This window comes from Pteronotus mesoamericanus, unplaced genomic scaffold, assembly GCF_021234165.1.
Source record: "Pteronotus mesoamericanus isolate MK-2021 breed Mesoamerican mustached bat unplaced genomic scaffold, CSHL_Meso_final contig_72, whole genome shotgun sequence".
Lineage (NCBI taxonomy): Eukaryota > Metazoa > Chordata > Mammalia > Chiroptera > Mormoopidae > Pteronotus > Pteronotus mesoamericanus.
Genome location: NW_026555242.1, coordinates 180,489 through 452,223, shown reverse-complemented (window position 1 = coordinate 452,223; position 271,735 = coordinate 180,489). Strand labels below are relative to the sequence as shown.

At 43.8% G+C, this 271,735-nt stretch overlaps 8 protein-coding genes, 2 non-coding genes and 3 pseudogenes across 13 annotated transcripts; 7 read left to right on the top strand and 6 right to left on the bottom strand.

Moving 5' to 3' along the window:
• Nucleotides 1-9,075: 9,075 nt before the first annotated feature.
• Nucleotides 9,076-19,601, top strand: FUS (FUS RNA binding protein). Of its 2 annotated transcripts, none has more exons than XM_054582622.1 (15): nucleotides 9,076-9,182; nucleotides 10,905-10,929; nucleotides 11,019-11,170; nucleotides 12,014-12,152; nucleotides 12,318-12,505; nucleotides 12,745-12,961; nucleotides 14,523-14,557; nucleotides 16,035-16,067; nucleotides 17,184-17,287; nucleotides 17,680-17,809; nucleotides 18,071-18,172; nucleotides 18,306-18,429; nucleotides 18,759-18,859; nucleotides 18,986-19,133; nucleotides 19,401-19,601. In XM_054582622.1, exons 1-15 carry the CDS (start codon nucleotides 9,170-9,172, stop codon nucleotides 19,438-19,440), a joined length of 1,551 nt encoding a protein of 516 aa, XP_054438597.1. In that variant the 5' UTR covers nucleotides 9,076-9,169; the 3' UTR covers nucleotides 19,441-19,601. The 2 variants fall into 2 exon arrangements, with proteins under 2 accessions (XP_054438597.1, XP_054438595.1); XM_054582620.1 differs by having other exon boundaries at nucleotides 12,011-12,152.
• A 6,677-nt stretch (nucleotides 19,602-26,278) lies between these two features.
• PYCARD (PYD and CARD domain containing) lies at nucleotides 26,279-27,550 on the bottom strand. The gene is made up of 3 exons (XM_054582631.1): nucleotides 27,277-27,550; nucleotides 26,957-27,016; nucleotides 26,279-26,607 (listed from the first exon to the last, which is right to left on the bottom strand). Exons 1-3 carry the CDS (start codon nucleotides 27,548-27,550, stop codon nucleotides 26,348-26,350), a joined length of 594 nt encoding a protein of 197 aa, XP_054438606.1. The 3' UTR covers nucleotides 26,279-26,347.
• Nucleotides 27,551-35,537: 7,987 nt separating this feature from the next.
• Nucleotides 35,538-43,572, top strand: TRIM72 (tripartite motif containing 72). The gene is made up of 7 exons (XM_054582630.1): nucleotides 35,538-35,659; nucleotides 35,958-36,354; nucleotides 38,694-38,789; nucleotides 38,878-39,108; nucleotides 39,586-39,608; nucleotides 40,618-40,736; nucleotides 41,666-43,572. Exons 2-7 carry the CDS (start codon nucleotides 35,965-35,967, stop codon nucleotides 42,238-42,240), a joined length of 1,434 nt encoding a protein of 477 aa, XP_054438605.1. The 5' UTR covers nucleotides 35,538-35,659; nucleotides 35,958-35,964; the 3' UTR covers nucleotides 42,241-43,572.
• Nucleotides 36,450-38,072, bottom strand: PYDC1 (pyrin domain containing 1). 3 transcript variants are annotated; one of them, XM_054582635.1, is made up of 3 exons: nucleotides 37,601-38,072; nucleotides 37,287-37,329; nucleotides 36,450-36,545 (listed from the first exon to the last, which is right to left on the bottom strand). In XM_054582635.1, exons 1-2 carry the CDS (start codon nucleotides 37,864-37,866, stop codon nucleotides 37,326-37,328), a joined length of 270 nt encoding a protein of 89 aa, XP_054438610.1. In that variant the 5' UTR covers nucleotides 37,867-38,072; the 3' UTR covers nucleotides 36,450-36,545; nucleotides 37,287-37,325. The 3 variants fall into 3 exon arrangements, with proteins under 3 accessions (XP_054438610.1, XP_054438608.1, XP_054438607.1); XM_054582633.1 differs by lacking the exon at nucleotides 36,450-36,545 and adding an exon at nucleotides 36,881-37,109; XM_054582632.1 differs by lacking the exon at nucleotides 36,450-36,545 and adding an exon at nucleotides 36,881-37,037.
• A 5,930-nt stretch (nucleotides 43,573-49,502) lies between the features above and the next one.
• Nucleotides 49,503-49,636, bottom strand: LOC129078152 (small nucleolar RNA SNORA66). Its single transcript, XR_008529938.1, has one exon. It is a non-coding gene; the product is annotated as a small nucleolar RNA SNORA66 (small nucleolar RNA).
• Nucleotides 49,637-72,487: 22,851 nt separating this feature from the next.
• ITGAM (integrin subunit alpha M) lies at nucleotides 72,488-155,239 on the top strand. The gene is made up of 30 exons (XM_054582617.1): nucleotides 72,488-72,561; nucleotides 73,669-73,774; nucleotides 102,898-103,001; nucleotides 103,313-103,383; nucleotides 103,528-103,645; nucleotides 108,833-108,963; nucleotides 109,408-109,553; nucleotides 110,305-110,458; nucleotides 111,465-111,615; nucleotides 116,420-116,493; nucleotides 118,814-118,943; nucleotides 119,195-119,337; nucleotides 144,118-144,258; nucleotides 144,358-144,567; nucleotides 146,944-147,074; nucleotides 147,170-147,333; nucleotides 148,976-149,130; nucleotides 149,227-149,358; nucleotides 149,524-149,597; nucleotides 149,833-149,974; nucleotides 150,070-150,192; nucleotides 150,737-150,816; nucleotides 151,624-151,707; nucleotides 151,991-152,066; nucleotides 152,893-153,000; nucleotides 153,177-153,260; nucleotides 153,421-153,534; nucleotides 153,621-153,722; nucleotides 153,971-154,081; nucleotides 154,638-155,239. The coding sequence occupies exons 1-30, from the start codon at nucleotides 72,534-72,536 to the stop codon at nucleotides 154,707-154,709; spliced, it is 3,459 nt and encodes a 1,152-aa protein (XP_054438592.1). The 5' UTR covers nucleotides 72,488-72,533; the 3' UTR covers nucleotides 154,710-155,239.
• LOC129078005 (small ubiquitin-related modifier 1-like) lies at nucleotides 91,698-92,690 on the top strand (annotated as a pseudogene).
• Nucleotides 100,785-101,550, bottom strand: LOC129078003 (40S ribosomal protein S6-like; annotated as a pseudogene).
• LOC129077992 (chromobox protein homolog 3-like) lies at nucleotides 115,178-115,768 on the bottom strand (annotated as a pseudogene).
• Nucleotides 155,240-172,676: 17,437 nt separating the features above from the next.
• LOC129078001 (integrin alpha-X-like) lies at nucleotides 172,677-191,065 on the top strand. Its single transcript, XM_054582616.1, is given in 31 exon segments — nucleotides 172,677-172,796; nucleotides 173,373-173,478; nucleotides 174,268-174,371; nucleotides 174,670-174,740; nucleotides 174,898-175,012; nucleotides 176,658-176,788; nucleotides 176,904-177,049; nucleotides 177,292-177,445; nucleotides 177,747-177,897; nucleotides 178,103-178,176; nucleotides 178,343-178,472; nucleotides 178,565-178,707; nucleotides 178,884-178,979; nucleotides 178,981-179,025; nucleotides 179,125-179,334; nucleotides 182,327-182,457; nucleotides 182,591-182,748; nucleotides 182,880-183,034; nucleotides 183,752-183,883; nucleotides 183,971-184,044; nucleotides 184,259-184,400; nucleotides 186,645-186,761; nucleotides 186,853-186,932; nucleotides 187,047-187,130; nucleotides 188,991-189,069; nucleotides 189,179-189,286; nucleotides 189,400-189,483; nucleotides 189,688-189,801; nucleotides 189,949-190,050; nucleotides 190,314-190,424; nucleotides 190,967-191,065. Coding segments are annotated over 31 exon segments (3,483 nt in total). The 5' UTR covers nucleotides 172,677-172,759.
• LOC129078149 (U4 spliceosomal RNA) lies at nucleotides 175,883-176,016 on the top strand. Its single transcript, XR_008529937.1, has one exon. It is a non-coding gene; the product is annotated as a U4 spliceosomal RNA (small nuclear RNA).
• Nucleotides 191,066-236,839: 45,774 nt separating the features above from the next.
• On the top strand, nucleotides 236,840-262,484 carry ITGAD (integrin subunit alpha D). The gene is made up of 30 exons (XM_054582615.1): nucleotides 236,840-236,970; nucleotides 238,703-238,808; nucleotides 241,412-241,515; nucleotides 241,649-241,719; nucleotides 241,845-241,959; nucleotides 244,539-244,669; nucleotides 245,380-245,525; nucleotides 247,689-247,842; nucleotides 247,942-248,092; nucleotides 248,296-248,369; nucleotides 249,560-249,689; nucleotides 249,783-249,925; nucleotides 250,102-250,242; nucleotides 250,342-250,551; nucleotides 253,545-253,675; nucleotides 253,809-253,966; nucleotides 254,098-254,252; nucleotides 254,970-255,101; nucleotides 255,189-255,262; nucleotides 255,477-255,618; nucleotides 257,863-257,979; nucleotides 258,071-258,150; nucleotides 258,265-258,348; nucleotides 260,213-260,291; nucleotides 260,401-260,508; nucleotides 260,622-260,705; nucleotides 260,910-261,023; nucleotides 261,170-261,271; nucleotides 261,535-261,645; nucleotides 262,126-262,484. Exons 1-30 carry the CDS (start codon nucleotides 236,925-236,927, stop codon nucleotides 262,222-262,224), a joined length of 3,492 nt encoding a protein of 1,163 aa, XP_054438590.1. The 5' UTR covers nucleotides 236,840-236,924; the 3' UTR covers nucleotides 262,225-262,484.
• Nucleotides 262,485-263,203: 719 nt separating this feature from the next.
• LOC129077999 (cytochrome c oxidase subunit 6A2, mitochondrial) lies at nucleotides 263,204-263,824 on the bottom strand. Its single transcript, XM_054582614.1, has 3 exons — nucleotides 263,680-263,824; nucleotides 263,420-263,556; nucleotides 263,204-263,331 (listed from the first exon to the last, which is right to left on the bottom strand). Exons 1-3 carry the CDS (start codon nucleotides 263,750-263,752, stop codon nucleotides 263,248-263,250), a joined length of 294 nt encoding a protein of 97 aa, XP_054438589.1. The 5' UTR covers nucleotides 263,753-263,824; the 3' UTR covers nucleotides 263,204-263,247.
• Nucleotides 263,825-271,735: the final 7,911 nt, after the last annotated feature.

The window sequence follows — 271,735 nt, the reverse complement described above, 5'->3', positions numbered from 1 at the left end:
TCCAAACACAAAGATGATACCTGGTGTGATCTAATACATTTTGGCTAGTTTTCCGCAAATTTCTGTCTTAGGTACTGTTGCCTTCCCAGAGTGAAGGACATCAATGACCATTTGTTTCCTCTGAAGTACCATCTGTTGGTCATGAACTCTCTGGTCTGAATAGTTACTGTATTGTTCATGTTGGAAGCCGATCTTCAAACAGCTAGTGAGGAAAAGCTAAAGCAAAACTTTCTTAAGTTATTTCAAATGAAGCTTTCACTAGAGAAAGAGGTTGCTAAATCCTCTGGTTTCTAATGAGCTAAGAAGCAAGAAGCTTAGGACCAAAAAACAACAACAAAAACCCCCCCACAAAAAAACAAACCAACAACTGTTAGAAAAGTCCGTCATGGAAATTATAGTAGCTGCCCTTATAGATATGTGCATCTGTTTGTGCATTCTTAGAATGTGCAACCCGGCCAGGCTCATCTTGCTGATCTAACAGATTTTGAAGACTTAGTATAAAGAAATAGTATAAACTATCTCACTGGTTTGTTTTACTTTTTGAAACAATGTTCCTAAACATTGAAAAAGTACATAAGTGAATTGTGCTGCTCTAGATAGCTCCCTTGAGACATCCATGAAAAAATTTTTTTATATGCGCAATTTTCTTTTTGGTTAGCCCACAGAGAAAGTCAGGAGACCTTTTCTCAGTAGTTTTAACTGTAATTTCCTGTCAAAATATGCAAATTAATCTAAATATATATATATTTGGCAAGTTAGGGCTCAAATTTTCTTTGCATAAACAAGTCAAGCAAAAACTAGTTTCTTCAGGTTCTTTTGCATATTTGTCAGGAAGTCTCTTTACTGCTACTCTTTTTTGGCCCTTCTCTTCTCTCTTCTGTGCTTAGAGCTGTGCCCTAAAGCCCTGGGCCCTTGTGAGAGGTGACTTGCAAATACAACCACAGCCTTTTTTTTTTTTTTTTTTTTTTTTTTTTTTGCTACTACATCCTTTTATGTTACCTTTTAATGAAACAGGTATCAGTTTGTGGGATGCCTACTTTGTTTCTCTGGGATCTTTAACCCTTTTGGTAGTGGACGTGCAACAATGATGGGACAATTGTGTTTTTTGGTGTTACCATGGCCACCAAACTCTTCATCCTGTGTGCATTCCATCTCCTGGACCTGCCTCATGGGAGGCTTTCTGCTTTTCTTGCTCAGACCCAGTCAGTGACCTGTGTGGCCTTTTTCCAGCTGGTCCACACAGATTTTCTCTTAGTACTGTTCAATTATCTGCCCATTATTTACTTCCCTAGTTCTGTTTGCCATGACAACCTCTCCTAGAGACACAAAACTTGAGAGCCCCCACCCAGGGGCACTTCCTGTCCTGGGCGCTGCCCAAGAAAATAATAAAGCAATAGTTCTTGAAGTACAGCTTGAACAATGAGTGAAAGAGAAAGGAACACTTATTTGTGCCTCCTGTTGATGAGAAGAAGGGTTCTATGGAAAGTAACCTCACAGGGAGAGATCTGTTCATAAATTCCTGAGAAAGTTATGGTGGATAGTCACACCCAAGGCATATAACTTTTTAGTAAGAGGTTTATATTTGCCTAAGCAAGACCTGTCCATCCATTGTTTCTGTGTATTTATGTTAACACATCCTTGATATAAACCATGACTGCCCTCAGGAGAATACATAATCTTGTTAACTATCCTGTAAACCAATCCTGGCCTTGCTTTCTCCTGCCTCCATGTAATGTTGCTTACATTCCCTTCTTAATTTCAAATGCATGAAAGAAATGTAAAACTGTTCTTTTGTGGAGCATTTGAGATCTTGCTCCCTGGCATATATGGTCAGTTAGATTCAACTAAACTCTTCTAAACATCTGTACAGGTTTGTATATTTCTTATATTGACAGTCAAGTTTGAATACTTCCCAGACAGTAATACATACCAGACTGAGGTCCAACAGAAAGTTCCACAGAACTTTCATAGTGGAAATTCTAGTGCTGTTGCCTCATGCCATTGAATTGTTGACATAAATAACTTGAACACCTGTAGAGACTTTTATGAGTTTATTTGAGCCAAACTGATGACATTGCCAGGAAGCAAGATCTCAAAATGTTCCATGAACAACAGTTTTGCGGTTTCTTTTTATACACTTGGAAATAAGGAGAGAATTTACAGAAAGTTACATGGAGGTGGGAGAAAGCAAGGCAGGGATCAGAATACAAGATAGTTAACAAGATTAGGTATTCGCTTGAGGGTGGTTGGGGGGGGCATCTGAAAAAAAGGCATTTCAAAGGTATATTAACCTAAATGTACAGAAACAATGGCCAGAGCTTGCTTAAGGCAAATATAAACTTGTTATATGCCTAGGGGTGACTACCCACCATGACTTGCCCAGTTAGGAATTTATGATCCCGTTACTCTGTGAGGTTACTTTCGGTCACTGAAATTGTCAGATTTATTACATAGCCCCCTTTCCTTTCACAACATTAATGATACTAAGAATCGGCTGAACAGTTGTTATAACTAACTTCCACAGAACAGGCAACATGAACGTGAACTTTTCTGGTTTCACTACTCTTGAAAGACCAAAAGCTTGGGCTGCTATGCTGGCTAGAACATTTGAACTTTCCACAAATGGTTGCTGCCTCCAATGTATCTGTTTGACAAAACTGGGCTGGAGCGGATCAAGATAATCCTGGAACTCAGGAGGGTCGTGGCTGAAGGGGAGGTAGATGAGACAGTCTAGAGTCAGTTTTTAACCTGGAGTCCCTGCCAGGGGTCAGAGGATAGCATTCAGGAGATCACAGATTTCCAGAGGAAACCATTATGGTAACTTTCCTTTTCCATACTTTTGCTTTCTGAAGTTTCAGTTACCTGTGGTCAACTGCCATCCAAAAGTATTAAACAAAATTTCCAGAAATAAACAATTCATGAATTGCATGCCATTCTGAGTAGTGTGATGACTCCTTGTGCTGTCGTCCCTGCTCCAGTCCTTTGTCCGGTGCACTTTCCCTTTGTCCAGTGTAACCACACTGTATATTACCCAACTGTTAGTCAGCCAGTAGACGATTCAGCTATCAGATCAACTGTTGTGGTGTCACAGTGCTTGTGTTCAACCAGTCCTTATTTTACTTGAAATGGCCCCAAAGTGCTCTGGCTGGTGTGGCTCAGTGGATTGAGTGCTGGCCTGTGAACCAAAGGGTTGCTGGTTCCATTTCCAGTCAGAGCACATACCTGGCTTGGGGGCCAGGTCCCTAGTTGGGGGCTTGTAAGAGGCAGTTGATCAATGTATCTCTTGTACATTGATGTTTCTCTCCCTTTCTCCCTCCCTTCTCCTCTCTCTAAAAGAAAATAAAATCTTAAAAAAGGAAAAAAGAAAGAAAAAAAGAAAGAGTGGGCCCCAAAGAGCAAGGGTAGTGCTATTCAGATATGACAAAGAGAAGCTATGAAGTGCGTTCTTTATGTGAAAAGGTAGGTATAGGGTTAAAACACAAAATTTGATGGAGTAACTTTTAAGATCAAATAGGCTTTATTAAGCAGTTCATGAATGCAGTGTGGGGCAGTAGGGGTGGAGGTGGGGTGCAGTGGGTGTGGTTGTGGGGAGCATCCCATTTAGCAAATAGAAAGGTGCTCCAAGGGGCTGTATGAATGGAAGGTTTTTATAGAAGGAAGGTGGGGCAAAGGATCTACTAACAAAAGAAAGGATTATTTTGGGGTAGGACATCTTTTTTTTGGGGGGGAAGAGAACTGAAGGGCTTATTTTTAAAAAGATTTTGTTTATTTATTTTCAGAGAGAGGAGAAGGGAGAGAGAAAGAGAGGGAGAGAAATATCAATGTGAGAAAGAAACATTGATCAGCTGTGCCCCAACCAGGGACTGAAACCACAACCCTAGCATGTACCCTGACCGGGAATTGAACCAGCAACCTTTTTCTTTGCAGACCGAGGCCCAGCCAACTGAACCACAATTGTCAGGGAAAACTGAAACTTTTTTTTTTAATCATGTAGATTGCTTCTTCTTTCTATTGGGGATGGAAGATGGAGAGGCTCATGTGACAGATTACCTTATTTGTGTTGAACAGAAAGTTCCATACTGCTTGATTATGTTTCTCGCTCTGACTGGGTGGCTCCCCAGGTAGCTCAGTTGTTTGGAGCATAGTCTCTTGCACCAAAAGTTTGCAGGTTCTATCCCTGGTCAGGGTGTGTATTATGAGAGACAAATGATTGATGTTTTTCTCTCACATCCATGTTTCTCTCTCTCTCTCTTTCCTTCCCCCTTCCTCTCTCTCTCAAATCAATAAACAGCTCTACAGCCCTGACCAGTGTGACTCAGTTAGTTGGGTGTCATCCCCCAAAGTGAAAGGTCACTGGTCTGACTCCCAGTCAGGGCACATGCCTGGGTTGCGAGTTTGGTCCCCTGTCCGGGCATGTATGAGAGGCAAGTGATCGATGTTTCTCTCCTTTTCTCCCACCTTTCTCCTTTCTCTAAAAATAAATAAATAAAATCTTTAAAATCAATAAAAATATCCTTGAGTGAGGATGAAAAAATAGAAAAAAAAGATTATGCTTCTGGGAGAGGTCAAAACTTCAGTTAGATGAGGTATTAAATCTAGTTTTGGTATCATGGGCTTTAGCATGAGTGATACCATTTTGGGTCTGTGCTTTTCTCTTTGACAAATACACAGACACACACACGCGCGCAATGTATATATATAACAAATATGTACCGATATGTACGTATATACACACATATATACTTGTACATATATATGAAAAAACATAGGATATATAGGGTTCAGTACTATCTGTGGTTTCAGGTATCCACTGTATTATATCTCCTGTGAATAAGGGGGGGACTATGTACATTTTTATTTTCACTGACTTCCAATTGAAATTTAGCATTTTTTTAAAATATGGTATCTATAGGGAACAAATCACAGCAGTTTCTGGGTCTCTGTCACCAACAGAAAATTTCACGTCATATTGCAATTGTTGCAGGTATCTTAAAACATTTTTCACATTCTTTCTACTTCAAAATTTAGTTACCACACTATCAGATGGGTATATTTGATCAAAAGATGTTTTAAAGAAATATTTTGATAACTGTATTTCTATTTAATTCATCTCTTTGTATTCAAACAAGCTTTGTTTTATGTATTTAAAAATATTATTCAAAGAAAGGACCCACAGACAACACTAGACTCTGGCACAAAAGAGGTTAAGAACCTCGGATTTGGGAACTGATCACAAACCCAAATGCCATCATGGGCCAGCAGGAGGCTTGAAAACCGGGGCCAACTTTTGTTTTCCTATGTTTGAAGGGAAGACACATTTTTCCCTTGCTTTTAACTCTGCTGTGAGAAAAACTGCATTAAACACCTGATATAAATGGCAATTGACACTGGCTTCCATATCAGAGATATTAGGGCAGAAGGAAGGCTGTGGTGAACTGCAAGCACATGCCCCAGCTGCTTCTGGCTGCAGCTGACCCTTGCTGTGTGGGAAAGTGGGCCCAGGATAGCGAGAACCTTCAATTTTTAAGAAAAGCCAGAAATCTGGATTTTTGCCCTATTTCCGGTATCAGCAACTAGATAAAAAAAAATTAAAAACAAAAATTTTAGCTATATAGAACCTTTTTTGCAGGCTGCATTTAAAAAAAAGAAAAAGTGGGGAAGGGAGGGAGAAAGAGAGGGAGAGAAACATCAATGTGTGAGAGAAACAACCATGGGTTGCCTCTCAGTCACCCCCAACTGGGGACCTGGTCCCCAGGCTGGTGTTCCATCCACTGAGCCTCACAAGCCAGGGCTAAAAAGATTTTTTCAAAATTGACTTGAGCCCTGGCTGGTGTGGCTCAGTGGATTGAGAGCCGGCCTGCGAACCAAAGGGTTGCTGGTTCGATTCCCAGTCAGTGTACATGCCTGAGTTGCGGGCCAAGTCCCCAGCAGCGGGCATGTGAGAGGCAACCACACATTGATGTTTCTCTCCCTCCCTTTCTCCCTCCTTCCCCTCTGTCTAAAAATAAATAAATTTAAAAAATGTCAAAAAAATTGATTTGAGAGAGATAAGTAAGAAGAAACATCGATTTACTGTTCCACTTGTTTATGCATTCATTCGTTGATTCTTGTAGCATGTGCCCTGACCAGGGATCAGTGCCCACAACCTTGGTATATCTCGATGATTCTCAAACCAAGTGAGCTACCTGGCCAGGGCTTTAGGTTGTGTTTCACACCAGGCTGCAGTTGGAGCCTTGGGTCTCAAGGGAGTAGCGAAGAACGTGAAGACACAACCTCAGAGAGCATTGCTATTTATAGGGTGAGTAGAAGAAGAGAATGCAGGGGAAGGAGAGAGATTGACAGTGGGAAAGGGGGGAGGGCCAGGAGCAGGAATGTCAAGTAAGGAAACATGACATCTCCCTAAAAGATGGCTTTTAAAGAGAAGTGAGAAGCCCTGTGTTATGTGACTGAGGAAAGATCCACTAAGAGAAATAAGCCTAGAAAATTTGAGCCTGTTACTCCCCGCAACTCTGCCCTGTGTCTTTCCTCACCCATGCTTTTCTCTTTGTCATTCTTTCCATTACACCCTTTCCTCTCACTGCTAGGTGAACTCCTACTTCTAGGTTAAGAAGGCCTGGCTTCAGTGTTGGCACCTCTCTTTCCTCTTTGTGGTTGTCTACCTGATGGATGACTTTCTTTCCCTGGAAAGTTTCAGGAGTCCTTGATTCCATGTTACAGCACTTACCACATTTGATTCAAGTACACTTTGAGACCTGTGGGTCTTACCCACATCCCACCAACGGCTAAAAGGTCCTGCGTTTAGGGACTGCATCTTTTAAAAAAAAAAAATTATTTATTTTTACAGAGGGCAAGGGAGGAAGACAGGAAGAGAAACATCGATTGGTTGCCTCTCACACGCCCGCAACTGGGGACCTGGTCTGCAACCCAGGCATGTGCCCTGACTGGAATCAAACCAGCAACCCTTTGGTTCACAGGCCAGCACTCAATCCACTGAGCCACACCAGCCAGGGTAGGGACTAAATCTTTTTTATCTTTCTCTCTAGGTCTGCCCCATGCTTGGTACATTTTATGCAGTGTTCAAGCAATGTTTGTGAAAGCATAGGGGTTAAGAACAGGAACTCTGAGCCAGGCTGCCTGGAAACCACTTTCTGTAGAGCTCTGAGCACAACTTTTGACATTTCTGTGCCTATTTGCTCATCTGTAAAATGTAATCCTCACATCAACCTTTTATTGTGAGGAATAAGTTAAGCAAGTTATATATTCAAAACACTCAGAACAATGCCTGATAGTAAGCCTTATGAAAATGTTACTCTATTATAAATTTTATATATTTAATATGTAAATATTTCATTATTAAATGTTAGCTTTGTTATTAAATTGTTTCATTTATTTTGTACACTAGTGCATCCTCAGTGCCCAGAAGAGTGCCTGGGACATTGTAGATACTTAATAAATATTTGTAGAATGAATGAATGAATGAGTGATGGATTTCCTTTTGCCCTTACTCCAGAGCCACACTGTTCTCCCAATTGGGGGGTGGGTAAGTGACTAAGTGTTCAAGGGTCAACAGGGCCTAAAACGGGGGTTTAGCAGAAGTTTGTGGGCAGGCCTAGAGCAAAACTCTCAATTTTTCTCCAGGGAAACGTGTCTAACCTAAAAAAGGAACTTCTGGAATCCAGGTCAAAGGTAAGTTGGGCCCTAACTGGTGTGGCTCAGAGGACTGAGCGCCAACCTGAGAACCAAAGAGTTGCAGGTTTGATTCCCAGGGTAGGGCACATGCCTGGGTTGCAGGCCAGGTCCCCAGCAGGTGGCGCGCAAAATGCAACCACACATTGATGTTCCTCTCCTTCTCTTTCTCCCTCTTTTCCCCTCTCTAAAAATAAATAAATAAAATCTTAAAAAAAGAAAGTTGGGAAGGAAAAGCTGCATGCATGTGTATGGCAAATAACCTCCTTTGTCTTGTTTTATTCAATACTTTCAAATCCCCTTCTCTAGGCTAGGCTGAGTAAGGTGCAAGTTGCAAGTTAACTTGAATTTCACTTTTTGTTCTTGGTCTCACAAGGAGTCAACAGGTTTCAGAACACTGCAAATTGTTCATGTAACCAACAAAAGTGTTTTGCAGCCACACAGACCTGGATTCAAATCAGAACCGCTGATCCTTAGCTGCACTTGGCCTCTCTGAGTCTCGATATTCTCACCCATAAATTGGAGATTATCTTTACTTTCTTAAAAGGTTGTGAGAGGAAAGTAATGAATTGTGCATTTTGAAACCACTTAAGTTCCACACAAATATCAGTTATATTGGTTCTCCACAGTGGTTCCTTGGTAGGGCTTCAGGAAAATAGAGTAGCTCCCCATCACTAAAAGGCTGGGTGACCCCAACTCTAACCTCTGCGCAAGGGTCCAGAGGGCTAGGCCTTCCCATCCCAAGGCCAGTCAGGGGAAAAGCCGTGAGGGTTTGGTGGGCGGTCAGTGCTGGACCAGACTACGGTGCCTTCTTGCAGGTAAAACGTCGCAGTCCACAAACCCTGGCAAAAGAAACGCAACCCTTAAAGACTAAGAAGTGAAAACCGAGACGCAGGGAGAGGGTCAGAGTGTTCTGTCAGGGGAGAGAGGGAAGTTGATACAAGAGAAACGTTGCGTCTTCTCTAGTGGAAAGGGACTGGAGCGCAGGACCTCGTCATCCTAAGTGAAAGTAAGGGCCAGCGAAACTGGCCAAAGGAATTTCGGTTCCGCCCAACGACTCCGGGCTTTGGCTACGGTACAGTCCGCTGACGCCCTGGGTCCCTCGCCCCGCCTCCAGGAGGTAATTAGACCGTACCAGTATGCCTTTCTTAGGGGTGAAGGTAATCGTGGACAAGTCCTAAAGAGAGGATCGAAGTTCTTTGGTAGAAAAAACATAATTATATACATTATTTAAAGATTTTTGGATTCTTAGTTAAGATTCTTCTTTTCTGTCTGCTTTGCCGTCTATGCTCTCTGAAGAATGGTAGGAGTCTGGCCATACTTCCCCTTTATTTTCTGCATTTGGTACATCCCCCCGCGGAACGTAGGCGGGGAGACGTACAAAAACCCCAACCCAGGCAGCGGGTCTGCTCAGTGCTCGAGGCATCGGTGCGCCGCGGTACTTGAGTCTTATCGCGTGTCGGCCAGCTGCGCGTGCGCCGACATGGCCTCAAACGGTAATGTAAGGGCGCGAGGCGGCGGTGGTGCGCAGACCCGGGTCCTCGTTCCCTCCCAGCTGGGCTTTTGTTTTTTGGTGGGACCTGGGCGGCGATCGCGTGTAGGATCTTCTCGTGCCGCTGTGGCGGGAAGCAGCGGGGAAGGATGGAAGGGGGAGGCCTATGTCGCCATCTTGTTTTCGCTTCCCTGGCGCCTTGCTCGGGGCGGGTGGTCTTCCATTCGCAGCCCATTTCTTTGAGGTGAGGGTTGGGAGGCAAGCTGCTTGGTGATTTGAAACGTGAGATACTGATGGAAATTCCCGGCCTCTATAGCCCTTTCCCCCCCGGTTCCCAGCTCTGCCTTTGGGCCCGCTTTGTCGCAGTGCTGCATCCGGGCACTCGGTGCGCGCACGCGCTCTACTGGCCCCTCCCCCCTTTTTCGCGGCACGAACCCCCCCTCCTACCTCGACTTGGTCCAGCTTTTTGTCGCGAGACCCTCGCTTGGATGGGGACTCCGCGGTTCCTGTCCGGTGTGGACCTCGCCCCGCCCCCCCGCCGGCTCCCTTGGGAAGGGGCGGGACCATCCCTTTCCCGCCTCGTTTGCCAAGCAGCCAGGGGCAGAGGCCTAGGATCGGGGCCGCGTGCCCGCTTAACGGTTGGAGGGGGTGGGGGTTCCTGAGGGGCGTCCGACGGACTTAGGAACCGCGTTTGAGCGTTTTCCCGCCTAAATTTCCTCTTTCTGAGGTGGGAACGGAAAGGAGAGGCCGTCCGAGGCCACACCCTCTCCTGATCCTTCTGCCCTTTCTTGTGGGGGAAGTGTCTCATTTACTGTGCGGAGGAGAGGATCTGGCTGTTGGGTTTTTACGGCGTTTTAAAAGCGCTTTCCCTACCTTTGGTTCGCCGAGTTCCCCACAGCCCGGGGAAGGCAGGGTGAATGAGAAATAGATTCAGCTGGAGCCACATGGCTTGGAACATGAGTACCAGTTGGTTTGTCTCCTGAGGTGAACACTCTGATGATAATCTCTGTCATTTGGGGTCAGAGTTCTTGGTTACCTGACTTTGCACTAAAAATCCATTTTCGTAGTCTCCAAGATTGGGCAAAGCGTGGAATGGCCTCTTTGGAGACATTCTTGTCCTTTGGGCCTTGTCCTTGGGTTGAGGGTGGCCACATCTGGAACACTGTTGCCTCCTACCAACTTCAGTTAAAACCCATCCCAGCCCTGGCTGGTGTCGCTCAGTGGATTGAGCACTGGCCTGTGAACTGAAAGGTCGCCGGTACCAATCCCAGTCAGGGCACATGCCTGGGTTGCGGGCCAGGTACCCAGCTGTGGGCTTGTGAGAGGCAACCGATTGATGCATGTCTCCTTCTCTTTCTTCCTCCCTTCCCTTCTCTCTAAAAATGAATAAATAAAATTTTAAAAATAAAAAGATTTAGATAGTATTAAAAAAGAAAGGTGGATTGTAAAAAAAAAAACAAAAACCCAACCCAACCCATCCCACTTAAGTAGCTCTGACTCTTGGTGGTAACCTCTACATAGAGTGAGTATGAAAAGGAGATGTGTGTAAATATCTGATATCACTTGAATTTGTGGGAAATTGTGGCTGTCCCCCAAGACTCTTGGTTTTTCCAATAAAGCCTCTTGGTCTCTATATAAATTTTCCTTTTTTTTGGTGTTCTCTCTGAGGGATGGCTGAAGGTAATCTACTTGTTTTTTTTTTTGTTTTTTTTTTGTTTTTTTGCAGACTATACCCAACAGGCAACCCAAAGGTGAGTGTCATTTATGGGCTTTCAGAGTTTTAGAGGGCAGGGTTTGGTAAGGTAGTTTGTCCTGATTGCTTTTTTTTCCTTTTCTCCAGCTATGGGGCCTACCCCACCCAGCCGGGGCAGGGTTATTCCCAGCAGAGCAATCAGCCCTATGGTCAGCAGGGTTATGGTGGCTACAGCCAGTCAGGGGACACTTCAGGCTATGGCCAGAGCACCTATAGTTCTTATGGACAGACCCAGAACAGTGAGTTTTTTGTTTTTTGTTTTTTTTAAGTGGATCACCCCACCTCTTCCTTTTCTTTACTCTAAGCAATGCTGAAATGTTGAAACTCTCCTATCTTTTCCCTTATCTAACCCTTAAAACTCTTTGGAATCTGAGTCCTTTGAAACAAAAATACTTACTCGTTTCTAAATCTGTTAACTTTATTTTCTTGACGTTTTAGTTTTTATTTATGCTGCATTTTTCCCCATTTCCCCTCAGTGTGAAAGTGAAATGTGGGGCGAAAGTATTCACTTATGGGCGAAAGTCTTAGGCTTTTAATACTGAACAGGGAGAAAATTATTTCGCCTGAAGATGTTTGAAGTAAGGCTGTATGTCATGTGCTACACTGAGAGGTGGAATTTACCGTGAGGTCCTGAAGTGTAAATAATGTGGGTTGTCTTGTTTGTGCTGTAGACATATGAGTAGATTAAAATGATAATGAATAGGGATCTCTTGGGCTGTGGTTAGTGGTGGTCTTGGAGATCGGCTTTGAGATGGGTGGGATGAGGTTGGAACTATGAAGTTGGCAGAAGTTGGAACATTAGCCTTAAGGTAGAAGAGAAGGGTACCTTGACTATGACTTGCAAGATTTCTAAGCAGCTTCTAAGAGGCTGACATCTAAAAAAATTTTTTAATAATACTTTTAACATGATGTCTTAAGATTTTTCTAACTTGCTTTTCTGAAAATTCATTTATTAGGTTAAGAGGCTGGTTTTTAAAGTGTGGGTAGCATTAGGTAATAAGTAACATTTTTTTCAACCCATTCCCTGCCTTTTCTCTTTCCTCATATATTTTGTGACTTCCTTTTTCTTTTCCTTGTAGCAGGCTATGGCACTCAGTCAGCTCCCCAGGGATATGGCTCAGCTGGTGGCTATGGCAGTAGCCAGAGTTCTCAGTCGTCTTATGGGCAACAGTCCTACCCTGGCTATGGCCAGCAGCCAGCTCCTAGCAGCACCTCGGGAAGGTAAGGTGGTTGGGGGTGAATTGATACAGAATGATAATGTGATTATAAGGAGTAATGGGGCGGGGGGAGTGTCTTTGCGTTTAGAGTTTAAAGAAAGATATACCAAAGGTGAAAGGAAATATGGATATGCTGGCATTATGATTCTGTCTTTTTCCTTTTCCTTAGTTACGGTAGCAGTTCTCAGAGCAGCAACTATGGGCAGCCCCAGAGTGGGGGCTATGGTCAGCAGTCTGGCTATGGTGGACAGCAGCCTGGCTATGGACAGCAGCAAAGCTCCTATAATCCTCCTCAGGGCTATGGACAGCAGAACCAGTACAACAGTAGCAGTGGAGGTGGTGGAGGGGGTGGTGGAGGTGAGATGTCTTCAGTTTTGTCTTATACCTATTTTCGGTAAGGATTAATAATCTTTAATCCTTAAAAGGGCTTGGCCCTTGTCTTAAAAGTGTTCTTAAAAATCTTGATTTTTTTTTTTTTTTGTTCCCTAGCTGTCTTTATTTCTATTCATCTGTCCCTTGGTGTTGCTGAACTGTTTTATGCCACCTCACAGTTTTTTTTTGTTTTTTTCTCTTAAAGTATCTTTTCTTTCTGACAGGTAACTATGGTCAAGATCAGTCCTCCATGAGTGGTGGCGGCAGTAGTGGCGGTTATGGCAATCAGGACCAGAGTGGTGGTGGTGGCGGTGGCTACGGGGGAGGCCAGCAGGACCGTGGGGGACGAGGCCGGGGCGGTGGCGGTGGTTACAACCGCAGCAGTGGTGGCTATGAACCCAGAGGTCGTGGAGGTGGCCGTGGAGGCAGAGGCGGCATGGGGTAGGTGTCTTGTGAGCCAGGGAATAACATCACTGGGGTTGGGGGAGGGGTGTGGTGGGTTGCATGAATCTTCAGTCTCTCAGAGCATAGTTTGTCTCATTCTAGGGATTTGTCAGGGCTTTGGTATGGGGGCATTGCCTTATTCTTCCATCCCCTTTTATTTTTGTGAGAACTTGGGAGCCTGAACTCCCACCCATACTTCTGAGTACTGACACTTATATTCCAAAGGAAAAGGAAAAATATATGGGTGTGTATGGATTGGAGTCATTGATACCCTGGGCGAGAAACATGGAGGTAAAGGCTTCTTTCTCAGCAAGGGAAACTGATGATCCCACTCCTGGTAACAGGGAAAGTTGTTAATGGTTAACCTGACTTCAGCTTCCAGGAATTGGTTACTCCTCCTGTATTCTGTAGTCATTTGAATCCATGAATTTGATTTGTAGTAATTTGACTGACAGTGATGGTTTTATTTTGTTTGTGACTTGGTTTGTGGGGTTAATGAAGTATGCAAACCTTTTGGACAAAATACGCTTGACAGTGGTATCCCACATATTTGCTCCACTGTCCCCTTTCCCCTGGTTACTTGTCCAACTGGACCTTCTTTCCTTTCCTTCCCACTGTAGTTGATTTGAAGTAAAACCTTAGATTTGATGTTAAAGCATGCGTCAAATCTATTGGTAAATACGATTTGAAGGACCATACTCTGTCTCCCTTGAAAAGGGGAGGAATATCAGTGTGTTACTCCTTTTTTGGGAAAATAGGTTTTTAAAGTGAGAGTTCACATATGGTAAGTATTCAGAGGTGGGTGGGGGCAGTCTCAAAAACCATACAAAAATGAGGAAAACTCTGTTGTGTGCGTGTGTTTAATGCAAAACTTTAAAAAGAAAAACAACTGTTATGTGACTGTTAACTTGCTCTGCATTTTATGTGCCACAGGTATGAAAGGTGACATTGCAAAATACTCCGCTCTTCTCGCAGTGTAGAAGGGGTGACCCCGGTGGTTGGGGGAAATCAAAAACAGTTCAGTAGTTAGGATAGGGTTTAGCTAAGTTTGTCTCGCTTTAAGGGGGAGTTGCCTTTGGTTTTGACTTTTTATGGAATGGGTTGGGTCTGCTTGCTGCTTTCAAAGCAAAAACCACAAAAATGTGTTCAGGGCTACCCCAGCCTGGTGTGAAATGTCTTCTGGGTAAATTGGGTAGGGTTTTTAAACCAACTGCTGGGTTGTCAACCACTTGGCGACAAGAGGAAAAAACATCTGCTACGTTGGAAGAACAACCAAGGAAAATGGGTCATTTTTTTTTTTCAGAGGAAATAGATATATAACCTTTTAAAGCAAAATTCTTTAAAAAAATGTGTCTTAAGAAATTGCACACGTGTGTGTGACATGCTGAAAGGTCAGACAAGGTTGGTCAGGAAGGGGAATGTATTTTAGTAGCCACTTGTATCTTTTTCCCAAAACACATACCCTTGTTTGGGGAATATTACACAAACAAAAAAAAAAATACGCCCGTTTGTAGCCGTTGGAAGCTTCATGTCCTTTCTTCTAACTTGTCTTCTCCAGCGGAAGTGACCGTGGTGGCTTCAATAAATTTGGTGGTAAGTGAACAGAGTTTCCAAAATTCCCAACTCCCAGCAATGCTTTGTCTGATTGTTCATTTGCAGATGTTTTAGCGTGTTTTAAGTGTCAAAGGTTTTGAAGTGTCCAGAACCACCTCCAGAAAGGGGTGGGGTAGAATGCCACCTGCTGCCAGATGTGTGCTAACCTGGAGGCAGGCAGGGGTAAGACTCAGCAGTTGTCTTGTACCAAATTGGTTTGACCCAGGTTAATAAGAGGTGTTTAATAAGGACTGTTGCCACACCTGGCGCTTAGTGACCACGATTATGAAAAACTGGAGAGTGTGCTGGAACACGAACCAACTTGGCTTTAGGATCTTTTTTGATCAGTGTGTTCAAGGCGTGTGTGTGTGTTGTGTGTGTGTAACAACCTTCAAATGCTTTTAATTCTGGAAGAGGGATATGAAATACTGCCCTGCCCTGAGAATGGTGAAGTTGGTATATATTTATTTATTAAATACTGAATGGTGTCAACTAAATTCTACATATATGTATTTAAATTCAACTCAGATGGGCAAATAGACACTAGCTGTGGGAAGGAAGGTGTGGACTACAAGAAAAGTTGGGAGCATGTGTGGCTCATGGGAAATAACCAGGTCTTAAACAGCACAAACTGAATTCATGAAAAATGGCAAATTTGAGAAGTCTCCCAGTAAGCTGGAACTTTTCTGGTTTGGTTAACTAACAAAAGGTTTCTTGGATTTGTCTCACCAATTAAAGCCAAAGGCCCGGGTTCATGATTTAGGTGTCATTGAATGTGGGTACAATATTTATATATGGTGAATTCAGAGAAACTTTGGTCAAAGATGGTCTGGGGGAAAACGTAGGCTGCATTATGGAAATAAGATTTCTGGTCTGTTCCCTGGGACATGCTTTAAAAACACAATAGCTATTATGCTTTTTTTTTTTTTTTTAATTTTCATGTGGTTTTGGGGAAACTTAACATGGTTTAAAAATGGTTTCTAAAGAAGAAATTAAAAATTGTTCCACAAGGAATAAGTGTCTTTGGTGTTAAAGTTTGGAGAAACTGGATGGATGCATATCACATTGCTGGTGGTGAGCCCATTTCTCTCTGGGGTGAGAGAACAGGGCCAAGCTATGAGTTGGTTTGTTGACTTCAATGGGTTTCCCTCCTGGCCACCCCAATCTTTGCTGGGGACATTTCCCAGCCTGAGCTGGGGGAGGCAGCATTTTCTGAAGTGTGGAGTTGTCTCTATGGGGACTCAAGTTATGTACAGATGTTAAGAAAAGGGCCCTGTGTCTTCTTTCCCAACCATGCCTAGGATTTTCTCTGGGCAGGCAACACAGGACAGGGTTGGGAGTGAGTCTGTGAGCACTTAACTGATACTTTGCAAGAGTATGGTTTTGGTTTTAAGTTTTTTCCTTGTCTGTCTCTATCTGTTGACTAACGGCTCCTCTCTTCTTGTTTTTTTTTTTTTTTTCCCCATGTCACTTTAAGGCCCTCGGGACCAAGGATCACGTCACGACTCTGGTGAGTCCACAGGTGACATGAAAGAATGGCTAAAGTGGTATCGACTTATTCTGGATTTGGATGTTCTTTGAAACTTAATATGAAAAAGACCAGGGGTAGAGAAGGAAAATGAAGGGAAGGGAGTTTAGGTATATCTGTAGTTACCAGTGATTTATATAAATGAACATATCAGCGATGATTGATGGTTTCCTTCATCAGCAGATTAGTAGTTCTGGCCCTGGTCCATCGAGACCCTGGCCCAGTGAGACCCTGGCCCACTCAGTCCCCAACCCACCAAGATCTGGCCAGGATTAGAACATTACCAGTACTTCAAAAGCCCCCTGCGCCACCTCCCAACCACTGTGCACCCCCCAGGGGAACCCCTCTTCTGACTCCTCAGAAAGATTCATGGTGCCTCTTTGCGAATATTATGTTAATGGAGTCATGTAATAGGTATTTTGCCTATGGCCTCTTGCTCAATATTAAGTTGCTGAGAATCATCAGAGTTGCTGTTCTGGGTTTTTCCCTTAACAAGTTCATTCCCGTCAAGGAAAAAAAAATATTGAGCAGGCCTGGGAGGAGCCAGATAATCTGCATTTTTAACAAGTCTCAGGAGTGCTGATGATCTGTGGACCATGTGCTAGAACTGCTGGTTTAAAGTAAAGGTTTTTAAAAATGTGAATCATGACCAAATTAATGAACGCAGATTTGTAAAGGGGAAGCATTTAGTGTATTTTTGTTTTGATTATGTTTATACTGGATTTTAGGTGTAAAGTAGGGTTTTTATCTTGTGGTCTTCAATTAAAAAGTATAGTGGGTATACTTTTTGTGTGATCTTGGACAATTAACTTGAGCACTGCTTTCTTTAATGGTTATTAATACGTTACAAAGGGTAGTTGTAAAACTAATTTTAAATTTGTGAAATGACTGTCACACAGGCACTCAAATCTTAAAAAATGAGGATGTGGAATTTTTTCATTTGTCTGACCTAAACCAAATTATGTTGGTTGCTTTAGAATTTTCCTTTGAAAGTTTCATATTAGGTATTTCTTAAAGTTAGAGCAAGAGTTATTGACTTGTTTTACCTTTGCTTGTTTTCTCTCCTAATTCACATTTCCTTCTGCATTGTATAAGCAGAACAGGATAATTCAGACAACAACACCATCTTCGTACAAGGCCTGGGTGAGAATGTTACAATTGAGTCTGTGGCTGATTACTTCAAGCAGATTGGTATTATTAAGGTACTTGTGGAGCAGAGTGGGTACTTTCTGTTTCAGGCTTTTGGATTTCACACATCAGTAAAAATAAAGGTCTTAATGGTGTTAAAGCTTAATTTGTTGAAGAATGAACATTAACTGTTGCTGTTTTCTAAAAAATAACAAAGGCACAAATTGGTGAAAGGAGTGTCTTAGACTTTTGATAATGTAGTCTGTAGTCTTCAGTGTTACATTTTAATAGGATGAGAGACAATTATAGTTACTGACATGTTACATGTGAGATAGGAACTAGTAACTGGGAAGAGAGGAGCTGGGAAGCATGGTTATTATAAACCTTAGGTTCTGGAGGAGGAAGGTGGAAGGTGGGTAGAGTTGTATGTCCTGTAAGCCTGATAACTTAATGTTGTTTTCTTCAGACAAATAAGAAAACAGGACAGCCCATGATTAATCTGTATACAGACAGAGAAACGGGCAAGCTGAAGGGAGAGGCAACAGTATCATTTGATGACCCACCTTCTGCTAAAGCAGCTATTGACTGGTTTGATGGTATGTATGGGGAGGCTGGTGCGGGCTGGGGAGGTTGGGCAAGCAAGGCTTGGAAAGGGACTACATTTTGAGGGTTTCTTTGAGTCTTTTAACATTTTATCTGCTACATCAGTAGTCTTTATTTTTGCTTATGTCTTATTAGATTATAAACCTTTTCAGGAAGGCAAGAGTCTTAAACCTTGTTCATTGTACCTAGTATGCTTTTGGATCCACAGGTCTTAATATTGCAAAAAGCCTCCTTTTTATACTTTATTTCTTTAGGTAAAGAATTCTCTGGGAATCCTATTAAGGTCTCATTTGCTACTCGGCGAGCAGATTTCAATCGGGGTGGTGGCAACGGCCGTGGAGGCCGAGGGCGAGGAGGTGAGTTATTTTCTGATGCTAGTGTAAGGTGATGTTGGGGGTTTGGGGGGAGGGTTGTGGGGGCTTGCATAGAAAAGAAAGTTAGATTAACCAGACTTGGAAAGAAATCAGATCCAAACCTATCTGTACCCAGGACCCATGGGCCGTGGAGGCTACGGAGGTGGTGGCAGTGGTGGCGGTGGCCGGGGAGGATTCCCCAGTGGAGGTGGTGGTGGTGGAGGACAGCAGCGAGCTGGGGACTGGAAGTGTCCTAATCCGTGAGTGAACTTTTTTCTCAGTCCTTTTAATGTGTGTGCCCTTTGTTGTGGTGGAGTTGTGTATTTTCCACACTGTAAAGTCACGGCCACAATGATGAGACAGATATGGCCGATACCTCCAGGTAAGGTCCCTATAGTGGGAAAGGTATTGGACTGGGTTCATTAATTTGCAGTATTTGTTCCTGCCTCTGCTCCTGAGAAGGAAGCCTTTGGCCTCTCTGCGGCCTCAGGCCTCAATTTTCTCATTATATCTGTAAGGTTACTGGAGTCTGTTCCTAATTCTAGGTCTTGCCTCCCCACTCCTACATATTAATTGTACTTTTTCTCAGTACATGTGAGAACATGAACTTCTCTTGGAGGAATGAATGCAACCAGTGTAAGGCCCCTAAACCAGACGGCCCAGGAGGGGGACCAGGAGGCTCTCATATGGGTAAGGAACAGTCAGAGCTGGTAATAAGAACTTGGGACCAGAAAGCCCTTAATTTTAAACAGGGAGGCCAGTGGGAGGAGAGGAGGGCTTTGGGGGATATGATGCATCATATTTTTTTTGTCCTAGGGGGTAGCTATGGAGATGATCGTCGTGGTGGCAGAGGAGGCTATGATCGGGGTGGCTACCGAGGCCGAGGCGGGGACCGTGGGGGCTTCCGAGGGGGCCGGGGTGGTGGGGACAGAGGTGGCTTTGGCCCTGGAAAGATGGACTCCAGGTAAGTAAGACTAAACTGAAATAAAAGAGTAATTGAACAGAGATGATGAGATAACAGCAAGGTTTTGTTGAAAAAGTTTCATTTTGAGGGCTAGATTGTTAAGCTGAGATTGTAACCATGGTGGGGAGGGTAGAAGGGAAGGAAAATTAATCTTGGGAAACTAATCTGTAGACTCATTAGATGAGACATTTTTTGGTCTATAATTTTGGGGGTGGGTTGGGTGGAGAGGATGGTAGCTCAGACCTTAATGGATACTCTTTCTTGCAGGGGAGACCACAGACAGGATCGCAGGGAGAGGCCATATTAGCCTGCCTGCTGAGGTTCTGGAACAGCTTTTCTTCTATACCCAGTGTTACCCTCATTATTTTGTAACCTTCCAACTCCTGATCACCCGTGGGTTTTTTGTGTCGGACTATGTAATTGTAACCATATCTCTGGTTCCCATTAAAAACCATCATTTTAGTTAAATTTTCTCCCTCTACCCCCTCTTCAGAGGATTGATGTCTGGGTCAGGAATGTGGGGTGTTTTTTCTTCAGGTCATTCTGCTTAGCAGGAACTGGAATAAAGTGTTTGGTATTTGGTCCAGGGGAGAAAAGGTCAAGTGGTCTCCTTGAAAGTAGAGATTAAACTTTTTCTCTCATCACAAAGTTGGGTGTATGAATGGGGTAAATGAAGAACATGTGATGTCATGAGTGTTGCCCCAAGTATATCCAACTGGGGACAAATTTTACCACATTTATTTACATGCTGATCTTAGAGTTTACTATTGACAGCAGCCTTACACCCTTACGCTCTTCAAGGATCCTTGGCTCTTGGCAGTGCTTGGAAGGGTGGGGCGCAGGTCATGTTTGCCTCTGGGGCAATGTTCAAATTTGACTTTAGTAGGGGAGCAACTTGGGTCTTTTGCTTGTGGGAGAGTAACTGGGCACCTACTCAATACAGAGGTTCTGTGGCCTCACGGGTAGAAAAATAAAGTGCGTTGGCCACGTGGCTCGGAATCAGAAAATGGTAGAGGCAGAATTGAGTTCCAGTGTTCTGACTTCATTTTCATTCTGGAACCCTTGTTCTGAAGGGAGCAAACTTGCATTCCCAAAGGTTTGTTTGCTTAGACCTTTTATATATTAAGAGTATGCTAAGTTTGAAGAGACTTGGGAATGAAGAGATGGTAAGAAGGGGGAAGTTTAAGTGAGAAGGGCAGGTTAGAGACCTCCCTTTATATTTTAAGGTGAGTGATCCTGCACCTGTTGTTTTCTTGAAGATGGAGTCTGGGTGGGTAGGTGATGTATGGAGGCAGTGGATCTACCTGGGACTCTTAACGTCCTACCTATTCCCAGAGGGCGGAGGTCATTGCTATTTTGAGATTTTAGGCTTGTTTGAGCTTTAATGATTAGGAGTGGAAAGCCCTCCCTTTCAAGGTGGTAGTGTTGGAAATGGGGAAAGGATGGAACCAATGAGTTGGAAGCTCAGAACATAGCCCCTCAAACTTGTAATGCCTTTCCTGACCATCAAACCCCACTTCTCCCAATTCTCAAATTGAGTTTAGAAACTGCTTGTACCTGCTAATTAGTCGAGCATGTATTTTAGTTACACAGAATTGAATTGGAGCCAAGAACAGAAAAAGATACTTTGCTGTCAGATTTGAAGCTTATAGAATGGCTGGGATCACTGGTTGGGAAATGATTTCCTCTCTGCTTAAATTGTTAGGTATGCTGTAGGTGTTTTCTAAAGGGTTGATTTCATCCTGAAGTCTCTGGTGACTTCAGACAGGGAAGCTAGGGGTTCGTCAAAAGGAATAGCTGCTTTAATTCTCCCTACTCAGTGGTGATGCTCAAAAACCAGAGAGTAGGCTGAGTGGCTAAGCTCCCAGGCAGTTCTTTGAACTGGCTTACTGAACTTTGTACGTGAGAAGCAGCACTTGGATTCAGAGTCAAGATCATAGCAGTTCTCTCCTTGGTGTGGCCAGGCTGCCTCTGTTGTTTGATCTGCTCTCAAGTGTGTGTTTGAGTGGCCTGATCTGTGTCTCAAAAGTTTGTTTCTGCTTCACCTAGTAGGGTTCTGGTGTTAGGGTTTGGTTGTAGTTCCTTAATTCCTGCTGCCAGGGGAGAAGGAGGAGGTTGAAGATTCTGTGAGTCCTGAATACTGACTGTTGTCTATTGGTATTAAGTTCTTAACGTCCTTTAATGGGCTAATTAGTGGGTAGATCCAGTTTGGGAGCCTTTCGAAGGGATAAAGACAAATAGAGGGAATGTCTTGTTCTGAGAAGCTGGTTCTGCTGCCAACTCATTGTTGAGAAACCTTGAAGCTCTAGGTGCCTGGCGATTTTGAATTAGAATTGAGACAGGCTAAGTAGGAAGAAGGAGGAGGGTAGGTTGTGGGTGGGGGGAGGTGTGCTACCGGTCTGCTTGCCACCTTCTTTGAGTTCTCAGTCTTTAAGTAACTTTTAATCTTCAGCTAAGGATATGTTGATTGATTTTAGAGAGAGAAGGGGGGTGGGGGGAGAGAAACATCAATTGGTTCCATCCCTTACTCACCCTTATTTGGGAACCTGCAACCTAGGTATGTTCCCTGACTGGAAATCAGACCCATAATCTATTGGTGTATGGATTGATGCGCCAACCAACTGGGCCACCTGGGCAGGGCCAGTTCTCAATCTTGTAGCTCCTCCCTCCTGTCACATGTTGGTCCTGGCCAGGTTTTAGTAACTTGGTTATAGGGCTGAGTTTAGTTCATTGATGGCTGGATTAACCAGGAGTCAAGGTCTAGGTTCTAGCCCCTAGGAGGCTCAACACATCTTCAGGCATGTTTCTTCTCATTTTCAGGCTGTCTCTTAATGATCCACCATGGGCTTTATAATCAGATCTAACTTCCTATACTGATCTGCAAGAGGATCAACTCATGGGAGTCTCATTTGTAGCCATTCCTCCTGTCTTTACAGAACTCGGGTTTCCTTTCCTACTTTTGGGCCCTCAGTACTTAGAAAGCCTCTTTCATTTTTAACTTTATTTTGAAATAATTTTAGCTTAGAAGAAATTTTCCACAAAAACTGTCTTGTTCCTGGTGCTGGCATATAAGAACTGAGAAGGTGTCAAGTGGGTCTTGCCGGGAGAGTCGACTTTAGGGCCTATAGAAATTGTCAGACTGTCTTACGATGTTAGAAGAGCTTTTGGAGTCCATTGAATGTAAAATTCACATTGAAGTAGGAAAAGTGTGCATCTCATGAGCCTGAGTTTGGGTCTGGAAATGGCCCTCTGCGGATGGGTAGAGCTCTCAGCTTCTTGAATTTTGATGTGTCTTTAGCCCTAAATCTTGGGGCTATAGTGCTAGAGAGAAGGGCTCCTTTAATAGGAAGAGCAGTTGAGAGCCACCGGTAAGGGAACTGGAGACAGGGAAGGAACTTGGACCATTGGGTTAAGATGGATTCCTTCTGCTGGAATGGGGAACCAAGCTTAGGCATCCTTAAGTGTGGATGTGGGAAAACAAACCTTTGAAGGAAGCAGGCATCAAGCTTTTCCACGTAAGGCCTTGCATGCACCTCAGGGTGGCAGTGTTGTCTCAATTGCCTGGATTCCCTGTAGCTGTTAAGTGTAGTGCATTGCAGCTCCTTTATGATGGGGCTTCCCTGTTAAATCTAAGCTTTTTCATTTTCGTTTTTTCTAGATTTTTATGGGAAGCTGGCCCATCCTGTGTATTGACTCCCTGAGTAAAAAGGCAAATCCCTATGTGGGAGGGCATCTGCAAACCTGTCTTCAGTCTCAGATGGCAGGGCCGAATCCTCTATGTAGCAGTGTGTCTAAGTTGAACATACATATGAATCAGACGATTTTGTTAGCATGTGCATCTTAATACAGTATGTAGATCCAGGTGGAGTGCAAGCTTTGTTTCAATAGCACACTTAGAGCCATGCTCTAAAGTTTTGCAGAGACACTTTGCTGATGCCTTTCCTGTGAAAGGAGACTTTGATTGTATAATCAAATATAAATACTAGCTATGAGTTAAAAAAAAGGGTCACTCATGGAAAGGTGTGACCTGCATGTGGTTCTCCCCCGTCCCCAACCCTAGTAAGCACAGGCATAGCCAACACTGCCTTTTTTTCTGCTCGTTCTTTTTTCAGTCGTGATGTTTAGAGACGAGAAAAATATTTCATATGCTATTCTAAGCTATTGGGATAGGAACAAACATCTTGGAGATACTTGCTGTGTACTTGCTGTGGGCCAGTTGCTGTTAGGTGATGAGCTAAGCTCTTCCCCCCGCTACTTTATAGATGGTAATGTAGAGGCATAGACAGGCTTTGAGTCTCATAATTAGTGAGGGGTGGAGCAGGGATTTGAAGCCATATCCTTTGGATGTGGAATTTGTGTCCTTCAATATGTTGTGCTGTTTTAAGACTAGAGTTCTGCTGTGCCCCTTTTACCCCCCCACCCCTCCCTGAAAGAAAAGGGGAGAAAGGAAGTTCCTAAGAAAATATTTAACTTAGTGGAGCAGTTTTTTTAAAAGAGTTATTTTTCCTTTTATAGTGGAGCTGTTTATTAGAACCATTTCTTTTGCCTCAGGCACCTGTGCTGGTTTTTGCAGCCTTTTTTTTTTTTTTTTTTAAAGGCTATCTGTTGTGCAAGGAAGTCTTAGCTATGTCCCCACCTCATGAGAACACTAGGTTTCTATAGTTTCAAGAAAATATTGTTGGACACTAGAGGTACACAGTGACTGCCATTTATTATTTTTTTATATGCAAGGCACTCATACAGAGGTTGGAAAGATGTCTTCATGGGGCTCAGTCTCATTAGAGTCCTGTGTGGAAATACACCGTGATAATATGGTTTGTTTTACCACAGAGACACGATGGGCGGTGCACTGGAACAGAGGAAGACACCACACCCGAGGGCATACTAGGACAGGTAGAAGATTTCAAGGTGCTCAGAAATAAGGGACCAGCATGTTGTAGGGCATAGGATGTGAGCAAATAGCGTTGTTGGGATCATGGGGTGTGTGAAAAGGAAAATAAAGAGGTTGGGTGGGGTCCTTATGGGCCAAGCTGGAAGGAGAGTTTAGGTATCCTAATGTTAGAAGTGAGAGTCCATTTTCATGATCAGTTTTTATCCCTCAGCCCCTTGAAAGTGTTAGGTGAGAGGCAGTTAAGACATTAGCCATAAACCAGGTGGGGGCAGTGAAGTTGAAAAGCATGGTGGTTGCAAAACTGACTAAGTCTGAACTTTATGGGACATAGTAGGATTTCTTGCTTTCTGGTTAGGCTGCTGCTGTTGCCATATGTTGAGATACAGAGTTGGTGAAAGGAAGACAATTTCACTTTCAGAAATGATAAGGTCCTTGCTGAACATACAGTTGAACACAGACTGAATAAGGCCAGGAAGACTTGGTAAGAAGAGGGCTAATGATAGATCAGCATTTTATGGTGTGGCTGGCTGGCTGGCTAAAAAAAGACTCTAGGGCACAGGATACTGAGGTATTAGGGCTGATTCCCACTTTTTAGGAAGCTCAACTTTTCTCCTGGGGTCCCAAGTAGCGTTAGGAACTATCCCATTTGACTATCCATGACAGTGGCCACATTCTAGCTTTTTTGGAGCTTCCTATAGCTAGCCACTAGTTTTCTACTATTGGTCTGGTGATCCAGTAAGTCAGGATAGGGAAATGTTGCACAATGAAATCCTACATAGACCCTTGAAGGAGTGTGGGGGGGCGGGGGGAATAAACACTGTTTACTCATTGTGTCATCTAGGTGAGGGTATTCAAAGTGAAGCCTTCTCACAGCTTTGTTCATTTTGGGTTAGTGTATCATTCTGACTGGTGGAGAACCAATCATCTTGTATCCTCACACCTGGATCCCTGGTGTTAGATTACCTAACTCCCTGCATTCTGGTTACTCTACTCTTGTCCTGCCCCCCCCCCCCCCCTCCCCGCAATGAGGAATAAGTTCAGTGCAAAATGTATGCAGGTGGTTCCAGCATCCTGGTTCTCTGAAAAAACTTAAGTGCTTTTTCCTGGAAAAATACAGTTGACCCTTGAACAACAGGTGTGAACTGCTTGGGTCTAGTTAAACGTGGATTTCTTTTTCAATCGACCCACACAGTTCAAACAAATGTAGGAGGGTCAACTCCTTAGAATGCCTGTGTGTGGAGGGCTGCTTTTTTTCTTACTGAATTTATTGGATGACATTGGTTAGTAAAAATACATAGGTTTCAGGTGTATACTTCTATAATCATACCATCAGTATATTCTGTGATCACCACTCCAAGTCAAATTTTCCATTGCCATGATCCCCTCATATCCTTTTTCAACTCCTCCCTGTTTTCCATTATACTATTATCTGTGTCTATGAGGTTTTGTTAATCCCTTCACCATTTTCACCCAGCCCTGCAAACCTCCCTTCTGAAAGCTGTCAGTCTGTTTTCTGTGTCTGTTTACATTTTGTGAGGGCTGACTAGTTTTATACTTGAGTTAGGACTTTGTGGGAAATCAGCACCCGTAACCCCCATGTTCATGGGTCAACTGTACTTAATATTTCTTTTAATTTCATCATGAGAACAAATAGCTACTTGAATTCCTAGTTTCACTTTTGTTGTTGGCATGTTTTCTGGGCATAGTGTAACCTGTAACCTACGACTCCTTTCTCCAGGTGGTGGGAGGGAGCAAAGGGAGTGATTTAGCCTGCTGGTAGTTCCAGAAGGAACCCCAGAATTGTATTTGGCTTGTGGTCTCCTATGTTAGATGATGCTGTCTCCTCCTGAATATTGTTCTAGTTGTACACTTTTTCCCCCTATGGAAAAAGCACCACAGAAGCTCTGCAGGCTAGCAAAGAATGTCCTAAGTAAAATGCCTTCTGTTAAATCTGGCTCTCCACAGTTCTAAATCCTTTGTATGTACCTATATTTAACTTTTAGACTAGAGGGCTAGCTCTAGTCCCTAGAGCACACCCTCTGGGATAATACTGGAGGAGCCAATAAATGGTGACTGAAGGATGTTCACCACGGTGACGGAGGCAGGAAGGATGGTGTTTGGGGAGCCTGCTGCCCAGGAAAAGCAGTGAAGTAGAATTTCCCCTGAGCCTCTGTGGCATTTAGGTAGGTAGCTTAGCTCTGCATGTGCTTCTAGGCTCGAAGTAGGAAAAAGCCCACACAAGTACACAGTGGTTTCTTCTAATATATTGTGTATAAAAAAAATTGATTCATTCAGCACACCAACCCCTGTTCCAGCTGCTGCCTCAGCTCTTTTTTTCCAGGTCAGCCACCAAGTAGGGTTGGGTGTTCTTCAGGGCCTCAAGGAGCAGGTCTTTGCAGGTCAGGTCCCAGGCTGGAGCAAAGCTGTAGAGCTTCCTCATCTTCAGCGGATTGGTGGCCTCCACCCGCACAGCCTGGTACTGCTCCTCTGCCAGGACCTTCCCGTACAGAGCGTCCAGCACCCCGTCCACGTCTGTGACCCGTGCAATGAGGTCGGCCCGGTGGCGGTCCACGAAGTGCGGCCCTAGGGACAGGAGAGAGTAGAGCATATGAGCTGGCACAGAGTGGGTGCTGGAGACTGTTCCTGCTGATCACTGCTTTCTTCAGAAATTGATCGGAATGCACGCTAAAGGGGTGGGGCTCAAGGCGGGCAACCCACCAGGACTCCAGACAGGGTGGGATGGGTGGAAGGAGGTCTCCCCTTCAACCAGGCTGGGCCCAAGGAGGGGTGTGGGTAGGTGGGTGGGAAGGGTTGGCTCAGGCTTGCTCCTGGTTCTCTTGGCTGCGGGAACAGACAGGCTGTGCAGGGGTGTGGTGTGGCATGGGGCTGGTGAGGTGCCGAGAACAAGCGAGTTTGGGTGTGAGGGCCTCACCTGACGACACGGCTGCCTTTTGGGTGGGGGCCGTGATCTCCGCTGGCCCGGCTGCAGAGCCTGCAAGGGAATAAGTGGTCCTCTTCCATTTCTGTCTTTCCTCCAGGCTCTTGGGAGTCTGGGGCCCTTTGGTCAGGAAGCCAGTCAGGACCAAGTGCGGGAAGCCTCCCTTCCCAGCAGGAGGAGCTTTCATTAGAGGGTAGGAGGAACAGAAAGCGAAGGAGCCCAAGGGGTAAACGTTTGGGTTGGGGGTTGGATGTAAGTGAGGGGATCCTGGAGGACGTAGGAGGTGGTGGAGGGCGTGGTGGGGATTCACTCACCTTTGCCTGTGATATTCTGCAGCCACTCTGCGGCCTCCCGCATGCCCATGTCCTGCAGCACTTGGGCAGTCAGCTCGGCGCTATATGCCTCCCGATAGAAGCTGACGAGCTTGTCAGTGAGGTCCACAGCGTCCATGGACTGCAGTGGCCCCCGCGGGATGCGCCCGTAGCCATCGCGCAGGGGCACTGAAAGCAGCTTCAGCTTGAACTTCTTGAACTCGTCGGCAGTCAGGTTCTCCAGCGCCTCCAGGATGGCGTCGCGCGTGCACCCCATGGTGCCGGGGTTCCCCGCCGCGGCAACTGCGGCTTAACCCCGGTATCGCAGACCAGGAAGTCTGTTCTTGGGCGGGGCCTGCACCTCCCCGCCTTTTCCCGACACCCGCCTCTGCCCCAGCTGGTTGCCCTTGGGCGTGGGTTCCGTTGTCCGAAACTACCCTTTTGGTCCCCCAGTCCCGCCCCTCTGCTTGCATCCCCTCACTCCAGCCTCTGGTCAGTTCCTTGGCCATTGGGCAGGAGGAGAGGGGGGCGCCAGGAACCCATCCTCCTGCTGGTCCAGACGGCCGCTCGGGGGCGGAGAGGGGCTAATGGGTGGTGCCTGCGACTCCAGGCTTGCACTAGCTAGCACAGACCAGGACCCTAGTTTACTGGAGTGCCAAGGCTCAGTCTTGGAATTTTAGAGCCCTGAAATCGCCACTTTTCCCTGAACCTTAGCATTCTCTCGCACACATCATAGGATGTTACAATGAAAATCTGAACAGCCAGAACCTGGTAGCTCCTGTAAATCCACACACTGGGGAGAAATGAGGTGGAAAAAAAGGGTGATGAAGAACAGTGTGTGCTTATTTCTCAGCCTCAGGTTCCTTATCGGTAAAGTGGGCATAACACTGGCTCATCCTGTTAGTAAATATTCCAACATAACATGGGCTACCTGGTGGTTCCCGAAACCTTGCCAAATGCTTTCTGGGAGAGCCAGGACTTGGTCCCAGGAGCTGAATTTCTTGGGAAGTGATGAAAAGAGACACTTGTACGGACTGAAAAAATTGTTGACTGGATGGAATGTTGTGGATGGAGAGTCAGTCTGGGCCCCGGGGGCTTGACCCAGAAGAGCAGGTGAAGGGGACACGGGATTGGAGCCCAAGCTGTGCCCAGAATCCTTAACTTGCTCTTAACATGGCTGGGAAGGCCCTTTTGGTCTGGCCCTGTGGGTCGCACCAGCCTTGTCTTGCACCACACCCTGCTCCCCGCCTCTGAGTTCCAAGCACAGTGGCCTCTCAGTTCCCCAGGTGTGCCAGGCCCCTTTGCTTCTCTAAGCCTTTGCACGTGCTGTTCCCTTAACCTGGAAATCTGTTCCCTCACTCTTTGCCTGACAAACTCCTGAGACTTTAAGTCTCAAATTAAATGTCACTTCTGCAGGGAGACCAGGTTTAGTATCCCTCTCAGAGTAGGTCCCAACACCTGCTACTTTTTTGTTGTAGCTCATAGCAGTCGTGACTAAGTTGTGACTAACTGTATTTATTTAGCACCAGACTCTCCTGCCAGCTTGTCCTCATGCCTGTCCACATCATTGTTGTAGTCACAGCAACCAGAACAGTGCTCGGCCTATAGAAGTGCTCAATAGATCTTTGTGAATGGGCCCTGTGGCTCAAGGGAGGATACCAGTAGCTGGAAAGGTGTGCTTTACGTATTAGCTCTTCAAAGAGAGGCAGCTTCCAGGAGCTGAAGGACTGTGGACTTGAAGGTCTACAGTCCCTGGCTTGAACCCTGGTTCTTCCTAGGTGGGTACTGGGAACCCTTCATTTTCCCTGCTCACCTGGGGTGTAACAATCACCATTCCTTCTAGTGATGTGATCCTAACAGATTATACACACACACACACTTATATATATACATATATACATTTATATATATATATACACATATATACATTTATATATATATATATGTATTTGGCACTCATCCCCCTACCAGAGTGTGAGTTTTGTGAGTGCAGGGACATTGTTTTGTTCATCGCTGAAGCCCCAACATGAAGATGCTGCACAGCAGAAGCTCAGTGAAGATTTGCTGAATGAAGGGATGATCGAGGCCGTGTTACCTGCAGCATGTTGTATTTGAGAACTTCCAGAAGGGCAGCAGGGCTCTGCTCCCATCCTCATATATGTTGACCCACACAGGCTGGGTAGTGCTATGTGCCAACATCCCCACGGGTGGCACTTGTGGTCCAACAGCCAGTATTCCCTGGCTCATGGCTGTTTATTACTGTGTATCTTCACTGGTCTTCATCCTTTCAGAATCTCCAACTCATTCTGCGCACTGTGGCCAGAAGGCTACATCTCCCTAGCCCACACCTTTTCCTGTCCCTCCCCTGCTCAGAAACCTGCTATGACTCTCGGCGCCTCAGAATCAAGTCCAAGCCCCTTGGTTTGGCCTTCAGACCTTTGTCAACCTCCTCAGCCGCACCTTCTACCACGGTGGCCTCTGGACCTCTGCACGTGTGGCACTTGTTCTCTGCATGGCTTTGTTTTCTTCTTGGTCTGCTTGTTGGAGCCTGTGCTCCAGCATTCATCGAGAATCACTTTCTCTGAGAAATAATAAACATTGGAGCCCCCCTTTAGGCCATGACCCTTCATGTGCATTGTTTCTAAGTCTTACAACAGTCCCTTTGGAGTACAGAATAGAAGCCCCGTTTTACAAATGAGAAGACTGAGTGAGGCTCAGGTTAAAGGGCTTGCCCAAGGTCATGTAGTTGAGGGGATCACATAGCTTGACGGTTTAACTTCTGAGCCTGTCCTGTCTACTCTTCCCTGTTGACTTTTCTGTCCTCTCTGTGCAAAATGAATTATTGCTTGTCCATGTCCACGGCATGCGCCTACTCTGTACTGCAGTGTTTACCACACAGTGTGCCCATTCCCTCTACTTTCTCCACCAAACTGAGCTCATTGAGGCCCCTTTCCGGTCCACAGCACTCAGCACAGGGCCTGGCACAGACTCATCCTTGATAAGCCTTTATGCAATGGCAAAGGAATCTGAGAATCTAGAATCATAGAAACCTGTTCTTTTTACATTTGGTAGAATCTTAGAAGCTTTGTGCACTTGAGCCATAGAATTTAAAAATGATTGCCCAATTCAACGCCTACACAGGGCAGAGATCCGGTTGGTCACATGGCCAATGACTGCATCACTTGAACGCTTGTTTGGGTGGGGGGGCCTTGGCTTTCAGTGCAACCAATGTAACACATTTCAACCGGACCTTTGGAGCTGCAGGAAATTGCCCTTGGAAGAGTGTGTGTCATGACTAGGAGGAGAAAGTGGGCTTCTCACACCTGACTTCCTGGGGTGAGGGAGCTGAGGACACGTCACAGTGGTGTGGCACTGTGCCTCTTCCCTTATTCCTGCATATCACCACCCAGGATCCCTTCCCTTTGGGCCAAGCTTGCCTCCAATCTCAGTCACATTCCTGCTGCACACATTCAGACCGAGACACGGAAGACCTGGTTTTCACCTGACACTGCCTCAGAGCAAGTGGTGAACTTTGGTGTGATGTCGCAGGGAGGCAATGGTCGAGGCGCTGGGAACACGCAGCCTTTCCTCTCCTAGGACTGGAAGCCTCACTCCTACAGTGGTTTCAGGCTGGAACTGAGTGGGAACAACTTACACCTTTTGATAGGTGGCTTGCTCTATGCGAACATTGTAGACTCGGAACTCAGAAGGACACGAGGTTTCTGAAGACTCTGTTTTATTCTAAAAACCTGTATTAAGGATCTACTACTTGCCCAACCCCATGATAATTGCTGGTGGAAGACCAATAATAGTAACAACAGTTTTCATTTTTGAATTTGCTATGTTTTGGGCACTGTACCAGCACTTAACATTCATAATCTCCTTTAATTCTCTGAATAACCCCGTGAGTTATATGTGTTTATCCCACCTCACAGAGGAGAAAACAGAGGTTTTCAGAAATTACTCTGAAAGCCTATGCTGGTAATAACTGAGAAAACACAGATTGAACCTATGTCTACCTGACTCGTAGGCCCTAATTCCAACCAACATCTTAAAAGTCCCAATGTCCTCAAAGATCGACAACGTGGTTGGCGGGATTATGTATATGGAAATGTGTGCCTCCTCCAGGCTGTCCACAGACATCATTAGGGGGCAGATATTGCAATAACAGTAATGTTAACAACTTCCTTTTCTTCACAGAATGTTCCAGAATGTATAAAGCACATTCAGAAGATTATGGGAGAGTGGGAAAAGCAGGGGACAAGGGGCGTCAGACCCACGCAGATTTGATTCCTAGACCCTCCAGCTCTTAGCTGTGTGACTTAAGGAGGTCACAGCCCACGTCTGGCGTCTGCATCCTATGTCATTAACGTACTCACCTCACTGAGAAGGGCAGTAAGTTACCCAGGGTCTCTCAGGGAGGTAGAGGTAGAGCCTGATCATTCCTGGAGACTGCCAGGGTGGTTTCCCCTGGGCAGGTGGGGTATAGGGGCCTTGGGCACCTCTAACGTCTCCCTTGGCCCCTTTTCTGGGGGAAGTCTCAAAGCTCTGAGCTTTGAGCCCTGCCTGGTAGGAAGGAACCTCCAGTCTTACTGCAGGCCCATCCTTGCCCCCTGGACTAGAGCCAGAGCTGTTGGTGTTAAAATGCTTCCTGGGTGTGAACCTCCAACCAGCAAAGTAACCCTTTGACTGCTGGAGCCAGATTGCTCCTCCTGGGGCCGGTCGGACCACAGACTGCCAGGACCTTGGGCAGGTCGCTTCATCTCTTTGTGTCTCCTGGGACACAATAGGAACAATGAGGAGGTGTTACGAGGTTACAAATGAGGTTATGAGATTATAAATGGGTTAAGAATCGTGAAGTGCTTGGAACAGACCTGACACATAGTAGGTGCTTTTGTCATTACTAAAGTTTCTGAGCCTCAGTTTCCCAATCTGTGAAGTGGGGATGATATTGTTGGCCTTACAGGGTTGTCGGGAGGATTCATTGGCACCATTAGTAATAATTGTAATAACATCAACAGCCAACACTTAGTGAACATCTTCTATGGGCCTGGCATTGTTCTAGGAGCCTTACACAAATGAACTTGTTGAATCTTCATAACAGTCAAATACTCTGATACTAATCCTTAAACAATCCTCATTTTACAGATGAGAAAATCATGTTACATAACTTGCCTAAGGTTGCACAACAAGGGAGGAGCAGAGTCAAGATTTAAGCTAGTGGAGTCAGTCATCGTTTCCTAACCCCTTTGGTGCCAGCCCACCATCCGGCGTTTGTCTGTATTGTCTGGTTTAGTCCTCATGACAGCCCTACAGGGGTGGCATTATTATCCTTCTTATCCTATATCCTAGCTGAAGATGCGGAAACCCGGAGAGGAAGGTGATTTTCCTGAGCTCGTGATGTCAGCATTCAGGACCTGCTTCTGCAGTGCTCCTGATAGGGAATTCCTGGCCTCTTTTGCATTTATCCAATGCATGGAGTGCTCATCCCCTGCTGTACTTATCACTCCAGCTCTTGGGAAGCTCTCCCTGAGGGAGAGCTTGGACCCCTGGCAGGAAACTAAAATCTGCCCCCTCTGAGCTCTGGGGACTCAAGGGACCTCGCAGAGCTCTGTCTTAGGGTGAGCAGAACTTGTCGTCACCTCCTCCTCTCCTGACATAATTTTCAGCCCCTCCTGTCCGCTAACCTCTTGCAGACAATCAATGTCCCTTCCCTGGGTCAGAGTCAGACCTGGCCCACCTACAGAGAAGTAATGAGTGAGTTGACTGCCCCTCCCTGTCCTGTGTTCCGGCTCCTATTGACCAAACCTCCAGCCCCAGCCTGGCGGTGATGGCAACTCCAGGTGAGATCTACATTTGGGATGTTGACTTTTCTGAGACAAAGTGAAGTGGCTTGTAGTTTCAGAGACCAGATCCAGATCCGCTCTTATCCCCATGCCCCTCTTGTTTGCCAACGCCAGGCCAAGTCTGAGCCATCAAAAATGGCAGCGAGAAAAATCAGGGGCTTAGATACAGAGTGGAGAAATTAAACTTCCCTGGATTTCTCAGGTTGGGGTAAAAAGCCTTAGCTTCCTGAGACTGCTCACCTATCATGAGAATAAATATGGAGTCATTTGTACAGTGAATTGCTCTGATGGAAAAAAATAATAAAACTTCTCTTATCTCTTCATGAGAGGCCCAAGGGATTATAGCCTGAACACGGTTCTTAGGTTAAGCCCCCAAGGTGCCCGGAAGCCTGGGGTAGCTTTCAAAGCAGGCCAGCATGCAACATGCAAGAGCTTCAAGCATTCCAGAAATGAGCCCCACAGCTTGGAGACAAGTCCAGAACTTGGAGACTTGTCATAAAAGCCAAGATGTGCGAGGAGCTAGCTGACTCCTGGGGGAGATTTATATACCTGCCAAAGAATTGAAGTAAGACCTTTAGGCAGAGGAGGGGAACAGCGGCTTCCTTCCCCTTTGTAAGCAGGAAACATAATTCCTGTTGCTCACCTGTGGGGCGTCTGGCTACTCTCATAGGATAATGGACCAGGCTCTCATCGCATCATCCTAGACCCTGGGGTGGGGGAGGGGGCAGACATTTACTATTCACTGTGACGTATTTAATGAGAAGCCCGTCTCTGGTCCAGAACACCTTGTGCACACATTTGGGATAAATATCATAAACATGAATATTAAACACGCAAGAGAGAGGCAAAGAGAGAGTCCAAAGGGGGAATTTAAGAGACTGAAACAGAAATGGAATCTCTGAGAGAGACAGAGAATGGTCAAGGGAGAAAGCAAATCGAGGTCACACTTTCTCTCAGTACCTTCTTTCTGACTAGGAGGGCAAAAGAGGACCCAGTGAGTTTTTGTGTTTATTCCTTTGCTGGGCATTTATTGAGCACCTGCTGTGTGCCACACACCTTATTTTAAGTTGGAGACAAGCAGTGAACACATTTATATTCTGGTAGGAAGAGAAGGACAAAAAAAACCAATGAGTAAAATATATTGCACGTCAGATGGTGATACATGTTCTGAAGTAAAACAGGGAAGGGAGATGTGAGATTTAAATCCAGGGAGTTAGCACCGTGACTTGTGTGGTTCCGTTGGTTGAGCATCTTCCAGCAAGGCGAAAGGTCAGGTTTGACCCCTGGTCAGGGCACATGCCTGGATTGTGTGTTTGGTCCCTGGTTGGGTCATATATGAGAAACAACTGATTGATGTTTCTCCGTCCCATAGACATTTCCCTCCCTCTCTTTTTCCCTCCCTACCCATCTCTCTAAAAATAAATAAAGAAAATCGCAGAGTTAGGAAAAGCCTTACTGAAAGGGTGACAGTGGGTAAAGATCTGAGTTAGGACAAGGAGGGAACACTGCAGTGCTTGGGTTTGAAAGAGTTTTCCAGGCAGAGGGGATGGCAAGCATAAAGGCCAAGGCTGGAGTGAGGCAACAGGGTAGGAGTTTCGGGGGGCACGATGAGAGATCAATGGGGTAACATTTGGTAGAGCCATGTAGACCACTCTGAAGACTTTGGTTTTTATTATGAATGAAATTTAAATTGAGATGTCAAGGATAAGCACACAGGAAGGCCCAAAGCTCCCAGGGCAGAATCAACTTCTGGGCCGCAGGCTCTGGATTTAGTTCATTCATTTATTTAACTGTCCCTCTATTATTTATTTTCCAAACATTAAGAGAGTCTCAGTTTGCATTCCAGGATTGTGCTGGGCACTGGAGAAACAGTAAAAAGACTCTTCCCTCAGCTCTGAAGGAAGAAAACCTTTCAGGGTGGGTTGAGGTCCTGTCTTCCTGCTGGTGGAGATAATACTGTCAGGGTGACTTTGGAGAGCCATAAGCTTGGGAAACAAGCACGTGACAAGCTGGGGCCGTGACAAGGAGTGGCCGTATTTGGGGAAGGGGGAAGCTGGAGATTTTGGAAGTGGGGGTGGGGGAGAAAAGGCAGACTCCTACTAATCATGTTTCTCTCTTCTCTGTGGTATGTGAGGCCCTGTCTCCTGTTGGCTGTGAGCTCTGGTTTCAGTCTGGGCAGGGGAGGGAACAGTGGGATAGGCCAGGACAGGTGGCCTTGACATGTGTTGCTTGTTCCCTGACCACTCAAGTCTTCACTTTTAGAACAGTTTCCAGAAGTGATGGGAGGCTGAGGCAGGGCAGCTAAATATAGTCCCGGGGCGAGGGCTCAGTCTGGGAGGATCTGTCTGCTATTCACTGCTGCCCATCACAGTGATGTCCACTGCTAGCTGCCCCTGAGAGGCCCCTGTCCTTGCCCTGAGCTTGTTGCCTGCCTCTCACCTGTGTTCAGACACAACTCTGACCTCGCTGTGGTTAGTTAGGCCTGACTCCGGCGGAGCCTCCTGGGAGTCTCTTTTTGCCCAAGATCGCCAGCCAGACCTGTGAGTCCAGTGGATCCTGGGGGCCTGGAGATACGGGCGAGGGGAGGGCTGGGGATCCTGAGGGGGTGAGAGGAGGTTAGGGCTGGGGGCTTTGGAGAATTTGGGGCGAAGACAGAGAAAGGGCAGAGGGTAAGCCTGTGTTTGCAACTTGGGCTCTGTGTTTAGGAACTGGGATTGGGACAACGTCCCTCATTGCTGGGCGGAGGCAAATGGCTGGGGCTGGGGCTGGGGCTGGGGCTGGGGCTGGGGCTGGGTGGCTGGCCGCTCAGCCTCCCTGACCGACCTCTCCTGTACCCAGGCCCGCCATGTCGGCTGCGCCCAGCCTCCTGCACCAGGAGCTGTCCTGCCCGCTGTGTTTGCAGCTTTTCGACGCGCCCGTGACCGCAGAGTGCGGCCACAGCTTCTGCCGCGCCTGCCTTAGCCGTGCGGCGGGAGAGCCGGCGGCGGACGGCACGGCGCCCTGCCCGTGCTGCCAGGCACCCACGCGGCCGCAGGCGCTCAGCACCAACCTGCAGCTGGCGCGCCTGGTGGAGGGGCTGGCACGGGTGCCGCAGGGCCACTGCGAGGAGCACCTAGACCCGCTCAGCATCTATTGCGAGCAGGACCGCGCGCTCGTGTGCGGCGTGTGTGCGTCGCTGGGTTCGCACCGCGGCCACCGCCTGCTGCCTGCAGCTGAAGCCCATACACGCCTCAAGGTTTGGGACCCTGGCGGCCTCCGGCGGGGGTCGGGGTCGTATGGGACTCTAGGACGGGGGAGGGCCCATCAGAAGGTTGCTGCACTGACCTTGGACTCTGAGCTTCAGGGCCTGAGGCGCCTGGAGTTTCGGGGAACGCGGGAGGGGCGAGGCGGCGAAGGAAGAAGGGGCTGACGAGCTGAAGGCGGAACCTGGCAAAGACGGAAGCCGTTTAGAGGGGCGCTGGGGTAGGCCGGGTGGGAACAGTGTGGCCCAAACCTAGGTTTTCCATGCGCCTGGGCACGCAGCGCTGTGCGCAGGCCCAGGCTGGCACCGAGACTCAAGGCAAGGCTGTTTTTCTGGTTGGAGCTGTTAGTCCTGAATACTTCTAGAGCCTACACTTAGCTGTGCGCGCCCCGAGGTTTGCGATCCCCACGGGTGCCCAGAAAAGTCACCTAGACATTGGCAGATGGAGACGCAGGAGCACACTGGCTCGCCCATGCCATACGTGTGGCAAATCACGGGAGGGCATGTCTACACAGGCCCAGGAAGGTCTGTCATGAAGCATTTATTGGGCTGCGTTGGAATTAACGACAGGTGCAGGGAGGGGCAGGAGCAGGCGGGGGCTGTAGGCATCGGGCGGTCCTTGGTCGGCGCGGTGGAGAAGCTGCCATCTTCTCAAAACTGGTGGTCGGGGCGGGCTTCTGCGGGTTATTTTTGCCCACAAACATCGTCAGCATTGTACTGCACTGCATTTCTCCTTGGCCCCCAGACTCCTTGAGGGGTAGACCCCCGTCCTCAGGCTCGTGTTTGAGGCTTCAGATTCCTCTAGGGGACCAACCTCACCTTCCCTCCCACTCCTACCATACACAGTACAGCCCAGAGCTAGCTGGTGGTCTCCTAGTCCAGTGCAGGCGCCTCCTCCTCCCAGGACCCTCCCAACCCAGGCTCACCTCTGCTGAAAACCGCAAAACTCCCAACCACGTCTGTCTTTATCTGCGAAGAGAGCAGATTTTGTGAAATGGGACAGGGCGCCAGGAGTCCGAGGACCCTCCAGGGGCAAGTTGGGTCGGAGACGTGCCAGGGTCCGAATCAGCTGAGCCTTAAGATGCAGGGAGGGGCTGGCCAGAGGTCTGGAGGAGGGGGACAGGAGGGGCGTGACTGGACGCCAGGGTCTTTGGCGAGGAAAAAGGGCTGAGACCAGACCTGGCCATGTGCCCAGACTCAGGAGTAGTTGAATGGGATCTGCAGGGTGCCGGAAACTTACGAGACCCCCTGAAGCCGTGAAGCCTCCTCCTGCATGCCCATGTCGAGCAGCACGACTGCGGTGAGTTCGGCGCCGTAGTCCTCGCAGTAGAAGGAGACCAGCTTGTCGGTGAGGTCCACCGCGTCGAGCTGCCCGAGCGCCCCCCGCGGGATGTTCCGAAAACCTTCGCGGAGCGGCGCCGTCCCCAGCTTCAGCTTAAACTTCTTGAGCTCCTCCGGGGTCAGGTTCTCCAGCGCCTCCAGGATGGCGTCGCGCTTCTTCCCCATGGCTCAGCTCTGCCTCCTCTGAACCTCTGACCGCTTTGCTCCCACACCCACCAGGCCTGCCCTGTCCTGTAGCAGGCGGGGCTGTTGCCGACTTGGAGGACTTTCTGGGGAGGAGATTGCCGTGGCGGCTGTCAAGGGAAGCCCTAGAGGTCAATCCTCTGGCTCCCACCTGGCGCGCATTCAACAGCAAACAGCGCCTAGTGGCACTCCCAGTTTCCCTTACGGGAAGTGGGAGGAGACCACCAATTTGGCGCAACCATCAGCCAGGTGCAGATGACTGGTCCCATTCTGCAGAAGAGGAAACTAAGTTTGGAAGCCCTGGAACCTCCTAATTGCACCTCCCAACAAAAAGTGGCTTTGGCAGGAGGTATTAGGACCTCCCCAACAACCTGTATTTCAGGAGGCACAGACTGGTAGCCCATGGTGTGCAGGGAGGCTGATTGGGGTATTTCGCTGACGTTCTGCTTTTAAGTATGGGGTGAAGCCCAGGAATAGGAGGAGGTTGCATTTCTTCTTCACACATTCTACACTAACCCCCTGAAGTCTGCGTGTGCCAACTTCGTACCCCTCTGGTGGAGGAGACCCAATCACGTTTGTGTTTGTCATCCTCATGAAGACCTGTGCTGGGGGGGGTGACTGTTGAGGGGATGGGCTCTGGCTGAAGAGAACTTGACCTACATAGGCAAGTGGAGGATAAGGCACAAGGTTAGGGGAATGGCAAGATGCCAGCTTGGCTGGAGGGGGAGCTAGCATTGAGGCTGGGTCCTAGAGGGCAGGTTCAGGTGGGGGAGGGCAGCAGCGCCACTTCTTTCTGTCTCACCCCCCAGGCACAGCTCCCACAACAGAAGCTGCAGCTGCAGGAGGCATGTATGCGCAAGGAGAAGAGCGTGGCTGTGCTGGAACATCAGCTGACGGAGGTGGAGGTGAGGGGCTTAGCATGGCAGAGCCCGGGGACTGAGGGTCCAGGCTGGGAGCCCCCAGCCAGGTGCGTTTGCCTGTCTGACCCCACAGGAGACAGTGCGCCAGTTCCAGGGGGCTGTGAGGGAGCAGCTGGGCAAGATGCGGGAGTTCCTGGCTGCTCTGGAGGGCTCCTTGGACTGTGAAGCAGAGCGTGTGCAGAGTGAGGCAGGGGTTGCCTTGCGGCGGGAGCTGGGGAGCCTGAACTCTTACCTGGAGCAGTTGCGGCAGATGGAGAAGGTGCTGGATGAGGTGGCGGACAAGCCTCAGACTGAGTTCCTCATGGTGAGCACCGGATGATCTTCCCTCTGCCCCCCTGGCCAGGGTTCAGGCCCTAGAGACCTCATCCCGTGGTCAGATAGGGACCCTGAGATCCAGAGAGAGGCAGGGACAAGCCAGGGTCACACATGGAGGAGGGGTGGGCCCCAGGACCGCTGTTACGGTTGTTTAGGTTAGATACCGCACAAGGCACCGCACAAAGGCACTATATCTAAGCGGGCGCCATTCACACCATAGACCTTGTAGGTTTGTAAATTTCCTAGGCAATCATCTACCACATAGAATTAGGTTCTTGGGAAAGGGGGTACCTTGTTCTAATTTACACAGAGACAAAGGGCTAGAGGTGGCCTTGAATTCTGGATTCCTTGGCCTTTCTGATTCTTCCTGACCCCGTACTTAGCATTCTTGGTCCACCCCATCCTGAGAAGTGTCTGGTGTCTTTCCTGCCGGCCTGACCTCCATTTTCTTTTTCTCTCTCTCCAGAAATACTGCCTGGTGACCAGCAGGTGAGATCATCCTGTCCTTTCCCTTTTCCCAACTTGCCCTGGTCTTCAGGGACACTGGCTGGCTCACCCTCTACTCACAACATGCCTGCCTAGCCCCACTCAGTCCACTACAATTTCCCTGCACTTCGTGTTGAACATAGAAATGAACCTGATTTGGCCCTTCTCAGGAACCTCCCAGACGGACGAGGGCAGGGACGTAGGCATCACCGTGTGCTCAGTGCTGTGTGGAGGGAAGAGGGTGGCCAGGGCAGGCTTTCCAGGGGAGTACACATTTGAGTTGGACGCTGGAGGGAGGAACTGGAGTCAGCTAGGTAAAGAGCTGGGGGAAGAGCATTGCAGGCAGAGGGAACATCAAGTGCAAAGACTGGTAAGAGGGAAGAGAGAAGGTGAAGCTGGTGTGGTAGGAGGGGGCAAACTGTGAAAGCTGAGGAGCTTGGACCGTATCCCCCCAAAAAACGACTTAAAAATATTTATTTTTAGAGAGAGGAGAAGGGAGGCTGTAAGAGAGGGAGAGAAACATTGATTGGTTGCCTTTAGCATACATCCGACTGGGGAATCGAACCTGAAACCCAGGTGTGTACCGTTACTGGGAATCGAAGCAGCAATGTTGAGCTTTGCAGGACAACGCTCCAACCAACTGAGTCCCACCCTTCAGGACCCAGCAAAAGACTTAAAAAAAAAAAAAAAGGAAAAACTGTAGTATAATACTCATAACAAACAACTGACCCATTTAACCACTTTTTTAGTGTATATTTTAGGTTCAGTATCATTAACTGTATTCATGTTGTTGGGCAGCCATTACCGCCATCCATCTCCAGAACTTTTCATCTTTCTAAACTAAAAATTTAACAGAGGACTTTTAAGCCAGGTGTGAGGTGGAGAGATCCTGAAACTCCATCACAGTCCTGTCCTCCTCTTTTCCTGGGTATGGCTTCTTGTCCTCTCCCCAACCCCATGCCTCTTTTGGAAGTCCCTTCACAGACACCTCCCCTTACCTCCCCGCTTCTAGGCTGCAGAAGATCCTGGCAGAGTCACCACCACCTGCCCGCCTGGACATCCAGCTGCCTGTCATCTCGGATGACTTCAAATTCCAGGTGTGGAGGAAGATGTTCCGTGCTCTGATGCCAGGTACTGGGAAGGGCTACTCTGGCTTTATGGTTTAACTTATGTGGTTGATAGAAGGCTGCAGCCCCACACAGAGGCCTCCCAGTTTCAACTAGGAAGGTCATCAAAGAAGGTGCCCATCGCCCCGTTACTTCCAGGATTTCCCCTGTACCCTCGTACCCACGCTAAGAGAAGGACCTTGGAGGGTATGGGATTTATAGGTGGGTGACTGACATGGAGAGGACACTGCTTACAGGAAGGGTACTGCTGCTGCTGGCAGCCGGGGAGGCTGGGGTCTAGGTTTGAATCCTGTGTGATCCTTGGCCAGTATCTGCCCCTTCTGGACAGGAGATGATAATCCCTCTAGTTGAGGCCTGAGGGTCTGTGGAGCTGGAACCCTGGGGACTGGCCTGGGCTAGATACTGACTCTGGTGGCCTGTGGCTGGGGCAGCCTAGGGCTCAGCCTTCTCTCCCTAGGAGTTCGAGTGCATTGGAGTGCTTCAGTTTACAGAACTCCAGGACATGTGCACGTGGCTAAGCAGCCCTCACTGCCTTGCAGGGGGGTGGGAATGGAGGGACCTCTGTTTTATCCAAGAGAAGACTAAGGCCCAGAGACTGGGTCAAGGCTGACTGAAATCACAGCCAGTGAGGTAGGGGCTGGCCTGGCACCAGGCTTCCTGACTCTCTCTTACTTTGTGACCTGGGCCTTAGATACTGCATTATATACCTTGTATCAATATAATCCACTCACAACCTTGGAAGGAGTGGATTAGGGCCTGAGTTTACAGCTCAGAGAAGTGTAGTCTTTGGTTGAAGCCAGTAAACAAAGAGGGGTTCACATTGCAGAGGGGCTTGGAGGATTTGAGGAGACAAGGTTGGTCCATAAATTGATTGTGGGAAAAAGCTCGCGAGAGGTTAAACACACAGGAGCTTGACTGATCTCCCTCTGGTAGTGGTGAAGGAGCTGACCTTTGATCCGAGCACGGCTCACCCAAGCCTGGTGCTGTCTCCCTCTGGCCGCCGCGTGGAGTGTTCTGAGCAGAAGGCACCGCCAGCCGGGGAGGACCCTCGCCAGTTCGACAAGGCTGTGGCGGTGGTGGCACACCAGCTGCTCTCTGAGGGTGAACACTACTGGGAGGTCGAGGTGGGCGACAAACCACGCTGGGCACTGGGCGTGATCACTGCCCAGGCCAGCCGCCGTGGCCGGCTGCACACTGTGCCCTCGCAGGGCTTTTGGCTGCTCGGGCTGCGTGAAGGCAAGATCCTGGAGGCGCACGTGGAAGCCAAGGATCCGCGTGTACTGCGCACCCCAGAGAGGCGGCCGGTGTGCATCGGGGTCTACTTAAGCTTCAGCGACGGTGTCCTCTCCTTCTATGATGCCAGCGACAGGGATGCACTTGAGCTGCTCTTTGCTTTCCACGAGCGCCTGCCTGGGCCTGTGTACCCCTTCTTCGATGTGTGCTGGCACGACAAGGGCAAGAATGCTCAGCCACTGCTGCTTGTGGGGCCTGAGGGTGAGGAGGCCTGAGCTTCCTGCCCCTGCAGGGTTGAGGAGGGGTGCAGGGTTGGGGTGGGGGGAAGAGAGAGCTGGGGACTCCCAAGAGTTTTGAACAGTTGCGGGTTGGCATGAATAGGGGGCTGCCAGTGAGGGGATGGGGTGGTGGTGGGGAAGGGAGATCTAAACCCAGGTCGATGAGGGAATCCCAGTTTGGGAACTAGGAGGCCCAGGTTTTCCAGGAAGAAACTGAGGTTGAGGGAAGGAGGGAGAGGGGTCAGAAGCCTGGGGAGGGTGAGGGGAGGAGCTGGAGAGCTCTGTAGAGTGAAGACCGTCTGTGGCGTCATACTCCCCTCTCTGAGGACCTGCAGCAGCCGGGCAGGCTCATCAAACGAAAGGAGAATTGAGTGGTTCTCCGACTGGAGTGGGCACCGAAACCACCTTTCAAAGCACATAGCAGTGACTTATTAAAGCACAGATGGCTGAGTTTCTGATTCAGTAAGTCTTGGGCAGGCTCAAAATTTGCCTTTCTAACAGTTCACAGGCGTTGCTGATGCTTCAGGTTGCCCCTGGAGAATCACTTACTGAGGCACCCAGCTGTTCATTCAGCTGCCCAGTGTGCAGTCAGTTATCAGAGAGCTGTCAGCTCTCAGGTATGGAAAATCCAAAATACACTCCTCCGTTCCACAGTCATTTAAAAACTGCCAGAGTCCATGATAGGTGACCCCCAACATATTTCCCTTTCCCTTTGGAATATGTTTACTGAGTGCCTTGGACATTGAGGAGGTCTCCCAAGTTGCCAACTAAGAGAAGGGCCTGATGCTAACCTCACGCAAGGCCCCGATGCTTGTGGAGAATAGAAGGCTCCCCACCCCATCTCCTTGAGTTGGCCCCTAAGCTTATTTGCTGGTTCACACCTTCCTTGGTTTTAGTTCAGAGACCCAGTTTCTGGTCTTTGGAGCAACCACTGAAGCTGAGGGGCCTTTGAGGATTCAGCAGGGGGGCCTGGAGGCTGCTGCTTTTCCTTGCGGAAGTGAAGATGATGGCCTGGGGCCATTTGCTCTCCAGGCTGGGATGCTACTGTTGATATGTGACAGGCAACTGGTGCCAGAGTGGGAATTTTCTTGGGCAGTGGAACGGAGAGGGCAAAAGGAAGGTTGTGGGCAGGGTAAGAAAGGCCTCAAGGTCTGGCTTGTGGGGCGCTCCTGGCTGTGTCCCTTAGAGGAAGGCCTGTTGGGCCCCGGCTCTGGGACACAGAAGAGGGGATTAATTTGAGAACCTCTTTCATGTTAGAAAATAAAACAATAAAGTAAAAGGGTTATTACTTTGCTGTAAAATCCAGCAACATTAATAAAAACTATTGCATTCTGACTCCTTCCTCATTCAATCTGTGTGAAGAGACAATTGACCTATTGTTAGACAGTGACCTCCTTATTGGCCGCCCAGCCTTTGGTCTTGGCCCATCGCATCTTTCTGAAAACACAAATGCGGTCATGTGATTCAGGGGCTCAAAACTTTTCAGCAGCTGTTGCTAATAGGAAAGTCCCATCTTTGGCTTGGCATTTTAGGCACCCTGCCCTTCTCCAGCCTTATCTTGTGCCACTGCCCCGAACCCCCCCATATCACGCAACTCTGCCAGGAATGCCTTTTTCCTTCCACTTATCCTTCAGGACTCTTGGTAAACACCACCATTTCTGACCCTCTCTTAACCCCAGCACCGCCTCTGGTGTGAGCTGCAGGCATTGAGGGAAATGATCCTGTGACCTCGCCCATGGCTGACTGAATGAGAGATGAGTTCCCTGAGCCAAAGGCAGTCATGATAGGGCAAGTTGATGGAGCACTACCAAATTAGGGTGTTCCTTGTTGGGTAGTGGCTGCCTGGTCCAGCCAGAGCCTCCCTGGGGTTGTAGGAAGATGAAATGGGGCCAGAGAAGTGGGTCCCTCCAGCACTCCTTTCTCAAAGGATTAGAATCTCCGCCTTTAGTGCTCCCCGCCTTGTGGAATCCCTGGGGTCCCAGAGCAACTGGCTGCCGAGAGGTTTTCTGTGCCTCTTGACTTCCGTGTGTACCAGAACAAACTGGCACCGGCCAGTGTTGTGCTAAACTGCAAGCAAAGACATTTATTGAGAGCTTGCTTTGTGTCAATAACATTATATTTTCATTTATCTCATCCTCACAACTGTAGGCCTCAAAACAATTAGCAGTGCACTAGGCTTGGTTGCCTCTTCCCCTGGGGTTCGAGTATCTTCAAGAAACAAGGGTGACACACGTGCAGTGTGCCTCTCGGAGTACCAGCTTTATGCCAGACTTCTTTTTGGTAATGGTAGTGGTGGCAGGAAAGTTGTGTAATTTAATCAGTAAGTAAACACTGAAAACATCATGTTCAGAGTAAAATAAACATAATATGGAGTACAGAATTTGCATGAATTTTTCAGATTCAATAAGAGAGGTTGGCCCTGGCTGGTGTGGCTCAGTGGATTGAGTGCCAGCCTGCAAACCCAAAGGTTGCCGGTTTGATTACCAGTCAGGGCACATGCCTGGGTTGTGGGCCAGGACCCCAGTTGAGGGTGTACGAGAGGTGACCGATCTATGTGTCTCTCCCACATTTATGTTCTCTCCCTCTCTTTCTCCCTTCCTTTCCTTCTCTTAAAAAATAAATAAATAAAATCTTCAAAAAATGATTTAAAAAAATAAGAGGTCCATACAATTTTACATTAGTACTGGCTGTTTGGATCTAGGCTTTCAGATTCTCAGGTACATAAGGTCTTAAAATTATTTAAAAAATTTAAAAATATAGCCCTGGCTGGTGTGGCTCAGTGGATTGAGAGCAGTCTGCAAACCAAAGGGTTGCTGGTTTGATTCCCAGTCTAGGGCACATGCCCGAGTTGTGGGCCAGGTCCCCAGTAGGGGGCATGCGAGAGGCCACCACACATTGATGTTTCTCTTCCTCTCTTTCTCCCTCTCTTCCCCTCTCTCTAAAAATAAATAAATAAAATCTTTAAAAAAAATTAAAAGTATAAATATTGCATGAATATACTTAATATCTTATGGATAAGGGGACAGTTTTCTGACCATGGTCCCCTATCCTAACTTCTCATCTTCCTTCCTCATTAGAAATAATCCCTGTTGTCAGTCTGGTGAGTAGTTTTCCAGACGTTCTGTACATGTTTATGTCCCACAGAAAGTATATAATACTGTGTTTTTCTTTTATATAAATGGTGTCATATTCTACGTGAATATGACATGTTGTGTAATACTTTTTCTATTCATTCATATAGTCAGATCTGTTCATGGTACCATATAGAGCATGCCTTCTCCTTTTTAACTGCTATGTAGTATTCCACCATATGACTGTGCCATTGCTTACTTAATCATGACCTCCATGTTTAAGTGCTTTATTTGTTTTGAATTTTTGTTATTGCAAACAATGCTGAAATGAACATCCTTGTACGTGCCTCTATGTGCACATGTGCAAAAGGTTTCTCTATGGTAGATACTGAGTGGTGGAGCATCTGTGACCTAGTATGTGTGCCTTTAAATTTTTAATGGTATTACCATTAACTTGTGGATTTGAAGAAAAAGAGGTGGACTTGGAGGACTGTATGAACATAAAGTGGTTAAAACTTCAAAGTGGTTGGACTTGAGGAGTTATATCAAGAAACTATCTTTTGCCAGTAGTTTCAGCCGTGCTCTGGAGCAGCAGTCCCCAACCTTTTGGTACCAGGGATAGGTTTTGTGGAAGACAATTTTTCCACAGACGGGACAGGAGGGCAAAAGGCAGAGCTTACGCAGCAATGTCAGTGAACTGGCCAGCTGCTCACCTCCTGCTCTGTTGCCCAGTTACTGATGGGCCACGTATGGGTACCGATCTGTGGCCTGGGGGTTGGGGACCCCTGCTCTGGAGGACTGCACAGCTTTTAGGTCACTTTAAACTGAAGAACAGTCTCATTTACAGGCATAAAACTGTGCAGTTCAACATAATTCAAAACTTTAACATCACCTCCAATTTAAAGTGACGTGAAGAATGGGCAAAACTGCAGATCTTGAGTTTAATTAAATCCTTGCCCTGCTCCTCCTCTGACCCCATTTCTGACTTCTCCCACAAAGGGTTACACCTACCAGTATTCTGGTGTCTTCCGCCCTTCTCTGGCTGCCATCGTTAGCCCGGACAGGCTTGGCCCCGTGAAGTAGGGGAACCACCTTCCTGCTCTCCGGCAGGCGCAGCAAGCCCCTCCTCCTACATCAAGAGTCAAAGTCATGCCCATCTCCCTGGCTCCAAGCATCAGCCACAGCCTCCTAACATATCTATGAAGCTAACATATCTATGCAAAGTGCCTCTCAACTGCTCCATCCACTTCCCCATCCCCCAAGCGATGGCCGTGGGGTTTTGGGGTTTCTCAGCCTACACTCTGCCCTGAACCTCGTTCCACACCCGTTACAAGGTGTTCCGTCCAGTGGGTTACCTGTCCTTCTCATCTCCTATCTGCTGGTCTTCCGTGGCCCCAGCCCCCAAAGCCATTGTCTCTCCGTCCTGGTGCCAAGGCTACAGCTATTTTGTTTCTTTTTTTAACTCTTCAAGCCACAGCTGTATGGTGTTTCCACACCACACTTCTCTACCAGAGCCTTTGTCAAGGTCAAGTTTGTGTTGCTAAATCCAATGGACATGCTTCTGTTTTAATCTTAACCTGTCAGCAGCATTTCACATGGCTGATGTCTGACTTCCTGAAAGCAGTTAGTTTCCCCATTCTTGCTTATCAGCTGTCTCTCTGCCTTGGCCTGCATGCTCCCAGGAGCAGGCTCTGAGACAAGGATTCCAGTACAAGGAGTGTGGTGCAGGGGTCACTGGCCGAGGGGCAAGGCAGGAAAGGCAGCCACCTAAGGGTGCATTTTTTCATTTTCCCCCTTTTTATTGAGGTATAATTGAAACATAAAAATTGTTAGATGGGTCGGTAATGAAGGCTGTGAAAGAATGCACAAAGATAAGAAAGTGCAGAGAGTAAAGGTATTATTTTTATTTTCCCAAGGGAAGGAAAGGGCTGGATGTGGAGATATGCACGGTCACCAGCCCTGAGGGGTTAAGGCTTTGAGTCTTTGTTGGGTAATGGGATAGTTGTAGAGCAGGATGTTTCAGTTGGGCTGCAGCTTGTTTTGATGTTCTCTCTGGGTGCAGGGTCTGGTGGTCAGTTGTGTCCTGGCATGTCCTGTTTTGTGAGTTCCCAGAGCCTGTGCGCCTTTAGGGAGTTTCCGGTAGTTTTTAGTCCCGAGGATAACAATTAGGGTCAGTCATGCTTGGAGGTCTAGCTAGCTCTGGGAAAGAGGGCCTGAGAAAGTGGCTTTTGTCCTATTAAAAATTGCATATATTTAGAGTGTACAGTGTGATGATTTGATATGTGTGTACACTGTGAAATGATCACCCACAATCAAGCTAATCAACATACCCATCATCTCACATAGTCATTATTTTTCCTGTGGTGAGAACACTTAAGACCTACTCTTAGAATGTTTCAAGTATACAACATAGTATTATTAACTACTGCCACCATGCTATACATTAAATCTCTAGAATTTATTCAGCCTTTGTAACTTTGTACGAAGGGCACGCTATTAAGCCAGTTACTTCAGGGAGTGACTAGACCTTAATCCAGAGGGGGAACTCTAGGAAATGCTGAAAAATACATATCTCTGAATTATCCCACTTAAGGTGCAAGTAAACTGGGGTATTTATATAGCAACTTCTGAAAGCAGTTGGTTGAGAGCTACTTTGGGAGCAGAGTGACACTTCCGGCTTTATGGGTTATGGGCTTAGCAGCCATCTGGAGCTTGACCTGCGGGGTCTGAAGGTGTTAGTATCTGAGGGATTTGAGAGCAGGGTGCTGACAGTGTCTGTTATATGCCCCAGATAGAATGTGAGGTACATGAGGGCAGGGACTTTGTATATTTTGCTTATTTCTAGATCCCTAATGCCTGACACATAATAGTTGCTCAATACATAATATTTTAATGAACAAATGAATAAGGAATTTATGAATTCAATTGTAAGGGTTCAGAAAGAGTCTAAGCAAACTAAAGCAATAGATATTGTGGAAGTGAAATGCTTTAGGTAAAGGAGCAAGGAGAATCTTTACAATAGTAAAGAGGAACTTAAGAATGATTTAGTTTAGCATAATTATGGAATGCAAGTAAAATGATACGAAATCACTGGGTCCTTAATACTTCCACTGAGCTGCTGAATACCCAACTCTGGAGTCCCCCTTTGGTCTTATTCTGTGATGTGGCTCATTGGCTATTTCTTGACTTGGGATCTCTATTATTTGTAGCCCAAAGCACCCAAAAGATATAAAAAACATGGTATATAATTACATAGCTTTTGTGCCCCTCAGTTTCTTCATCTACAAAATGGGAATGATATCTTCTTCATGGGATTTCTTTGAAGGTTTAGATGAGTTAACACATGCAGAGCACTTACTACTGACACAGAGTAAATGCTCAATCAATGTCAGTTGTTATTAGTATTTTATTATTATTATTTTAAAGTATTTTACATGTTATTATACTATGTGTTAACTCATCTATGGGCTTAAAATGTCAATTTTCAAAATTAAGCATTTTTAGTTGTATTTTTGACATTTTCTATATTTTACCTTAGTGTATCATGATCGGAGATTATGGCATGTATGATTTCTGCCATTTTGGGGCATAAGGCTAAAACTGTTTTTGTAAAATGTGCTTAAATTCTTAAAAAAATTTATTTTATTTCTAAAAGTTAATCTTTGACATATATCTATTAATGCTATCTTATTTGTTGTGTTGTTCAGATAACTAAATCACAATTTGTCTTCAATTTTTACTGAGGAAAAGAGTAAAGAAATAAAAGGGAGTCATATAGTTAAGCTGCTAAATTACTAAAATCCAATAGGTTAAGGCATGAGGAAATGATATCATTTCTTTGCTAACTAGCTTGGGAACTTAAACTCTTGAACTTTCCAGTCCTATGTCATTCCCTGGATATACTTGAGTTCATTATGTGTCAATACCCATATTTACACCAGACCTCCAGATAATCCTCTGATTATCCCCTGAGGGACTCCTGAATCCAGGCCACTTAACATCGCCCCAACACATCCATCACCCAGACTACTGAATGTGACCAGACCTCCTGGTGCTCATCTTCTAAGCCACCTGGCATCGATTGTCCAGACATCTCAGCATATGACTGTTAACTATCCTGGACCAATTGTAGTCCTAAGAATGCAGGACTGATTATTCTTAAGAATGCATTTTTTTTTTTTTTTTTTGCATTGTACTAGAATGGAATGGACCACCTCAGTAGCTTCTGAGGCTAATAGCATTTCTATCACCACAGTTACTTTAGCAAATCTGATTCCCCTCACTTTTGCAATATCATGTAGAGTTAGTGACTGGATTTGCACAAGAATGCACTTTTTATTATCAGAACTCTTAACTTTTCTTTCTTTTTTGGAACAGTTCTTGGTTTATTTCTAGCCATGTTCCTAGTTTGCAAACTCTAAGACCCTTGAAAAAATCTTTATCATTTATTTCTAAGAAAGCCTTCAGACATTTTTTTTTTTTTTTTAGTTTATTTGACATCACTTTCTAAATCTGTCTAACATCCACCTTTCCTTTCTATGTTCTAACTGAACATCAGTGCCACCTTTACTCAAATTCCAGTTTGTTTCTAGACTCAGTGCCTTACCTCTGAGACCTTTCTTCTACCCCTAAAATAATTTTCATTATCAAAATTCTGGAAAGAGACCCCCAGCCCGTGGCTTTCTTAACCTCACTGGTGGGCCCCTTTTAAAACCGCATTTCCTCTTGCTCTGTCTGTGAGCAGGAAATGTCTACAAACAGATCTTCCTTCCTTCTCTCTAGAGGCTATCAAGAACCAGCCTTTGTCCCTCTCTTCACCATGGCCCTAGCATTCAACTTTTGGCCACATTATTGCTCCAGTTTTATGTTGCAATGCTTTGTATACTTTTCTACATGCAGGTTAAATTTTTTAGAGCTAAAGGCACTATGGAGCAATCCGCTACTGCTTATCTAGGTTTCGTTGGCATTTTTATGACCAGGGAAAGGAGTTTTCAAAGTGAACAAAAGAGCGAAGAGCTAGTTCTGCAGTAATATCTTTGGTCCTTCTCTCCACTATTTCCTTCTTTTTTTACCCATTCTTTGCTTCTCAGATCAGTGTAAAGCATTCTTTTACTTGTCCAGAGCTGAAATGCAAGTTCTTTATTTATTCAATCAACATTTGCTAAACTCCTTTTAATGTGGCATGTACCATTCTGTCTTGGGAATATACATTTGGATAATTCAAAACTGTTGCCTTCAATAAGCTATAATGGAAGAAATAACCACATAAACATTAATGGGTTTAGAGTGTGAGAACTTTTAATAGAGCTATGTGCGAGAGAGCCCGGGTCTGAATAGGAAATCAGGGCAGGCTTCTCAGATAATGTGACGGCTTGAGTTGGCACTTGGAGAGCAATTTGGAGTTTTTAAAAATTACAAAGAGATGTAGAAGACATTCCAGACGTGTTCATTTGTAGGTTGTATTAACTATCATAACAAATTACCCAAACATAATGCCTTAAAACAGCAATAATCATTGTCAGTGGAAATGCAAAATTGTGCAGCCACTGTGGAAGATGGTTTGGCAGTTTCTTACAAAACTAAACATGCTCTTATTGTATAATTTAGCAATTATGCTCCTTGGTATTTATCCAAAGGAGCCAAGAAGTAGGTCCACACAAAACCCCAGACATAGATGTTTATAGCAGCTTTATTCATAATTGCTAAAATCTGGAAGCAGTCAAGATATCCTTTAATAGGTGGGTGGACGAATACACTGTGGCCGATCCAGACAAGAGAATATTTGTCAGTACTCAAAGGAAATGAGTTATCAAACCATGAAACAACATGAAGGAAACGTAAACACATACTGTTAAGTGAAAGAATCTAGTCTGAAAAGGCTACATACTGTATGATTCCAGCTATATGATGCTCTGGAAAAGGCAACACTATGAAGACAGCGAATATGTTACTTTGGTGGAAGATGTTAAAATTGGGAAAGTCTATGCTAGTGATTTTCAACCAGTGTGCTGCAAGAATTTTTAAAACATGTTATACCTGAATATTTAGTAAGGGGCACTGATCCTTTTTCCCTTGGATTGTCAAATAAAAAAGTGACAATAGCCAACACAACAATAGCTGTCTGGTGTGAATAAATCAGTTATGCTTATTTTTTTGTCAGATTGGCAAAAATATAATTTATTTTTTAGTTTGCTGCAGAATTTTGGTAATTAGTTTATGTGCACCATTAGGTGAAAAAGGTTGAAAATCACTGGGCTATGCATATGTGGGAGTAGGAAGTATATGGGAAATCTCTCCCTCAAGTTTGCTGTAAACTTAAAACTGCTCTAAAGAATTATCTATACTGTACTTGCTCTGGCCAGTGTGGTTAGTTGGTTGGAGTGTCAGCCCATATACCAAGAAGTTGGGGCTTTGATTCCCAGTCAGGGCACATACCTAGGTTGTGGGTTCGATCCCTGGTTGGGGCGCATATGGGAAGCAACCAATCAATGTTTCTCTTTCTTTCTCTCAAGTCAATAAACACATTTAAAAAATTAAAAATTGCCTATACTAAAACCCCAAACAAACTGCCCTGGCTGGTGTGGCTCAGTGGACTAAATGCCGGCCTGTGAGCCGAAGGGTTGCTGGTTTGATTCCTGGTCTGGGCACATGCCTGGGTTGAGGCGCTGGGTCCCCGGCAGGAGGTGGGGGCGGTGGCGCATGAGAGGCAACCACACATCGATGTTTCTCTCCCTCTCTTTCTCCTTCCCTTCCCCTCTCTCTAAAAATAAATAAATAAAATCTTTAAAAAGCCCCCAAACAAACAAAACCTAAGAATAATTATTTTTCAGCTCCCATGATTTCTCTGGGTCAGGAAATTGGGGATGGTGTGGCTGAGCAGTCTGACTCAGTGTCTTTCATGATGAGGCTGTGGTCAGATGTCAGCTGGGGCTGTAGTCATCTGAAGGCTTGACTTTGAGGGATCAACTTCCAAAGTAGCTCACTCACACAGAGGATGAATTAGTGCTGGCTATTGGTGGGAGGCCTCAGTTCTCCACGAGTAGCTCTTTACAAGGTAGCTAGAGTGTCCTCACAGCATGATGAGTGGCTTCCTCCAGCCTCCAAAGAGAGCAATCCAAGGGAGCAAGGCAGATGCTGCAAAGCGTTTCAAACTCTAGTCTTAGAGATCACACATCCTTCACCTCTGCTGTATACTAGCGGTCATGCAGGCCAGCCATGATACAATGAGGAGGGGGACTACCCAAAGGTATGATTATTCAGAAAGGAATATCATTAGAGGCCATCCTTGATGCTGGCTACCACATAGGCCATGCTAAATGTAACTGATATAGTGTGCTTGCGTTATCAGTGGTTAGGCATAAAGCTGAAAGTTATTTATGGACTAAATTGTCAGGAGCTAAGGAGTTTGGATTTCAACAATTGGTGACAGGGGAATGTTGAAAGATTTTTGAGAAGAAACCTAGAGTGGTGAACTGTCTCTTATTCAAATTTGGCAGCAAAAGCTGTCCAATATGTTTAAATAACATATTGGTTGGCCTTGATGTTCTCTGCTTTTTCTTTGGGGCATGTGAAACCACATGTAGATTTACACATATCACATTCTGTCTTTTTGTTTTGGACTGATTTTTGGAAACAGTCTGTGTCATATGTCAGCTTGAACTTTTTTTTTTGTGCTTAATATCTTTATTGAGATGCACTATATTCATGTTTTTTACATGTAGATCTAACCCATTCATTTAAAAATATAATTTATTAGTTATGCTATTATAGTCCCAATTTTTCCCCCTTTGCCCCTCCCTCCCAACTAGTATCCCCATTCCCTCCAGCAATCCACTTCCCTTAGTTCATGTCCATGGATCATGCATATAAGTTCTTTGGCTTCTCCATTTCCTGTACTATTCTTAACATCCTGTCTATTTTGTACCTATCAATTATACTTCTTATTCCCTGCACCTTTACCCCCATTCTTCTCCTTCCCCCTGCCAGCTGATAACTCTCTGAATGATGTCCATACCTATGTTTCTGTTCCTGTTCTGGTTGATTGCTTAGTTTGTTTTTTATGTTCAGTTGTTGGTAGTTGTGAGTTTGTTGCCCTTTTAATTGTTCATAGTTTTGATCTTCTTCTTCTTCTTAAATAAGTCTCTTTAACATGTAATAATTTAACAGGTAATAATTTAACAGGTAATAATGGCTTGGTGATGATGAACTCCTTTAGCTTTACCTTGTCTAGGAAACACTTTTTTTGCCCTTCCATTCTAAATGATAGCTTTTCTGGATAGAGTAAGTTAGGTTGTAGGTCCTTGCTTTTCATCCCTTTGACTACTTCTTAACAGTTGCTTCTAGCCTGCAAAGTTTCTTTTGAGAGATCAGCTGATAGTCTTATGGGAACTCCTTTGTAAGTAACTCTCTGCTTTTCTTTTGCTGCTTTTAAGATTCTCTCTTTATCTTTAACCTTTGGCATTTTAATTATGGTGTATCATGGTGCAGCCCTTTTTGGGTCCAACTTATTTGGGGCTTTCTGCACTTCCTGGACTTGTATGTGTATTTCCTTCACCAAATTAAGGAAGTTTTCTTTCATTATTTTTTCAATTTCTTGCTCTTCCTCTTCTCCTTCAGGCATCTCTATGATTTGGATGTTCGTCTGTTTGGAGATATCCCAAGGGTCCTTATACTATCTTTGTTTTTTTGAATTCTTTCTTTTTCTTGCTGTTCTGGTTGAATGTTTATTTCTTTCTTATGTTTCAAATTGTTGATCTGAATATTGGCTTCATCTCCTCCACTGTTAGTTCTCCACTGTTGTAGATTTTTCTTATTTCATGTAACACAAACTACATTTCTTCCTGGGTCTTTCTTATGCTATTGCCATACTCAATGAGTTTTTTGAGCATCCTGATCACCAGTGTTTTGAATTCTGTATCTGATAAGTTGGCTATCTCCATTTCATTTAGTTCTTTTTCTGTCTTTTTTTTTTCTCCTGTTCTTTCACTTGGGCCATATGTCTTCACCTCCTCAATCTGGCAGCCTTCCTCTGTTTGTTTCTGTGTATTAGGTAGAACTGCTTTGATTCCCTGTCTAGTAGTGTAGTCTTAGTAGTCTTACTCTGGTATATTGTAGAAAAGGCACCTGTAAATTGTGTGAGGCAGAGCCTTAGGTAATCTCTAGGGTAGGGCAACCTACTTCACCACTTTGTGGCTCTGTGTATGGGGAGGGTTTGGAGTGGGAACGGTACTGCTGCCTGGCTTCTGGAGGTTTGCCCGGCACTTGTCCTTTTTCAAGTCACTGCACTTATTCCCCATATGTGACTGGTGCCCTTCTAGCTGTTGCCCTGGTCCTGAATCCCAGAAGGGGTGAGTCTGTTTAAGTTCTAAGTCCATGCAGGCTCTTTAAGCAGGGTCTCCTGAAGATCTGGTAGTTTCTTCTGCCGCCCCAACCCCCACCGATTTTTACAGCAAGAAATTATAGGGATTTATCTTCCTGGGGCTGTGTGGTCTGACCTGGGGCTGGGATCCCTTGTCCCCAAGGTATACCTGCTGATTTTTATCCACCACACACGAATATGGGATCACCTCTTCTGCTGCCTGTCCACATCACACATGTCTTCTGCACGTCTCCTGCGATCTCTATATCTCTGCCCCTCCTACCTGTCTGGATGAATGTGGCTTCTTTAAATCCTTGGTTGTCTCAGACCTCCCTACGTCTTGATTTTCTTATGGTTCTGGGTGTTATTTGTTTTGAGATCTAGTTGTAATTGTAATTTCTTCTGTAGTTGTGTGAAGAGGTGAAGCAGTTTTAACTACGCCTCCATCTTGACTGGAAGTGAACATTCTTTCACTATGTAAAACTTAATATCTCTATCAGCTGGGATACTTGGGCTGCAAGTAAAAATATTTAACTCAAAATGACTTACATAATAAATAGCATTTATTGGTCATGCAACTGAAAAGTCCAGAGATACATAGGATTTCAGATGTGGTTTGATCCAGAGCAGCAAAAATTGTTGTAGTGGCTCCAGATTTTATTTTACATTACATTGGAAGAGGAAAACATCTTAGTCCTCAGTTCCACTTTGATTGATCTGGCTTAGGTCACATGTGTATGCCTGAACAAATCACTGAAGTCAGGGGTATGGAATACATGGATTATCTTAGCTTAGTTCAGATGCTGTATCCTTGGAGCTGAGGGTAAAGTTAAATTTTTTCCAAAGAACATAATCTTCCAAATGGAAATTGAGAATATTTTTGGAAGAGGGAAATTAAATGCTGGGGGCAACCACAAGTGTCCAAAACAAATGTAAACATATAATGTAGTTCATTTAAACAACACTTACTGAGCTCTATCCAAATACAGTGTTGAGCTCTGGGCTGGAGCCAACATGACATAGTCCCTGTTTTCATGGAGGCTAGTATATTATCCCTTCAGAATATAAACTCTGAGGGTCAGGATTTTTCCTCTCTTGTTCACGCCTGCATTCTCAGAGCCTGGAATAGCACCTGACACACAGTAGGCACCCAGTAAACATTTGTTAAATGAATAGTCTGGAGGAAAGGTAGGCATGTACATAATTCACCATGCCACCTCTTTTCTGGTCTATTTCTGGCTTTTAGGGACTTTGAGGGGCTGGGGCTATGATCTGCTCTTTTATTCCTCCTCCTTCTCTTCCCTCTTCTGATTGTAACTCCTCCAGGGTGGCATATTGGGAGGAAAGAGAGATGGCAGAGTATCCCTCAGGTGCCTGGCTGCCCAATGGTGGTCAGCGGTGCCCCTAGTCTCGCTCTGGTGTGGGTTGGGTCTATCTCTTGCTTGTGGTCCTCAGGATCTGAAGTGCAAGGTGTTTCTGAGGGTTGTATTTAACTTCGTAAACTCAGACCAGGTAAATTTATGTTGGAATCTCCACAGAGCAGTTCTGCACCCAATTGACTTTCTGCTAACTGATGCTGCTTTGAAGAGAGTATAAAGATGGATCTAATTGGAACCCTCTTCCATGGCCACAAACTGGGGGTTTACTTTGACAACAGGACAAAAATTTGAAGTTGGGATTTTTTTTTAAATCAGGGACATGTGGTTGTTATCCCTACAGGCTGCTTCATCCTCCATACTACTTTGCAGTATACAAATGGTTCATACAGAGATAAATAGGCCTCTGATGTATGAACACCCTTCTTTTCTTTTGTGGCTCCTGAAGAACAAAACCCCTACTTGCCCTGATCCTTTGACTCCACCAACATAGCATATAAATTGTGAGAAATATAACTGTAATCCTGGCAGGCTTGATTGTCTGCAAGGAACAGAAACTTGCCTGAAGTTCTATGTGAGAATGGGGGTTTGGTGTGAATATGTGAAGGCTGGACTAAACTAGAAAATACCTCTAGAACCCAGGATGCTCCAGTGCCCGCTCTCCACCTCTGTGGTTCCCTCATGGTATCTTTATTCTCTGTGAATACACTCCATTCCCTTCCTGTTATCTATACTCTTTCATAACTTAAGTTTGCTCCATGTATCCCTTCAACTTCTAGGCAGGAGGTTGAGGGTATGGGGAGTTATCAGGCCTTCTGTCTATCAAGGCTTTTATTTACATCTCATTCGTCAGAATGGAGTCACATGGCCACTCCTAGCTGCAAGGCAGTCTGGGAAAGTCTGTGAGCTGCTTTTCCAGTCTCTGTTGTAGAGAGACACAGGAGAGGGAGCTGGAGTTAATCTGCTAAGTATTTGCCTCAGGAAGTGGAAGTCATACCAACCTGCCAGGTGGTTGAGATAAAATTTACAAAATGGTTTGAAACTGTAAAGCACTCTACAAATGTTGGCTTCAAAATAGAATGCATGTGGTACAATCCAGTTGGAGAGATATTTGGCGGTGAGTTTTTGGGCTGCCAAAATGTGCATCTAATTTGTCCCAGTCATTTCATTTTAAAAATTCTATCCAGAGAAATGAGTTCCAAAGAAGCAAAAAAAGCTGTATGTAGAAAATTATTTAATGCAGTACTGACTAAAATAGTAAAATACTAGAATTTCTCAACTTAGTGAAATAGTTGATATGCATTAAAATTGAGTCCTGTAACCCTGGCTGGGTGGCTCAGTTGGTTGGAGCATTATCTGGTATATCAAAAGGTTGGGGGTTTGATCCCCAGTTGGGGCACAGTCAGGAGACAACTGATGAATGTTTCTCTCTCACATCGATGTTTCTTTCTCTCAAATCAATAAATATATCTTCGAGTGAGGATTAAAAAAATATTGAGTTCTGTAAAGTTACACAAAATATTTGTGTTGAAAGGTCATATGATAAAACCATGATACAGAATTAAAGGTACCCTATCATGGCAAGTTTATAAATGATATCTGTGTTGGGACTGAATGAAGAAGAGCTAACATATTATGGTGGCGAGGACTGTCTTTTTTCTTATTTTCTTTAATATTGTTGTAATACTATTTGTATAGTTAATAAAATTGTGAGAAAAAATACAATTACAGTGGCTTCCCAGGGCTGACTCAACCTCTCAGGGGTTGAACAGAGTCAGCTTAAAACATAGATGTTTTACCCTCCAGAAATTTCTTGCCCTACGGAGCTGGGGAGAGGTTGTTGCCCTTTGACATTTACATCTACCCTCTTCACCCCTAGAAACAAAAGCATCCACATAAAGGAGTGTGGTTCCCCTGTGAAGACAGTAAAGTGGCTTCCTGTCCTATTTCAGGAGTTAGTGGTTTTCTTTTCTGTACTGCTCAGGTCAGGGCCTCAGATACTTCCTTTTTCAAAGATGGGAAGCAGGAGGAAGTATTTCAGGAGTTGTGGCAGTATATGGCTGTCTTTGCCCTGCAAGTGACCTCTGGCCAACCATACTCTCAGGATGATCTTGGTGGAAGCACCCAAGCCTCCCACAAAGCCTACAGTAGGACTGTTTTTTTGACCTGCTTGACATTTAGCTCCTTGTTTAGACAACTGAGGGAGCAGGTGGAACACTCTAGAATGCTTCCAACTGAGCAGTAAACAACTTTGAGGCCAGTAATATTTATGTACCTTCAGGGCTGGTCGACCCAAGACATAGTGGATAGACTAATGATAGGTAATATTGACTGATTATTCACTACATGCACTTTGACATCTATTATCTCATTTAATCATCACAGCAACCCCAAGAGATAAGGGCTATTATTACCATCAGTTTTTAGATGAAGATAGTGAGGTCCAGGGAATAACTTGCTTAAGGTCACTTACAGATTTAGGGTTTTAACCCTTCACATAGTCTGGTCCCAGACCCCAAACGTCAACCTGATTGCTGAGAATGACATTCAGATGAAAGTTTTACTGGCAATTCAGTGTAATGAAAAGACAATATTTTGTTCTTTGTACTTCCCAGAACCTTCTCAGGGGTGTAGATCCTGTGTGGCCAGTTCCTTTGAATGTGGTGGGTCAAGCAAATAGACAGGTTCTAGACAGAGGTGAATTGTTTGTGTATGTAAGACAAAAAGATTTGGAGAGATTGAAAAGAGATGAGCCACAAGCCCAGGTGATGTGTGGGACAATGATAAAGAAGACTCTGCTACCTTCATTCTCTCTCTCTCTTTTTTTTAATCTTCACCCAAGAACATGCTTATCAACTCTAGAGAGAGGGAAAGGGGAGGGGAGGGGAGAGAGAGGAAGAGAAACATTGATCAATGTGTGAGAGAAACATCAACCAGTTGCTTCCTGCATGAGCCCCGATCAGGGACTGAACCTGGAACCTAAGCATGTGCCCGGACTGGGAATCAAACCTGCAACCTTTTGTTTTATGGGTTGACACTCCAACCAGCTGAGCCACACTGGCCAGGGCCTTTCTTCTCTTGAGAGCAAAGCCAGAAGAACTTGGGAGAAGAAACACGACGAAGAGGATTTGTGAAGTTGCGTATATAGAGTCATGTAATACAAAACCCGCTTATGTGAAGGAGGCAAGGGAGTGAGCCATGAGGATATCTGGGGAAAGAATAGTCTAGTTAGAGGGAACAGCAAATGTGATGGTCTTAAGATGAAAGTGTTTCTGGCATGTTTGAAGAACAGCAAGGAGGCCAGGATGACTGGAGTGGAAGTAGCAAGGGGTCAAAGAAAAGGAGATAAGCTTAGGGAGGCAAGGGTAGGGGCATGGGGTGACAGATCATGTAGGGCCTTTCAGGTTATGGAAAAGACTGGCTTGCCCTCTGTGAGGTGAGGAGCAAGTTTTGTGCAGAAGAGCAATATATGTCTTGTGTTTTGAAAGGATCCCCGTGGCTCCCGTGTTGAGAACTGACTTTGGTGACAGGGGAATAGAGAAGCAGTGGGATGCAGAAAAAGTCTGTTGCCATAGCACAGGTGGCTTCCACAATTTTGGTAACAGTGGAGTAGGTGAGAAGTGGTTATATTTTGTACATATTTGAAGGCAGCACCATAGGATTTCCTGATGACCTTTGGTCTGAGTAATTGGAAGGACACTGTTGCCATAGTCCGAATGTGGGTGAACAGCCCCATCATGGTGCCCTGGTGACCTGGCACTACAACATTGGTCACACAGGCAAGGGCTTGAACCACATAGCTCATCAGAGTTTTAGCAGAATGACTGTGATCTCCCCAGAACAGAGAGAATGCGAGGCCTGTGCGTAGCTGCTCTAGGGTCATCTCCCACTAACCTTTTTATCTCCCTTAGGAGGCTGTCACAAGCTAGTTTCTGTGGTCTCCCAAGTTCTGATGAGGTTGAGGCTTTATGGCCCCTCCCAATAAAGCTGTAGACTAAAACTGCTTTGTCTAATAGTCTAGAATACAGTCTCTCTCTTTTTGGCGTCATTCTTTTTGAGGTGCAGGACAAGAACCATGGGGAAATTTAGTTTTGCTGTCTATGTAAGTAATAAAGTGTTTGAATCTATGAGTTTTATTGGTGGTTTCCAGAGGGGAAGGGGCTGGGAGATAGTAAAATGGGTAAAGGGGGTCAATTGTATGGTGATGGATGGAAACTAGATCTTTAGTGTTGAGCACATTGTAGTGTATACAGATGTTGAATTATCATGTTGTACACCTAAAAGTTATATATAGCAGGTCCTCAAATAATATTGTTCTGTTCAACATCATTTCATTATAATATTGATGAACTGCTGCAGGAAATTAACTCTTGCTTATATCAATTAGTCTATGGTAAAATTTGCTTCATTATATGCCATTTTGCTTAAAGTCACAGAACCTCTTGATGATGTTAAGGGAGGACTTACTGTAATGTCATAAACCAATGTAACCTAAATAATTAAAAAAACTAAAAATAAAACAAAACACATTTTTTGAACATAAATGTGGCTCATTGTATCTTTACTGGTTGAATCAGTCAGGCCTTGCCCTGGCCTGGACTTGTCTCTTGTGCTTGAGATTGAGACAGAGCAAGCTGTAGGGGATCAGGATTCAGAGTGATTATGAGTTCCATTTTGGTTTGAAGTGCTTGTTCGACATGGAGTGGGCAGTTGTATGTACAAGTCTGGAGCCCAGGGGAGAGGTCTGGGGTAGAGATATAAACCTAGGCATTATCACCAGTAGATGGTATTTATAGCCCTGAGTCCACCTAAGGACAGAGTGTAGATAATAAATAGGACCAAGAACTGAGCTCTGGGATTCTCCTTATGAGGTCGTAGGGAAAAGGAGGGATTGGCAAAATAAATTGGGAGGAGGGACCAGGGTGCAGGAGAACCAGAGGCCACTGTACAAATTGGTGCCAGAAAGTAGTGGTCAAATGTCAAAAGCTGCTGCTGAATTAAAACGAAAAAAGCTGATGTTTGTGCTGCCTGTCACTACCAGAATCAATAAGCAGAGACAAGGATTGAATCATTATGGGTGCTTTATTCAGGTGGTCAGTGATCTGAGAAGATGATGGCTTATGGACCCTAACACACTGTTTTACATTCCAGTTCAAACTGACCCATTTTATCTTTTAAAATTGATTGATTGATTGATTGATTGCTGTTCGAGTACAGTTGTCTCCATTTTCCCCCCTACCACTTACCCCTTCCCCACCCATCTCCCCTCCCACCCTGAGCCTTCCCTCCTTTGGCTTTGTCCTTGCATCCTTTCTACATGTTCCTTGACAACTCTTCCCCTTCTTTCCCACATTATCTCCCTGCTTCCTCCCCTTTGCTTACTGTCAGTTTATTCTTTAATTCAATGTCTCTGGTTCTGTTTTGCTCGCTTGCTTGTTCTGTTGATTATGTTCCACTTAAACGTGTGACCATATGGTATTTTTCTTTTACCGCCTGGCTTATTTCACTTAGCATAATGCTCTCCAGGTCCATCCATGCTACCGACCCTTTTTTATAAGGAGAAGAAAAGTGTAGATAAGGTGTTTGGATTTCAGGGAAAAGGTTAATCAGATAAAAAGCTGTAGCATTCTACCATCTGTTGACTGGTGATTCTTTATCTAGGTCTTGGGCAGTGGTCTTTATCTGTGACTTGGGTGGTGGACCCTCTCTTTGGAATGCAATGGCTCAGATATCATCTTGACGGCGGTCCTCCTGGGGTACAAAGGTGGAACTGCTTGTGGTCTCTTGGAACCAGGCGGGGTCATACCTTCAGTTCCTGAAACAATAGCTTTTTACATGTATTAATTACTAAGCTTACTGACTATTACCTAAAACTAAAGTTTTCCAACTCCTGAGTTCCCCACCGGCTTCACTTAAGAGAAGATTGAGGATTTACTATTGGAGTTGACCAAATATTCTTGGTGGCCTTGATAATAACAGTGTTAGTGAAATAGGGACTGGGGTGGGGCTAACACTTGATTGGAACGGCTTTAAGGGAATGTGGGAGGAGCAGAATTAGGCACAATAAACAGAGACGATTGTGTTGGAAACTGTTTTGTAAAAGGGAAGCAAAACATGGGGCAATGGTTGCCAGGGGAAGTGGTATCAAGAAAAAGTTTGTCTGCTCAGGCTGGGTGGCTCAGTGGGAGTGTTGTCCTCATGCACCAAAAGCAGGTGGGTTCAATCGCCAGTCAGGGCACGTAGCTTGCAGCTTCGTTCCCCAGTCTGGCCAATCCAGGCATGTATGGGAGGCAACTGATTGATGTTTCTTTCTCTCCACCCTCCCACTTCCTTCCTCTCTCTCTAAAATAAACATATCCTCAGATGAGGATTAAAAAAAAGTTTGTTTGCTTTTTCATTAAGATAAATATGTCATTTATGATGGGAATACTGTAACTGGCATTGAGGTTCTTGAGGTTGCCAAAATAGAAATTGAGAGGAAGCCCCAGATGAATTTCCAGACAGATTTTATTAAGTTTATGCTCCAACGCAAGGGAGGTAGCAGAGAGGAAAGAAGTCCTCTGAAGTGGCTAGGAATCTGGCTCTGCTTAGCTGCTTTTATAAGTTGGGAGCAAAGCAGGTTTGCATGAAAAGGCAGGCTTTTTTAAAAAAATGGGCTTGCACAAAAAGAGGGGCTTGTGAAGGGTTCCGGGAGTGGAATTTTCCATGTCAGGGTGGGGTTACTTATTTCTGTGTTTGTTCGACAGCTATCTCCATGGCTGTGCTGTGGGGGAAGCATGGTGGTGTTGCTTATTACTGCCACCCCAGGAAGGTCAAACCTTGATCAACTGTGCATGTGGAACGGTGTCTTCAGCATCTTCTGGACACTTAGTTTTAACTTGGCTTTCTGACCACCCAGTATTCTTCCATTCCCAGGCCCAAGTCCCTGTACTGTTTCAAATCTAGATTTCTATATAAACACTCAGAATTCTTTTCATTGGCCTTATGTATTTTTATTCAAGAACCAATACTTTTACTTATTATAGCTTTAGGATATTGCTTTGGTATAGCACATCTGGCTACGGAATGGGATGATGTAATAGGTATTTTTTGTGGACAAAATTCACTGCCACCAATTCAATGCCAAAAGAAGTCCCCAGTCTGGAGTGCAGTGATGGGAGAAACTTTATTTGAGTGAAATGGCTCAAGTGAAGCAGCTCAAACAAAACAGCTTGTGTTGCAGCTCAAGTGTTACAGTTTAAATGTTACAGCTCCAGTGAGACAGTCAAGCTGGGTAAGTGCACTGCTCAGTAATGCAGTCCACCAAGACAATTTCCTTTCCTCATACCTTCTTTTACCAAGCGCACATATTATATTCTCTATATGTAGTAATCTTCAATCACTGTAACATCCTAATCGGTCTTTATCACAAGTACAGTAGTACCTTGGTACTTGTCATTGATTCGTTCCAGAACTCGTGATGGGTGCTGAAGCTGACGAGTACCGAACGATGAAGCATGTTCTCTTGCAGGGCAGTGTCGTGGCTCATACAAGTTCTAACAAGTGCAATGAATCCCAAGTAAGTGCTGAAACATTATTTTTTTCTCGTCAAAATGTGACCAGTACAGTGTTTGACGAGTTCTGAAGCCAATGAGTACCAAGGTATGACTGTATCTGAATCTTAATAGCAGACTTTAAGGTTTCAAGTAACCAAAGGATTTTGGAAACCCTTTGCAAGAATTTCACCTAGAAACCCTTATCCCATTTATTTTCACAATTTTATGTAACTTTTAATAATCAATTTTAGATAATTTCCTGTAGGTTTCACAAGATGGCAAAGTGATTAGCCATTAACTGTAAAGATATGCCTGTTTTAATTAAGCCAGCAACCTTAAACTAGCTTTTATTCACTGAAGACTGATCCTAGATCATGTGCACTTAGAAACAATTGGGTTAGTTTCTGTTATTACTCTAATTCATACAAGCATCCATTTATTTTAAGCCCACTGAATTGGGTTCTTTTATAACCTAATTTAAAAATTTCAAATCAATTTTAGCAATACCATCCAGCAACAGAAATATACCATATCTGTAACATACATACATAGACAGACATAAATATGCAAATAAACATAGACACAGCTCTCTTGGCTTTTAATTTAAAAATGCTAGCTTTTGTGTCCCAGGTAAAATAATACAAAACTCAAAAGAAAAATGACCCGAATTATGGTTTCAGCAGATGGACTAAGTTAATATTTTGCTCAGATGGCCAAAGCTTTTTTATACCATAAGAGTTTCTTTAAAGCTGTTTTTTATAATTAATTTATAATCAGAGGATACATTCTACAGTCTCTGAAAAATTTGAGATCCTTAAGGTAAACTTGTGGACAAACACAAACAAAAGAAAATAGAAAGCAAGTGCATGCAGTAAAGTTGGAAATTTCAGAAATCAAAGAGAGGCTGCGGAAAGCTTGGCTTGAATTTAAAGGAGTCCGGCTTTCCTAGAGAGGGAGAGAAAGGAAGGTGGTACTGGAGGCAGATCCTGATGACAAAACAGCTGTCACCTGCTTTCCCACTATGAGATAGAATAGATAGGGAAGGGAAAAAGAAGCCTCAAATGCCATTTAAGATAGAATGGGGCCTGACTAGCATGAGAACTATTAGAGCATTGGTAATCCATTGTACCCTTTTATTTTTTATGAAGGTGTCTCTTAGAAATATCTGGAGGAGTCTCTCCCTGTAGCGGGAGGGTCCTTCCCTTGATACGAAACATAAATCATATGGAATGTCCCTCTCGGTCCAAATGTATGGGGTGAGACATTATTGGATATGGGTCCCCTACCTAAACTGAAAAAAGTCTCTGAGACCTCAGTAGAAAGTGTGGGAGATTTTCGATCTTAGAAGATTTGTCTGAGACCTTCCAGCACCACCAGGGAAAACAGCTGAGCTCAAGGGGCTTGTGCAGGTGCTAAGCATTGGTTTTAGGGTGGTATCAGGAGAGAGGTTGGGCTGACATTTCAGATACTACCATTTAATGTTGGCTAAAGATCTTTGCCACAAATTCAATACCAACAAGAGTCCCAGTATGGGGTGTGGTGAAGAGAGAAATTTTATTCAAGTGAAATGGCCCAAGTGAAGCAGCTCCAGGGAAACAGCTCAAGCTAGGGAAACAGTCCTCAGTAGTGCACTTCAGTAGGACAAAGGGGAGACTGGCTAATACAGAGAGAGGTTTTGTCCCTGGTCGCTCATTGGTCCCTTTCTATGCAAATAAGGACTCTAAATTTTCACAGTTTGATTGGCCCAAATAGCACTGTTTTGATTGGTTGGAGTCATACATTCTATTCTGATTGGTTGTTGTGGAGCTGCTTTGACTGGTTAGTAAAGATGCAAATAAGGATAAGGCTGCACAGCTCCAGTTGGATGGGAAAAGTCTCAGTCACATTGGTCAAAATACAATACCAGTAGCTTCTTTATAAGGGTTGGCGCAGATGGCAAAATCTCAGTGCACAGGCTGACAGCTCAGCCTGAGGCTTTACCCTTATATGGAGTAAGTGTAAACAATGAGTCCTCTGTAAACAATGGCTACTAGACTCTGGTTATGAATGTGGGTCCAATTAACCACAGTAGTCTTTATTAGGGGTTGAGAGTGTCATGGTTTTCTAGGATATTTCTGTGTTTTTCCCCTTCCAGGTGAATTTTAAAACCATCTTGTCAAATTCTGTAATACTTCTGTTGGGTGAGATTACACTGAATTGCTGAGTAATCTGATGGAGAACTAATACCTTTATAATGTCATGTTGTCATCTATGAATGTAGCATAGTTCTGTACTCTCTTATGTCCTTCAGGAAAACCTAATAGTTTAAAATACATTATTCATGTTAGATTAACACTGATGTATATTATAGTTTTTGGTGTTATGGATGGCATTTTTTCCTATTATATTTTCTAATTAGAAAATAAGTCTTAGATGAATAAGAACTGGATTAGATTTTTTTATTTTTTAAAAACATATATTATTGATTCTGCTATTATAGTCCCAATTTTTCCCTCGTTGTACCCCTCTCCCCAGTACCTCCATTCCCTCCAGAATTTCCTCCTTAGTTTGTGTCCATGGATTGTGCATCTACATTCTTTGGCTTCTCTAGTTCCTATACTGTTCTTAACATACCAACTATGTTTCTTATTCCCTGCACCTTTCCCCCCATTCTCCTCCTTCCCTCTCCCAGCTGATAATCCTCCCAATGATCTCCATTTCTATGATTCTGTTCCTGTTCTGGTTGTTAGCTTAGTTTGTTTTTTTAGATTCAGTTGTTGATAGCTATGATTTTTTTGCCATTTTAATGTTCGTAGTTTTGATTTTCTTTTTCCTAAATAAGTCTCTTTAACTTTTCATGTAATAATGGTTTGGTAATGATGAACTCCTTCATCTTTACTTTGTCTGGGAAGCACTTTATCTGACCTTCAATTTTAAATGATAGTTTTCTGGATAAAGTAATATTGGTTGTAAGTCCTTGTATTTCATCACTTGGAATACTTCTTGCCAATCCCTTTTAGCCTGCAAAGTTTTTTTTGAGAGAACAGCTGATAGTCTTATGGGAACTCCTTTGTAAGTAACTCTCTGCTTTTCTCTTGCTGCTTTTAAGGTTCTCTCTTTATCTTTAACCTTTGTAATTTTAATTATGGTGTGTCTTGGTGTGGTTGGGTACAAATTGTTTGGGACTCTCTGAGCTTCCTGGACTTGCATATGTATTTCCTTCACCAAATTAAGGAGGTTTTCTTTCATTACTTTTTTCAAGTAAGTTTTTGATTTCTTGCTCTTCCTCTTTTCCTTCTGGCATCTCTATGATTTGGATGTTCGTATGTTTAAAGATGTCCCAGAGGGGGAATCAAGATGGCGGAGCAGGGAGTGGAAGTCATGCTGACCTCCTCCCATGACCAACCTGGAATCACAACTAAATTGTGGAGAAATCACCTGGAGCAAACAACTGAACAAGAGTGAGAGAGGAGCCTTGTAACTTTGGAGACAGAAGAAATAGCTTTGGTGCAATCTAACTGGTAAGGAGTGCAGTAGAGACCTGAGAAGGCAGGCGGGGTGCCCACAGGAGGCAGCACCAGAAGGATATTGGAACGGCTAGTTGGATCCCCTGAGGAGAGCGGGGTCTAAACCAAAAGTGGGGATCTCTAGCCCACAGCACCAGAGCCCAAAAAGTGCATGGAAAACAGCCAGCTGCGAAAAGCAACAGCGTTGCTCTCTGCCAGAGACAGGTGGCTGGAGACGCAAAGAACTGTTTAAAGGGCCAACACATAACTTTTTATTTTCAGCCACATACCCTAGTCTCTGGCAAAGTCAGGGGCAGAGTGGGCTAGAAACGCCTGAGGAGAGACTGGGGAAGGAGGCTTTGGGGAGAGAACTGGGAGAGTAGCTGGTGGGATCTCGGTGCTGACTCATCCCCCACGTGGCAACAATCATCTTGCTCAGGCAGAGACCAATCCCCCTGAGCAAAACCAGCGTCAAAGATTCAATAGCCCCACCCACAGGTGGGATTCCAACCCGTCCTGTGCTGTCTAAGCTGCCTGCTGAGTGCAGAGTGGCAGCCACAGACAGTCGATCCTTGGCTAAAGGGGGTGCAGAAAGGTCTGGCAACGCTTGAGGAGAGACTGGGTATGGAGGCTTTGGGGAGAGAACTGAGAGAGTAGTGGCGGCATCCCAGTGTGGACTCCTCCCCCATATACATGAGCGTGAGAGGACCCAATAACCCCACCCCAAGGAGAAACTCCACCCTGCCTTGAGCTGTCTAAGGCGGCCTGCTGAATGCAGAGTGAATAGATTAACAGCTGAAGGAGACAGCCACAAACAGTAGGTTCCTGGAAGTCTTGAAAAGACTGCCGAAGGTCAGACAGGGTCAACATCTGACATCATTAGAGGCAGATCCAGAAAGTAAAAAAAACCCCCAAAAAACAGCGGTCTTCTACCATAGAAGTTCACACCACAAAGTCAGGAGATCAAGACAGATCAACTTAAGAATCAGAGGCAAAAGAGAAGAGTCTCACAAATAATGGGAAGACAAAGAAATACACCCCACTCGAAGGGAAAGGAGGAATCCCCAGAAAGAGAACTAAATGAAATAGAGGCAAGTACACTATCAGATATTGAGTTCCAAACAACGGTTCTAAGGAAGCTCAACGAGCTCAGTGAGCTCAGAGAGAATTGCAAAATAACTTCAGGGAAACCATGAGGAACTCACTGCAAACTATGTCAGCATGGAAAAGGACATGGAAACTATCAATAAGAGATAAGAGGAAATGAAGAATGCAATTTCTGAATTGAAGAACACAGTAGAAGGAATCAAAAGCAGGCTAGATGAAGCTGAGGACCAAATCAGCGAGATTTTAGCACTGAGTGTGGCTACAGTGCTAAAAGCTGAAATAGACTCAGATTAACTGAATACACTCCAGACCTCCTAAATAGTTACATCAGACAGATTCTGCTAGTACAATTGCTGTCTAGGTGGGAAGGATTCCTGGTGTTCCCCAATATTCCCAGAATGTTCTTTCTAAATCAGTTACTCGTTTGTTTTTTGGAGGAGGTCTCTATTATGAACCAGGTTCCGTCCTGTGCACTGGAAATAGAGTGATGAGAAAGAGACAAAACTCTCTGTTCTTATAGAGATTATATACTCTTAGGGGAGTCAGACAATAGAAAAACTAAATAAATACATAATATAACTTCATGTAATTATAAGTGCTATGAAAAAATATTTGAGTATTATGTAGCAGACACTATGGTTTCCCCATTCATGTCCCATCGGGGATTAACATTCTGATGCAAGCTGGCCAGATTTCTAGCTTCCAGTACCTGCAACTGATTGCATGAGGGCTGTTTCTGGCTCCTGGAGCATTCTCTTCTCGGATGCTGGGCAGGTTGGTAGCTCTAGAGGCTTAAGCTTCCCAGGAGAGCACTCTTTAACTAATAGCTGATGTGAGCTGTGGATAAGAATATAAGCCCCCTTGCCCATCATCACGCAGGAGGATAATGCTGAGGTATGTCTTATGCTGGCTTCCTGAACTCCCTAGTGTATTGAGTTCCAATTGACCATAGTGATAACTTGTTTTATCACAGACCTTTCATGGGCTCCTTTCTGCTTTCACTTCCCCACCAGTGTTTCCTGGGTCACCTCCAAAATAAATTACTTGCACTTAAATCCTTGTTTCAGGATCCATTTATAGAGGATCACAAGCTAAGATTTTATCAAGAGTAGGGATAGGAGATGGGTGGGGAAAAATGGCTGAAAACCTACAGATAGGTGCCCACTTGCTGTCACCTAGTCAGGTGCACACCATTGTTTGGTCATTGAGAAAGGCTCTACAGATTGGATAGCCTTTCTGAGATTTTTACTTCCGCCTTTACAAATAGTGGGCTCTTGGCCACTGTTTGGGGCAATGAGGGGAGTCTATGTCTGAGCTATAGCTGCTTTCTCTGATGATCATGATACCAATAACCTGCCCAGTATTAGCAGCCTCTCTTGTGCCTGGAGTGTGAGCAGGAGTGGAGTGGAGTAGCTGCAGCAGAAGCACTGGGTTGCCTGGGTAACCAGGCTATTGCAGCGAGTGGCCAGATCTCTCCATCCCTGGCAGGATGTGGTGGGAGGAAGTCATTGCCTGAACATGAGCAAGGCTAGAAAGGGTGATTGGCTAAGGGAAAAGCCTTCCTACTGCCTTCAGGTCCAGTGAAGACCTGTCAATCTAGCCTGGGAAAAAACTGGATTGGTTGGGAGAGCCGACCAATGCGTGGAAATTTGAGCACCTTGCCGGCTCACAGGGGTAGCTTATATAAACCGAGGGAAGGGAGAGACACTTTTTTGCACCATGGATGTGTGAGCTGGTGCTTTGTGGGACTGGCTGGCCCTTGAAGCTGCATGGAAAATGGTGGCTCTGAAAAGGAGGGATCCCGAGGCTCGACAAGGTGGGGAGACAGGCTGAGCTGCTTGGAGGATTACTCAGTGGCCACCTGCAGTTCCCAAAGGATGGTATTTTGAATGGGTGAAGGATGCAGCCTGGGACTGATTTGACAGAGAGTGATGGGGTTTTCCTCTGAGTTTGTGGTGATAGGCTCTGAGGCAGGAGCCTGCCATCCTCCCAGATTGTGCAGGTTTTGAACAAAAAAACCTTTCCTTTTCTCTCAAGACCTGCCTCTGGAATTTGCCTGTGGGTGGCGGCTAATAATCAGGGTGTAAAAGCTTTTACCAAAAAAAATTTCCCAGCTTATCCATTAAACTACTCCCTCATACCCTGGTTGGTGTAAGTCTCATCCTGGGCCCACAGCCTTACTCCTTTTTGCTCACCCCTTCTCCTGCTAACAAGTATAGGTACTTTGTTTTAAACTATTTACTATGTTTTTCTTTCTTTTTAATTATAAGTGATTCATATTTTTGTATAAAAGTTTTAAATACAAAAGATATATAGAAGAAAACAAAATCATCCTGTAACAGATTAAAATTGAACACAAATTCTTTCACACATCTTCTACTGAGAAGTTGTATCAGTGTCCCCTCTCTTTGAATGTGGATAAGTTCTGTGACTCCTTGATCAGTAGAATATGGTGGAAGTGCTTCTGTGATATTTTTCAGATTAGAACCTTAAGAGAATGGAAACTTTCAATTCTTGTCCCTTGGAACACTTGGTCTTAAGATCTAACCACTATGCTGTGAGAAGCCCAAGACACATAGGGAGGTCACATGTAGGTACTTCAGCTGAGAGCCTCAGCTGAATTCTCTGTCTGCAGCCAGAACCAACCACTGGCAATACAAGTGATTAATTTAGAAATTCCAGCCCAACTAAACATTGAATAACCTCCAGTCCATCACTATGTGACTGTAACCATGTGAGATTCTTTAGTGGGAACTGCAGAGGTCAAACTGTCCATGGGACCATGAGACAAAAATAAGTTGCCAAGATTTGAAGTGGTTTACTATGCAACAATAGGTGACTGGAACACATCCATAACCCTACCACCCAGAAATAACTACAATTGACATTTTGGTTTTCTCACACATGCATATTTTTAAACAGGCAATTTTAAAACAAAATGTACAAATTTTTTATGATTTTTTTTCAGAGAACAAACATTTATTTGCTTTGGTTATAAGAAAGTAAAACTAGCCCTGACTAGTGTGGGTCAGTTGGTTGGATGTTATCCTGCAAAGAAAGGTTTCTGGGTCAATTCCTGGTCAGGGCACATTCATGGGTTTTGGGTTTGGTCCAGGTCAGGGCATATGTGGGAGGCAGCTGATTGATATTTCTCTCTCACATTGATGTTTTTCTCCCTTTCTTTCTCCGTCTCTTCCCCTCTCTCTATAAATAAAAAAGTCTTAAAAAGAGAAGGTAGAACTAGGGGCAGGAGAAAATGTGTCAGAATGAAAAAAAATCATTGGCTTGGATAATTATATTAGCAGTAATGTACAAGGTATGGTTTGGTATTCTATATATTTAATGAAAGTATGCTCCTGTGTCATTTAAAAAAATTATTTTTAATCCTTACCCAAGGGGCTATGTTCACTGCTTTCAGAGAGAGAGGAAGAGGGTGGGGGTGGGGGAGAGAGATAGACAGAGAACCATCAATCAGCTGCCCTCTATATGTGCCCTGACAACAGATCAAACCCACAATCTAGTTATGTGCCCCGACCAGGAATTGAATCCACAACCTTTTGTTGCACGGGGCGATGCTCCAACCAGCTAAGCTACCTGGCCAGGGCACTCCTCAAAACAGATGTAGAAGAGACTAGATGAAATGTAAGGATATATCACAGGCTGAGACATTATTCAAGCATTCCTTTGTTGGATATTTAGGATGTTCTAATATTTCACTATAAAGAACAATGCTGCAATGCACAAGCTTATACATCCATCTTTGACTGTACTTCTCAGCTGTTTCTTAGGATAAATTCTTGGAAGTGAAAATTTCTGGGCAAAGGGTTTGAGGATTTTTTTTTTGAAAAAACAAAATATTATTCTAAAAACACTAGGTTTCTCTTACTGATGAGCTGTCCTTACTGATGGCGACAAAGGAGCACAAGTCTGGCTGATATATACTCCTGTTCCCTTGGGCAGGAGGGAAGGACATTTCTAAAAGTGTGCTTTCAAGGAGACACACATGGTGACTTCCCACAATTGCATGATGTGTATTAATGTTTAGAACACACATTCCAGGAGCCAGGCCCTAAGCCTATTCAGCTTGCTTTTCATAATACTTTAGCCAACTCTAGAAGCAGGAGGGCAAGCAAATAACATTGTTGAAATACTGATCTTTCTCATTTGGGCTAGGAACATGTGCAGGGTGGGAGCACAGGCTCTATGCAGCCCCAGGAGGAAGGCCAGGCAAGCCTGTGTGCTTACTGAGCCCCACCCTCTTCCTTTAGTCTCATAAGAGATTTCTGCTCCTACTACTTCTCTTTTCATACGCTTCCCGGCTTCGGTGGTACAAGCAGCCAAAGGGTCTTGCTCCAGCCATGACTCAGAGAGTCCTTCTGTTAACAGGTGCGCTAGAACATGGGGTGGGCAGTGGGGGTAGCTTAGGATGAGGAGGAGGGGAACTTTTGAGTCTGTGAGTAGAGAGAAGGGATGCAGAATATCTAGGAGTTAGATTGGAAAGAGACAAAGGACATTTGGGGAAGGGTAAGAGATTCATGAAGAAGCAGAGAGTCAAGCTAGATGAAGATGGAGTCACCAGAGAAACTTTGATGAGTGACTAAATTTATAGATTATGCAAAGGGGTTTGGCTGGCCCCTTCACTTCACAGATGAGGAAACTGAGACCTAGAGAGTTGAAATGACATACTAAAGGGCGCACCACTTCCACTTTACTTTCCATTTCTATTTTACAAGGACCCGGGTATATACATTTGTTGAATGGCAGATGGACCAAATGATTTAACTTTGTTTCCTTTTATGTCCATGCTTTGTGGCAAATCAGCCAAAAAAGGGAAAGAAATGCTTTAGTCTCATAGGAAGGAAGTTGCCAACTGAGAGACTTTTGGAACTTGGTTATTGGGCCAATAAGCAGGATAAGAACATAGGGTGGGTCTCAAAGAGGAGCTGGAAGTACCCCACATTGGTGGTGTTAGGCCAGGGGTCAACAAACTATGGCCTATGGGCATAGGGCAAGTGTTCCACCACTGACGTTTGTATAGTGTGTGAGGCTTAGGTCGCAGATGAACATTTGAAATAGATTCATGATTGAACACAAATTTTGAATCACAATGAAGTGAAATATTACTTCCCCCAAAGAATTCCATTTGTGTCATTAGCAAATTTGTATTTAAAAAGCATACTCAAATATATTTTGAATTTCCAAAAGAAAATTTGTGGAAATGAATCTGCACTCTTGTTATGTAAGTACCTATGTAATATACTCTATTTGCTGGTTGGCTGAAAATGCCTCAAACATTTACTATCTGGCCCTTTATAGAAAAAGTGTGTTGACCACTGCCCTAGGCATCAGAGCTGGATCTTGGAGGCAGACATCTCCAAGCTGGTGTAGGGCGAATCCTGGCAGGAAGATGCAAGGTGCAGGAGGACACACTGCCTTCTTAACTGAGTCCTTATCTCCTCCTGACACTCACCCCTTTGTTTTCCCTTTGTTTAGCCTTGGCCTTATGTCATGGGTTCAACCTGGACACTGAAAATGCAGTGATCTTTAAAGAGAATGCAAGGAGCTTCGGGCAGAGCGTGGTCCAGCTTGAGGGATCCCGGTAAGGGTCATAGGTGGAGGTCTTTGTCACACGTGCTTTCCCTCTAAGACCTTATTCCTGGAAAAAAAATTGCAATTTCTTTTTTTCCCTTTTTTGATTTTGTTCTGTTTTTCTTGAATTTTTGAGTAGTTAGTACAATTATAGGGTTCTAAATTCAAAACATGCCAAAGAATGTGAGAGTGAAAAATCTTCCCCACTTCATTCCCTAGTACCCATCCCAGGAGGGTTTTTAAATTGTTTTTATTTTTTATTATTATATTTTAAAGTATATTTTATTGATTATGACATTACAGTTGTCCAATTTTTTCTCTCCCCTCTATCCCCCCTGCCCTGCATCCCCCTCCCTCTAGCATTCCCCACCCTTAGTTCATGTCCATGGGAACTCCCCTGTAGGTAAATAACTGCTTTTCTCTTGCTGCTTTTAAGATTCTCTTTATCTTTAACATTTGGGCTTTTACTTATGATGCGTCTTAGAGTGGACCTCTTTGCATCCATCTTGTTTGAGACTTTCTGTTCTTTCTGGACTTGTAAGTCTACTTCCCTCACCACCAAATTAGGGAAGTTCTCTTTCATTATTATTTCAAATAGATTTTCAATTTCTTGTTCTTTCTCTTTTCCTTATGGCACTCCTATGATGTGAATGCTGGAACACTCAAAGTTGTGCCAGAGGCTGCCCACACTATCCTTTCTTTTATTATTTCTTTTAAAAAATTTTTTTCAAATACACTTATCTCCATTTACCTGTCATCACTTTCCCCTACCCCCACACCCTCCCTCCCCCCGTCAATCCTTCTCCACCTTGGCTTCATTCATGTGTCCTTCACACCTATTCCTTGATCTGACCCTTCCCCTTCCCCTCCCTGCTCCCTCCTCCCTCACTCCCTCCCTCCCTCCTGTCCCTGTTGGTTTCTTCTTTTTTCAATGTTGCTAGTCATATTTTCCTTGTGTGCTTGATTTAATGATTAGGTTCCACTTATAGGTGAGATCATATGGTATTTGTCTTTCTCCGCCTGACTTATTTCACTTAGCATAATGTCCTCAAGTTCCATCCATGCTGTCTCGAAGGGCAGTAGCTCTTTCTTTTTTTCTGCTGTGTAGTATTCCATTGTGTAAATGTACCATAGTTTTTTGATCCATTCATCTACTGATGGGCATTTAGGTTGCTTCCAACGCTTGGCTATTGTAAATTGTGCTGCTATGAACATTGGGGTGCATAGGTTCTTTTGAGTTGGCATTTTGGGATTCTTAGGGTGTAATCCCAGCAGTGGACTTGCTGTGTCAAAAGTCAGTTGCACTGTTAGCTTTTTGAGGAAATTCCAAACTGTTTTCCACAGTGGCTGCATCAGTCTGCATTCCCAACAGTTTACTAGGGTTCCCTTTTCTCCATAACCTTGCCAGCACCTGTTGTTTGTTGATTTATTTATGATGGCCATTCTGACTGGTGTGAAGTGGTATCTCATTGTGGTTTTAATTTGCATTTCTCTGATGGGTAGTGATGCAGAGCATCCTTTCATCTTTCTCTGGGCCCTGTGTATGTCCTCCTTGGAGAAGTGTCTGTTTAGGTCCTTTGCCTATATTTTAATGGGATTGTTTGTCTTCCTGGAGTAGAGTTGTATGAGTTCTTTATATATTTAGGAGATCAAACCCCTCTCTGAGGTGTCATTGGCAAATATATTTTCCCATATGGTTGGCTCCCTTTTCATTTTGCTGATTTATTTTAGTCATGCAGAAGCTTCTTATTTTGATGAAGTCCTATTTGTTTATTCTTTCCTTTATGTTCCTTGCTCTAGGGGACATATCTATGAAAAAATTGCTGCGTGGGGTATCTGAGAGTTTCCTGCCAATGTTCTCCTGTAGGACTTTTATGATGCTGTGACATATTTAAGTCCTTTATCCATCTTGAGTTTATTTTTGTGTATGGTGTCAGCTGATGATCCAATTTCAATTTTTTGCATGTGGCCATCCAGCTCTCCCAACATTTGTTGAAGAGGCTATTATTGCTCCATTTTATGCTTCTGCCCCCTTTGTCAAATATTAGATGCCCATAGAGACCTGGGCTTATTTCTGGGCTTTCTATTCTGTTCCACTGGTCTATGGATCTGTTCTTGTGCTAGTACCAGATCGTTTTGAGTATAGTGGCTTTGTAGTAGAGTTTGATATCCGGTATTGTGATCCTTCCTACTTTGTTTTTCTTTCTCAAAATTGCTGCAGCTATTCGGGGTTGTTTTTGGTTCCATATGAATTTTTGAAATGTCTGTTCTATTTCTGTGAAATATGTCATTGGTATCTTAATAGGGATTGCGTTGAATCTATAAATTGCTTTGGGTAGTATGGACATTTTGATGATATTAATTCTTCCAATCCATGAGCACGGTATATGCTTCCATTTATTGGTGTCTTCCTGAATTTCTTTCTTCAATGTTGTATAGTTTTCTGCATACAGGTCTTTTACCTCTTTGGTTAAATTTATTCCTAGGTACTTTATTTTTCTTGTTGCTATATCAAATGGTATTTTTTTTCTGATTTCCTCTTCTTCTATTTCATTGCTGGTGTACAAAAATGCCTTTGATTTCTGAATGTTGACTTTGTATCCTGCTGTTTTTCCAAATTCACTTATTAGGTTGAGGAGTTTTTTGGTAGAGTCTACAGGGTTTTCCATGTACACTATCATGTCATCTGCAAACAGTGATAGCTTTACTTCCTCTTTTCCTATTAGGATGCCTTTTATTTCTTTTTCTAGTCTGACCGCAGTGGCTAGGACTTCCAATACGATGTTGAAAAGAAGTGGTGAAAGCGGACATCCTTGTCGTGTTCCTGATCTTAGTGGGAAAGCTTTTAGTTTTTGCCCGTTGAGTATGATGTTGGCTGTAGGTTTTTCCTATGTGGCCTTTATTACGTTGAGGAATGCCCCATTTATTCCCATTTTGCTGAGTGTTTTGATCATAAATGGGTGCTGTACCTTATCGAATGCTTTTTCTGCGTCTATTGAGATGATCATGTGGTTTTTGTCTTTTCTTTTATTTATGTGATGTATTACGCTTATTGACTTGCGTATATTGAACCATCCCTGCATCCCTGGGAAGAATCCCACTTCATCATGGTGGGTAACCATTTTAATGTATTGCTGGATGCTGTTTGCCAATATTTTGTTGAGGATTTTAGCATCTATGTTCATCAGCGAAATTGACCTGTAGTTTTCTTTCTTTGTAGGGTCTTTATCTGGTTTTGGGATTAGGGTGATGCTGGTCTCATAAAAAGAGTCTGGGAGTCTTCCCTTCTCTTGGATTTTTTGGCGTAGTCTGAGAAGGACAGGGGTTAGCTCTTCCTTAAATGTTTTGTAAAATTCTCCTGTGAAACCATCCGGCCCTGGGCTTTTGTGTGCCGGGAGTTTCTTGATTACTGCTTCAATTTCCCCAGCTGTCATCGGTCTGTTCAAGCTTTCTATTTCTTCCTCCTTCAGTGTTGGAAGATTATACTTTTCTAAAAATGTGTGCATTTCATCAAGGTTTTCAAATTTCTTGGCATGTAATTGTTCATAGTAGTTTCTGACGATCCTTTGTATTTCTGTGGAATACAAAGTTGTTATTTCTCCTCTTTCATTTCTGATATTATTAATTTGGGTCCTCTCCCTTTTTTTCTTGATGAGTCTGCTTAAAGGCTTGTCAATTTTATTTACCTTTTCAAAGAACCAGCTCCTGGATTGGTTGATCCTTTGAATTGTTCTTTTCGTCTCTACGTCATTCAGTTCTGCTCTAATCTTGACTATTGCCTTCCTTCTACTTGCTCTGGGATTTATTTGTTGTTGTTTCTCCAATTCTTGAAGTTGTAGTGTTAGGTCTTTTATTTGAAATGTTTCTATCTTTTTTAGGTAGGCCTGTATTGCTATGAACTTCCTTCTCAGGACCGCCTTTGCTGTGTCCCATAGGTTTTGGCCTGTTGTCTGTTCATTTTCATTTGTTTCCAGAAATTTTTTGATTTCTTCTCTTATCTCATTATTGACCCATTCATTGTTTAATAGTCTACTGTTCAGTTTCCATGAGTTTGCAAGTTTTTGATGTTTCTCTTTGAGGTTGATTTCCAGTTTCAAGCCCTTGTTTGTCTGAGAAAAAGTTTGGTATTATTTCAATTTTCCTTAATTTACTGAGGTTTGCTTTGTGTCCTATCATGTAGTCTATCTTTGAAAAACTTCCATGAGCATTTGAAAAGAATGTGTATTTTTCTTCTTTGGGATGTAAGGTTCTATATATGTCAATTAAATCTATTTGATTCAGTGTGTCATTTGGCTGCATAATATGTTTATTAATATTTTGTTTAGAAGATCTGTCCATTTTTGACAGTGGGGTGTTGAAATCCCCTACTATCAGTGTGTTGCTGTCTATACCTTTTTTGAAGTCATCCAACAATTTCCTTATATAGTTGGGTCTCCTATATTGGGAGCATATAAGTTTATAATGCTGATGTCTTCTTGATAGATTCTTCCCTTAAGTATTATAAAGTGTCCCTCTGCATCTCTTTTTATGGCCTTTGTTTTGAAATCTACTTTGTCTGATACAAGTATGGCAACCACAGCCTTTTTCTCTTGCTCATTTGCTTGGAATATTTTTTTCCATCCCTTTACTTTCAATTTGTGTAGGTCTTTTGCTCTGAGGTGGGTCTCTTGTAGGCAGCATATGTGTGGGTCATGTTTTCTTATCCATTCAGTTACCCTGTGTCTTTTGATTGGGGCATTTAGTCCATTATCATTGAGAGTTATTACTGACAGAAACCTATTCATTTTTTCTCTTTGTACCTGTGTTTTTCTCTTTCTCACTCTTTTCCTTCATCTTCTTAAACCAGTCTCTTTAGCATATCTTGGAGTGCTGGTTTGGTAGAGATGTATTCTTTTAGCCTTCTTTTGTGTGGGAAACTCCTTATTTCCCATTCTATTTTAATTGAGAGCCTTGCTGGGTAGAGCAGCCTTAGTTATAGGCCCTTGCTTTTCATTACTTGGAATATTTGCTGCCATTCCCTTCTGGCTTGTAGTGTTTCTGTTGAGAAGTCAGCTCCTAGCGGTATCGGGGCTCTCTTGTATGTTACTTTCTCCTTCTCCCTTGCTGCCTTGAGGATTCTCTCTTTGTCTTTGATAGTTGCCATTTTAATGATGATGTGTCTTGGAGTGGACCTCCGTGGGTCCTTCTTGAGTGGGGTCCTCTCTGCCTCCTGGATCCATGAGACCCTTTCTCTCCTCAAATTAGGGAAATTTTCCATCATTACTTTTTTGAGGAGGTTCTCTATCCTTTGCTCCTCTTCTTCTCCTTCTGGTATCCCTATTATGCGGATATTATTGCGTTTCAGGTTGTCCTGCATTTTCCTAAATGCCTCTTCATTCTTTTTGAGTCTTTTTTCCATTTCTTGTTCTTTCTGGGAGCTTTTTTTCTACGTTATCCTCCATCTCACTGATTCGATCCTCAGCTTCATCCAGCCTGCTTTTGATTCCTTCTACTGTGTTCTTCAATCAGAAATGGTATTCTTCATATCCTCTTGTGTCTTCTTGATAGTTTCTATGTCCTTTTCCAGGTTGATATAGTTTGTTGTAAGATCCTGATAGTTTTCTGCAGTTTCTCATAGTTATCTTTGAGCTGGCTGAGCTCATTGAGCTTCCTTAGAACCATTGTTTTGAATTCAATATCTGATAGTTCCCTTGTCTCTATTTCATTTAGCTCTCTCTGTGGGGAGTCCCCTTTTCCACTCATTTGTGGGGAACTTCTTTTTCTTCCCATTTTTGTGAGAGTCTGTTAAGGTATGTATGTATGTATGTATGTATGTATGTATGTATGTATTTCCTTTACTTTTATTTCTGGGCCTGCCTCTGATGATGTCACTTGTTGACCCTATATGACCTTGGGTCGTTTGTTTGAGCCTTCCAAGAGTCTACTGTTTGTGTCTGACTCCTGCTTTGGGTAGCTCTATGACCCCTTCAGTCAGGGATCCACTATTTCTGTGGATTGCTCTGCCGTCTCACGCCGGCTCCTTGATCACGCTCCCTGGTCCAGCAGGATCCCCCGTCCGCCTGGGCTTGTGTGTGCTTTCCCCAGCCCAGGGGCCTTCTTTGTGACCTCGTGTACTTGTCTCGCCCCCCAGGCCGGTGGGCACCCCGGCACTAGTCAGTTTAGGGTCTTCTATTGTGTGCTTTCCCTGCTTTTGGCTCTTTGGATGCGTTGCCTGCCCTCACCAAATGGAGACTACGGAAATGGGAGGAAGTCAGCTCCAGGACTCTCTGGTTAATCCTGTCTCCAGACTCTCCTCCAAGGACTCTGGGCAGCTCTGTGACACCTTCGGCCGGGATCTACTATTTCTGCGGACTGCTCTGCGCTCGCGGGCTCACGCGGGTTGATTTACACCTGTCCTCACTGATCTGCGCACTCCCTTGCAGGCCCCATTGGTACCAACCTGTGGGAGGCCTTGCCAGCCCGTGTGAGCCCTCGCCAGCCTGTGCGGGGCCACACACACACTTGCCAACCCTTGCCCGCCACTTGGCGCAAGTGTGCGCGCCTGCACTGGGTGGTTTTGGGCTCTCTATTGTGTGCTTTTCGGCTTTTGGCTCTTTGGGGGTGTGTCCTATTCCTGCACAATGGAGACTAGGGAAAGGAGAAGGGGTCAGGACTCCCCAGTTCGTCCTCCCGTTCTTTTCCCAACACCTCTGTCTCCAGTCCCTCCCCAGGGGTCTCTATGCAGTTCTGTGACCCCTTCGGCCAAGGATCCACCACCTGTGCGGATGGCGTTTCAATCATGGGCAGTCTGGTTCCTGCGCGCCCCGCTTCTGCCTCTTTGGGGGGTGCCTTGCCTGCCCAGAATGGAGACTACGAAACGTGGAGGGAGTCGGGACTCCCCGGTTCCTCTTCCCGTTCTTTCCCCAATGCCTCTGACTCCAGTCTCTCCTCAAGGCTCTCCCAGCCAGTCTGCACTTAGCCCCGCAGCTCACACATGCACAAGCTGTGTGCGGAGTGCACAAAAGGCAGGTTAATTGATTACCTTATGCCTGAGTGAGATGGTAGCTGCAGAGTGGGAGGTGCATTATCACCGGGCTCCATGGGCCGCCGTCTCAGTTCTCTTCACAAAGTTTTCCTCACCAATCTTTTCCCAGGCACCAGCCCACCCTGCTGCCGCCTCTACCTAGAGATCCAGGAGGGTGGCTGCCACTGCAATTTTTGTGTTGGCCCTTTAAATGTCTCTTTGCATCCCCAGCCACCTGTCTCTGGCAGAGAGCGCCCCTAAGCTTTTCGCGGTTGCGTTTTGTCTGTATTTTCCTGGTTTTAGCTGCTGTAGTTTAGAGGTCCCTGTTTATGATTCAGACCCCGTTCTTCTCAGGGGGAGCTAACTGGCTGTTTCAATGTTCCTCTGGTGCTGGTGCCCCTGGGCACCCCACCCACCCTCTCAAGCCTCCACCACACTTCTCACCCGTTGGGATGTGTGAGAGTTGAATCCAGTCTGTCCGCGGCTCCAAGGCTCCTCTCCCACTATAGTTCCATTGTTTTCCAGGTGATTACTCCACTATTTAGTCTCAATTCCAGTTTGGTCTTGGGAGGAGGAGGTCAGCATGACTCCCATTCACTCCTCCGCCATCTTTCCTCCGAGTTTGAATGTTTTCGAGTTTTTTCCTTGAGGTTGGTTTCTAGTTTCAAGCCCTTGTGGTCCAAGAAAATGCTTGTTACGATTTCGACTTTCCTGAATTTGTTGAAGCTTGTTTTGTGTCCTATCATGTGGTCTATCTTTGAAAATATTCCATGTGCATTTGAAAAGAATGTTTATTTTGCTTCTTTGGGATGAAAATTTCTATATATGTCAGTTAAGTCCATTTGATCTAATGCTTCATTCAGTTCCACAATATCCTTGTTGATGTTTTGTTTGGCAGATCTATCCATTTTTGACAGTGGGGTGTTAAAATCCCCTACTATCAGTGTGTTACTGCCTATGTCTTTCTTGAGGTCCTCCAAGATTTTCCTTATATATTTGGGTGCTCCTATGTTGGGTGCATATAGGTTTACAATGTTTATGTCTTCTTGATGGATTCTTCCTTTGAGTATTATAAAGTATCCTTCTGGGTCTCTTTTTGTGGTCTTTGTTTTGGAATCTATTTTGTCTGATATAAGTGTTGCTACCCCTGCTTTTTCCCCCTGTCCATTTGCTTGGAGCATTTTTTCCCCATCCCTTTACTTTTGGTCTGTGTAGGTCCTTTGTTCTGAGGTGGGTCTCTTGTAGGCAGCACATGTTTGGGTCATGTTTTCTTATCCATCCATCTATCCTATGTATTTTTATTGGGGCATTTAATCTATTTACATTTAAAGTTGTTATTGATAGGTACTTATTCATTTTTTCCCTTTGTTCATGTGTGATCCTCTCTCACTCTTTTTCTTCATCTTCTTAACGCTGGTTTGGTAGAGGTGTATTCTTTTAGCCTTCTTTCGTCTGGGAAACTCCTTACTTCGCTTTCCATTTTAATTGAGAGCCTGGCTGGGTAGAGCAGTCTTGGCTGCAGGCCCTCACTTTTCATTACTTGCAACATTTCTTGCCATTCCCTTCTGGCTAATAGTGTTCCTGTTGAGAAGTCAGCTGCTACCCATACTGGGGCTCCCTTGTATGTTACTACCTGTTTCTCCCTTGCTGCCTTCAGGATTCTCTGTTTGTCTTTGATAGTTGCCATCTTAATTATGATGTGTCTTGGAGTGGGCCTCATTAGGTTCTTCTTGAATGGCTTCTTCTGTGCTCCCTGGACTTGTGTGACTTTTTCTCTCCTCCAGTGAGGGAAGTTTTCTATCATGACTTTTTCAAATGGGTTCTCTATCCCTTCCTCTTCTTCTTTTCCTTCCGGTATCCCTATTATATGGATATTATTATGTTTCACGTTGTCCTGCATTTACCTAAATGCCTCTTCATTCTTTTTGAGTTTTTTTTTTTTTCCATTTTCTTGCTCTTTCTGGGAACTTTTTTCTACCTTGTCCTCCAGCTCACTGATTCGATCCTCTGCTTCATCTAACCTGCTTTTGATTCCTTCTACTGTGTTCTTCAATTCAGAAATTGTATTCTTTATTTCCTCTTGCCTCTTATTGATAGTTTCTATGTCTTTTTTCATGCCAATATAGTTTGCAATAAATTCCTCAAAGTTTCCCTGTTATTTTTGGTAGTTCTCTTTAAGGTCACTGAGCTCACTGAGCTTCCTTAGAATTGTTGTTTTGAACTCAATATTTGATAGTTTGCTTGCCTCTATTTCATTTAGTTCTCTTTGAAGGGATTCCTCCTTTCCCTTTGATTGGGGGGTGCTTCTTTTCTTCCCATTATTTCTGAGATTCTTCTTTTTTGCTTCTGCGTCTTAAATTGATCTGTCTTGAATTCCTGACTTTGTGATGTGAACTTCTATGGTAGGAGATCGCCTTTTTTTCTTTCTTTCTAGATCTGCCTCTGATGATGTCGACTGTTGACCCCGTCTGACCTTAGGTAGTCTTTAATAGACTTCCAGGAATCTACTGTTTATTTCTGTCTCCTCCAGTTGTTAATCTAGTCAGTCTGCCCTCAGCAGTTATAGTGGGGCAGAGTCTGTCCTGTGGGCAGGCTCTTTTGTCCTTTCACGCTGCTGCCATTCAGGGGGAGTGGTCTGCCTGAGCAAGATGGCTGCTGCTGTATGGGGGAGGAGTCAGGACTGGGATACTCCCAACTACTTCCTCAGTTCTCTCCTCAATACCTCCATCACCAGACTTTGCTCAAGCATCTTGAGACTACTCTGTGTCCCCTTAGCCAGGGATCTACTGTTACTGCTGCTCTGTACTCAGCACCCTGGCCTGCTCAACACTGGGCTGAGGCTGAACCTACTGGGAGTGTCGCTATTGTGTCCTTTCACACTTCTACTGCTCGGGGGAGTGGTCTGCCTGAGCAAGATGGCAGCTGTGGAATAGGGGGTGAGTCAGCATTGGGACCCCACCGTCCACTTTTACAGTTCTTTCCCCCAAGCCTCCTTCTCCAGTCTCTCCTCAGGCGGCTCCAGCCCACTCTGCCCCCACCTCTGCCAGAGCCCAGGGTAAGTGCCTGCCACTACAAATTTTTGCGTTAGACCTTTAAATGGCTTTTTACATCTCTAGCCACCAGTCTCTGGCAGAGAGCACACTGCCACTTTTCACAGCTGGCTGTTATCTGTGTGCTTTTTGGGCTCTGGTGCTGTAGGCTAGAGATCCTTGCTTATGATTTAGACCCTACTCTTCTCAAGGGGATCCAACTGGCGTTTCAGTATCCCTTTGGCGCTGCTGCCTGTGGGCACCTAGCCCAACTTCCCGAGCCTCTACCACACTCCTTACCAGTTAGGTTGTGCTAAAGCCGATTCCTCTGTCTGTCTGAGTTTTTAAGGCTCCTCTCTCGCTCTTTTTCAGTTGTTTTCCAGGTGATTTATCCACAATTTAATTGTAATTCCAGATTGGTCTTTGGAGGGGGTCAGTGTGACTTCCACTCACTCCTCTGCCATCTTGAAGTCCTCCCTTTTTTTAAAAAAATTCTTTTTTCTTATTGTTCTGATTTGTTGTTTTTTGCTTCCTTATGTTCTAAGTCATTGGTTTGCTTCTCAGCTTCATTCACTCTACTGCTGTTTGCCTGTAGATTGTTATTTTATTTAATGTATCTTTCATTTCTGATTGGGTCTTTTTTTATGCTGTTGAGGTTTTCACTATGTTCCTTGAGCATCCTTACAAACAGTGTTTTGAACTCTGCATCTGACAGATTGCTTATCTCTGTTTTGTATCATTGTTTTTCTGGAGTTTTGATTTGTTCTTTTATTTGGGCCATGTTTGTCTCCTCATTTTGGCAGCCTCCCTGTGTTTGTTTCTATGTATTAGGTAGACCTGCTATGACTCCCTGTCTTGATAGTGTGGCCTCACATAGTAGGTGTCCTTTGGGGTCCAGTGGCACAGCCTCCCCTATCACCCAAGCTGGGTACTCAAGGTGCACCCTTCCTGTCGGCTGGGAATACCCTCCTCTTGTAGTTGAGCCTTGGTTGCTGTTGTCAGGTCAGTGGGAGAGATTTACCCAGGACAGTCAGCTGCAAGGACTGGCTGTGACAACTAACCACCACCCTTCACCCTCCATGGAGCATCAGCTGTTCAGGGGCAGCATGGTGGTGGCTCTGCTGAGGTCTGTAGCTGTCCACTGGTTGCGCATGCTCTGGGGCTTTCCAGGTGATACAGGCCAAGGTCAGCCCCTACCTGTGTTTTGCCCTGGGTCACCCTGCCTGAGCTATAAAGCAATCTGAGATGTCTGTTACTTGTGCTGGGCTTGGAGATTCCCAGGCAAGTACAAACTGTGAGTCTAGGTTGGCTGGTGCTAGTGCCCTGCCTGGGGCCACTTGGGAACTCACTGAGGTTGGCTATTGCTTGTTTGAGAGGATTTAGGAAGTTGTGAAGCATGAGCAAAGATCAGCCACTCATATGGAGAAGTCTCTGTTAACAGTTTGGGTGAGCCTGTAATTTGGGCAGGATGGAATCTCAGGGGATCTCCAGGGTGGGACAAACAGTATTATCCAGGTTGATGGAGTCTCAGATATGGCACCCATCTACCAGTTCTGTGGTTCATGTGGGAAAGGTTCAGAAAAGGGACAATGGCCTTTCTGTCTGGGAGGAAGCCGTCCCCCAGCTCTTACCTTGATGCTAGACTTTTACTTCCTCCCTGTATACCACTGGTGCTTTTCAAGCTGCTACTACAGCTCTGGAGCTTAGAGGGAGCGGGTCTGAGTAGGTGAGTTTGTGTGTGGGTTCTTTAAGAGGAATTGCTTGGGACTCCAGAAATTTCTTCTACTATCTGTGTCCCCAATGGTTTTTGTAGCCAGAAGTTTTGGGCAATTATCTTCTTGTCACTGGAACCCTGGGCTGGGGCTCTTGATGTGAAGCTGGACTCTTGCTCCCATGATATCCCTTTTTTATTTTTATCCACCACACATGGGTGTGGGATCAGCCTGTTCCACATCTCCACCCCTCCTACCAGTTTGGATGGATGTGGTTTCTTTAATTCCGCAGTTGGCTGACTTAATTCAACTTGATTTCTGATGGTTCTGAGTATTGGTTGTTTTATAAATTAGTTGTAATTTGATGTGGTTTTGCGAGGAGGGAAACTGTGGTTTATATATGTTGCCATCTTGACTGGAAGTCCCCCTGGTTTGCCCCAAGCATTGTAAACTTTAAAGCCTATGTATTCATTCCTAATGCCCCGTCTAAATGCTGGAGCTCCTTTCTGATATCTGGGGCATATTGCCCAACAAAAGTCATGTTTACCATCCAGACATTTTCTGTACCTCTGGGTCAGGATCAGTGTGCTTTCTGTAGGCCTGATAGGTCCTCTCTAAAAACTCAGATGTGTCCTTATCTGGTCTTTGTTGAGCAGTCAGTATCATATTCAGACTGCTTTGCTTGGGCACCCCCTTCTTAAGTACTTCCAGTATACACTTTCTGTAATGTTCCAGGTATGCTAGGCCCCCACCATTTGGGCTCCAGTCAGGCTGTATCTAGGGAATTCCCTGAGTTGAGTTGGGCATCCCATTGGGATTCTCTTGGTGGAGACACTGGGCCTCTTCATTAGCCCTATTTATAACCAACCATCTCTCATCTGCAGTTAACAAGATATTTAGGAGAGCCTACACATCTACCCAGTTTGGATGATGAGTGGCAAAAATGTAGGTGATAATATCTGCTATTTTCTGTGGATCTTCCCTATGAGGGGTTAGAGTTTTTCCAATTCAGCAAGTCTGAAGTAGAGAACGGAGTAGGGGCCCAATAGTAACTAGTGGACTGGTCTTCCTGATTTACTCCACCTGTAGGATATAGCCTCAAAGCAAACTGCATTGTTTGGGATAGGGATGCTCTCTGGCCAAATTTGGTGCCCTGACAGGTCTTTGACGGGGAGACCAATCCCTCGTCATACAGGGTGGAGCTGTTGGCTCTGTGGTCTCTACTTCAGGAGCAGCTCTCAAAGTGGGTGGTGGTGAGGAAGCTTCTCCTGCCAGTAACCCAGGGTCCCCTGGGTTTAGAACATTGATGAGGTTTATCTCCACATTCTCCTTTTCTTCCTGTGTTACTCTCAAGAAGAGGTTTTGGGGCCTCCTCCCTTCTATGCACCCTCAAGCAATATTCTGTCCCTGCAAAAACTTGATTATACAATGACACAAATGCATTGACATGATGGGATGAAATCCATTGGCATACTGTTTCAATTGCATGATGGTACAATAACTTAGGGAGCCATGCATGGGCCACCTTTGTGCCCAATGCAAAACATACATAGGCCATACAGTATTACAATAATTAATAAATACCTCCTTAGACATTGGATAATGACAGCACATGCTCCAGTCTGTCAGAATTCTACCCAGTGGGCTCCCTCTTGGACCCAGCACAGAAGTGCCCCTATTGGCCTGGACATACAAGCCAAAAGGAATAACCAGAAAAATCCAAGAAACCTGAGAACATATAAACAAAACCGGTATCCACAACTCCATTATTTCAAAGAGTACCTACAAGCAAATCTACCAACCAGTCTCACAAACTGTGGTCCCCACACAGTGGCATCCCCAAAGCAGTCCTCACTTGGACCTTGTTTCATGGCCTTTTCCCAGACCCATTTCCTTTTCACCAGCCAGGTGTGTTTGGGTGGCTGACACCTTGAGGGGACATGCAGAAAAATTCCTGGAGACTGGAAACCCCACAGTCCCACTCTCTGGGTTAACCAGCCTAAGGTAGCTAGGATCCCACCAGAGTCACCATTGCTGTTACTGAACAGCAAGTGGGGGGCCCTGCAACCTGCCACCGCTCTTTAGGGAAAATTCTGGAGGCAAAGGTTTTATGATAAAGGAAAGAGTCTTTATTCAGAAGCCACACAATTTTGGAATAACAGCTTTTTACATGCATTAGTCCCTTAAGCTTTTAACTTAGGCTAAACTCTTTAACTCTTTAGTTACAGATTTAATCACTTAAATCTATCAATTAAGGATAAACTCTTTAACAACTGAGTTCTCCTACCATTCCCCCTGTAAGTTTTTAATTATCTTATTTCTCTAGGGTTATTAGTGTTTTGGGTTTCTTCAGATATACATTCAGAAGTGGAATCACTGGGTTATAAGGCAGTTCATTTTTAATTTTTTGAGAACCCTCCATACTGTTTTCCATAGTGGCTACACCAATTTACATTCCCACCAGCAGTGCATGAGAGTTTCCTTTTCTCTGCATCCTCGCTAGCACTTCTTGTTTGTTGATTTATTGCATTTCTCTGATGATTAGTGATGTTGAGACTCTTTTCATATGCCTATTGGCCATCTCTATGTCCTCTTTGGAAGAGTGACTATTCAGGTCCTCTGCCCATTTTTAAATGGCACTTTGTTTTGGTGTTGAGTTATGAGTTCATTATAAATTTTGGATATTATCCCCATATCAGATGTATCATTGGCGAATATGTTCTCTTATTAAGTAGGCTGTCTTTTCATTTCGTCGATGGTTTCTTTTTTTAATTTCTTTTTAAAAAATCCTCACCTGAGGACATTTTGTCTTTGTTTTTATTTTTAAAAATTTTTTTAAAAAGATTTATTTATTTATTTTTAGAGAGGGGAAGAGAGGGAGAGAAACATTAATGTGTGGTTGCACTTCACACTCCATGCTGGGGACCTAGTCTACAACCCAGGCATGTGCCCTACACTGGGAATTGAACTGGTGACACTTTGGTTCACAGGTGAGCACTCAATCCCCTGAGCCACACCAGCCAGGGCTTTTTCTTTGCTTTTAGAGAGAAAGTAAGGGAGAGAGAGAAACATCTATGTAAGAGATAAACATCAATTGTTTGCCTCCTGTATGCCCCCAGACTGGGGATTATACAAGCCCAGGCTGGGGATCAAACCCACAACCTAGGTATGTGCCCTGACTGGGAATTGAACCCACAATCTTTTGGTTACAGGATGATGCTCCAACCAATTGAGCCATACCAGCCAGGGCTTATTGATAGTTTCCTTTACTGTGCAAAAATTTTTAGTTTGATGTAGTCCCATTTGTTTATTTTTTTCTTTTGTTTACCTTCCCTGAGAAGTATATCATAAAAAATATTGGCATGAGAAATGTCCAAAAATTCACTGCCTGTGTTTTCTCCTAGGACTTTTATGGTTTTCAGTCTAACATTTAAATCTTTAATCCATTTTGAGTTTATTCTTGTGTATGGTGAGAGTTGGTGGTCTAGTTTCATTTTTTGCATGTTTCTGTCCAATTTTGCCAACACCATTTATTGAAAAGAGTGTCTTTACCCTTTTGTATGTTCTTGCCTGTTTGTCAAATATTAATTGACTATAAACATGGGTCTCTGTTCTGTTCTGTTGATCTATGTGTCTGTTTTTATGTGAGTACCTTTCTTTTTTGTTGTTGTCAAATGATCTTTAATTGAAATATTGGTTTTGTAGTTCTTAACTAGATGGGCATTCCACTGCACCACCATTGATGTCATGAGGGTGATGGCGATTAACATTGCAGCCCAAAGACTGGTCCGTCCCCAGGATCTCTTTAATGGTTCCAGAGAGTTCTCTGGCTAAAGATCAGTGCTGCATCTGTTGGGCAATGTTAAAAATCTCATCAAAAGTGATATTTCCACTATGCTTAATGTTTTTTATTTTCTTCTTTCTGTCCCATGGCGGTTCTTTGAGGGCTCCGATGATCAGGGCAGAGGCCAAAAGTACCACCTCAATCTGAGCCTGTCAGTTCTGAATGGTCAATTTAACTTGTAACCCTCAGACCCGTTTAATCATGGGTTGCTTTGGCAATATCATCACCAACCTTTTTTGGAGGCAGACCCAGGGGGCTGATCTTGGGGTAGACGTGGCACTAACTTCCCCACCAGTGCACCTCAGGTACATGACTTTGATCTCATTGGAGCTGAACTTCAGTGGCATGGTGGAGGCAGCTGGTGTTGGATGAACCTGGGTTTGGGAAGCTCGAAGAAAGTTGCAACTAAGTCTCCTCTAAGCCAAAAGCAGTACCATGCTGTTTTCACTGTAACCTCGTAGTCTAGTTTGATAACGGGTAGTGTGATACTTCCAACTTTGTTATCCTTATCGGGGTCTTCTGTAGTTCTATATATATATTTTTGGATTATTTATTCTAGTTCTGTGAAAAATACCGTTGGTATTTTGATACAGTTTTTGTGTATTCTTCCAGAGAGATTCTATGCTGGATTTACCTCTACATTTCCTTAACCCACCACCTGCACATAATTTGTAGCACACATTATAATCAATCTATGGCCTACTGCCAGTTTTTGCAAATACATTTTATCGATCTCCCCTGTCCAACTCATCATTTATTGTTTATGACTGCTTTGGAGCTACAATGTTGGAATCAAGAGGCTATGACAGAGACTCTATGGCCTGCAAAACCCAAAATGTTTATGTTTACAAAAATCATATTTATGGAAACAGTATTACCTTTCCAGAAGCAGTTTTCTGGCCTCTGCTCTATACCAACCGTCTTTTGCATTTTTTCTTCTTTTAATTTTATATTTATTCATTTATTTATTTCTTGATTTAATTTTTATTGCATTTTTTCCATTACCATTTAGTCCCCCCTTTTAAAAATTTTTAATTTTAAATCATGTTTATTCTATTACAGTTGTCTCAGTTTTTCCCCCTTTGCCCCCCTCAACTAGTCCCACCCCGACCCCCACTCCCACTGTCAATTCCCACTCTGTTGTCCATGTCCATGGGTCATTCATACATGTTCTTTGTCCAGTCCCTTCTTTCCACCATTGTCCTCCTTCCCCTTCCCTTCTGGTCACCTTCGGTCTGCTCCATGTTTCCATGCCTGTGGTTTATTTTGTTTGCTAGTTTATTTTGTTGAATAGATTCCACTTATAGGTGAGATTATATGGTATTTGTCTTTCATCAACTGGCTTATTTTACTTAGCTTAATATTCTCCAGTTCCATCCATGTTGTTGCAAAAGGTAGGAGTTCCATCCCTTTCTTTCCTTCCTTCTTTCTTCCTTCCCCCCTTCCTTCCTTCCTTCCTTCCTCTCTTTGTCTTTCTTAAATGCAGATTTTATTTACTTACTTATTTATTTATTTAATAAGAATAAATATATCAGTTTAATTTAAATATAAGAAGAGTTTACAGGGAGAAATGAAAATAGGTTACACAAATTGACATATTATTTTCTCCTTTTAATCTTGGCCCATTTTAAAAAAATTTATAAATCATGTTATTCTATTACAGTTGCCACAATTTTTACCCCTTTAACCCCCTCCACCCATCCCACCCCCACTCCCCACTCCCATAGTCAATTCCCACTCTGTTGTCCATGTCCATGGGTCATTCATACCTGTTATTTGTCTAGTCCTTTCCCCTTCTTTCCACCATGGTCCTCTTTCCTCATCCCCTCTGGTCACTTTCAGTCTGCTCCATGTTTCCGTGCCTGTGGTTTATTTTGCTCGTCAGTTTATTTTGTTGAATACAGTCCACTTATAGGTGAGATCATATGGCATTTGTCTTTCATCAAATGGCTATTTCACTTAGCTTAATATTCTTCAGTTCCATCATGTTGTCGCAAAAGGTAGGAAGTCCATCTCTCTCTCTCTCTCTTTCTTTCTTAAATGCAGATTGATTTTATTTATTTTTTTAGATGTCAAAGTTAACTCTAAAATATTAAAAAAATTTAAAACCATTATAATGTCTTAGCAATTAAACCAACATGACATCAGAACAGAAATGATCAAGTAGATCAATAAAATATGAGATTCTAGAGACAAACATATATATCTAACAATATATGATTAAGGTGATATTTCAAATCAATGAGTAAAATAAGGTTTATTCAATAAATAAGGTACATGGAGACGCGGGGTTGTGCTGTAGGGAAGAGAGATGGATTTGTAAACCCCGGAGCGAGGTTTTGCCTATCCGAGACCGCTGCTGTGTGGAAACCCCGGGTGAAGCCACCATCACAATGTCTGACCAGGAGGCAAACCTTCAACTGAGGACTTGGGTGATAAGAAGGAAGGAGAATACATTAAACTCAAAGTCATTGGACAGGATAACAGTGAGATTCACTTTAAAGTGAAAATGACAACACATCTCAAGAAACTCAAAGAATCATACTGTCAAAGACAGGGGGTTCCAATGAATTCACTCAGGTTTCTCTTTGAAGGTCAGAGGATTGCTGATAATCACACTCCAAAAGAACTGGGAATGGAGGAAGAAGATGTGATTGAAGTTTATCAGGAACAAACGGGGGGTCATTCAATGGTTTAGATATTCTTTTTATTTTATTTTATTTTCCCTCAGTCCTTTTTTATTTTTAAAAATAGTTCTTTTGTAATGTGGTGTTAAAAATTGAATTGAAAGCTGACTCCCCACCCCATGTCTTTAAAACATCTGGTAATTTGAATTCTAGTGCCCATTTATTATTGTTTTGTTTTCATTTCACTGATTTTTGGTGATCAAACCTCAGCCCCCTTCATACTGCCTCTCTCCTTTTTAAATATTACATGTGTGCACAGGGAGGCCACCTTTTTCTGGACTGTGCATTTTCAGGCTTGTGATAAAAGGTCGACCAATGCAAGTGTTCATAATGACATTTCTAATTGGCCCCGAAGTTCTAGCATGTGATTGCTTCACTCCTGGACTATGACTTTTAGTGGGAGATGGAAGTTTTTCAGAGAACTGAACTGTGGAAAATGACCTTTCCTTAACTTGAAGCTACTTTTAAAATCTGAAGGTCTGGACCAAAAGAAGAGGAATATCAGGTTGGAGTCAAGATGACAGATAAGGTGAGAGTAAAGACTAACTCCAAGATGGCTTCACTGAAGAGAAAGCATTTTAAGAGTAAAGAAATATCTTGTCAGAAGATCCCAGAAAAGTTCTAATTTTCATTAGCAGTTAATAAAGTTATTCATGCAGAAGTGTGTACAACAGAACACTGCTTTTTTATTTTATTTGTACTTTTTGGCCTGGGATATGGGTTTTAAATGGACATTGTACCAGCTTCATTAAAATAAACGAAATATTTGTAAAAATAAAAAATAAATAAATAAGGTACATGGACCACTATTACTTGAAATAAAACAAATATAGAGCCCTATTACACACATTATACAAGAAATATTCAGGTGAGTTAAAAATCAATATGTATAATCTAAGGAGTTTTAGAAAAAATAGAACTAATATTTTTCATGACCTGAAGTAAAATATTCAAAACAGAAGTTATAAAGTAAATATTGATGATATGACTATATTAAACATTTAACTATATAGTAATATACATATAAAAAAAGTTAAAGGACAAGGGATATAATAGAAAAGTATTTGCAACACATCTAAAACATGGTTAATAGTTTTGTTTTTTTTTTTAGGGAAAAATGTTCTACGAACCTTAAATCAATAAATGGATAAAGAATACCAAAAAGTCATTTAAAGCTTTTAAAAAATAATAATAGAAATAGGCAAGAAATATACTAGAACAGGTTTAGTTTTGGCAAATAGTAAAGGAACAATTAAAATAACATCGTCACAGATTAATGAATATTAAAAATATTGGTATATCAAGTATTGGCAACTCTGAAAGGAACTAGGTATTCATAGAAACTTTTTCTTCATCTTAAAGCAGTCCCTTTAGCATATTTTGCAGTGTTGGTTTGGTGGCGGTGCATTCTTTTAGCCTTTTTTTGTCCTTGAAACTCCTTATTTAGCCTTCCATTTTCATTGAGAGCCTTGCTGGGTAGAGCAGTCTTGGTTGCAGAGCTTTGCTTTTCATTACTTGGAATATTTCTTGCCAGTCCCTTCTGGTTTGCAGGGTTTCTGCTGAGAAGTCAGCTGCTAGCCGTATTGGGGCTTCCTTATATGTTGTTACCTCTTTCTCCCTTGCTTGCTTTAGGATTCTGTTTGTCTTTGATATTTGCCATTTTAATGAACGTGTCTTGGAGTAGGCCTCATTGGGTTCCTCTTGAATGAGACCCTCTGTGCTTCCTGGACTTGTGTGACTTCTTCTCTCCTCCAACTAGGGAAGTTTTCCATCATGACTTTTTCAAACAGGTTCTCTATCCCTTCCTCATCCTCTTCTCCTCCTGGTATCCCTATTATACGGATATTATTTCGTTTCATGTTGTCCTGCATTTCCCTAAATGCCTCTTCATTCTTTTTGAGTCTTTTTTCATTTTCTTGCTCTTTCTGGGAGCTTTTTTCTACCTTGTCCTCCAGCTCTCTGATTCGGTCCTCAGCTTCATCTAGCCTGCTTTTGATTCCTTCTATTGTGTTCTTCAATTCAGAAATTGCATTCTTCATTTCCTCTTGTCTCTTATTGATAGTTTCTATGTCCTTTTCCATACTGATATAGATGTAGTTAAGTTCCTCATAGTTTCCCTGTAGTTTTTGGTAATTCTCTCTGAGCTCACTGAGCTCGTTGAGCTTCCTTAGAACCGTTGTTTGGAACTCAATATCTGATAGTGTACTTGGCCTCTATTTCATTTAGTTCTCTTTCTGGGGATTCCTCCTTTCCCTTCGAGTGGGGCGTATTTCTTTGTCTTCCCATTATTTGTGAGACTCTTCTTTTTTGCTTCTGATTCTTAAATTGATTTGTCTTGATTTCCTGACTTTGTGGTGTGAACTTCTATGGTGGAGACCACTGTTTTTACTTTGTGGATCTGTCTCTGATGACGTCAGATGTTGATCTTGTCTGACCTTAAGCAGTCTGTTGGAGACTTCCAGTAATCAACTGTTCGTGGCTGTACCCTTCAGCTGTTAATCTATTCTCTCTGCACTCAGCAGGCCGCCCTAGACAGCTCATGGTGGGGTGGAGTCCCTCCTGGGGGCAGGTTTATTGAGTCCTTTCATGCTGCTGCTGAATGGGGGCAGAGTCTGCTCTGGGATCCCGCAAGCCAATCTCTCAGTTCTCTCCCCAAAACCTCTGCCCCCAGACTCTCCTTAATTGTCTCCAGACGTCTCTGCGCCCCCTTTAGCCAGGGATCGACTGTCTGTGGCTGCCACTCTGCACTCAGACGGCACTTTAGACAGCACAGGGTAGGTTGGAATCTCACCTGTGGGTGGGGCTATTGAGTCTTTTGATGCTGGTTTTGCTCACGGGGATTGGTCTCTGCCTGAGCAAGATGATTGCTGCCGCGTGGGGGATGAGTCAGCACCGAGATCCCGCTGGCTACTCTCTCAGTTCTCTCCCCAAAGCCTCCTTCCCCAGTCTCTCCTCAGGCATCTTTGCTCACTCTGCTCCCATGTTTTCCAGAGACCGGGCAAGTGGCGGCAATAAAAAATTTATGCATTGGCCCTTTAAACAGTTCTTTGCGTCTCCAGCCACCTGTCTCTGTCAGAGAGCAACCCTGCTGCTTTTTGCAGCTGGTTGTTTTCTGTGTACTTTTTGGGCTCCTGCTGTGGGCTAGAGATCCCTGCTTTTGGCTTAGATCCCGGTCTTCTCAGGGGGATCCAACTGGCTGTTCTAATATCCTTCTGGTGCTGCTGCATGTGAGTGCCCTGCCTGCCTTCTCAGGTCTGTACTGCACTCCTTACCAGTTAGGTTGCGCTAAAGCCGATTCTTCTGTCTCTGAGGTTACAAGGCTCCTCTCTCATTATTGTTCAGTTGTTTGTTCCAGGTGATTTCTCCCCAATTTAGTTGTAATACCAAGTTGGTCCTGGGAGGAGGTCAGTGTGACTTCCACTCACTCCTCCGCCATCTTGATTCTCCTCTTGTTGCTTTTAAGATTCTCTCCTCATCTTTAGTCTTGGGCAATTTAATAATTACGTATCTTGGTGTGTTCCTTCTTGGGTCCAATTTCTTTGGGTCCCTCTGAGCTTCCTGGACTTCCTGGAAGACTATTTCCTTTGCGTGGTTGGGGAAGTTTGCCGTCATTATTTTTTCAAATAAGTTTTCAATTTCTTGCTCTTCCTGTTCTCCTTTTGGCACTGCTATTATTCAGGTGTTGGAATGTTTAAAGCTGTCCCAGAGATTCCTAAGCCTTTCTCATTTTTTTGAATTCTTGTTTCTTCATTCTGTTCTCGATGAATGTTTATTTCTCTCTTCTGTTCCAAATCATTGATTTGAATACCAGCTTCCTTCCCTTCACTGTTGGTTCCCTGGATATTTTTAAAATTTCATTTTGCATAGGCCTTCACGTCTTCCTCTATTTTGCATCCGTACTCAATCATTTCTCTGACCATCCAGATTACCAGTGTTTTGAACTCTGCAACTGATAGGTTGGCTATCTCCTTCTCGCTTAGTTCCTTTTCTGGAGTTTTGATCTTTTCTTTCATTTGGGCCATATTTCTTTGTCTTGGCCCACCTGTTACACTGTAAGGGGCAGAGCCTTAGGTATTTACCAGGGTGGGGCAATCCACTTTGCTGCGTTGTGGCACTGTATGTAGGGGGAGGGTCAGAGAGGGAACAATGCCACTTGCTTGGGTCTTGTCCCACTTTCAGTCACTTCCCCTTCTGCCCACAGGCAAATTGGACCTTCTAGTGCTGATTCCTGGGTCACCGGGTTTGTAGATGTTCTAGAACCTGTGGGTCCCTCCAACAAATTCTTCTGTGAGGCTGGGAGAGTCTCCCACAGCTGCAACCTCCACAGGTTTTTACAGCCAGTGGTTTTGAGGCTTTCGTTTCCCATGCTGGAACCCTGGAATGCACAGTCTGTCTTGCTTCCCAGTTATTCCTCTTGGGTTATCCGCAAGTGAATTGGGACCTCCTAGTCTGCCAATTGCTGCCTTGCCGCACATCTTCTCCACTTGGGCTGCTCATCACTGACTTTCCTACCAGTGTGGGTGAGTATTTCTTCTTTAACTCCTTGGTTGTTGGACTTCCATATAGTTAGATTTTCTGGCAGTTCTGGGGTTTGTTTTGTTTTTAAATTTGCTGTTGTCTTTGTTTTTGTTGTGCGAGGAAGCCAAGCATATCTACCTATGCCTCCATCTTGGCCAGAAGTCTGTTCATAGTATTTTCTTACAATCCTGTTTATTTGGTGTCAGTTGTAATTTCTCCTCTCTCATTTCTGATTTTATTTATTTGGGTCTTTTTTTCTTTTTTCTTGATGGGTCTTGTTAAAGGTTTGTCAATCTTGTTTATCTTTTCAAAGAACCAGCTCTTGGATTCATTGATCTTTTGTATCATTTTTTTAAGACCCTGTTTCATTTATTTCTGTCTGATATTAACTATTTCCTTCCTCCTTCTCACTTTGGGCTTTGTTTATTGTTTCTTTTCAAGTCCTTTTAAGTGTGAAGTTAGATTTTTATTTGAGCTTTTTCTTGTTTTTTGAGATAGGCTTGCTTATTGTTTTTTGAGCTTTTTCTTTTTTCTTTTTTTAATGCTTGAATTTCCCTATTTCCCTCTTAGGATTACTTTCCCAGTGTCCCATAGATTTTGGATTGTTGTGTCCTCATTTTCATTTGTTTCAAGGTGTCTTTTGATTTCTTACTTGATCTTGTTGTTACTCATTCATTGTTTAATAACATATTATTTAGCTTCCATAACTTTGTGTGTTTTTCATTGTTCTTCTTGTGATTTATTTGTAGTTTCATAGCACTGTGGTCAGAGAAAATGCTTGATATTATTTCAGTCTTGTTTTGAGACTTGTTTTGTGTCCTAGTATGTGATCTAACCTAGAAAATATTCTATGTGCACTTGAAAAGTATATATATTCTGCTGCTTTGGGATGAAATGCTATGAAGATATTAAGTCCATTGGACCTAGTGTGTTATCTAAGGCTGCTGTCTCCTTGTTGTTATTTTGCCTGGAAGAGCTATCCATTGAAGTCAATGGGGTGTTAAAATCCCCAAGTATGACTGTATTTCTGTCGATCCTTTTATGGCCATCAAGATTTGCTTTACATATGTAGGTGCTCTTATGTTAGGTGCATAAATATTTACTAAGGTTACTGTAGTTTACCATGTATAATGCAGTTCTGTGAATAACGTGCACCCCATTTTTGGCCCAAACTTTCAGGAAAGAAAACTTTTGTTTTATTTTTATAATTCAATTATTTACTTATTTTTATTTAGATAGTTGTTTTTTTGTATTGTAAAGGAATTTTAATATTTATTCTTGAACATATTATGATGCAGGAAATTTTCTGTAACAATTAATTACAAAACATAAGAACAGATAAAAAGTGTTTCAGATACCACCTGTGTATAATGCATACCCTTAATTTTCTCTAAAAAATTTGGGCAAAAAAGTGAGCAGTATACATGGTAAATATGGTATATTCTCTTGTTGGATTGTTCCGTTTATCATTATGTAGTGTCTTTCTTTGTCTCTTATTATAGCCTTCGTTTTAAAGTCTATTTTGTTAGATATACGTACTGCTACCCCAGCTTTTTTTCTTTTCCATTTGCATGAGATATCTTTTTCCAACCCTTATTTTTAGCCTTTGTGTATCTTTTGATCTGAGATGGGTCTCTTGGAGGCAGCATATATATGGGTCTTGTTTTCTTATCCATTAAGCTACCCTCTGTCTTTTGATTGGAGCATTTAAGCCATTTACATTTAAGGTGATTATTGATAAATATGTATGTAGTGCCATTTTATTGTTAGACTGTTTTCCTCTTTTTTATTTTCTCTCTCTTTTTCTCCTTTTTCTTAAAGCAAGCCCTTTAACATTTGTTGCAGCGCTGGTCTGGTGTTAACAAACTCCTTTAACTTCTTGTCTGGGAAGCTCCTTATTTCTCCTTCAATTATAAATGGTAGTCTTGCTGGGCAAAGTAGTCTTGGTTGTAGGTCCTTGCTTTTCATTACCTTGAATATTTCACACCACTCCTTTCTGGCCTGAAATGTTTCTGATGAGTAATCAGATGACAACCTAATTTGTGCTCCCTTGTAGGTAACTATCTGCTTTTCTCATGTGGTTTTTAGGATTCTCTCCTTATCTCTAAGCTCTGTCATTTTAATTTTGATGTGTCTCACTTAGGCCTCTTTGGGTCCAACTTGTTTGGTACTCTCAGAGCTTCCTGAACTTGTGTGACTTTTTCCTTCACCAGATGAGGGAAGTTTTTGGTCATTATTTATTCAAATAGGTTCTCGACCCTTTGCTCACACTCTTCTCCTTCTGGTATTCCTTGATGCGGATGTTGTTATACTTCATGTTGTCCAAGATGTTTCCTAAGCTCCCCTTGTTTTTTAAAATTCTCTTTTCTTTCTGCTGCTCTGCCTGATTGTTTTTTTATCTTGTCTTCCAAAACACTGATTTCGCTCCTCTGATACGTAACCTACTGTTTACTCCTGCCACTGTATTATTTATCTCAGATATTGCATTCTTTATTTCTGACTGATCTTTTTTTATGGTTTCTATGTCTTTTTTCATGCTGTTGAGTATCCTTATAATCATTACTCTAAACTATTTATCTAGTAAATTGCTTACCTCCATTTCATCTAGTTCTGGAAAATTCTCTTGCTCTTTCCTTTTGGGTTTCTTTGTCTTCCCATTTTGGCTGCTTCTTTGTATTTTCTCCCTTATATATTAAACTAATCATCCACTAAACGGATCAGTTGTTAATCTAATCAGTTTGTAATCAGCAGTTAGGCTTTGGCACCACAGTGTGGGGGCAGAGTAATTCTTTTGGGTGGGGCTATTGCTTTTCCTCAGGTTGATGCTGTTTAGATAGGAGTGATCTGCCTGAGAAAGATGAGTCCTGCAGTGTGGGGAATGATTCAGTATGTGGATCCTGGTGGCTGTTCCCTCAGTTCTCTCCCCAGAGCCACCAACCCCAGACTGTCCTCAAGTGCCTGTTGTTCACTCTGCCCTCCCTTTGCTGGCACCCAGGGTAAGTGTCTGCAAATGAAATTTTGTTCTTTGGCCTTTTAAGAGGCTCTCTGTGTCTCCAGCTTTCTCTCTCTGGCCAACAGAAAGCCTGCTACTTTTCACAGTTGGATTGTGTCTGGGTTCCTTTCCAGCTCTGTGCTGTAGGCTGGGGAGTCCAGCTTGGGGTTTAGACCCTACACTTCTCATGGGAAACCTCCCAGCAGCTGAAATATCCCTCTGGCACTGCTGCTGCCACCTGTGGGAGCCCACCTAACCCTCCACATCTCCTCCACACTCCCTATCAGTCACAGTGTGGCTAAGTGTTTTTTTCTGTCTGTCCGTGGTCATAAGGCTTCTCTCTAGTTAGTGCTCAGTTGGTTAGTCAAGATAATTTCTCTACAATATAGTTGTAATTCCAGACTGGTCCTGGGAGGAGGTTAGTGTGACTTCTACTTATTCCTCCACTATCTTAGATCCTCTCTTTTTTTCTTAAATGAGCATAGCAATTGTACCAGATAAGTGCATAAAGAGCTTACTCATTTTTTATGCTTGCATCATATTCTATTATTTGAAAGTATTGTAATTTACATTTGTATAGTATTACATTTAAATCTCTTCTTAATGGACATTAGATTGTTTCCACACTTCTTCTATATGAAAGATGCTGTCATTTTACACATGTGCAAATATATTTGGAAGTAAATTCCTAGAACTAGGATTGCTGGATCAAAGGCCACATATGCGTATGTAATTTTAATAGATTTTTTTTCAGATTGTCCTCTATAGAAGTGGCAACAATTTATATTCACACCAGAAATTTATGGAAACTTTACTTCACTGCCCATTTACCAATCCAATGTGTTACTAAACTTACTGATCTTTGAAAATTGAACAAGTGAGAAATGGTATCTCAGTTTAGCTTTAAGTTGCATTTCTTTATAAATGAGAGATTATTTCCTTTTCTGTGAACACTTTTTTTCTTATCTGTTGCCCATTGTTCTCTTGGATTACTATTATTATCTTTTCTTTATTGGTTTATAGGAGGTATGACTGTATTGAGAAAAGTAGGCTAGGGTATGGGTTGCTAATCTCTCTCTCCCACTAGTTTGTCATTTGTATTTTAACTTTGCTTATGGTAGTTTATTGCAGACAGAAATTTTTTTAAAATGACTGTGTGATTGAATGTAACCATATTTATTTATTTACTAAAATTTTTTTGCTGTTTTATCTCATTTATTAGTCTTAGAAAAATCTCATTTTTGGCTGGGCTCAGACTTAGAGGTAGAAGTTCTCAGAGAAGACAGCATATGGTCTATTGGCAATGTGTTTCTGGCATTTTTCTTTGGCCTCCTTCATCTTCTTAGCCAGAAGTTTATCATATTCTGTGGCCCCTTATTTATTTTTCTTAGTATGTTGTTTTTTTCAGAGCAATCACTGACGTATGTGTTGCACAACACATGAAGTAACAAGACATTGAAACCTGGGTGCTTTGGTCCAAAGTTTCTTACCTTCTTTGTTTAGGGACTTCCTCAAAACATATTGGTGGGAGTCATCTTCTTTAGAGAGATTTAAAAGTTTGCAGATTTTGCTAGCTCTTTTGGGCCCCAGGCGATGAGGCACAGTAATATCAATGAGAACAGAAATATCTTTCTCCTGTTTTTTTTTTTTTTTTTTCCCCACAGTGACCAAGTTGGGAACACTGACACTGGCATCCACAATGCAACCCTGAAGAGTTTTGCGCTTTCTCTCTCTAGTCCTCCTTGTTCTGTAACAGGAATACCCCTTACTCAGTAGCAGGTGGACATGGTCATGGGTTAAGGTACCCTGTTTCATGGGGAAACCTTTTTTGTCATTCCCACTACTTATTCGAGTGACATAGCCCATTCTTTCTTCACCCACAGTATCAGCAGCAACTTCTGTGTCCATATGCATCTCATAAAAGGTACAAAGTTTGTGTTCATTGTCCACTTGAATGAGTTTACAGCAGCCAGTGGCTGGGAAAGAGATGTTCAGCTTCATTCTGAAGCAGCTCATCACCTCTGAGGTACCACAAAAAAGAGCAAATTTAGCCACTTTTAAATGACCTCTTTGTTTTTGTAACCAAGCAAACTGGGGCTTGGCCACTTGGTGCCTTCAATCTGTGAGACTCAACAGTTTGTGTTGAAGGAAGTAAGTGTGTCTAAACAGGGTTTCAACCTTTAGGGGAGAGATGCTGAGAGCACTCTTGCTCAGATCCCTCCTGCCTCACAAGATCCAAAACTTTCCTTGCTCTCCAAAAGGCTACAAGCAAAAGCCATGCCCAAAAGTTCCCCATATCCTTATCTGTCCATCAGCCAGTCATGCAAACAGGTCTCCATCCCCTCTAGAATGCGCACTTGTGGGAGTGACCATCCTCTCACAGCAGCTCTTTCCTTCAGGATGTGCGGTGCGCTGTTCTCAGCCTCCGCTTAGTGGTTCAGGAAACCATGTGCCATTTTACACTGGATCATGGTGGAGTCCAAGGAGGCACATATCCCAAGAGAGTGACTTCTCCATATGTTTTTCAGAGAAGTGGAAGTCTGCAGCTTAGCATTCCTGGTCACAGTTCAGATCCAAGTACCTCTGACGTGTGTGTGCTTTGCTTGGGGGGGTCCCTGCAGCTCCATCAGCGGTGCCACCATCTTCTACAGGCAGACTCCCAGTCAGGGAAACCTTGTGGCCACCTTCTCTGTAGACCTCCTCTAACCTCTTGGCTCTCTTTTGACCTTTGACCCACCCTAATTTAAATGCTCAGCTTGGAACTTCCTATATGACCTCATATCTGGTCCTTCCTATGGTGTGTTAGTGTCCACCATTTTTGTCAGTTCTCTAGTGTCTTTGACCCTCTTTTGGCTTCCATATTTAGTCAGGACAAGAGTTCCCAGGGACACACAGGCATCTGGGGAGGGCATCTGTGCCCCACTCCTTTGGCTATGTGATGAGTCACTGCACATTCGCACAGTCATATATACAATTCTGCAGCTTCTGAGATCTTTTCAGGAAGGCGTGGCCATCAACTTGCCTTTGTTACGCAATGTTTCTTAAACACTGTACCATCTCCTCTCCCTGACCCCAATACTGGAGGTGTTCCCCTATTATCAGGGGATCCATATTCTGTACCCTGTTACATTTTGTGTCATTCTTAGAGGGATCCTTCTCATTCTAAGATTTTAAAATTTCCCATTTTTTTCTTTGTTGAGTCTTCCTTCTATTTCTCAGGGTTGGGGAGTCTGTGTGAGTGTCTCCCACTTTTCCTTTGGGTGGGCAGACCTTCTGTGGTCTCCTTTTCTCTCCACGTACCAACTTTCTTTTATTGCTGTGCTGGTCTGTTCCCACTTCTCCACTTAGGGTGGTGGTTGGAGCCCCTCTGGAGATAAAGGCTGTCAACCAAACAGGAGGCCTCTACGAGTGTGACTATAGCACGACCACCTGTGGGCCCATCCAGCTGCAGGGTGAGTCATTGGCCCTCCCTAACCCAGGGTGAGGATTCCACTTGTGCATATACCTAGAGTTGCCAGGTGTTCCTTTTGTTCTGGGGAGTCAGTGGTGGGGGCCCCAGGGGTTCAGTTCCCCAGCCTGTGTTGTAGGTAGACCCTACCCCAGATAACCCACAGGTACCCCTTTCATGTTCTTTTCCCATGACCTGGGTGCCCTCTTGACCTGTTAGAACTCTGTGTCTCCCAGGTCGAGGTGACCCCTGTCCAACTCTTACATAGGCCCTTTATCTCCCTGAATGTAACCATGCACATATCTGTCCTCTCAGTACCTCCGGAGGCTGTGAACATGTCCTTGGGTCTGTCTCTGGCATTTGCCACTAACCCTTTCCGGTTGCTGGTGAGTTGCCCCCGGCTCACAGGAGTGTCCTGAGGGGAGGCGTGGATACCTGGGGCTGTTGGGGATGGGGTGGAGGATGGAGAGACTGGGGTAAAAAAGACAGGAAGCAGTGACAGCCCTTCCTACTTACACCCTGCCCTCTAGGCCTGCGGTCCCACCCTACATCAAACTTGCAAGGAGAACATCTATGCAAAAGGTTTATGCTTCCTGTTTGGATCCAACCTACTGCAGCCGCCCCAGAGGTTCCCAAAGGCCCTAAGAGGTAGGCTGTGTTTGGCAAAAAGTACATATCAGGAGCAGGATACCAGAGGGCAAGGGCAAGCCTGGGCTGGGGACTGCTCTGGGGTATGACTTAGAGGTCTAAGTGAAGAAGATTCTGATAGAGAGACTTGGGGGAGGTGCTAGGGTCTTGCACTTTAAGAAAAGTCCTGACGTAGCCGGTCATCTTTGTGAGATGATGTTCCAAGCATTGTCCTTAGAATAAGTGCCTTAGTCTCCTGACCATAGCCTTTGAAGCTTAAATGATGAGGCTCCTGTCCACCTCTCCAATTTTTCTCCCATCCCTTCTATCTCAGTTGTTATGCTATAGGCACTCTGGCTATTTTTCTTTTCCAAGAACTAAACAAAACTGTCCCTGCCTCAGGGCCTTTGCACTTACTAATACTTCAGCCTGGCATGTTCTTCCTAGAGATTTCAGCTGTCAACACATTATTGTCATCTCAGCTCAAATGTCACCTCTTCAAAGAAGCGTTCCCTGAACGGACCTTCTAATCATTTCCACCTTCACTCCCTACCACATTGCCCTACTTTACCATTCTCATATCTACATTTCCATATCTTACATGTTTCTTATCTGTCCTTTCTTTTGGAAAGGTAGGCTCCATGATAGTGGGAATATTGCCTAGCTTGTGTACTACTCTGTGCTTTTCTACCTATTGCTGCATAACAAATTGCCCCTGAACGTAACAGCTAAAAACAAGATTAATTATCTTGCAGTTTCTATGGATCAGGAATCTGGGCATGCCTTAGCTGGGTGCCTCTGCCTCTGGGTCTCTCATGAAACAGAAGTTGTCACACTAGAGCTGTGGTCTCATCTGAAGGCCTGACTGGGGGAAAATCCACTTTCAAACTCACTTACAAGGTTGTTGGACTGAGGGCTTCAGTCCTCACTGGCTGTTGCCTTAGTTGTTTGTCACATGGGCCTCCCCATAGAGCAGCTCACATCATACTGGCTGGCATAACTCAGGGTGAGTGAACAAAGAGTGAGAGAGAAGAGAAAGCAGGCACCCAAGACAGAAGTCAAAGCCTTTTAATAATCTAATCTCAGAAGTAGCAGCTCATTAATTCTGCTATTCCTTTAAAGTGAGTCAAAAAGTCCAGCTAACACTCAAGAGGAGGAGACTGTTGCAAGGGTGTTATCTTGGTGGTTCCCCAAAAATTGTTGATTGAAGGAGAATGAGTGAGTGAATGGATTTTTTTTTTTAAAGCTGCTTTCTGCCACTAATTTCTTTAACTGCTTGGCCATCTTTTTGCTTGTCTCCAAGTTGGTTCTGGAACTGTGGGCAGATATGTCTTCTTTTTACAGTTTTTCCCCACTTAAATTCTGCTCCTTTGTCCTTCACTCTCAACAGAGAATCTTACCTTCTTCAGAGAGAACACCAAGGCTGCCAGGCATAAATTCCTTCCACTCCCAATAATTCATCTGGGCTTCAGATGTTCTCTTATGTCACCAACTCTGGGGCTCATATATCCAATTACTCATTCTCTTCAGGAGCTTAAACTTCTCATACCCCAATGAATGTAAACATGATCATGCAACCCGTATCAACCACTAAAATTGATACCAATTAAAATAACCTTCCCTTTTCCTGGTCTCTGCCCCGTCTTCTGCCATTGCTCTTTCCCTTCACCAAAATTCTTGAAAGGGTTTTGTCCCCTTGACTCCATCTCCCTCATGTCATGATTCTTCACCCTCTGAAGTCTAGCTTTTACCTACCCACTGTACAGACCTTGCTCTTGCAGTGTCATCTGTGACCCTGAATGACAAATATGTTTTCTGTCATCATGTTCACTGACCTTTCAGACATGACCTGCAGGTCTTCATCCCCAAATACCTCAGTCTCAAATATCTATTCCCTTCCCTTTTTCTTCTTTTTTTAAATCATCACCTGAGGATATGTTTATTGATTTTAGAGAGAGAGAAAGAGAGAGAGAGAGAGAGAGGGAGACAGAGACAGACAGACATTGATTGGTTGCCTTTCATACATGTCTCAACCAGAGATCAAACCCACAACCCAGGTATGTGCCCTGACCGGGTACTGAACCCTCAGCTTTTTGGTGTATGGGACAATGCTCCAACCAACTGAGCCACCCAGCCAGGGCCCTTCCATTCTTCTTGCTTTCCCACCTGCAGAGGGTTTCTGCTAAATATCACCACCAGGCCATCTTCTCTGCCTTCCCTGCCTTCCTAGGGACACCAGGTTGCAGCTCTTTCCATGTGCTTTTCCCTGCCTGATTGCACCCAGTTCTGTGGGTTCAGCTCCCACCCTCCCATTTCTCCCTTCAGTCCTCACACTCAGGAGTTCAAGATTCTTCTTTTAAAAAACATTTTCATTATTCATATGATATATTATAGAATTGTATACCTGAAACCTATGTAATTTTATTAACTAATGTTACCTCAATAAATTCAATAAAAATGTTTTTGTTTGTTTTAAGATGCACTTGTTTCAAAATTCAATAGGCCCCTAGGATAAACTATAAAAATCTCTCCCTCTTGGGTCCCCCAGCCTTCTGTTTCCTTTCTGGGATGCAGTCACTGTTACCAGTTTCTGTGCCTTCTTCTGGAGATACTCCATATATTTCAAACATATACAAATCTATGTTCTTCACTTTGTGCCACATGGTAGCAGGCTATACACACCGTACTGTACCTTGATTATTTATCATATCTTTGAGATTTTCAAAAACATTTTTGCTGGCTAATCTTTGTATGTTTTCCATATAAACCGTAGAATCTGTTTATTTTTTAAAAAGCCAATACTTTCCTGGGTAATTTTATTTTACTTTTCAATGTCATACAGTAAAATTGACCATTTTTTTCTTGTTTAAGATTTTTAAAAAATTTTATTTATTTTTTTAGAAAGAGAAAGGGAGGAAGGGAGGTAGAGAAACATCAATGTGTGGTTGCCTCTTGCGTGCCCCTACTGGGGACCTGGCTCCCAACCTAGGTGTGTGCCCTAGACTGAGAATCAAACCGGTGACCCTTTGGTTCACAGGTCGCCACTCAACCCACTGATCCACATCAGCCAGGGCAGCTTTTTAAAATTATTTATCTTTAGAGAGAGGAAGGGAGGGAGAAAGACAGGGAGAAAAACATTGATGTGTGAGAGATACATCAATCATTTGCCTCTTGTATGCCCCCAACTGGGGACCTGGCCCACAATGCAGGCATGTGCCTTGACTGGGAATTGAACTGGTGACTTTTGGTTCACAGGCCAGCACTCAATCCACTGAGCCAAACCAGCTGGAGCGATTTTTCTTTTTAAAAAAAAATTAATTTATTTTTCAGTTACGGTTGACATAAAATATTTTATTTGTTTCAGGTGTACAACATAGTGATTAGGCTTTATACACCATACCAAATTATCACCCTGATAAATCTATTACCCATTTGACACCATACATAGTTAATGCAACATTATCGACTATATTCCCTATGCTGTACATTATATCCCCATGATTATTTTTCAGTGTACAGTTTCATGAATTTTAAGATATGTATTGATTTGTGTAAGTAACAACATCAATAGGATGCAAAAGAGTTCTACTACCCCTCTGCCCTGGCCCGGTGGCTCAGCTGGTTGGAGCATCATCCTGTTGCACTGAAAGGTTGCAGATTCGATCCCCAGTCAGGGCACATACCTGGGTTGCAGGTGAATCCCTGGTTGCGACATGTACGGGAGGCAACTTATCAATGCTTCTTTCTTTCTCTCTCGGTGTCTCTCACCCTTCCTCTCTCTCCAAAAATCAGTGAACATGTCTGTGGGTGAGGATGAAAAGAAAGGGCTCTACTACCCTTCTTAAAAAAAAACAAAACCTTTATAGTCAGTTGCCTCTTTCCTTTCACCCCTAGCTCCTGGTACTTGCTGATCTTTTCTCCACCACTATATAATTTGTCTTATCAAGAATGCTACATAAATGGAATCATAATATTTTGAGTTTGCATTTGGGATTCAACCATATTGTTATAGCATCAGTAGTTCTTTTCTTTTTATTGCTGAGTAGTATTCCATTGCGTGGATTTACCACAATCTCATTCACTGATTCATCCATTCAGTCACTGAAGGATGTGTGGGTTATTTTCAATGTTTCACAATCATGAATAAAGCTGCAAAAAGTCTTCCCTGCTATGGCAATCTTTCTAAAATACAAACAGATCATCTCACTTCCTTTTCTAAGAACCTTCAGTGGCTCCTCACTGCCTAAGGGATAAAGTCAAACTACTTTCTGAGTAGAGAGGCTCTTTCCAACTGTTCTCCACTTAATGTCATAGCCTTGTCCCCATCACCATCATATAGATTTACCCTGGTAGTTCCATTTCCATTCCTGGATTCTGCCAGAATTCTTTTAGGCACATTCCCTTTGCATCAGCCAGGCACTATTGGAACAGGTGTCACACTCCAGTTAAGATCATTTGAAGAGGGTTTATTTACAGAGAGACTAATTATAAAGGTGTGGTAGGGTTGAAGGGAACTACAAAGGACAGTCCAAGAACCCTGGGCCAGCAGCATCAGAGCTATTACCATCCCTAAACTGACAAGACAAGGAGAAGGGAAAGTCACCAGAGTCCAGAGGAGAGAAAGTTGTGTGGATCAGGCCTTCCCATGATGGGTGGTGATCGTCTGTTGAGGGACACAGCTGACCTAGAACAACCTCACAGGGAGGGAGCCAGGAGGAGAATACCCTGATCTCACTTTCTTCCTTCCCTCCAGTTTCCTTTTGAGGCTCCTAATTGGGCAAATCCAACTAGAAGCCAGAGTGTAAAAAAGCCCTGTTGATGTGGACCATGTGGGCCAACCTCCCAGGCTGCAGAGCAGAGTGGGGAAAGGTAGAAAGCGGATTTTCTGAGGGCAGAAGGGAGAATATCCAGCATACCTTTATATGTGATATTCCTTTTTCCCCTGTAATTTACTTCTCTTTGTATTCCTGGCAAGTTATTTCTCATTCTTCATAAGGTAGCTCTAATTTCACCACATTCCCTGGCTCTCTTGGGCAGAAATAACCAATTTTTTTTTATACCAGTTTGTCCACATTTTCATTTAACTTGGAGCATAGGTTGAATCTATTTACCTTTTAATTTCATTGTTCAGCAGATAACTGACATGCGAAACATGAACCTGGAGGCTTTAGTACTTAATCAATTTATGCTCTTTTTCCTTTCCCTCAGGTTGCCCTCAACAAGATAGTGACATCGCTTTCTTGATTGATGGCTCTGGTAGCATTGCCCCACATGACTTTAAGAAGATGAAGGAGTTTGTCTCAACTGTGATGAATCAGTTTTCAAAGTCTAAAACCTTGGTGAGGGCCAATGGATGGGTTGGGGAATAGCCCATATAAGGCTGTCAAGGACATAGCAACCAGGCCGCTGTTTCTCCCTCCTACTTTAGTTGCAGAATTTGACAAATTGCCAGTTGATCATCGTTTTCTTCCATGATTCTCTTTCTTGCTCTTTCTGGATGCAGCCTCAGTATTCTTCCAGCTCTCTGTAAATTGGGTAGTTCTGACTGATAGGGGTTGGCATGGGAGATGAAACCCACGTGTCATTTCTGACTGTGTTCTAGTACAGAGAGGTGAGAGATGATAGCAGATCTTTTCCTGCTGAGGCAGAAGGAGGGAGGCGGTGTAGAATATGGAGGAATTTGAAGACTGGAGTGTTTAAAAATTTATATATGGCTTTCTGGGAGATGGATAAGGGGGAGGAGAGGCATCTTCTTCAGTGTAATGTCAGGTGCCTGTTTCCAGTTCTCTTTGATGCAGTACTCTGAAGACTTCCGGACTCATTTCACCTTCAAAGAGTTCAAGGATAACCCTAACCCTAAACAACTGGTGACGCCAATAGATCAGCTGTATGGGAAGACACACACTGCCACAGGAATCCGCAAAGTAGTGTAAGCTCCTCCCTCGTTGCTTAGGATGTAGGAAGGAGGTAATATTTTTAGCTGGGATTTTGAAGGTTGAAGGGAGTTGTCCAGACAGGGATGGAGTAAAGGATATTTCTGGCTGAGAGAACAGCATGAGTAAAGGTGTGGGAGAGGGACTGTTCATGACAAAACAAGTTGTGAGTAAAGGGGGGAAGTGAGAAGGCGGCTGGAAGGAGGCTAGAAAGACCAGTTGAGGCCAGGTTGCTATAAACAACTGAAAAGCCAGATGGGATCCATTGACATTCTTAAGTAGTGGGGAGATGAAACTGCACCTTGTTTTAGAAAGTGCACTCTGATTTCTGTGACTGTGTGTGTAGAGACAAGGACTGGGGTTAGGATAAAAATGCGGGAATATGAGCTAGAGAGCTGTTGTATCAAACCAGAGAGGTTTGATGAGAACCCAAGTACTCTTATTTTTAAAAAATATACATATACACTTTTTAATTTAAAAGTAATAATATTCAGTTAAAAAAACCCAACCTATACAAAAGTATATAAGGGCAAAGTGAAGGTGTTTTTCCTGTCCACTCTTTTCCCCTTTCCTGCTGCCCTTCTAGGTTTGGAGAAGCCACATCTCATTGTTCATCTCCAGGGAGCCCACGCTGTCCCAGACAGTACCCTGCTGTATCTGCATCTGTGACTGCTGACACTCCATCCCTAGCATTAAAAATATCTCCATCTGCTTCCATTTGACTTTTCTTTCTTCTCCCCTGGATAGAAGAGAACTGTTTAACAGCAACAGTGGAGCCCGGGAGAATGTCCTTAAGATCCTAGTTGTCATCACAGATGGAGAAAAGTATGGTGATCGCTTGGAGTACAAGGATGTCATCCCTGAGGCAGACAGAGAGGGTATCATTCGCTACGTCATTGGGGTAGGAAATGTGGCTCTCCAGCCTGATGCTTCTGTGGAGGTTTTCTACTTAAATATACCCTCCCTTTAATGAGCAAATATCAAGAAAATCATCGTGGAGCAATAGTCACTTCTAGTCCATTTGTGGGTGTATCAGTTAACTATTGTCACAATGATGTGGTATAACAAACTAACCCAAAATTCAGTGGCTTAAAACAATAAGTTCCTGTAGGTCAGGTGGGCAATTTTTCTGGTCTCAGCTGGGTTCGCTCATGCATCTGCAACCAGTAGCAGGTTGGTTGGCAGTCTTGCTAACCTTGGCTGGGCTCTCTCCGTTTCTGAAGGTTGCCAGCTCTGCCTGTCTGCTGGACAGGAATGCTGGGAGCAGCCTGGGTAACTTGGTTCTTCTGTTCTGTGTCTTTACCATGAGGGCATGTCCAGTGGGCTAGCCTGGGCATATCCTCATGGTGAAGGCAAGTGGAAGCGTTGCAAGCACTTTTTCAAGCCTCTGTTTGCATCACATTTAGTAACATGAGAAACATGTGGCTGAACCCAGAGACAATGAGTCGGGTAGAGTACCCTGCCATGATTAGGAGGACACAGAAAAGTTTTGGGGAAATGGATTGGATGCAGGAATGGGTAAAGGGTTGGAATCAGCAATGTAATCAAACTGTCACAGTACCTTGTGTGACATAGAAAAAGGTACATGACTTGGCAAGTAGTAAACCCCTTCATAAAAAGAAAAAGGCTTCCTTTCCTCTGAAGAAAGGTCAGCCCACACCAGGAGGCATAGCACAACAAATGGGCCAACAGCTGGATTTTAGTCCCCAGTTGCTCCCTTGACAGAATTCCTTGCACAGTGTACAACCTGCTCTACTATCCTTGGCAGCCCTGTCCCAGGGGCCTTCAGGTATATACCCTCTTGTGAAAAATATTGTTTTGGGTACTTTTCCTGCAGAATTTTCTTTGCTGGATAACATTGCTACCCCCAGAAAGTGTCTCATTGAGCCTCTATTCCTTGATAACAGGTGGGAGATGCCTTCAGAAGTGTGAGTTCCCGTGAAGAGCTTAATACCATTGCATCCAAGCCACCTCGTGATCATGTGTTCCAGGTGAATAACTTTGAAGCTCTGAAGACCATTCAAAACCAGCTTCAGGAAAAAATCTTTGCAATTGAGGGTAAGCTAAGGTTGTGTACTTCTTGAACAGTCCCAGAGGCAGCCCCTTACCCCCAAACACATATTTCTCTCTAGAAACTAGAACTTCCTAATCCTTAGCATCCTGACACTCAGCATCAACTCTCTCATTACTTCCACTTGGTCCCAGCCACCCCAGCTTCACTTGGTCTGTTCCTTGGAATAGATAAAGATTTAGGCTTTTAGCTCTAATTTTGCAACTCTTGGCCAAAGGCTGAAAAATTGGAGGGTAGGGGAGCCAAATCTCATAGAATATTTTTCTAAAAATTTGGATATGTTGCCAGAATTTTTTTGGTTTACTGCTGTTTTTTCAGTGCCTAGAATAGTGCCTGGTGCATATAGAGTCCTTGATAAAAGTGTGTTCAATAAAATAACTTAAAAATTGAGGGAGGGTTCAAAAACAAACTGGATTTGTGTCTTATCTTGAAAAGTTGGACGATTGTATACCTTGAGGACCACATTCCCACTGGTAAAAAGTGGCTGGAGCCAAAGAGCCACTATCTTTTAAAAAGGGGCATATGCTTTCTAGCTCAGCATAGCTCTCACCTGAGCCTTCTTTTGTCTGACCACCATAGCATTTGTATGTGGTTTTTTTTTTAAGGAATAGAAAACTATTGACCACTGTTTACCAATATTTACAAAAAGTAAACAATATACAGTTGGGTAACATTCTGTTTACTACAAAGTTATTATTTTTCCTGGCTTCTGCTGAACCAGCAACCTGAATGCTGAGATTGAGCCTACATGTAAAGAATGAGTTGGAATAAACTTCTGGCCAAGAAGGAGGCATAGGTAGATACACTTTGCCTTCTCGCACAACCAAAAGAAGGACAACAACAAATTAAAAAAAAAACAAACCAGAACTGCCAGAAAATCAAACCATATGGAAGTCTGACAACCAGGAGCTAAAGAAGAAACATTCATCCAGATCGGTAGGAGGGGTGGAGATGGGCAATGTGGTGGAGAGGACGTGCAGCAAGGCGGCAGCTGTAGGACCAGGTGGTCCCACACTTGCCTGTGGATAAACCCTGACGAACAGCTGCGGAGTGAGACATAGCATGCAATTCAGGGTTCCAGTACAGGAAAAGAAAGCCTCAAAACCTCTGAAGTAAAAACCTGTTGGGTGTGTGGCAGTGGGAGAAACTCCCAGACTCATAGACAGGGTCCTAGAACATACACAAACCCAACCACCCAGGAATCAGCACCAGATGGGCCTGATTTGCTTGTGGGTAGTGGGGGAAGTGATTGAAAGCCCGCTGAGAGCCAAGCAAGCGGCATTGTTCCCTCTCAGACCCCTCCACACACACAGTGTCACAATGCAGCGACCTGGGTTGCCCCACCATAGCAAATACCTAAGGCTCTGCCGCTCCCAACATAACAGGCACACTGAGACAAAGAAATATGGCCCAAATGAAAGAACAAACCAAAGCTCCGAAAATAGAACTAAGTGATGAACAGATAGCCAACTTATCAGATGGACAGTTAAGAACACTGGTAATCTGGATGCTCACTGGATTGGTTGAGTATGGTCGCAAAATGGAGGAAAAAGGGAAGGCTATGCAAAGTGAAATAAGGAAAAAATATACAGGGAACCAACAGTAAAGGGATGGAAACTGGGACTCAAATCAACGATTGGGAGCAGAAAGAAGAGATAAGCATTCAACCAGAACAGAATGAAGAAACAAGACTTCAAAAAAAAAATGAGGAGAGGCTTAGGAACCTCTGGGACAACTTTAAATGTTCCAGCGTCTGAATTATAGTGGTACCAGGAGGAGAAGAGGAAGAGCAAGAAATTGAAAACTTATTTGAAAAAATAATGAAGGAAAACTTCCCCAGTTTGGCGAAGGAATGGACTTCCAGGAAGTCCAGGAAGCTCAGAGAGTCCCAAAGAAGTTGGGCCCAAGGAAGCACACACAAAGGCACATCATAATGACATTACCCAAGGTTAAAGACAGGAGAATCTTCAAAGCAGCGAAAGAAAAGGAGGCAGTTACCTACAAAGGAGTTCCCATAAGACTATCAACAGATTTCTCAAAAGAAACCTTGCAGGCAAGAAGGGGCTGGCAGGAAGTATTTAAAGTCATGAAAGACAAGGAACTACATCCAAGATTACTCTATCCAGCAAAGCTCTCATTTAGAATGGAAAGGCAGATAAAGTGCTTCCCAGATAAGGTCACGTTAAAAGAGTTCATCATCACCAAGCCCTCATTATATGAAATATTAAAGAGACTTACCTAAGAAAAAGAAGATTAAAAGCTATGAACAGCAAAATGACAACAAACTCCCAAGTAGCAACAACTTAACCTTAAAAAAAAAAAGCACAAACAAACTAAGAAAATAACTGGAACAGGAACAGAATAATAGAAATGGAGATCAGAGGGGAGAGGGGGTGGGAAGAGTAGGGGAAAAGATACAGGGAATAAGCAGCTTCAATAGTAGGTACAAAATAGGCAGGGGGAGGTTAAGAATAGTATAGGAAATGGAAAAACCAAAGAACTGATATGTACGATCCATGGACATGAACTAAGGCAGAGGGGCGGGGGGAATCCTTTGGGGAGGAACAGTGCAGGGTGGAGGGGAATAAAGGGGAGGAAAAAAAGGATGAGTAGGGGTAAAGAGAAAACACGAAGGTCAGAAGTTTAGATTACAAGTTTGTTCACCCATTTATTCCAGCTGGTCTTAAAATTGCCAATGTCTCTAACCATTTAATTAGGTTTTTATGAACAAATTTTTAGACATTCCATGAATCATGACTTTTTAGTCAATATAGTACAGTCATTTCAACCTCATATAAAGGAGCGGTTTGCTAGGCAGAATCTTTAAGTCTCGCTTGCCTAATTAAACCTACCAGGGTTTGCCCACTTATCTCATTTGGGTGGGGAGGTTATTGGTAGTGATATATTTGTCCTTTTAGGGGTTTTAAAAATAAACTTGTATGTATGATAACTATGGATTCTGATACGACTACCGTTAAACTGTTCAATTTAAACTGCTTACATTATATTTAAATGGCCCAATTAATTACAAATTATCTATTTAATTTCAAAGGTTAAAGCTTCAGGGAAAATTTCAATTGAACTTGAAGTGATTTATCTCTTAGGTTGCTGAAAATGATGGCATCCCAGAAACATGAGCTTATCTATGGTTGTGAAATGCTGTTTTGTTTTGGTAAATGTTTAAAAAAATAAAGAAATGAAAACTATTTACATATGTATTTTATGTGTACACACCAAAAACCCCCAAGTAAACAAAAAACCCAGAATGATCCTTAGGCCTACATCAGTTAAATACAAATTCTGACTGAGTAATGACTATAAACATTTCCCCCAACATTTAGAAAAGCTGTTTTTTAATGAGAAGGAGAAATATACTATGGTGTCAAACGTTCTTTTCTGATAAAGGAAGCAACTACAGAAAGCTTTTGTTCAAAGCAACCAGTGCTGTAGATGTAGTACCCCTACAAAACTCCCCCAACACTACTTCAAAACAAACATATCAAACTTGATTTTCATTAGAATGTAGTTATTTCTTCATGCTAACAAATCCTAAAACCAAGACCCAGATTCATATGCATTTAAATATATATGGAAAGCAAGGCAAACAATCACTGGACAAGAATGCCAGGTTGGTTTCTCTTCATAAAAAGCAATTACAATTTGAGGACACTTCATAATTTGCCTCTTTGGCCAGCGCCAAATCTGTCTCCTCTGAATCTTCCCATTTCTTGAGAACATGAATTCTCTTCTTTTTGTGGCACTAAACATTCCTTCAAGATCAAGACCTTTGGCAAAGCCTCTTAGTTTATCAGCAGCATGTCTGTTTCTTTGATTTGCTTTCATCAGAATCATTGTTGATAAAGATTTTCCTTTTGTACCATCATTTTCTTTACCAGCCTTTTGAGAATTAAGAAATGCTTCAGTTATCTCTGGTAAATCTATATTTTATTTAGGTTCTCAAATATTGTCAGCATCTGTGAATCCCTTCCATTATAGGAAATGCTCCATGGTCCCATTCACTAAGTGACAGTCCATTATTTTCTCCAATACTCATTCTTCAGGCTCTGCCTCTTCTACTTTTTTACTTTTTCCATTTTGTTTCTTTACCATTTTTTGCAGTGTAGTTTTATTGGAGGCCATTTTTTTTAATCCTCACCTGAAGACATGCTTATTGATTTTAGAGAGAAGGGGAGGTGGAGGGGGGAAAGAAAGAGAGAGAAACATCATGTGAGAAGAAACATGGATTGATTGCCTTCCATAAATGCCACCACTGGGGATCAAACCCACAACCTAGGCATGTGCCCTGACCAGTGATCCAATGTACCAGAGGATGAGCCACACTGGCCAGGGATGCAATGTAGTTCTATTGGAGGCTATATATTTTTTCTTTTATTGATTCTATAGAGAGGGGAAGGTGGGGAGGAAGAGAGGAAGAGTAACATGATTAGTTGCCTCCTGCAACCACCTGACTAGGGACTAAGCGCAATCCACACATGTGTTGTGACTGGAATTGAACTAGATAGCTTTTGGTTTGCTGGATGTTGCCCTGTCAACTGAGCCACACCTGTCAGAGCTGGAGGCCATTTTTTATAGCACACTTGAAGAGCTACTGTTCACCACCTCTGAGTTGCTCTGGTTCCCACGGGGTCTGGGGGTCTGCATGCTATTGGCTCCAGACATATCTGACCGAGGGAGAGGGGGCTGGGGACTGACCACGATGGTTTTTGAATTTCTAGCCCCTGTTCTAGGCTCTTCTGCCTTCTTTAATGTAGAGTGTTCTCCTCCTCACAGGTACTCAAACAGGAAGTACCAGCTCCTTTGAGTATGAGATGTCTCAGGAAGGCTTCAGTGCTTCCATAACTTCCGTAAGTGGTCCTTGTTAAATTGTGGGGGTGGTAAGAAGGGGGAGAAGAGGCACAGGGTTGGGGGCTCTTCTCTGTGGTGGGTATTTTTGGGAGGCACCTTTTTGGTTGACAGCAGTGGTCTTTTCTCACTTCTTTGTCATTCTTGTTTTTTTTTTTAACTTGAGGTATATTGGATGTATGACATGATATTAGCTTCAGGTGTACAACATAATAATATATACATGAAATATGATATACATGTGAGGGTGTGTGTGTGTGTGTGTGTGTGTGTGCGTATGTATGTGTATGTGTATAATCACCAGAGTAAGTCTAGTTAACTCTTGTCACCACATATAGTTAACAACGTTTTTCTTGGGAACAGAACTTTTGAGATTTATTCTCTTAGCAACTTTCAAATATACAATAAAATATTACTAACTATAGTCACCATGCTGCACATTACATTCTCAAGATTTATTTATTTTATAACTGGAAGTTTGTACTTTTTGACTGCCTTTACCCATTTGGCCCACTTCCCATCCCATGCCTTTGGCAACCATCAATTTGTTCTATCTATGAGTTCTTATTTTTTTGATTCTATATATAAGTGAGATCATATAGTATTTGTTTTTCTCTGTCTGACTTACTTCACAAAGCACAATACCCTCCAAGTCCATTCATGTTGTTGCAAATGACAATTTCCTTCTTTTTTTTTTTAATGGCTGAGCAATATTCCATTGTGTATAGTGCATTTTCTTCATCCACCCATCCACTGATTCATACTTAGGTTGCTTCTATGTCTTGGCTATTGTAAATAATGCTGCAATAAACATGGGGTGCAGATATCTTTTTTGAGTTAGTGTTTTCATTTGCTTCAGATAAATACCTAGAAGTGGGATTGCTGGATCATATGGTAATTCTTTGTAAAATGTTTTGAGAAACCCCCATACTGTTTTTTATAATGGTTGCACCAGTACACTCTCACAACAATGCACAAGGGTTTACTTTTCTCCACATCCTTACCAACACTTGTTTCTTTTTTCTTTTTGATGATAGCTCTTCTAATAGGTGTGAGGTGATAGCTCATTGTGGTTATGACTTTGTTGAGTGATTGAGAACTTTTGTCATGTATCTCTTGGACATCTGTATATTTTCTTTGGAAAAATGTTCATTTGGACCCTCTGCCTATTTTTTTTTTAAAAGATTTTATTTATTTATGTTTAGAGAGAGGGGAAAGGAGGGAGAGAGAGGGAGAGAAACATCAATGTGTGGTTGCCTCTTGCGCACCCCCTACCAGGGGCCTGGCCTGCAACCCAGGAATGTGCCCTGACTGGCAACTGAACCAGCAAACCTTTGGTTTACGGGCTAGCACTCAATCCACTGAGCCACACCATCCAGGGCCCTCTGTCTATTTTTTAATCAGGTTGTTTGTTCTCTTGCTATTGAGTTGTATGAGTTTTTTATGTATTTTGAATATTAACCCCTTGTCAGAGCTGTGATTGAAATATATATATTCTCCTATTCCATTGGTTGCCTTTTCATTTTGTTGATTGTTTCTTTTGTTGTGCACAAGCTTTTCAGTTTGATTTAGGTCTACTTGTTCTTTGCTTTTGGTATCAAATCCAAAAAATCATTTCAAAGACTGATGTTAAGAAGCTGACTGCTTATGTTTTCTTCTTGGGGTTTTATGATTTCAGGTCTTATGTTCAAATATTTAATCAATTTTGAATTGATTTTTGTGTATGGTATAAGCTTGTGTTCCAGTTTCTTCCTTTTCTTTTCTTTTCCCCTCCCTCCCTTCCTTCCTTCCTTCCTCCCTTCCTTCCTTCCTTCCATCTTTCCTTCCTTCCTTCCTTCCTTCCTTCCTTCCTTCCTTCCTTCCTTCCTTCCTTCCTTCCTTCCTTCCTTCCTTCCTTCCTTCCTTCCTTCCTTCCTTCCTGCATGTGGCTGTCCAGTTTTCCAAATACCATTTGTTGCTGAGAGAGACTGTCCTGTCTCCATTGACTATTATTGATGTCATTATTGTAAATTAGTTGATCACCTATGCATGGATTTATTTCTGGGCTCTCTAATCTGTTCCATTTGTCTATGTGTCTGTTTTTATGTCAATACCATACTGTTTTGATTTCCGTAGCTTTGCAATATAGTTTGAAACCAGGAAGTATAATGCCTCTAGCTTTGTTCCCCTTTCTCCAAGTTGTTTTATTTACTTGGGTTTTTCTGTGGTTCCATACAAATTTTAGGATTTTTTGTTCTATTTCTGTGAAAAATGCCATTGTACTTTTGATAGATGTTACACTGAAGCTGTAGAGTGCTCATCCTGTTCTATTCTCTTTCCTAGGATGGTCCCTTGCTGGGTGCCGTGGGGAGCTTTGACTGGGCTGGTGGAGCTTTTCTGCACATGCCAAAAGATAAAACCACCTTCATCAACACAACCAGGATAGATTCAGACATGAATGATGCTTACCTGGGTAAGTGGTAAGGACAGGGTTACTCTAAGAGGGGGTCAGGATGTGATATAACTCAATCAGCAAAGATGTCATTGGATCTTTCATTGGCCTTGGAATAGCTTTAAAGACAGAAATTTCAAAATTCCATTTTAATTATGTTAATAAAGAGGAATATAGTGCAGGGTCAAGTTACTCCAACCTACCAACACAGGGCTGCTAGAGAGGGCAGGGTCTGCAAGGAAAAACACTTCTCTTGGATCAATCATCTTTAGGTTATGCTGCTGAAGTCATCTTGCGGAACCGGATCCAAACCCTTGTTCTGGGAGCACCTCGATATCAGCACACTGGCCTGGTGGCAATGTTCAGACAGAACGCTGGTACCTGGCAGACCAATACTGTTATCAAGGGCAAGCAGGTGAGTGCAGAGCATTTGGATTATAAATGTGCAAATAGAGGCAACCTAGGGGTTGAGAGATTTCAGGATGGGCATCGCCAAGTGTCACAAGTGGCAGAATTTTATAAAGGAACCTTCAGAGGGCTTTGAGTCGGAGACTCACAGGATGAGCTTTGCATTTGAGAATATTCTAACAACAGTAAATAATAACACTTGGCCTGTACAGAGCCTTGTATGAATCCACCTGTATATAGAGCTGGTATTTGATAGTACATAATCAATTTAGACATGTTAGTTATTAAAATATTGAAATAATCCCACATCTGTCAGTAAATAGCTATTTCCCTGAGTTGGCCCCAACCTTGCACACTGGTCTCTTCTCTGACTTCCCCAGCAAATATGACATCAGGCAGGGTACCTCAGGGGACCTATAGGACCTATGCCAGCTAAGTCCCTGGTCAGTGCCTAAGCAATCTTAACAGTTGAATGTTTTAAATATCGCCCCTGCAAAAAAGCAGTGTGGTCGCATCTTATGTGGTATGTGAGGCAAAAATATTTAGTATTTAGTCAAAGTCATCCTTGCAAATTCCTGAAATTGGACTGTTTCCATGATATTGTGCCTGCAGTTCTGTGTGTATTCCTTTAATTTTCATCTGTGGTTCTCTTTGATCTGCAAGTAATGAAATGCATCATATGTGGATGAAACCAGTTTGCTCTGATACCTGAACAATCTTGTCATAATTCTTTGTCAATAGTCAAATGCTTCATATGCTCTTCAAAGGTTTTACCAAGACGTATTGATGATTGATGGTGTCAGTGCCTGGCACATATAAGGGGTGGCCTGGGGGAGAATGTGTAGGGGAATTCCAGAAAGTCAAGTGTGTTGCTACTTCTTTATTTTGTGTGTGTGACCCAGAGTCACTTGGGGAAGGCTCGCTGGTAAACTTCCCCACCATACACAAGTACTAAACATGCAAATTACAATCAAGGTACAATCAATGATAAATACTTAAACTGGAACAGCCTGATTGTTATGAGAGCAAATGGGAGGGAAGGATTACTGAAGGAAGTGATAGTTAAGGTGGAAGGACTAGAGAAATAGTGAGGAAAGAAAATGGTCAGAAGAAGGACAAAATATGGGTTCAGAGTGTTTGTGTATGGGAGTTGGGGAGGGTGTGGGAGAAAACTCTGGAAAGGAGGATAGGAAACAGATTCATCTCAAACTTATTCACTCCCTCCATTTCTACTGCCATTAGCCTGGTCCAGAGCATCATCATTTTTTCTGTGGATCTAGCTGTAGCCTTTTTACTGCTCTCCCAAAGTCCCGTGTTGCCTGCCTCTAATCCATGGAGGGAGGGTGTGCTTTCTTTTTTTCTTTTCTATTTAAATGGAAGTGTTTATTAGGCCATCACTAGAAGGAGTAGGAAGAGGAGAGAGAGGGGGAGAGGAGGAGAAGAAAAAGAAGAAGGAGGGGGAGAAGGGCAGAAGGAGGAGAAGGAGAAGAAGGAGGAGGGAGTAGAGGAAGAGGAGGAGGAGGTACAGGAGAAGGAGAAGAAGGCTGGGCCTGGAGCATAGAGTCTAAGCCACTAACAGCATTGCTAGGTAGGAAAAAAACACTGGTTCACTATCCTTGAGTTTTGCAAGCGTATTTCTTTTTAATCTTTTTTTTGTTCCATTTTTTCTTCCCCTTTATTCCCCTCCACCCTCCACCACCCTACCCCGCAGCATTTCCCCTGTCCCTTAGTTCATGTCCATGGGTCATACATATAAGTTCTTTGGCTTCTTCATTTCTTATAATATTATTAACTTCCCCCTGCCTATTTTGTACCTTCTGTTTATGCTGCTTATTCCCTGTACCTTTTCCCCCATTCTTCCCCTCCCCCCTCCCCTCTGTTTTACTGTTCTTCTAGTAGGGTTCTCGTGATTACATAGAGTGCAGAAACTTTCCCAAGCATTAGCTCCTTCCATACCTCCTCCCAACTGATTATATTTGCTTAAAGTTTCAGTTAGTCTTAATCACTACAAAGCTACAATAATCAAGACACTATGGTACTGACATAAGGATAGATAAAGTTGGGAATGAACTGAGAGTCTAGAAATATACCCATATGTTTATGGTCAGTTGATTTCTGACAAAGATACCAAGTTAATTCAATGGGGAGTATAATTTTTTCAATACATGCTACTGGGATAACTGGATATTTACATGAATAAGAATAAACTTTGACTCCTACTTCAAAATATACAAAAATTAACTAGAATGGATAAGAGACCTACATGTAACAACAAAATTATAAACCTCTTAAAAGGAGTCATAGATTTACTATGTGATAGACATTCTACTCCTAGGTATGTTGCTCCCCCAAAATGGAAATAGGTGTCCAAACAAAAACTTATAAATGAATTTTTAGAGCATTACTATTCATATTAATCAAAAGGTAGAAAGAGCCCTGGCTGGTGTTGCTCAGTGGATTGAGTGCAAGCTTGCAAAACAAAGGATCACTGGTTTGATTCCTAGTTAGGGCACATGCCAGGGTTGCAGGCCAGGTCCCCAGTGAGGGGAGGGTGCACAAGAGGCAACCACACATTGATGTTTCTCTCCCTCTCTGTCTCCCTCCCTGCTTCTCTCTCTTAAAATAAATAAATGAAATATCTTTTAAAAAAGGTAGAAAGAACCTAAATGTAAATCAATGCATGAATAGATAAACAAAATGTGGCATCCTGTATACAATGGAATACTATTTTTAAGTATATTTTATTGATTATACTATTACAGCTGTCCCTTTTTTTCTCCCTTCCTCCTTATTTCATGTCCATGGGTTATACATATAAGTTCTTTGGCTTCTGCATTTCCTATGCTATTCTTAGCTTCCCCTGTTTATTTTGTACCCACCAATTATGCTTCTTATTCCATGGATCTTTTCCCTCATTCTCACCCTTCCCCCTCCTTGCTGATAACTCTCCAAGTGATCTCCATTTCTGTTCCTGTTGTAGTTTTGCTTAGTTTGTTTTTGTTTTTGTTTTCTTAGGTTCAGTAATTCATAGCTGTGAGTTTGTTGTCATTTTACTGTTCATAGTTTTGATCTTCTTTTTCTTAGATAAGTCCTTTTAACATTTCATATAATAAGAGTTTGGTGATGATGAATTCCTTTACTTGACCCTATCTAAGAAGCACTTTACCTGCCCTCCATTCTAAATGATAGCTTTTCTGGATAGAGTAATCTTAGATATAGGTCCTTGTCTTTCATGACTTTGAAAACTTCCTGCCACTCCCTTCTTGCCTGCAAGGTTTCTTTTGAGAAATCTGCTGATAGTCTTATGGGAACTCCTTTGTAGGTAACTGTCTCCTTTTCTCTTGTTGCTTTGAAGATTCTCTCCTTATCTTTAAAGTTGGGTAACTTAATTACAATGTGTCTTGGCATATTCCTCTTTTTGTCCAACTTGTTTGGGATTCTGAGTTTCCTGGACTTGTCTATTTCCTTCACCAGATTGGGAAAGTTTTATTTTGTTATTTTTTTTCAAATAGGTTTTCAATTTCTTGCTCTTCCTCTTTTCTTTCTGGCACCTCTATGATTTGCATGTTGAAACATTTAAACTTGTCCCAGGGGTTCCTAAGCCTTTCCTCATTTTTTTGAATTCTTGTTTCTTCATTATGTTCCAGCTGAATGTTTATTTCTCCCTTTTGTTCCAAATTGTTGATTTGAGTACCAGATTCCTTCCCTTCACTGTTGGTTCCCTGTATATTTTTCTTTATTTCACTTTGTATAGCCTTCACTTCTTCATCTACTTTGCATCAATCATTTCTGTGAGCATCCTGATTGCCAGTGTTTTGAACTCTGTATCTTATTGGTTGGCTCTCTCCTTGTTGCTTATTTCTGTTTCTGAAGCTTTGATCTGTTCTTTCATTTGGGCCATATTTCTTTGTCTTGACACAGCTATTACATTGTAATGGGTGGAGCCTTAGGTATTTGCCAAGGTGAGGCAACCCACTTTGCTGTGTTGTAGTGCTGTATGTGGGGGAAGGGTCAGAGAGGGAACAATGCCACTTGCTCCCTCCCTGCTTTCAATCACTTCCCTTGCTACCTCCCCCCTCCACACAAAAAGCACCCTTCTGGTGCTGAATCCTGGGTGCGTCAGTTTGTGTACATTCTAGGACCCTGTGGGCTACTCTAGTGGACTCTCTTGTGTGACTGGTAGTTTCTCCTGCTGCTGCAACCTGCACAGGTTTTTATAGACAGAGGTTTTGAGGCTCTGTTTTCCCATGCTGGAACCCTGGGTTGCATGGTCTGTTTCACTCCCCAGCTGTTCCTCCCAGTTTATTCACACATGAATGTGGGACCTCCTGGTCCACCAACTGCCTCCTTGCTGCACCTCCTCTCTGCCCCTGCTGCCTGTCTCTGCCCCTCCTACCAGTATGGATGAATGTTTCTTTAACTTTTTGGTTGTCGGACTTTCATATAGTTCTGTTTTCTGGCAGTTCTGGTTGTTTCTTGTTTTCAAGTTGGTTGTTATTCTTCTTTTGGTTGTGTGAGGAAGCAAAGTTTATCTATCTATGCCTCCATCTTGGCAAGAAGCTCTCAGAATACTATTTATTTTATTTTTTTAATCCTCACCAAGAGGACATTTTTTCATTGCTTTTAGAGAGAGATGAAGGGAAAGAGGGTTTAAAGAGAGGGAACTGGAGGAGGGAGAAAGAGTGGAAGAGAAACATTGATGTGAGAAACATTGATGGGTTGTCTTTCATACATGCCCAAACGGGGGCTGAACCTGCAACCTAGGCATGTGTCCTGATCCGGAATCACAGCCACGACCTTTTGGTCTGTGAGGCAACACCTAACCACCTGAATCAATTGGCCAGGGCTGGCATACTATTTAGTCATAAAAATATAGTAGTGATATACTACAACATGGATACACCTTTAAAACTTTATGTTAAGTGAAAATAGGTAGTTACAAAAGGCCATATATGATATGATTCCATTCATCTGAACTGTCCAGATTAGACAAATCCATAGAGCCAGAAAGTATATTAGTGGTTGCCACAGGGAGTGGGAGAATTGGGAGTGACTGCTAACAGATACAGTGTTTTTTTTTTTCTTTTGGGGTGATAGAAATGTTCTGAAATTAGTGGTGATAGTTATATGACATTGTGAATATTCTAAAACCCACTAAATTTTATACTTTAAAATGGTAAATTTTATGTGACGTAAATTTTATGTGACAAATTTTATCCAAACTGGAAAAAGCTATCCTGAAAAAAGCAATCAATATAATTCACCATAACATACTAAAAGAGGAAAAAAGTAAAAATATTAATAGTACAGACTTTTTTTTGACAAAATGCAACATCCTTTCATTATGTTTAGTTTTCAGCAAACTAGGAACTAAAGGGAATGTCCTCAATCTGAGATAGATCATTTATTAAAAAATTTATAGCTAACATCATTTTAAAAATGAGATCATTTTTCTCTTAAAATTGGAAAGAAGGCAAGAATATCCACTTTCACCAATCTTATTCACCATCATATGATAAGAGTTAGCCAGTGCAGTAAGGCAAGAAAAATAAGGGGTAAATCATAGAGAATGGAAAGAAAAAAATAAGATTGCCTCTATTGACATATGGCATGATTGTTTGCATAGAAAATCCAAAAGAATTGACAAAAAAACCTATTATAACTAGTAAGTTATTTCAGTAAGTTCATAGGATACAAGATCAATATACAAAAATCAGTTGTATTTCTATACTAGCAATAAACATTTGGAAATTTAAATTAAAAAACACCAGCCAGAATGGCCATGATAAACAGATCAACAAACAACAGGTGCTGGCGAGGCTGTGGAGAAAAGGGAACCCTAGTACACTGTTGGTGGGAATGCAGACTGGGGCAGCCACTGTGGAAAGCAGTGTGGAATTTCCTCAAAAAGCTGGAAATGGAACTGCCTTTTGATCCAGTGATTCCCCTGCTGGGACTATACCCTAAGAACACCAAAACGCCAATACAAAAGAACCTATGTACCCCAATGTTCATAGCAGCACAATTTACAATAGCCAAGTGTTGGAAGCAGCCTAAATGCCCATCAGTAGATGATTGGATCAAAAAATAATGGTACATATACACAGTGGAATACTACGCAGCAGAAAGAAAAAAAGAACTACTAAACTTCGCGACAGCATGGATGGAACTGGAGAGCATTATGCTAAGCAAAATAAGCCAGGGGGCAAAAGACAAATAACATGTGATCTCACCTATAAGTGGAACCTAACCAACAATACAAAGATGCAAGGAAAATATGACCAGCAACACTGAAAGGAAAAGAAATCAACAGAGACAAGAGGGAAGGAGGGAGGGGGGGCGGGGAAAAGGAAGGGAAGGGGAAAGTCAAGGAACATATAGCAAGGACTCATGGACAAAACCAAAGGGGAAGAGCTGAGGGAGGGAAGGAGGGAGGGGGCAAGGGAAAGTGGTGGGGGGTAGGCAGAGACAAATGTATCTGAAAAAATAAAAAAACAACAACAAAAAACAGTACCATTTACAATAGCATCAAAGACTATGAAATATTTCAATGTAACTCTGACAAAATGTGTGCAATACTTACATGGTGTAAACCACATACACTAATGAGAGATATCAAAGACCTAAATAAATAAAGAAATATACCATGTTCATGGACTAGAAGACTCAATAATGTTAAGATGTCTGTTCTTCCCAAGTTGATCTATATATTCAGCATAATCCCAACCAAAATCCTAATATTTTGTATAATTAATGAGTTGATTCTACTCATTAGAATGAGTTGTTTGGAAAGTAAAATTTCTAAAACAGTTTTGTAAAAGTCCTTAGATAAATACTATTAAGTATTTAGTGGAGGATTCATATACTAACTGATTTCAAGACTTACCATAAAGTTGCAATAATCAGGAGAGTGTGACATTGGCAAAAATATAGATATAAAGATCAGTGGAACAGAATAGGCCTAAAATAGACTGATATTTATGAATAGAATGAGTTCTCCAATTCATTTTCTTTTTAAAAATTTATTTTTCAGTTACAGTTGACATACAATATTATATTAGTTTCAAGTGTAGACATAGTGATCAGACATTTGTATATTATGCTGTACAGTGTGATCACTCTGATAAATCTAGTACCCATCTGACAAAATACATAGTTATTATAACATTATTGATTATATTCCCTATGCTATACTTTCATGTCTGTGACTATTTTTGTTTAACTGACAGTTTGTACTTCTTAATCCCTTTTACCTCTTTCACCCTCCACCTCCCTCCCATTTGGCAATTACCAATTTGTTCTCTTTATCTATTAGTTTTTTTTTTGTTTGTTCATTTATTTTGTTTTTTAGATCCCACATATAAGTGAAATCATATGCTTTGCCTTTCTCTGTCTCACTTATTTCACTTGGTATAATACCCTCCAGGTTTATCCATGTTGTTGCAAATGGTAAGATTTGATTCTTTTTTATGGCTAAGTAATAATTCATTGTCTATATACCACTTCTTCCTTATCCTTTTGTCTATCAATGGACACATAGATTGCTTCCATATCTTGGCTATTGTAAATAATGCCGCAATAAATGTAGGAGTGCATACAAGTATACCTTTTGAACTTAGTGTTTTGGAATGCTTTCCTTTTTTTTTAAAAAAAAGATTTTATTATTTTTAGAGAGAGGGGAAGGGAGGGAGAAAGAGAGAGAGAGAAACATTAATGTGTGAAAATCACATCAGTTGCCCTCAGTTTCCTCTCGCATGCCCCCAACTGGGGCCCAACCTAGGTTGCAACCCAGGCACGTGCCTTGACTGAGGATTGAACCAGTGACCTTTCAGCTTGCAGGCTGGCACTCAATCCACTGAATGACACCCGCCAGGGCAGGTTCCTATGACAAATGCTCAAAAGTGAAATTTCTGGGTCATTAAGATAGTTCTATTTTTAAGTTTTTGAGCATCCTCCATATTGTTTTCTGTAGTGGCTGCATCAATTTGTATTCCCACCAGCAGTGCCCAAGAGTTTTGTTTTTTTCACATCCTTGCCAACACTTGTTTGTGAATTTATTGATGATAGCCATTCTGAGAAGAGTGAGGTTCTATCTCATTGTGGTTTTAATTTGCATTTCTCTGATGATTAGTGACATTGAACATCTGTTCATATGTCTTGGCCATCTGCATGTCCTCTTTGGAGAAATGTCTATTCAGGCCCTCTTCCTATTTTTAAATCAGATTGTTCTTTATGTGTGTGTTAAGCTATATGAGTTCCTTATATATTTTACATATTAACCCCAATCAGATGTATCATTGGCAAATATGTTCCCCTATTCAGTAGGTTGTCTTTTCATTTTGCTAATGGTTTCCTTAGCTGTGCAAAAACTTCTTAGTTTTCTGTAGTCCCATTTGTTTATTTTTTCCTTTGTTTCCCTTACATTGGGAGACATATAAAAAAAAAATATTGCCAAGAGCAATCTCAAGGAGTTTGTTGCCTATGTTTTCTTCTAGGAGTTTTATGGTTTCAGGTCTTCCACTGAAGTCTTTAATCCATTTTGAGTTTATTTGTGTACATGGTGCAAAAAAGTGGTCTAATTTAATATTTTTTTATTTAGTTTTCCCAGCACCATTTATTGAAGAGACTGTCTTTACATCATTTTATTTCCTTGCCTCCTTTGTCATAGATCAATTGACCATATAGATGTGAGTTTATTTCTTGGCTCTCTATTCTATTCCATTGATTTATGTGCTTGTTTTTAATGCCAGTATGATGCTGTTTTGATTACTATAGCTTTGCAGTATAGTTTGGTATTAAGTAGCATGATACCTCCAAATTTGTTCTTCTTTTTCAAAATTGTTTTGGCTATTTGTCATCTTCTGTGCATACAAATTTTAAGATTATTTGTTCTAGTTTTGTGAAAATTGCCACTGGTATTTTGATAAGTATTGTATTGAATCTGTAGATTACTTTGGGAAGTTTGGACATTTTAACAGCACTAATTTTTACTAACCACGAGAATAGTATAGACTTCCATTTTTTTTTGTGTGTGTGTATGTTCTTCAATTTCTTCAGTGTCTTACAGTTTTTTGAATACAGGTTCTTTACCTCCTTAGTTAAACTTATTCTGAGGTATTTTATTTTTTTGATGCAACTGTGAATGAGATTGTTTTCTTAACTTCTCTAATAGTTTATTATTGGTGTATAAAAATGCAACACATTTTTGAATATTAAGTTTGTATCCTGCTACTTTACTGAATTTATTTATCAGTTCTAATAGTTTTTTGGTGGGATCTTTCGGGTTCTCTATATACAATATCATAACATCTGCAAATAAGGACAGTTTTTATTTTTTCTTTCTAATTTGGATGTCTTTTATTTCTTTTTCTTATCTGATTGCTGTGGGTAGGATTTCCAGTACTATCTTGAATAAAAGTGGTAAAAGTGGACATCCTTGTCTTGTTCCTGATATTAAAGAAAAAGCTTTCAGCTTTTCCTTGTTGAGCGTGATGATATTTGTGGGTTTGTCATATATGGCCTTTATTATGTTGAGGTATGACCCCTCTATCCCTACTTTGCTGAGAGTTTTTATCATAAATGGATGTTGGATTTTGTCAAATGTTTTTCTGCATCTATCAATTTGATTGCATGATTTCTATCCTTCATTTTTATGTGTGTATCGTGTTAATTGATTTACAAATATTGAACCACACTTGTATTCTAGGAATAAATCCCACTTAGTCATGGTATATGATATTTGTAATGTATTGCTGGATTTGGTTTGTTAACATTTTGTTGATGATTTTTGTAGCTATATTCATTGGGACTAGTATAACTTTCTTTTTTTTTATGTCTTTGTCTGGTTTTGGTATCAGGGTAACGCTGGCCTTGTAAAATGAGTTTGGGAGCCATTCCTTCTCTTTAATTTATTGGAAGAGTTTGAGAGTGATAGCTATTACTGTTCCTTTGAAGATTTAATAAATAGTTTGTAGAAGTTTTCTATATTCCTGTGGTATCAGTTGCCACTTTTCTTTTTTCACCTTTGATTTTTAAAGTTTGGATTCTCTCTCTCCTGTTTTTTTCAATAGTTTATTTTTTATTGAATATTTTCTATTACCATTTATTCCCCTTATGCCCTTTTCTACCTTGACCTACCCCCTTGCCTCCCATAATCACCATACTGTTGTCTGTGTCCATGAGCTCTTTTTTATTTTTGCTCAATCTCTCCATCCCGACTGTGCCCCCAAGAGCTGTCAACCTGCTCTTTATCTATGAGCCTGTCTCTAGTTCACTTGTTAGTTCAGTTTGCTCATTAGATTCCACAAATAACAAATCATATGACATTTCTCCAAAGAGGACATACAGATGGCCAATAGACATATGAAAAGATGCTCAATTACGGCAACCATTAGAGAAATGCTAATTAAAATCACAATGAGATACCACCTCACACCTGTCAGAATAGCTATCATCAATAAATCTACAAATAACAAGTGCTGGCAAGAATGTGTAGAAAAGGGGAATATCTTTGAACTGTTGGTGGCAATGCATATTGGTGCAGCCACTTTGGAAAGCAGTATGGAGTTACCTAAAAAAATTAATAATGGAACTTTCTTAAGTAGTTCCACAACTGCTATGTGTGCTATCACAACTGATACCACAGAAATATAGAAAAATACGATAAACTATTTTATCAAATATTCAAAGAAACAGTAATAGCTATCATTCTCAAGCTGTTCCAATAAATTAAAGAAAAGGAATGGCTCCCAAACTCATTTTACAAGGCTAGCATTGCCCTGATACTAAAACCTGATTCCACTACTGGGAATTTATCTGAAGAAACCTGAAACACTAATTCAAAAGGTTATAAGCACCCCTATGTTGATTGCTGCATAATTTACAATAGCCAAGATTTGGAAGCAGCCCAAGTGTCCATCATCAGATAAGTGGATAAAATATGTATAGTACATTTACCCAATGGAATACTCTTTTGCTGTAAAAAAAGAATAGAATTTTACCCTTTATGACAGCATGGATGGATCTGGAGAACATTATGCCAAGTGAAATAAGCCAGTCAGAGAAAGACAAATATCTCTTTTTTTCCTTGATATGTTTGGCTAAAGTTTTTTTTTCTTCCTCACCTGAAGATAGGTTTATTGATTTGAGAGAGAGAGGAGAATGGAAGGGGAGTGGCGGGGGGGAGGGGGGAGAGAGAGAGAGGTGTCAGCATGAGAGAAAAACATTGATTGGTTGCCTCCCACATGCACCATGACTGGGGAATCAAACCTGCAGCCAAGGTATGTGTCCTGGCCGGGAGTCAAACCTGAAAACTTTTCATGTACAGGATGACACTCCAACCACTCGAGTTACCTGGCCAGGGCTTAGCTAAAGATATATCAGTTTTGTTTATCTTTTCAAAGCATCAGCTCTTGGTTTTATTGATGTTTTTTGCCTTTTTGGACTCTATTTTATTTATTTCCACTTTTTCTTTATTATTTCCTTTTTTTTCTACTTCCTTTGGGAATTGTTTGTTCTTTTTCTAGTTCCTTCAGGTATAACATTAGATTGTTTATTTGACATATTTCTTGTTTCTTCTTTCTTTAAATTCTCATCTGAGGATATGTTTATTGATTTTAGAGAGGATGAGAGAGAGAGGCAGAGAGACAGAGAGACAGAGAGACAGAAGGGGAGACATTGACATGAGAGAGAAACATCAGTTGGTTGCCTCTTGCATGCACCCTGACTGGGATCGAACCTACAACCTAGGTATGTCTCCTGACTGGGAATCAAACTCATGACCTTTTGGTGTATAAGATGATGCTCTAACCAACTGAGCCACCTGGCCAGGGCTGAAATTTTTCTTGTTTCATGTGGCAGGCCTGTATTGCCATGAATTCCCCTCTTAGAACTGCTTAGGCTGTATCTCATAAGTATTTTGATTGTTGTGTCTTCATCTTCATTTGTCTCAAAGTATTTCTTGATCTTCCTCGATCTCATTGTTAACCCATTCATTGTTTAGTAGCATGTTACTGAGACTCCATATGTTCATGTGTTTTTTAGTTTTCTTTTTGTAATTGATTTCTAGTTTCATACCATTGTGATTGGAGAAATGCTTGACATGATTTCAATCTTAAATTATTGAGACTTGTTTTGTGAATCAACATGTGTTCTATCCTGAAAAATGTTTCATGTTCACATGAAAAAAATTTATATTCTACCACTTTTGGGTTAAATGTTCTAAAATATCAATTAAGCCCATCTAGTTTAATGTGTCATTTAAGGCCGTGGTTTCCTTGTTGACTTTTTGTCTGGATGATTTATCCACTGATGTCAGGGGTATTAAAGTCCCTTACAATTACTATATTACTATTGATCTTTACCTTTATGTTCATCAATGTTTGCTTTATTTATTTTGGTGCTCATACATTGGATGCTTAGAGATTTATGAGAGTTATACCTTGTTGGAATTATCCACTTATCATTATGAAATGCCCTACTTTTTCTGTTGCTACAAGCTTTGTTTTAATGTACATTTTGTCTGATGTAGTATTGCTATACCAGCTTTTTTAAATTTTCATTTTCATGAAGCATCTTTTTCTATACCTTTACTTTGTGTGTCTTTCAGTCTGAGTGGGTCTCTTGTAGGCAGCATATGTATGAGCTTTGATTTTTTTCTGTCTATTCAGCCATGCTATCTATTTTGATTGGAACATTTATTCTATTTACATTTAAAGTAATTACTGATAGGTATGTAGTTATTGCCATTTATTAATTGTTTTCTGATTGTTTTTGTAGTTCTCTGTTCCTTTCCTATTTTCTTGCTTACTTCTTTTGTATGTTGATGAATTTCTGTAGTGTCATGCTTAGATTCCTTTCTCTTTATTTTTTGTATATTTCTTGTAGATTTTTGGTTTCTGGTTACCATGTATTTCATATATACCTAGCTATATTTATAGCAGTCTGTTTTAAGTTGATGGTCATTTAAGTTCAAACCCATTCTAAAATTACTACAATTTTTACTTAACCTTTATGTTTATGTCTTTGTTATTATTTTTTATTCCTTGTATGTGTTTATCCCTTAATTTATTTTTGTAATTATGCATGACTTCCTACTTTTATCTTTTGCACTAGCTTTCTAGTTTGTAGATTGACTGCTTTTACTAAATATTTGCCTTAGTCCTTGAGAACTTTTTCATACTTTTGACCCTTTCTTAAAGAAGTCTCTTTAATATTTCTTGTAATACTGGGTTAGTGGTGGTGAACTTTTTTAAGCTTTTTCTTGTCTGGAAACTCTTTATTTCTCCTTTATTCTAAATGATAACTTTATTGGGTAGAGTAACCTTAGTTGTAGATCCTTGCTTTTCATCACCTTAAATATTTTGTGCCACTCCCTTCTGGTCTGCACAGTTACTTTTGAGAAATCAGCTGATGGTCTTATGGGAATGGCCTTGTATGTAACTAACTGCTCTTCTATTGCTGCTTTTAAGGTTCTCTTTTAGTCTTTAACTTTTGGCATTTTAATTGTGATGTGTCTTGGTGTGATCTTCTTTGGGTTCATCTAGTTTGGGATTTTCTGTGCTTCTTGGACTTGTATGTCTATTCCCTTTGCCAGGTTAAGGAAATTTTCAGTCACTATTTCTTCAAACAGGTTTTTAGTTCCTTGCTCTTTCTTTTTTCTGGTAGCCTTATGTTGTGAATGTTGCTATGCTTGATGTTGTCCCAGAGGTTCCTTAAACTACCCTTATTTTAAAATTCTTTTTTTCTATTGTTCTGGTTGGGTGTTTTCTGCTACCTTTTTTCCAGATTGCTGATTTGATTCTCTGCATCATTTAATCTGCTCTTGATTTCCTCTAATGTATTGTTGATTTCAGTTTTTGTATTCTTAATTTCTCTTTATAATTATTTTTTATTTTTTTATTGTTCAAATACATTTTTCTCTATTTTCCCACCACCACTCATCTGCCCCGCCCACCCCCACCTCCCACCCTCAATCCTTTCCCACTTTGGCTTTGTCCATGGGTCTTTTATACATATTCCTTGATTTGACCCTTCCCGTTCTTTTCCCCAATATCTTCTTCCCTCCTTCCCTCTCGTTACTGTCGATTTGTGTTTTATTTCAATGTCGCTGGTTATATTTTTCTTGCTTGTTTGTTTTGTTGATTAGGTTTCACTTATAGGTGAGATCACATGGTATTTGTCTTTCACCCCCTGGCTTATTTTGCTTAGTGTAGTGCTCTCCAGTTCCATCCAAGCTGTCATGAAGGGTAGGAGTTCCTTCTTTCTTTCTGCTGTGTAGTATTCCATTGTGTAAGTGTACCTTAGTTTTTTGATACACTCATTTATTGATAGGCACTTAGGTTGCTTCCAGCACTTGGCTATTGTAAATAGTGCTGCTATGAATATTGGGGTGCATATGTTCTTTTGAATTGGTGTTTCAGGATTCTTTGGGTATAATCCCAGCAGTGGAATTTCTGGATCAAAAGGCAGTTCCATTTTTAGTTTTCTGAAGAAATTCCATACTGTTTTCCACAATGGCCACACCAGTCTGCATTCCCATCAAAAGTGTACTAAGGTTCCCTTTTCTCCACAACCTCACCAGCATTTGTTTGTTGATTTGTTTATGATGGCTATTCTGACTGGTATGAAGTATATTCTTCATTTCTGACTGGTTTTTTTTTGCTTTCTGTCTCCTTGTTGAAGTTCTCACTGCATTTATCTCATAAGTTCATTGAACATACTTTTAATTATTATTTTGAGCACTGCATCTGGCAGATCGCTTGTCTCCATTTCATTTAGTTTTTTGATGTGGAGTTGTATTCTGTTTTTTCCATTTGGAACATTTTTCCTTAACACCTCATTTTGGCCGACTCCCTGTTTGTGCTATGTATGAGGTAGAGCTGCTGTACATCTCAGTCTTGAGAGATTGGCCTTGTGTAGAAGGTCTCTATGGGTCTCAATGGTGCTCTGTCCCTGATCACCTTAGCCAGGTGTCCCAGGTCCCTTGTGTAGGTTGTGTGTTCCTTATTACTGTAGTTGAATCTCAATTGCTCTTGGCATGTCAGTGGGTGGGGTTAACCTTTAGTTTGATTGGCTATGAGGGCTGGCAATGACTACAATGGGTGAGCTATTGTGCTGGGGCTTACCCCACAGAGCAAGTGTCATATTGGCAGGTGTCTGGTGCAAGCCTAGTCTGTCCTTTGGATGCGTTATTTGCAGAATTGGTTGTGTGGTGCTCTTGTGTGGTCTGAAGCTAGCCACTGAGTGTATTGGTTTTGGAGCCTCGTGGGATGGGATTCAGTGTAGGCCAAAGTCAGCCAGCACTTGTGCTGGCCTTGGCGCTACCTGGTAGGAACTATAATGTAATCTGCTATTGGCTGCCACTTGTGCTGGGCTTAGAAGTGCTTGGGAGAGTCTATGCTGTGAACCAAGGCTGGCTGCCACTTGTGTCAAGCTAGGGATCCTTTGGTGGGCACTATGATACAAGTGAGATGATCTGCCACTTGTGCTGGGCTTGTGGCTTAGTTGAAACTATGTTTCAAGCCAAGACTGGTGGCCACTTGTGCCAGGCTTGGGCCATTTAGCAAGAGGTACAAGGTATGCTGAACCTGCTGCCACTGATTGTTTGGGGTTTGTTGTATTTGAGAGAGTTTAGGGAAGTCCATAGCATGAGTTGAGACAGGCCAGTTGTGTTGAGCAGCTGCTGGGGAAAACTAGTGCCAAAGAGGTGAGTTGAGTGGGGCTGGTTCTCAGGGAGTCAGTAGGGCGGGGGAATGGTGTTAGGCAGGTTAATGGAGAGTTCAGTATTGGCACCTGCCTACACTGGGCCCACTGGATTGGAGGACCCCTCAACAAGGGACAAGAGTGCCTGCCAGCACTTCTGTCCCTGGAGAGAGTTGCCTTGACCCCTGTCTCTCCAGTTCTTACCATGAAGTTAGTTAATTTCGTTATTTTTAAATGTGTCCTTGGCAATTTTGAGCTGCTGCCCATATGTTGGAGCTCAGAAGAGGTGGATTTGTGAGCAAGTGAGTTTGCATATAGGTTAAGAGCAGTGCCTTAGTATTTGGCAGTTCTTTGTCTTTCCCCAACACAATCCCTGCTGGTTTTTCAAGACAGATATTGTGGGGGCTTCTCTTCCTGGCACTAGTGCTCCAGGCTGGGGAACCTTGTGTGGGTTTGGGACCCCTCACTCTTCAGAGAGGACCTCCACAGACAAGAAATCCCTCCCAACTCTTAATCACCACACCATGAGTATGGGACCTACCAATTCTGCATCTTCACCCCAATTACCAGCCTTTACATGGCTGCTTCTTTATATCCTTAGTTATAGGATATAACTAGTCTTCAGGTGGTTCAGCTAGTCTTCAGGTGGTTCTCAATGGTGGTTGTTCTGTAATTTAGTTGTAATTTTGGTGTGATCACAGGAGGAAGTGAGCACAGAGTTTACCTACTCTGCTATCTTGACTGAAAGCCTTTAGTTGATTGATTTTCAATAAAGGCACAAATACAATTTAATGGAGAGTTCAATGGTGTTGGAATAATTTGACATGCATAATAAAAAACAAAATAACACAAAAACCTCTACCCATAACTAATACCATATTAGGATTAATTTGAAATAGACTGTGGATATAAACATAGAATCTAAAACTGCAATAATATAATCAATATGAGAATGAAAATAAATGACATAGAGACTTAAAAAAAAAAAAACAAAAAAAAAATCAATGAATCCAGGAGCTGGTTCTTTGAAAAAATAAATAAAACTAATGAGCCTTTAACTAGCCTCATCAAGGAAAAAAGAGAGGGCCCAAATTAATAAAATCAGAAATGAAAGAGGGGAAATAACAACAGATACCACAGAAATACAAAGAATTGTAAGAAAATGCTATGAACAACTATACATGAAGAAATTGGAAAACCTGGATGAAATGGATAAATTTCTAGAATCATCCAATATCCCAAAACTGAATCAGGAAGAAGCAGAATATCTGAATAGGTTGATAACAACAAATGAAATCGAAGCAGTAATCAAAATATTCCCAGCAAACAGAAGTCCTGGACCAGATGACTTCACAGGCGAATTTTACCAATCATTCAAGAACTAACACCTATACTTCTCAAACTACTCCAAAAAATTCAAGAAGAGGCAAGGCTTCCAAATTCTTTTTAAAAAGCCAGCGTTATCCTAATTCCAAAACCAGGTAAAGACAAAACAAAGGAAGAAAACTATAGGCCAGTATCCCTATGAACAGTGAGGATAAAATCCTCAACAAAATACTAGCAAACCAGATACATCAATACATTAAAAAAAAATCATGGCATTATTATTGTCAAGTGGTATTTATCATGGGGATGCAAGGTTGGTACAATCTTCACAAATCAGTAAATGTGAACGCATAAACAAAATGCAAGATAAAAATCATATGATCAGGGACTTCCAGCCAAGATGGAGGCATAGGTTAATACATTGTCTCTTTGCATACGAAAAGAAGAACAAATTTAAGAAAAAATAACCAGAACTGTCAGAAAATCAAACTGTATGGAAGTTCAACAACCAAGGAGTTAAAGAAGAATCATTCATCCAGACCAGCAGGAGGGGTGGAGATGGGCAGCCAGGGCAGAGAGGACGCATGGCACGGCAGTGGCTGGAGGACCAGGTAGTCCCACATTTGTGCATGGATAAACTAGGAGGAACAGCTGGGGAGCGAGACAGACACCACAACCCAGGGTTCCAGCATGGGAAAAGGAAGCCTCAAAATCTCCGGCTGTAAAATTCCTGGCCTGCATGTGGCAGATGGAGAAATTCCTGGCCTCACAGGAGAGTTCATTGGAGAGACCTAGAGGGTCCTGGAACATACATAAACCAACTCACCTGGGAATCAGCACCAGAAGGGCCCAATTTGCTTGTGGGTAGCAGGGCTAGTGACTAAATGCTGGCCAGAGCTGAGCAAATGGCATTGTTCCCTCTTGGACCCCTCCCTCACATACATCATCATAATGGAGCAACCTGGGTGCCCTGCCCTGGAGAATACCTAAGGCTCCACCCCTTCCAACAAAACAGGCCCCTGAGACAAAGAAATATGGCCCAAATGAAAGAACAGATCAAAGCTCCAAAAATAGAACTAAGCAATGAACAGATAGCCAACCTATCAGACGCACAGTTCAAAACACTGGTAATCTGGATGCTTACAGAAGTGGTTGAATATGGTCACAAAATGGAGAAAAAAGTGAAGGCTATGCAAAGTGAAATAAGGAAAAAATATACAGGGAACCAACAGTAAAGGGATGGAAACTGGGACTCAATGATTGGGAACAGAAGGAAGAGATAAGCATTCAACCAGAAGAGAATGAAGAAACAAGACTTCAAAAAAGTTAGGAGAAGATTAAGAACCTCTGGGACAACTTTAAACATTTTAACATCTAAATATAGGGGTGCCAGAATGAGAAGAGGAAGAGCAAGAAGTTGAAAACTTATTTGAAAAAATAATGGAGAACTTCCCCAATCTGGAGAAGGAAATAGACTTCCAGGAGATCCAAGAAGCTCAGAGTCCCAAACAAGTTGGACCCAAGGAAGCACACACCAAGGCACATCATAATTACATTACCGAAGATTAAAGAGGAGGAGAGAATCTTCAAAGCAGCAAGAAAAAAGGAGATAGTTACCTACAAAGGAGTTCCCATAAGTCTATCAGCTGATTTCTCAAAAGAAACCTTGCAGGCAAGAAGGGGCTGGCAAGAAGTTTTCAAAGTCATGAAAGTCAAGTACCTACATCCAAGATTACTCTATCTAGCAAAGCTATCATTTAGAATGGAAAGGCAGATAAAGCGCTTCCCAGATAAGGTAAAGTTAGAAGAGTTCATCACCACCAAACCCTTATTATATGAAATATTAAAACGACTTACTTAAAAAAAGGAGGAAGATTAAAAAAACTATGAACAATAAAATGACAACAAACTCAAAGCTATCAACAACTGAACCTAAAAAACAAAAACAAAAACAAACTAAGCAAACAACTAGAACAGGAACAGAATGATAGAAATGGAGGTCAGAGGGAGGGGGAGGGGAGAGAATGGGGAAAGAGGCACAGGGAATAAGAAGCATAATTGATAGGTACAATAAAGACAGGGGGAGGTTAAGAATAGTATAGGAAATGGAGAAGCCAAAGAACTTATATGTATGACCTATGGACATGAACTAAGCGGGGGGAGGGAATGTTGGTAGGAGAGGGGTGAGGGTGCAGGGGAATAAAGGGAAGAAAAAAATGAAAACAGAATTTTAAAAAATGGTTTGATACCTGGGATTCTATTCAATAAAACATATAGTGCAGTAAGTGGATGAAAATATGAATGAAACAAGATAGCTATAAATAAATAATCGCTGGAGGCTGGAAAATGAATACATGGAAATGTATTATACTATTCTATCTACTTTTGTATAAATTTGAAAATCTTCACAATAAAAATTTTTGAAAGAAAAAATATCATACTATCATATCAATAAATGCAAAAAAATTTGATAAAATCCAGCACCCATTTATGATAACTCTAAGCAAAGTGGGAATAGAGGAGTCATACTTCAACATAATAAAGGACATATACGAAAAACCTACAGCCAACACCATATGCAATGTGAAAAACTAGAAGCATTTCCTCTAAGATCAGGAACAAGACAGGAATGTCTGCTTTCACCACTTTTTCAATATAGTACTGGAAGTCCTAGCCATAGAGATCAGACAAGAAAAAGAAATAAAAGGCATCCAAATTGGAAAGGAGGAAGTGAAACTGTCATTGTTTGCAGATGACATGATATTGTACATTGAAAACCGTATAGATTTCACGAAAAAACTACTAGACCTAATAAATGAATTTGACAAAGTTGCAAGATACAAGATCAATACTCAGAAATCAATGGCATTTCTATACACCAATAATGAACTATCAGAAAGAGAAACTAAGAAAACAATCCTCGTACTATTGCAACAATAGAAAAAAAATGAGGTATCTAGGAATAAATTTAACCAAGGAGGTACATTTTTCTGAACTCAGAAAAATATAGGACACTGAAGAAAAATTGAGGAAGATACAAATAAGTCAAAGCATATCCTGTGGATTGGAAGACTTAATATCCTTAAAATGTACATACTACCCAAAGCAATCTATAGATTCAATGCAATTCCTATAAAAATACCAATGGCATATTTCAAATATTCCAAACAAATATTCCAAAAATTTATATAGAAAAAAAAAAGACCCCGAATAGCTTTCATAATCTTGAGAAAGAAGAACAAAGTTGGAGGGATCATAATACCTGATATCAAACTATCCTATAAGGCCACTGTAATCAAAAAGTCTGGTACTGACATAAGAACAGATACATAGACCAATGGAACAGAATAGAGAGCTCGGAAATAAACCCACACTTTTAGTGTCAATTACTATTCAACAAAAGAAGCAAGAGCATACATGGAGTAAAGACAGCCTCTTCAATAAAAGGTATTGGGAGTACTGGACTAGTGCTTTCAAAAAAAAAAGAAAAAAAAAAAAGAAAGTCCACCATCTTACACCATACACTAGAATAAACTCAAACTGAGAAAGAGTTAAATATAAGTTGCGATGCCATAAATATCCTAGAAGAATACATAGGCAGTAAAATTTCAGATATCTTGTGGAGCAATATTTTTTGCCAATATATCTCCCTCAGCACTGGAAACAAAGGAGAAAATTAACAAATTGAGACTATATCAAATTAAAAATTGTCTGAACAGCTAAAGAATATATCAGCAAAAGGAACCTACTGTATGGAAGAACATATTTGCCACTGATACATTGGACAAAGGAATAATCTCCAAAATGTATAAAGAACTCATGACTCAATACCAAGAAAACAAACAATCCAATTAAAAAGTGGGCAAAGAGCGCTTCTCCAAGGAGGACATGTAAAGGGCCCATGGACATATGGAAAACTGCTCAACATCATTAGCCATCAGAGAGATGCAAATTAAAACCACAATGAGATATCACCTCATACCTGTCAGAATGGCCATCATTAATAAATCAACAAACAGCAAGTGCTGAAAAGGATGCGAAGAAAAGGGAACCCTAGTCCATTGTTGGTGGGAATGCAGACTGGTGCAACCACTGTGGAAAACAGTGTGGAGCTTTCTCACAAAATTAAAAATGGAACTGTCTTTTGACCTAGCAATTCCACTTCTGGGAATATACCCAAGGAATCCCGGAACACCAATTCAAAAGAATATATGCACCCCTATGTTCATAGCAGCATTATTTACAATACCAAAGATTTGGAGACAGCCTAAGTGCCCATCAATAGATGAGTGGATAAAAAACTGTGATACATTTACACAATGGAATACTATGCAGCAGTAAAAGAGAAAGAATTCGTCTCTTTTGTAACAGCATGGATGGAACTGGAGACTATTACATTAAGTGAAATAAGCCAGTCAGTGAAAGACAAATACCATATTATCTCACTTATGACTGGAATCTAAAGAACAAAATAAATGAACCAGCAAAATAGGTCAGAGGCACAGAAACATGGAACAGACTGTTGCCTGTAAGAGGGAATGGGGTTGTTGTGAGAACTGGTTGAAAGAAGGTAAAAACATTAGACAAAGGACATATATGCGTGTCCCATGAACATGAAAAACGATGTGGGAATTGATTGTGGGACTGGGGGGAGGGAGGCAAAGGGGAAAATTGGGACACCATAATAACATAAACAATTAAAGACTAAAAAAATAAACCTCAACTTTTGCTTGAAAAACAATAAAACTACAATACTTGTGGAAGACATCATAGGAGGACATCTTCATGACCTTGTGTTATGTAAAGGATTCTTACATATAACACTATAAACATGGTCTATAAAGGAAAAATTGATAAACAAGACTTCATGAAAGTGAGAAGTTTTTGCTCTGTGAAAAGCACTGTTTAGGGAATGAACATATAAACTACAGACTGGAATAAAATATTTGTAAATTTCCTTCTTTTTTATTACATATCTGACAAAGGACATATCTAGAATATATAAAGGATTCTTAAAGTTCAACAAGAAGAAGCAATCTAAAAAATAAGCAAAATATTTGAACAGACACCTCACCAAAAAAGACATATGGATGGCAGACAAGCACATGAACACATGTTCCATGCTATTAAGTATTAAGGAAATGCAATTAAAATTGCAGTTAAGATACTGCTGCACATGTATTAGAATAGTAGACATAAAAAAAAAAAACTGGCAATATCAAGTACTGCCAAGGATGTATAGCAACTAAAACTCTCATACATTGCTGTCAGAATGGAAAATGGCATGCCTATTTTGGAAAACAGTTTGTCAATATCTTACAGTTGTCATACCAGTAATCCTTCTCTTAGGTATTTACTATTTACCTAGGAGAAATAAGAACCGATGTTTACATCAAAACCTGTGTGTGGATGTTTCTCTAGTGGCTCTATTCATAATCACCTAAAACTAGAGGCAACACCAGTGTCACTCAACTGGGGAATGGCTGAACAAACTGTGGTACATGCAGTGGAATACTAACCAGAAATAAAAAGGATTACTGATACATGCTATACCATGGATAAATCTTTTTAAAAATCATTTTAAAATTATTTTATTTATTTATTTTTAGAGAGAGGAGAAGGGAGGGAGAGAGGGAAAGAAACATCCATGTGAGAGAGAAACATCGATTAGCTTCGTCCTGCATACTTCCCAACCTGGGACCAAATCTGCAACCCAGGCATGTGCCCTGATCAAGAATTGAACCAGGAACCTTTTGCTTTGTAGAATGAAGCCCAACCAACTGAACCACACTTGTCAGGGCACCATGGATGAATCTTAGATGCATTATTCTAGTGAAACAAGCCAGACCCAAAAGGCTACATGCTCTGTAAATCCATTTATGACATTTTGGAAAAGGCAAAACTGTAGGGACAGAAAAGAGATCAGTGGTTTCCAAGGGCTGTTGATTGAAGGAAGAGGTTGATTACAGTGAGGCATGAGAGAATATTTTGGGGGCAATGAAACTATTCTGTATTTTGACCATGGTGGTGGTTACATGAGGATGTGTTTTGTCAAAACTCTTAAAACTACACTAAAAATACTGAATTTTATTGTAAGTAAATTATACCCCAATAAACATGACCTAAAAACAAAAAAATCCTATTGACTTTAGCGTGAAGCTCAAATGCTTTTGTTGGTCTGTCAGTGAGGCCTCTCTCAATGTTGTGTGGGGCAGAAGTCAGAGTGCAGTGAGCCAGGTCTTGACACCCGCAGCAGTTTTTCTTCCTAGATCTTGCCCCAGTTTGAAGTTGCTGTAGACATCTCCCTGTTTATCTGTTACTATTCCCTCTGCTGCACCGAGCACCATGGAAGGCTGGGTCTCCAGACCCTTGTCTGTTGAATGAATGAATGAATGAATGAATGAATGAATGACTAAACTGATGCATCCTGTGGGTGAATTCTACATATTGACATTGAATGTAGTTTTGTTTCCTTAACATACTTCTGAAGTTCCTTTAAAAAATAGGTATTATTTCTCAGCATCACACAAAAATATTCCTGTAGCAATAGTTATTTTATTTTTTTATTTTTTTAAATACATTTGTCTCTGCCTCCTCCCCACCTCTTTCCCTTGCCCCCTCCCTCCTTCCCTCCCTCAGCTCTTCCCCTTTGGTTTTATCCATGAGTCCTTGCTATATGTTCCTTGACTTTCCCCTTCCCTTCCCTTTCCCTGCCCCCCCCCCTTCCCTCTTGTCTCTGTTGATTTCTTTTCCTTTCAGTGTTGCTGGTCATATTTTCCTTGCATCTTTGTATTGTTGGTTAGGTTCCACTTATAGGTGAGATCACATGGTATTTGTCTTTCGCCCCCTGGCTTATTTCGCTTAGCATAATGCTCTTGAGTTCCATCCATGCTGTCACGAAGTTTAGTAGTTCTTTTTTTCTTTCTGTTGTGTAGTATTCCATTGTGTAAAAGTACCATAATTTTTTGATCCAATCATCTACTGATGGGCATTTAGGTTGCTTCCAACACTTGGCTATTGTAAATTGTGCTGCTATGAACATTGGGGTGCATAGGTTCTTTTGTATTGGCGTTTTGGTGTTCTTAGGGTATAGTCCCAGCAGGGGAATCACTGGATCAAAAGGCAGTTCCATTTTCAGCTTTTTGAGGAAATTCCACACTGCTTTCCACAGTGGCTGCCCCAGTCTGCATTCCCACCAACAGTGTACTAGGGTTCCCTTTTCTCCACAGCCTCGCCAGCACCTGTTGTTTGTGGATCTGTTTATGATGTCCATTCTGACCGGTGTGAGGTGGTACCTCATTGTGGTTTTGATCTGCATTTCCCTGATGGCTAGTGATGCTGAGCATCCTTTCAAATAGTTATTTTTAATCCAAGCCAGTTGATTCCTTATTAGCCAGACAGACAACTTTGATTTTTGTACCCCACCCCCAAAAGACTTCCAGTGTATTGAAAAGATATCCTGTCTGCTCTTCCAAGGCTTTTCTGCCTGTAGTTTCCAATCCAACTTCTTCTTTGCTATCTTAATAACCTCCCTGCAACACCATTTGGGGTAAAATCCTCACCTGCTGCTGATTAACTCTATAATACGCTCCTCTCTATGTCAGCATGTTCAAATGAGATTTTATCATGAATCATATGGAGAATCACATCCGTTCCTAAGGACTTTAACCAGCAGGCATGATATTTCTTCATAGGGAGAAAACTCCCACACTCTGCTTTAGGTAGGAAGAGGTATGTAACCCGGCCTCATCTCTTTCAGATTGGCTCCTACTTTGGGGCCTCCCTCTGCTCCGTGGACGTGGACAGAGATGGCAGCTCCGACCTGGTTCTCATCGGGGCTCCCCATTACTATGAGCTGACCCGGGGGGGCCAGGTGTCTGTGTGCCCCTTGCCCCGGGGGGTGAGTAGCTGATAAGGAGGCCTGGGCTGGGTGGGCCTGGGTGTGGGGGGAGCCTGGGAGTTGCCCAGGCCAGGGACTCGCATGGGATTTGTTCTGCAGAGAGCGAGGTGGCGGTGTGAGGTCACTCTCCGAGGGGAGCAGGGCCACCCCTGGGGACGCTTCGGGGCAGCCCTGACCGTGCTGGGGGACGTGAATGGGGACAAGCTGACGGACGTGGCCATCGGGGCCCCGGGAGAAGAGGAGAACCAGGGTGCTGTCTACCTGTTTCATGGAAGCTCGGGACTGGGCATCAGCCCCTCCCACAGCCAGGTGAGGCCCCGTCACTGTCCCTGTCATGACAGTAACCTCTTTACTGACCCATCCCTTTCTAATTCAATGTTCCCACAGCTGCCAGACTAGTTCTCCCATTACTCCTTTCAGAACCTTTAAAAATAATAACACACTTCACATAAACCTCAAAAACTCCTCAATTCTAGATTAATTCTTACCACTTAACTACAGGAGGTGCATGGGGACACCAACACCTGCACTATACAAATGAGATTAGGCGTAGGAGTGATAAATGGCAAGCTGGAAGTGTAGGGATGCAGGCATTTCTTTTCTTCTGAATCTTAGTCTTGGTAAGGTAACCAACAGCCCTGGTTTTAGACTGAAAAGTCTTCGTACCTGAGGAAACCCCTACAGTTGGTCATCCTGCCAGGGCTGCACGCTTCATGGAGTTGTGACTTGTGCAGTCACACAGGGCTCCTCTCTCAGGAATTTTAGAAAATTTTCAAATTTATAAGCAAATTTGAAACAATTGAACAGTGAACACCCATATAATTACAACCTAGAAACTATAATGAACATTTTCCTAGACTTACTTGATCACATGTCCATTCTTTTTCTATAGTCTCTCTTATTTTTAATGCATTTCAAAGTAAGTTGCAACATCAGTCCACATCACCTGCAAATATTTCAGCATGTACATCATTACCTAGAATTCACTATTTGTTTACTGTTATTTTTAAGATAAAATTTAGAAACAGAAAATGAATAAATCTTTAGTGATTCAATGATTTTTGACAAATGCATACACATGTTGCAACTCCCCCTCCTATCAAGATAACAGCACATCATTATCACTCCAGAAAGTTCCCTCCTGCTCCTTCCCAATTTCTGACCCCATTTCATTCCAGAAGAAAATATTATCCTGATTATTTTCTACCACAGATAGATTTGCCCATTCTAGAACTATATAGGCCCAGTATTTTTTTTTTTTTTTTTTTTTACAGGATCTTTAGTTGTAGCCAGGGCTAAAAACCACTGCCTTACCTATTTCTCTCCTTTCACAATTGTGTGAATATTATAATTATGCCCCTTTCACTGGAGCCTGCTGCTTCTCTCTGTAAATAGAGTTCGAAGGCTCTGATTTTATTTTATTTTTGTTACAAAAGCTTTACATGCTTGTAAAAATTTATAAATCTAAAGTGAAGAGTGAAAGCCCTACTTCCCCTTATCTGTACATAACTTACCCCACAAAGGAAAATAAGGTTAAGGGTAGGGTACTTTATGTGTCCGCATGCATGCTCGTATGCATGCACACCTCACAGACTCTGGAATTAAAAACAAATGCAAAAAGGATCATGCAAACCTATTGTTCTACTGTTTGCATTTTTTACTTGATTGGGGCAGGGAGGGGGTGCTCAATGTTTGGACAAGCAAATAGGCTGTGGATTTCCCAATTTATACATTATACATATTTTCAAAACAAAACTTCATGCCAACAAAATACAATAATTTTTGCTAAAAAAAAATTTGAGTTACACGTACATGCCCTAAACACACAAATTTTACGTGATGAATTTTTACATATCTATGAACCGAAATAAGCACCACTTAAGATTAAGATATAGTGAATTTCCAGCATCTCATGCCTCCTTTCAATTGACAAAATCACTTTAAAAATCATGGTAAATAGACATGACATAAAATTCACCATTTTAACCATTTTAAAGTGGGTAGTTCGGTGGGCATTAAGTACATGACAAAGACACAAAATTTCTTTTTATTTTGCTGTTAGTCAGTCAGTGTTACTCTTACACATAGACCAGAGAGTGAAACTTGTTTTTAAAGGCTGATTATGAAAACAGCAATTTCCACACCTGGACTATGTTTTCCTCTTTATTTCCCCTTGTCTTTAGGAACCACCTTTAGCTCTTTCGGTGACTCTTCTTGACATGATTATTTTGCTGCTTCTTGATTTTTGTTATGCATTGAATTCTTACCATGGGAGGTGAAGACTGAGCCCTTTCAGACCCCTTTTGCCACATATTCACATGCCTTCTACCCCTCCCCACACTCCTTACATTTATGTGATAATTTTGGTTAGATCAATATCAGTGTTTGCACTATCCTGACCATGTAAATGAGATTCAGCTGAATCAAATTGTATGCTTATGCTATGCCACTTCTTTCCTGTAAATTATTTATTTTCTCTCAAAAACTCAGGTAATTAATGGAAACTTTGGATGCCACCTCAAGACTATGGCCTAAAGTTGAATACTTCACCTAATTCTTGAAAAATTGTGGGAAATGAGACTTGACTGGAGCCCAGACAGTCTCTCCTTGAGTCACCCTCAAGGCAACTGAGTTACTTTTCTTTCTTTCCCATTCCCCTTCTCCCCTCCTCTTTTCTACTCCCAGCGAATTCTAGGCTCCCAGCTGTCCCTCAAGCTCCAGTATTTTGGTCAGTCACTGAGTGGGGGTAAGGACCTCACAATGGATGGATTGGTGGACCTGGCTGTAGGGGCCCAGGGACATGTGCTGCTGCTCAGGTGAGAAACTCTTTCTGAGCACACTAGGTTATCTTCCCTTTAAGGAGCAGCTTCGCTGTCTGAAGACCCTTGATGGTCCTTTGGTGTCTCTACAGATCCCAGCCTGTGCTGAGTGTTGATGTGACCATGGACTTTACACCCAAGGAATTGGCAAGGAATGCATTTGAGTGTCGAGAACATGTGGTGAGAGGCCAGAATGCTGGGGAGGTCAGAGTCTGCCTCCATGTACACAAGAATACAAAGGACCGGCTGAGAGAAGGTGAGGCTGGGGGGTAAATAACAACAGGTTAAGTGACTGGGGACATTAATAGGTAACCCAGCCTTCTCAGCCTTTTTGGCAGTTCAGAGCAAAGTGCTCACAGGCTCCAATTTATTGCCCATGTAAAATTCCCCTTACTCTCTTCAGTTCTCTAGATAACCAAGGGCCCACACCTGTGAATTAACTGGGAATTTTTTTTTTAACTGAGAACTCATTTAAAGGGGAGTTGGCATTGATGAAGCTAAACACAAATTCGCTAAGCATTCAGACATGCATTTTATCACAACAAACTTGCCTTCTTCCTTTGTTTCTACTTTTAAGGAGTGACATTGTGCTTGGGATAGAGGAATAGTAGTGGTGGCACTAGAGAGAAATAGGGGGAGGTCATAAAAGTAAGTTTCAAGCAGTAATCTTACTGGGCTGAGGAAACAGCAGTTAGAATTTGGGGCAGCCAGCATGGATAGAGCTTGAGGGCCAAGTCCTGGCGTGTAGAGGATTGCAGAGAAAGGACCCCCAAATTTACACAGAAATCACTCTTAAGGCATTGACTGACTCCTAAGCCATGCATGTGCAAGCAAATACTCCAAGGAACAGTAGAGGACAGCAACTGGAGAGCTAAAGAGTTGAACAGAAATTCAGCAGCTCCCCATTGCCGGGGAAAGAGAATTGGGAGGGGTCTTTGTCAACAACTTAGTCTTTCTATTGGGACAATGTCCATTGAGTCCAGCAACCAGGAGAAACAATAGACAATTAAAAAAAGACCCACGAGTGCTTCATAAATTGGTGTTATCATATAGGAATTTTAAAAATAACTCCAATTAGTATCTTCAAGAAAAAAGAAGAAATGATGGGGAACTTCAGAAAAGACTTAAAATTCATAAAATAGAGTCAAATGGAAACTCTAGCACTGAAAAACACGCTAGCTGAAATTAGGATTTCAATAAATAGATTTAATAGCAGTTTAGAAGCAGAACAGAAAATTAGAGAACCGGAAGGTAAAGCAATTTAAAACATCCAGATTAACATACAGAGAGAAAAAGATGAAAACTATACAAAGAAACTATTAGAGACATATGGGACATGGTAAAAAAAAAATCTAATAAACATGTCATTGGAATTTCAAAAGGAAGAGAGAGAGGGAGGGAGAGAATAAGAAAGAAGGAACAGTTAAAGAAATAATGGCAAAGGATTTTCTAAAACAGACGAAAGACAAGATTCTCTACCAAATCAGAGCAGGATAAATATAAAGAAAAACATACCATAGTATATTACACTGGTGTACATACATTATACATTGTACTATACCAAAGCACAAACTGCTGAAGACCAAAGACAAAGAAAAAAAGTTAAAAGCAGTCAGAAAAATTACACTTAATTTTCCAGTATATAACAGGATAGCTACCATTTATTGAGCACTTATATGTGGCACTGTGCTAAGTGCTCTATAGACACCATTTCATTTCATTTTCACTACTGGGAAGGTACAACTATTGCCTTCAACTTAAAAATAAGATATTGAGACTCAGAGAGGTGTTATCTGCCCAAAGTCATACAGCTATGGGCAGAGGAGCTGGGCCTCAAACTCCCGCCTGCCTGACTCCAAAGCCAGACTTCTCACCACTGTGATGCCCTGCCCCTTCAGGAGAGATCCAGAGCATCATCACATATGACCTGGCTCTGGACCCAGGTCGCCGACATCCTCGGGCCATTTTTGATGAGACAAAGAACAGCACACGCAGACAGACACAGATGTTGAGGCTGAATCAGAAATGTGAGACACTGAAGTTACAGTTACCGGTGAGCTGGCGGTAGCCACACTCCTGGGTCCTCCAAGCACGGGGTGGGCTTGGGAAGCTGAGAAGGCAGACCCCTCAAACCACCGCTATCTCTCAGACTTGTGTAGAGGAATCAGTGACCCCCATCACCCTGCGCCTCAACTTCTCTCTGGTGGGGCAGCCTTTGTCCTCCTTTGGGAACCTCCGGCCAGTGCTAGCTGTGGATGCCCAGAGACTCTTCACAGCCTTGGTGAGTCTTGCAGGGGCATGGACGGGACCAGAGGCCAAGACTGTTGAAACTCATGTTATTTTATTTCAAATAATTTTATTTCAATATTTTATTTTATTGTCATATTTGACATCATTTCATTATTTCCTTTCGTTACATTTTATTATATTCTTTTTTTTTTTGCAGTTTCCCTTTGAGAAGAATTGTGGCAATGACAACATCTGTCAGGATGACCTCAGCATCACCTTCAATTTTATGAAGTGAGTGCCATTTCCTCATTGTTACCTCCAAGCCTACACCAAGACCTGGTACCCTGATATTCTCCTTGCCCCTGAAGGAGCCCAGCATGGCACAGAGCAGCTGCTTTGGAGGTGTTTGGGTGTCTGCCCCACCCACTGTCTTCTCTCTCCAAGTGTCCATGCTTCCTTCCCACCAGAGCAGACTTCTCACAGGGAAGTCCTCAGCATTTCATATCCTGGCTTGTTCCCCCGACAGCCTGGACACCCTGGTGGTAGGTGGTCCCCGGGACTTCAACGTGACTCTGACTGTGAGAAACCAAGGCGAGGACTCCTACAGTACTGTGGTCGCCTTCTTCTACCCACCTGGCTTGTCTTATCGGACAGTGTCAGTGTTCCAGGTAGCCAAATTTTTCTCAGACTCCATGTGACTTTGCTTTCCTGGTCCCCATGGCTTGTGGTTTACATCCCCATCTTGGCTTCCCTTGCCTTCTAGAACAAGCAGTCATGGCGATCCTGGCATGTGACCTGCGAGTCTTATGCTTCCACTAAAGGTCCTGAGACCTTGCATGGCAGCACCTGCAACATAAACCGCCCCCTCTTCCCAGGCAACTCAGAGGTCAGGCTGAGGACTCCTCACCTTTTTTCTTTTGTCATCTTTTAAGTAGAGTTTCCTTTTTTTTTTTTTTTTTTAAGAAAAGAGCTTTATTTAAATATAATTCACATGCCACAAAATCTACCCATTTAAAGTATACAAATTCAGTAGCTCTTACGTTGTTCACAGAGTTGTGCATTCATTACCACGATCAATTTTAGAATATTTTCTTACCCCAAGAAATGACCCTGCTCCTCCTAGTCATCAACCCCAGTCCTCCTATTTCTCCCAGTCCTAGGCAACCACATACCTACTTTCTGTCTCTAGAGTCACCTATTCTGAATATTTCATATAAATGGAATCATATAGTGTGTGGTCCTTTGTGTTTGGCTTTTTACTCAGCATCATGTTTTCAAGGTTCATCCATATTGCAGAACTTCATTCCTTTTTTATTGCTGAGTAATATTCTGTGTTATGGATGCACCACATTTTATTTATTCATTCTTCAGTTAATGAACAATGAATATTTTCTCCTATTCTTGTTAGTCTCTCCTTTCTCCAACTCCAGGTCACCTTTAATATTACATTGGACGTGGACTCTAATGCTTTCCTTGGAAACAGACTACTTCTCAGGGCCAATGTGAGCAGGTATGCTGTGCTTGGCTTCCCGCAGGTATTCTCCACTTTGTGGTGACAACCCTTTGCCCAGGGTGAACCACTGCCCTCTCCCCACTGGTTCTTCCTTTGGTTCATTCATTCAGTAACCACTGAATGAACACTCACATGTGCCAGACATTGTGCCCAGTACTAATGGGACATAGATGGACAAGACAACCATGGTTATTGTCCTCACAGAGGTTGTAATTTAGTGGCAAAGATAGACAGGAAAGCTGACAATCACAATACAGCATGAAATATACTATGTTCTGTATTCCTGAGATCTTGGTGTTCAGAGGAGATTCCTGAAAAAGATGTGTTTAGGCTGCGAGTTAGCCAAATAAAGGCATACATTGAGGGTACGCAAGAGGGCATAATAAAGGAAGAGTACCAAGCAAAGCCTGGAGACTGGAAAGATCAGACTGTGTTTAAGTGTGGCCTGAGCACATGATGTAGGATTTAAGGAGTTGGTGAGATATTGGCAGTGTCATAAACTGACTGATGGGTGCTATTAGGAAATTTGCAGTTTAACCTGGGAGTGACATGATCACATTTGCATGGTAGAAAAATCGCTCTCCAGGAGGTCTGGGATTTTGGGTGGGGTCAGTTTTGAATTCAGGCACCAGTGAGAAGAAGGCATCGCAGACACCCGAGTGAGTAGGGATGGGTCTAGATTAGGTAGAGGCAGCGAGTAGAAAATAATGGTGTTTAGGATGCACAAAGAACAGAACCTGGTGGTTGGTTTGAGGTGGAGGGAGGAGGAGATGGAGAATGAAAGAGCTCCCTGTTTCCCTTCAGTGAGAACAACATGCGGAGGACCAACAAAACTGAATTCCAGCTGGAGCTGCCTGTGAAATACACTGTCTACACAGTGGTCACCAGGTGCCGGCTTTTAGGGCTTTACCTTTGCCTTCACTATGCGGCTGGACATGGCCTACTGTGTATCTGTGTGTGTGAGTCTGTGCACGTGTGCCTGTGTGTATCTGAGGATATATGTGCATATGTGTGTATGTATTTGTGCATATGTGTGTGTGGCCCAAACTGGAACACACATTGCTTGCACCCTCTCAGGGCTGCATTGCCCATGTGTCTTAGCCTGAGACCTCTCCTCCAGAACACTCCTGATGTTCTGTCACCTCCTGCCCCTTTTCCTTTCTACCTTCAGACGTGAGGACTCCACCAAATATCTCAACTTCACAGCTTCAGAGAAGACCAGCCATGTTATAAAGCATCAATATCAGGTGGGGAGCTGAGAAGGCTGGGAAGGGAAACCAATGTGCTGGAATGCAGAAACTGATGGGAAGCATGCATCAGGTGCCTCTTATGTGAAGGGTTCTGTTCCAAGCTTGCTCTCTATACACACAAGCATGCACACACATATGTGCATACAGTCATACCATGGTACCCATGGGGGATTAGTTCCAGGACTCTCCCCTATTACCAAAATCTGTGAATGCTGAAGTCCCTGAGATACAATGGTATTGTATAATATTTACATATAACCTGTGCACATCTTCCTGTATACTTGAAACCATCTCTAGATTACTTATTATACCCAATACAATGTAAATGTATTACATTTGTCTTGTTTAGGGAGTAAAGGTAAGAAAAAAAAGTCTGCGCATGTCAGGCAACCATTATAGGCCTAACTACATAGTACACATCAGCAACAATGTAACATTTTTTCCTGAATATCTTCAATGAGCACCTGGTTTAATCCGAGGTTGCAGAACCTGTACATTCACTCAGTTTATCTTCATAATGACTCTGTGGCAGAGGCATTGTCATTATCCCATCTACAGATAAAGAAACAGGCTCAGAGATATTTAAAAATTGCCCACAGTCACCACCAGTGAGTGGATGAGCCACTACTTAGGACCAGACTGTCTGGCTGTTGAACATATGTTTAACTGCCACAGTTGACTGCCTCCCAGAAAGCATCAAGTGGCAGGGCACCTGGGTCTGTGAGGCCTTACTCAGGTGTCCTAGATTGTCAGGAGTGGGAGGCTGATTGTAGCTGCAGAAAGGCCAGAGCCCTGATACCCAGCCCCCACCCACACCTTGCAGTTCAGCAACCTGGGGCAGAGGAGCCTCCCCATCAGTGTGGTCTTCTGGATCCCCATCCAGCTGAACAAGGTGACCGTGTGGGATCAACCTCAGGTCATCTTCTCCCAGGTAAGCCCTGCTGGGCCTGAGGAGTAGGCTCAGCTCTTCCTTTCACATGTCTTTCCTAAAATCTGGAATTTGGAGCTATTTCTGACCCTCTCCTGGACCTAGGACTTCTCACCTTCCCTCAGGGTGGACCCAGGAGATTTCATTTCTCTCTCTCTGTAATGTCTCTCTTTCTTCAGAATCTATCCAGTGCCTGCCACACTGAAGAGAGGGTCCCCCCTCAGTCTGACTTCCTGGCTGGGCTTAAGAAGACCCCAGTGCTGGTAAGAATAAGTGTAACGGCAGCTTCAGGACTACATGCAGACTCAACACCGTCCCCTTGTTGGTCCCCAATACTGCCTCTCAGCTGAGTGGGTGGAGTGCATGGAGTGTTTTCTGCAGCTAGCATTCTCAGTCGTGACTCCTCTCGCCTCCCTTCCGCAGAACTGCTCCATTGCTGTGTGTCAGAGGATCCAGTGTGACATCCAGTCCTTCAGCAGCCACGAAGAATTCAACGTCACCCTCAAAGGCAACCTCTTGTTTGATTGGTATATCAAAGTATGTGGGGCTCTGAGGCTCAGCCAGCCAAGACATGATCCTGCAGGGGGCACATGGTTCAAGCTCCCACCCTCTCTCTCCCACAGACTTCACATAACTACCTCCAGGTTGTGAGCACAGCAGAGATCTTTTTTAATGACTCAGTGTATACCCTGCTTCCAGGACAGGGGGCATTTGTGAGAGCCCAGGTATTGGTCTTGGGCACAGAGGGACTATTGGAAGGAGGAGGGTAGGCTGGGATTGTGCAGATGTCTGGGTAAAGAGAGAGAGATTGAGAGAGGTGGGGAAAAGGAGAGGGGAGCGAGGGCTAAGGTTGGGGGCATACGGAGAGGTTAGTTATTAGGTTCAGAGTGTGCGCAAAGACTGGCTGGGGAACCTCCAGAAATCCAGAGCCTGTGTCTCCTGATACACCCCTCTTCCCCTCTCCCGGATCCAGATGGAGACCAAAGTGGAGCCATATAAAGTGCATGACCCTGTACCGCTTATCGTGGGCAGCTCTGTTGGGGGGCTGGTGCTCCTGGCCCTCATCACCGCTGGACTGTACAAGGTACTCACTAGAGGCTCTCTTCCCACCTCTGCCCTTGTCCCCCTCACTGCTTCTCATTCAGCAGCTTCATTACTGGACTTGACTCCCAGCAGTGCTGCCAGCTTTGTGACCTGTGGCAAGTCACAAAGCCTCGGTTTCTTCAGCTGTAAAATGAGAATATAAATACCCATTTTGTGAAGGTAATTCAGTTAATATATGCAGAGCACTTAGAGTGCTCCCTGGTACAGAGTGACCAGTTCTTCTTCTCCTTCCTTCTTCCTTCTTTCTTCTTTCTCCCTTCTCCCTTTCCCTTCTTCCTCCTCCTCCTCCTCCTTCTTTTCCTCTTTTCCTTTCCCCTCCTCCTCCTCCTCCTCTTCCCATTTATATTTCTTTCTTTCCTGGCCCCAACATTGATGCCATCTCCCTCCCTGCTCCATTTTCCCCAGGTCCCTTCAACACTCTGCCATCTTATTTTTTGTATCTCTTGCTCTGTCTGTCTCCTCCTCATGGTCTGCATGACCCTGGATTCACCCCCCTGGCTTCGGTGGTCTTTACGCCTCTGTCCCTGCCCCCACAGCTCGGCTTCTTCAAACGGCAGTACAAGGACATGATGAGTGAAGCTGCTCCAGAAGCTGCCCCGCCCCAGTAGCAGTTCCTCCTCCATGGAGTGCCCTCTCCTGAAGCAAGCAGGACCTTGGTTATACCAACATGCAGGCTGCTAGACAGACACGTCTGTCCAGTAGGAGGCTGGGGTGGTGATGTCTCACTCAGGAAAGACCTGCTTAGGTTTTCATTTCCATTCATGTGTGCATACAAGTGTGCCTGTGAGTGTATGTGGGTTGTGTGTGTGACTCAGATGTCTCTTGTATAGGGGGACAGGTAGCTTCAGCAGATGCTCTCAGGCACAGGGAATTGCTTGGACTTGCTTGTGTGTGAGTGAAGGTGCCGTTCAGCCTTCCTCCAGGACAGAGGTGATGGCAGCTCTTGTGGGTGAACTTAAAGGGAAAGCAAAAGATCCCATCCCTGCTGAAGGATGTGAGAACTCCCTTTGTGGGTGAGCACACAGACCTGCAGAAACCTGTACACCTGGGACCAACACTGTATGTAGAAGCCATGCTGGAATGAGGATCCAGTCAGACAATAGGAGCCTGTCCAAACCCATTCCACACTAGAGCTAAATATGTCCATTAAGCAATGATACACTTCCCTTCACCTGTTCATTTATTTATTATTTTAATGTTACTATCATTTTTTGTACTATGAAACCTGTTCATAGTACAAAAATCAAAAGATGTGCAAGGGCATGTGGTGAAAAGTCTCCCTTCTATCCTGGTTGCCCCAGTCATTTAAGTCATTTCTAAAGGGTAGTCAAGTCTATGTGTTTTCAGGTCTCCTACACAAAGACTTTAGGCATTTGCAAACACACACACAAGCTTTTTATGCAAGTGATAGCACACATTTTTTTATACTGTTCTGCATCTTGCTTTTTTCATTACTATAGCTCAGACACTGTTTCATAAAGACGTAACGTGTATTTTCATTCTTTTATGCAGCTCCATAGCATTTCATTGTGTGGGTGAATCATAATGTATTCAGTCAATCTCCTTTTGAGATATTGTTTCCAATCTCCTGTGATTAAAACAGTGGTGAATTAATAATTTGAATGTGCCATTTTTGTGTATGGGTAAAGATAATTTTTAGGGTATATTTCCTGATGTTTGGATTCTCCCAGAAGCAAACCCAAGATACAAATTTGAGAGAAAGAATTTTTTTTGAGTTGCATCAGGAAATACCAATAAACAGTAGAAATCTTTTAACTAAGGATATACAGAAGAAGCCACATCAAAACTGGTAGGAAGGGTGGAGACATGGAAAGGGCTGGACGCACTCCAACAGGTGGCAGCTGAGATTTGGGAGGGATATCTCAGTTACAAAGGTTCCTCCTGGGGAGCATAGGGTCTCAACTCCACACTGAGCTCCCCAGCCCAGAGCACCAGAGCCAGAAAGAGGTGCCCACATAAACATTGGCTGTGAAAATCAATGCAGATCCTGTCTGTCGAGGAGACATATGAGTCTGCTAGAGACACACATACCCTCTTAACAGGCTTAAGTGTAAAATCTTGTTGACAGCTACTCACTCTGGGTTCTGGCAGAGGGAGAGTGAAGCAGACTGGAGTTGTATGAGGAGAGGCTGGGGTTTGTAGCACTGGGGAGGGAGTTGAGGGGACAGCTGCCAGAACCCCTATGCTGAGTCTATCTTCCACACTGTGGATGCCATCCTTTTTGGGCAGAGCACTCTCCTCAAAGCATCAACTTGAGGGAAAGAAATAGCCCACCATCTGGACTTTCTGTCACCCCACCCTGCAGAACTCATGCCCTGCTGAGGATTCAGCTGCCTGGGCTGGGGTGTAGACATCTGGGAAGACTCAAGGGGTGTCAGTGACTGAGTGGTGTAGCATTGGGACAAGAGCTATTCCGCTCACTTTCTGGTGAATGTGCCTGACACCTCCCTGTCACAGAGGACCCTCTAGTCCCACCCTTCAGGCTCCAGGTGGCCGTACCCTCTCAACTCCTGGCTGCTCTGCGCTGCTGTGGTCTGGGAATAATCTTGGACAAACCGAGTTGTGTGGCTCTAGGACAGGGCTTATTTTTCCCTCACATAGCTGACCAGTGCAGAGCCCTCCCTTCACATGGCTAAATCTTGGTCTGATAAACTGCTGATCTCACTCTGATGACTCCTTGAGACCTTTTCCCACCACAAAGGCCTGTAGGTGCCTGTCAGGGAGTAGCTAGACTTGATATACCCTGAGACATTTGCTGAGTGGCTTCCGACCCAGCATTGGCACTGAGTTTGAACCTGTAAGTCTGGTGAACACCACTTACCCCTATCTGGTGACTCACTGAGAACTTATCTCATGCAACTTGAGTACCTCCAGAGGCTCTATCAATGACTGAACCTATGAGGCAGCCAGCAGGCAGAGGCAAGTCTCAGGGTGCATTGGGACTTTTGCTGACCTGCTCCTAAAAAGAGCTGATAAAAGCTTAGTTCTTCCCATGTATACTCAGGCCCAGCAGGAGCAGCCACAAACTGTGGATTGCTTTGTAGCCCCAAACAGGTCGTCCAGGGTCAGTCACAGGCAGCATCTGACATTGGCCTGAATCCAAGCCCCTCCCAAGAGGCCCCAGAATCAACAAATAAAGTGGCCAGCTTCAGACAACATCAGAGCAGGGTCCAATTAGCTTCACAAGTGGCATATCAAAAGGGAGATCTTGGCAGGAACTAGACCCTGCTGAGGTGAATTCTGCTTTATGTGATCAGCATCTCTACAGCAGCTTATACACTGTGATTGGGATCAGTCCTCTCAGTTGTACAGCTTGAGGGTTGACCCCCCCCCCATACCATCCCAACACTCACAGGCCAATAGCAATCAAGACTCAATTACAACAGGAGGGCCCACATAACCCATGCAAGGGATATTCCTGCAGTACCCAGCTCAGGTAATCAAGGAAACTCTACCACTGGCTCCCATGGGACACCTACTACATAAGATCACCCTACCAAGACTGGGAGACATAGCAGATCTACCTAGTACATAGAAACAAAATACAAAGATGAAGTCAAAATTGGGAGACAAAGAAACAAGTCCCAAATGAAAGAACAGGAGAAATCTCCAGAAAAAGAGCTAAATAAAATGGAGGCAAGTAATTTACCAGACATGGTTCAAAAGAATGGTTTTAAGGATTCTCAAGGAACTTAGTGAGAACTTCAACAAAGAGATAGTAAGCATAAAAGGGACATAGAAACCATAAAAAAGAACCAGTAAGAAATGAAGAATACAAGATCTGAAATGAATAATACACTAGAAAGAATAAACAGTAGGTTGGATGAAGCAGAGGATCAAATCAGCAATTTGGAAGATAAGGTAGTAGAAAACACCCAATCAGAGCAGGAAAAAAAATTTAAAAATGATGGTTTAAGAGATCTTTGAGACAACACGAAGTGTAACAACATTCTCATCATAGAAGTATCAGAAAGAGACTAAAGAGAGCAAGGAATTGAGACCCTATTTGAAGAAATAATGCCTGAAAACTTCTCTAATCTGGTGAAAGAAAAACACACACAAGTTCAGGAAGAACAGAGTCCCAAACAGGGTGAACGTAAAGAGGCCCAAGCCAAGACACATCATAAATAAAATGGCATAGATTAAGGACAGAGAGAGAATCTTAAAAGCACGAAGAGAAAGAGAATTACTTACAGGGGAGGTCCCATAAGACTGTCAGCAGATTTCTCAACAGAAACATTTTGGGCCAGAGGGGATTGGTATGAAATATATGAAGTGATGAAAAGCAAGGGCCTACAACCAAGGCTAATTTATCCAGCAAGGCTATCATTTAAAATTGAAGGAGAAATAAGAAGATTCCCAGATAAGAAAAAGCTGAAGAAGTTCATTACCACCAAACAAGTATAACAAGAAATGTTAAAGGGTCTTCTTAAGAAGAAGAAGGAAAAGGAAGGAGAAGAAGGAGGAGGAGGAAGAGAAGGAGAAGAAGAAAAAGAAGAGAAGGTGGTGAAGAAGGAGGAGGAGGAAGAGGAGGAGAAGGCATAGTTGTAAAGAATAAAATGACAATAGACACATACCTATCAATAATTGCTTTAATGTAAATGGCTTAAATGCTCCAATCAAAAGACATAGGGTAGCAGAAGGGATGAGAAAACAAGACCTCTATCTATGCTGTTCACTAGAGATCAATGTCAAAACAAAAGATACACACAGTAAAGGGATGGAAAAAGATATTTCATGTAAATGAAAATGATAAAAAGCTGGGTAGCTTACTTATGTCAGACAAAGTAGAATTCAAAGCAAAGTCCATAACAAGAGACAAAGAAGGACATTACATAATGCTAAAGGGGTCAATCCAGCAAGAGCATGTGACCCCTGTAAACATTTATGCACCCAACATATGAGCACCTAAATATATAAAATAAACCTTGATGGACATAAAGGGAGAGATCAATAGTAATACAATCATAGTAGGGAATTTTAATACCGCATTAGCACCAATCGATAGATCTTCCTGACAGAAACTCAGAAAGGAAACAGCAGCCTTAAATGACACACTAGATCAGATGGATTTCATTGATATATTCAGAGCATTTCATCCCAGAGCAGCAGCATATACATTCTTTTTAAGTGCATATGGAACATTTTATAGGATAGACCACATGTTAGGACACAAAACAAATCTCAATAAGTTTAAGACTATTGAAATCATATCCAGCATCTGTTCTGACCATAATGGTATGATACTAGAATCAATCACAAGAAAAACAACTGAAATAAAAAACACACACAAAGACATGTTACTAAACAATGAATGGGTTAACAATGAGATTAAAGAAGAAATCAAAAGATACCTTAAAACAAATGAAAATGAAAACATGATAACCCTAAATCTATGGAACACAGTGAAAGCTGCCTTAAGAGGGAAATTCTTAGCATTACAGGTCTACTTCAAGAAACAAGAAATAAATAAACAATCCTAAACAAATGTAAATAAACAATCTAAATTTACACTTAAAGGAACTAGGGGGAAAAAAAACCTAAAGCCCAAAGTAGAAGGAAGGAAATAATAAAGATCAGAGCAGAAATAAATAAAAGAGTCTAAAAGACACGAAAGATCATTGAAATCTAGAACTAGTTCTTTTTTAATATCTTTTATTTATTTTTTTAAATTTATAAATCATGTTTATTCTATCACAGTTGTCTCAAGTTTTCTCCCTTTACCCCCCTCCACCCACCCCACGCCCACCCCCCACTCCCACAGTCAATTCCCACTCTGTTGTCCATGCCCACGGGTCATTCATACATGTTCTTTGCCTAGTCCCTTCCCCCTCCCCTCTGGTCACTTTCAGTCTGCTCCATGTTTCTGTGCCTGTGGTTTACTTTGTTCATTAGTTTATTTTGTTGAATAGAGTCCACTTATAGGTGAGATCATATGGTATTTGTCTTTCATCAATGGCTTATTTCACTTAGCTTAATATTCTCCAGTTTCATCCATGTTGTCACAAAAGGTAGCAGTTCCATCGCTCTCTCCTTTCTTTCTTAAATACACATTGATTTTATTTATTTTTAATGTCCAAGTTAATTATATTAAAAAAATTTAAAACCCTTATGAAGTCTCAGCAATTAAACTAACATGACACCAGCACAGAAATAATCAACTAGATCAATGAAATATAATGAACATTCTAGAGACAAACGTATATATCTGCCTAACAATATATGATTAAGTTGATATTTCAAGTCAATGGGTAAAATAAGGCTTATTCAACAAATAAGGTGCATGGACCACTATTAATTGAAATAAAACAAATATAGAGCCCTATTACACACATTATACAAGAAATATTCAGGTGAATTAAAAACCAATATGTATAATCTAAGGAGTTTTCAGAGAAAATACAAACTAACATTTTTCATGACCTGAAGTAAAATATTCAAACCAAGAAGCTATAAATATTGATAATATGACTGTATTAAATGTTTAACTATATAGTAATATACATATAAAAAAAGTTAAAGGACAAGAAATAGAATAGGAGAGTATTTGCAACACATCTAAAACATGGTTAATAGTGGGGTTTTTATTTTTGTTTTAAGGGAAAAAATTTCTACACACCTTTAATCAATAAATGGATAAAGAATACCAAAAAGTCATTTAAAGCTTTTTTAAAAAAATAATAGAAATAGGCAAGAAAAATTACTAAAACAGGTTTAGTTTCAACAAAGAGTAAAGGAACAACTAAAATAACATCATTGTCACAATCAGATTAATGAGTATTAAAAATATTGGTACTATCAAGTATTGGCAACTCTGAAAGGAACTGGGTATTCATAGAAACTTTTTCTTCATCTTAAAGCAGTCCCTTTAGCATATTTTGCAATGCTGGTTTGGTGGAGGTGTATTCTTTTAGCCTTCTTTTGTCTGGGAAACTCCTTATTTCGCCTTCCATTCTAATGGAGAGCCTTGCTGGGTAGAGCAGTCTTGGTTGCAGAGCTTTGCTTTTCATTACTTGGAATATTTCTTGCCATTCCCTTCTGGCTTGAAGGGTTTCTGCTGAGAAGTCAGCTGCTAGCCGTATTGGGGCTTCCTTATATGTTACTACCTCTTTCTCCCTTGCTTGCTTTAGGATTCCCTGTTTGTCTTTGATATTTGCCATTTTCATGATGATGTGTCTTGGAGTGGGCCTCATTGGGTTCCTCTTGAATGAGACCCTCTGTGCTTCCTGGACTTGTGTGACTTCTTCTCTCCTCCAACTAGGGAAGTTTTCCATCATGACTTTTTCAAACAGGTTCTCTATCCCTTCCTCATCCTCTTCTCCTCCTGGTATCCCTATTATACGGATATTATTTCGTTTCATGTTGTCCTGCATTTCCCTAAATGCCTCTTCATTCTTTTTGAGTCTTTTTTCATTTTCTTGCTCTTTCTGGGAGCTTTTTTCTACCTTGTCCTCCAGCTCTCTGATTCGGTCCTCAGCTTCATCTAGCCTGCTTTTGATTCCTTCTATTGTGTTCTTCAATTCAGAAATTGCATTCTTCATTTCCTCTTGTCTCTTATTGATAGTTTCTATGTCCTTTTCCATACTGATATAGATGTAGTTAAGTTCCTCATAGTTTCCCTGTAGTTTTTGGTAATTCTCTCTGAGCTCACTGAGCTCGTTGAGCTTCCTTAGAACCGTTGTTTGGAACTCAATATCTGATAGTGTACTTGGCCTCTATTTCATTTAGTTCTCTTTCTGGGGATTCCTCCTTTCCCTTCGAGTGGGGCGTATTTCTTTGTCTTCCCATTATTTGTGAGACTCTTCTTTTTTGCTTCTGATTCTTAAATTGATTTGTCTTGATTTCCTGACTTTGTGGTGTGAACTTCTATGGTGGAGACCACTGTTTTTACTTTGTGGATCTGTCTCTGATGACGTCAGATGTTGATCTTGTCTGACCTTAAGCAGTCTGTTGGAGACTTCCAGTAATCAACTGTTCGTGGCTGTACCCTTCAGCTGTTAATCTATTCTCTCTGCACTCAGCAGGCCGCCCTAGACAGCTCATGGTGGGGTGGAGTCCCTCCTGGGGGCAGGTTTATTGAGTCCTTTCATGCTGCTGCTGAATGGGGGCAGAGTCTGCTCTGGGATCCCGCAAGCCAATCTCTCAGTTCTCTCTCCAAAGCCTCCATCCCCAGTCTCTCCTCAAGTGTCACCAGACCTCTCTGTGCCCTCTTTCGCCAGGGATTTTATGTCTGTGGCTGCCACTGTGCACACAGCAGGCAGCTTAGACAGCAAGGGGCAGGGTGGAACCCCACCTGGGGGCAGGGCTATTGGTTCCTTTGACATAGGTGCTGCTCAGGGGGAGTGGTCTCTTCTTGAGCAAGATGGCTGCTGCTGCATGGGGAATGAGTCAGCACTGAGATCCCACCGGCTACTCTCTCAGTTCTCTCCCCAAAGCCTCCTTCCCAGTCTCTCCTCAGGTGTCTCTAGCCCACTCTGCTCCCACCTTTGCCTGAGACTAGGGTAAGTGGCTGCGAATAAAAATTTGTGCGTTGGCCCTTTAAACAGTTCTTTGTGTCTCCAGCCGCCTGTGTCTGGCAGAGAGCAACCCTGCCGCTTTTCGCAGCTGGCTGTTTTCTGTGTACTTTTTGGGCTCGTGCTGTGGGCTGGAGATCCCCACTTTTGGTTTAGATCTCACTCTTTTCAGGGGGGTCCAACTGGATGTTTCAATATCCTTCTGGTGCGGCCGCCCGTGGGCGCCCCACCCACCTTCTCAGGTCTCTACCACACTCCTTACCAGTTAGATTGCACTGAAGCCAATTCTTTTGTCTCAGAGGTTACAATGCTTCTCTCTTGCTATGGTTGTTGTTTGTTCCAGGTGATTTCTCCACAATTTAGTTGTAATTCCATATTGGTCCTGGGAGGAGGTCAGTGTGACTTCCATTCACTCCTCGCCATCTTGATTTTCAACATATAAGATATTATTACTCCCCACACACCTTCACAGGTGCACTGCCATGGGGGATGGGAGACATGGAGTGGGGCCATTGAGAGTCATTTTGCATGTCAATAACAGGAGGATAGCTTCATTCTTCATATGCAAAGATGGCCACTTTGCATATCAAAAAGGCTAACCAGGAAGGTTGGCCCAAGTTTAACTGAGGATGTAACTGGGAAAGCAGCTCCCCTGGTTGTAGCGCCTGCTGAAGGAGTCAGTGATGGGGTTGTAGGGGAGGATTCCCACTGGGGTTGGGACCCAAGTGTGACAGTCATGCTAGAGGTTTTTGACCACACAGTTTTCAGAAGCAGGAAAGCAAGATGTAGCAGCCATGCAGGTGGCTCCCCTGATTACAGCAGGTGTACATGAGAGCTGAAGATAGTTTGCTCCATGCCATGTGGGAACAATGAGAAGACCCTGTGGGAAGGAAAGGGGAGAAAGGACTCTTGGGCCATGAGAAGGTACCACGTGGGTTTCGATTAAGAACCAGAAGTCATAGTGATACAGCTGATGGTGCTGGGAACCGCAAGATGCCTGCCTAGCCAAGCTCCGGACTTCTGTTTTCTTCTGGATCATTTGCTGATATGTTATCCTTTATATGCATCAGCAAGAAGAACCAGGTCTCTCCCATCAACACTACCTAGTACACAAACAGAGGGAAGCTGCCTAAATCAGGGGACAAAGAAATAGGGCCAAACAAAGGAACAGAACAGAACCCCAGAAAAAGAACTAAACAAAACAGAGGTAGCCAACCTATCAGATGCAGAATTTAAAACACCGGTGGTCAGAATACTCAAAGATATTATTGGATAGGACATAAACATAAGGGAAGAAATGAAGGTTCTACTCAGGAAATAAAGAAAAATCCACAGGAAACCAGCAGTGAAAGGAAGGAAGCCAGGATTCAAATCAAGGATTTGGAACATAAGGAAGAAATAAGCAGTCAACCAGAACAAAACGAAGCAACAAGAATTGAAAAAAAAGATGATAGTATAAGGACCCTCTGGGACATTCCCAAAAGGGCCAGTATCTGAATCATAGGAATGCCAGAAGGAGAAGAGGAAGAGCAAGAAATTGAAAACATATTTGAAAAAATAATGAAAGAAAATTTCCCTAATTTGGTGAAGGAAATAGACATACAAGTCCAGGAAGCACAGAGAGTCCCAAACAAGTTGGACCCAAAGAGGTCCACACCAAGACACATCATAATTAAAATGTCAAAGATTAAAGATAAAGAGAGAATCTTAATAAGCAGCAAGAGAAAGGCAGAGGGTTACCTACAAAGGAGTTCTCATAAGAATGTCAGCTGATTTCTCAAAAGAAAGTTTGCAGGCTAGAAGGAACTGGCAAGAAGTATTCAAAGTCCTGAAAAGCAAGGACCTACAACCAAAATTACTCTATCTAGCAAAGCTATCATTCAGAGTGGAAGGGCAGAAACAGTGCTTCCCAGACAAGGTAAAGCTAAAGGAGTTCATCATCACCAAGACCTTATAACAAGAAATGTTAAAAGAACTTATTTAGGAAAAAGATAAAAAATATGAACATTAAAATGACAACACACAACTATCAACAATTGAATCTAAAAGACAAAAACAAACCAAGCAAACAACTACAACAGGAATAGAATCATAGATATGGAGATCATTTAAAGAGTCATCAGCTGGGAGGAGAAAGGGGGAGAATTGGGGAAAAGGTAGAGGGATTTAGAAGCATAATTGGGCAGGTACAGAATAGATTGGGGGAGGTTAAGAACAGTATAGGCAATGGAGAAGCCAAAGAACTTACATGCACAACCCATGGACATGAACTAAGGAGGGGATTGCTAGAGGAAAGGGGGGAACAGGGCAGAGGGGGACAAAATTGGGACAACTATAATAGCATAACCAATAAAATATACTTAAAAAATTAAAAATGGAACTGCCTTATGACCTAGTGATTCCACTTCTAGGAATATATCTGAAGAAAACTGAAACACTAATTCAAAAGAATATATGCATCATATGTTTATAGCAGCATTATTTATAATAGCCAAGATTTGGAAGCAGCCCAAGTGCCTGTCAGTAGGTGAGTGGATAAAAAAAGTGTGGTATATTTACACAATGGTATACCACTTGTCTGTAAAAGAAGGAAATCTTACCTTTTTGCAACAGCATGGATGGACCTGGAGAGTATTATGCTAAGTGAAATAAGCCGGTTAGATAGCATAAGATTTCACTTATATAGTGGAATCTAATGAACAAAACAAACAAAATAGAAACAGATTCATAGATACAGAAAAGAGACTGTCACAGCTGTCAGATGGGAGGGTGGTTAGGGGCTGGGTGAAAAGGTGAAAGGATTTTGCCAAAAAAAAAAAAAATCTCATAGACACAGATAATAGTATGATTACCAGAGGGAAAGGGGGTGGCGGGGGACAGTGGAAGAGGGTAAAGGAAGGATATATGGTGATGAAAGGAAACTGGACTTTAGGTGGTGAACATGCAAGATAACATACAGATGTATTATAGAATTGTACACCTGAAACCTATATAATTTTATTAACCAGTGTAACCCCAAAAGATTTTTAAATAAAGAAATACCAATAGGGGAGGAACATGAATTGGGGAAGAGAAGGCAGCCAGTAAAGGGTGTGTTATGAAAAGCACTGCTCGAGGCCCTGGAGCAGAACCCCACTGGGGAGTTCTGGGAAAGAGAGTGGAACATGAACCTCTGCCACTTCCTGCTCGAGGAGAGAGGAAACTGGGGTATATATATAAGAATTCCACATAATTATTGGCTAAGAGCTGCTCTGGGGGGAGGGGGGGGCATTGATTCCCTGGTCTGCCCTGAAACTGGGAGAGCAGATTCTGGTGGTCAAAGAAAAGGATACAAATGCTTCTACTAGGAAGCCTGACAGGTGAGTATATCCCCTGGTAAGGCCCACAGGGATCTAAGCAGGGCACCTACAGCACCTGCTACCAAGGGTGCTTGAAGGTAAAGTTTGGATAGCTGTTTCTAGTTAGCCCTCCCTCCTTGCTCCCTCCCTCGCCCCAGTGTCCATATCCTATATTTTTGTCAGTACAGTAATTGTGACTGGCCTGAGCACGCATCCAGTCTAATTCTCACACACCAGTCCTACTAAGTGGCCTCCACTTGCTATTTAATAGCATCTGAATTTCACTTATGAGGCTTAGAGGTCATAACAGTTGCCTGAGTTCATACAGATGAAAAGAAAATGGAGCCTTGATTCAAACCCAAGTCTGTGTGACACCAAAGTTTTCCCTTCTACTGCCCTGATGGCCTCAGAGGAATGGCCTTGCAGAGGCACAAGGAAGGTGTGGGAGAGAGAGTGGCTGTTACTTAGCTGTTATAATATTAGGTGAACCATATGAAATTGCTGACATGTTTATTGACAAAAATGGCAGTTTCTTGTGGTTCACTGAAATACAGGAAAACCATGGCTTAAATGAATATTAGTTCCAATTGTGATAGCAGGAGGGTTGGCTTAATTCTGCCCAGGGAGGGGAGGGATACCTGGCTTAAGTCAGAGAGCAGCACAGGTTAGGCTAAGAGAGTGGTCAGGAGCTTGGACATGTGGTCTTTGTAAGCCAGAGTGAGGAGTTTTCCTTTTATTCAAAGTGGTATAAAATGTCACCCATCAGATGGTGACTGTGAGACTTTAGATTGCCATACACATGCTACCTTTCGATAGTCCTAGTTTCCTCTCCTGACTGTAAAATCCATTTAAAATGTTTTTCTTCTGTTTTAAGTTGAAAGATAAAAAAACTCAGTATCTTCAGAAGTCCTTAATTGACCCAGGAAAGGAAAAGGCCTCTGAGTTGGTAGGCACCTGCTCTTGGATGGGCAGTTAAGGTCCTGCGGGCTCAGAGTCCACAAGGGCATCTTTGAATTGGAGGCCTGTGTTGAGTTCAGCCAGATAAGAGCTTTATATTGGGTTAGAAAAGAAATCACTTTTAGTGACAAATTAACCTAGATGAGCACACAGTTACTAACAATGCCACAAATCTCTGCTGATAAGCAGCCAACCCAGGATAGTCTACCCTGGCTTTCACTTTTTGAGGCCCCCTTGCTTCAGAACAAGTAAATCCCTTCAGCCTCCAGTCTCCAGTCTCTTAGAAATAGATTCTTATCTATGGTAGATGGTAATAATTATGACCCCCCCAGTGAAATGTGCCTCACTTTATCTCACCCCTTTGCAATGTGACATTGCTCCTCCTCCCATCAGGTGGTGGGGCCTGCTCCCTACCCCCTTGATCTGGGGCTGGTCTCATGGCTTGATTTGACCAATGGACTGTGGTAGGAGGGTCAGAAGGCCCACAGCTTCTGCTCTTGCCCTCTCACAACCCTGCAACTACTATGCCGAGACCCATCTACCTTAGTAATTTTCAATCTTTTTCACATCATGGCACACATAGACTATTTACTAAAATTCTGTGGGACACTAAAAAAAATATATTTTTTGCCAATCTGACAAAAATACATATAATTTTTATTCATTTACACTAGATAACTATTGTTGTGTTGACTGTTGTTATTTTTTTATTTGACAATCTAAGGGAAAAGAGCTCAATGATCCTGACTAAATAGTCAGATATGGCCTGTTTTAAAAATTCTTGCCACACACCTGTTGAAAACCTCTGCTCTAGCCCGTTGGTGAATGTGCAGCCACACGAGGAGATGACTGAGGCCTCTAGCTGACAGCCAGTACAACTGCATGCATGAGGTCATCAAGCCCAGACAAACCCAGCAAAAGAACTTCCTAGACTATCACCAGACATAAATGTGAGAAATGATAAATTATTTCAACTCACTGTATTTGGAAGATTTGTTATACTGCAATAGATAACATACAGCCACCCAGTCAAAGAGGACATTTCCCAGTTTCCTTTGTACCTAGGGGTGGCCTTATAGCTAGGTTCTGGCTTATAGGATGTGAGTAGAGTCAATGAAAAATTTTAGAGTTCAGTCCTCTGAGAAAAGGAGTGTCCTCCTTTTCTCCTCACCCTCTTTGCACCAGCTGGAGCATAGATGTCATGGTGCATCATTTGGGACCTTGCAGACAGGTAAGAGCCAGAGTGAGACAGAAGGAGCCTGGGTTCTGACTCTGTAGAGACACTCCATATTCATACATAAGTAGGGGACAGAAATGAACACTGATCTCATTTAAGATATTAGTATTCCAAGCATCTGATATAGTAGCTGCCCCTGTAGTGTAACTAATACCACTACCTTCCCAAAGGTTTTGTTTTCCTACTTGGTACAAGAAACTAAACTTGTGGTAAAGCCTGAAGATTTCTCGATGGTGTTGCTACCCCAATTCCTTGGCAGTTCAATCCCCCCTCCTTCTTACCACAATTCATGATATAACTTGCATCCAAAATCAGGGGGCCAGGAGTGTTTCCCTCCATTCATCGTTGGGGTGGTTACAGGACTCAGTTACACTTTCTCCATCTGTAGGACTTTCTTGATGAGTACACTTGGCTTAGTCTTCAAGGATTTATCCTTAACCTCCGGGAACACCATGGGGAGGATCCTATCCCTCTATCCCTTCCTTCCTGGGAACAAAATGACATGACAGAGAAATATGGGGGTGAGGTGGGGAATTGTCCTTTAAAGACAGAGAAGTGGGACAGATTGCATGTAGCAAGAGGAGTGGCAGAAACTTTCTGGAAGACCTGTTCAGGCCCTGTGGGTGGGCATGGGATGGAAATGGATTGGGAGATCCAAGGATTGCTGCACATCAGATTTCTGTTCTCTTCTTCCCATGGTGGTGGGGTGGGGAGGGGGGAACAATTCAGGAGACAGACTGTAAATTATTCTGTTCCATTTAGCTTTGGCAAGCCAGACCTGAATTAAATCAGCTTCTGTCCTAGTTTCTTCATCCACCCACCTCTACCCTCAATATGTGGCAGATCAGATGCAGCCCCTCCAGCCCCTCCAGTGCCCCCACCCTACTGGAATCTTCTTCAGCCAGCACCTCTGGGCAGAAATTTATTAAGTCCAGAATGCCAGCAGTGGTATAGGCTGGCTGTTCTCCAAACTTCCCCAGATCTTGTCTTGGCCTTTGACCTCTTGCCATAGGCTCAGCCTGGCTCTAAACACCCCAGGGGTACCAGATGGACAGAGCTGAATGTGACTGACTCATGAACCCACTGGGCTGAGGAGATGGGTAACTTGGGTGTCTATCCCTTCCTTGCTTATATCATCCTCCCTCAGCAGCCATCCTTTTTCTGGAAATGTCACTCATGATTCACTGAAATGAGGCTATGATTTTTATATACCATATGGTCCTGGCTGGAGTCTCATTGCCCTCATCTGTAAAATGGGTGGGTTGAATTAAGTATACATCTTGTTCTATACTTTTATGATCCAAGTTATCCTTTCCAAAGGCAAGGTGTCTTACTTACCTTAGTTTTTCTCTGAAGTATCATGGAAGTATCTTAGGCACTTGAGAAGGGAGATGAAGTGTTATTCATCCAGTGTTCTTGTCTTGTCCACATTCACCCACCAAGTGTGGAACCCAGTCTGAGGAAAAGAAGTAATGGCAAAGCCAGAATTCAAGGCACTTTCAAGGCCAGAGGCCACTGGTACCCACCCTGTCCATTAGACCAGCTCTGAGTCTCTCAGACTTCTAGCTTTGTAACAGGGTGGTGGTGGCGGGGGGTGGGGGTCCAAAAACAGCAAAGCATATTTTCAGTGCATGGTTGGAGGATGGGGAAGTGAATAGTATGGTGATTAAGATACTTTGCGCTACAATAGCTAGTTGGTAGCTGTGTGGCCACCCTGGACAAAAGATCCATATGACTTTCAGAGCATTTGGTGATTCATGACACAGCCAGGGGAGGTGGTCCACTCAGATATCTATGAGTTATGGGAGGCTCTTGCCTGACTAAAGATGGCAACTGAAAGAAGGTATAAGATATGAGAGAACTGGCAAAAGTAGGTCGTTGTAGGAAGGGCCAGATATGAGGTCACATAGGGAGCTCTGGGTCAGCATTTAAAATAAGGGCAGGCAGCCATGAAATAGCAGCCATGTGGTTTGAAAGGGGGTAGAGGGGCCACTCCATCAGCCATGAGGTCAGTAGTGAGTGGCAGTCATGAGGAAGGAGCCATGGGAGCCATGAAGTAGGGGAATTTGGTCATGAGGGAAGTGCCAAGTAGTTCTGGATTAAGAGCTGGAGTAAGGAAAAGGAGATCCACTGGGAAACCTTCCTGGAGAACACAGCATCAGAGCTGATAGAGCTAGGAATTGTGTGGGCCTGCCTAACCAAGCATGGATTAGTGGGAGATGCCTGGAATGCTGAACTGTGACCAGGACTGCTAAGCCACAGACTTCCATTTTTCTGAAAGATGGTACCTCTTGACTGGCATATTCTGAGACTGGCTTGTGTTGGCAAAGAGGGCCAGGATTATGTAGTTTGGGGGTGTTTTAAAGGGAATAGGACTTATTGGCAGAAATCCACCATACTTCTGAATATGTATAACTGTGAATAAACAACCCCTTTCCTTTTTCACTAAACTCTTGTATTGGGAGTCACGCTTCTTGGTGGCAAGCGCACGAACCCCACAGTTGTTCCAGAACAGCATAGGCAGGGTTCTGTAACAGCTTGAGTCATTTCTGGTTCATTATTTATTCACTCCAGAATCTGAGCCACTTCTCCTTTCTCTTACTGGGTTTTCCTGTCACCATTTCCTTCTTAGAATTTATCACAGCCCCACCTCACCTTTCTTTCTCTTTCAAAGTTTCTTCACCTCTAAGTATTTCAGGGTCTTTCTCAGCCACATGGTGTCTGAGGTTTTCAGGGCTGCTTTTCTGTAGGTGATATTGCTGCCCACCTCTCCATGCCCAGGACCCCAAGTCTCCAACCCTTACCATGCTGGCACGGCCAGGGCCACCAGCAGCCTCTGTTGCCAGATCCCGGGACTTTCTTATTTCTGACCTCACTTGATGTCTGGTCCCCTGTGACACTACTCCCACTCCTCCCTTTACACTGCCCGTCCAAGATGTCCTTCTTGCTCTTGGGCTTCTCTCTGTTCATGTACCACTTCCTTCACAACTTCCACAGGTGCCTGCTCTGCTGCCAACATTCGCATTTCCCTGGGACTCACCCAGGCACACCTTTCTCCTCCCTCTTCACACTGCCACCAGGATCTCATCCAGCACTTCTGCTGATGGTTCCAAAACTCATCTGCAACATAGACTTTTCCCCTAAGATCCAGTCCCACATACCCAATTGCCTCCCAGAGCCCTTCAGGTCCCTCTTACCTAATGCAACAATCATCACAGCATAGCAATGATAACAGCCAGGAGTTAAAGCTTTTACACACTTTTCTAAATATTTCACACTTACCAACGCATCCTTCCCAGCAGCAATAGAAGGTGCATACTTTTATTATCACCTGAATTTTGCAGATAAGCAAACTGAGGCATAGGGAGATTAAAAGAATCCAAGCTCTTAAACACTACATTTAGGTTTTCTCAAGACCAAAGTTGGCCTAACCCACTTCCCCTCCCCTTCTCTGGTGCTCTGTAGATCAAGGACTGGCACTATTGTCCTCCCCTCAGTGACCAGTCACCTTCTGGTCCATCACCATGGCCACTAGCTCACTCTACAGGTCCCATCATCTCCCTCTTCATCGGCCCCTCTTTCTAGCTTCATAAAATATAAATCTGAAGGATAATCCTTTCCTCTGTCCTTAGGAAAAAATTGCATGACTTAAAGAGGGTGTCTGGGCCTGAGACCAGCTTCCCCTTCTTCTCTTTCCCCATGGCACTGACCTCATCGCTTGCTACTTCCCACCTCCCTCCCACTCTCCAGTTTCCATCTCTGATTTCCACAAAGTCCCTCCTGTGTAATGCCTCTTCCACATTTGCCGATCCCTTCTGAAACATGCTCCCCTGGAGTCAGGTGCATTCAAGATTTAGCTCAAGTGTGACCTCCTCCAGGATGCCTTGCCTGAACCACCCATTTCAGCCTGGGTAAGTTTCTCTGCAGTTAATGTGTTTCTCTTCATAGCAAAGTCATGCTGTTTACACATTTGCCTTCTCCACTGACCCCTCAGCTGGGACCTGTGGTTTGTGTTTCCTCTTCTGACAGAGGGCATGCACAACTGGCCTGAAGTTAGGCTTGTTGAATAAATAAGTGAATACCCATCCTGTACTCCTCCAAGGGCCCAGATGCTTGACTGCCTGACCCAGATGCTTGACCCAGAGGTTTCCAGGCCAGAAATGGAGGGCTCCCACCAGAGTATCCATTAGGGTCCTAACCCCACCCTGACTTCTTCCCTCTCTCTCTTCAGGTTAACTGGAGTTTTGAGGTCAAGCAGAACCTTCAGCCAGTACAACAAGGAAAATTGGGAGAGGTGGGGCAGAGCAAGGACTGGCATCCACACAAGTCTAGATTGGTGAGGCAAAAGAAGCAAGTCAAGTCATCTCTGGTCAGAAAGACTCCTGGATTGGAGTGTGTGGCTGCCTTGGCCCCTTTCTCTTCTCATCTTAGTCATATTCTCCACCCTCCACTTCTGAGTCATTCAGACAAGTTCCTTCTCTACCATCAAGCTCTTGACCACATCTCCGCTTACTTGTTCCCTTGGCATCTTGGAACATCCAGCCTTTCTCCAAAGCTCAGGAGCTTGGAAGCCCACGTCTGACCTTCTAGTCATGACCAGAACCAGGGCACCCCTTCTCCTGTTGATGGGTAAGCTGGGGGCCCTGATTAAGGGGGATGAAGGGATTAGGGTCCAGGTAAGAAGAGAGCTGAAAATGCACATGTTTTGGACTCAGACATTAGGAGAGGGATCTAGAGTTTGGGATCTGGAGTTCGTGGAGAGAGAGGAGGTTGAGGAATGAATTTGGGGGGAGTTTAAGAGATTCTCAGAAAGGCCAGTTTTGTGGACAATCCAGAGATTTCTCAAGTAGGCAGAACCTACTTAACTTTGTGCTCTGCCCACAACACCCCTTTGGTCTCAAGTTTTCCTGGACTCTCCCTCTTAGGAACACCAGGGTAAGGGTGGGATAGGCACATCTTTAGAGCTGGGGTGTTGCTTGGCAGAAATGGAGAATTCAAACTCGCCAGTAGGCCACTAAGTGAAGAGCTGTTTCTCGACCATCTGAAAGATAGAAGCAAGGCTGAAGAAGGTCCAAGCCTGGGAGTCCAGAAGACTAGGAGACACTGTGGCACTGGACCTGCAGGGGAGGCCAGGGGTTGAGCCTGGGGAGATGGAGCAGAAAGAAGACCCTTTTCCAAAGCTTCTCTCCTTACCCTCTTCTCCAGCCTTGACTTCCTCTCTCTGCTTCAACTTGGACACGGACAAGCCAACAACCTTCTCCATGAACAGTGCTGGGTTTGGACAGAGCGTCGTCCAGTACGCCAACTCCTGGTGAGAACCAAGTGGTGACTGACCTATGGCTCTCATCAAGTCCTCTCTCTGTTCAGGGTTCTGTTCCTCCCCTACCCCTCCCTTTATTCCAAGCTTTTCTTTCTGTCTGATAAGACAATTCCCCCAAGGCTATGAAAATTTGAACTGAAAGCAAAAGCTGTCTTACCATCTCAATTTTCACAGCTAACTTTTATTGAGCACTTACTAGGTGCTAGCACTGTGCCAAACACCCTTTATGTGGGTATTGATGTAGTCCTCAACTCAACAATTGTTGAGCACTTACTGTGTGTCTCAGGAGCCAGGGATACTCCAGAGAATAAAACAGACAAAAATCCCTCCCATGCAGAATTTAAGTTGTTACTAATCTCCACTTGACAGATGAGAAAACTGAAGCAGAGAGCTGAAGCAAACTTGCTGGAATAACAGTCCAACTTTAGCGTCCATAGCATAGTGGTTAGACAATTGTATAATTTATGAAGTGATCCCCCTGATAATTCTAGTATCCACCTGGCACCTTACAATATTATTGACTATATTCCCTATGCTGTACTTTACTTCCCTGTGACTACTCTGTAACTACCAATTTGTACTTCTCAATGCCTTCATCTTTTTCAGCCAGCTCCCTCACCCCCGTCTCGTCTGGCAACCCTCTGTTCACTGTATCTATGAGTCTGTTTCTGTTTTGTTTGTTTTGTTCATTAGATTCCACATATAAGTGAAATCATATGGTATTTGTCTTTGTCTGTAGTGCCCTTACTCTTAACTGCAGTGTTCTCTGTCTCTCCCCAGGGTGGTGGTTGGAGCCCCCCAGGAGATAAAAGCTGTCAACCAAACAGGAGGCCTCTATCAGTGTGACTACAGCACAGCCACCTGTCAGCCCATCTACCTGAAGGGTGAGTCACTGTTCCTCCCCGGGACCAAGGTCCAGGCTCCCATGTACTGTGGGGTCTGTGTGGGGCACAGGGGACCCAATCTCTAGCTTCATCTCTGTTTGTAAACCTTTACTCTCAGACAGGCTTCCTGAACCCCTTATGACCTCCCCACCCATTGCACCCCTGTAGCTCCATCAAGACCTGGAAGCCCCTTTCATGTGCCAGACCTCCTTGTCTCCCAGGGATGAGTTAACTCTTGCCCAGATGTATACAGTTTCCTCTGTCCTGAGGGTGACCACACACATATATGTCCCTTCAGTCCCCCCAGAGGCTGTGAACATGTCCTTAGGCCTATCCCTGACAGCTGTCACCAACCCCTCTCAGCTGCTGGTGAGTTGCCCCAGGTCACAGGAGCATCCTGGGGGAAGAGGTGGGGATCTGGGGCTGCTGGAGCTGGGGAATCTTGTGGAGGGTGGAGGTGCTAGAATAGGGGGGCTGGGTGGGAGAGAGACAGGCATCTCCTCCCACTAACCCCCTCTGTCCCCAGGCCTGTGGCCCCACTGTGCACCACTCATGCAAGGAGAACATGTACTTGACTGGGTTCTGCTTCCTGTTGGCCTCCGCTTCCAGGAATGTCCAGAGGCTCCCAGCTGCGCTGCAGGGTGAGTGTTTGGGCCACTGGGTCTTTAGAGGAGCCCACACACATCTGACTGGGGATGCAATGAGGCCTGACACACTCCTACCAGAGTAGATAAAAAAGACAGATCTGGGAAAAAAAATTTACTGGATTATGGAGAGGGTCAAACATGGGCTGTAGAGTCATGGCCTGCTTTCACATCATGCCCTATGACTGTCTCACTGTGGGACTTTTCCTCTGACCTTACCCTGCCTGAGCTTCAATTCCTTCATCTCTCAGATGCGTATAAATACACACCCAACACAGAGTAACATTAGATGTTCCATGGCCAGCGTTTAGCACAGTGCCTGGCATGTGGTAAGGGCTCAATTAATGCCAACTGCTATTATTTTTAGAGAGAAGAGAATCTGTTTTCACCCAGTGTACCCTGTGTGAAATGTATATGTGTTACATGCGCTCATGTATGCAGGTTGAGTCACAGGACCTCGCTTCCCCAGTGCTGAGGGGAATGGGAAATGCGGTGGTGAACCAGTGAGATCTTCAGATCCAGCTCACAGCAGACAGGGGCCCCTCCCTAGTTTCACATTCACACTCAGGCCCTTGGGGGAAATGACATCTGGCCACTGAATGAAGCGCCCGCCCCCTGTTTTAGCACCTTCAAGGTTCTAAATTTTACCACAGGCACTTCGGCTTTCTTGAGAACATCCAGGACTCCACCCTCTCTGGTGGGAGGCCTCTGGGGCAGAAAGGGAGAGCTGAGAGATGGGAGAGCTTCCTCTTCTGAGGACAGATTCTGTATTCACCTAGGAGGGGAGTGGGGTCCTGTATCTAAGCAGAGAAGAGAATAGGGCCAGTGTGCGGCTATTGTGAGAAGTAAGTTAAAATTATTTAACAAAGCTTTGCATAGTGGTAGTGTCATAGCCAATGCAGTTTTCCGAGGCTCATTGTTGCTACTTGAAAGCTTTTCCCAATACCTCACCATGACGACTTGAAATGCAGTCAGCATTGGCAATTAAAAAAATTATTTTTAAGATTTTATTTATTTATTTTTAGAGGAAGGGTAAGGGAGGGAGAAAGAGAGGGAGAGAAACATCAATAGGTTGCCTCTTGCACACCCCCAACTGAGGACCTGGCCCGCAACCCAGGCATGTGCCCTGACAGGGATTTGAATCAGCAACATTTCGGTTTGTAAGCCAGCACTCAGGCCACTGAGCCACACCAGCTGGGGCAGCTTTGGCAATTTTTGACTGTCTCTATGGAGACTGAATTTTAAAAAAATTTAATGAAAGTTCAGTTCATCACTGACCAAGGAGGAGAGGCCCTGGCCAGGGGCTGGGCCAGAATGGAGATGTTGTGGAAAGAGGTTTGGTGGGGCCCATGGAGAGGGGTACAGACCACTGAGGTAGAAGTCAGGGTGCGGCTTCTTACCATCTAGACTGGAAAACTTTCACTTTTTTTTATCAACCAGGCTGGCCATGCTGATGTGAGCTGCTGAATCTCAGATGTAGCTTCTTTGGAGGCTTAGAGGCTTTAGGGAACCTAGGGGCCCTGTTCTGGGCAGGGGTTAGGTAAACCCCTGGGGAAGAAGGGGTGGGTTCTTGTCACCAGAAGGCTGAGGTCCTGGGCTCTGGGAGTGTCCCTCAGAGGACTGGTGCCATCTCCTTCCCCAGAGTGCCCAAGGCAGGAGCAGGACATCGTCTTTCTGATTGACGGCTCAGGCAGCATTTCTTCCCAAGATTTTACCAAGATGCTGAACTTCGTGAAGGCTGTGATGAGCCAGTTCCAGAGGCCCAGCACCCAGGTGTGCCCTCAGGGCAGGGAAGGCCAGTGTGCAGGACCCGTTGGGGGGCTTGCAGGAGGCGTGCTGGGGGTTCTGGTGGAGTGACCTTGGTGCCAGCCCCACCCGCTTCTCCTAGTTCACCCTGATGCAGTTCTCCAGCACCGTCTGGGTTCACTTCACTTTTAAAGACTTCACAAACAACTCAAACCCACTAAGCCTGTTGGATTCTGTGTATCAGCTGAAAGGGTCCACGCACACAGCCACAGCCATCAGGAATGCCATGTGAGTCCTGACTTCTTCCAGGTCCTTTCCCACTGTGTCTGGTTTTCTTCTGGGCCTCATCGGGCTCCATGAAAAGGGACAGATGGGATTGATTTTCACCTGTGTTCTCCTCACAAAGCTGGGAGCCTCTGAGCAAGACCAGGGTCTCTCAGAGGAAGGGTCACCTCTTCATGCTCACAAAGACATCAGGGGCTGACAGCAGGTCTCTTCAATGGCCTCTGAATCCTCTTCTTCACTGACAGAAACCAACTATTCAGTGCTCCAAAAGGGGCCCGAAAGAATGCCTCCAAGATCCTCATTGTCATCACTGATGGGAGGAAAGAAGGCGACCCCCTGGGTTATCGGGATGTCATCCCCATGGCTGAGGCAGCGGGCATCATCCGCTATGCGGTCGGGGTAGGATGTGGCAACCCCCCCGCCCCCTGCCAATTCCTCTGAAGGCAACTTTTCTTTCAAGGACAGAAACCCCCAGCTCTCCCAGCTTCTACTACATTTCAGGATGAAAACTGGTTTAGCCTGGGGACCCAGATCTTTTCCCTTAAACTTCTGGCTGTTTTCTGAGCTCACTTTTCTCTCCAGTACATTGGGTAAAATAATATTGACCTGGCAGTGTTATTAGAGGACATCAGTACCCAGAAAGTGGTAGGCACGTTAGATTTGTGGTTATTTTCACTGAGTGGGTTTTTGTTGGGGACAGGTGGGATCTGCGTTTCAAAATACGCATTCCTGGAGGGAATTGAATGACATTGCATCAAGGCCCTCCAATGAATACATATTTAAAGTGGACAACTTTGATGCTTTGAGAGACATTCAAAACCAACTAAAAGAGAAGATCTTTGCCATTGAGGGTAAGTCAGGGATGGAACTACTCATTTCAGAAACCCTCTTTTGATAAGTGCCTTTCCTTCTTGAACTTAGACTTCCTGGTCATGGGCATGAACACCTCCTTTTGCGTATTAATCTTCAACAAGAGATCCTCTAAAAGCTTAGGTGTCTTCAGACTTGGCAAAGCCTGTCTTCCCCCTGGAACCCAAGTGTCATGGCTTCCCCTAGGTACACAGACCACACGCAGTAGTTCCTTCGAATTCGAGATGTCCCAGGAGGGCTTCAGCGCTGTGTTCACACCTGTGAGTGGGGTCCCTTTCAGGCCACTGATGTAGGATGAGGGAAGGCAGGGAGGAGGGAAGCTGCAGGTAGATGACATGTGAGTAAGGGGAGTTGGTGGCAGCGATTGCTTTGGAAATGCATCTCTTCTCGCTCCCCTCGCTCAGCCCCAGAATCCTTTCTCTCCAGGAGGGACCAGTTCTGGGGGCTGTGGGAAGCTTCAGCTGGTCTGGAGGTGCCTTTGTATACCCCCCAAATATGAGCCCCACCTTCATCAACATGTCTCAGGAGAATGTGGACATGAGGGACTCTTACCTGGGTGAGAAAAGGCTTTGGTTGTGAAAGCGGGCGGGAGGGGCAGGAGCCCGAGGCCAGAGGGCGAGCCTTTGCGCTGAGGCCTGGCCCCCTCAGGTTACTCCATCGAGCTGGCCCTTTGGAAGGGGGCGCAGAGCTTGGTCCTGGGGGCCCCCCGCCACCAGCACACCGGGAAGGTTGTCATCTTCACCGAGGTGTCCAGGCAATGGAGACCGAAGGCTGCCGTCGCAGGGACCCAGGTTGGGTGTGGAGGAACGTGAGGGTGGCAGGGTCTCCAGGGCTGGAGAGGGAGGAGATGAAGGGATTTGGGGCTTGTGGAGCGGGAGGTCCCGGTGCCTGGGGAGAGGCGGAACTTGGCCCAGAGGGGCCCCTCTGGGCGGGGGCAGAAAGGGTGACTTCAGTCTCTGCCCTCCAGATTGGCTCCTACTTTGGGGCCTCCCTCTGCTCCGTGGACGTGGACAGAGATGGCAGCTCCGACCTGGTCCTCATCGGGGCTCCCCATTACTACGAGCCGCCCCAGGGGGGGCCAGGTGTCTGTCTGCCCCTTGCCCCGGGCGGTAAGTGGCTGCTAAGGAGACCTGGGCTGGGTGGGCCTGGGTGTGGGGGGAGCCTGGGAGTTGCCCAGGCCAGGGACTCGCATGGGATTTGTTCTGCAGAGAGCGAGGTGGCGGTGTGAGGTCACTCTCCGAGGGGAGCAGGGCCACCCCTGGGGACGCTTCGGGGCAGCCCTGACCGTGCTGGGGGACGTGAATGGGGACAAGCTGACGGACGTGGCCATCGGGGCCCCGGGAGAAGAGGAGAACCAGGGTGCTGTCTACCTGTTTCATGGAAGCTCGGGACTGGGCATCAGCCCCTCCCACAGCCAGGTGAGGCCCCGTTGCAGACCCTGTCACTGCAACAACCCTCTCCTTGCTTCCCCCGTCTTCCACACTGCCACCGAGAAAATTCTCTGTTTTCACATGTCCTTTGCCCACCGCTGGGCATCCTAGAGGCAGCAAACACAATCTATGGAATTCTAGAAATGGAAATATTGACTGGTGCATTCTCTGCTTTCTATAGAGACTTGATACTTGAGCAGGTTCTCCACCCAGGGCTTTGAATCCCCCGGCAGCTTGACGAGGTACGTAGGCCAGGCATTAGCAAGCACGTTTTAGAGGTGAAATCTGAGGCCTGGAGAAGATAAGTGCCTTGACTTGTCCAAGGTTTGCAGTGGATCAGGGATGGTGATGAGAGAGGTTCCAGTCCTCTGACTTCTAACCCACTGGCCCAGTGTCTTGGTGGCTCCCTGTTGCCCATCAGTGTAGGTCTGGTTGCTCGGCCCGCCTGTCCACTCACCCCTGCGTCTCCCCGGACGCTGCATGACTTCATTCCCCGCCGCCAGGAACCCTGCCAAACGCCCATCTACGCACGAGCCCTCATCCAGCGGGGCAGTGTTCCCTGAGAAGCGAGGGCTGCTTCCCTCGGCAGAAGTCAAGGAAGCCCCCATTAAAACATAGACGAAGGATCTGAGTAGACCTTTCTCCAAACATGATACACTAAGGACCAACCTGCCCATGAAAATGCTGAACAGCATTAGTCGTCAGTCATCAGCACAATAAAGCCACAACGAGACACCGCTTCACACACCCTGGGGTGGCTAGGATGAAAAGGACAGATAGTAACAGGGTGGGGATGTGGAGAATTTGGAGCCCCCGTATACCGCTAGTGGGAATGGGAAATGGCACAGCTGCTTTGCAAAAACAGTCCTCCAGAGGTGAAACACTGGAGTTTACAAAGGTAAACACTGAAGCTGTAGGACCCAGCAATTCCACCCAAGAGAACTGAAAACGCACTCACACAAAGAGTTACACACAAACTGTCCACAATAGCACTATTCACAAAAACCCAAAGGTGAAAACGACCCAAATGTCCATCTACTCCTGAACAGCTAAATAAAAGGCGGTATAGCCATACGATGGAATATTATCCAGCCCTAAACAGAAATGGACTGACACACGCTACATAGACATAAAACTTGAAAACATTATGCTGAGTGAAAGGAGCCAGGCACAAAAGACCACTCCTTGTAAGATTCCACTTACATGAGATCTCCAGAATAGCCAACCCACAGCGACAGGAAGTAGGTTAGTGGTTGTCTGTGGCCGAGGGTGGAGGGAAACGAGGGGCAAAGGGGTGACTGCTAAAGAGTAGGAGGTTCCTTTCTGGGGTGATGAAAATGTCCTAAAATTGATCTGTTGATGGCTGTATAAGTCTGTGAATATCCTGAACAACACTGTGCTGTATACTTTAAAAGGGTAACTTGTACAGCACGTGAGTTATATCCCAAAAAGCTGTTAGGTACAAGAGTCACAGGAGATCCCTGAAGCTCTGCCGCTTCCCAGCTATGTGATCTTGGTCACTACTCAGCTGCCTGTGCTGAGCTTCCAGATGCGTACAATGGTGGTAACAATAAACCTTATAGGCTGCTGCTGTGAGGTTCAAATGAGTTAGTGCATATATGTACCTATAGTACATATATAGCACACCTATACATATGTGCCTGGCCATAATAGATGTTACATTATAATCAATTATTGTTGATGCCATTTAACAACCGAATAGGGTTTTAGAGAACTTGGAACTATAAGCAGAGGGTGAAAGGCTTTGTTGAGAATCATGAGAGTCCACCTGTTGCCATGAAACTCCCTGCGGTTCACACCAACTTCTTCAACTTCCCTTTGCTGCACCGGCTCAGAGGCACTTCTATGTCGACCCGTGAGTGCTAGTGTTTCCTGGGTTATACCCACGAGGCCTGATTCCAAGAGGAGGCCCTTCCAGATCCACGGCCAATCATGGTCGTCCTTCCGCACCACGAGGCGTATCTCACCGCACACTTGACCGGGAAAGTCTGGCCTTGCGCCCCAGGGTCCCACACACCAGCGTGAGGATATGGAGGCGAAACCAGTGTTCCTGAGGGCAAGGCCACTTGACTGCATCTGTGCGGTTCCTGCACCCCTTTTCCTCTCTGTACTCCCTTGGTAATTGGTAACTTTTTCTTTTCTTTCCTATTACTGCTCTTAATGCCTGCCAGTCCCAGCAATGCCCAAAGACTGAGAGGGCACGTCCTCCCAGGGGCTGCTCATTCCAGGAGCGATGGAAATAAAGGAGAAGGGACCCACAGGGGACGCAGGTGCACAGAGTGTGTGTTTGGGAGCAGCCACTCCCCATCCCAACTGGATCCCTCCTTGTCCTCTAAAGAGACAGGGAGCAAAAAGGGGCCTTGGGCATGGGGTTGGAGGGTCAGATTTCAGGTCTGGAGTTGGCCCGTTAAAGGCTGTGTGGCCTTGGCACTGTCTGCGAAGAGGAAGGTGGGGCTGGACGATTTCTGAGGTCCCTTTCAGCCCCAGTGCTCGTCATCATCAGCACGTAACTAGTGACCACGTTGCAGGTGCTGTACTAAGAACTATGTGAATTAGTTCATTTGCTACTCACAGCTGAACTCTGCGGTACTATTATCCCCGTGTGAAAGGTGAGGAAGATGAGGCCTAGCAAGATTGAACTCAGGCCCCAGGCCCCATGGCTGGGAAGCGGAGGAGCCGGCATTGGAACCTGAGACTAGATGAATGAGCAAATGAAATTCAGGTCACCAGGCCAGTCTTTCCATCTCCACTTCTTCCGTCATGTCTTAGGAATCTTTCCTTTTCTCTAGTCACCTTTGCCCCACCCCACGTCCTCTTTTTCGGGCACTTTTCTTGGTGGTCTCTTCTCACGACTCGCCATTCGGTCTCCCACATTCCTACTTCCCCATTCCTCTTGTTGCCGATTTCCACGTTGTTCCTCTGGCCCCTCAAACCGGCTTGCCTTTCCCTCTCTGTCCAGAGGATCACAGGATCCCAGTTCTCCCCCAGACTCCAGCATTTTGGGCAGTCGCTGAGTGGGGGTCAAGACCTCACCCTGGACGGACTTGTGGACCTGGCCGTGGGTGCGCAGGGGCACGCGCTGCTGCTCAGGTGAGAGGCCCCTGGCTCAGGCACACCCCAGGTGGCCCCTGGGTCTACCCTAGGACACCAGCCTCCACACTCCCATCCCAGGTTGCCCTCCTGAGACCCAGGGCTTGTCCTCAGCTCAGCACTCTGCCCACAGGACCAGGCCTGTGCTGAGGGTGTGGATGAACATGTACATAACACCTGCAGAGATCGCTAGGCCTGTGTACGAGTGTCAGGGGCTCACGTCCTCTGTCCAGGATCTGGGTGATGCCAATGTCTGCCTTCATGTTTATGAAAGTCCCAAGAACCGGCTGGGTGAGTCCTCTCTGACTCGGGACAACCTGCTCCCTGGAGCCCTCCAGCTCAGGACTCCTGCCGTGCCCTTTTGCCCGCCTGGGGAGTTCCTGGCTCTCTCAGCCCTCCCCATTCCCTACGTGCCCCTGTAGGCGACCTCCAAAGCTCTGTGACCTTTGACTTGACGCTTGACCCCGGTCGCCTGAATCCCCGTGCCATTTTCAAGGAGACAAACACTCGGAGTCTCACTCGTGTCAGAGTTCTTGGGCTGGGACAGCACTGTGAGGATGTGAAGTTGCTCCTTCCGGTGAGGGGGTCTCGGAGGCCGGGGCGGGAGGCGATTCTGAGGCTGGCAGTGGGCTCGGCGGGGAAAGGACGAGGCGTGTCCCGGTCCTCCCGCTGGTTCAGCAGCAGCATGGCACCTTGTGTGCAGGAGGGGCTTAACATTGGATAGCCGAGTGAGCGAGTGTGTTAGCAGGTGAGCGAACGAGTGAGTGGATGGGCTGGCTGCAACTGCCGGAAATCACTCAGCTGGACTTCAGAAGAGTGTGGCTGCTTCAGAGATCTACTGGGCAGTGGGCTGGGATTCTCGTATCGTGTTGTTCCTTTGACACAGACCCTGCCCTAGGTGCCAGGGACACAGCAGGGGACGAAACAGTCCATGCCCAGAGGGAGTGGTGGAGAAAAGGCAAAAACGATTATCAAGTTTCTAGATAACAGGCATCAGGCTAGGCAGGGAGGCAAAGCCAGGGAGAGAAGGGAGGGGTGTCCAGAGGCCTCCTGGAGCAGAGGAAGTCTGAGAAGACCCTGACCAGAGTGAGCCCGTGGGAGGCCGGGGGAAGGGGAGCCGAGGCAGAGGACAATCACAGCAGAGGGTTCTCACGGCAGAATCAGCGACGAATGTTTAACGAGTGCAGGTAGGCGTCATTGTCGCCCCATTTTACACACGAGGAGATGGGACACGGCTAGCGATTGTGAGGGCGCCTTCTTTAGCCACCTGCTCTTTTCGCTGTCTGCCTTCTAGGCTTGTGTGGAAGACGCTGTGACGCCGATCGCCTTGCGTCTCAATTTCTCCCTGGTGGGCAAGCCCATCTCCTCCTTCAGAAACCTCCAGCCTATGCTGGCTGCGGATGCCCCCACATACTACACGGCCTCTGTGAGTCCTGGTGTTGGGCTCTTCGGGAGGCAGTGGAGGTGTGGACTCCAGACCTTGGAGAAAACCCCGTTTTGCCTTCCCTCTCAGCTCCCCTTTGAGAAGAACTGTGGAGCTGACCACGTCTGCCAGGATGACCTGGGCATCTCCTTTGGCTTCTCAGGGTGAGCTTCCACCTCCGTAGACCTGCCCCGGTGTCCCAGCCCCACTCCTGGAACCGAAAGCTCCTGCTTGGCTATCCCTAAGGCTTCTATCCTGTGCTCAGAAGCCAGACATCCTACCCGCCGTGCCTCCCCACCTCCCCGCTCTGTGTTTTATCCCAGACCATCTCTGGCCCCAGTTGCAGAACCAACCCCCGCCCTCTACCCCAACACCTAGCTTGAAGACCCTGGTGGTGGGGAGTAACCTGGAGCTGAACGTGGAAGTGAAAGTATGGAATGACGGCGAGGACTCCTACGGAACCACAGTCACCTTCTCCTACCCACGTGGGCTGTCTTACCGACGTGTGGCAGGGATCCAGGTATTATTGCCCCTGGGGAAGGAAGCAGCTTAGGTCTGGAGATCAGCAGAGACTTCCTGTGCTGGGTTCAACGCTCAGGCTGGGGCTGCCATTGCTTAGCAGCCTCCGATAAAGCAAGAGGTCTGGCCTGACCGTGGTTGGATAGATAGGGTTGTGCTCTCTGGGGCTTGCCTCAGCTCATGTTGTGTTCATTTCTGGGCATCACATTGTTAAGGACGCTGACTATCAGGAATGAGTTCCCAGGAAGCTGCTAATGTGGAGAGAGAGGGAGCCCTGCCTCCAATGTCTTTGTATTCCACATCATATCGACATCCTTCTTTTAAAAGAAAACACGTCTTGGCCTTCAAATATTTTAAAACACTGTCCCGTTCAGTTAATTGGTTACACTAGCAGGAGCGTTCAACACCTTGGCGTCTCCGCACCGCACTGGAGGAAGAGTTGCCCTGGGCCGCACACGAAATGCACCGCGACGCATAATCACAAAAAAAAACCTCATAATGTTTTAAGTGAATTTACGATTTTGTGTCGGCCGCATTCACAGCCATCCTGGGCTGCGTGCAGCGCAAAGGCCGTAGGTTGGACACCCCTGAGAGTCTAGATTGTGTCCTGGCATACTTTTTCTGTAACGGGCTAGGAAATAAATATTTCAGCTTTGTGGGCCACACAGTATCTTTCACATCTACTCAGCTCTGCTGCTGTAGAGCGAAAGCTGCCTGCCATCGACAATATGTAAATGAATGGGTATGGCTGCGTGCCAATAAAGATGCATCTGTAAAGGTTGGTGGTGGGCTACCGTGCAGCGATCCCTGTTCTAGAAGACAGAAGTAGGACCATGGCAGTCACAGTGGAACCGATTTGTAACAAAAATTTTATGAAAAATGTTAGACATTTACAAAAGTAGGGAGTAGATCAACGTACCTCTCAAAAACTTGTCACCGAGATTCATCGGTTATCAACGTTTTGCTACACATATTTCATCTGGCTTTTTTCCGCCTCTTTGCTGAAGCATCTGAAGACAAACCCCAGACGTCACGTCACTCCTCCCTATTTCACCATATAGCTCTGGACGGTCCCCACGTCCTGCATGACCCAGTGCCAATTTCACACCCTATGAAATGAATGATTCCTTGGTGTGGAGACCATAATAAAATTTCTTTAATTGCCTCAAAAGCATCTTTTACGCCTAATTGATTTGAACCAGCATATCAACTAGATCTACACGTTACGTTTGGCTGGTTGGCCTCTTACGTCTCTCTTTGGCTAGTATTACCAATAAGACCATATTCTGATTAACATTTGAAGGAATGCACTAGAAATGGCAAGGCCTAGCTGCATGTGGGGTGAGTGCCCTATCATTGAAAGTCCTTCTAGATGTATCAACCAAATGCAATATGTGCAGATCTGTTGGGTATTTACTTTACAAATGAGCTGCTAAATAACTTTTTGGAGACAAAGTAGGGAGGGCTGAACGTGACCTGGATATTAGCCGATATTAAGGAGTTATTGCTAATTTTGTGGGGTGGCATTTGTTGAGTCTTGAGGTTATGTTAAAAAATATCCTTATCTGGCTATTGTGGGTGGCATTTGTTGGTTGTGTACATGGAAGCATTTCTGAACGAAACGGTGTGATATCCGAAATGTGCTTCAAATTGTCGAGAAAAAAGAAATTAAAAGGTGGAGAGCAGCTGAATTAAACAAAAAGGAGCCCTGAGCAGTGTGGCTCAGTTGGTTGGGTGTCGTCCGGCAAAGCAAAAGGTCACCGGTCTGATTCCCGGTCAGGGCACATGCCCTGGGTTGCGGGTTTGGTCCCCAGTCATGGAGGTTTTTTTTGTACGAGAGGCAACCAATGGGTGCTTCTCCCTCGCGTCGATGCTTCTCTCCCTCTCTTTGTCCTTTCCATCCCCTCTTCCTAAAAAGTAATTAAAAAGTAGAAAAATGTTGGTAATTTAAGCTGAGTGATAGGTACATGGGGTTGATTTATCTAGCCTCCCTTCCTTTTAGAACGTTTGCCCATTTCTGTAATAGAAAGCCTTTTAAACATACCAATAAATAAAAGGGGGGCAACTTTAATAAATCTGAGATGTCTCCATTAGGAAAAGTTCGGGCAGATAGTGTCTAAATTCTAAGGACGTTTTAAAAACATGACCTTGGGGTGGAATCCACGAAACTGTCACTAACTTTACGGAGTCTCTCTGGAACACTTAACAAACGCTCACCTGCCTATTTTCACCTGCCCTTGCTTAGAGCCAGGGGCAGTCACGCTCCCTGCACCTGACCTGTGACAGCACCCCAGGCCGAGGCCAGGACACCTGGAGCACCCGCTGCAGCTTGAAACACCTCATCTTCCGCGAGGGTGCTCAGGTCAGCTTTATCTCCCACTTCCCTGCCCCACCCGGGCTCACCTGCTCGGTGACCCTCCCGCTCCCAACCCCCGTGCCTGCCTCTTCCTCAGATCACCTTCATGGCCACCTTTGACGTCTCCCCCAAGGCCACGCTGGGAGACCGGCTGCTTCTAATGGCCAACGTGAGCAGGTGAGCGGGGCCAGGTGCGCAGGGCCAGGTGAGCGGTGCCAGGCTCGGGGCAATGCCCCCTCGAGCCCAGCCTCCTCTTCAGGAGCCCTTGGTAATGGCTCCTCCTTTCTCCAGTGAGAATAACACCCCCAGGACCAGCAAGACCACCTTCCAGCTGGAGCTCCCGGTGAAGTACGCTGTCTACACCGTGATCAGCAGGTGCCACACCAAGACCTGAAAAGGGTTCTTCGGCATCATTCTGAGGGGGCTCAGGGAGAGTCTCCGTCCCTGTGGCCACTGAACATCTGGGACATTTAGGTTTTATCGTTACCCTTTCAGTCGTTAGGTGGTAGCTGCTAGTACCACGGACTAATCAGTCATCGCGTGTTTATTGTGGGCTAGCTATGACAATAAGAACTGTGATATTATCGGTACACTCTACATTTGATAGAGCTTACGGCTCTCAGAATCCTTTCTCCAAAGCCCCAAGGTTGCCCTGGATTCCGTAAGAGATAGGAGAGATGTCTCTGTCTTCAAGGTTTTTACAGCCTTATTGGGGAGCAAGGTTATTCTGCAGCCTGAGGCTATGTGAATTTCTAGGGGCCTCCTGTCAGGGGAGGCCTCAGCTAAACATTGACAGGTTCTGTGGCATGGGGCTTGGCCCTTGGCTTTTGGGTGGGACAGTTCTTCATCGCAAAGAACAGTTTTACAACTCGCAGGGCTTTCAGAACCACTCCTCCTGCCGTCCCCGTCCCCTTTGGGAAGGATAGGGAGAAATAACCTGCCTGCTTCCGAGGCGGGGTGTCAAGGAAGAGCTGACGGTGCTGTCCAAGGAGAGGTAAATGAGGTGTTTGAAACTGGGAGTCAAGTGGTTGGGCAGACACCTTCCCAGCGTTTGCTATGTTTCAGGCACAGTGTCCTGGTAGCTTTCCATAAATTTAATTGACTTTGACAAAGACTTATTGAGCCTCTATTATGTGTAATCAAAAGCACACAGAACCCCCTGCCCTTGTGGGAGGTATGCACTGGCGGTATGTAATAGGCCCATGTGACTGAGCCTGGTATACTCCCCCGCTACTTGCACAGGGTGTCTCGTTGCATGTCCTCCTCCTGCCCAGAGCGTCACCCGTCATTCACACCCGCACACTGGGGTCTCTCAGCCGCCCAGCCAGTTGCATGCTCTGAGCACGTTCGCCGGAGCTTGCGCTGGGCTTAGCACACCGTGCAGGGCGCTCACAGGAAGAGCACACCACGTCTAAGCATGTGTGGCCCTACAGCTCAGCTGTCCTCTGCAGATGTGACTCGGTGGGAAGGGCCATCAGGGGGGCGCTCAGGACGAGAGTGGGCATTTTGGGGGAGCCCACTGGCAGAGCAGGGGTGTGACTTCAGAGTAGGAGTGTAGTCTAGACTTTGGACTGTGCAGGCAAAGGTCAGGTCCCCAGGGGACAAGGCAGAACAGAGGTGGAATCTGCTGCCCATGTGAGGGGCCAGGTTGGCCATTGGGTCTTCAGGCATGGGCCTCGGCCGGCCTGAGGAGGCGCTGTTCACTGAAACGCAGTGAAGAGCCCGCTGTGGGCTCTCCCCCACCTCTAAGCCCCAGGCCCAGAGCAGCCAAGGAAGCAGCAGAGAAGGGCCCTAAGGAAGGCCGTGGCAGACCAGGCAGGCGCAGCGACCAGCAGACTTGTCAACAGCGCCAGCCCGAGTCTCCCCGAACCTGTGCTGTGTCCCACACGACCAACCACACCCTGCATGCCCGTGATGGCCTGGGAGGAAAACAGGCACAGTAACAGGCTGCCACTCCCCCAGGGAGTCAGTCAGGGGCCTAACTCTCGGTCCCTTTCACAGCACCCCCTGCCCAACCCCACCTTGGCGGTTTCCTCTGCCGGCAGCTTCCGCAAGCACTTTGCATCCAGCCTGAAGCCCAGCCCTGCCCCCTAAACCTTCCCAGTACCCCAAGTCAGCCTCGTTCCAGGGTACCCCAAGACCCCACTGACCACCTGTCCTGTCATGCTCTCAGCCAGAGCCTCCTCAGGGGGCCCCCATGGGCTTCAAATCCACCCATGCCTCTTCTCTCCCCAGCCATGAAGAGTCCACCAAGTACTTCAACTTCTCTGCCTCGGAGGAGAAGGGAAGCAGCGTGGCCCAGCACAGATACCAGGCGAGTGATGGCGACTCAAGAGCGTGGCCTGGGGCGTGGCCCGGGAGCCCAAGGCTGGGGAGGGATGTGGGATTTGGTGTGGTGTTTGCCTTCACTGCCCTCTGTACAGGTGAACAACCTGGGACAGAGGGACCTGCCTGTCAGCGTCAACTTCCTGGTGCCCGTGGAGCTGAACCAGGTGGCTGTGTGGACAGGGGTGACGATCCTCCACCCCCAGGTACTCAAGGACTGTGCATGGCTCCTTCACTAATGCCCTCTGCCCGGATTTCTTGTGTCCCTCATGAGTCTCTGATGTCCCCACTGAGGTGCTTGCTCTCTGTGTCTTCCTAGAACTCACCCATTCAGTGCTCTTCAGAGAGAAGATTGCCCACAGAGTCCAACTTCCTGACCCACATTCAGAAGAATCGTGTGCTGGTGAGGAGGGCTCTGGCTGCCCCCACTTGAAGCCACTCGTCAGGGGAATTTAACTCAGGAATCCGTGTGACATTCAGGTGGCTGTCTGCTGAGCAGCTCTCCTGAATTCCGATGCGGCTGCTCCCCTTAAATCAGACAGCTTAATGCTATCCTCTGCCTTCAGACCCTTCTGTCTCTGGCCTGATGCTACTTCTCAGCCCCTAGGACTGCTCCATTGCTGACTGCCTGAGGTTCCGCTGTGACATCCCCTCCTTCGGCATCCAGGAGGAACTTGACTTCATCCTGCAGGGCAACCTCAGCTTCAGCTGGGTCAGCCAGGTGTGTAGGCCCAACAGCGGAGTCCCTCCCCCCAGACTCAGGTGGTACCTGATATGTCTGTGCCCATCCTCCATCAAGCTAGGATGTTTCTCTGACTCTGAGCTTCCCCCAGATCTAGTTCCCCAGCTCTCCCGCTCTCTTTCACAGACATTGCAGAAGAAGATATCGGTCGTGAGTGTGGCTGAAATCGTATTCAACAGATCTGTGTATTCCCAGTTTCCAGGACAGGAGGCATTTTTGAGAGCCCAGGTAGTGACTGTGGTAGACAGTAGCCTGGTTGGTGAGAGCGCTTCTTACGCTGAATCTGTGATGCTGGGTGGTGAGCTCACAAGCCCTGAGGGAGGAAGGGCGAATGTCCCTGGGTGGGGCACTTGCACCTAAACTCATGAGCGCTTCTGTATCTCTGCTCTTGGGGTTTGGCCCGGGGAAGCAGAGGAGAAAGTTAGAGGTCGGAGAACCTGGGTAGAGTCTGGGACAGCAAGAGGCCTGATACTTTCTGATCCCCAAATCAGATGGAGATGGTGCTAGAAGAGTATAAGGTTTATGATCCTATCCCCCTCATTGTGGGCAGCTCTGTGGGAGGACTGCTGCTGCTGGCTCTCATCACAGCGACACTCTACAAGGTAAGTGTGTTCATCCTACTCTTGACACTATAAGCATTTGTTTTCATTCCTTACAGTATAGGAAAGAGCTCACCATGGAGTCGGGTGCATATTCTGGCTAAGTTACTGCATGTGAGAGATTAGCTATGACATCAGCAGTCCCTAACTGTCCCCCACATTTGTGCTTTTCTATCTGATTTTCAGGCCTTCTCTGGTCTCTCTGACTTTGTCTCCCACTCTTCTCTGCTTTACTACTTGTTTCCCTTGACAACAAAGTGAAACATAAAAAAGCACCACCGTAGATTTGGTATTGACATCACCAGATTCATTCTGTGACTAGGCAAGTGACTTGTCTACACTGGATCTTGGTTTCTTTCTTAATGTAATTCTACCCATTTCACATAACTATGTAAAGTCTAAATGTCACAATGTATATAAAGGTATTACTGCATTGCCTGAACATAGTAGGGGTTCCAGAAATGGTGAATCCCTCCCTTTCCCCATAATCTTTTTCTTCCTCTTCCACTGGACTTCCTGATTTTCCTCTCCTTCCTCTCCTACAGGTCGGCTTCTTCAGGCGTCAGTACAAAGAGATGATGAAAGAAGCAAATGGATAAGCTGCCCCAGAAAATGGGACATCAGATCTCCAAACTGGCCAATAAAAAACTGCGTCCTGCTCTCTTGTGGACCTGCTCTGTGCTGAGAGGTTTCTTGGCCCTTTTATTCTCACTCATGCCAGGCTTGAGAGGGAGGGAAATGTTTCACATAAGGAAGGCTGGGATCAGGCTGCTTTCTTCTCTTTGAGAGGATGCTGTTTATTTGCACAAAGTGTCTTGCCTGGGAAGGACCATTTATCTTGTCAAGGCTCCAACTGGAAACTCTAGGACAGAATCCTTGCCATGACCCCCCACTCCCAGAGCACTTGACTTGAAATTTCTACCTGGATACATGGGCAATAGTCTCGGGCTCCATTCTCCTTTCCTCCAATAGCCACCAATGATCTTTCTAAAATACAGTATTGACCAAGCCACTCATCCTTACCCATCTTCAGTGGCTCCCTGTTAATCACAGGATAACATTTGAACTATTCAGTCCTGTTCGATTTTCCAGGAGGTAGGCTTTGAAGCACAGAGTATGAGACGTTCTCTGCTTTTCTGTCATCCTCATTTCTAGTAAAATACTATCAGTACCAGCTCATAACTTTGTCTTTGGAATCTCAGTCCAGGTTTCCCCAATGGAGTTGGGAATAAAATGCCTTCACATTAGAATTTGTAAGCTTGGCTTTGAGCATTGGTTGGCATTGCCAGCCATGAGGGAAGAGCGGCCTCCTCCCCCTGGAGGGGCATTGCCCCAATTCCCCTTTGGCTCACCCCACTTCAGGATCTCTTAGAGATTAAAAGAGGCTAAGGTCGCTTCTACTTTTTGAGGCTCTAAAGGTAGCAAATGAATAAATGCCAGAACATGATGATAAAAATTGTGCATTTTAAATATTTGCATTAGCAAATTAATATATTGCACAAAAAGATGTATGTGCCTTTATTGGGAAACATGTCAAAGGTCTAAAATTAATGCGTAATGTGGATGTGGGTCCTGGAAATGATGCCCATGGTGTTCCCTAATCACGGTAGACTCTGGTCAGCCCTGAGGTCTGCAGCCAGGACAAGACAGTTAAACAGATTAGGGGTTATAAACTTCCCTTATTGGGGGCAACCTGACCTCTTAATCTACTTGCTTCATTCTCCGGGGTGTCACTGATAGGAAACAATAGGGCTGTGGGGGAGGGGAGGTCCAGGAGAAGGGGCAGACCTCAGTGGCTGCTCTTTCAGCTGGAAAGGTCATTGGAGTGAACCAATACAGATGTTTCTTAGAGATCCTGAGATGTGTTGACATTGTTTACATATGATTAGTGATTGGAGAGCACTTTGAAGTCCTATACACGGACCTGCTCCCTCCAATAAGGCCATTCTTATTGTGCCAACCATCTCAGTATAAAGCCCAAGGTAGTGCTTGGCACTGAGCTGGGAGTCAACACATCCCTGCCCTAGAGAGATCCCCCTGTTGCTACCACCACAAAGGTTCTCAGGCCATGTTGATATTTTAATTAGAATAAAGGAAGCGGAAGCTGTTGATCACGTGGTTTGAGGGAGTGCTAGAAAGTAGCACTTTACTTCCACCCAGCAATATCTTCCCATCCATCATCTTAGGATCCAAATTCCTTTTGTACTTTGAAGCTCTGGGGTCTCTAGAAGGGCTGATTATCATACAATAGCTTCAACTAGGGCTCCAGACTAGATGTTATTAGAGTCTGGCTTTGGAGTGTTATTTCTCAAAATGTGTTCTACAAACCACTGGTGGTTTCCTATTGTCTCTCCTAAGTGCTAAGTTTTAGAAGGGCGGGAGGAAGAGTAAGAGCCCTGGCCAGGTGGCTCATTTGGTTGGAGCATCATTCTGTACATAAAAAGGTGGCAGGTTTGATCCCAGGTTGGAGGATGTATAGGAGGCAACAGATTGATGCTTCTCTCTTTCCATCTCTCTTTCTCTTGCTCTATAAAGTCAATGAACTTATCCTCATGTGAGAATTTTTTAAAAAGAGCAAGAAACAAAGGGGTTCAAGAATGTGAACTCACCTCTTCCCAAGGATACACCAAACCTACAGCTATCTATGGGTCATTTCCCTCTGAAAACGATTTGAAAAGTAGATGAACTGCTCCTCTATGACAAAAGATAAAAAGGCCACATCAAGATGGGTAGGAGAAGCAGAGACATGCTTTTGCTCATAAGTGCCCACCAGTGTGGTGCCTCCATTAAAGGAGCAATGGGTTTGTGCCCCACATCAAACTCCCACCCTTGGGATGGGCACTGAAGAGACAAGCCCCGAAATGTCTGGCTTAGAAAACCAATGGAGCTGATATCCAAGAAGCCCGAAGAATTTTAGGGAACTGAGATTCTCCTTTTAGAGGGCTTACCTGTAGTCGCACTCTCCCCAGGACCCAGTGCAAAAGCAGAAGTTTGAAAAGCACATAGGTGATACGTGAAGGAGGCTCATTTGTTGAACTTAAGGCATCTGCTGAACCAGGGGACAGTCGAAATTCTTCTGAGACAGAGGTGCTTGTGGATGCCATTTCTTCTTTTGTGTGTGTGCTTTCAGCCTGCTCTGCTAACACAGGCAGGTGAGCTGGGACATGGCACTCTCACTGCGTTGCTAGGACAGATGGAAATGCGTGGTTGTGACTTTCCCACTGCCTTGCTGGAAAGAGAGAATGCCGGTCCTTGTAGCACTCCGCTGCTCCCTTGCCAACGTTGGTGGGTAAGTGCAGTTGCAGCACTTCCCCATTCCCTGGCTGGCACCCAAGAGCACAAGTGATTATATATTCTGTGGTTCCTTCCCTGAAGCTGGCAGGCAGGAGACAAGACACTCCAGCTGCATCACTGAAACCTGAGGGTGTGTGCAGTTAAGGCATTTTTCTGCTACCTTTCTGGAGACTGTGCGTTTATCCCACCCCCTACACTCTCTAGCTGCTTTGCTAAAACCAGTAGGTACATGCAGTCCACACAGGAGGTGTCCCTTGATCACCTGCCCCTGGTGGCTGATGGGGCTGGTGCTCCTGGGCTCCACAGAGTGGTAATAATCAGGAAGACGGTTCTTGGCAGGCTACCAAACAGCAAACTGAAACACCCTCAATCTCCTTGTGGAAAAGGCCTTATTGGCTTATTCTGGAGCTTCAGCTTGAGGGAAGGGCTTCCTGTTTCCCACACATCTAGAGGCTACAGAGGTGCCCCTAGGGAACAGAAGCAAGGAGACACCGTTATTGCGCACTGCCTGGGCTTTGCTACAGCTTGATGATACTTCCCAGAAAGGAGCTTATAAACTCATCTAGAGGCCCAACTTTTGTACTGTCACCCAGGGGATATCTCCAGATCTAGGAGACTAGCAAGGTTTCTGACTTAAGCCCCATAGAAGTGAGCTGCTGCTTGAGGGTCTAGCTTCCAACCAGCCTGAAACTAAGCACTAAATGAAATTCCTCCCTTTGGAATACTGACAAGTTTTGCTTGGCACATTCTCAACAATGGGGACCTTTTAAGAATAAATCAAGCTGTTTAGACAATCACAAACCTTGGGGAGATAACCAAGAGCTAGAGCAAGTTTGAATGATAAATTTCACCACCTACACAAGACCACTTCAAGACAGAGAGGCAGCTGTTTCACCTAACACATAGAAACAATCTTGGATATCCACACCAAGACATAATATAATTAAAATGTCAAAAGTTAAAGGTAGAGAATCATAAAAGCATTATGAGAAAAACAACGTGCTGCATGCAAGGGAAATCCCATAATGTTATCAGCAGATTTTTCAGCCAAAATTTTTTTTTTATACTCACCCAAAGACATTTTTTCATTGCTTGCTTAGAGAGAAGGGAAGGGGGGGAGAGAGAGAAATATCAGTTGGTTGCCTTCTCATATGAACCCTGACTAGGGTATGTGCCCTGAATGGGAATCAAACACATGACCCTTTGATCTACAGAACAATCCTCCAACCAATTGAGCCACACTGGCCAGGGCTCAGCAAAAATTTGAAGTTCAGAGGGAGAAGCATTACATATTCAAAGTGCTGGAAAGAGAAAACTTCCACCAAGACTACTCTGCCTAGAGAAATTGCCATTCAGAATTGAAGGAGACACAATTTTGCAGACAAACAAAAGCTAAAGGAGTTAATCACCACTAAACCAGCCATACAAAAAATGTTAAAGGGAATTCTTTAAGCTGAAAAAAATATGACAGTAATTAATGACACAGAAAACATACAAGAGTAAATTCTCTCTGGTAAAGGTAATATGTAGTAAAAATAGTGAAATAATCACTTATAAAGCTAGTATAAATGTTACAAGATAAAAGTAGTAAAAGTAACTAAATCTACAATAATTAGGTAAGGGATACATAAAGAGATGTAAAATGTGACATCAAAAACATAAAACATGAAGAGGGAGAGTAAAAATATAGAGCTTTGAAATATGTTCAAATTTAAAGTGCTGTCAACTTAAAATAAAATAGCCTAAGTGACCATCAATGGATAAATGGATAAAGAAAATGCAGTATACACACACAGTCAAACATATACAATTGAATATTACTCAACTATAAAAAAGAATGAAATCTTGCCATTTGTGACAATATAGATGGACCTGGAGGGCAGTGTGCTGAGTGAAATATGTCAGTCAGAGAAAGATAAATACTGCATAATTTCACTGCTATTGAAATATAAAAAACAAGACAAACAAAACAAAACTGACTCATTAAGAGAACAGATTGGAGGTTGCCAGAGGTGGGGGGTCGGGGGACAAACTGAGTAATGGGAATTAAGAGGCACAAACTTCCAGATATAAAGTAAGTAAGTCATGGGGAAATAATATACAGCATAGGGAATAAGGTCAATAACAGTATTAACTTTGTATGGTGACAGATAGTAACTAGGCTGATAGTGGTGATCTTTTGCAATGTATACAAATGTCAAATCACTGTTATGCACCTGAAACTAACATATTATTGTATGCCATTATACTTCAATAAAAAAAGAGCAAGAAACAGTTTTAAATCCATACATCTCACCCATTTGAAACTGGTAACTTTCACAGAAAATCTTGTTATATTTATATTTAATAATTGTGTTCTTAAAGGTTGTCCACGGATTCCAAGGACTGCAGTGAGCTCTTGTCTAACATGCAAATAACAGGTGCTATATTCACATAATTTTCCTATGTGCACAATTGCTTACTTTCATGATATTTGCATTTTTCAGGGCTGTATTGGGTTGTATTTTGTGATCTCCAAATCACAAAATGAATCAATGGCTCAGAAATTATTCATTGAAGCATAAAAGTTGTGATAAAAATAAGACCATTACTGCAACTTAGATCTTGACATTCATCAAAATCAATACTGAATAAGACTTGAGCGTACATTTAGAATAGGGATGTAGGAATACTGAGATGCGTGTTCGTGAGCCAGAATATTAAAATATATCTGGAGCCCTGACTGGTGTGGCTCAGTGGACTGACCAATGGCCTGTGGACCAAAAGGTTTCTGGTTCAGTTTCCAGTTAGGGCACATGCCTGGGATGCAGGCAGGTTGGGGTCCTGTGAGAGGCAATAGATTGATGTTTCTCTCTCACATTGATGTTTCTCTCCCTCCCTTCCCTTCTCCCTAAAAATAAATAAAATCATATATATCAGGAAAATATTATATCATCTGAAAATTGGGCTTTATTGAATTAGATACCTGTTTGTCCTTATACTGTTGTCCATGAGAAAATTTTGCCAGTTGAGATCCAAGATGGCAGAGGAGTAAGTGGAAGTTACACTAACTGCCTCCCGGAACCAATCTGGAATTACAGCTAAATTGTAGAGAAATTATCCAGAATAACCAATGGAACAATAGCTAAAGAGAAGCCTTATAAAAATGGACAGACAGAAGAAACCACTTGACCACAACAAAATTGGTAGGGCGTTCAGAAGAGATGCAAGAGGGCTGGCTGGGCTCCCACAGGCAGCCGCTGAGATGCTGGATGGAAATTCAGCAGCTGGGGGTTCCCCATGAGAAGTGTGGGGTCTAAATCCCAAGCTGAGCTCCCCAGCCTACAGCACCAGAGCCAGAAAGGAACTCAGATCATATTCAGCTGTGAAAAGTGATGAGTTTCAGTCTTCCAGAAGAGATGGCTGGAGTCACAGAGTCTTTTAAAGGGCCAACACATATAATTTCATTTGCAGCCACTTACTCTGGGGTCTGGCAAAGAAGGTGGGCAGAATGGATTAGAAACATTGGAGGAAAGCCCAGGGATGGAGAACTGAAGGAGCAGCTACAAGGATCTATGTGGTGAGTCATTCCTTATACTTAAGGAGCCACCTTGCTCAGGCAGGGCACTCCCCTCCAAATGGCATGAGCCTGAGGGGAAGCATAGCCCCACCTACAGGAGTTACTCTACCCTACCCTGTGGTGCTTAAGCCTGACTGCAGGTTACAAATTGATTATATAACAATGGAAGGAGACAGCCACAGACTGTGGATCACTGGTAGTCTGGACAGGCTACCTAGGGCCAGACTGGGACTCCATCTGACATCACCAGGGATGGATCCAGAAAAGGAAAATAGTGAGATGAATTCCACCATGGTCTTCTTCATGATTTGTGCTATTTTCTTACCTGCATAGCTTTTTAACATTATTTTTTGCCCTTCAAGTTTGTGCATATTAAGTCACTAGTTTTTATATTATAGTTTATTTCAATCTCATATTTGCTCCTACTTTCTCTTACTCCATTTTACCTTCTCCTTTCCTCTTCTTATTTTTGTTTTAAATTTTATTTTCTCTCTTAGTTTGACTTGTTTCCATTCTACATCCTTACTCTTTCTCCCTTTTCCAGCTTCTTAAAACCATTTTTCTTGTCATTAGTCAACTCACATTCTTTTTCCCACTCTTAAAATACCCTTATTCTCTCCCCACCTTTATCAGTCTTTGCTCATCAGTTGTGGATATGGTGGTTGTTGCATTTCTCCAATTTTATTTCTAGATCTTCACTATTTTTGTATTTCAAATCTCAATTTTAGTATTCTCCTCTCCTACTCCATTTTTCCTTCCTCCTGTGTTTTCTCTTTTTCTTTTAAATTTTAATTTTTCCCTGTCTTAGACTGGTTTTCATTCCTCACTCTCAGTATTCCTTCTCCCTCTATCATCTCAAAATCACTTCTCATTCTTCTAGACATCTCTTAAGCTTTTCTTTCTTTCCATTTTCCCTCTTATTCATCTCCCACCTATATTAATCTTTGCTCATTGTTGTTGATAGCACTGTGGTGGATCTTTTTCTCCAATTTGTTTCCTTTTTCTTTCTCTCACTATTTTTTTAATTCTTCTTTATATTTTTAAATTTCTATTTAATGCTGTACGCTTCCTTTCTCTCACTCCATTCTGCATTCTTCCCTCCCCTTTTGTTTTACAATGTAAATTTTTCTTTCTTTCTCCCTTCATCTTGTTCCTACTCCCTAGCCTTATTATTGCTCTTCCCTCTAGTCTCTCAAAATAATTTTTCTTTCAGTTAGTCATCTCATATTTATTTTTCCTTATAATAGTCTTAATCTCCTTACATCTTTATTAATACTGGCTCATTTGCTGTTGATAGTGTGATTGTGGGTGGGGGTTAATTCTGTGGGTGTTGGTTTGTATCCCGGGTGGTTTGGTTTTGTTCTGGAAGCACCTGTACAAGAGTATACAAGATGTGGTGGGCAGAGTGACTCTGTCATCCAACTGGAGGAGGTGACCCACCAAAGAATGACCCAATAACAACCAAAACACAATACAACCAGATGGCCCACATAAATGGCATAAAGGGCATCCCAAGAACATCAGATTCAGCTGATCAAGGAGACTGAACCACTGAATCCCACATGTCTCCTACAACAGAAAGCCTCACCACAAAGACGGGGAGTCAAAGAAGATCAATCTAAGAAGCAGAAACAAAAAAGAGTCCCTAAAATGGAGAGACAAAGAAACAATCCTCAATCAAAAGAACAGGAGGAACTCCCAGAATGAGTCTAAATGAAACTGAGGCAAGTAAACTCTCAGACAGTGAGTATAAAATGGTTATAAGGATGTTAAATGAGCTCAGTGAGAACTGCAAAGAACCCCAGGGAAGCTACAATGAACTTCCTGTGAATTATACTAGCATGAAGAAATATATAGAAACAATAAATAAATGCCAGGAGAAAATAAAGAATACAATATCTTAAATGAAGAGCACTGTAGGAGGAATTAAAAGTGGGCTAGATGAAGCAGAGAATTGAATCAGCAGAGGAGGACAAGGTAGAAAAAAAAATCCCAGACAGAGTAACAAAATGAAAAAAAACTAAAAAAGAATGAAGATAGTTTAAGGGAGCTTCAGGGCAACATGAAATGTAATAATGTCCATATCATAGGCTACCAGAAGAAGAAGAACAGGAGCAAGGGATAGAAAACCTGTTTGAAAAAGTTATGATAGAAAACTTCCCTAACTTGATGAAAGAAAAAAATCATACAAGTCTAGGAAGCACAGAGGATCCCAAAGAGGGACCTAAAGAGGCCCATTCCAAGATGCATCATTATTAAAATGGCAAATATCAAAGACAAAGAGAGAATCTTAAAGGCAGCAAGGGAGAAACAACTAGTAACATACAAGGGAGCTCTGATAAGTCTATCAGCAGATTACTCTACAGAAAATTACAAGCAGGAAGGAAATGGCAAGAAATATTCCAAGTAATGAAAAGCAAAGGCCTGCACCAAGACTACTGTACCCAGCAAGGCTCTCATTTAAAATGGAAGGTAAAATAAGGAGCTTCCCAGATGAAAAAAAAAGAAGGCTAAAAGAATGCATCTCCACCAAACCAGCATTGGAAGAGATGCTAAAGAGATTGTTTTAAGAAGAGAGAGAGAGAGAGAGAGAGAGAGAGAGAGAGAGAGAGAGAGAGAGAAACACAGGAACAAAGGGAAAAATGGTAGTGAATAAGTGCCTATCATTAATAACCTTAAATGCAGAGGCATAGGTAGATACACTTTGTCTTCTCACACAATCAAAAGAAGGACAACAACAAACTTAAAAACAAAAAATAATCAGAACTGACAGAAAATCAAAATATGTTGAAGTTCGACAACCAAGGAGTTAAAGAAGAATCATTTCTCATATTGGTAGGAGGGGCAGAGATGGGCAGCCGGGGTGGAGAGGATGCACAGCAAGGTGGCAGCTGGAGGACCAGACAGGAGAGATGGCAGCTGGCAAACGGGGAGGTCCCACATTTGTGTGCAGATAAACTGAGAGGAAGAGCTGGAGAGTGAGACAGACTGCGCAATACAGGGTCCCAGTGTGGTAAAAGAAAGCCTCAAATCCTCTGGCTATAAAAAACCTTTGGTGTTGTGAAGGTGGGAGAAACTCCCAGCCTCACAAGAGAGTTCACTGGAGAGACCTACAGAGTTCTAGAATGTCCACAAACCCACCCATCCAGGAATCAGCACTAGAAGGGACCAATTTGCTTCTGAGTAGAGAGGGAAGTGACTGAAAGATGGTAGAGAGATGAGCAAGCACTATTGTACCCTTTCGGACATCTCCCCTACATACGGCGTCACAACACAGTGACCTGGGTTTCCCCGCCTTTGCGAATATCTAAGCTCCACCCCTTCAAACAAAACAGACCTCTGAGACAAAGAAATATGGCTCAAATGAAAGAACAGATCAAAGCTCCAAAAACAGAACTAAGTGATGAACAGATAGCCAACTTATCAGATGCACAGTTCAAAACACTGGTAATCTTCATGATCACAGAAATGGTTGAGTATGGTTGCAAAACAGAGGAAAAAGTGAAGCCTATGCAAAGTGAAATCAAGAAAAATATACAGGGAACCAATAGTAAAGGGAAGGAAACTGGAACTCAAATCAACTCTTTGGAGCAGAAGGAAGAGATAAACATTCAACCAGAACAGAATGAAGAAACAAGAATTCAAAAAATTGAGGAGAGGATTAAGAACCTCTGGGAGTACTTTAAACATTCCAACATCCAAATCATAAGGGTGCCAGAAAGAGAAGAGGAAGAGCAAGAAATTGAAAACTTATTTGGAAAAATAATGAAGGAGAACTTCCCCAATCTAACAAAGAAAACAGACTTCCAGAAAGTCCAGGAAGCTCAGAAAGTCACAAAGAAGTTGGACCCAAGGCAGCACACACCAAGGCACATCATAATTACATTATTCAAGATTAAAGATAAGGAGAGAATCCTCAAAACAGCAAGAGAAAAGGAGACAGTTACCTACAAAGGAGTTCTCATAAGACTATCAGCCAATTTCTCAAAAGAAACCTTACAGGCAAGAAAGGGCTGGAAAGAAGTATTCAATGTCATGAAAGGCAAGAATCTACACCCAAAGTATCATTTAGACTGGAAGGGTAGATAAAGTGCTTCCCAGATAAGATAAAGTTAAAGGGGTTCATCATCACAAAACCCTTATTATATGAAATGTTATAAAGATTTATCTAAGAAAAAAGAAGATAAACTATGAAGAGTAAAATGACAACAAACCCACAACTATCAACAACCGAGTCTATAAAAACAAAAACAAACTAAGAAAACAACTAGAACAGGAACAGAATCACAGAAATGGAGATGGGGCGGTGAGGGCAAAAAGATACCCGGACTCAGAAGCATAACTAGTAGGTACAAAATAGGCAGGGGGAGGTTAAGAATAGTATAGGAAATGGAGAAGAAGCCAAAGAACTTATATGTATGACCCACGGACATGAACTAAGGGGACGCAACGCTGGTGGGAGGCTAGGTGCAGGGCAAAGGGGTATAAAGGGGAGGAAAAAAGGGACAACTGTAATAGCATAATCAATAAAATATATATTAAAATTTTTTTAAATAACCTTAAATGTAAATGGATTAAATCCTCCAAAGGACATAAGGTAGCTGAATGGATAACAAAGCATGACCTGCATATATGCTGTCTACAACAGACCCACCACAGAACAAAAGATCTATAGAGACTGAAAGTAAAGGGATGGAACAAAATATTCCAAGCAAATGGACACACAAAGAAAGCTGAGGTAGAAATACTTATATCAGACAAATAGATCTCAAAACAAAGGCCATAAAAAGAGACACAGAAGGAGACTTCATAATACCTAAGGGAATAATCTGTCAAGAAGATATAACATATCTTGTTATATGCACCCAAACATAGCAGCACCCAAGTATATAAGGAAATTTTTGGAGGACTTCAAGAAAGATATCAGCAGCAACACACTCATAGTAAGGGATTTTAACACCCCATTGTCAACAATGGGTAGATCTTCCAAAGAATTAGCAAGGATATTGTGGCACCAAATGACACTCTAGATCAAATGGACTTAATTGATGTATACAGAACTTTTCACCCCAAAGAGACAAAATATATATTCTTTTCAAAGGTACATGGGATATTTTCAAAGATTGACCACATGGTAGGACGCAAAACAAGTTTCAACAAATTCAAGAAATTTGAAATCATATCAAGAATCTTCTTGGATCATAATGGCTTAAAACTAGAAACCAACTTCAAGGAAAAACTCAAAAACATTCAAATTCATGGAGACTGAATTACATGTTATTAAATAATAAATGGATTAACAGTGAGATCAAAGAAGAATTCAAAAAGTTTCTGGAAACAAATGAAAATGAACACACAACACGTCAAAATCTATGGACACAGGAAAGGCAGTCCTGAGAGAGAAGTTTACTTCAATACAGGCTTATCTAAAAAAGATAAAAAACATTTCAAATAAACAATCTAACCCTTCATCTACAAGAACTGGAGGAACAAACCAACCCCAGAACAAGTAGAAGGAAGGAAATAATCAAGATCAGAGCAGAATTAAATGACATAGAGACTAAAAGAACAATTCAAAAGATCAATAAATCCATGAACTGGTTCTTTGAAAACATAAACAAAATTGACAAATCTTCAACCGACTCATCAAGAAAAAAAGAGGCCTAGCTGGTGTGGCCTGTGAACCAAAGGGCCACTGGTTCGATTCCCAGTGTAAGGCACATGTCTGGGTTGCAGGCCAGGTCCCCAGCAGGGGGCGTGTGAGATGTAACCATACATTGATGTTTCCCTCCCACTCTCCCTCCCTTCCCCTCTCTAAAAATAAGTAAATAAAAATTTAAAAAGAAAGAGAAAAAGAGACAGGATCCAAATAAATAAAATGAAAAAGAAGAAATTAAAAAGAAGAAATTAAAATCAATACCACAGAAATACAAAGGATTGTAAGAAATTATTACGAACAACTATATGCCAAGAAATTTGACAACCTTATTGAAAAGGATAAATTTCTAGAAACACATAATCATCCAAAACTTGATCATGAAGAAGCAGAAAGCCTGAATAGACTGATAACTGCTAGTGAAATTGAAGCAGAAATCAAAAAACTCCCAGCACACAAAAACCATGGACTGGACAGCTTCACAGTCAAATTTTATCATTTAGGGAAAAGCTAACTCCTACCATTTTCAAACTATTCCAAAAACTTCGAGAAGGAAGACTCCCAAGTTCATTTTATAAGGCCAGTATTACCCTACCTCCGAAACCAGGTAAAGACACAACAAAGAAAGAAAACTACAGGCCAATATCGCTGATGAACATAGATGCTAAAATCCTCAGCAAGATACTAGCAAACTGGATCTGACAATACATTAAAAAGACCATACACCATGCTGAAGTGGGATTTATTCAAGGGATGCAAGGATGGCACAATATTCCCAAATCAATAAATGTAATACATCACATAAACAAAATAAAAGACAAAAATCATGTGATCATATCAATAGATGCTGAAAAAGCATTTGATAAAATTTAATATCCATTTATGATAAAAAAAAAAACACTCAGCAAAGTGGAAATAGAGGGAGCATACCTCAACATAACAACCTCCATAAACACTAAGCTTACTGCTGACATCGTACTCAGCAGGCAAAAACTAAAATCTTCTCCCCTAATATGAGGAACAAGACAAAGGTGTCCTCCATCACCACTCTTATTCAACATAGAAACAGAAATTTGAGCCAAAGTGATCAGACAAGAAAAAGAAAAAAAGACATCCAAATGGGAAAGGAGGAAGTAAAATGGTCATTATTTGCTGAAAACGTGATAATGTACATAGAAAATCCTACAGGCTCCACCAAAAAACTATTAGACCTAATAAGTGAATTTGGCCAATAGTGGGATACAAAGTCAATATTCAGAAATCAAGGAGCAAGATGGTGTAGGAGTGAATGGAAGTCACGCTGACCTCCTCCCAGGACCAATCTGGAATTACAACAAAATCGTGGAGAAATTGCCCGAAACAAATAACTAAACAATAGCAAGAGAGAAGCGTTATAACCTCAAACAGACAGAAGAAGCAGCTTTAGCACAACCTAACTGATAAAGAGTGTGGTGGAGACTTGAGAGGGCTTCCTGGGCACCCGCAGGTAGCAGCACCCGAGGGATATTTAAGCAGCCAGTAGGATCCCCCCGAGAAGAGTGGGATCTAATCTATAAGTGGGGATCCCAGACTACAGCACCAGAAGGCAAAAATCACACAGATAACAGCTAGCTGTGAAAAGTGGTAGGGTTGCTCTCTGCCAGAGATGGGTGGCTGAAGAAGCAAAGAGCCTCTTAAGGGGCCAATGCATAAATTTTTATTTACAGCCACTGACCCTGGGCTCCAGCAACGGCGGGGAAAGAGTGGACTAGAGACACCTGAGGAGAGACTGGAGCTGGAGGCTTTGGGGAGAGAACTGAGGGAGTAGCCATGGGATACTGGTACTAACTCATCTCCCTTATGACAGCAGCCATCTTGCTCAGGCAGACCACTCCCCTCAGAGCAGCATGAGCAGAAGCAATAGCACCACCCCCAGAAGAGACTCTGCCTTGGCCCTGTGGTGCTTAAGCCTGACTGCTGAGTACAGAGTGAAGCCACAGATAGTAGATCACTGACGAGAGGTGGGGGGCAGAGTGGACTACAGACACTTGAGGAGAGACTAGAGACAGAGGCTATGGGGAAAGAACAGAGAGAGTAGCCACCAGGATACTGGTGCTAAGTCATCCCCCATACAGCAGCAGCCATTGTGCTCTGGCAGATCACTCCCCTCTGAGCAAGATGAGGGAAACAATAGCCCTGACCCCAGGAGGGATTCTTCCCCACCCTGTGGTGCCTCAGCCTGACTGCTGAGTGCAGAGTGATTAAATTAACAACTGAAGGAGACAGCCACAAACAGTAGATTTCTGGAAGTCTGAACAGACTGCCTAAGGTCAGACGGGGTCAATATCTGACATCACTAGAGTTGGATCCAGAAAGAAAAAATGGCAGTAAACACTAGAAGCTACTGAAACAAAATCCACTGTGGCCTAGTCCATGATTGGCGATGCCTTTTTTTTTTTTTTTTTTTTTTTTTTTTACGACATAGCTTTTTAATGTTCATTTTGGATCCATCAAGTTTGTGCATATTAAGTGATTAGATTTTATATTAATAGTTTATTTCTCTACTTTTGTATAATAGTGTTACTCTCTTTACAGCCTTATTAATACTCGTTCATTTGCTGTTGATAGTGGGATTAAAGGGGGAGTTTTTTTTGTGGATGTGGGTTTGTTTCCTGGGCTTTGTGATTTTGTTTTGTGAGCACCTGCATCAAAACACAGAAGATGAAGTAGGCAAAGTAACCCTCAGTCAACCAACTGGAGGGAAGGACCCACCAAAGATTGACCAAACAACAATCAAAACCCAATTACTTCCAGAGAGCTAACATAAATGCCATAAAAGGCATCTAAAGACCAACAAGGTCAGAGGATCAGGGAGGCTGCACCACTGAATCTCACAGTTCTCTTACCATAATAGTTCATACCACAAAATCAGGAAGTCAAAACAGATTAATTTAAGAAGCAGAAGCAAAAAAGAACAGTTGCACAATAATGGGAAGACAAAGAAATATTCCACAATTGAAAGGACAGGAGAAATCCCAGAAGGAGTATTAAATGAAATAGAGGAAAGTAAACTATCAGATGCAGAGTTCAAAACAATGGTTATAAGGAAGCTCAATGAGCTCAGTGAGCTCAGGGAGACTTACCAAAAACTACGGGAAAACTATGAGGAACTCACAGAAAATTGTATTAGCATGAGAAAGGACATAGAGACTACCAGCAAGCATCAGAAGAAATGAAGAACACAATTTCTGAATTGAAGAACACAGTAGAAGGAATCAAAAGTAGGCTAGATGAAGCAGAGGACAGAATCAGCAACTGGAGGACAAGGTAGAAAAAACTCCCAGAAAGAGAAAGAAAATGGAAAAAGACTCAAGAACAGTGAAAAGGTATTAAGGAAAATGCAGGAAAGCATAACATTATCCGTATAATAGGGGTATGAGAAGGAGAAGAAGAGGAGCAAGGGATAGAGAACTTGTTTGAAAAACTAATGAAGGGATACTACCCTAATTAGAGGATAGAAGAAGTCACACAAGTCCAGGAAGCACAGAGGGTCCCCCTCAAGAGGAATTCAATGAGGCCCACTCCAAGACACATTATAATTAAAATGGCAAATATTAAATACAAAAAGAGAATCTTAAAGGCAACAATGGGGAAACAGGTAGTAACATACAAGGGAGCCCTGATAAGGCTAGCAGCTGACTTCTCAACAGAAACAATACAAGCCAGTAGGGAATGGCAAGAAATATTCCAAGTAATGAAAAGCAAAAGCCTGCAACAAAAACTACTCTGCCCAGCAAGTCTCTCAATTAAAATGGAAGGCAAAATAAGGAGTTGCCCAGATAAAAGAAGGCTAAAATAATATACCTCCACCAAACAAGCACTGCAAGATATGCTAAAGGGACTATAAGAAGATGAAGAAAATGAGTGAGAAGGAGAGGAACACAGATACAAAGGTAAAAAATTAATAAGTATCTATCAATAATACCTTTAAATGTAAATGGATTAAATGCTCCAATCAAAAGACATAAGATAGCTGAATGGATAAGAAAACATGACCCACATATATGTTGCCTACAAGAGACTCACCTCAGGACAAAGGACCTGCACAGACTGAAAGTAAAGGGATGGAAAAAAATACTCCAAACAAATGGACAGGGAAAAAAAGCTGGTGTAACAATACTTATATCAGACAAAACAGATTCAAAACAAAAGCCATAAAAAGAGACACAGAAGGATACTTCAAAATACTCAAAGGAAGAATCCATCAAGAAGACATAAACATTGTAAACCTATATGCACCCAACATAGGAGCACCCAAGTATATAAGGAAAATCTTGGAGGACCTCAAGAAAGACATAGACAGCAATACACTGATAGTAGGGGATTTTAATACCCCACTGTCAAAAATGGATAGATCTGCCAAACAAAACATCAACAAGGATATTGTGCAACTGAATGAAGCATTAGATCAAATGGACTTAACTGAATATATATGTATATGTATATTTATGTATATATATTTATGAATATATGTATATGTATATGTATATTTATGAATATATGAATATATATTTATGTGTGTGTGTGTGTGTATATATATATATATATATATATATATATATATATAAAACCTTTCATCCCAAAGAAGCAAACTACACATTCTTTTCGAATGCACACGGACCATTTTCAAAGATAGACCATATGACAGGACACAAAACAAGCCTCAACAATTCAAGAAAACTGAAATCATAACAAGCATTGACTCAGATCACAAGGGCTGAAACTAGAAAGCAACCTCAAGGGAAAAACTCAAAAACATTCAAACTCATGAATATTGAATAGCATGCTATTAAACAATGAATGGGTCAATAATGAGATCAAAGAAGAAATCAAAAAGTTTCTGGAAACAAATGAAAATGAACATTCAACAGTTCAAAACGTGTGGGACACAGCAAAGGCAGTCCTGAGAGGGAAGTTCACAGCAATACGGGACTACCTAAAAAAGATAGAAACATTTCAAATAAGTGCCCTAACCGTCTATCTTCAAGAACTGGAGAAACAACAACAAACAAAGCCCAGAATGAACAGAAGGAAAGATATAATCAAGATCAGAGCCGAACTGAATGACATAGAGACTAAAAGAACCATTCAAAGGATCAGTAAATCCAGGAGCGGGTTCCTTGAAATGATAAACAAAATCAACAAGGCTTTAAGCAGACTCATCAAGAGAAAAAGAGAGAGGACTCAAATAAATAATATCAGTAATGAAAGAGGTGAAATTACAACCGATACCACAGAAATACAAAGTGTTGCAAGAAATTACTATGAACAATTATATGCCAAGAAATTTGAAAACCTCAATGAAATGGACAAATTTCTAGAAAAAAATAACCTTCCAACACTGAATGAAGAAGAAGCAGAAAGCCTGAACAGACTGATAACAGCTGGTGAAATTGAAGCAGAAATAAAAAACTCTTGACACACAAAAGCCCTGGACTGGATGGTTTCACAGGAGAATTTTACAAAACATTTAAGGAAGAACTAACTCCCATCCTTCTCAGACTATTCAAAAAAACAAAACAAAACAAAAACAAACAAACAAACAAACAAAACCAAGAAGAGGGAAGACTCCCAAACTCTTTTTATGAGGCCAGCATCATCCTAATCCCGAACAGGTAAAGACACAACCAAGAAAGAAAACTGCAGGCCAATATTGTGGATGAACATAGATGCTAAAATCCTCAACAAAATATTGGCAAACTGCATCCAGCAATACACTAAAGAGATCATCCACCATGATCAAGTGGGATTCATCCCAGGGATGCAAGGAGGGTTCAATACTGAAACTCAACAAACATAATACATCACATAAACAAAAGGAAGGGCAAAAACCAAATGATCATATCAATAAATGGGGGAAAGGTACAGCACTCATTTATTATAAAAACACTCAGAAAAGTGGGAGTAAAAGAGGCATACCTCAACATAATAAAGACCATATATGAAAAACCTACAGCCAACATCACACTCAACAGGCAAAAACTAAAAGCTTTCCCACTAAGATCGAGAACAAGACAAGGATGTCCACTTTCACCACTTCTATTCAACATAGTATTGGAAGTCCTAACCACAGTGACTAGACAAGAAAAAAAAAGGCATCCAAATTGGAGAGGAAGAAGTAAAACTGTCATTGTTTGCAGATGACATGATAGTGTACATAGAAAATCCTATAGACTCCACCAAAATATGACCCAACCTAATAAGTGAATTTGGCAAAACAGCAGGATACAAAGTCAATATTTAGAAACTGAAGGCATTTTTGTACACCAACAATGAAATATCAGAATCAGAAATCAGGGAAAAAATCCCACTTGCTATAGTACCAAGAAAAATAAAGTACATAGGAATAAACTTAACCAAGGAAGTAAGAGACCTGTACTCAGAAAACTACTCAACACTGAAGAGAGAAATTAAGGAAGACAGAAATAAATAGAAGCACATACCCTGTTCATAGGTTGGAAGAATTAACATCATCAAAATGTCCATACTACCCAAAGCAATTTATAGATTCAACACAATCCCTATTAAAATACCAATGATGTATTTCACAGACATAAAACAAACATTTCAAAAATTTATATGGAACCATAAAGAACCCCAAATAGCTGCAGCAATTTTGAGAAAGAACAAAGTAGGAGGGATCACAATACCTGACATCTAACTATATTACAAGGCCACTGTAATCAAAGCAGTCTGGCATTGGCATAAGAACAGACACATAGATTAATGCAACAAAATAGAAAGCCCAGAAATAAACCCATGTCTCTATGGTCAATTAATGTTCAACAAAGGGGACAGAAGCATAAAATGGAGTAAAAATAGCCTCTTCAACAAATGGTGTTGGGAGAGCTGGACAGCTACATGCAAAAAATTGAAACTTCACCACCAACTTACACCATACACAAAAATAAACTCAAGATGGATAAAAGACTTAAATATGACTCATGACACCATGAAAGTCCTAGAGGAGAACATAGGCAGGAAACTCTCAGATATTCCACACAGCAATATTTTCACAGATATGTTCCCTAGATCAAGGGACATAAAAGAAAGAGTAAACAAATGAGACTCCATCAAAATAAGAAGCTTCTGCACGGATAAAGAAAACATGAGCAAAATGACAAGGGGACCAACTGTATGGGAAAATATATTTGTTGATGATATGTTGGACAAGGGTTCGATCTCTAAAATATGTAAAGAACTCACACAACTCCACTCCAGGGAGACAAACGATCCAATTTAAAAACATGAGCAAAGAACCTAAATAGACACTTCTCCAAGGAGGACATAAAGAGGGCCCAGAGACAATATGAAAGGATGCTCATCATCACTGGACATCAGAGGAATGCAAATTAAAAACATAACAGGATACCACTTCACACCAGTCAGGATGGCCACCATAAACAAATCAACAAACTAGTGCTTATGAGGTTGGGGAGAAAAGGGAAGCCTAGTGCACTGTTGATGGGATGCAGACTGGTACAGCCATTGTGGAAAACAGTTTGGAATTTCCTCGAAAAGCTAAAAATGGAACTACCTTTTGACCCAGCAGTTCCACTGCTGGGATTAATTATACCCTAAGAATCCTGAAATACCAATTCAAATAACCTATGCACCTCAATGTTCATAGCAGCACAATTTACAATAGCCAAGAGATGGAAGCAACCTAAGTGTCATCAATATATGAGTGGATCAAAAAAATATGGTACATTTATACAATAGAATACTATGCAGCAGAAAGAAGAACGCCTACCCTTCACAACAGCATGAATAGAACTGGAGAACATTGTGCTAAGTGAAATAAACCAGGTGGTGAAAGACACATACCATGTGACCTCACCTCTAAGTGGAACCTAATCAACAAAACAAAGAAGAAGGAAAAATAAATAACCAGCAACATTGAAAGAAGAAACAAACCAACAGGAAAGAGAGGGGAGGAGGAAGGGGAGTAACAGGGAAAAGAAAGGGAAGGGTCAAGTCAAGGAACATGTATAAAGACCAATGGACAAAGCCAAAGTGGGTAAGGACTGAGGGTGGGATGTGGGGATGGGTGGTGGAAAGATGAGGAGGGCTGTACTTAAACAAAAAAAAAAAATTTTTTTTAAAGCAGCTAGGCACAGAATCAAGATGACAGAGAAGTGAGTAAAAGTCACACTGACTTCTTCCCAGGACAAACCTGGAATTACAACTAAATTGTGGAGAAATCACCTGGAACAAACAATGAACAATAGCGACAGAGGAGCCTTGCAACCTCGGAGACAGAAGAATCAGCTCTAGCGCAATCTAACTAGGAAGGGATGCGGTACAGACTCCAGAAGGTGGGCGGGATGCCCACAGGTGGCAGCACCAGAAGGATACTGAAACATCCAGTCGGATCCCCCTGAGAAGAGCGGGGTCTAAACCATAAGCGGGGATCGCCAGCCCACAGCACCAGAGCCCAAAAAGTACACAGAAAACAGCCAGCTGTGAAAAGCGGCAGGGTTGCTCTCTGCCAGACACAGGCGGCTGGAGACACAAAGAACTGTTTAAAGGGCCAACGCACAAATTTTTATTTGCAGCCACTTACCCTGGTCTCCAGCAAAGGCGAGGCAGAGTGGGCTAGAGACTCCTAAGGAGAGACTGGGGAAGGAGGCTTTGGGGAGAGAACTGAGAGAGTAGCTGGCGGCATCTCAGTGCAGACTTGTCCCCCATGTGCCAGCAGCCATCTTGCTCAGGCAGAGACAATTCCCCCTGAGCTGCAGCAGCATCAGAGGACCCAATAGCCCCGCCCCCATGTGCGATTCCACCCCGCCCTGTGCTGTCTAAGGTGCCTGCTGAGTGCAGAGCGGCAGCCACAGACAGTAGGTCCCTGGCTAAAGGGGATGCCGACAAGTCTGGAGACACTTGAGGGGAGACTGGGGGTGGAGGCTTTGGGGAGAGAATGGAGAGAACAGCCGGCAGGATCCCAGTGTGGACTCCTCCCCCATATGGCAGGAGCAAGAGAGAACCCGATAACCCCACCCCTAGAAGGGACTCCGCCCCACCCTGAGCTGTCTAAGGTGGCCTGCTGAGTGCAGAGTGACTAGATTAACAGCTGAAGGAGACAGCCACAGACAGTAGATTCCTGGAAGTCTTCAACAGACAGCCTAAGGTCAGAGAGGGATGACATCTGACATCATCAGAGGCAGATCCAGAAAGTAAAAACAGTGGTCTTCTACCATAGAAGTTCACACCACAAAGCCGGGAAATCAAGACAGATCGGCTTAAGAAGCAGAAGCAAAAGAGAAGAGTCTCACAATTAATGGGAAGACAAAGAAATATGCCCCACTCAAAGGGAAAGGAGGAATCCCCAGAAAGAGAACTAAATGAAATAGAAGCAAGTACACTATCAGATATTGAGTTCCAAACAACGGTTCTAAGGAAGCTCAACGAGCTCAGTGAGCTCAGAGAGAATTGCAAAATAACTTCAGGGAAACTACGAGGAACTCACTGCAAACTATGTCAGCATGGAAAAGGACATGGAAACTATCAATAAGAGACAAGAGGAAATGAAGAATGCAATTTCTGAATTGAAGAACACAGTAGAAGGAATCCAAAGCAGGCTAGGTGAAGCCAAGGATCGAATCAGCGAGCTGGAGGACAAGGTAGAAAAAAGCCCCCAGAAAGAGCAATAAAATGAAAAAGGACTAAAAAAGAATGAAGAGGCATTTAGGGAAATGCAGGACAACATGAAACGAAATAATATCGTATAATAGGGATACCAGAAGGAGAAGAGGTTGAGGAAGGGATAGAGAACCTGTTTGAAAAAGTCATGATGGAAAACTTCCCTCCCTGGAGGAGAGAAAAAGTCACACAAGTCCAGGAAGCACAGAGGGTCCCATTCAAGAGGAACCCAATGAGGCCCACTCCAAGACACATCATCATTAAAATGGCAAATATCAAAGACAAGCAGAGAATCCTACAGGAAGCAAGGGAGAAAGAGTTAGTAACATGCAAGGGAGCCCCCGTATGGCTAGCAGCTGACTTCTCAACAGAAACACTGCAAGCCACAAGGGAATGGCAAGAAATATTCCAAGTCATGGAAAGCAAAGGTCTGCAACCAAGACTGATCTACTCAGCAAGGCTCTCAATTAAAACGGAAGGCGAAATAAGGAATTTCCCAGACAAACGAAGGCTAAAAGAACACACCTCCACCAAACCAGCATTGCAAAATATGCTAAAGAGATTGCTTTAAGATGAATAAAAAGAGCCTCTGAATACCCAGGTCCTCTCACAGTTGCCAATACTTGATATTACCAATAATTTTTAACACTCATTAGCCTGATTGTGACAATGATGTTATTTTAATTGTTCCTTTACTATTTGTTGAAACTAAACCTGTTTTTGTATATAGTCTTGCCTAGTTCTATTATTTTTAAAAAGCTTTAAATGACATATTGGTATTATTTACCCATTTATTGATTAAGGTTTGTAGTACTTTTTTACCTAAAAAAAATAAAAACAACTATTAACCATGTTTTAGATGTGTTGCAAATACTTTCCTATTCTATTCCTTGTCCTTTAACTTTTTTCATATGTATGTTACTGTATAGTCTTAAATGTTTAATATAGTCATTGTTAATATTTACTTTATAGCTTCGGGGGTTGAATATTTTACTTCAGGTCATGAAAAATACTAGTTTTATTTTCTTCTAAAACTCCTTAGATTCTACATATCGACTTTTAACTCACCTGAATATTTCTTGCATAATGTGTGAAATAGGGCTCTATCTTTGTTTTATTTCAAATAATAGTGGGCCTTGTACCATATTTGTTGAATAAGCCTTATTTTACCCATTGATTTGAAATATCAACTTAATCATATATTACATTGTTAGACAGATATATACGTTTGTCTCTAGAATGCTCATTATATTTCATTGAGCTACTTGACTGTTTCTGTCCTGGTGTCATGTTGGTTGAACTGCTGAGATTTATAATGGTTTTAAATATTTTAACACTTATACTTAACTTTGACATTTAAAAAAATAAATGAAATCATTGTGCATTAGAAAGAAAGAAAGAAAGAAAGAAAGAAAGAAAGAAAGAAAGAAAGAAAGAAAGAAAGAAAGACGGAAAGAAGGAAAGAAAGAAAGAAAGACGGAAAGAAGGAAAGAAGGAAAGAAGGAAAGAAAAGAAAGGGAGATGGAACTCCTACCTTTGTGACAACATGGATGGAACTGGAGAATATTTTTTTAATTAATTAATTTATTTTTTCAACTACATTTGTCTCTGCCTTCCCCTCACCACTTTCCCTTGACTCCTCCCTCCCTCCCACCCTTCCTCAACTCTGCCCCTTTGGTTTTGTCCATGAGTCCTTGCTATATGTTCCTTGACTTTCCCCTTCCCTTCCTTTTCCCCTGCCCCCGCCTCCTTCCCTCTTGTTTCTGTTGGTTTCTTTTCCTTTCAGTGTTGCTGGTCTTAATTTCCTTGCATCTTTGTATTGTTGGTTAGGTTCCACTTATAGGTGAGATCATATGCTATTTGTCTTTCGCCCCCTGGCTTATTTTGCTTAGCATAATGCTCTCCAGTTCCATCCATGCTGTCGCGAAGTTTAGTAGATCTTTTTTTCTTTCTGCTGCGTAGTATTCCATTGTGTAAATGTACCATATTTTTTTTATCCAATCATCTACTGATGGGCATTTAGGTTGCTTCCAACACTTGGCTATTGTAAATTGTGCTGCTATGAACATTGGGGTGCATAGGTTCTTTTGAATTGGTGTTGTGGGATTCTTAGGGTATAGTCCCAGCAGAGGAATCACTGGATCAAAAGGCAGTTCCATTTTCAGCTTTTTGAGGAAACTCCACACTGCTTTCCACAGTGGCTGCACCAGTCTGCATTCCCACCAGCAGTGTACTAGGGTTCCCTTTTCTCCACAGCCTCGCCAGCACCTGTTGTTTGTGGATCTCTTTATGATGGCCATTCTGACCGGTGTGAGGTGGTACCTCATTGTGGTTTTGATCTGCATTTCTCTGATGCCTAGTGATGCCAAGCATCCTTTCAAATGTCTCTGGGCCCTCTGTATCTCTTCCTTGGAAAAGCGTCTGCCCAGGTCCTTTGACCATTTTTTGATTGGATAATTTGTCTTCTTGGAGTGGAGTCCAGTGAGTTCTTTATATATCTTGGAGATCAAACCTCTATCTGATGTATCATTAGCAAATATATTTTCCCACACGATTGGCTCCCTTTTCATTTTGCTGATGTTTTGTTTCGCCGTGCAGAAGCTTCTTATTTTGATGAGGTCCCACTTGTTTATTCTTTCCTTTATGTCCCTTGCTTTAGGAGACATATCAGTGAAAAAATTGCTGTGTGGGGTATCTGAGAGTTTCCTGCCAATGTTCTCCTGTAGGACTTTTATGGTATTAGGACTTATATTTAAGTCTTTTATCCATCTTGAGTTTCTTTTTGTGTATGGTGTCAGCTGATGATCCAATTTCAATTTTTTGCATGTAGCCGTCCAGCTCTCCCAACACCACTTGTTGAAGAGGCTATTATTGCTCCATTTTATGCTTCTGCCCCCTTTGTCAAATATTAGATGCCCATATAGATCTGGGCTTATTTCTGGGCTTTCCATTCTATTCCACTGGTCTATGGGTCTGTTCTTGTGCCAGTACCAGATTGTTTTGAGTATAGCGGCTTTGTAGTAGAGTTTGATGTCCGGTATTGTGATCCCTCCTACTTTATTTTTCTTTCTCAATATTGCTGTGACTATTCAGGGTCGCTTATGGTTCCATATAAATTTTTGAAATGTTTGTTCTATTTCTGTGAAATATGTCATTGGTATCTTAATAGGGATTGCGTTGAAAATTGCTTTGGGTAGTATGGACATTTTGATGATATTAATTCTTCCAATCCATGAGCACGGTATATGCTTCCATTTATTGGTGTCTTCCTGAATTTCTTTCTTCAATGTTGTATAGTTTTCTGCATACAGGTCTTTTACCTCTTTGGTTAAATTTATTCCTAGGTACTTTATTTTTCTTGTTGCTATATCGAATGGTGTTTTTTTTCTGATTTCTTCTTCTTCTATTTCATTGCTGGTGTACAAAAATGCCTTTGATTTCTGAATGTTGACTTTGTATCCTGCTGTTTTGCCAAATTCACTTATTAGGTTGAGGAGTTTTTTGGTAGAGTCTGCAGCGTTTTCTATGTACACTATCATGTCATCTGCAAACAATGATAGCTTTACTTCCTCCTTTCCTATTTGGATGCCTGTTATTTCTTTTTCTCGTCTGACTGCTGTGGCTAGGACTTCCAATATGATGTTGAAAAGAAGTGGTGAAAGCGGGCATCCTTGTCATGTTCCCGACCTCAGTTGGAAAGCTTTCAGTTTTTGCCCGTTGAGTATGATGTTGGCTGTAGGTTTTTCCTATATGGCCTTTATTGCATTGAGGAATGCCCCCATTTTTTCCCATTTTGCTGAGTGTTTTGATCATAAATGGGTGCTGTACCTTATCGAATGCTTTTTCGGCATCTATCGAGATGATCATGTGGTTTTTGTCTTTTCTTTTACTTATGTGATGTATTACACTTATTGACTTGCGTATATTGAACCATCCCTGCATGCCTGGGATGAATCCCACTTGATCATGGTGGATAATCTTTTAATGTATTGCTGGATGCGGTTTGCCAATATTTTGTTGAGAATTTTAGCATCTATGTTCATCAGCAAAATTGACCTGTAGTTTTCTTTCTTTGTAGGGTCTTTATCTGGTTTTGGGATTAGGGTGATGCTGGCCTCATAAAAAAGAGTCTGGGAGTCTTCCTTCCTCTTGGATTTTTTGGAGTAGTCTGAGAAGGACAGGGGTTAGCTCTTCCTTAAATGTTTTGTAAAATTCTCCTGTGAAACCGTCCGGCCCTGGGCTTTTGTGTGCCGGGAGTTTCTTGATTACTGCTTCAATTTCCCCAGCTGTCATCGGTCTGTTCAAGCTTTCTGTTTCTTCCTCCTTCAGTGTTGGAAGATTATACTTTTCTAGAAATTTGTCCATTTCATCAAGGTTTTCAAATTTCTTGGCATATAATTGTTCATTGTAGTTTCTGACAATCCTTTGTATTTCTGTGGAATACAAAGTTGTTATTTCTCCTCTTTCATTTCTGATATTATTAATTTGGGTCCTCTCCCTTTTTTTCTTGATGAGTCTGCTTAAAGGCTTGTCAATTTTATTTACCTTTTCAAAGAACCAGCTCCTGGATTGGTTGATCCTTTGAATTGTTCTTTTCGTCTCTACGTCATTCAGTTCTGCTCTAATCTTGACTGTTTCCTTCCTTCTACTTGCTCTGGGATTTATTTGTTGTTGTTTCTCCAATTCTTGAAGTTGTAGTGTTAGGTCTTCTATTTGAAATGTTTCTGTCTTTTTTAGGTAGGCCTGTATTGCTATGAACTTCCCTCTCAGGACTGCCTTTGCTGTGTCCCATAGGTTTTGGACTGTTGCCTGTTCATTTTCATTTGCTTCCAGAAATTTTTTGATTTCTTCTCTTATCTCATTATTGACCCATTCATTGTTTAATAGCCTACTGTTCAGTCACCATGAGTTTGCAAGTTTTTGAAGTTTCTCTTTGAGGTTGATTTCTAGTTTCAAGCCCTTGTGGTCCGAGAAAAAGTTTGGTATTATTTCAATTTTCCTGAATTTGCTGAGGCTTGCTTTGTGTCCTATCATGTGGCCTATCTTTGAAAAACTTCCACGAGCATTTGAAAAGAATGTGTATGTTGCTTCTTTGGGATGTAAGGTTCTATATATGTCAGTTAAGTCTATTTGATTCAGTGCGTCATTCAGCTCCACAAAATCCTTATTGATGTTTTGTTTGGAAGATCTGTCCATTTTTGACAGTGGGGTGTTGAAATCCCCTATTATCAGTGTGTTGCTCTCTATATCTTTTTTGAAGTCGTCCAACAATTTCCTTATATACTTGGGGTCTCCTATATTGGGAGCATATAAGTTTACAATGTTTATGTCTTCTTGATAGATTCTTCCCTTAAGTATTATAAAGTGCCCCTCTGGGTCTCTTTTTATGGCCTTTGTTTTGAAATCTACTTTGTCTGATCCAAGTATGGCAACCCCTGCTTTTTTCTCTTGCCCATTTGCTTGGAATATTTTTTTCCATCCCTTTACTTTCAATTTGTGTAGGTCTTTTGCTCTGAGGTGGGTCTCTTGTAGGCAGCATATGTGTGGGTCATGTTTTCTTATCCATTCAGCTACCCTGTGTCTTTTGATTGGGGCATTTAGTCCATCTACATTGAGAGTTATTACTGATAGAAACCTATTCATTTTTTCCCTTTGTACCTGTGTTTTTCTCTTCCTCACTCTTTTCCTTCATCTTCGTAAACCAGTCCCTTAGCATATCTTGTAGTGCTGGTTTGGTAGAGATGTATTCTTTTAGCCTTCTTTTGTCTGGGAAACTCCTTATTTCCCCTTCTGTTTTAATTGAGAGCCTTGCTGGGTAGAGCAGCCTTGGTTGTAGGCCCTTGCTTTTCATTACTTGGAATATTTGTTGCCATTCCCTTCTGGTTTGTAGTGTTTCTGTTGAGAAGTCAGCTGCTAGCCATATCGGGGGCCCCCTTGTATGTTACTTTCTCCTTCTCCCTTGCTGCCTTGAGGATTCTCTCTTTGTCTTTGAGAGTTGCCACTTTAATGATGATGTGTCTTGGAGTGGACCTCCTTGGGTCCCTCTTGAGTGGGGCCCTCTTTGCCTCCTGGATCCATGAGACCCTTTCTCTCCTCAAATTGGGGAAATTTTCCATCATTACTTTTTCAAAGAGGTTCTCTATCCTTTGCTCCTCTCCTTCTCCTTCTGGTATCCCTATTATGCGGATATTATTGCGTTTCAGGTTGTCCTGCATTTCCCTAAATGCCTCTTCATTCTTTTTGAGTCTTTTTTCCATTTCTTGTTCTTTCTGGGAGCTTTTTTCTACCTTATCCTCCATCTCACTGATTCGATCCTCGGCTTCATCCAGCCTGCTTTGGATTCCTTCTACTGTGTTCTTCAATTCAGAAATGGTATTCTTCATATCCTCTTGTGTCTTCTTGATAGTTTCTATGTCCTTTTCCAGGCTGCTATAGTTTGCTGTAAGATCCTGATAGTTTCTCTGCAGTTTCTCATAGTTATCTTGAGCTGGCTGAGCTCATTGAGCTTCCTTAGAACCATTGTTTTGAATTCAATATCTGATAGTTCCCTTGCCTCTGTTTCATTTAGCTCTCTCTGTGGGGAGTCCCCTTTCCCACTCATTTGTGGGGAACTTCTTTTTCTTCCCATTTTTCTGAGAATCTGTTAAGTAATTAATTTATTTATTTATCTTTGCTTCTGCTTCAATCAGGCAGTCTAGATTTCCTAACTTTGTGAATTAATCTTCTATGGTAGTAGGCAGGTCTTTGTTTGTTTGTTTGTTTGTTTGTTTGTTTATTCTTTAGTTTTCTTTCTGGGTCTGCCTCTGATGATGTCAGTTGTTGACTCTATATGACCTTGGGTCGTTTGTTTGAGCTTTCCAGGAGTCTATTGTCTGTGTCTGACTCCTGCTTTGAGCAGCTCTGTGACCCCTTCAGCCAGGGATCCACTATTTCTGCGGACAGCTCTGCACTCGCGGGTCCACCCCAGTCTGTTTACGCCTGCCCTCAACGATCTGAGCATTCCCTCACAGGCCCCATTGGCGCCCGCCCTGCGGGAGGCCTTGCCAGCCTGCACGAGCCCTTGCCAGCCCGAGCGGGTCCACACACACGCTCGCCAACCCTTGCCGGCCACTCTGCGCGAGTGTGCGTGCCTGCACTGGGTGGTTTTGGGCTGTCTGTCGTGTGCTTTTCAGCTTTTGGCTCTTTGGGGTTGTGGCTTGTTCCCGCACAATGGAGACTATGGAAAGGAGAAGGAGTCGGGGGACTCCTCGGTTCCTCCTCCCGTTCTTTCCCCAACGCCTCCGTCTCCAGTCTCTCCTCAAGGCTCTCAATGCAGCTGTGTGACCCCTTTGGCCAGGGATCCTCTATTTCTTTCAGCTTGTCTGCCTTAGCCCCCCAGCTAACACGCGCACAAGCTGTGTGTGGAACGCACAAAAGGCAGGTTAATTGACTCCCTTATGCCTGAGCGAGATGGTAGCTGCAGAGTGGGAGGTGAGTTATCACCGGGGCTCTGCTGGCCGCCATCTCAGTTCTCTTCACAAAATTTTCCTCACCAATCTTTTCCTAGGCACCAGCCCACTCTGCTGCCACCTCTGCCCAAAGATCAAGGAGGGTAGCTGCCACTGTAATTTTTGCGTTGGCCCTTTAAATGCCTCTTTGCATCCCCAGCCGCCTGTCTCTGGCAGAGAGCGCCCCTAAGCTTTTCGCGGTTGCGTTTTCTCTGTGTTCTTCTCAGGGGGAGCTAACTGGCCGTTTCAATGTCCCTCTGGTGCTGGTGCCCGTGGGCGCCCAGCCCACCCTCTCAAGCCTCCACCGCCCTTCTCACCCATTCAGATGTGTGAAAGTTGATTCCACTGTCTGTCCGCAGCTCCAAGGCTCCCCTCCCTCTATCGTTCCATTGTTTTCCAGGTGATTTCTCCACTATTTAGTCACAATTCCAGTTTGGTCTTGGGAGGAGGGCAGCGTGACTCCCATTCACTCCTCCGCCATCTTCCTCTGGAGATTATTAAGCTAAGTGAAATAAGCCAGTTGATGAAAGATAAATTCCATATGATCTCACCTATAAGTGGACTCTATTCAACAAAATAAACTAACGAACAAAATAAACCACAGGCATGGAAACATGGAGCAGACTGAAAGTGACCAGAGGGGATGGGGAAAGAGGACAATGGTGGAAACAAGGGGAAGGGACTAGGCAAAGAACATGTATGAATGACCCGTGGACATGGACAACAGAGTGGGAATTGACTGTGGGAGTGAGGGGTGCGGATGGGATGGGTGGAGGGGCGTAAAGGGGTAAAAATTGAGACAACTGAATAGAATAAACATGATTTATTAATTCAAAATAAAATAAAGACAAAAATAAAAAGTTAAGAAAATACTGCAATGAACGTAGGAGTGCATTTGTCTTTATGAATAAGTGTTTTCAAATATTTCATGTAATAACCAGAAGAGGGATTGCTGGGTAATTTGGTAGCTCTCTTCTTAATTTTTGCGGCACCTGCATAGTGTTTTCTGTCATGGCTGCACCAATTTACATTCCCAACAGTCCTACATGAGTGTTTCCTTTTCTCTTCATCATCTCCAATACCTGTCGTTTCTTGTTTTATTGATAATAGCCATTTTAACAGGTGTGAGTTGGCATCTCATTCTGTTTTTTGTTTGCATTTCCCTTATATTCTACTGATATTGAACATGTTTTCATATATCTGTTGGCCATCTGTATGTCTTCCTTGGAAAAGTGTCTATTTAGGTCTGTCCATTTTTTAATCTGACTGTTTTTCATTGAGTTGTATGAGTTCTTTCAAGTTGTATGGCTTTCTAGTGTTCTCAACACTATTTACTGAGGAAATTTTCCCTTCTCCACTTAAGATTTTTGGTTCCTTTGTCAAAAATTAGTTGTTCATATATGTGTAGATGTATTTTGGGGCTTTCAATTCTATACCATTGGTCTGTGTGTCTGTTTTTCCTCTCTGCCGATACCATACTGTTTTGATTGTTGAATTTCTGTAGTGTAGTTTGAAGTTAGGGAGTGTAATATCTCTGGCTTTGTTCTAGTTCCATGCATAAAGATTATATATTTTAAGAAAAAAAACAAAAGCAAACATGCATTGTTTTGCAAAGTTGTCATGTTCCAAACTGACAGAAAGATATCTATAGTTTCAGTGGTGGAATCTCTTGTATGCAAAATGTGTTTTATGTAATAAATATATTGGTTATAAATCCTGTTTAACTTTTGTAAAAGTGATCAAAACTTTAAATCTGAAATGTTATTTTTTTCTTTTCCAAAGAAAAGTTCTTTATATTTGGATATTAACCTGGTATCAGATGTATCATTGGCGAATATGTTCACCCATTCAGTGGGTTGTCTTTTCATTTTGTTATGTTTCCATTGCTATGCAAACACTTTTTAGATTGATGTAGTCCCATTTGTTCATTATTTTTCTTTTGTTTTTCTTGCCTGAAGCAATATATCAGGAAAAATAATGGCATGAGAAATGTCCAAGATTTCACTGCCTATGTTTTCTTCTAGGATTTTTTGGTATTGAATCTAACATTTAAGTCTTTAATCCCTTTTGAGTTAATTCTTATGTATGGTATAAGAAGGTGGTCTAGTTTTATTCTTTTGCACAGATCTATCTAATTTTACCAACACCATTTATTGAATAGACTATTTCCCCCCATTGTATGTTTTTGTCTTTTGTTAAATATTAATTGAACATAAAGGTGTGGGTTTATTTCTGGGTTCTCTATTCTGTTCCATTGATCTATATGTCTGTTTTTTATGCTAGTACCATGCTGTTTTGACTACTATGGCCTTGTAGAATAGTTTGATATCAGGTAGTGTAATTCTCCAACTTGGTTGCTCTTTCTCAAGATTTCTGAGGCTATTCAGAGTCTTTTTAGGTTCCATATAAAATTTTGGAATATTTGTCCTAGTTCTGTGAAATACACCATTTGTATCTTGATAAGAGTTGCATTGAATCTATACATTGTTTTGGATAGTATGGATATTTTAATAATGTTAACTCTTCATATCCATGAATACAGTGTACATTTCCACTTATTTGTATCTTCTTCGATTTCTTTCCTCAGTGTCTTACAATTTTCCAAGTATGGGTCTTTTAGATCCTTGATTAAATTTATTCCTAGGTATTTTATTTTATTTTTTGATGCATCTATATATGGGATTGTTTTTAAAATTTTCTATGTTTTCATTATTTTTTAGTTTTGTTTATTCTATTACAGTTGTCCCAATTTTTCCCCTTCGCCTTCCTCTGCCCAGTCCACACCCACTCTCACGAGTCCATCCCCACCCTGTTGTCCATGTCCATGGGTCATTCACACGTGTTCTTTGACTAACCCTTTCCCCTTTTTTCCACCACTGCCCCCTTTCCTCTGGCAGCTGTCAATCAGTTCCCTGTTTCAAAGTCTCTGGTTCTGTTTTGCTTGTTAGTTTATTTTGTTCATTAGATTCCTCTTATAATTGAGATCATATGGTATTTGTCTTTCACCAACTGGCTTATTTCACTTAGCATGATAGTCTCCAGTTCCATCCATGTTGTTGCAAAGGGTAAGAATTCCTTCCTCCTTCTTTCTGTTGCATAGTATTCCATTGTGTAAAAGTATCACAATTTTTTGATCCACTCATTTACTAATGGGCTGTTTCCAACACTTGGCTATTGTAAATAGTGCTGATATGAACATAGGGATGCATAAGTTCTTTTGAATTGATATTTCAGGCTTCTCAGGATGCATTCCCAGCAGTAGAATCACTGGGTCAGGAGGCAGTTCCATTTTTAATTTTTGAGGAAATTCCATATTGTTTTCCACAGTGGCTGCACCAGTCTGCATTCCCACCAAACAGTGTACTAGGGTTCCCTTCTTCCCACATCTTTGCCAGCACTTGTTGTTTGTTGATTTGTTAATGATAGCCATTCTGACTGGTGTGAGGTGGTACCTCTTTGTGGTTTTAATTTGCATTTCTCTGATGGTTAGCGATGTTGGACAGATTATATATATATATATATAATCAGTATGTCCTCTTTGGAGAAGTGTCTCTTCAGGTCCTTTGCCTATTTTTTAAGTGGAGTCTTTGTCTTCCTGGTGTTGAGTTGTATGAGTTATTTATATGTTTTGGAGATTAGCCCCTTGTCTAATGTATCATTAGCAGATATGTTCTCCCATACAGACAGTTCCCTTTTCATTTTGATGATGGTTTCTCTAGCTGTGCATACAATTTTAATTTGATGTAATCTCATATGTTTATTTTTTCCTCTATTGCTCTTGCTCTAGAATATGTATGGACAAATATATTGCTACGAGAGATTCTGAAATTATACTGCCTATGTTTTCCATAAGGACTTTAATGGTATCATGACTTCCATTTGTCTTCTATCCATTTTGACTTTATTCTGGTGTATGGTGTAAGTTGGTGGTCTAATTTTAATTTTTTTGCATGTACCAGTCCAGTTCTCCAAACACCATTTATAGAAGAGACTATTTTTACTCCACTGTATGCTCATGCCCCTTTTGTCAAATATTAATTGGCCATAGAGACTTGGGTTTATATCTGGGCTCTCTGTTCCACTGATCCATGTGTCTGTTCCTATGTCAGTACCAGCTTGTTTTGATTACAGTGGCCTTGTAGTTTAGTTTGATATCAGGTATTGTGATCCCTCCTACTTTATTGTACTTTCTCAAGATTGTTGAGGCTATTCAGGGTCTTTTTTGGTTCCACGTAAATATTTTGAAATATTTGTTCTAGATCTGTGAAATATGCCATGGGTGTTTTAATAGGAGTTGCATTGAATCTATACATTGCTTTGGGTAGTATGGACATTTTAATGATGTTAATTCTTCCAGTCCATGAACAGGGTATATGCTTCCATTTATTTGTATTTTCCTTAATTTCTATCTTCAGAATTCTATAATTTTTTGAGTACATGTCTTTTACCTCCTTAGCTAAATTTATCCCTAGATATTTTGTTTTTCCTGTTGGTATAGTAAATGGGATTTTTTTTCTTAGTTTCTCTTTCAGATAGTTCATTGTTGGTGTACAAAAATGCCTTTGATTTCCTTTTTTATTTTTACATGATTTTATCTACTTACAGTCTTTAACAGTTTCTTGCACACATTTTGTTCAATTTTTATTGTATTTAGCAAAAATGTCCTGCACCTAATTTTCGGTGAATTAACTCATGATTTTTTTCAAGGGTGCTTTGGGAGTCTCAGACAACCTTCTGCATAAGCAGTCCTTAATGATTGGGCAGCATCTTCTGGAAATTGTAGGGAGGCAGGAAAGGTAACAGGAGGGAACAGAACCTGTGTTGAAACACTTGGATTATTCTCCTGTTGGTCTCTTACTTGATATCAAAGCATCAGATATGCAGGTGCTGCCTGGACAGTAGTCATGTCCCAGATTTCAAGCATTTTCCAGTTTAACTGTTTCCACTCTTGATTTGTACTGAAACATCTTGATGTAAATATTCTTGCAGAGTCAATATTTCAATTTGGGTATCTATTGTCAAGGGCATCTTAACTCAGTGTATCTAAGATTGTCCAGAAAATCTCCAGTCAAACCAGTTCCGGTCTCATTTTCTCATATTATCTACTGGCACCAGCATTAATCCAATTTCATATGCAAGGAGTGATGGACCATTTTCACGCCCTCCCTTTCCCTTAAATATACTCCATACACCCAAGTCATTACCCATTTAGGTCAAATCAACACCCAAGTATCTCTTGAATCTAGTTTTCCTCATCTCTACTGATAACATATTTAGTGAAAGTGGCCATAACCTTTTTTTCACAATGCTATATAGCCTTCTATTTTGCCTACCTGTGTTTTTGGTTTTTAATTTTTTTAGTTTGTAAATCATGTATATTCTATTACAGTTGTCTCAATTTTTACCCCTTTACGCCCCTCCACCCATCCCATCCGCACCCCTCACTCCCACAGTCAATTCCCACTCTGTTGTCCATGTCCACGGGTCATTCATACATGTTCTTTGCCTAGTCCCTTCCCCTTGTTTCCACCATTGTCCTCTTTCCCCATCCCCTCTGGTCACTTTCAGTCTGCTCCATGTTTCCATGCCTGTGGTTTATTTTGTTCGTTAGTTTATTTTGTTGAATAGAGTCCACTTATAGGTGAGATCATATGGAATTTATCTTTCATCAACTGGCTTATTTCACTTAGCTTAATAATCTCCAGAGGAAGATGGCGGAGGAGTGAATGGGAGTCACGCTGCCCTCCTCCCAAGACCAAACTGGAATTGTGACTAAATAGTGGAGAAATCACCTGGAAAACAATGGAACGATAGAGGGAGGGGAGCCTTGGAGCTGCGGACAGACAGTGGAATCAACTTTCACACATCTGAATGGGTGAGAAGGGCGGTGGAGGCTTGAGAGGGTGGGCTGGGCGCCCACGGGCACCAGCACCAGAGGGACATTGAAACGGCCAGTTAGCTCCCCCTGAGAAGAACACAGAGAAAACGCAACCGCGAAAAGCTTAGGGGGCGCTCTCTGCCAGAGACAGGCGGCTGGGGATGCAAAGAGGCATTTAAAGGGCCAACGCAAAAATTACAGTGGCAGCTACCCTCCTTGATCTTTGGGCAGAGGTGGCAGCAGAGTGGGCTGGTGCCTAGGAAAAGATTGGTGAGGAAAATTTTGTGAAGAGAACTGAGATGGCGGCCAGCAGAGCCCCGGTGATAACTCACCTCCCACTCTGCAGCTACCATCTCGCTCAGGCATAAGGGAGTCAATTAACCTGCCTTTTGTGCGTTCCACACACAGCTTGTGCGCGTGTTAGCTGGGGGGCTAAGGCAGACAAGCTGAAAGAAATAGAGGATCCCTGGCCAAAGGGGTCACACAGCTGCATTGAGAGCCTTGAGGAGAGACTGGAGACGGAGGCGTTGGGGAAAGAACGGGAGGAGGAACCGAGGAGTCCCCCCGACTCCTTCTCCTTTCCATAGTCTCCATTGTGCGGGAACAAGCCACAACCCCAAAGAGCCAAAAGCTGAAAAGCACACGACAGACAGCCCAAAACCACCCAGTGCAGGCACGCACACTCGCGCAGAGTGGCCGGCAAGGGTTGGCGAGCGTGTGTGTGGACCCGCTCGGGCTGGCAAGGGCTCGTGCAGGCTGGCAAGGCCTCCCGCAGGGCGGGCGCCAATGGGGCCTGTGAGGGAATGCTCAGATCGTTGAGGGCAGGCGTAAACAGACTGGGGTGGACCCGCGAGTGCAGAGCTGTCCGCAGAAATAGTGGATCCCTGGCTGAAGGGGTCACAGAGCTGCTCAAAGCAGGAGTCAGACACAGACAATAGACTCCTGGAAAGCTCAAACAAACGACCCAAGGTCATATAGAGTCAACAACTGACATCATCAGAGGCAGACCCAGAAAGAAAACTAAAGAATAAACAAACAAACAAACAAACAAACAAACAAAGACCTGCCTACTACCATAGAAGATTAATTCACAAAGTTAGGAAATCTAGACTGCCTGATTGAAGCAGAAGCAAAGATAAATAAATAAATTAATTACTTAACAGATTCTCAGAAAAATGGGAAGAAAAAGAAGTTCCCCACAAATGAGTGGGAAAGGGGACTCCCCACAGAGAGAGCTAAATGAAACAGAGGCAAGGGAACTATCAGATATTGAATTCAAAACAATGGTTCTAAGGAAGCTCAATGAGCTCAGCCAGCTCAAGATAACTATGAGAAACTGCAGAGAAACTATCAGGATCTTACAGCAAACTATAGCAGCCTGGAAAAGGACATAGAAACTATCAAGAAGACACAAGAGGATATGAAGAATACCGTTTCTGAATTGAAGAACACAGTAGAAGGAATCCAAAGCAGGCTGGATGAAGCCGAGGATCGAATCAGTGAGATGGAGGATAAGGTAGAAAAAAGCTCCCAGAAAGAACAAGAAATGGAAAAAAGACTCAAAAAGAATGAAGAGGCATTTAGGGAAATGCAGGACAACCTGAAACGCAATAATATCCGCATAATAGGGATACCAGAAGGAGAAGGAGAGGAGCAAAGGATAGAGAACCTCTTTGAAAAAGTAATGATGGAAAATTTCCCCAATTTGAGGAGAGAAAGGGTCTCATGGATCCAGGAGGCAAAGAGGGCCCCACTCAAGAGGGACCCAAGGAGGTCCACTCCAAGACACATCATCATTAAAGTGGCAACTCTCAAAGACAAAGAGAGAATCCTCAAGGCAGCAAGGGAGAAGGAGAAAGTAACATACAAGGGGGCCCCCCGATATGGCTAGCAGCTGACTTCTCAACAGAAACACTACAAACCAGAAGGGAATGGCAACAAATATTCCAAGTAATGAAAAGCAAGGGCCTACAACCAAGGCTGCTCTACCCAGCAAGGCTCTCAATTAAAACAGAAGGGGAAATAAGGAGTTTCCCAGACAAAAGAAGGCTAAAAGAATACATCTCTACCAAACCAGCACTACAAGATATGCTAAGGGACTGGTTTACGAAGATGAAGGAAAAGAGTGAGGAAGAGAAAAACACAGGTACAAAGGGAAAAAATGAATAGGTTTCTATCAGTAATAACTCTCAATGTAGATGGACTAAATGCCCCAATCAAAAGACACAGGGTAGCTGAATGGATAAGAAAACATGACCCACACATATGCTGCCTACAAGAGACCCACCTCAGAGCAAAAGACCTACACAAATTGAAAGTAAAGGGATGGAAAAAAATATTCCAAGCAAATGGGCAAGAGAAAAAAGCAGGGGTTGCCATACTTGGATCAGACAAAGTAGATTTCAAAACAAAGGCCATAAAAAGAGACCCAGAGGGGCACTTTATAATACTTAAGGGAAGAATCTATCAAGAAGACATAAACATTGTAAACTTATATGCTCCCAATATAGGAGACCCCAAGTATATAAGGAAATTGTTGGACGACTTCAAAAAAGATATAGAGAGCAACACACTGATAATAGGGGATTTCAACACCCCACTGTCAAAAATGGACAGATCTTCCAAACAAAACATCAATAAGGATTTTGTGGAGCTGAATGACGCACTGAATCAAATAGACTTAACTGACATATATAGAACCTTACATCCCAAAGAAGCAACATACACATTCTTTTCAAATGCTCGTGGAAGTTTTTCAAAGATAGGCCACATGATAGGACACAAAGCAAGCCTCAGCAAATTCAGGAAAATTGAAATAATACCAAACTTTTTCTCGGACCACAAGGGCTTGAAACTAGAAATCAACCTCAAAGAGAAACTTCAAAAACTTGCAAACTCATGGTGACTGAACAGTAGGCTATTAAACAATGAATGGGTCAATAATGAGATAAGAGAAGAAATCAAAAAATTTCTGGAAGCAAATGAAAATGAACAGGCAACAGTCCAAAACCTATGGGACACAGCAAAGGCAGTCCTGAGAGGGAAGTTCATAGCAATACAGGCCTACCTAAAAAAGACAGAAACATTTCAAATAGAAGACCTAACACTACAACTTCAAGAATTGGAGAAACAACAACAAATAAATCCCAGAGCAAGTAGAAGGAAGGAAACAGTCAAGATTAGAGCAGAACTGAATGACGTAGAGACGAAAAGAACAATTCAAAGGATCAACCAATCCAGGAGCTGGTTCTTTGAAAAGGTAAATAAAATTGACAAGCCTTTAAGCAGACTCATCAAGAAAAAAAGGGAGAGGACCCAAATTAATAATATCAGAAATGAAAGAGGAGAAATAACAACTTTGTATTCCACAGAAATACAAAGGATTGTCAGAAACTACAATGAACAATTATATGCCAAGAAATTTGAAAACCTTGATGAAATGGACAAATTTCTAGAAAAGTATAATCTTCCAACACTGAAGGAGGAAGAAACAGAAAGCTTGAACAGACCGATGACAGCTGGGGAAATTGAAGCAGTAATCAAGAAACTCCCGGCACACAAAAGCCCAGGGCCGGACGGTTTCACAGGAGAATTTTACAAAACATTTAAGGAAGAGCTAACCCCTGTCCTTCTCAGACTACTCCAAAAAATCCAAGAGGAAGGAAGACTCCCAGACTCTTTTTTATGAGGCCAGCATCACCCTAATCCCAAAACCAGATAAAGACCCTACAAAGAAAGAAAACTACAGGTCAATTTTGCTGATGAACATAGATGCTAAAATTCTCAACAAAATATTGGCAAACCGCATCCAGCAATACATTAAAAGATTATCCACCATGATCAAGTGGGATTCATCCCAGGCATGCAGGGATGGTTCAATATACGCAAGTCAATAAGTGTAATACATCACATAAGTAAAAGAAAAGACAAAAACCACATGATCATCTCGATAGATGCCGAAAAAGCATTCGATAAGGTACAGCACCCATTTATGATCAAAACACTCAGCAAAATGGGAAAAAATGGGGGCATTCCTCAATGCAATAAAGGCCATATAGGAAAAACCTACAGCCAACATCATACTCAACGGGCAAAAACTGAAAGCTTTCCAACTGAGGTCGGGAACATGACAAGGATGCCCGCTTTCACCACTTCTTTTCAACATCATATTGGAAGTCCTAGCCACAGCAGTCAGACGAGAAAAAGAAATAACAGGCATCCAAATAGGAAAGGAGGAAGTAAAGCTATCATTGTTTGCAGATGACATGATAGTGTACATAGAAAACGCTGCAGACTCTACCAAAAAACTCCTCAACCTAATAAGTGAATTTGGCAAAACAGCAGGATACAAAGTCAACATTCAGAAATCAAAGGCATTTTTGTACACCAGCAATGAAATAGAAGAAGAAGAAATCAGAAAAAAAACACCATTCGATATAGCAACAAGAAAAATAAAGTACCTAGGAATAAATTTAACCAAAGAGGTAAAAGACCTGTATGCAGAAAACTATACAACATTGAAGAAAGAAATTCAGGAAGACACCAATAAATGGAAGCATATACCGTGCTCATGGATTGGAAGAATTAATATCATCAAAATGTCCATACTACCCAAAGCAATTTTCAACGCAATCCCTATTAAGATACCAATGACATATTTCACAGAAATAGAACAAACATTTCAAAAATTTATATGGAACCATAAGCGACCCTGAATAGTCACAGCAATATTGAGAAAGAAAAATAAAGTAGGAGGGATCACAATACCGGACATCAAACTCTACTACAAAGCCGCTATACTCAAAACAATCTGGTACTGGCACAAGAACAGACCCATAGACCAGTGGAATAGAATGGAAAGCCCAGAAATAAGCCCAGATCTATATGGGCATCTAATATTTGACAAAGGGGGCAGAAGCATAAAATGGAGCAATAATAGCCTCTTCAACAAGTGGTGTTGGGAGAGCTGGACGGCTACATGCAAAAAATTGAAATTGGATCATCAGCTGACACCATACACAAAAAGAAACTCAAGATGGATAAAAGACTTAAATATAAGTCCTAATACCATAAAAGTCCTACAGGAGAACATTGGCAGGAAACTCTCAGATACCCCACACAGCAATTTTTTCACTGATATGTCTCCTAAAGCAAGGGACATAAAGGAAAGAATAAACAAGTGGGACCTCATCAAAATAAGAAGCTTCTGCACGGCGAAACAAAACATCAGCAAAATGAAAAGGGAGCCAATCGTGTGGGAAAATATATTTGCTAATGATACATCAGATAGAGGTTTGATCTCCAAGATATATAAAGAACTCACTGGACTCCACTCCAAGAAGACAAATTATCCAATCAAAAAATGGTCAAAGGACCTGGGCAGACGCTTTTCCAAGGAAGAGATACAGAGGGCCCAGAGACATTTGAAAGGATGCTTGGCATCACTAGGCATCAGAGAAATGCAGATCAAAACCACAATGAGGTACCACCTCACACCGGTCAGAATGGCCATCATAAAGAGATCCACAAACAACAGGTGCTGGCGAGGCTGTGGAGAAAAGGGAACCCTAGTACACTGCTGGTGGGAATGCAGACTGGTGCAGCCACTGTGGAAAGCAGTGTGGAGTTTCCTCAAAAAGCTGAAAATGGAACTGCCTTTTGATCCAGTGATTCCTCTGCTGGGACTATACCCTAAGAATCCCACAACACCAATTCAAAAGAACCTATGCACCCCAATGTTCATAGCAGCACAATTTACAATAGCCAAGTGTTGGAAGCAACCTAAATGCCCATCAGTAGATGATTGGATAAAAAAAATATGGTACATTTACACAATGGAATACTACGCAGCAGAAAGAAAAAAGATCTACTAAACTTCGCGACAGCATGGATGGAACTGGAGAGCATTATGCTAAGCAAAATAAGCCAGGGGGCGAAAGACAAATAGCATATGATCTCACCTATAAGTGGAACCTAACCAACAATACAAAGATGCAAGGAAATTAAGACCAGCAACACTGAAAGGAAAAGAAACCAACAGAAACAAGAGGGAAGGAGGCGGGGGCAGGGGAAAAGGAAGGGAAGGGGAAAGTCAAGGAACATATAGCAAGGACTCATGGACAAAACCAAAGGGGCAGAGTTGAGGAAGGGTGGGAGGGAGGGAGGAGTCAAGGGAAAGTGGTGAGGGGAAGGCAGAGACAAATGTAGTTGAAAAAATAAATTAATTAATTAAAAAAATATTCTCCAGTTCCATCCATGTTGTCACAAAGGTAGGAGTTCCATCTCCCTTTCTTTTCTTTCCTTCTTTCCTTCTTTCCTTCTTTCCGTCTTTCTTTCTTTCTTTCCTTCTTTCCGTCTTTCTTTCTTTCTTTCTTTCTTTCTTTCTTTCTTTCTAATGCACAATGATTTCATTTATTTTTTTAAATGTCAAAGTTAAGTATAAGTGTTAAAATATTTAAAACCATTATAAATCTCAGCAGTTCAACCAACATGACACCAGGACAGAAACAGTCAAGTAGCTCAATGAAATATAATGAGCATTCTAGAGACAAACGTATATATCTGTCTAACAATGTAATATATGATTAAGTTGATATTTCAAATCAATGGGTAAAATAAGGCTTATTCAACAAATATGGTACAAGGCCCACTATTATTTGAAATAAAACAAAGATAGAGCCCTATTTCACACATTATGCAAGAAATATTCAGGTGAGTTAAAAGTCGATATGTAGAATCTAAGGAGTTTTAGAAGAAAATAAAACTAGTATTTTTCATGACCTGAAGTAAAATATTCAACCCCCGAAGCTATAAAGTAAATATTAACAATGACTATATTAAACATTTAAGACTATACAGTAACATACATATGAAAAAAGTTAAAGGACAAGGAATAGAATAGGAAAGTATTTGCAACACATCTAAAACATGGTTAATAGTTGTTTTTATTTTTTTTAGGTAAAAAAGTACTACAAACCTTAATCAATAAATGGGTAAATAATACCAATATGTCATTTAAAGCTTTTTAAAAATAATAGAACTAGGCAAGACTATATACAAAAACAGGTTTAGTTTCAACAAATAGTAAAGGAACAATTAAAATAACATCATTGTCACAATCAGGCTAATGAGTGTTAAAAATTATTGGTAATATCAAGTATTGGCAACTGTGAGAGGACCTGGGTATTCAGAGGCTCTTTTTATTCATCTTAAAGCAATCTCTTTAGCATATTTTGCAATGCTGGTTTGGTGGAGGTGTGTTTTTTTAGCCTTCTTTTGTCTGGGAAATTCAACTGTTTGAATGGCCCTGAAAAAGGAAATTATTTTGACATTCTAAAGATATGTTATCGCAGCTGCAACTCTTGAGAGATGAATTCAAGCAAGAGTCAAAACTTACAGTGAAAATGAAATAGCAAGTTTATTTATGAAATACACTTGAGCACAAAGCTGCAAGCAGGCACCCACCTAGTCTGAGTGTCACGCCCACTGGGGTTTTAGGGGTTTTATGCTTGCAGCCAATGTCCATGCTCCCCTTCCACCCCCCTTCTCCAGGCCTTGAATTTAGCATACAGTTTCAAAGGTTTTCTTTCCCTGATAGTAGGAAACCATACTACCATACACACAGAATTTCAAAGGCTCTCTTCCTTCTGCACTATCATGGTCTCTCTTGTGATCTTTGGAACACCTGGCAATCTTATCTGACCAGGCTCAAGACTGCTGAATTAATGGGTGAGACGTGTCTCCCTTCCCCTTCCTGCCTTGGTTTGTTATCTATTAATAATGTCTAACAGGCAGGCTTAATTAAGGTAAAGATTGACTTTTGTCAGAGAACATTCTAGCTTAGGACATAACTACCTGCCATAAACTGCTTTTAGTTACTAAGTTTTAATTTCAGACCATCCTATGTGGTTACTTTTGGTCTCTGAGTTTGTAAGGCCGCCATGTGGGCCTCCTCTGAACTTGTCAGGTTTAGTAGGTGACCCATTTTTGTTCACAATGCTTAAGAGAGCCGCGTGAAGCCACTCTTCAGCCCTTTGTTTCTCCTCTAAGGGGGTCTACCACATGACTAGTAACATGTCATGGGGAGGAAAGGTCAAGGGAGTGTCCAAACCGGTGAAATGAAAGGTCAGGGGGTGTAAACCACATGACCAGCGATATGAAAGGTGGGGGGGGGGGTGTAAACCACGCGACCAGCAATATGAAAGGTCAGGGGGTGTAAACCACGTGACCAGCAATATGAAAGGTCGGGGTGTAAACCACATGACCAGCGATATGCTAGGAAAGGAGAGGTTAGGTTATCCCGGGGGGCAAGGTCCTTGTTTTCCCAGTTTTGCCCGTTACTAGGCACCCAGGGATTTCCGCCCTGGTGACCTTCTTTACCTGGCCCAACATCCTTGCTCTGCTCATATCTATCTAACTGCCTACCACACCTTCACTTCTGAAAGAGTTCCTGTGTTCAAGTTCTGGTCATATCCTGCTCCTTTGGTTCCATGGGCCAGGAGGTGGGGGCGGTGAGCTTTTGTTCTACAGCTAGAAGTTCTCTCATTTTTGCAAGCATCAGCTCCATGACTTGTGGTTTTAGTCTGCTGTTTCTGAAAATCAACTCAGTATCTTGTTAGAAACTTGACTGGACCAGTCTGAGTTTGTTCTGCAGCTATACTCTTACCACTTGGGAAATTCCAAAAGTTTCAGGAGCTCTGTGCCAGAAACAGGACAAAGACAAAACATATATTTCTTATAATAAATGACAATATCACAAGCTTTAAAAATAGAGAGTTGGTGGTTCTCCTAAGTGTGGAACCCCAATTAAGTGGCCCAAGAGTAACCAGGGTTGAGGGACATCACACAGCAGCTCTGGGTGGAGTCAGAGCCTTGGCACCTTTAGCGCCCAGCCTGGGAGAAAGACACTTTCATAGCAGTGTTGGTTTTGGCGAGTGTTTGCCTATCTTTTTGCAATTCGCCTTTATTGTTCTTTAAAAATGACTGGGAAACAAAAATCTTTTGCTAGACAAGTGATAATACAATTGAAGCAAAGGTGGAAATCAGCAAAATGTTAGCGTTAAGTCTTGATTGTGAAGGGAAGTCCAAAATTAAAGATTATGTATGAAATGTAGTATTATTCAGGATTACGTATATTGGATGAGGTATGATGACGGTGAAAGACATGAAGAGACCTTTAAATTTGAGAATTTAAGAAACTCATCAAAAAATTATTTTGAGGTTCTAGACACAGAGATCACGGACCCACAGAACTGATGACAGAGTGCTGTTTGCTATAGATCCCTTAGCACAAGAGGAAGAAAACAATTTTTCAACTTGACCTTGACAGTGTTAAAGAACAAAATTCAACAAAGCACATTTGAAGATCTAATTGGCTTTATTAAGTGATTCGTGAATCAGTCAACATCCCTTCTAGCAACCAGAAGTGTACTTGGAGGGGTTGTACAGAACAGCAAATTTTTTATAGGAAAAAGGGTGTGACAGGGAAGTTATTAGCAAAAGAAAAGAAAGAGTTATTTTTAGACCAGGACTTCTTTTGAGTGTAAGGGAAGGCAAGGGGGAAGATCGCCTCTTCTTCCTTTTGAGGGGATGGAGGAGGCCCCTGAGACAGATTACCTATCTGGTGCTTAACCAGAAAATTCCAGACTGGTTAATTAAGGCCATGTATCTAGGAGAGGTTGCAACTGAATTTAAATCAAGATTAACTCTAGGTTTGGTATCATGAACTTTTGGCCCATGGGATTTAGGGACTGCGGTTTTCTCAGCAGCAGTCTTGGCGAGAAGTCAGCCTCAAACCGGCAATTGCAGTCTTCCGCTCCTTCCCGCAGGGATACCGTCGATTCCCTTCCCAGTCTCCGTTGATTGCTTCTGTCCATTAGATATCAGCTCAAGTAAATTGAGCTAAAATTTTTACTTAGAAAACTACTTTATATTGTCTACACTTGATGGTAAATCTACATTTTTAAGTGTTAGAAATAACTAAAATATATATTACTTAAAATAAAATGCCATAGTTAGGGATTGTGTCATATATTTTAACCTAAGTCTACACTGGGCTTTTATATATCACACTTTTTTTCATGTTTTTACAAAACATTTATGCTTAATTGTGTACTACTAAAGTCACACAGAAAATTACAGAGAAGAAATAGCAACCATCCATTTATCTACTCCTCCCTGATTTAACAAGTATTAATATATTCAGTACTCTATGTTCAATTTAATAAATGTTAAAAGTTTCCTCCCACCCCACCAGAGGCAATTACTCTTCTGATTTGTATCTTCATAGATTAGTTTCACCTGTTCATATGAAAAGACTCTTACACTATGCATTCTGGTATCTGGCTTCTTTCGTTTATGATAATGTTGAGATTCATCCATGTTGTTACATATGTCTGTTACTTTTTGCTCACTAGTAAGTCAATTGTATGAATTTACCATTTTGGTTATTCATACTCTTAATGGGGTCTGCCGTTTTAAACACCCTCACCTATATCCCTCCTCCCCTCGCCCCACACCCCCACTACCTGAGGGGTGTTTTTGCCGCTGTCCAGGCTCACATCCGTGTAGCAGGGCTTCTACAGCCATCTGTTCCACCACTTCCACTCATATGCAACCTGGTTTCTGAGGCTGCCAGGGACCTACCAGAGGGCTATCCCCTGGGTACCAACTGGGTTTCAAGGGCTCGGGAGGGTCGTCTCCTGGGACAGCCAGGCCCTGGAGAACAAATCCAGAGCACTGGAGGTGGTGGCGGTGGGAGAGTTTGAGGGATTTTCTCCAAAGGTGTCTTTGGCTTTTTGCCCCTGCCTCTGTTCTGTGCTTAACCAAGGACTTCCTCAATGTGCCCTTCCTCCTCCCACTTCAAGGGCCTGAGTAATTATTTTAATTCTTCCCCAAGACACTGAGCACCCTTCAGCACGCTGCTGCACAGCCTTGCAGGTCTCCGTCAATGCACTGCTCTGTGATGGCCCTGGGAATTGTGCTCTTCCTGAGTGGTGAGTGGGGGCCCTTGGTGCTGGGAGGAGCCTTGAGGTGGGAGTAAGGCAGGGTTGGGGCTGGTGGTCAGCTCATATCGCTCTCAAAAGGAGATGAAGGCAGAGGAACCACTTAGTGCCCATGGTCTGGTGTGGAAGGAGGAATGGCTTGGAATCTAGGGAGGGGCGTGACCTGAGCAAGGGTGAGGGAAGATGGATTGGTGGGTTGTCCTTGGCCGGAGGATGGACTGCTTCTCCACATTCCCCAAGGTGTCCCTCTCTCTCTCTCCTGTGGGGCCCTCATATGAGCATTTTGTGGGCAGGAGGGGTCAGCCCCAGCGCCCCGAGGAAGGGAAGGCCACAAAAGCCGCCAGAGAGGGGGAGAGGTTGCATATCACCTCCTTGGTTCTGCGTTTCCCCCAAGTCTTGATTTCAGGTTGGTTGTCCCACTACTGCCAAGAGAATACTTTGGAAGCTGAAGACTGTCAGGACCACATTTGTGTGTCATTTAAAAACCAGTTGTATGTCCCTTAAAAATCAGATTTCACACAAAAATCTAGACTGGCAGCTGTGGCAGCTTGATGATGGCTGTCCCCTTTGGAAGGGCCACAATCTCTAAGTGTCCATCATGCTCATGCCCACCTACTTGACTCACTGATGTCACCTGCCTGGCCCTGAGGCACTTGAGGCAGAGACCCTTGGTGTCCTGCTACTTGTCAGACCATACGGGCTGCTTTCAGACTCAGAAGCAGAATTATTCTTTGAAAGGATGATGTAAGATGTGAGGCTCCCTTGCATGTGGCCATAGCAGGATCCCAGAGCCCTAAACATGTGGCCTCTTCCCAGAACCCCAGGGTTCAGGTGGCTGGACCCTCCTTGTCACTGCCCAGCCTCATGCTTGGGCTTCCATAGAGCTTCCCTCGTCTTGGGGTTGGAGTCTCTCACTCGAGACAGAACTCGAAATTCTGGGAGGAGTAGGGAGGAAAGGTTGCTTGGGAGAAGGGGTAGTAAGAAAAAGCCCTTCAAATGTCGAGGTTTTCCCCTGCGGCTTTCAAGTTTAGCCACCAGGGAACAGACTGCGGTGGGTTAAGGATCAGGAGAGAGGGCTGGATCTCTGACTGTGCCAGTGACTGTGCAGCCCTGGGTCAGTCAACAAATAGTAATTTAGTCACCTGCTAAGGGCCAGCCACTGCACTGGACTCTGAGAGGGATGTGGAAAACACGTAATTTCAAATAATTAATCACAAAATTCTAAGTGTTTTCTCCAATCTGGACCTTAGCGGTCTCTGTATAATGAAAAGACGAGGCAGGGCAGTATTTATATGGGGTGACCATGAGCCCTGATTTGCCTGGGGCAGTTCCAATCTCCCTGGTAAAAGGGGCAGTCCCCTTTACTTTCAGAAAGTCCTCATTTAGACAGTAAACTGTGTGGTCACTTTATCTTTAAAAGACATTCCTGATCTATATGCTGATCTACGAGGGGATGGACCTCATTTCAGGTTATGGGTATCCTTTGAAGTGTACCTGAAGAGACATTTTTCTGGATTGTTGTCTTTTGCATTATGCTATGATTATTTTTAAGGGATGGGGAGAAACAGGAACCACACAGCTGGCAAAACAGGAAACAAAGAAGATGGGCAGAGGGGAAACCAAGGCTAGGGTAGGGTGGCATCAAGATTTCAAGGAGTCAGTGGTCCAGAAGAGTGGGGCTTTGCTGACTGTCCCTTCTACGCCACCTCCCCATATTCCTCAGTTCTGACTTCTTATCATGGATTCAACTTGGATGTGGAAGAGCCCATGGTCTTCCAAGAGGACGCAGCTGGCTTTGGACAGACTGTGGCCCAGTTCGGCAGATCTCGGTAGGCCCCACCTCCCCCCTCCTCCTCGCCCTCATCCTACAGACAGGTCGCTGCATGCAGCAGCCCAGGAAGTGTCTTGGGGGAAGAGAAGCATAAATGAGAAGCCTATTCTTTTTTGAAGCCCCTGACACCACTGCTATTTACAGTCCCAAGAAGTGCTACAAACTCTGGGCAAGACATGACCCTGGGAGAGAGGCTTTGAATCTTCCCTCCAGGGTTGGCTTCTTGGCATGTGACCAGTGCAATTGCCTCTGTACTTGGGTTCCTGCACTTGAAGTACTGTCTTGCTCCCTCCCTCTTGAAATTATTAATAATTTAATCTTTGCACTTGTGTTTTGTAAGAGAAGATTGATGGGACAGTGGAGATGCACTGGGAGCTTTGGGATCCTGGCTCACAAGTGGCCCGGCCTCCCACAGCCTCTGGGGAAGGGTTCTCAGCTACCTGCTTCCCCACCTTCACCTAGTGACCGCTGCTGACCTCGGCCCCTGGCATGAGCTGGGCAAGGTCACAATGGGCTTTGCCTGGGACAGGCTTGCCCCGTCCTGTGAGGATCTGCCCTGGCCCTGTGAGTATCCCTAGGCCAGAGGGAGTGTGAAACTAAATAGCAAACAGAAGATACCAGGACAGGTAAAGAGGGAGAGACCACACAAAAAAAGGAAAAACCTTTTTTTCAAGAAAAGAGGCTTCACATTTAATTTTGCATTGGGGCTGGCAAATTTTGTACCTGGCCCTGACTCAGGAGCTCACATTTCCAGGGCCCAGAGACAGACCCAAGGACTGGAAGTCACAATTTAATGCAAGCATAACCAGAGTCTGGACATTTGGTTATTATCTCTAAGTGTATCTCCAATCCGGACCTTGGGGTCTCTGTATAATGAAAGATAAAGGGAGAGATCAAATCCAGAAAGGAATTCCAGGAAGGCGCCACAGAAGAGGTGGCGTTGGCAATGAGCCCGAGAGCACAGGCAAATTCAGTTGGCCAAGAAGGGATGTACAGAAGTCACTGAGTTTTACATGCCCATTCCTGCCCCCCTCCTCACCCAGCTGGCAGGCTAGGGACATAAAAGCAAGTGCCAGGCACCAGAGTGTTATTTTGTTTTTGTGTTTTTGATTGCTTTAAAAGATAACACATAGACTGAAAGGTAAAAATCTAAAAGGTCCAACTCAAGGACTTTCATACGTATATACCCAGGTAACCATCACCTAGATCAACATGGAGAATATCTCCAGCCCCTGACCCTGACCCCTGAGTCGCCCTGGGTTCCCCTGGGACACCCCCTCCCGATAAACTCAACACCCAACAAACCCAGTGATAGCCACTGTCCCACTTCCATTACCATCAATTTTTGTTCGGCTCTATGTCTTTTTCTTTTTTTATGTGAACATTCAGAACAGATTTATTGGACAATAATATAAGGAAGACCCAAAGAAAACAATCATAACAGTACTTGATATGGGAAGTGTAACTTCCTTAAAATGTGTGTTTGGGATTCACAAACTGTCCCATGCTTTTCTGTGGTGCTGGGTAACCAGCAGAGAAGCTGGCCACTGTGGCTGTGAGCACAAAGGGCGAGCCTATAAGTGCTCTGTGCTCAGAGCTCCGTTAGGCCCTCTGACTTGAAAAGTGAAATGCAACTATCGATTGGACACTGTTCACCAGTATTTATAATAAAGTAAATAATATGGACTAGATGACATTATGATTGTTACAAGGTTATGTTTTTCCTGGTTTCTGCTGAATTGTAGCCCAAGTACTAAAATGATTGAGCCTACGCTTGAGAAATGGGTTTGAATAAAGAAAAACATGCAGAATAATAGTCTAAGGCTAAACCTTGGTTCATGCATTTATACTAGCAGATCCAAAATTGCTATATCTGTTTAGGTTTTCATCAGCAATCTTAGGCACACAGGGGCTTTAGCTTTCCATAAAGGAATAGCTCTGTAGAAGGAAATTTAAATACCAATTTAATTAAGCTTTGCTTGGTTTATTAATTAAAATATAACAGTATTTGTCTAATTTTCTCATCTAAGTTGGGGAGGCTGTTCATAGTGATAAAAATTTTTCCAAAATTAAAAAATTCCCTCTCAAGGAGTTTTGCAAATAAACTGTTGCATTTATACGGCTGTAGACATATGTGGATTCTGCTGTTTTAAATTGCCCAATTTAAAGTTTTATATTATATTTTTGTTCAATTAATTACAGAATCATCTATTTGTTTTGAAAGTTTACAACTTCAGAAAATTTTTCCATTTAACTTGAGGCTATCTGTTTCTTGGTTGTCTAAGAATGATGGTACCCCAGAAACAAAATGCACTTACCCACAGTTGAGAAATGGTATTTTTGTTTTGCATAGTTTTGTTTTTGGTGAATGTTAAAAAAAAAAACCAACCCAAACCATCTGCATGCATAAATGCACATATATATTCATGCAACTGCGGAACGCGCAGTGTGGTCCTGAGCACTTGTGGGTTAAACTTGGGCCCTGATATTTGAATAGCCTCATGAGTGCCAAATGCCAAGAGCAAAGCTTCATTTCTTCATACCCTGGAGTGTCCTCTGCCCCCACCCGTCCTGCAACTGTCTGTCATGTTGTGCCTCCAGACTCATGGTGGGAGCCCCGCTGGAGGTGGTGGTAGTTAACCAAACAGGACGGCTGTACAACTGTGATGCTGCTTCCAGCCTATGTCAGCCCATGTCATTGCACAGTGAGTGACCTGACCCAGGAATCAGGGCCCTCAACTCTCCTACACCCGAGTTCCCCCTCAGCCTCCAGCCCAGATTCTCCCCCAAATGAGAGTGTTCCTATGAGTGTGACCATGCGTGCCTGCCCTCTCTCAGCCCCCCTACAGGCTGTGAACATGTCCCTGGGCCTGTCCCTAGCAGCCTCGATTAACCGCTCCTGGCTGTTGGTAAGTTCCCTGGGCCACAGGAGGATCAAGAGGGGCTGGGGCCAGAGAAGGGTGGGGCTGGGGGAGAAGAGGGGCAGGGGCAGAGTTCTGGGGGCCCCCTTGCCTATACAGCCCTCTGCACCCAGGCCTGTGGCCCGACCATGCAAAGAGCCTGTGGGGAGAACATGTATGTAGAAGGTTCCTGCTTCCTGTTGGGCTCCCAGCTGCAGATTATCCAGAGCTTCCCCACTGTCCAATCAGGTAGGTCTCTTAGAGATAAGATAGCAATGCTGACACGCTGGCACTGAAAAGCCAGCAGAGCCTGAGGCCCTGTTTTCCACCTCTTTAGCTGAGGCGGCTTTCCCAGCGGCCTCAGCCCGCTGGGCTGCCGGGAGTCCCCTAACAAACTCTTCCTGTTTTAAGGGCAGCAAATAATAGGGCGGTAGGAAGTGGGCTACAGTTGTGCCAGCACTGACGTCTTCCGCAGGGAGTGGTGCCTGGACACACTGCAGAGACATCTCTCTGCCTAACTCCATCCTCTGTGTCCTTGGGCAAGTGGCTTCATTCCCTGGGCCTTAGTTTCCTCATTGGTAAAGTGGTGCTAAATAATCAAGGTGCTTACGAGGATTAGAAGACTTAATATAAAGAAAGGGCTCAGACCCCTGCCTTGCACAGCATATGTGATAGTTATTACGACTGATCTAGCTGAGGACAATGTGGACTAGGAGGGAGATATAAACTGCCTCCTCTGTGGCATCGGAGGGGATAACAGGCTGCCAGTAAGGGCCAGGACCACTCCAGGTGCCAACTGAGAACATGGCTCATGCCAGGCGTGGTGGGCTTTTAGCCAAAGGAGAAGGAACAGCAGAAGAGCCCCAGACCACACTGTGGGAGCTGAGTCCACAGAGGAAACAGAGAGTGGAGGAGGGTGTTCAGGACTCTGGGGGCACCGTGCCCTTCCTGGGATGTCTGTGCAGCCAGGGAAGGGATGTGGCATTGAAACACTAGGAGGTAAATGTCTTCTAGATGTCTCTGGGGCTCGTGAGGTGGGGTGCATGATGAAAATGGGACACAGACACATAAACCTGATGTAGGCGAGGCAGGTTTGCCTAGAAGCGGAAGGGATGGTGTGCCAAGCAGGGCGGGTGCCCGACCTTGCCACATGCTCACAAGATCCTGGGCAGTGGGCAGGATGATCCCCATGAACAAGAGAGAAAACGGTCAGAGAGGTGAGTTCCCACTGGAAGGAAGTGGAGAAGTTCAGAGTTTGAGCTGACCACACCTGATTGGTTCAATTCTTTTCCAGAAGACACTCAGCGATGGCTAGGTGCCTACTGTTGGGAGCCCCGTGGGTACAGTGGAAGGAACAAGGAACAGAAGTGCCATTGTGAGGGAGCTTGGTTGCCCTGAAAGAGGATGTGAGGGGTGGTTCCATGATGCAGCTAGAAAAGGGGGCAAAACTGCAAGATATGGTGACAGGAAACACCAGTTACCTAGATATGGGAGAATAATGGTGAGAAGGGGGCACCTGGGAGCTTTTGAGCCTGACGTGTGGGTGGCTGGATTTCATGGTCCTCAAGGAAGGAGGGAAGGAAGTGATCTTCCTGACTTCTCAGCACCAGCTGGTTGAGTGGGCGGATTGGGGGAGGAGCTGCCGCAGCTCTGCATCTGCCTCAGCGCTGTGGTCCTGAGCTCCCCGTGCCCTGGAAGCAGCACAGGATGTGGGGCCCTGCTGCAGGTAACAACTGGGTCTTGCAGACAGGCCCCAACCCCCCACTTGAGTGTGGGAACAATCGGAAATGTCATATTTGTGCTTATGACAGGGCTTCCCATTCCAGTGTGGACTCCACAAGGGCAGGGACGGTGTCTGTTTTTAAAGCTATGGTCTTAGGTCACATTTCCTGTGAGAGTGTGCAGAAAGCAGGCCTGGGCAGGGGGAGAGGGTGGACTGCAAAACCACTGGATCAGAGGCCTCTGCCTGGAGCTTGGAGCTTGGAGTCCGACTGGAGAGCGGCTGGATGCTGTTACCCCGGGGAGCAGGAGATACAACTGCGGACAAGGCAGCTAGCTCCCTCCGTTTCTGACGGCAGTGGTTCCTGGGGAGAGGCTGAGCTGGGCGCCATGGACAGTCAGTTTCGTGTGGCTGGAAAAGTGCTTCTATCTTGATAGGAATCAGGTCTTGGTGACACACCCAGCATCCACTGCAAGTGTGTCCTTCCTTGGCCTACAACAATGCCTGGCATGTGGTGCTGATGGTGATAACGGCTACCTGTCACTGGGGGAGAACACACCCTGTCTTCAACACTTTGTGTTTGTGTACATGTTAATGCTTTTTCTCCTTGCAATAACCCCACATGATAGGCACCATTATTATCCTTATTTTACATATGGGGAAAACTGAAGCCCCACGAAGTTATATCATTTGCTTGAATTCTCCACTAGTAGGTGGTGGAGCCGATTTGAGCACAAGCATGGCTGGCTCCAGAGTGCACACTCTGAACCTCTTTGCTAAATTGCCTTCTCCCATACTCTATGACATCCTTAGAGTGTGCCTTCAATAAATGTCCATAGGCTAAATGATTGCGGAACCCACTGGGCCCCTGTCCTCTACTTCTTCCTTCCCCTTTTTAGGCCTTGTGGAAAGAGGGGTGTGCCAAGGGGAGAAGGGGCTGGGAAAACAGAGTTGAGTCTTCTCTGTGGAGGGTGTGGGAAACAGGGTGGGAACTGACCCCTATGGCAAGAACAACTGCCTGACTTGTGGAGTGGGAAGGTTTTCTGGGTGCCAGGAGATGGTTGGGACGCACTCATGCATCTCTTATTTTTTCCCTCCCTCTCTGCAGAGTGTCCAAATCAAGAGATGGACATTGTCTTCCTGATTGATGGCTCTGGCAGCATTGGCCAAAGTGACTTTAAGCAGATGAAGGACTTTGTCAGAGCTGTGATGGGCCAGTTTGAGGGCACCAACACCCTGGTGAAGACCGGGTCCCCCTAGGCCTGGGGAGTGGGGTGGGGAAGGGTCTGCTTCTGGCAAAGACAACCTGGCGGGGGGGCATGGCATCGCTCGGGGTTGTGGGCTCAGTGGACCTGTGCCATGATCAGGCTAGGGTCCAGGGTCAAAGTACGATCCCAGCCTAGGGCCAGTTTGAGCCCTGACCCTAGCAGATATCCCCATTGCATTTGATAGTTTCCCACATGATGTTTCTGCTGTTTAAAAGCCTTGAAAAAACTGTAAAATAATTTTGCTGTGAAATTTGACTGAAAGTAACTAGGCCAAATGACGATTCTTTATTATGTTTTCCATGTAACTCATGACTTTCTCATCTTATTATTTTATTTCCCAGTGATTCATATATATGTTCGTACAAACTCTTGAGATATAAGGAAATATAACCTATAAATTGATTACATCTGTTATAATTTTTTTTTTTTAATTTAAGTTTGGCCAATATTGTGGTTGGCTAGGTAATTCTTGCTTTCTAATGAAAGAAGCATTAATTGATTTTGATTTTCTAGTTCTCTCTTTGGGCCATTTTCTTTTCTTCTGGATTTCAGTATATATTTTCTGGGCCTCAAAAATACATGGGTCATGGTTTGTAGATCCAAAATTATTCCAAAATAAAAAGCTTATCAACACAGAAATGACAATTCCTGAGCCCAGGGCCCTCCTCTTGGCCTCCGCAGTTCTCACTGATGCAGTACTCGAACCTCCTGGAGATCCACTTCACTTTCACCAAATTCCAGACCAGCTTGAACCCTCAGAGCCTGGTGGACCCCATCGTCCAGCTGAAAGGACTGACGTTTACAGCAACGGGCATCCTGACAGTGGTGTAAGCTCCCTTCCTGCTGCCTGTGGGATGCCTGCCACACCGCTTCCTCACGCTGGGGCTGCGCAGCCCTTCTTCCAGGCTGAGGGAGGCTCTGGGGAGAGAGGCACCAAAGGGCAGCAAGGAGGCTGCAGGCAGAGTCCTCCCTGGAGAGTTTCGGTCCTCCTTGCTTACTGCATTCCCCCGATACAGGACAGGACTCCTCTGTCCCGTTTTTCCCCTCTGCCTGGCCTTAAGATGACTGGATCCAGAGCCCACGGGAGGCAGCCAGCTCATGGGTTTTGGTTCAGACACATCCGTGTTCCCATGCTGGCTCCCCACTTATTATCTGGGCAACCCCAGGGGTTACTGACGCTTTCTGGCTCAGTAAATTGGCAAATGAGGATAAATTCACAACTTGATTGTAAGATTAAAAGAGCTAACATGAGTGAGGTGCTTCTGCACAGAAAGTGCTGAATAAATCGGTTGGTGTTTTATTCAGAGAATGGTGCAGCCCCTCTTTACCTCCCTGGGAGCTACTCTGGAGATATGATGAACAAGTGATGCTTCTGCCAAATGCACCATCTTTACTTCTGGGTGGCTCTTCTGTCTTGGGCACTGGCCCCTTGGGACTGGACCACTGTGAGAAAAGCCTGCTCCTTGAGTTAGACTTTGTCCATGGTGGTGTCCCTTTCTTCTCTGGGGCTCCTTTCAGTGGTGGCTGATAGTGTGGTTTTCATCAACGCCGTCCTGCTCCCCGCCACCCAGAACAGCAGCCTCCTGCTCCCCAGAGCCAAGCCCATGTCACGGCTGGGCACAGCTCCTCCTTGCCACTGACTGGGATTGAGGGTGGGGGCTGTTTTTTAGACATTTTCTTACAGAAATGACAAAATGGTGATAACATTAAAGAAATATGGGGGGACAACATTCCCTCTAGCCAAACACCTCACAGTATTTTATCAACAAAAAGAAATAAGTACAAATGAATGAATAAGCCCCACTTGCAAAACAGTGCCATTTCCATCATTGTGTTTATACGGATGTATTTTATACAGTCACAGTCAGGGTAGAAACTATTTTTATCTAGCCTTTTTTTCATGTTATATAAATCTTTTCCATGTGCTTCTACAGCTTTTATTGTTCTCCTTGGAAATGGCTGTGTACTTTCCCGCCAAGGACCTGGGTCTTGGTTTTGCTAAACACCTTCCCTGACATTGAACATTTAGGTTGTTTCTGGTATTACATTTGGCATGTATGTGTAAATTTGAGTTTGTAGAGCTATGTGAGCATACAGTTACATTTTTAATAGTTTGTAACAACCATCATAGAATTAACGCTTTATCTATAGGCCATTCACTATTGTAAAAACTTGATCTTATTTGACCCTCAGAATAATCTGATACTATGTGTCTCAGTTATCTATTGTTGCCAAACAAACAACTCCCAAATTTAGTGGCCTAAACAACAACTTTTATTATTATTTTCACGATCCTGGGGCTCAGCTGGTCAGGTGGAATCTGAGGCTGGAATGTGGGAGCTTCATTCACATGGCTGCTGCCTTGACAGGATTGGCTGGAAGGCTGGGCTCAGCTGGGCTGTCTGGGCCTCTCTCTCTGTGGTCACTCAATGGGGGGGGGTCTCCAACACAGCAGCTAGACTTCTCTTACGGGGGATCAAGGGCTCCCCAAAGTGCAAAAGCTACTAAGGCTTCTTAGGCATGGTGTCACTTCCATTGCATGAAACTGATTAGAGAAAGTCATAGGCCAGGTTCAGTATGGGAAGGGAATCGAGTGTGGTTCACTGGGGACCATCTTTGGAGACCAGCTATGGCGTAATTGTTATTCTCATCTGGCATGGAGAGAAGCAGAGGCTCAGAGAGATAAAGTAACTTGCTCAAAATGGGTCTGACTCCAGAGCTCCTACTCAGAACCGTACTGCCTCCTGAAAATAAGGTTTCATAGTGGATGGAATTTTAGGAACAAGGAATAGAAAGAAGTATCTTTATTATTGGTCTTACTAATTATTGTCAGTATGATTTTCAAAAAACGCTGAATTGATTTCTTAACATGCCTGCCAGTATGAGTGTACCAGGACTCCCCAATATCTACAATTGAGCTTCTAGTGTTGCAAACAATTTCCAGAATCAATCTCATCTCAGTAGAGCCATCTCCCTTTCTTCCCTGACAGGAAAGAACTATTTCATAGCAAGAATGGGGCCCGCAAAAGTGCCAAGAAGATCCTCATTGTTATCACAGATGGACAGAAATATGAAGATCCCCTGGAATACAAGGACGTCATCCCCCAGGCTGAGAAAGCTGGCGTTATTCGCTATGCCATTGGGGTATGTTCTCTTCCTCATGACTTCCCCAGAGTCAGCCTACACCTCACCCAGGCAGCAAAAGTGGTGGATTCCTCATCTTCAGCTGCCTCTCTGCCACAGGTGGGTGATGCCTTCCAGGAACCCACTGCCAAGCAAGAGCTAAACACCATTGGCTCAGCACCCTTGCAGGACCACGTGTTCAAGGTGGACAACTTTGCAGCACTTGGCAGCATCCAGAAGCAGCTACAGGAGAAGATCTTTGCAGTTGAGGGTAAATGAGGAAAAAGCTTGGGTCTTGGAATTGAAGATGTCCCAACACAATTGTCCCCAGTGGTCCTGAAGGTCCATCCCTATTCACAGCTCCCCCAAAATTGTTTCCCAGAACCCAAGCCCTAGGCCACATTCTCCCTCCTCTGCTCTGAGTCCTTGTGGTCTCATGGCCTCTGGGAGCCTAAATGACCTGTTTCCTCACAGGAACCCAGTCGAAGACAAGTAGTTCTTTCCAGCATGAGATGTCACAAGAAGGCTTCAGTTCAGTACTCGCAATGGTGGGTGGCGCACATGCTTGACAGACAGGTCTCAGGCACTGCCCTGGGCCAGCCCTTGATTGATAGCTGGGACCCAGAAGTAAACAAGAAAGCAGGCCCTGTCCTCAAGCTAACCATCTATTCAGGGAGTATATGTAGGTGCTGGGAACATAGCAGAGAACAGGATAGCCAAGGTTTCTTCTCTAAGGGAGCATTTTTCCAGTGAGAGGAGATGACAAATAACAAACAAAAGACTTTCAGATTGTGCTAAGTGTTGGGATAGAGTAAGAAAGGTGATCAGAGGAGGCCTGAGGAGGAATAACTAAGGCTGAATGATGAGAAAGGGCCAGCCTTGGGAAAATCGGGGGAGAGATTGCTCCAGGTAGAGGAAAAGGCAAGTGCAAATGTCCTCTGGCAGGAACAAGGTCACTGCAGTAGCGAGATAGAAGGGCCAGCATAGCTGGAGCACAGTGAGCTAAGGGCAGGATGGAGGGAGATGGCCATGATAGGGGGTAAGGGCCAGATCATGCCAAGACATGACAATATAGCATGATATGTCCAACAGTAGATGTGTGCCCAAAATATCCAGAGGGATTTTCTTCAAAATAACATGGGGAGTAAATGATGGGGATGTAGAAATAAAAAGTTTGGTCATGAACTGATCACTGGTAATTATGGGTTCATTATACATTCCTTTCTACTTTTGTATATGTTCTAAATTACCCATGATCAAAAGTCTGAAAAGTGAACAGTCTATGCAGAGCAGGAAATGTCTATCATGTCCCAAGGGAATCGAGGAAGCCACACAGAGGAGGGACTTGGGACTGATTCTTCCAGAGAGAGGAGTTGAGTCTAAGAAAGAAAGGAGAGAGAAGGGACCGGGTCAAAGGCTTGATGTGTTTTGGAACAGAGGGTAACTCCCCAGGTTTGACAGGGATGTGTCCTAGATGTCTTCCTAAGAGGCTTGGTGACAGAGAGCCATCTTACTTTACCAGAAGTGTGGGTGAGGCAGTGGGGAAGACACAATGGATCATATTGGGACAAGGGCAGAGGGATGGATTGAGAGCTGGTGGGACACAGGGGCACTGGCAGCTGATAGGGTCTAGGGAAGAAAAAGAATTCCAAATAGAGTGGAGTTGGTGGCAGCGATTGCTTTGGAAATGCATCTCTTCTCGCTCCCCTCGCTCAGCCCCAGAATCCTTTCTCTCCAGGAGGGACCAGTTCTAGGGGCTGTGGGAAGCTTCAGCTGGTCTGGAGGTGCCTTTGTGTACCCCCCAAATATGAGCCCCACCTTCATCAACATGTCTCAGGAGAATGCGGACATGAGGGACTCTTACCTGGGTGAGAAAAGGCTTTGGTTGTGACAGCGGGCGGGAGGGGCAGGAGCCCGGAGGCCAGAGGGCGAGCCTTTGTGCTGAGGCCTGGTCCCCTCAGGTTACTCCATCGAGCTGGCCCTTTGGAAGGGGGCGCAGAGCTTGGTCCTGGGGGCCCCCCGCCACCAGCACACCGGGAAGGTTGTCATCTTCACCCAGGTGTCCAGGCAATGGAGACCAAAGGCTGCCGTCACAGGGACCCAGGTTGGGTGTGGAGGAACGTGAGGGTGGCAGGGTCTCCAGGGCTGGAGAGGGAGGAGATGAAGGGATTTGGGGCTAGGGGAGCGGGAGGTCCCGGTGCCTGGGGAGAGGCGGAACTTGGCCCAGAGGGGCCCCTCTGGGCGGGGGCAGAAAGGGTGACTTCAGTCTCTGCCCTCCAGATTGGCTCCTACTTTGGGGCCTCCCTCTGCTCCGTGGACGTGGACAGAGATGGCAGCTCCGACCTGGTCCTCATCGGGGCTCCCCATTACTACGAGCCGCCCCAGGGGGGCCAGGTGTCTGTCTGCCCCTTGCCCCGGGCGGTAAGTGGCTGCTAAGGAGACCTGGGCTGGGTGGGCCTGGGTGTGGGGGGAGCCTGGGAGTTGCCCAGGCCAGGGACTCGCATGGGATTTGTTCTGCAGAGAGCGAGGTGGCGGTGTGAGGTCACTCTCCGAGGGGAGCAGGGCCACCCCTGGGGACGCTTCGGGGCAGCCCTGACCGTGCTGGGGGACGTGAATGGGGACAAGCTGACGGACGTGGCCATCGGGGCCCCGGGAGAAGAGGAGAACCAGGGTGCTGTCTACCTGTTTCATGGAAGCTCGGGACTGGGCATCAGCCCCTCCCACAGCCAGGTGAGGCCCCGTTGCAGACCCTGTCACTGCAACAACCCTCTCCTTGCTTCCCCCCGTCTTCCACACTGCCACCGAGAAAATTCTCTGTTTTCACATGTCCTTTGCCCACCGCTGGGCATCCTAGAGGCAGCAAACACAATCTATGGAATTCTAGAAATGGAAATATTGACTGGTGCATTCTCTGCTTTCTATAGAGACTTGATACTTGAGCAGGTTCTCCACCCAGGGCTTTGAATCCCCCGGCAGCTTGACGAGGTACGTAGGCCAGGCATTAGCAAGCACGTTTTAGAGGTGAAATCTGAGGCCTGGAGAAGATAAGTGCCTTGACTTGTCCAAGGTTTGCAGTGGATCAGGGATGGTGATGAGAGAGGTTCCAGTCCTCTGACTTCTAACCCACTGGCCCAGTGTCTTGGTGGCTCCCTGTTGCCCATCAGTGTTGGTCTGGTTGCTCGGCCCGCCTGTCCACTCACCCCTGCGTCTCCCCGGACGCTGCATGACTTCATTCCCCGCCGCCAGGAACCCTGCCAAACGCCCATCTACGCACGAGCCCTCATCCAGCGGGGCAGTGTTCCCTGAGAAGCGAGGGCTGCTTCCCTCGGCAGAAGTCAAGGAAGCCCCCATTAAAACATAGACGAAGGATCTGAGTAGACCTTTCTCCAAACATGATACACTAAGGACCAACCTGCCCATGAAAATGCTGAACAGCATTAGTCGTCAGTCATCAGCACAATAAAGCCACAACGAGACACCGCTTCACACCCCCTGGGGTGGCTAGGATGAAAAGGACAGATAGTAACAGGGTGGGGATGTGGAGAATTTGGAGCCCCCGTATACCGCTAGTGGGAATGGGAAATGGCACAGCTGCTTTGCAAAAACAGTCCTCCAGAGGTGAAACACTGGAGTTTACAAAGGTAAACACTGAAGCTGTAGGACCCAGCAATTCCACCCAAGAGAACTGAAAACGCACTCACACAAAGAGTTACACACAAACTGTCCACAATAGCACTATTCACAAAAACCCAAAGGTGAAAACGACCCAAATGTCCATCTACTCCTGAACAGCTAAATAAAAGGCGGTATAGCCATACGATGGAATATTATCCAGCCCTAAACAGAAATGGACTGACACACGCTACATAGACATAAAACTTGAAAACATTATGCTGAGTGAAAGGAGCCAGGCACAAAAGACCACTCCTTGTAAGATTCCACTTACATGAGATCTCCAGAATAGCCAACCCACAGCGACAGGAAGTAGGTTAGTGGTTGTCTGTGGCCGAGGGTGGAGGGAAACGAGGGGCAAAGGGGTGACTGCTAAAGAGTAGGAGGTTCCTTTCTGGGGTGATGAAAATGTCCTAAAATTGATCTGTTGATGGCTGTATAAGTCTGTGAATATCCTGAACAACACTGTGCTGTATACTTTAAAAGGGTAACTTGTACAGCACGTGAGTTATATCCCAAAAAGCTGTTAGGTACAAGAGTCACAGGAGATCCCTGAAGCTCTGCCGCTTCCCAGCTATGTGATCTTGGTCACTACTCAGCTGCCTGTGCTGAGCTTCCAGATGCGTACAATGGTGGTAACAATAAACCTTATAGGCTGCTGCTGTGAGGTTCAAATGAGTTAGTGCATATATGTACCTATAGTACATATATAGCACACCTATACATATGTGCCTGGCCATAATAGATGTTACATTATAATCAATTATTGTTGATGCCATTTAACAACCGAATAGGGTTTTAGAGAACTTGGAACTATAAGCAGAGGGTGAAAGGCTTTGTTGAGAATCATGAGAGTCCACCTGTTGCCATGAAACTCCCTGCGGTTCACACCAACTTCTTCAACTTCCCTTTGCTGCACCGGCTCAGAGGCACTTCTATGTCGACCCGTGAGTGCTAGTGTTTCCTGGGTTATACCCACGAGGCCTGATTCCAAGAGGAGGCCCTTCCAGATCCACGGCCAATCATGGTCGTCCTTCCGCACCACGAGGCGTATCTCACCGCACACTTGACCGGGAAAGTCTGGCCTTGCGCCCCAGGGTCCCACACACCAGCGTGAGGATATGGAGGCGAAACCAGTGTTCCTGAGGGCAAGGCCACTTGACTGCATCTGTGCGGTTCCTGCACCCCTTTTCCTCTCTGTACTCCCTTGGTAATTGGTAACTTTTTCTTTTCTTTCCTATTACTGCTCTTAATGCCTGCCAGTCCCAGCAATGCCCAAAGACTGAGAGGGCACGTCCTCCCAGGGGCTGCTCATTCCAGGAGCGATGGAAATAAAGGAGAAGGGACCCACAGGGGACGCAGGTGCACAGAGTGTGTGTTTGGGAGCAGCCACTCCCCATCCCAACTTGATCCCTCCTTGTCCTCTAAAGAGACAGGGAGCAAAAAGGGGCCTTGGGCATGGGGTTGGAGGGTCAGATTTCAGGTCTGGAGTTGGCCTGTTAAAGGCTGTGTGGCCTTGGCACTGTCTGCGAAGAGGAAGGTGGGGCTGGACGATTTCTGAGGTCCCTTTCAGCCCCAGTGCTCGTCATCATCAGCACGTAACTAGTGACCACGTTGCAGGTGCTGTACTAAGAACTATGTGAATTAGTTCATTTGCTACTCACAGCTGAACTCTGCGGTATTATTATCCCCGTGTGAAAGGTGAGGAAGATGAGGCCTAGCAAGATTGAACTCAGGCCCCAGGCCCCATGGCTGGGAAGCGGAGGAGCCGGCATTGGAACCTGAGACTAGATGAATGAGCAAATGAAATTCAGGTCACCAGGCCAGTCTTTCCATCTCCACTTCTTCCGTCATGTCTTAGGAATCTTTCCTTTTCTCTAGTCACCTTTGCCCCACCCCACGTCCTCTTTTTCGGGCACTTTTCTTGGTGGTCTCTTCTCACGACTCGCCATTCGGTCTCCCACATTCCTACTTCCCCATTCCTCTTGTTGCCGATTTCCACGTTGTTCCTCTGGCCCCTCAAACCGGCTTGCCTTTCCCTCTCTGTCCAGAGGATCACAGGATCCCAGTTCTCCCCCAGACTCCAGCATTTTGGGCAGTCGCTGAGTGGGGGTCAAGACCTCACCCTGGACGGACTTGTGGACCTGGCCGTGGGTGCGCAGGGGCACGCGCTGCTGCTCAGGTGAGAGGCCCCTGGCTCAGGCACACCCCAGGTGGCCCCTGGGTCTACCCTAGGACACCAGCCTCCACACTCCCATCCCAGGTTGCCCTCCTGAGACCCAGGGCTTGTCCTCAGCTCAGCACTCTGCCCACAGGACCAGGCCTGTGCTGAGGGTGTGGATGAACATGTACATAACACCTGCAGAGATCGCTAGGCCTGTGTACGAGTGTCAGGGGCTCACGTCCTCTGTCCAGGATCTGGGTGATGCCAATGTCTGCCTTCATGTTTATGAAAGTCCCAAGAACCGGCTGGGTGAGTCCTCTCTGACTCGGGACAACCTGCTCCCTGGAGCCCTCCAGCTCAGGACTCCTGCCGTGCCCTTTTGCCCGCCTGGGGAGTTCCTGGCTCTCTCAGCCCTCCCCATTCCCTACGTGCCCCTGTAGGCGACCTCCAAAGCTCTGTGACCTTTGACTTGACGCTTGACCCCGGTCGCCTGAATCCCCGTGCCATTTTCAAGGAGACAAACACTCGGAGTCTCACTCGTGTCAGAGTTCTTGGGCTGGGACAGCACTGTGAGGATGTGAAGTTGCTCCTTCCGGTGAGGGGGTCTCGGAGGCCGGGGCGGGAGGCGATTCTGAGGCTGGCAGTGGGCTCGGCGGGGAAAGGACGAGGCGTGTCCCGGTCCTCCCGCTGGTTCAGCAGCAGCATGGCACCTTGTGTGCAGGAGGGGCTTAACATTGGATAGCCGAGTGAGCGAGTGTGTTAGCAGGTGAGCGAACGAGTGAGTGGATGGGCTGGCTGCAACTGCCGGAAATCACTCAGCTGGACTTCAGAAGAGTGTGGCTGCTTCAGAGATCTACTGGGCAGTGGGCTGGGATTCTCGTATCGTGTTGTTCCTTTGACACAGACCCTGCCCTAGGTGCCAGGGACACAGCAGGGGACGAAACAGTCCATGCCCAGAGGGAGTGGTGGAGAAAAGGCAAAAACGATTATCAAGTTTCTAGATAACAGGCATCAGGCTAGGCAGGGAGGCAAAGCCAGGGAGAGAAGGGAGGGGTGTCCAGAGGCCTCCTGGAGCAGAGGAAGTCTGAGAAGACCCTGACCAGAGTGAGCCCGTGGGAGGCCGGGGGAAGGGGAGCCGAGGCAGAGGACAATCACAGCAGAGGGTTCTCACGGCAGAATCAGCGACGAATGTTTAACGAGTGCAGGTAGGCGTCATTGTCGCCCCATTTTACACACGAGGAGATGGGACACGGCTAGCGATTGTGAGGGCGCCTTCTTTAGCCACGTGCTCTTTTCGCTGTCTGCCTTCTAGGCTTGTGTGGAAGACGCTGTGACGCCGATCGCCTTGCGTCTCAATTTCTCCCTGGTGGGCAAGCCCATCTCCTCCTTCAGAAACCTCCAGCCTATGCTGGCTGCGGATGCCCCCACATACTACACGGCCTCTGTGAGTCCTGGTGTTGGGCTCTTCGGGAGGCAGTGGAGGTGTGGACTCCAGACCTTGGAGAAAACCCCGTTTTGCCTTCCCTCTCAGCTCCCCTTTGAGAAGAACTGTGGAGCTGACCACGTCTGCCAGGATGACCTGGGCATCTCCTTTGGCTTCTCAGGGTGAGCTTCCACCTCCGTAGACCTGCCCCGGTGTCCCAGCCCCACTCCTGGAACCGAAAGCTCCTGCTTGGCTATCCCTAAGGCTTCTATCCTGTGCTCAGAAGCCAGACATCCTACCCGCCGTGCCTCCCCACCTCCCCGCTCTGTGTTTTATCCCAGACCATCTCTGGCCCCAGTTGCAGAACCAACCCCCGCCCTCTACCCCAACACCTAGCTTGAAGACCCTGGTGGTGGGGAGTAACCTGGAGCTGAACGTGGAAGTGAAAGTATGGAATGACGGCGAGGACTCCTACGGAACCACAGTCACCTTCTCCTACCCACGTGGGCTGTCTTACCGACGTGTGGCAGGGATCCAGGTATTATTGCCCCTGGGGAAGGAAGCAGCTTAGGTCTGGAGATCAGCAGAGACTTCCTGTGCTGGGTTCAACGCTCAGGCTGGGGCTGCCATTGCTTAGCAGCCTCCGATAAAGCAAGAGGTCTGGCCTGACCGTGGTTGGATAGATAGGGTTGTGCTCTCTGGGGCTTGCCTCAGCTCATGTTGTGTTCATTTCTGGGCATCACATTGTTAAGGACGCTGACTATCAGGAATGAGTTCCCAGGAAGCTGCTAATGTGGAGAGAGAGGGAGCCCTGCCTCCAATGTCTTTGTATTCCACATCATATCGACATCCTTCTTTTAAAAGAAAACACGTCTTGGCCTTCAAATATTTTAAAACACTGTCCCGTTCAGTTAATTGGTTACACTAGCAGGAGCGTTCAACACCTTGGCGTCTCCGCACCGCACTGGAGGAAGAGTTGCCCTGGGCCGCACACGAAATGCACCGCGACGCATAATCACAAAAAAAAACCTCATAATGTTTTAAGTGAATTTACGATTTTGTGTCGGCCGCATTCACAGCCATCCTGGGCTGCGTGCAGCGCAAAGGCCGTAGGTTGGACACCCCTGAGAGTCTAGATTGTGTCCTGGCATACTTTTTCTGTAACGGGCTAGGAAATAAATATTTCAGCTTTGTGGGCCACACAGTATCTTTCACATCTACTCAGCTCTGCTGCTGTAGAGCGAAAGCTGCCTGCCATCGACAATATGTAAATGAATGGGTATGGCTGCGTGCCAATAAAGATGCATCTGTAAAGGTTGGTGGTGGGCTACCGTGCAGCGATCCCTGTTCTAGAAGACAGAAGTAGGACCATGGCAGTCACAGTGGAACCGATTTGTAACAAAAATTTTATGAAAAATGTTAGACATTTACAAAAGTAGGGAGTAGATCAACGTACCTCTCAAAAACTTGTCACCGAGATTCATCGGTTATCAACGTTTTGCTACACATATTTCATCTGGCTTTTTTCCGCCTCTTTGCTGAAGCATCTGAAGACAAAGCCCAGACGTCACGTCACTCCTCCCTATTTCACCATATAGCTCTGGACGGTCCCCACGTCCTGCATGACCCAGTGCCAATTTCACACCCTATGAAATGAATGATTCCTTGGTGTGGAGACCATAATAAAATTTCTTTAATTGCCTCAAAAGCATCTTTTACGCCTAATTGATTTGAACCAGCATATCAACTAGATCTACACGTTACGTTTGGCTGGTTGGCCTCTTACGTCTCTCTTTGGCTAGTATTACCAATAAGACCATATTCTGATTAACATTTGAAGGAATGCACTAGAAATGGCAAGGCCTAGCTGCATGTGGGGTGAGTGCCCTATCATTGAAAGTCCTTCTAGATGTATCAACCAAATGCAATATGTGCAGATCTGTTGGGTATTTACTTTACAAATGAGCTGCTAAATAACTTTTTGGAGACAAAGTAGGGAGGGCTGAACGTGACCTGGATATTAGCCGATATTAAGGAGTTATTGCTAATTTTGTGGGGTGGCATTTGTTGAGTCTTGAGGTTATGTTAAAAAATATCCTTATCTGGCTATTGTGGGTGGCATTTGTTGGTTGTGTACACGGAAGCATTTCTGAACGAAACGGTGTGATATCCGAAATGTGCTTCAAATTGTCGAGAAAAAGGAAATTAAAAGGTGGAGAGCAGTTGAATTAAACAAAAAGGAGCCCTGAGCAGTGTGGCTCAGTTGGTTGGGTGTCGTCCGGCAAAGCAAAAGGTCACCGGTCTGATTCCCGGTCAGGGCACATGCCCTGGGTTGCGGGTTTGGTCCCCAGTCATGGAGGTTTTTTTTGTACGAGAGGCAACCAATGGGTGCTTCTCCCTCGCGTCGATGCTTCTCTCCCTCTCTTTGTCCTTTCCATCCCCTCTTCCTAAAAAGTAATTAAAAAGTAGAAAAATGTTGGTAATTTAAGCTGAGTGATAGGTACATGGGGTTGATTTATCTAGCCTCCCTTCCTTTTAGAACGTTTGCCCATTTCTGTAATAGAAAGCCTTTTAAACATACCAATAAATAAAAGGGGGGCAACTTTAATAAATCTGAGATGTCTCCATTAGGAAAAGTTCGGGCAGATAGTGTCTAAATTCTAAGGACGTTTTAAAAACATAACCTTGGGGTGGAATCCAGGAAACTGTCACTAACTTTACGGAGTCTCTCTGGAACACTTAACAAACGCTCACCTGCCTATTTTCACCTGCCCTTGCTTAGAGCCAGGGGCAGTCACGCTCCCTGCACCTGACCTGTGACAGCACCCCAGGCCGAGGCCAGGACACCTGGAGCACCCGCTGCAGCTTGAAACACCTCATCTTCCGCGAGGGTGCTCAGGTCAGCTTTATCTCCCACTTCCCTGCCCCACCCGGGCTCACCTGCTCGGTGACCCTCCCGCTCCCAACCCCCGTGCCTGCCTCTTCCTCAGATCACCTTCATGGCCACCTTTGACGTCTCCCCCAAGGCCACGCTGGGAGACCGGCTGCTTCTAATGGCCAACGTGAGCAGGTGAGCGGGGCCAGGTGCGCAGGGCCAGGTGAGCGGTGCCAGGCTCGGGGCAATGCCCCCTCGAGCCCAGCCTCCTCTTCAGGAGCCCTTGGTAATGGCTCCTCCTTTCTCCAGTGAGAATAACACCCCCAGGACCAGCAAGACCACCTTCCAGCTGGAGCTCCCGGTGAAGTACGCTGTCTACACCGTGATCAGCAGGTGCCACACCAAGACCTGAAAAGGGTTCTTCGCCATCATTCTGAGGGGGCTCAGGGAGAGTCTCCGTCCCTGCGGCCACTGAACATCTGGGACATTTAGGTTTTATCGTTACCCTTTCAGTCGTTAGGTGGTAGCTGCTAGTACCACGGACTAATCAGTCATCGCGTGTTTATTGTGGGCTAGCTATGACAATAAGAACTGTGATATTATCGGTACACTCTACATTTGATAGAGCTTACGGCTCTCAGAATCCTTTCTCCAAAGCCCCAAGGTTGCCCTGGATTCCGTAAGAGATAGGAGAGATGTCTCTGTCTTCAAGGTTTTTACAGCCTTATTGGGGAGCAAGGTTATTCTGCAGCCTGAGGCTATGTGAATTTCTAGGGGCCTCCTGTCAGGGGAGGCCTCAGCTAAACATTGACAGGTTCTGTGGCACGGGGCTTGGCCCTTGGCTTTTGGGTGGGACAGTTCTTCATCGCAAAGAACAGTTTTACAACTCGCAGGGCTTTCAGAACCACTCCTCCTGCCGTCCCCGTCCCCTTTGGGAAGGATAGGGAGAAATAACCTGCCTGCTTCCGAGGCGGGGTGTCAAGGAAGAGCTGACGGTGCTGTCCAAGGAGAGGTAAATGAGGTGTTTGAAACTGGGAGTCAAGTGGTTGGGCAGACACCTTCCCAGCGTTTGCTATGTTTCAGGCACAGTGTCCTGGTAGCTTTCCATAAATTTAATTGACTTTGACAAAGACTTATTGAGCCTCTATTATGTGTAATCAAAAGCACACAGAACCCCCTGCCCTTGTGGGAGGTATGCACTGGCGGTATGTAATAGGCCCATGTGACTGAGCCTGGTATACTCCCCCGCTACTTGCACAGGGTGTCTCGTTGCATGTCCTCCTCCTGCCCAGAGCGTCACCCGTCATTCACACCCGCACACTGGGGTCTCTCAGCCGCCCAGCCAGTTGCATGCTCTGAGCACGTTCGCCGGAGCTTGCGCTGGGCTTAGCACACCGTGCAGGGCGCTCACAGGAAGAGCACACCACGTCTAAGCATGTGTGGCCCTACACATGCTCAGCTGTCCTCTGCAGATGTGACTCGGTGGGAAGGGCCATCAGGGGGGCGCTCAGGACGAGAGTGGGCATTTTGGGGGAGCCCACTGGCAGAGCAGGGGTGTGACTTCAGAGTAGGAGTGGTAGTCTAGACTTTGGACTGTGCAGGCAAAGGTCAGGTCCCCAGGGGACAAGGCAGAACAGAGGTGGAATCTGCTGCCCTTGTGAGGGGCCAGGTTGGCCATTGGGTCTTCAGGCATGGGCCTCGGCCGGCCTGAGGAGGCGCTGTTCACTGAAACGCAGTGAAGAGCCCGCTGTGGGCTCTCCCCCACCTCTAAGCCCCAGGCCCAGAGCAGCCAAGGAAGCAGCAGAGAAGGGCCCTAAGGAAGGCCGTGGCAGACCAGGCAGGCGCAGCGACCAGCAGACTTGTCAACAGCGCCAGCCCGAGTCTCCCCGAACCTGTGCTGTGTCCCACACGACCAACCACACCCTGCATGCCCGTGATGGCCTGGGAGGAAAACAGGCACAGTAACAGGCTGCCACTCCCCCAGGGAGTCAGTCAGGGGCCTAACTCTCGGTCCCTTTCACAGCACCCCCTGCCCAACCCCACCTTGGCGGTTTCCTCTGCCGGCAGCTTCCGCAAGCACTTTGCATCCAGCCTGAAGCCCAGCCCTGCCCCCTAAACCTTCCCAGTACCCCAAGTCAGCCTCGTTCCAGGGTACCCCAAGACCCCACTGACCACCTGTCCTGTCATGCTCTCAGCCAGAGCCTCCTCAGGGGGCCCCCATGGGCTTCAAATCCACCCATGCCTCTTCTCTCCCCAGCCATGAAGAGTCCACCAAGTACTTCAACTTCTCTGCCTCGGAGGAGAAGGGAAGCAGCGTGGCCCAGCACAGATACCAGGCGAGTGATGGCGACTCAAGAGCGTGGCCTGGGGCGTGGCCCGGGAGCCCAAGGCTGGGGAGGGATGTGGGATTTGGTGTGGTGTTTGCCTTCACTGCCCTCTGTACAGGTGAACAACCTGGGACAGAGGGACCTGCCTGTCAGCGTCAACTTCTTGGTGCCCGTGGAGCTGAACCAGGCGGCTGTGTGGACAGGGGTGACGATCCTCCACCCCCAGGTACTCAAGGACTGTGCATGGCTCCTTCACTAATGCCCTCTGCCCGGATTTCTTGTGTCCCTCATGAGTCTCTGATGTCCCCACTGAGGTGCTTGCTCTCTGTGTCTTCCTAGAACTCACCCATTCAGTGCTCTTCAGAGAGAAGATTGCCCACAGAGTCCAACTTCCTGACCCACATTCAGAAGAATCGTGTGCTGGTGAGGAGGGCTCTGGCTGCCCCCACTTGAAGCCACTCGTCAGGGGAATTTAACTCAGGAATCCGTGTGACATTCAGGTGGCTGTCTGCTGAGCAGCTCTCCTGAATTCCGATGCGGCTGCTCCCCTTAAATCAGACAGCTTAATGCTATCCTCTGCCTTCAGACCCTTCTGTCTCTGGCCTGATGCTACTTCTCGGCCCCTAGGACTGCTCCATTGCTGACTGCCTGAGGTTCCGCTGTGACATCCCCTCCTTCGGCATCCAGGAGGAACTTGACTTCATCCTGCAGGGCAACCTCAGCTTCAGCTGGGTCAGCCAGGTGTGTAGGCCCAACAGTGGAGTCCCTCCCCCAGACTCAGGTGGTACCTGATATGTCTGTGCCCATCCTCCATCAAGCTAGGATGTTTCTCTGACTCTGAGCTTCCCCCAGATCTAGTTCCCCAGCTCTCCCGCTCTCTTTCACAGACATTGCAGAAGAAGATATCGGTCGTGAGTGTGGCTGAAATCGTATTCAACAGATCTGTGTATTCCCAGTTTCCAGGACAGGAGGCATTTTTGAGAGCCCAGGTAGTGACTGTGGTAGACAGTAGCCTGGTTGGTGAGAGCGCTTCTTACGCTGAATCTGTGATGCTGGGTGGTGAGCTCACAAGCCCTGAGGGAGGAAGGGCGAATGTCCCTGGGTGGGGCACTTGCACCTAAACTCATGAGCGCTTCTGTATCTCTGCTCTTGGGGTTTGGCCCGGGGAAGCAGAGGAGAAAGTTAGAGGTCGGAGAACCTGGGTAGAGTCTGGGACAGCAAGAGGCCTGATACTTTCTGATCCCCAAATCAGATGGAGATGGTGCTAGAAGAGTATAAGGTTTATGATCCTATCCCCCTCATTGTGGGCAGCTCTGTGGGAGGACTGCTGCTGCTGGCTCTCATCACAGCGACACTCTACAAGGTAAGTGTGTTCATCCCACACTTGACAGCATCCAACCCAAGGCCCCCCACAGACAGGATTATATGTATAGCAGTAAAAACTCAAACAATGGAATCAGGCAGGCCTGCGTGAACATTTTGTCTCTGTCTTACTGTTTAATGATAGGCAAGTTGCTCAACCCCTGTGGGTTTGTTCCCCATTTTTGAAATCATAATAATGCTTACCCCACAGAGTGCCTGAAGCAAGACAGAAGTGCAGCTAGGGTATGTAGGGAGTGCTTCCTGACCACAGAACCTATGCTTTTCTGCTCTGGATTGTGTGTATAACCACTGCTCTTGGAGCATAGTAGATCCTCCCAGCACGATAACTCCTATTTACATAAGTGTTCTGGCACACACAGACAAGTCAGCTAAGTTCCCTTCTTCTCCCTCAGCTTCTTCCTTACTCTAACTTTCTTCCCTGCCCTCTTACCCAAATTTTCTGATTTACTTCCCTTCATAGCTTGGCTTCTTCAAACGTCAGTACAAAGAAATGATGCATGACAAGCCTGAAGACACTGCCACATTCAGCGGGGAGGCCTCAAGTCTGCCTTTGTCCTAATAATCTACTTCCCTGTTTATGTCTACCCCCATATCCTGGTCTTGCCTTAGCCTATGTATCTGCTTCTGTGGGAATAACCTCTGCATAGATCTGGACTGGCCTGAGCAGTTTACGAGGTACTACACCATCTTCCCAAGGCCTTGAGAAAGATTTTTACGTTTTTACGTATCTGCCAAACTTCTTTAGTGATAATCCACTTTTTAATGAAGCAGGCATAATGCCAGCATAAATTTTTTTATGTATGAGAATTTTCACATTAAACGAGGATGTTTATAATCTGTTTCCCTTGTACGAAGGAGCTCGAATTCAGGGCCTGAGTGCTATTGTACAAAGGGCTGTGTAAACCTGTTTGTGGGTATCGAGAATGCTCTCTCTCTTTCTCAGGTGACTGAGGCCTGTGATCATCTTTTCTTAGTGGTGCAGTGAGTATTGTCAGGGAAGGAGGCCCATAGACATATTTTATATGTATTGATAATGGGTTTCAGCCCAGGCTTCACGCTCTTTGGCAATGGACAGTGAGAAGACTGTCTTAAAAGTTGAATGAAATGTCCAGGGTTGGTTTGAACCAACATCCCCCTCAAACTGGGTCCCCAGAAGCTAGAAGAGCCAGTTTTCCATAAAGGAGCATCGGATTTCCGAAACGAACACAGGAGACCCATTAAAGGTGGTCATGAAGAATGACCGAAATTCCACACTCATAATTAGGTCATGAAGCCTCACATTATAGGGCCGTAGACCCTATGTTTGAAATCAGGGTGGTTTCCAGTTAGTCGGAAGTCACACCGTTTCTCGTGAAAGCTGTTTAGAACCCAGAGCCCTAATTATTAATACTGAGCAAGAACGCATGATGTCCCCCGCCAGCCGCTCCCAGATCAGGCCTCGGGGAGAGCACGCAGTGTGTGCGTGCCTCTGGGCCACCTGTGGCGTCGTGGTCACCCGCCCCCGGCCTGCCCCGCGGTTCTCACAGAGCCTTCGGACACACATTTCCACATCTTTATTGAGCCTGGGACCTCCGCCCGGATCTCAGGGCCGTTCGTAGCCGGTGGGCAGAGGGTTGACGTGGGAATTGTGGAAAAGAGTGTGGTTTCCGTCCCCCCAGGAGTAGGGCTGTGGAGAGAGGGAGAGCGAGTGGTCAGCCCCAGGCCCCCTGCATCCTGCCTGCTCCCGCCCAGTGCCGAAGCTTTGGCCTGCATACCTTGGTGCGGATGCGGAGATGGTGGTAGGGGATGAATTCGGGGCGCTCGTGGTGGCCCGCGTGGAGCCAGCAGTTGAGAGTGCAGAGCGCCACACTCGGGAGTGCCAGCACGAAGGTCAGGAAGCGCCAGGTGCCGGCTGTAAGGGGCAGAGGCAGAGGTGAGAGAGGCCCCAGGAGGGCCTCAGGGCTGCGGGGGAGGGGAATAGCCGGGGGTGTCGCAAGGTCAAGAAACCGCAGTGTCAGGCGCTGGCCCCACTCACCTCCTGCCCCTCCGTGGTCTCCCTTGGCTGCACTCGCCAAGCCCCGACTCAAGGACTTCAGAGGCAGAGCCATCGCAGCGACGGAAGCTAGGAACAACAGCACTGTCCTTTCACTCTCCTTCACTAAGGTCTAGATTATCCTCCCCTCTTTTTGGAGCCAATCACCTGTTGAGAGAGGGAGGCTATTTTTAGGGGTTTTCTATATTTAAAATGAAACCTGATTGGCAGAGGTCTTTCTCGCCAGACAGCTGCTGTACTGTGCCTTTTATTTTGGTAAGGGGACATTTAAAATACAATATGCCATTCTTTTTATAGTTGCAGGGAAATATTTTGTTCAATACTGTAGTCCCAGTGTCTGGTACAGAACAGGCCTTTAGTAAATATTTGTAGAATGAATTGTGTCCTTTTGAATCTCAGGTTTTTTAAATCTGTAAAATATATAATAATGTATACTTAAATTATGTTTATGAAGTCTAAATAAAGTAACATACTAGTGTGGCTCAGTGGATTGAGCATTGTAGTCCTGCAAACCAAAAGGTTACACCCTCCATTCCAGGTCAGGGCACGCGCCTGGGTTGCAGGTCAGGCCCCTAGTCAGGGGACTATGAGAGGCAACCGATTCAATCAATGTTCTCTCCATCTCTTTTTCCCTCCCTTCCCCTCTCTCTAAAAATAAATAACATCTTTAAAACAAACAAATAAATAAAGTAACATAGGACATACCAGCTTAGAGTCTTGCACATAACAGTAGCACAGTTCTTTGTAAAGAATAGAACTCACTCTAACTAGTTTTTAAAAGATAAGCAATTGAGAATCTTAGGTAGCTCACAGTATCTCTGGTATGGCCAGAGAGGCCTGCAATACGCACAGCCCGACACAAACCATTCTATGTGCCAGCTTCAGTGAGACACTTCACACTACTGGACACTGGGTGCCAAAAACTTCACCAGTGCTTCTCTGGAAAGCCAGATTCTTCCATTCTCACCCCCTCTTTAAAACGGAGTCTTCGTGAAACTTGCATCCTTGATTCGCTGTCTTCTGAATCAGAGTCTTGTGGGCCCCAACTGGCAACAGCTAGGCCATTGTATGTGCTCTAGTTTCAAGAAAGTCTGTATAATTTGGTTCTGGCTTCTGTCTTAGGGAGGCAGGAATTGTATCTTGGAGAAAACCCCCAAATACAAGAAAAGTGCCCAAAAGATGCTGGGCAGCCACAAACTTGACAAGTGTCTACTGCAAGTATGTTATTACAATCTGAAAAGCCTGACTTCTTGGAAGAAAAAGAAGAAAACCTAGGCAGGCCTGAATGAATCCTATCTCTAAGCAGGTCACTAGAACGCTGCAGGTCAGGGCTGGTGATGTCCGCCTGGGTCTCTGCCCTGTCCTCAACACCAGCACAGAACCTGGCACGAAGTAGGTGTTCTAAAAACACGTATTTAATTAATGCTTGAACCATGTTACATTCATTAATCATATAGAAATGCCTTCTCAGAACTACAGTCCAGCAGGATGCTTCCAGCTTCGAGCAAGACCTGATGTGCCTAATATGAATATATAAAAGAAAAAGGAATTATATATACCCGATCTAAACATATAGAAGAAAAATGAGGAGGGTACATTTTCAAAGTAAGTTTAAACTGAACTTAGCTTCTACTTAACTTTCTTAGGCTTTTTTCTTTTTTAGCAACCGTGTGTAACAGTCAAATGTTATACAGTGTTAAATTATTCCTGAGTCCGCACTGAGCTATAATGGAATTCTTCCTACAATTGCTTTCTCCCAGTTGGACTTGGAATTGCTACTGAGAGGATGGGGGCCAAATTTCAGTTACAGTTACTTGGCATCTCCCTCCACATACAGTCCCCTTAAAGCCCTCTCCACTTAATAATATGGCTTACGGAGAAAATAGAAATGTAGAGTGATATTTTTACCTGAAAATATTCTAGGCCTCCTTCTCCCCACTCAGAGCTTTGTTGGTCATTGCCATACAATTCCCTGGGGATTCCCTTCCCTTTGTCTCAGCTTGAAAGTTCCCACTGAGAGCTTTGCTTGCTGGTACTTAGTGAGCTGGGACCCTGAGGTCTGCCCCCATCCTCTGCTGCTGTCACCCTCCTGTGGCGCACCTGCCTAAGCACCCAGAGGCTTCTATTTGGGCAGTCTGTGCTTTCCTAGGCTGATCATGGTTTTGCCTCAACTGCCTGTGTGTAGAAAGAGTGCAGAGTTGACTCCTGCACTCTTTGTACTCACCATTGTTTCTCTTTCTTCCTTCCATCCTTCTGTTCCCCTCATCTAAGGACATTTTTTCATTGCTTTAGAGACTTTAGTTACTTATTTTAGAGAAAGGGGTAGGTAGGAAGAAAGAAAGGGAGAGGAAAATTGACATGTGAGAGAAACATTGATTTGTCGCCTCTCACATATGCCCCAACTGGGGACCAGGCCCACAATCGAGGCATGTGCCCTGACCAGGAATCAAACTGGCGACCTTTGGTTTTGCAGGATGATGCTTAACCCACTGAGTGATGCCAGCCAGGGCCACTTTTTTATTGCTTTTAGAGAGGAAAGGGTGTGGCGGGGCGGGGGAGAGAGATTTCGATGTGAGAACGAAACATTGCTCAGTTGCCTTCTCATAGGTGCCCTGACCAGGGATCAAACATGTGACCTTTCAGTCTACCAGGAGGACACTCCAACCAACTGAGCCATACTGGCCAGGGCTCACCATTGTTTCTTAAGTTTTCTCACACATAATTTATTAATTGGGCTGCTGCCAAAGTTTCCATTTACTAGAGGTTTAGGGTTTGGGGGTTTTGTTTTTTTTGTGTTTTTTTTTTTTGTTTTGTTTTTTGTTGTTTTGTTTTGTTTTTTTGCTTCAAGCAGAGGGAGGAGCAAGTTTCCTAGTTGTTAAGTAAACCCCATGGGTAGCATCTCAGCCCCTTCCAAACATTTCCTCAATTTTGGTGGTGAAGGGTATGGAGGGAAGCCTCCATGTCACTTTCTCTTGTGCTTCCTTCCTGGGATGCTACATGTCAGGAGCATATTTTCCAACATGTGACCTACTAAATATAAATTTTGTTTACGGGGGCTCTAAGACATCATATTTGTAATTGGAATTGTCCAAGAAAGGCAACTGAATGATGATGTAGGACATGGGTTAGCCAAAATGTATGGTAAAGAGAATTGGAGATAACAAAATCAGGGTAGGGGCCACCAGGGAGCTAATAACAATAGGATGATAGGGTCTAAAAAGGGGCTGTTAGCTCCCTCTGCCCTTGGAAGGGAAGAGAAGTGTCATCTTCCCAACATACCTATGCATTCTTCTTCTCCAAATAACACACTGGATATTCTTTGTGAAATCACCCCACCCCTCTCATTTTCAGTTCACAGTCCAGATGGGGTTGACTCCCTCCTCCAGTTCCAAGAGGGTCCACGTGATCCAGGCCTAGCGAATCAGAACATCCTGTTCTCCTGGCCAAAGTGATTGCTTTGGGAAGGGCACAGATCCATGGGTCTCAATTTGGGGGCTTTATTCTTAGAATATTGAGACACAGTAGTACTTCAGTTAGACTTGGAGTTGCGGGAGCCTCAGATTGAAGTTCAATTCTGAAGCCATTTTTCAGAGCATAGCTGAAAGATGGAGAGAAGTATAGCCTTGTTAATATTATTTGAACCCCCTGGATTGAGATGTGCCAGAATTGAGAAAGATCTTAGACTTTTCGGTTACATAAAATAACAAAAGCCAGTTTGGTATGGGGTTTTAAGTCCTCGTTAATTGCTAAACATTTTTTTTTGTGAAAATTAATGTTTCTAAACTTTTATCAGCAAATTTCAAATTTCTGTTCCTCTGTACAGGGATCCATGTTGAAATTTTTTTTTGAAACTTTTTTTGCCTCCTTTTGTGGATATGATAACTACTAATGTCTTTAACAAACATTGTGTAATATGTATGATTTTAATGAATTAAACTTAATGGATGCTTTAAGTGAAGGGATCTAGTATTTATTAAAATGAAGTTAGTCAAATAAATTACACATTGAGATATATGAGTATTCCAACTTGCTAAAGGTTAAATGGTTGACTCTTTGTACTTTTGTTTTCTTCTTCCATTTCATAATAGTGTATTGTTATATATCAAAATAAATCTATGTGCTGTGACCTGATGTCTCTAAAATATGTATCTAATGCTGGGGACACTGAATATTTTAGGTAGGTACACTTGCTCACAGTTGGCCTCATTTACTGTAACTCAAGCCAGGACTGCGGTGTTACTATGGGCCAAAGTCTGAAGCTGCCACTCCCATATAAGACCTTCATCTCACATCCTATGTGCTGTGTTCGCTAGGCCAGCTGGTATATAAAGAGGTCCTAAAATGGTGACTTATTAATCTCAGATATTTTCTAAACCAGTATTTTGCCACCGCAAATGCTGATTTTTGAAAATACCCTTGAAGGCTTTTCTGCACTCTCACTGATGTTACTGAACATTTAATAAGACAATCTTGGCAATTAGTGGTGATCTCATTACCTGGACACAAGTAAAAAGCATTGTTTTCTGTCAGTTTTCTCTTTTATCACTATAGAAATAACCATTGAATCACTGAATGGCAGGCAAAGTGACCAGGAAGACAAAGATCAGGTGTGATCACTTTCATGACCACTTTGGTTAACTTTCCAAGTACACCCACATTGTATCTTGGGAGGACAACAAGGGTCAAAGAAACCACAGTCAGCATTAAAAAAAAATATATATATATGAGCAACTGGAAGTGATTCAACTTGTTTTTTACCTTGAATACTTGATTCAACTAGTATTTATTAAGTTCCTAGTGTGAGTCAGGCACTGTGCCAAAGCCTCTGTTGTCATGGAGCTCAGTCTACCGGAGGAGACAGACATGTGACCAGACATTCACATTGGTTCACAGTACCACTACTGCAGTCACCACGTCAAGTGAGATATGAGAGCTTACAAAAGTTTTCGATGGAGCTGGGGCTCACATGATAATTAGGACAAATTTAGGTGACAGAAAAGGAGAAGCGCACTCAGGGCAGTTGAGAGAAATAAAACAAGTGCAAAGGCACAGAGATGTGAAAGGCCATGCCCAGTGAAGCTGCAGTGGTAGGACAAAGCTAAGCTGAGAAGCTATGCAGCCTGTGCTGAAGCACTTGAACTCTATTCTGTAGGCTATGTTGGGGAGTGGGGTGGGTGGCAGGCATGGCTGCTTTAAAGCAGGGGAGTGATATTAGGTTTAGTTAGTATTGGAGTCCAGGGTTTAAGGAAGGCATCTAACTAGTGGATTACATGAATGATGAACCAGAATGCATAGACTGTAGGGGAGATTGATTGGGAGTCCTTTGCAATAATAAAGCAAATGATGATGACAAGGATTTGCACTTAAGGAAGTAGCACTGGCAATGGAAAGGAGTGCTGGCAGGGCGGGGTGGATGGAGGAGGAATGAGGGAGGGAAGATGGATATGGAGAGAGAAAATTGATGCATGAGAGAATATGAAAGGACAGGGAGAGGTGGGAAATCCAGGGAGAGATGGGCATGATCAGAGGGTAGAGACTGAACAGGGTGGGATGCAGTCAACAAAACCTTTTTGTGTCCACAGCATGCCAAAATCATGTGCTCTCCAAAGTCATAGTAGCTGTCAGTATACATGTTTGCTGTCAGATCTTTAGCTAGATGACAGGCCCAAGTTAATGCAATTAATTCAGTCTATTGTGCTGATTTTATTCCTGGCAGATAAAAGCTTTCAATTACATCAACTAAAGAGGTAAAGATGGTAATTATCATATCCAGCATGATAATTTCCTTATTCATCCTGTAAGTGGAATCCATCTGTAGACCAAATTAGGTCAGTATTATCAACAGGTGTCTCCTTTAAATCATTCCTAGGAGTCCGAAGATAAGCAGGTAGGAGAACACACAGTCATGGTCATCTTTGTTCTGCGGGGAAGGAAACAAAGTACCAGTGTTAAGATTATTACATTGAGCTAAAGTAAAGTGGGCACAGAAAGCAGCAATACTTCATATGAGGCTAATTTGCTGATTGACTAAATGATGAGTATGGTGAGAGTTTAAGAGAGTCTCAAGTGAATGTGGGACATAGATAGTTAAGGGGGCTCCCATGACAATTTCTTCAGTAGCTTTGCATCACGGGATCACTGTAATGGCTCTTATTCCTGGGGACTGCCCTTTTGCTACCAAATCTTGTTGTTGACTATAATATCCTATAGGCCAAGGGTGATCACAGTGTTTTGGGGTAATCATTTCTAAAGTGTTTCCTTTATCCTTACATATAAAAAGAAAAAATGGCAAATCATAGTTAGGGTGTCCAAAAGCTGGAGTTCGAGTTAAGTTGGTTTTTAAAGTACTTAGAACTTTTTAACATTCTGGAGCCTATTCATTAGGGTCAGTTGATCCAATCTGAGTAGAACACATAAAGGTTGAGCAATAAGTGAAAAATTTGGTACCCAGTTGCTGCAATAGCCTGTTAGTCCTAAAAATCTTCTTAGTTGTTTGTTTTTGGAAGAGAGAAAGCTAAAGTTCCTTTGATTTGTTCACGATTAACAGTCCAGCCTTTGATATTAAACATACATTACGTCAGGGAGGCAAAAATGGAGTTTGTCGTTAGAAACCTCATGCCCCCTTGAGGCCAATTGCTGTAATAAGTAAAAAGTATCGAGAGTCCAAGAGTTTCAGAACATAGAAGCAGATCATCTTTACGTTAAATCAATGTAAAATTTCTTAGAAATTTAAAGTCTTCTAAGTTCATTTTTAATATTTGAGAAAGTAAGTGGGACCTTCAGTATAACCCTGGGACATAAAACAATCAACATATATTGGTGTTCTTCCCAGGTGAAGGCAAAAAGATTTTGTCTGTTTTTGCTGACTGGAATGCTGAAAAAATGCACTACATAAGTCTACCAATGAGAAATAATTACTGTTTATTGGGATGGCAGAAAGTAAAATATGTGGATTAGGGACTATAGGATGTAGAGGAACTGCAATATTATATGTAACCCTTAAATCTTGTACAAATCTCCAGCTTTCCAGTTTGGCTTTTTTTACAGGTAGGGTAGGCATATTACAAAGGATTATCACTCCTTTTTTAAGGTAGTCCTGGATAATGGGTCTAATTCCAGTTAACGCTCCTGGTATTAATGGGTATTGCCTATACTGGGCAAAGGTTTGGTCACATTAATAGTTGCCTTGATAGAAGTGATTAATTTGATTTTTTTAATTCTGAGGTAGAGAGAACCCATAATTTGTCAGACACACTTTGTAATAGTTGTTCATTTTCTAGCCTTTTTCTTTTTCATCTGTTTGTTTCATAATTATTATCCTTTCATTTGTCTGATCGTAGTTTGAGTCTGAACTCTCTAATTATAAGAACATTTCATCTTCTTGTTTAAAAAAATTTCGGGCATCATGAGTTTCTTAAAAGTCTCGGCCTAGTAAATGTACCAGGATACTTTTAACTATGAGAAACATGTTTTCTTGTAAGATTTCCTAATTGGAAGTAATAGGCTCTGATTTGAACACTGACATTGGCAAATTCGAACCCCCTATCATTTGTACCATATTTTTACTCTAAGGGAGAGGGCAACAAAGGTGGGTAGAGTTAAAGACAGATAGTGTGGCTCTGGTGTTGAAGAAAGCCGTAGCAGTTTCCCCTCTTTTAGTTATTTCTCTCTCCCCCCAGGTATCAGTAAGAAGAAGGGGAAATGCCCCACTCTGTTCCTCAGGGCAGCACTAAGCTTGTTTTATTTCTTTTCTCTCTCAAGATCCCATTTTAGTTTCTGACAATCCTTGAGGTGGCCAAGTTTGTTACAATAAAAACAGACTCCCCTGTTTTTTGTAAGTATAGGCTTTTTTATTATCTTTGTTTGATTACTTATTATAGTTGTAAATTCATAAGTTTTGTGGCTTTAGCTTTTTCCTTCTTTCAAATGGTTTTAGATAGCTGATTGGCTAAATCTACCAATTCGTTAGAATGCACTGTGGCCCAGCCGAAATTGTATCATTTTCATTAGAGTGACAAGTTCTTCATTCATTTAAAAA

What these genes read in the sequence shown, in the direction of transcription:
- LOC129077999 (XM_054582614.1), bottom strand. Translation starts at nt 263,752, where the DNA reads ATGGCTCTGCCTCTGAAGTCCTTGAGTCGGGGCTTGGCGAGTGCAGCC. An exon ending in AGACCACGGAGGGGCAGGAG is followed by an intron (nt 263,557 to 263,679) that starts GTGAGTGGGGCC and finishes TGCCCCTTACAG; the next exon opens with CCGGCACCTGGCGCTTCCTG. An exon ending in ATCTCCGCATCCGCACCAAG is followed by an intron (nt 263,332 to 263,419) that starts GTATGCAGGCCA and finishes CTCTCTCCACAG; the next exon opens with CCCTACTCCTGGGGGGACGG.
- PYDC1 (XM_054582635.1), bottom strand. Translation starts at nt 37,866, where the DNA reads ATGGGGAAGAAGCGCGACGCCATCCTGGAGGCGCTGGAGAACCTGACC.
- TRIM72 (XM_054582630.1), top strand. Translation starts at nt 35,965, where the DNA reads ATGTCGGCTGCGCCCAGCCTCCTGCACCAGGAGCTGTCCTGCCCGCTG. An exon ending in CTCAGACTGAGTTCCTCATG is followed by an intron (nt 39,109 to 39,585) that starts GTGAGCACCGGA and finishes CTCTCTCTCCAG; the next exon opens with AAATACTGCCTGGTGACCAG. An exon ending in TACTGCCTGGTGACCAGCAG is followed by an intron (nt 39,609 to 40,617) that starts GTGAGATCATCC and finishes CCCCGCTTCTAG; the next exon opens with GCTGCAGAAGATCCTGGCAG.
- FUS (XM_054582620.1), top strand. An exon ending in ACCCAACAGGCAACCCAAAG is followed by an intron (nt 10,930 to 11,018) that starts GTGAGTGTCATT and finishes CCTTTTCTCCAG; the next exon opens with CTATGGGGCCTACCCCACCC. An exon ending in ACCAGGAGGCTCTCATATGG is followed by an intron (nt 18,860 to 18,985) that starts GTAAGGAACAGT and finishes TTTTTGTCCTAG; the next exon opens with GGGGTAGCTATGGAGATGAT.
- ITGAM (XM_054582617.1), top strand. Translation starts at nt 72,534, where the DNA reads ATGACTCAGAGAGTCCTTCTGTTAACAG. An exon ending in CTGTTATCAAGGGCAAGCAG is followed by an intron (nt 119,338 to 144,117) that starts GTGAGTGCAGAG and finishes CATCTCTTTCAG; the next exon opens with ATTGGCTCCTACTTTGGGGC. An exon ending in CACTGAAGTTACAGTTACCG is followed by an intron (nt 149,131 to 149,226) that starts GTGAGCTGGCGG and finishes GCTATCTCTCAG; the next exon opens with ACTTGTGTAGAGGAATCAGT.
- ITGAD (XM_054582615.1), top strand. Translation starts at nt 236,925, where the DNA reads ATGCACTGCTCTGTGATGGCCCTGGGAATTGTGCTCTTCCTGAGTG. An exon ending in TCAGCCCCTCCCACAGCCAG is followed by an intron (nt 250,552 to 253,544) that starts GTGAGGCCCCGT and finishes CTCTCTGTCCAG; the next exon opens with AGGATCACAGGATCCCAGTT. An exon ending in CTAATGGCCAACGTGAGCAG is followed by an intron (nt 258,151 to 258,264) that starts GTGAGCGGGGCC and finishes TCCTTTCTCCAG; the next exon opens with TGAGAATAACACCCCCAGGA.
- PYCARD (XM_054582631.1), bottom strand. Translation starts at nt 27,550, where the DNA reads ATGGGGTGCACGCGCGACGCCATCCTGGAGGCGCTGGAGAACCTGACT. An exon ending in GCAGAATATCACAGGCAAAG is followed by an intron (nt 27,017 to 27,276) that starts GTGAGTGAATCC and finishes ATTCCCTTGCAG; the next exon opens with GCTCTGCAGCCGGGCCAGCG. An exon ending in AAAGGCAGCCGTGTCGTCAG is followed by an intron (nt 26,608 to 26,956) that starts GTGAGGCCCTCA and finishes TCCTGTCCCTAG; the next exon opens with GGCCGCACTTCGTGGACCGC.